Genomic DNA, 288,358 nt, shown 5'->3' with positions numbered 1-288,358 from the left:
CTGCAGACTGAACAACCCCAGCTCCCTCAGCCGCTCCTCATCAGACTGTGCTCCAGACCCCTCACCAGCTCCGTCGCCCCTCTCTGGACATGCTCCAGCACCTCAATGTCCTTCTTGGAGTGAGGGGCCCAAAACTGAACACAGCATTCGAGGTGCGGCCTCACCAGAGCCGAGTACAGAGGCATGATCACCTCCCTGCTCCTGCTGGCCACACTATTTCTGATACAAGCCAGGATGCCGTTGGCCTTCTTGGCCACCTGGGCACACTGCTGGCTCATATTCAGCCGCTGGCAACCGACACCCCAGGTCGTTTTCCACTGGGCAGCTTTCCAGCCACTCGTCCCCCAGCCTGTAGCACTGCATGGGGTTGTTGTGACCCAAGTGCAGGACCCGGCACTTGGCCTTGTTGAACCTCATACCATTGGCCTGGGCCCATCGATCCAGCCTGTCCAGATCCCTCTGCAGAGCCTTCCTACCCTCCAGCAGATCAACACTCCTACCCAAGTCCTTCCCCACTCACCTTCATGCCAAAGCTTTTCTTTTTATATGTTACAGCTTGCGGGCATCAACCACTGAGAAGTCTTGCAAGAAGAGCTGGCTGTCTCCAACCCTGGTTCCCCGAAAAAGTAAACGTGAGGCACCTTCTCTGCAGCCTGGCTTCAGGGTGGCTTCAGGTGGCTGGATGGCCAAACTTGCTGCAGACAGAGACATCCTTTTTCTCCCTCTTGTCATCCAGTGTGAAGAAAAAACCCTCCGCTCGTGCTTCTGCTACCTCTGAAAAGCAGACCTTTGAACTTATCCTTGGCATAAGCAATGCCCCGATCACTATTCACGGGAATCTATTTCAATAAAACCATAGCCCCAATTCTACAGAGATCCTGCAAAATTCTAGGAGAAAATTGATGGTTGTTGTTACAACTTGAAGCATTTCTTTATGTCATGTGCTGTCAACACCAGATGCACACTCAGCTCTGATAGACATTGGAGGCTGCAAACATCAACCACTACTTATAGCAAAGTGCCAGTAGCTTTTATTGAAATGAATCCTTTGATCAGATTAAAACTTTTCTCCCCATGTGGACCATATTTTAATTACATTTAAAATAAGGTAATTGCCCACTTCAGTTGTTAAGATTCTCTGGGGGACACTTACTTACAATGATAACTGTGATTATCTAACATGGGGATTGCCATATGCAGCGTTTCAGCTTGATCCACAATGGGGCACATTAAAAATCAAAATCCACAGAGAGATTACCACTCCTTTGCAAATTTAACATCTTAAAATGACTATTTAGAAACTTTTAAAGGTGTAATGAGACGTGTGTTATGGCTGGTAAAATAAAAGCCAATGCAAATTGTTAGATGGGAGGACAAGAAAGTAGTCTGGCAGAAGCACATGGACCACAATCCCAGGCAATAGGTAGACCAGGTACAAGATCACCAGCTTCTTGATCTCACCTTCCACCGAAACCTTTCTACCAGATATCAGCAGCTGTTACCGTTTGGAGGCCGCTTTGATACGAGTACTGCAATGACAGGCAGAGGAGCTAGAGCCAACTGTGGTTGCAGTGACTGTAAAACCGGGCTGCTGCAAGCTCAGAGGATCTGGCAATACACAGGGCTTTCGCAAGGAAATAAAGCCTAACATCCAAACTCCGTTTTTTCAGGGTGTTACACAAGAGAATGAACTAGAGCCCTTCATAATTTTGCAAGATAAGAGCCCAGGATCGACCAGCTCTGCCTCCTGTCCCTCTGCTCCAGGTTGCTCTCTAGAAGGTATACCCCATAAGCGGCTCAATTATTTATTTCCTTGATATGTGCAATCAGTCTGTAGCACCATCATTGATAAAGAATATCCAAAAAAGTAGAATTAAGAGTACCAAAACTGAGAGTGACTACTTAAAAATCAACAGTATATACAGCCTCTTATGTCTTTCGTGCATATCCTTCTTTCTTATTAATATTACCATGACACTACCAGAGAAATAATGGGGTTAAATAGTCCTATCACTGGATACAGGACTTTTGGTAGCAAGGAACACAAATATGATTTTTTTGCTCTATTTCTGAACACATAACATTTATGTTTATTATGTTAACATTACATTTCGTCAGAACAACATGAAATACACAGGCTGACTTCACGTCACCACGTACAATGCCTGTTCTCCACTGGTATCACCCCACTGAAGCTGAGAGCGAATAACTGAGTGATCTTCGTAGGGATTACAGTGGAATAATGCATACATTCAGTATATCGCATTCTGTTTGGTATTCATGGGAACCTTCTCCAACATTAATCTGTTTTATTTTGAAGGGCTTCCCATGAGATTGCTGAGGCACAGTCATACTCATAGATGGTCCAACATCTATATGCACGTGCTCACTTTTCCTTGGTCTCTACATCTGAAAAATCAGCACTCACACAGAGAAGACTATCTGAAAAACAAGTGCCAGGTTCCTAAATGGGAGAGGTCATTTGGGTCCCTGATACCTTCTCTGCTCCTCTTGTTAAACCAAAGAGGTTTCCATCTCTAATAGAGAGGTCTATGCAGATAGCATCAAGCTGTAAGTAAAGAACCTCTAAGATATTTAGGGAAGCAATTCTTCCTGCTCCTAATCCTGCCAACACCAATTTCAGATAAAAACCATAAAACCCAGCAGTTTCTATTGGAATGGATTTAGTTATTATGCTAGCATGTAGGGGGAAAAAAAAGAAAACCCAGAGCACTATGCTAGCAGGGGGATGCATGCTTTGATTGTGACTCATGGGGTTTTCAGAGAAATAAAGGAAATTATCCCCTCCAAATTTCTTCAGTTGTGCTTTATGTTACAGCACCAGGCTATTAACTGTGTACAGAGCAGAATAGAAACGAGCTGTGCCTATTCCAGGGAACAATTAAAGAGGGGAGTCGTCACCCTGATTTAGAGCAATGCAGCTAATAAAACTCAGAATGGCACCTTGTCTGAATTTCTGTTCACAAAAAAAAGGATGGGAAGTAGAAGAAGGGTATTCCTCAAATCTCTAAAGTCCTGGAGACCAGCAGAGAATGTAATGGTATGATACCTAAACTTGCTGGTAGATTAGAATAAAGAAGCACAAGAAGCAGTATATAGTTCAAGGCATTAGAAAGCAGCAGAAATAAAGGAATTTTACAAGTACTTAACCTGCTGTGTTGGTTTTGTGTCAAAAGAAATTTAACTTTTTTGTTGCTTTTTTAAGTTTTCAGGTTTTTCAAGTTCTCCTTTTATATTGCCTCTGCTTGAAACATAATTCAAATGCAGTACTGTCTAGCACTTACTTGAAAAGATGCAGAGACCATAATCAGGAACTATAACCTTGCTCCACAATGCTTTCCCTCCTCTCCAGTAAAACTGCAAAGCTGCTATATAATCCTTGGCCAATAATTTCTGTGGGTTGATCTAAAAAGCACAGGAAGAGGAATCAATCTCAAAGTCTGTTGGCAATTTCCAAATGCCAGCTGGTTTCATCCCAATCAATCCCTCACCAAGGCTTGGAACAACTTGGTGTCCTCCACGCTATTTATCTTGCGAAGGAGAGCACCTCTGCCACCTATCTATGGGGTCTGCTTCAGCGAATACATGAATGCCATCATCTACAGAGCAGGGCAGAAACACACGGCACAGACAGCGAGAACAGCTTCTCTTGCTAAACCTGTAGTGGAGAGAATTGCTTAATAAAGAGGTCTTTCCTTCTACAAACATGCATGTGTTTAACTATAGTCCCGCTGAAATCAATGGCACTTCTTGTGGATATAAAATTAAATGTTTGTGTTTGTGCCTGTGGAGCCCAAACACACAAACATTTTATGCCATCTGAAAGTTGTATTAATATGGAGATCATTGTGGAAAGCACTAGGGGATATTATGCTTTTATTATATCTAACATATGGAAACATTTTATTATATGAGACACAACATAATCATTATAATTGAATACTACCAAATGAAAAATCCCATATGCGTTTGAAAACTGTGCACCACTGTAATTACAAATGGAAACTAAGAACATTAAGAATAAGAGGCTGGCAAAAATTATTGTTTTGCTCCATTTTGTTAGCTTTGCAATCCAGGCAACGTTTCCTCAGCAAGATAAGTTCTTGCTGAAAAAGCAGTTAAGTACACCAGCAAGGGAGCAGAAAATGTTTTATATAAGGAGGAATTTTATTTTTTAAACTCCAGATATGCAAGACAACAAGTGGCCCATCAAACCGTTGCTCTTGAAATGAAAATTTACTCTGGCAGAGGCCTCGATTATTTTGTAATGAACTCACGGTCTCTTCTGCCTTTGCTCTGTTCGTTCAGTCAAGCGATACAAAAAAATAAACTGAGACAGGTTTGGAACAAAGGCCTCTTCTAACATTAATTTTGTAGAACATGTATTTTGTACGTTTTCAGCCAAACGGAGTCTCGTACCCACACAGCATAGTGGCAACGTGCCCCAGGGTGCTGCAGCCATAGAGCACTCCAGTAAAAGAGCTGGGGGTGGGAAGCACAGCTGGTACCCAGTCCCCGTCCCTACTCTACACTCACCGAAACCACACCGGCAGAGCTTTCTTCCCTTCCCGTGCACGCCGGGGTACAGCTGTTAAGGCAGTGAACAAAAGCAGGACAACTGAAATGATGGGAACTGCAGCTATCGGAGGGCTCGGTGATGGAGCCGGCAGCCTGGCTCAAACACTGAGCACAAAGGCAAGTGACACTAAAGCAGGTAGTATGTATTCATCATTGCATCCTGTATGAAGACAGGGAACGACAAAGTCCCCACAGAAAAGAAATGTGCTGTCTAGGAGAACGGAGGCAGCTACCAAGACCATGAAGCAGGAGTTTGGAGCTGGCAGTTTGCTTCGTCCTAGACAACCTGGCATGCACATTTAAGCAGGATACAAGGTTTGCAAAAGCAGAGTGATTCAGTGCACTGGGTCTGTGCCAGTTTCTGGGGTTTCTGTTTCCTCATTGCCGGAGCAGCTTCCCTTTCTCCTCTCAGCATGGTGAGCCTCATATGTGGGATTCATTCTTAAAGACACAATGGGGGGAAGAGACCCAAAGGAGGGCCCAGAGGCAGCGCCATCCCACACCCCGCTCAGCCCAGCTGCACAAGCTAAGGTTACCCCCAGCCAGCCCACCCTCCCCACACCCCCCGGCTCCTCCTGCCAGAGGTTACTGCCCCACCAAGACGTCTTTGCTGACCCCGTTCACACTGACTGCATGACCAGCAGAGACCACGGCTGTGAGAAGAGGACACGGCGGCAAGGCTGGAGTGGCAACCCTCCAGCCAGCACAGCCACCAGCATGGATGTACAGAAGACCAAGACAGCACTAAGTGGCATCAGCCCATTCCTCACAAGGGCCAGATACTAGACCTCAGCCTCACTAGGTAAACCACTGCCGTTTGCCAATTGGCTTGGAAAGAACTCCTGGGGTCCTGCACAAGGAAGCGGTTCTTTCCCAGAGATCATGTCGCTCTGATGGAGGACACAAACCGGGCAGTGAGAGTCCTGAGAAACTGGGTCCATCTACAGTGAAGTTACCGGAGAGTATTCCCCACACCGGTATTTGGCCAAGCGCTATTAGGAAGCTTGGTCCCAGGCAGCTAACAGGTAGGACGACAGCGGGATGATCCAAGGAGAAGCTGAAGACGTTCCATTTGGAAATCATTATGCAATCCCGGCCCCCCTGAAGATGCTTCTGCAGCGTCTGTACGGAGGTCACCCTGGCTCCAGGGTGAATACACTCCCTCAGCTGCTGGGTGAGTTCCTCTCACCTAATTTTGCTGTTCGGGCTTCCAGAATCGCCAATGGCAAGAAACTGGCAGGTCCCGTGCAGGCTGGTCCCACCTGGCTTCTCTCTGCGCTGGCAGGAGAGGAAGCGATGGAGCTCACGCTCCCAGCGAGGCGGCTCCCTGGCTCCTCCCCTGCTTAGACGGGGTGCTTAACGCGCAGGGAGGTGCAGCCCGGGGTTAGCACAATCTCTGCACTCATGAGCAGGTTTCTTTTTCAAAAATCAATGGAGATATAAATTTCATTTCAGTTCTGATACTCTTGATTGCTGCTTGCAGAAAAACATAAATTATTAATTGCATTAGAGAACTGTCACTCAACCCCAATTTTGCTTCACCTGAAGTAAAAAATGACCACTTTAAAGACAAAAAATTGGCAGGCACTTAATCTTTATTCTGCGCTGCTGTCTTTTCCTCTGTTTTAAAAGAACCCCGCTCCTCCATGTAACCAAGTAATTATGTTTGAAGAGCATTAGCCGTCGTAATGCATGGTGATTTATCAATGGTGATAGGATGTTATCCCAGTTTAACCCTATACGAGGAGGAGGATGCCACTGAGTCTCTTATGAAATTAATAGCAACAATGTCAGATCCTAGACGGCCTGCAGAACTTTGCCAAGACTGACCCATTTCCAGAACAACTTCAAGACCATTTTTAAAGGACACATAAAAGCTTTTTTTTTATATCTTACAGCTAAAGCACCAAGACCTCAAGTGGACATGGGAGGTTTGCTTAAGTAAAGTAAGATCTCATCCCCACCTCCAATGTCTCTTTAGGAAAATGCATAAAACAGCATTGATGGGATCAAGCAAAGCTTCTTCCAACCCTTCTCAGCAATAAAGGTCAGTTCATTAACTGATCAGCAAAGAAGAAAACTCTCCTGCAGCCTGTGAGTGTGCATATCCACATTCACTTCTGGTATGTGCAACAGCACGCTAACATTAACAAAGTTAGACCAGAGAACCTCGTTGGGATGACACTGCTCATTATTGCTTGTGGGCTCTGACATAGCAGCAATAAATCCACCTTCAGACTTCTAAAAATCATGAAGTACAGCATTTTCTATGAATGCTGGTGGAAAATGAAAGGAATCATAGTGGACTGATATCGCTAGATTCTGCGTTCTTCTGCTGAGCACGTCATTCCCTGAAGAAGCAGCTGTGGAATGGTATAAGAAGAAAAGTTTCCAGGACTTGAGAGTTAATTTGCAACTTCATATTTGCCGTATCTTCCTTGAGGCCAGAGATATGAATAGCCACACTTCACTTTGTTGTGTCTCCCTTGTGGAGGAACACACCGATGTGGTTTCCCACCCAAGCCAAAATAACAGAAAATTGAGCTTTACACACAGAATTTGTAGATTCAAATCTCAAAGAAGACCATAGCTAAAATTAAAAGCTGGAGACTCATGTGTTGATTTCAGCTCTTGTGACTCTGATGCTCAAATAGCCACTGGTCTTGTTGGAGCAGGTACTGTAAGCCGTTTCGCAAAGGGAAGAGCTTAGGCAGTGGACTGACTGTTAGTCCAGCTCCTCTTTCCCTACAACCGAGGCTTCTGAACAAGACGGATTCCATGGTGGACATAAGGGCAATTCAAGTCTGTGGGAAGGTGAAGCTTTGCTCGAGTATGCTTGGTTTCATCCTTTGTAGGTCTGTAACACCTAGGTGCTCCATTTAACATCAGAGCTCCGCAGGCACCCAGGGCAGACTTGTTGCTCAGAGCAGAGAAAGGCCACAGAGCTGGTCGTTCTGCCTGCACTGGACAAACGAGGACCCTGAAAGTGTGCTTTGAAGGCCAGACACAAGCAAGCCTTCCTCCCATCTCAGCTGGGACAGGTCATCACCAAGTGAGCAGTAGGTCTCAACACTCCAAAGCGAGTGGCCAAATAAAAATAAAGCTACTGTTGCATTTTATTTTTGGGGTGGCAAACTTAAAAGGAAAGAGAATGATTTTGAATAACAATGCCATGGCAAGAGACACCAGAAGTACTAATGATTTGCCACCAACTATAAACATAGGATGGCTTGAGCAACAGCCTCGGAGTTCGTTTATTCCCATCACCTCTCCATATATGTCCCGGGGGGGAATTATTATTGAACAATAAGAATGAAAACAAGTATTAGACTGCAGAAAAAGGTTTATTACCCTCACAGTTGGAAAACCAATACACTTCAGAAAGGCACTTTTAGCTTTATAGACAGTTTCGAATTAGAATCTTTATTCATCTATCCATTGTGCAAAGTAACTTCACTCCATGGAAAAAACACTCGATTTCAAATGCTTTAGGACAACATGAAGAACAAGCCAGTTAGCTCTGCTACCCTCTTGCTGCATGCAGCAGTGTTAGAAAGCCTGGCTGAGAGCACCCCATGGTCTCCTCCCCTACCTGCAGTCAGCAAATAAATTGATCGACATGGAAATTAATCTCCATTTTACGAAGTGAAGCTGTTTTGAGGATAACATCTATAGATACTGGTTCCTGAAGGATACTGTGTTCATTCAGACATGAATTTGAGATTACAAGTTAAAGGATAATTAATATATTGTCTGGAAGAAAGTGGAATGGTACCTCTCTCAAGAAAACAAACCACATGCCTTAAAACAGCGTCATCTTAGGATGATGCACCAAAGATATTTAATTCAGTATGGCATCACATTTCCTGTCTGACCTGATAAATGGGTCTCCTTCTACTTCTAATCTGCACAGGAATTAAAGTCTTCAGACTATCTGTACTACCACAAATAAATTACATGTTTGTTTTAATGACTTTGAAATTTCCCTCTGACAAATTCTAAAGGTATAAATAATCTCAGAAGTCTCGCAGGAAGATAAACAGTCATGTTTTAATAATCATAACTCACAAAGCAAACAACGCTTGGGTTTAAATTGAAACACAGCATTATTCTGCCAAAAGAGGGAAAGATAGAGTACGAGAAGCATTGTATTGATCATCTCCTAAGCAAGTCAGGTTCAGATGGGTGCCAGGGTATGCAGCATGTACCCTGAGATGTCTGGATACAATTTACAAGTCCCAGAGTAAGACTTCTAGGCAGCTCCCCCTCATGCTAAAGACTTTGCATTTCAGCTTAAGGGGCAGAGCACCACGGGATGGATTGCACAACCTTATATCAGAGCCAACTTGCCAAAAACTAACATCTCACCAACATGATGTGAAGGACTGACTCATAAGCTATCTCTCTTGGGAAATACACAACCCCTCAGAAGTGACCACTCTTGTCTTAATCTCATTGATAGTGCCACAGCCTCTACTATGAGACAGAAACAAAAAAACAGAGACAGCAACTCCCTTCTTGGCCTCCAGCCCTCCCTTGTGTGTGGAAAGGGAGCTAAGGACAAGTTGCTCAAAAGTATTATTATTTCCTTGCATAAGAAGATGCAAAGTAGTGCACCTACTGGAATAATCCTGTGTTTTCCCCCTATGCTGGCTGAATCAGGAACAAGGGACCCAAAACAAGGCCATCCTGATGAGCAAGAGACAGAGTCCCTGAAAATACAAAAACCAATCCTGCATTAACGATGGCTCTCCTAGGTGACTGAGTACCATCTGTTAGCTGAAGAGGGGAGTGTGCTGGCAGGTAATCGACATACAAAGTTCTTCCTTCCTTCCCCAGCTCCCTCACAATACCTCTTTCCTAGTTTTACACTTGAACGTGAGATCAAAATAGACCTGATCATTGCAAATACATGTAATTCATCTTTCAAAGGCACTAAGGCCAAGGTGTGGGCAGAAGCACAAGGCTTTCAAGAGGTACTGCTGTTCAGCACAGAGATCAGGGCTGCAGGATGCTCCTCCTTTCCTTGCACCTACAGCCTCCGCTCCCATGGAGCGCAGGGCCTTGCTGCATACCACAAAGGGTTTGTATGGTGGAGAAGGGCATCGTCCTGCTCCCCGTTTGTGGGGTGATCACCCAGCTGCAGTAGTGCTCTTCAGGCAGGGTGAGCTGTCCTTGAGCTGCAAACTACAGAGTCGTCCAAAATAACTTTCCGAAGTATGTCCCACTGCTGTTTTGCGAAGGAGGAGCAGGTCTTTGCAAGTGTGCTGCCAAGTAAACTTGGGATCTCCAGAGCTGTAAGACATGAGCTACTGCCCGTTGCTGTATGGAATCATTGCTTCCTAAATAAGGCCAGTAACTGTAGAACCGAAGACACTCAGTAACGTGCAACAGACAGTCAGGCTTATAAGGGCTGGGGGGCGGGTCTAACAATTGTTTCTGGCAGAAACCAGCAGTTTTCATCATCAGTTTTCCCTGTCCTTGGTCTCACACCAGTGCCTTCTCTCTCTTCCATCTCTGAAAACCTTCTGAAGAGCTAAAATCAACCTTTGGGTTCAGGAATCACACAGGAATCACACAGAATCACAGAATCATTAATGTTGGAAAAGACCTCTAAGATCATCAACCCAACACCACCATGCCCAAAGTCCACAGTGTGCTAAAAACACAAGATTCACCTTCGAGAGCAAATAAAAGCATCCATCTTTCACCAGCAATGAAGTCAATTTACCTGAAGGACTGATTTTTACCAAGTTATTAAATCTGACACTGATGGTGTTAGATAACTCAGTTGCCTTTTATTTCTGGTTTTGAACTATCAAGTGGCAGAAGGGGAAATGAAAACGGCAGAAAAGAAAAACTCTTCCAAGGACATAATGGTCCATTAAGCAAAATTTTAAACCAACTTGTCTTTGGCTCTCCGTTGTTCAAATGCAATTCTGTTCCTTCCCTTCAGGCTGTTATTAACACTTTTATAATGAGTAACTAAAATAAAACTCAAGTGAATAAATACGCTCAAGGCATTTTGTTATTTCTGCAATTAGAGACAAACTGCCACAGTAAAGTTAAAAGCATTTGGGAAATTATATTCAAGGAAACACTTACCATAACTACAGTAATCCTTGGGCTGCTCTTAGCAATTGCAGTGAATGCTGTGAAGAAGCTGGGTCTCTGTCATTAGCCACTGATAAAGGACAATTTGTCATCTGCTGTGGCACTCTGCGGCATGGCAAAATTAAATAGTGATGAGGATCGAAGTTCTGCTATATCTTGTATTGGTAGCAATATTCACAAATCGCCATAAAGTTTAAAACAAAACAAAACAAACAAAACCCATAACTATTTATTCCTCAGAAGACAAGCATTTGCTCAGGTGGAAAGTGGTCTTGAAAGGGGAGAACCCTGTAATTAGGCCACCTGCGCTGCCCAGGTGAAATCCCCATCATATAAAATACATACCCTGAATAAATCCTGATCTGGCCGGTGTCGGTTCAAGTTCTGGCTTGTTTTATTGTATACGTCTTTGTTATTATTGTAGACACCTTTGATAACAAGCAGGCAGGAAGAAGACAGCCTACAGGCTTTCTTGACATGATATTGGTCATGAAGAAGAGACTTTGCATGCGGAGCGCCCTGACCTCTGGGCTGCGGGAGCTCTGGGGGGGTCCCCTCCGGGACACAGCACAGAAGCATGGCGTGAGGCTCCCACTTCTCACCAGTTTACACGTGGCCTGTCCTCGTCACTCCTCGGTGACAAGGTTTTATATCGGATATCAGAACTCACTCTTGTGAGTTTAGCACTACATGCCCACAGGGCACCACGCCCAGCATTGCAGGTAACTATTACATTAACTTAGTAATTATTTGTTCCAGCAAAACTCAAAGGGAATTGACTCTTGGAAGAAAGGATGGCAGAAAAAAGGAAAGTAACAGGCAGCCAGGTTTTACAAAAAATTAATTTTCTTCTGTGACTGGCTAACAGGCTTTTGGAAAACAGATGACAGTAAATGTCATTTATTTTTACTTTAATAATGCTTCTGGGGCTCTTTTGTGTGACATTTCCGAGCAAGCTAGGGAAACATGGTCTGGATGAGGCAAAGAAGAGGTAGGAAGCCAGGACATCATACTGAGAGAGCAGTTATCCAAGACCCAGGGGGGCATGCTGAGTGTGCTTCTACATCTCTCTGGGTCAGATATTATTTGACTTTTCCCTTAACAGCCTGGATGAGGGAAGACAGCACATGTATGACAGGCACAGCTGAGACCCATCTGGGGCAGTCTGTAGGTAGTTTGGTCAACCAGACTGAGAATTCAAAAGAATCACAACAACTGGAAAACAGAGTTGAAAAAAAGTATTTAAATTGAAGAATGAGAAGTGCCCAGTACTACCCGAAGCAGAACAAGCTGCAGAAGTGCAGGCTGGGGAGAAAACAGCCTAGCCAGAAGCTCCTCAGAAAGGGGCTGGGTTTACAGGGGGTTGCAAGTGAATTGCAGTATTAGTTAGCAATTCCCAGTCATTAGGGAAAAAGGCAAATGTCAATCTGCGATGCGGGAACAGCAGTGTGCTCGGTGAGGGCTGCGGAGCAGTGCTGTTCTCTTCAGCATCAAACATTGGAATAAGCTGCCCAGGGAAGTGGTGGAGTCACCCTCACTGGAGGTGTTCAAGGAACGTGTGGACGTGGCACTGCGGGACATGGTTTAATGGGCATGGTGGTGTTAGTTGATGGTTGGACTTGATGATCTTACAGGTCTTTTCCAACCTTAGTGATTCTGTGATTCCCTCCCTGCGCGGTACGGCCCCGCAGAGGACCTGCTTCCACAGCCAGCCACAGTCCTGCCCAAGCCCCACAGAGGTTGACAGAGCCACTGGGAAACAGTTTTGGAGCATGATGTGTCTGGGCTAACCGGGCACACAGGGCTCGGACAGGTTTAGCCTAATGCCACTCCAGCTGCTTTGCAGTGCCGGCGCAGGCAGACCTCTGCTTGTAGCAGCACAGACATAAGGGCGTCTGCAGTGATTGCCTCAGGGACCAGACTGCTACCCCCAACGAAGATCCCAAAGATATTATTCCCTCTACACAATAGCCCCTGCCTTCAGTCACCTAATCCTCTCCTTGCTTGGTAGAATAACAGTGGGGTAAATGTCCTTGCTTTGGCACCGCCTTGCAAGCTGTGCCTGCAAACACCTGATTTTCCACCAGAAAGTTTGATTATCTTGTCCGAAAAGCTTCCATCCAATAGCCGTGATCCAGTTATCATAACTGCTGCATGCAGGTGACTCCTGTCCTTGTTTCTGTTTTCAGGAAGACAAGACACTCAGGAGCACAGCACGGTTGAGTCTCTACATTTCTAACATATGTCGATGATGGCCTCTGATTGCCGCTGTAGTAATTCGGGTTGTTCTTGCATTTTATGGGCTTTGCATAAATATCCTTACAGCAAAATGCTGTCTGGGAAATTAAAGGGCTGCTCCTTTTCTCTTTCAGATTCAGATCTTGAGTTCTTAGGCTTTGTTGTCTTCTCCCTTTGCCCTTAGCAAATCAAGCGCATTTTCAATTTTGACAGTAATTTCTCTTCAAAGGAGAAAATAATTGATCCGGAAGCCATTTGCAAATGTGTCTCAAAGAGAGCGTAATCTGAATGGGAACATCTAACTGCATGGAAGTAGAATAGCAAAAGTTTCTGATAATAATTTCTGTTTCCCCAGGGTTGACGAGGATGAGGTTTCTGTGTGAGCCAGTCCCCACACTGGGTGCCCCCGCGGGCAGCAACCAGACATCTCACGGCCGATGCCCATCTAGAAGGGACTCAACCATCATTCCACAAGAGCTGGGAAATAAAACTGGTATCCTTAAGCCACTTGCCAATTCCTTAGCAACCTCCCTCTCACAGTGAATGCAGTTTATGGTAGGATCCACACAAGACACATTTTGCTTTTGCATGATGAAATGCCACTGCAGTGGAAGGGGTACGGCGAGAGGCGTACTCCAGCGTATCCTGAAGGCATCGCAGCACAGCCACAGCTCAACCCACTGGATGCCAACCTGAGCACAAGTAGTGGCTTCTCGCTCCGACAGTGAAAACAGGAGCAGAAAGAGGAACCGAGCGGAATGCAGGTGACATGGCCACGGTCAGGAATGAAAGTTTCAGAAGCTGCAAAAAGCCAGTTAGATAAATCCACAGAAGAAAAACCCATGAAGAATTGCTAAGCACAAAGACACCACAGCTGATTCAGAAGGTCCCTAAGCCATAACCTGATGAAGGCTAAAGGAATACGCTGCAAAATTGTCATTATAGACCCCCGCCTGTTATTACACTCTTCCCCAAGCAGCCCCTACTATTATCCAGTGCCAGAGGTGGGACGCTGGGCTGCACAGACCTTCAGCCTGGCACGGTGCAGCTGCTCCCGAGCTCTTTGGAGGTAAAAGCAAGCACAGCGCTGCTTGGGCTGCGACAGCAGCACTGACATGCTGCTGGTACGGATCCGGGGAATGGAAATGTCACGCTGTCTCTCCTGCACGTCTGCTAGCCAGGCTACAAAGGTAAAGCAGTAATTGGTGTACATTGCTGGAAGATTAATAACCGCTTGGAACATCTCATGACATTGCATTTCATGCTATGGTCTGATGGACATAATCTGCCCATGATCCACACAAAAGCTGTTTTATAAATCAGTTAACAGTCATCAAAAGCAGCATTGATAATAAATGCATTATTTTTTAATATTAATGTATTACAGCACTTTAATCCAAAAGAATTTTGCTTTTGTCACTTACAAATGAAATCCTTATCTCTCCTTGCAGTGGTAAAATATCATTTCAGTATGATAGATGTGAAATGCACTCTGTATTTTTCTACTTACAGTGGTTTTGTTGCCGGAGAGGTTACTTACAACATGGTTGCTTCAGATATTACTGAAAATTATGCAGAAAATATCTGGATTCATATTCAATCACTCAAAACATTCATCCCATATAAAAGGCTAGTTTCACTTTAGGCTTTAAACCTACATATATATTATCAGAACATTTCCACGAACCGTGACTTGATCAGGCTGTGGATAATATGCACAGAGACCACGTTTGCTGAATGCCAATGGCTAATATAAATTTCTTGAACACTGAACTTTTCTTCTTTTCCAGCCACAGCTCTGGGAATGATGCCACTGCCTGTCACCTCTGGGTTTGAACTTGCAATAGACTGAGGCAAAACGTGATGCAAATAGGTCTAAAAGCATCCCACGAGACCATGAAGAAAAGACACAGGAAGAAGAACTGAGTCTCATCTTCCTATTCAACACCATGCAATGACCGCCGTAAGCAACCAGAGCGATTCACCCGCACCTGGCAGCACAAGGGCCAGGTTAAAGCAGGCGTCACTGGATTTAATGATTCCTCTGGAACATGAGGAGAGTGTAACTTGTCCCTGTCCTTCGCTGCAACTAAGTTTGGTTTGTTGCCTGTTTCAGACTGTCTCCCCTGAACAGTGATGCATGAGGCACGAAAAAGCACTCTCGCTCGGCAATTGAAAGTGCTGCTCCGTTGACTGTAAGGTGTTGGAGGGTAAAGGAGCGGTGGAGGCATCTGCTTCTGTTGTGGCAGGACGTTGCACACAAGAGTCCAAAGGGACAGCTCGGTATAACAGGCAAGATCTGCATTTCCAGGCATAGAATGAGCTGTGTCGGGCTACGTTTGCAGGGGACTCCAGGCATTGCCTTACAGCTGCAAGTTTGCAGGGGAGTCAGTAAAAGGTGTCCCTGGCTGCACCAGAGACACGCTATTATGGTCTTATCTGATGTGACATATTAGCTGACACATTTTATTTGGTATGTCATACCCTTACTTGCGGAGGCTAACAAATGAAATCACAGCTGTCAACCATCCAAATTAAAAATAAATCACTCCACTGACCCTTGAACCCAAGCTGACAAGTCATTCCCCCACCCAACGGCATCGCATTCGCTCTCAGTTTCCAATCCTCTGCTATCATCCGTGCCTTAATTTATTTTTCAGTTCTGGCCTGGCAAAGCCAGCTCTACCCACCTTTAGCCGCCTGGGTGGGTGACCTGTAGCCACGCCGGTGGGCTCAGGGGAGATGGGATGGATGGGATGTGCCGGGACCAGGCTGGGGGAGCCTTGCCCATAGCGGCTGGGTCTGGGCACGGCTCCTGCTCGCTGCAGATGTGCTGTTCAGGCGGCAGTTTGGGGAGGATGAACAAGGGGGCTCGTCGGAGCCAGCTGAGCCCCAGCCTGGCACCCGTGTACCCAGTGGATCAAGCTCTGCCTGGGTGCTTTCTTCAGACAGCTGGAGAACACTCCACAGACAGACCCTGGTACTCATGGGTGACTTTAAACACCTCAGTATCTGCCAGATGGACTATGGCTGGGTGCAAGAAATCCGGGTGATTTCTAGGGTATATTAAAGATAATTTCTTGATGCAAGTGACTGATGAAATGACCAGGGTAGATGTTCTGTTGGGCCTGCTGCTCAAACAAGGAAGAGAACTGTTGGATGATGCAGCCTGGGATACAGTGACCATGAGAAAATGTGGAGTTCAAGATCCTGAGAGGAATGAGCAAGATAAACAGTGGAAATACAACTGTGGGCTTCAGAAGAAAATCATTTTAGCCTCTTCATGGACCTACTTGGCAGGATCTGGTGCGAATATGCCCCTGGGAGGGCAAAGGGGTCCAGGAGAGCTGGCTAATGGTCAAGGACAGCCTCCTCAAAGCACGAGAACAGTTCGTTCCACCACACGAAAAGTCAAGGAAGCGTGGCAAAAGGCCAGCATGGATAAATGTGAAGCTCCTGACTGAGTTCAGACACAACAAAGAAATATACTGAAGGTGGAAGCAGGGACAAGGTGCTTGGAAAGAAAACCAAAGACGGTGTCTGTAGGTACCCATCCCATTAGCAAAGGGAAGGCAAAGGAGAACGTGGGCCCACTGCTCAGTGGGGCAGGGGAGCTAGTGACAAGTGATAGGAAAAGGCTGAGGACTCAATGTCTTCTGTGCCTCAGTCTTCACAGGTAAGGCTTGTCCTCAGGCCTCCCAGGGCCCTGAGCCCATATGAGAGTAGTCTGTGGGAGAGAAGCAGTAGCCAACCCAGAGGAAGAAAGAGTCACTGATCCGATCACGTAGCCCACTTGGATACACACAAGTCCCTGGGACTCTCTTGGGCTGTAGCAGTAAGAGGGTAGCCAGCAGGTCCAGAGAAGTGATCTTCTTCAGCACCTGGAGCACCACAACTGGAGTGCCGTGTCCAGTTTTGGGTTCCCTTGTACACAGAGGATGCGGACATCCCTGCTGCCCGGCAACATGTTCACCAAGTTTATTTTTAGTTATCTCACTTTTCTGTTTGCCTTTCTGTCCTGTAGGCTGACACTCTGAACCAATCATCAGATCCCTCCATAAATGAAAGCAACTGAGAAGAACCGATGTTCTTAATAAAACTGTTTCAGACTGTATCCACAAATGATATCATGGTTACAGATGAAAACCCTGAACTGTGTTTTCCATTTCAGACACATGTTCTGAGTAAGAAAAGAAACTCCTGTATATTTTAATAGTGAAACTCATCAAGAACTCATGTTTCCAAGTAAACTGCTGCTAGGATGTTTAGCAGCATCAAAAAGACCTTCAAATAGACTACTTAGCAAATAGCCTTGCCTATGCGAGCTGAAAGATTTGGCAACGTTGAGTAATTTATGTCCTGCTCTTTTTAGGGGTAGGTAATAAATCAAAGAAGGTATTTTACCTGAAGATACGGAGAGAGAAGGTGCTCTCTGCTCTGCACCTCCATTATTTGTCTTCAGCTTCAAAGCATACAGCTGGTTGAAAGCTCCAAAAGGGACATATAATGATGCCCCATAATCAGTAGAGTAATCATGAGATGGCTGTGTTACATTACTCTCTCCAGAATATTAATGGAGTGAGGACATTGCAGACTGATGTGCAACAAGGGTTTAAAATCCTTCCAAATGGTTTCTTAGTCCATTATTTCTGATGCTGTGCCACTCTGTTACCAAGGTTGAGAACAGTAGGAAGAAGGTAGCTGCATAATATTCGCAGACAGTTGAGAAGCAGCACAGTCTGTATCTCCTCTCTGCTGCATCTCCCTCCTCAAAGAGCCACACATACAGAATTAAAATATTGTGTGCACATAGGGACATCCCTTCCAGAAACCTGCGGTGCCTTGGACTGTGTTTGGCAGGATTCATGCCCGGAGGTAAGCAGTATGGATGATGAACAGGCCTGGATTTGCAGATGGGCTCAGACCACACTTACGGGGCTGAGGGTTGTGGGGTACTGTCAGGAAATTAGGGCTCTACAGGATGCACTAACAATAAGGAGGGTGATTCTGTGGACAAATTTCAGGTCACCACGTTCTGTTAGGAAGCACAAGTGGTCTCCCAGAAGACATCAGGCATTTGATGCATTGAGCAGAAGAGGAGGCTGAGGGGAGACCTTACCGCTCTCTACAACTGCCTGAAAGGGGGTTGTGGTGAGGTGGGTGTTGGTCTCTTCTCCCAAGTGACAAGTGATGGACAAGAGGAAGTGGCCTCAAGTTGCGCCAGGGGAGGTTCAGGCTGGATATTAGGAAAAATGCCTTTACTGAGAGGGTGGTAAAGAACTGGAACACGCTGCCCAGGGAGGTGGTGGAGTCACCATCCTCGGAGGTGTTCAAGGAATGCGTAGACATGGCATTGTGGGACATGGTTTAGTGGGCATGGTGGTGTTGGGTTGATGGTTGGACTTGATGATCTTACAGGTCTTTTCCAACCTTAATGATTCTGTGATTCTGTGAAACTTCTGCTGGGAGCAGGGGAACCATTCCCAGAGCTGGGCTGGACTGGTCAGGGACACAGGAAGGTGACATGAGACCTGGGAAAGTACAAGCACTTCTTGGCAAAGTGTTATCACAGGCCCAGATCCAAACCATGGCCCGTTTGGTATTGTTCAGTTGTGCAGTTGGAAATGCAAAGGAAAAAATACTTACTTTGCTTCTGTACCTGGGTCAGGAGGAAAAGGACTTCTTAATGCTAAGAGCATCAGCTGGGTTATCTGTATTGAAAACTTAACTTTCATGAAAGAAAATACTAATTTCAAATAACTTTACAGGAGATAACAGCTCTCGTTCAACAACAGCACACAGAAATCCACGCTAGTTAATGCTGAGTGGCAGCTGCAGCGCAGAGCAGCACAGGAAGAGCCGGAGACGCGTCCGCAATTCAGCTGGCTCTGCCCAGGGCTGCTGCTGCCTCGCTGCGTGCAGGTGCCAGTGGGCTGTCAACGAGGACAGGCTCCGTGACGTGAGCAGGGGAATCAAGATAAACTCAGATCTCTGTCCTGACTGCTTTTTTTTCAATGAAAGACTATTTTCAAAAACAGTATTCAGAAAAATGATTGTTTTTATGTGGAAAGTGCTTATTCAAAAGCCACAGCACTCCAGCTGAGCATGTCAAACAAAATACTTTCCATCACAAACGTTGCTCTCATATCTTGGCACAGCCATCCAAATACGTGCTAATGCCACTCCATCTATACACCAGTCCCCAATACCATATACTACAATGCCTCACATAGGAAGGGATGCCATAAAATCCTAATGAGAGGGATGCACAAAGCCTCACAGGAGATTAATCCAACCCAAACCCTGCTCTTAAGAGTCAGCACAACACAAAGCCCCAGCACCGTTTCTAGCCTCAGCTAAATGTTTCCATTTTTCAGGTTTTGCCAGGAAGTCGAGGTCACCCCTGGACATATCTCACTACAAGAAGGACACTGAGGTGCTGGAGCGTGTCCAGAGAAGGGCGACGGAGCTGGTGAGGGGTCTGGAGCACAAGTCTGATGAGGAGCGGCTGAGGGAGCTGGGGTTGTTCAGTCTGGAGAAGAGGAGGCTGAGGGGAGACCTTATTGCTCTCTACAACTGCCTGAAAGGGGGTTGTGGTGAGGTGGGTGTTGGTCTCTTCTCCCAAGTGACAAGTGATAGGACAAGAGGGAATGGCCGCAAGTTGCACCAGGGGAGGTTCAGGCTGGATATTAGGAAAAATTTCTTTGCTGAGAGAGTGGTGGGACACTGGAACAGGCTGCCCAGGGAGGTGGTGGAGTCCCCATCCCTGGAGGTATTTAAAAGACGTGTGGATGAGGCGCTTAGGGACATGGTTTAGTGGTGGACTGGGCAGTGTTAGCTTAATGGTTGGACTTGATGATCTAAGAGGTCTTTTCCAACCTAAATGATTCTATGATTCTATGAAATGTTTTTGATTTCCCCTTCTGAAATAATCACAGAAAAATTAATTTTTCAAAAGTTCTTTCTCTAATTTAATTCAAGTTAATTGTCAGGGAAGAGAGGTTTGTTGCCTCACTGTGTTCTGGTTATTTTATTCAGCGCCATTCTCTAGTTAAGCTGTACTAATAATTCTAACTCTTACCAACTTATTTCTTTCCATAAGTCAAAACAGGGCTGGTGAGCAGGGTAACACAGACTTGAAGGGATACTGTCTGACCTCTTCATCTTCACTCTAGCAATATCTCTGACCTGATCTAATTTATTCTCCACAGAGCAATAAAAAAATATGAAAAAGAGGAAGTCAAATTGCTGGAGAGGTTTCATGTAGCTGAAAACCGCTTCACACGCTCCCATTAATGGTATTTTTCTGTCCTAGTCTCTTTGCATGCAATTTTGACCCCCTGACAGGAAGGCATTTGCAGAGGTAAGACAGCACAAAAGACTGAGGTCAATGTTGCAGATATTCTTCTGGGCAGCCCTGAAAGTTTTCTAAAATGCGTGTGTGTGTGTGTGTCTCCATGCCACAGGCGTGGGTAGTGCTGAGGTTAGGTGCTGTGCTGAGGCCCTGTAGCCCCCTGCGCCCACCGAATCCCAGACTCCCTGAACGGTGGAGGTGGGAAGGCACCTCTGGAGGTCACCTGCTCCAACCCCCTGCTCCAGCACCGCCTGCCCTTGATGCAGAGGTGGGAGCAGCTGAAGCCAAAATAGATTTCACCAGCTGAGAGCTCACCTCCCCAGGAGTCCTCCAAGTACTGCCAGGCAATTTCAAACCCTGCCATAGACTTTAAGTGCACGAGGTGAAACAAGTGGAGCCGAGAATCCATCACAACCTACCACACTGCACTTAGGACACTGCCGCTTAGGAGAACACTTACTGCATGTGTTGATTTTAAAGCCTGGTCCTTTGCAGGATGAACACTCTGATGGTTCTTCCCCAGCTGGAAAAGGCTGGGAGGTCCAGTCTAGGGGATAACTCCATGGCATACCCTGTCCAGGAAAAGTGTTCGCATCAGGATCCACACGATGAGCTGACAAATCTCGTCCCACCCGCCTTGTGATGCTTATGCAAGTGGAATAAACAACTATTTTCTGTCCTCTGTAAGGCTGCCTTATTGCTGTTACCGGCATTATTCCTGCCAGCTGGTGCTTGGCATGGAGCAGGACATGAAATAAAGACTGTTCTCGCCACCTGGTGCTACTGATGGTAATTACAGGAGAGCAGCCATGGGGTGCCCTGGTCTTCTGCTTCATCTGCTTTCTCAGGGAAGTTATACATGGGACTGGACTATTGTAACTGCCATCAGTAGAACTAGATGGAGAAAACGGTCTTGGAGCCCTGTTCAGTGCCGCGTAGGAACAATGCCGATAACAACACTGTGATAGTGCAGTCTTTCAAGAGGACAGAAAACAGTTGCTGTTTCTTCCATTTGCATCAGCATTACAAAGCAAATGGGATGGGATGTGTGGTTCAGTGCAGATGCATTCCCCAGGCTATCTGATTTGTTTTCCTAGGAAAATCTGCTCATGTGATGGGAGCTTTGCACCTGCAGGAATGGACCATCTTCTAGATTCTGATATGCTAAACACCTTCCTGCTGCTGCAGAGTGCTTTTCTGGCACTTTGTGACTGTCTGTGTGCCCACCATGCGCTACTTCATCCAGCTTCTAAAGAAGAAATAACTTCAAAACCCCTTGAAGCTAGCAGAAAACCTCCCACTAATATGAATTGGCTCTGCATCAAGGCCCCAGTACCTTGATTCTGAATCCCTCTGGGATCACAGGCTAACCCACATCCAAAACTCCTGTGTCCCTGTGCCACACAAAAACAACATTCCAGTGTTCCAGCATGACACAGGCTCAGTGCAGGAGTTAGTTATGTAGCACTATTGCTAATTCCGGGACTGTTTCTCAGTTTACCACTGAAGCGGGAGAAACTCCAGCATACAGAGACGGGATTATTTGCATGTAAGTAGCCACTCTCCTCCTGCCTGGGTACAGGATAAAGGAGTGAAGCGCTGCTGCCTCACGGCAAAGAACCACGCTGTTCTCGAACTCTGCAGCCAAAGCATTCAGCAGCAGGCAGGCCGGTCAAAAATCAGTGCAGGGAGCAGACCGGAGAGTAGACTTTGGCCCCCTGCTATTAACACTACTGGATTTGATGGGAAAGAAAGCAGCAGACAACCAAGAGGGCAGAATCAGCATCTGGAGCAATTCAATTTGAAATTAATTACATAAATTATGTAATGAGAAAAGATTAGCTAAATTAGTGTTTCTGCATGAACCCAGAATGCAGATAGCACGACCACAGCCTATGCCTTGAGCGCACTCCTGCTCTGCATTAACACTCTCCATTACTGCGCACAGTATCTCATTTGGTGTATTTGGCAACTGAAATATTTCAAGTTTCAGACAAAGATAAATTGACGTCTGCAGCATTTGCTCTTTCCCCCTAGTTAAGCTCCTGCCGGAGTACCCGACAGCACCTCTGTGACACCAAGACCATCAGTGCCAGTCACAGAAGATCTCTAAGCTTAACGTGAGTGAAGCGTCATCTCGAGCTGACACGGTCGCATAATGGCTGACCTTGGGCTGCTTCTGAAGAAAACGAATTAGCTTACAGAGGTAGTCAACTGGAAAGCTGAAACTATCATTTTCCAAAGATATTCAAGGTAAAAAGCCTCAGGGACAATCTTTTGTCACTTTCTGAGACTTGATTAACTGCCTTAATTCCACATGATTAATGGCTTTCAAATCTCAGGAGACCCAAGTCTCTGTACACATCGTGTGACTGGAGTGTCTTCAAAAAAGCCTTTCTCCAAAGACCCTTATGAGCTGCTAGAGAGCCACAGGCACCGGTGCCCCCAACAGACCATACAGTCCTGTGCCTTCCTCATGCAGCATCTTCCTCCTCCTGTCCCACCCACTTCACACACAGAGGGGATGCAGAGAGAGATCACACTTCACATCAACCGGGACAAGCTGTTTGGCTACAACAGGTGGACAGCGGCTGTTTCACCCACCGAAATCCCAGAGGGAAATATGTCTGCTGGAGAAATGACTAGTGACAACCCCCTCAATGGGTCCCAGCTTTGAGATACCCAACACGTTCCTCTGAGAGCATTTACGAGCTAGCTCGCTGATCTACACATCATGTCAGAGTGGTACGAGCACAGCAGGACCACGGCAAGGACTAGGAAAGGCAGGTGGAGTTACCCAGAGATATCCCCTCAAACAAACTGATGGGACTCTCACGAGAGGGGCCAGGGTTGGTGTTGACACCCAAGACCTGGAAGGGGTAGGAGCTGACCAGTGAAGCTCCTGGTCTGCAGATGAACAGAGAGAGAGATGGGCCAGATTAGAGAACCTGCTGGAAAGATTGCTCCCATGCTCTTGGAAAGGACGTGCTATTGCCCCACGGCTGCTGAAAAGCAGCTTTGCATCACAAGCTGAAGGTTGCCACCACTTTGTTCTTTGCAGCACTAACCAGGAAAGGGACCCCTGTGTGTGTGGCACTTCATCTGAGCTGAGCAGAAGTGGCTATCCAGAGGGACGAAGCCAACAACTTGCCATTTTCATCCTGAAGGACCAGATGTTTGCAGCCACACAGAGAAAAGGACAGACTCAAAAATCGAACTGGCCTTATGTGGGTAGCTGTTTAGAGCTGTGGTAAGACTGTGTTAAATACCTCTTTGGTGGGCCCCTCCTTGCTTGGGTTCTGCAGAGAGAAAGAGATGTGGGTTTAGGAACACAGGGTCACTATTGTAGAACAAAACAGTCACACAAGGGGTGGCTGGAAGAGACCTCTGGAGGTCCTAGCCCTCACTTGGCGTGAGACCATCATCAACACCAGACCCAGTCAGCTATGCCTTTGTCCACTGAGTCTCGAGGGGAGGGGAAGAATGGGGAGAGGAGGAAGGCACAGCAGGGTGAGCTGAGATGAGGAGTAGCTTTTTTCCCAAGGCTCAGTTTTGCTAAGACCTGCAGAGCCACGCTGCACAGCAAATGCTATCACACCACAAACAGGCTCTGGGCAGGGAGTTCAGCCACTGCCAGCGATCAAAGAGTCAGCTCTTGTCTGCCCCCATTTTGCTGATTTCTCAATTCCCAGTGCTTACATGCTGGGTTTGGAATGGGGAGAGCTGGCTTCTCTGCACCTCGCTTCAAGCTCTTCACTGAAGAGTTGCAATGAGGGAGATGCAGGCACCTCGTAAAGAAGTCTGCTGCACCCAAGGTGGTGGGAAGGGTAGAGGAGCAGTGTTCATACCATCTGGCTTGGCGCTTAACCAAGCAGACCAGCTTCTGTCAGTGAAAGAAGGCTTCTAACGCCACTTCACCATCCATTGAAGCCTAGTCCCTATGGTGGGCACCCCCCAAACATGGACAACAGGAACACTTCCTTTTGCCAGGATCAAGTCAGCCAGTAGAAATGCCTACGTCAGCATCTGGAGGGTGTTCTCCTCTCTCACCAAGAGGATAACAAGCCACAGCATCCCCCTGTATCTCAGGGACCAGGTCTCTAATATTCTAGGGTTGTCATCTTCTCTTCTGCTCTCCAACGGAAATGACTCTAGAGTGTGAGAAAGGTGTCCAGAGTATGTCTGTATTTCCATGCCCCTCTGAGAATCCCCAGGTCCTTCAGCGGCCCTGGCAGGGGGACTGCTGTGCTGGCACTCTAAGCCTGCTGACGTTGCTCTTTAGAAGCACAAATGATGCCTTGGGTGTCACCCGTGACCTGTGCCACGTTTGTGGGACATGGTGTAGTGGGCATGGTGGTGTTGGTTGATGGTTGGACTTGATGATCTTACAGGTCTTTTCCAACCGTAGTGATTCTGTGATTCTGTGACCTATACAAGACATCTGTGACACAGAGCAGAACAAATGTTGGAAAGAAACCTTAAGAAAAGTATCAAAACTCTACTGAAAAGTTAGCAAAACCCTGCTGGTTACGGCTGCTGTCCATGTGTGCAATAATAGTCAAAACCAATTTCATTCTCTTCAGTGATCACTAGCGGATGCTCCCAGGGGGTCAGCAGTGAGGGGAAGCCCAGGCAGTATGTTTCAGTCTTGCAACCTAAAGCGGTGGCTGAAATGCAAATGGAAGGAGAAGAATATGAAAAGAAAGAAGGAAGCATTGGCCTCGTCACCTCATATTACTTGCCACATCAGCATGTGTTCTCCAGATGAATAATGCTTGTTTCACAGTTCATGGTAAATATGGTGATGTTGAACATTTGGACTTACAATAAACAAAATCAAATTAATGTACTGAATGAGTATGAAGTGGTTAAGTACACATATACCACAAGGCCTTATACAAGACACCAGTAAAACGCTGGTAGCTGAATCATTAATCACTTGTCAAAGGTTAAAACAGTAGAGCCTCCAGTAAAAATGCACAGTATTTTATGCAGCACAAGGTCCATAATGGATAAAAAATTCATCCCATTTCTGCCCTCGTTAATAGAATGCGAGAACTGTGCATCTACAGGATCTATAAATAAACTACCAAGGCTGACTTGCTTCTACTGTACTTAATGGTAGGAAATTGCATAAAAGAGTTGCTCAGGCAGCCAGTGACCTTGAGAAGTTGATGTGAAGAGAATACATACGGGTTGATTGTGCTCTCCTGAGGTGGGCTTCTGAGCGAGGTTATCGCAGCAAATATACAGCAGAGCTGCAATTTTCTGATTTGTATTATGGAAAGTCAGAATGTAGTTCACATGAACTGAACTGAATTACGCATGGATTGGATTATTATTTTTATTTATTTATATTTATACAGAAAATGAAAGTGCATGGATCAATAGAGTCTGTATTCTCAGAGCAAAACACAAAACCTGGCTCTGTGGAAACAACTATTGAACTCCATTGGGCACCCACTCTCACACTTATTTATTTGTACCATTTTCCATTAAATGCCTCAGAGCTTTTGCTATTAAATGAATCCCTGCTGACTAAGGCAAGGGCAGATAGTTTCTGTTAACATACAGGCAACAGCTTATCTCTGCAGTGCTTCACTCTTTTGGACACTCGCTAAACTGTCCCCCTCTGCCCATACACACAGGGGCAAGCAGAAGTCCTCACACACTTGGGAGAAGAGTTTGAAGTTGAATCTGTGACCCCTGCCTGGCTGCTCCCTGCCACAGCCCCACAGTGCCCATGCCAGACCCTGCTCCCTGGCAGGGAAAATATTTGATAAAAGGAGGATACCATTACATCTAAGGTAATTACTTGCTGTTTCCCATTGTAGTGCCTCGTTTTCATTGCTTATACCTTGGGCAAGCTTTTGGCATCTCAGTTTATATTTTCTGTGCTAGGTCAGACCCAAGCTGATCTTTCTGGAACATTCTTTCTTTCTGGAACACTCACAAGTCTATGGGGCCTGATGGCATCCACCCAAGGGTGCTGAGGGAGCTGGCGGAGGAGATTGCCAAGCCACTCACCATCATTTATCAACAGTCCTGGTTAACAGGAGAGGTCCCAGACGACTGGAGGCTTGCCAACGTGATGCCCATCTACAAGAAGGGCCGGAAGGAGGATCCAGGGAACTACAGACCTGTCAGCCTGACCTCGGTGCCGGGGAAGATTATGGAGAGGTTCATCCTGAGGGTGCTCACAGAGCACATGCAGGATAACCAAGGGATCAGGCCCAGCCAGCACGGGTTCATGAAAGGCAGGTCCTGCTTGACCAACCTGATGTCCTTCTATGACCAGGTGACCCACCAAGTGGATGAGGGAAAGGCTGAGGATGTTGTCTACCCGGACTTCAGTAAAGCCTTCGATACTGTCTCCCACAGTATTCTCCTGGAGAAACTGGTGAATCGTGGCTTAGACAGGTGCACTCTTTGCTGGGTAAAAAACTGGCTGGACAGCCGAGCCCAGAGAGTTTTGGTGAATGGAGTCAAATCCAGTTGGCGGCCGGTCACAAGTGGTGTTCCCCAGGGCTCAGTTTTGGGACTGGTCTTGTTTAATATATTTATCGATGATCTGGATGAGGGGATTGAGTGCTCTCTCAGGAAGTTTGCAGATGACACCAAGTTGGGTGGGTGTGTTGACCTCCTGGAGGGTAGGAATGTTCTGCAGAGGGATCTGGACAGGCTGGATCGATGGGCCCAGGCCAATTGGATGAGGTTCAACAAGGCCAAGTGCCGGGTCCTCCACTTGGGTCACAACAACCCCATGCAGCGCTACAGGCTTGGGGACGAGTAGCTGGAAAGCTGCCCGGCAGAAAAGGACCTGGGGGTGTTGGTTGACAGCCGGCTGAATATGAGCCAGCAGTGTGCCCAGGTGGCCAAGAAGGCCAACGGCATCCTGGCCTGTATCAGAAATGGTGTGGGCAGCAGGAGCGGGGAGGTGATCGTGCCCCTGTACTCGGCGCTGGTGAGGCCGCACCTCGAATGCTGTGTTCAGTTTTGGGCCCCTCACTCCAAGAAGGACATTGAGGTGCTGGAGCGCGTCCAGAGAAGGGCGACGGAGCTGGTGAGGGGTCTGGAGCACAAGTCTGATGAGGAGCGGCTGAGGGAGCTGGGGTTGTTCAGTCTGGAGAAGAGGAGGCTGAGGGGAGACCTTATTGCTCTCTGCAACTACCTGAAAGGGGGTTGTGGTGAGGTGGGTGTTGGTCTCTTCTCCCAAGTGACAAGTGACAGGACAAGAGGGAATGGCCGCAAGTTGCACCAGGGGAGGTTCAGGCTGGATATTAGGAAAAATTTCTTTGCTGAGAGAGTGGTGGGACACTGGAAGAGGCTGCCCAGGGAGGTGGTGGAGTCACCATCACTGGAGGTGTTCAAGGAATGTGTGGACGTGGCACTGCAGGACATGGTTTAGTGGGCATGGTGGTGTTGGGTTGATGGTTGGACTTGATGATCTTAAAGGTCTTTACCAACCTTAATGATTCTGTGATTTCCACTGCAACAAGTAAGCTCTTTCTAAGAATGATAGCAGATGTAAACATGAGGGAGGGTGAAGGCCCAAGGTCTGGCTGAGGATCTGGGAGGATGAGGATGAGAACTGGAAGAGAAAGGAGGGAACAAGGTTGAGAAACCTGGATGGACCAGAGAAGTGCAGGGACTGGAATGATGAGGAAGGATGAAGACAAGCAAAGAGAAGTCAAAAGCTCATGACCTTAGGGGAAAAGGGCAGTGCTTACTGGACCACAGCCTCCAGCCTGGAACAAAACCCAAGATCCCTCTGCCTCACCATTTGCTGGCATCCCACAGTACCATGCCTGTCCTGCTCCCCTCAAGTGCTGGTGTGCAAATCAACCTCCTGCTCCCTTAGCTCTGCTACCAACAGAGATCTGTACATGGATCTAAATGTCTCAGATGTGTCGCATGATTTAAATAAAGACTGTATCACAATGCGTATCTCACCCCTGGTTTGTTCAGAGGGAAGCCTTCCAGTGACTGTGTTACGCACAGACAAGCAGATCTAATTAAAGCTGTTTGAAGGAGTGGCAGAGATCTGTGCAGAGGCTGAAAAGGTCACAAGGCTGTGAGTGTCAATGTCACTTTTTCCACAAACCCAACAACTAATAAAGAAACTTCAGTAAGGTCATAAATCAAGTGTTAAAATTTGAGGATACATACTGGTCTTGTATAACTTACCTAGACCCCTGTTGCATATGTAATACATTGACTGATGGATTAGTACAATAGGATCATACAATAACTCAGGTTGGAAGGTCTTTAGTCCAACCTCCTGCTGAAAGCAGGGCCAGCAGTGCAGTCAGACCAGGCTGCTCAGAGCTTTGTTGAGTCAGGTGTTAAAATCTTCAAGGATGGAGACTGTACAATGTCTCTGGGCAACCTGTTCCTCTTCTAGACTGTCCCCGTGGGAGTACAGCCTATTAACCACCACCACCCTCTGAGTGCAAGCATCCAACCAGGCTTTTACTCAGCTGTTTGTCCACCCACTCAGACTGGAATGTCCAAACTTGGAAACATGAATATCGTAGGACAGAACATTGTGTCAAAAATACTGCTAAAGCAAGGTAACTGCCACCCGCTGCACTTCTTTTGTCTGCACATCCAGTCATTTTGTCATAGGAGATAATCAGGTTTGTCAGGCGTAACGTCACATTCTTCTCCTTCATGTGCCCAGATGTGTGGTCTAAGATAACTCTCTCCGTAATTTTCCCATGGATAGTTCCCTGGATTGTTCTTTTGTCCTTTTCTGAAGATGGCTACATCTATCTTTCCCCTGTTGCAAAGGAACTCCCCTGATCACCACAACTTTTCAAAGATGATAGAAAGCAGCCTTGCAAGGACATCACCCACTTCTCTCAGCACTTTTGGATGCGTCCCATCTGGTCCCATGGACTTGTATGGATCAAGTTTTCACAAGCGATCCCCGAGTAGATAGTGGCTAACACTGCTGGTAGTTTTTCTCCTCCTTGAACCCCTTCACTATGCACAGAGGCCCAGGACACCTTGCTGGTAAAAACAGAAGCAAAGAAGGTATGGAGTGCCTCAGCCTCACCTGCATCTGCCATCACTAAATCACCCACCCCATCCAGCAACTGGCTCACATGTTCCTTATTCAGCTTATTATCACTAATCTAGTGGCAGAAGCTCTTCTTGTGGCCCTCGGCACTCCTTGCAAGTCTCAACTTCAGGGGGTGTTTGGCTTTCCTCAGACCGTCCCTACATGCCCAGGCAGTATTTCTAAATTCCTCCTCTGTAGCCTGTCCCTGCTTCCACCCCCTGTGTGCTGCCTTTCTGCACAGGACCCCCATCCTGACTTCCCTGCTTAACCAAGCTGGTCTTGTTTCCCGATGCATCTCCTTCTCTTCCTGACTATGGGGGTGGACAGTTCTCATGCTTGAAGGGTGCTCTCCTTACAGACCTGCCACCTTCCTTGAACGCCTTTGTCCTTCAGAGCTGCTTCCCATGAGATCTCACCTTCTAGTTTCCTAAATAAACCAAAATCTGCTGTTCTGAAGTCTAGGCTCTGTATTCTGATGCTCTTTCATCACTTCTTTCATGAGCTTGAGTATTTCCTGGTCGGTTCGGACAAGGCTGCCATTGATTACCACATCCCCATTAGCAGTAACTGAGCTCTGTAAGACCCTATTCATATCCTGCAAGGCTGAGCAAACTGGGACTGCATTCATCAGTGGCTTTAATGTTCATAAAGAAATAGTGTTTAATGACATTATCTCTTCTCTTTTTTTGCACAGGGTTGAGACTCTGTAGTGGTAAAACATCTGGGAATGAATACTGTTATGTTGTGCCCATCTCAAGATCTAGGGATTCAGTTTTCCTAAAACACAAACTGGAAAATCGTAGGAACACAGACCAGAGTTGAAAGAGTGTGGACTCTGTAAAATGCCACTGCCTCAGCGGATCCAGAGAGAAAGTTAAAAAGTGCACTTCCTCCCTGTTGGCTCTCCAAACTTCGCCTGGGGTTTGCAAGTCAGGTTCAGCTCTTGCTGACTCATGTATCTACAGGGAACCGCGACTGCAAGTCAAATTCTGCTCTGTTTCACAAGCAGATCCTCAGCGGCCTTTGGAGACACCAGAGGAAGCTGACACAACACCTATTCCCCGTTGTTTGCTCCAGAAACATTATTCCCACCTGCCTTCTGCCCAGCCGTGCCTTAGAAAACAGTAACCATGAACTGTTTCCGCTGTTTCTGCAACGGGAACGTTACACATCGGCAGGGAAATGGCACTCCGCGGACATCCGGAAGGATAAAGCTGCTTTCCCCCTGAAGCCTGCTGCTGACTGCAGCACTGCCCGCAGGCTCTCTGGATTAGTCACAGCAACAACTCCGGCTCCTGCAAGGAGGCCGGGTAATCTCCTGCTCTCTCAGGGCACTCAGGAATTTTGGAATGTCAGCTCCAATCCAACAACTGTCTCTCAAAACCAGCAAGACAAAAGTTAAGCCTTGGTTAACAAAAGTCCACCCTTTGCAAGACAAATGTTAACCCTTTGCCAAGTCTTACCCCTTAAATTTGGAGTGAAACTGGAATGCTCAAAATACTTCACAATGGCCAGGAAAAGAAGCATTTTAATGCTTTTGGATATAAACTTAATGTTTCCCAAACATGTGGAAAACAAAGGCATCCTCAAATACCGAATGCTAACATGAAGATGGTCAGTGGTGGGACAGGCAGTAACACGTGCTGCCACATCGATGACTTTGGGATGGTGACTCTTGTACCCCTAGCTAGGCTCCTCTTCTAAAAGATACTGAAAAAAAGGATTAGTGACACTGGACTCACTTGTAGCGTGCTGTGTGAATTGCAGATGGCAAGTGCTGTCCAGATTCAGGTTCCTGTATTACAGGGCTCTCCCAACAATAAACTGGTCATTACATTGTGCCGTTGCCAAAATTGTTCTTCTTTTCCCAGGCAACATGGATCACACTGAGACAGAAATGACTGTCCATTCACAGTTCAGAGTTATCACACGCTTTTTATGATCATTGTGCTTCATTCTGATCCTTGCACTATTATCAGTTTTAGTGCCAGTCCAAATTAAATTCATTTTACAATAGGTATTTATTTTCCTGCTTCTTAATAGAACAATTTGAAAACCTACCGGACACTTCGAACAACAATACTATTTTTTCTTTATGGCAACGAAATGGGTTCTTTGCCATTCTTTTCTCAGGGAGAATAGTCAGCAAGGGCAGCACCCAGCTTGCACAAGAACATATTTTTTTACCTACTGATTGCACACAAAACTAGTCAGCAGTTCAGCATTTCTGAGCTGTCATTTTGTCACACTGCCATCTGTTATTTACATCTATAATATCTTATACGTAGGGGTATGCATGTGTGGGGGGGTTGAAATTGAATATCAAGTTACATTTACTTGGTCTCCCATGTAGTGAGCAAATAAAACTTTGCTTATCTAATTGTAATTTCATGACCCACAGCATGAGCTGGTGAAAAAATCCTCAGTAATGTTACTTTTCACTAACATGGAGTGCTGGATTCTTCCTTTAATCTTTGTTCTGACCAAGGCTGTAGAAAGGCTCCAGAATGCATGGTCGGGAACAGAGAGTCAGGGGAGGTTCAGGCTGGATATTAGGAAAAATGTCTTTACTGAATTGGAACAGGCTGCCCAGGGAGGTGGTGGAGTCACCATCACTGGAGGTGTTCAAGGAACGTGTAGATGAGGCACTGTGGGACATGGTTTAGTGGGCATGGTGGGGTTGGGTTGATGGTTGGACTTGATGATCTTACAGCTCTTTTCCAACCGTAGTGATTCTGTGATTCTGTGATTTGTGCTTGGGCGAGCACCAATGTTGCTTCCAGACAGAACAGTTTCTGTATTGCTCTCCCTTTGCTCTTCTCCCTCCACACCTTAAGTACACATATGATTCTTCTTTCTTCTTTCACTAGTTATTACTAGTGACTGTTTTTGCAGCTGTTTCCCACTCTTAAGCGATAAACAGACTTCTGATACTCTGAGGATTTCCTACAGGTATGCCAAATGATTTGGGGAGAATACACAGAGATGAGGAGAATGTAGGGAGGAAACTGTCTCCTTATCATGCCCGATGCCACTATGAATAAAGACTTTGGAAGAAAAAGTGTCATAAATGCAGCTTAGGTGATGTTGGTTTTGCAGGTGTGCCAGCATCAGGGGAATACACTACAACAAAGGCTGGTTTTCTCTGCTGAGGAAAGAATAGGAAGAGTAGACAAGAGAGCGTGTGGAAATTCAAATCAGTCCCTTCCCAGTTTGTTTAAAAATGGCTCCGTGTCCCAAGGAGTGGTGCTCAGCCTGGTATGGTTCAAACACACAGTTCAAATGAGGTATAACTCCGGCAGCCTAGGTGGATACACAAAAAGGAAGGAACTTGTCCCGTCATCATTATTTCACTCCAAAGCATGCTTACTGTCACCACAGTGATGATTCAGCTCCGAGTTCTGCGGCACTGAAGGCTGTAAACACACAAACAAACACAGTCTCAATGAACAAGAGTGAAGAAAGTGATTCTTGCATTCATTTTACAGAGAGGACTAATGCAGAAAGCAAGGAATCACCCAAAAGACACTTGCTTTTATGCGTTAGGTTGCTGCCTCTGCCTGGCGGGATTGCTGACAGGCACAGAGCATGTACCAAAGTGTCTGCCCACCCTCACATAAAGCCCTGCCAGTGCAGGGAACTGCGTCCAGGATTCAGACGTCCCACAGCTGCACTGACTACTGTCCCATCCTCCCCCTGCTCCCAAGCTCCGCTCCTGAGGACGCAGAGCCACTCCTAAAAAAATGCAAAGGGGCCGTTTTGAATTTCCTATCTAATCTCTTGCCAAAAAAAAAAAAAAAAAGTCAGAAAACATTCCCAATAGGCCCAGAAATTCTGGTGGGGCAGAGAAATGTCCCTCAAAACGCCGGTCGGTCCTTGCATGGTGACAGCCGGGACAGAAGAGCTGCTGCAGCGGATGAACTGGGATCTGCCCTGGGAGCGCTGGGGCGGCCGGGCAGCCACGGTTTCCCTCGCCATGTTCCCCCTGCGGCACTCTCGGGCGGACGTTATTCCCCAGGTGTGACGGAGAGAAAGACTTAACAATTAACAATTTATTTGAACTTCGCTCACAGATCCAGCGCGCCACTATTGCAGGTTTTTATGGATACAGTGGAGGAATGCACTACTGCAATTAAATACACAATTCACAAGCGCGCTAGATATTAATACCTTAAAAAAAAAGAGTGCACTAATCACGATCTTAAAGCATGCCAAATACCATACGTATGTTTCTTAATCCCTTACCCTCTCTCTCAGGTAAGGCCTCTTAATCCCTGGGAAGTTACCTTGTACAGCGTCCTGGACAAGGGGGAAAGAATCTCCCACAGGCCAGCTGTATCCTTGGAAAAAAAAAAAGACTCTCCCCATTTTTCCACCCAAACCTTCTGGTTTTTATTCCCTGATTTGATGGGTGGGGGCAGGATAATGCACCAATGTTTCTCTCTGGTGCCTCGATGGCTCCTTAGTCTGTATGGCTAATTCAGTGATGTCCCGCACACACGGTTACTGAGCAGTGGTGGAATGGTGCTCAGGGCATTTGGTTTGTTAAGGGGTCATTCACGGCTCCATTCAGGTTTCAGTTGTTCAGGCAACCCCGGGCTGAGCCCTTTCCCCAGCTCCCCCCAAGTCATCTCCGCATAGATAAGGATCCGTCAAGGTGAGACAAAGCTGAGTGGAATCACAACTCCCTGCATCCCGCCTTTGTGCTCCAAAACCTGTTTAGCCGGGTGATCCCATACACCAGGACAGTGAGGACACCGGTCCCAAGCAGTCGCCGACCACTGGTACAAACCAGGGATTGTCACCTCACCTTCCAGCCAGCAGATCTCACGGGTATGCTGCTGTCAGGGACCGGCCCCCGGCAGCTCCCTTTCTGCGACGGGTGTAAAATAGCAATGTCATTTAGCAAAGCAGACTTTAGCCATCAGCATAAGTAACGTGAGGCGGCCACGAAGACAGCCTTAGGAGGATCAGCAACATTCACCACAGCGTTAAATCCTGCTGTCAGCGCGCTGTGAAATAAGATAAAAATAGACCGAGTCTGGTGGCAGCCAGCACCGCCTGTGTGAAGCAATCCTGCCTGCATCCTACATTTTGGGGCTGGTAAGAGAACACGATGGCTTCTTTCTGCTTCCTCAGCTCTGTTTCTACAGCTCTTCGTGTTTCAAAGGAATACTGTGAGTGAAAGCTGAGGTGAAATTGATATTTCAAGGGTTTACAAAGCAGTGATCTTGGAGAAAAGCGTGTACCATGAAGTTGCAATGTTCTGAAATCCTTCACAGCTGTGAAGGAAGGTGGCTGTTTGCCCAATTTAACTCATAAACCCCGAGGAAAGAGATCTTACAAGGCATGCTCTCCTCTCAGTAGGAAAACATAGATTTGATCTGTCGGCATCTGTATCAATCAAATGATAGTTCACGCCTTAATTTCGCCAGAAGGGATCACTGAGTAACTGAAAGGGCACCACCAGGCACGTTTTAAGCATTTGTGAAAATGAAGGCCTTCTCCTTATTGCAAAAGACACCTCTAAAGAGCAAAACTACTTCCAAAAAAGGATCATTCATCACTTCCTAAAATAGAAGCCTTCAGTTCTGCAGCATCTAAATGAGTAACATTTCAGAATCTCTTTTTATACCTTTTGCTAATTCTTTAAAAAGAAGGCAGAGAATAATTCAATAACTTTCTATAATTAGTCTAACATTCAAATTCTGCTCCTTTCCTTTTTTTTATTATCTACTCACAGGCAGAGCTGATTTTGCCTAGTAAGATGGCGAGAATCAGGAATACTCAAAAAAAACCCAAACCAACCCCACCGTGGATAAGTTCATGAGATGGAAGGGTCTGGAACACCATTCCAGGCAAGACCCAAAGCGTATCCTTTGCGCACTCATCCTTACCCGCATTTCAGAAGAGCACTGTGCCACGGCCACTCACCTTATATATCACACTTTGCCTGCTTCAGAGGGCACAACCTCAGCCTAATGTGTAGTTCAGATAATTGCTGCTTTATTCCATCTATCTCACAGGATAACCCCCAAATTAAACTAATAACAATTACTATGTTGTTCTGTTGTTCTGAAAAGTACAAGAAAGCCCAAAGATCCGTAATGTCCCTGGCTCTAGCAAGGTTTTCATAATTAAACAGTTCTTCAGAATGTATCTTTTCTGCATTTACACAGAAAGACCCAAATGTCACAAAAACCTAATTTCTGCACAGTAGCTCCACAGTATACAATGCAACAACAAAAATCTTATCTGGTATTAATCCCATTCATTATAGAATTAAAAACACTACACGAACAAAGGTTTTCTTGTCCCAACGGTCTTTCAGCTGTGCCCATTCTGCAAACATCTTGGGCTTCAATTCAGTAAACAATAAAACAAGACTAAAGCACCACCAAGTCATCATTTCTGTCATTATTAAGGTAGAAAGTTGACACCCTCAGCTAACTTGGAGCACCAAACTCAATGACCAGTAAACTGTGTGTGCCATGAATAATTCCCGAGTCCTTTCCAGGGTTTTTTGCCAGTTGTCTTGAAACCAACCAAAATAATGCAGGATGATGACAAAGATGCATCATCCCTGTTGTTAAGCTGTCAGCCTTATCTGCCCAGCCAGCTCATCCATCTGAAAGCAACCATTGTCTCATGGATGGTCCCTATTCCTGGTGTCTGCTCCAGCAGCACTGTGTTATTCAGATGCACACGCTGTTTGAAGTTTGAAGAAAATTAGCTACCACTGAGCTTCACAGGTACACGGTGCCCAAGCAAGCTGAGGCAGAACAGGCAGTCCTGTTTAGTCGTCTTCTAACCGGGTACTTCAGGAGCACAAATAGATGAAAACATCATCAAAACCAGAGAAGACTTTGCAACAAGTGAGACAAGAAACAGAACACAAGAGACCAAGAACAGGAGAGAAGATTGCTGTAGACTGCCAGCCAGGTGGCATCAACAGGGGGGTTGTTATTGCACTAGCCAGAGTGACCACAGCTAGACTACTTACCGATCAGTGGCCCCAGAACCAGGCTTAAAGCCTTGGGGCCCCAGAATCAGGCTTAAAACCTTACCCTGCCCTATGGCTGTCCTAGAGCACCTCCAGCGCAGAGCTGAGTGCCCATGTGCTCAGCAGTGCCCCACCTCAAGGAGCCTTTTTTGCACAAAATTGAGACCCTCGAGGAATTAGTTTCTGCATGACCTCTCTGTCCCAAGATGTCTTCACAAGGACTGAAAGGAGAGATGCAGCAGACCTTACGCACCGTCCTTTTTACACGGCTCAGTGTTGCACAAGGGCCTCTTCCTCCCAGTGACATGGAAAGGGACACAATGCCTTTAAACACAATTAATATTTGTATTGTAATAAACTGTTATGCAGTAGCTCACTGTACAATCCAGCCCTAAACAGGAAATACAACGTTCGTGGTATGGTACCATCCCAAAAACCAACGTAAGGTGGGCTCTGTGAGTAGAGGTCTATGTTAAGGACATATCCTGGGCAGTGTGCATTTTCTGTCTGACCATTCCAGTTTTAATACAGCACTGTATTGCCATCTGGGGGACGTGGGACTTGTCGAGAGGGTGGAAAAATACTACTAAGGTATTTAGAAAAACCCAGACTAGTTCTGGACAAACTTCTTGGCAGAGCAAATTAGCCCCAAAAGGCCTGAGGACTAACACAGGTTTCTTGTAACGGCACCCGAGTTCTCTCATGCACAGCAAGCATCAGCCTGACACTGAACTACACCAACGCCTCCTCCTTCCGACCTGCTCTGAAAATGTATTTTATCTGAGCTCCTCCTGGCTGGGAGTAAGAACAAAGAGGAAGGATATTTTTGTGGTGCTACTGCTTCTTTTGGAAGTTTAATAACAATTTTAGAAAAATATTAAAGAGTGTTTTAGCCAACTCCAAACAGAAAACAGATGTTGGCTTTAATAAAAATGAGTTACGAAAGAGAAGGGAATAACAAGGATTAATTAGAGGATGCTGAGCAAAGAAAGAAAGTGCAGAAATCTGACATTTCCTCACAATGAGTTCATAGATTAGCATCCCCTCAGGACAGGTGGATACTCTTTCTTTACTTGTTTTTAATAAAGACAGTATCACACTGGTATTACCACTACTGAAAGCACAGATCATTAGCTCTGTATTCCAGTAGTGTAAACAGAGCCCACAAAGTCATCACTCCAGCTCCCAGAAGCATCTCTTCTTAAAGCCACGCAGGGCGCCGGCAGTGTGCACACCTTCCGAACGCCTGTGCGGCGTTCGCAGTGCCTGGGTGCAAACTTCACCGCAGCGACAGTAAAGGAAGAACAAGTTGCTCACGCCGGGCTAGGAGGTGAAAGAGAACAGTGGTTCTGGTACCTTGGGGAGCAAGGTGATGGGTAATCAGCAGAGAAAAGAAATATTGCCAAATGAATGATGGAACGTGGACCGATTGTCTTTGTTTCCTGAGCAACAGCAATAGACCCTATCCCAGGTCTCTGAATGACCTCCTCTAAGTAGAGCGACTCCCCAGCCCGAACAGTGAAGAAGGATCAGTAACAGGCATCACTACAAGAAGGACATTGAGGTGCTGAAGCGCGTCCAGAGAAGGGCGACGAAGCTGCTGAGGGGTCTGGAGCACAAGTCTGATGAGGAGCGGCTGAGGGAGCTGGGGTTGTTCAGTCTGGAGAAGAGGAGGCTGAGGGGAGACCTCATCGCTCTCTACAACTCCCTGAAAGGGGGTTGTGGTGAGGTGGGTGTTGGTCTCTTCTCCCAAGTGACAAGTGACAGGACAAGAGGGAATGGCTGCAAGTTGCGCCTCAGGAGGTTCAGGCTGGATATTAGGAAAAATGTCTTTACTGAGAGAGTGGTGAAGCACTGGAAGAGGCTGCCCAGGGAGGTGGTGGAGTCACCATCCCTGGAGGTGTTCAAGGAACGTGTGAATGAGGCATTGTGGGACATGGTTTAATGGGCATGGTGGTGTTTGTTGGTTGATGGTTGGACTTGATGATCTTACAGGTCTTTTCCAGTCTTAGTGATTCTGTGATTCTGTGATTCTGTGAAACTACAGACTATGCACAAGTCATTTGCTGCATAAACTGTAGTAGCTGCAGTAATGCAGAGCTCCCTCCTCCAGCACGGGGAAGCAATCCATCACAAAATACTCGAATGGGAAAATGTTCATCACAGAAGTAAAATAATATCCAGAGGCATCAGATATAAAACCAGTACAGAAAGCTAAACTTGCCCCTCGCTCATCTAAGACACGTGGACTTGGAACAGAAGACAGAATGACTGTAAAATACTATATGTAAAATCATGGAAGGGAGGTGCTAAGAAGTAATTCACAAGTATTTGACCTCCCAAATGACAGGTGGCTTTTCCCACAGTCAGGCAGGACAGTGTGGGATGCCAAAGCTTGCTTCGAAGAACCATTTTGCCTTGTTAAGCCCATTACTTAAGCAGAGTGACCTGGCACGGCGGCTAACAGTACCCATGAATAACAGGCTGACGGTACACAGGGACTCACCCAGGACTCCGAAGGCATAACCTAAGGAAATCTCTCGCTAGTGGGCACCCATGTCCTTTTGTGTCCCACTCCAACAAAGATATCCTAGCTGAGCCATTCCTTGAAAATCCAGGCTCTGAGGCTGCATGGCTTTATGTGGCTGGTGACACCAATGTCACTGGAGTAGTCGGAGCTAAGAGCCTGCTGAAGTGCTTTGCTGAATGAAGGCTATGAACTGAGTTGGGGGAGGTAGGGGAAAGCGTAGGTTTATGTAGAGCTGCAGGAATGAGGATAAGGCCTCACACAGGAGAAATCTCACCTGAGGGAGTCCCAGTTTGGGCATAAGCATGGCACTCACTCTCTCTGCACAGTGTTCGCCTCTAACCGAACAGAGATGCTTTCCATCAGCAGCAGCAAACTCCACCAGCTGGCTACAACAGCAGTCATTGACAATCACGGTTAAAGGGAACTTAGTTCCATGAAAGATGAGAGTTATAGAGACCTGACCAGTTTCACCCCTCCTGCTCTAAGGGACTATGTCACTGATCAGCAGCAGCCCTGACTTAGAAATCCTCCACGCACCCTGCGGAGCCTCGCTGCCCGCCGGTGAGCTGCTCTCTTCACCTCCACGAGAAAACATCACCTGCAATCCAGTGCATCGCCCTTGTGGATAACGCCACCGGCTCCAGCTGTCCTGCCACGATCCTTGCAGCCTACTACGGGTGTTACCGGGGGCACCAAGCTGTACCTGGAACCGGCCGTCTCACGGTCACAACGCTGCCACCACCGACCACAGCTCTGAAGCAATACAACCCAGCACTGGAATGAAGACATCCAAAGGGACACCGGAGCACAGACGTACTGAGCAGCCATAGCAAGTCACGGTGGCTATCTATTTTCCTTCTTACGGTATTGGTGCTTTTCTCTTATGCTACTGATTTTCTACCATACGGTACAAATCGTAGGCCCAACAGATCTCCAGCCAGCTGAGATGGTAACGTTCTGTGGCCCAAACAGATTAATTTAGGGCAAAATTAGGACAAGAGAAAAACCATACAACTGACACTAAATGGACTAAATGGACCGATGAACCTCACCTTCACAAAAGAGGCAGGTCACTCCTGTCAGAACTGGCTGTCTCCTGCAGAATCTTAACGACTTATATATTTATCTACTATTCTTGTTTGTATGTAAGGAAGAGGGGACAGAGTGAAGAAAAGCAAGAAATTTATTTGAAATTTATACTAATGCGTAGTCCCTGTCATGCTGCATTCAAGTTCTGCTGGGCAAGCACTAAACTGGGGTGTCCTACAAGAATTAACTAAATGCAAGGAAGCCAATGTGCCATTTTTTTATGCTTGCACCTAAGGAGCAGGAACGCTTACCCCAGCAAACAGTCTGCTGTCAGCACATGCATTTAACACCAGCAGTGCACTGGTACATGCACATCAGTCCATGTCTGATACTGCAGTAGCGATAGCTAGTGTCCCTGAACCCCTCACTGCAGAGGAACTTACTTCGTGTTATTGTCATAAACATGAAAGTAACCCAGCTTTTTCTAGACAACAAATTTTAACTAGAAAGGAAACCTTCCTGCTTCAGAGTAGACTTGGGCTACTTAGGTTTTGGCAATGAAATTATCATCTCTCTACTACAGGAAGGAAAATTTCACTGGAAGAACAACAGTGCCTGTTAGTGAACAGGACATGCAAGCGTGACGATCCCGTGAAACCTGCGAGAACACGTCTGAATCAAACATCACCACATGAGGCCATGGCTGGTGCACGTCAGAGAGACAAAGCGTTCCAAGACCTTTGTCTAGCAAAACCGCAAAGCAAGATATATGAGGAGAAGACCATTTTATCACACACTGCCTAGAACGGCACTGGGTAACATTTTCTAGAGGAGGAAATTAGCTAACACCATCTCCTGAAAGGGGTCGTGAATTAGGTACAGAAGCTTGGAACTACCTTCTAAGTCTTTATAACTTTAGGGGAGTAGAAGCCTGAAACTTCCTTAAATTGTAACATGGGGGCACATGAGGGAAAAGGTTAATATCTACCACTACAGAATCACAACGTTGATGTCACTGAAAGGATGCATGACTGCTATCATCTACAGAATTTCAATTCCCTCAGACACTTTATTACTGATAGTTTTTCTGTGCAGTACCAATGGCAAGCCATCTATATGACTCTGGGATCCCCAAAAAACCAAAATGCAAACATACTTACATTTCCTCCACATAGCTGCTTCATGCAAAGTAAATTGCCAAAGACCATATTAATGCATTCAATTTAAAAAGGCTTGTTTGCACTGTTTCCTTGAAGGAATTTGAAAATGTTCTTTCTCCCTTCCCTTTAAATGGCACTTTGGAATTAGTATGCCATTGTGCGGATCAAGGCCATTTTGCAGGAATATAAAATATTCAATTAATAAGACTCCAGAATATTTAATCATGACATTGAAATGCTAAGGACTGCATTAACATTTATTATTCTCTATAAAGGAAGGATCTCCAGCACTCTGCCTGCAACTGTTCTATAATAGCTCTTTGGAGCTCGATGTGGGTTTTTGGTCTCTTGCCTAAACGAATGCTAAAAGGCAGTATTAATGCAGATTAAGCTAAATTTCATAACCACTAGAGTAACACTCCAAGAGAGAGTGAAATTACTAGGTCTTGATTTAAAAAACTGGGAGAAACATTTTTTTTTCCATTTCCAATTAGCAGAGCTTACATGGCAGAGAATTATGCAGCCGAGCCTTTCCATTACTGCTTAGGCCACGATGAAGAGCTATGAGATGCCAAGTACTGCACATCTCAGAGCAGGAATGTACCAGAGAGACCAGTAAGTCCAGAGGGAGATGGCCATTTGGATACCGCTAAATGAGTCCTTCTTCAGAGTTTCAGATATTTACATCACATTCAGCCACTTGGCATATCAGTTTGGTGCATTTCATCAGGTTCTTCGGGTGAAGAACAAAAGTAGTGACATATACAGATCCTTCATAGACACACAATTGCTTAATCATCTCACGTACCTGTTCCAAGTAGTCAAATACTTCGATGATATCTATTAGGACAGATACTGCACAAAGACGAATCTGCCCCACCTTCACGGTTTAAGTCACCACAGAAGACATCAACACAGCAAATATTTTCATTTGTATAGCACAGAGAGTTGTCTGCCAAAAAACAAGTGATGCAGCCCTACCCAGTGCAGGTAACTCCCCAGCATGGACAATACGAAGGGAGGTTTATCCACCTCCTCCCCCAACCCTGACCCACTCTCCCATGGCATGATCCTATTCCCACAAAAGCTCCTGCTTCCACCTTGGAGGCTACCTGGGTGACGCGAGGACACGGGCTAGCCAAGGACTTACCTTCAAAGAACAGAATCATCAAAGGGATTTGTGTTACCCACGATATGGGTTAGGTGTGGAAATCTAACACTATCCCTGAACCCATCCAAAGTTTTATTTTGTTGGTTCTGGAGAGTCCCAACTTCTGCTGGAGCCATGTAAGGTTCTTGTAAGGATGCTCACTGCCTCAGAGGAAGGTCTCACCACTTCCTAGGAGTGGGCCCAAGCATTGTAGCAAAGTCCATGGTCAAGGCACCTTGCCTACACTCTGCGTTGACACCATGTTGGACACACTCATGAAAACGGACAAGAACAAAACCCACAAGTGAGAAAATTACAGAGGTCACTCTGACTGAAAGCAGCTTCAGAGCCCAACTCCCTTCCTTCATTTGGGAAACAAAGATTCTCCTAGATAACAGGCCTGGAACCAGGTCTCCCTCTTTACAGGCAAATATTAAATGTCTTTTCCAAAGAACTTCAACTCTGGGCAGTGCCTATACTAGGCGTACTTGTGAACAGAAGGTTGGAAGACCAAAGGAGCAAAATAAAACACACATACACACATCATGCCTGTGGTACTTTATTTAAATAAAGCTACGCTGAACCCCTGACAGCAGTTACCCAAGAAGGTAACTTGATTCCTTCATCTCACTTTATTAAGCCATCTGTACAGTATTTAGGAGTTCTCTTTTTGACTGATGGCAAAACTGACTCTAGACCCACACAACCGGACTGTGCAACGCACAGTTCACCTATGTTGCAAGGCAGTGAAATTCAATTGGAAGTGAAAGATATTACAGATGACATTAAATTACCTTTTTTAGAACAAAAACCAGATTTTGCTAGTAGGGCCCAGATAGCACACTCAATATGTACCCTCACCAAAGAGTCACTGAAATAAAAATTGGCAGGAATATTTCAACCTTGGTCTTGATGAAAATAAAAGCACATCAAAGAAAGGCTTGAGACAGGTGAAGAATCACGGGCTTCGCTCTAATGAAAAGGTCTGGAAATACGGCTCTTGATTTCACAAGTTTCTTATTAAAGGAGCAAACTTAAGAAACCTGGACTGAGTATTTTGTACCCATCAGTGAGAGGAAAGTCTGAAGATGCTGGAACTCCTAATCCAGCAAGCTGAAAAACAAGTAGTACCATTTATATGAACCAGCCTCTTCCAAAAGGGTGTTGGGAATTCAGCATCTACAATTGCTGCGTTGAAGATTGGTAGAAAATATATGGACCACCTGACATCTCAGAGGGCAGATAGGGAAATATACGGGAAGGTCAGAACTGTCAAAAACCAAGTGGGTTTAGACCTTGCAAATGGCAGAAAGACAACAGCAAGCACATCAGATGAAACACGGGACTGGCCTGAGATGGGGAAATTCTCACGGCCAGCCCTGGCCATACTAACATACTGATGCCGGGCTCGATCTTTTAAACCAACCGCTTCAGCAGGATTCATCAGCTTTGGGAGCAGTGCCACTCTGCATCTGTCACCAGGCCAGCAAGGACCATGCTGGATGAGATTTCTGCACCACACTCACAGCATGACCCAAGCAGACCCTCAAAGAGCTTGGCTTATTTCAGTCAGGAAAAAAAAAACAAAAAAAGGCTGTAAGATGGCATTTTTCCTCTATATATTCAGGGACACAAACATCAGGGAGGAAGAAGAGTTGTTAAAACTAAAAGGCAAAAATGCTTGCACAATAGGAAATGGTATAAAATAGCCATAAATCCAGGCTGGAAAGCTGAAGATTTATAATCCTGATGGCAGTGGAATTCTGAGACAGCCTCTCAGCAGTAGTGGTAGAGGCAAAAACCACTCTGCCTTGCTTTAAAGATGCAGTTTGCTCAGCTTGTGTATTGGGTCTGCGTGGCAAGGTTTTGGTAGTGGGGGGGTTACCGGGGTGGCTTCTGTAAGAAGCTGCTAGAAGCTTCTCCCATGTCCGACAGAGCCAATGCCAGCCGGCTCCAAGACGGACCTGCCGCTGGCAAAGGCTGAGCCCATCAGCGATGGTGGTAGCGCCTCTGGGATAACATAGTTAAGAAGGGGAAAAACAACTGGGCAAAGGCAGCCGGAGAAGAGAGGAGTGAGAACATGTGAGAGGAACAGCCCTGCAGACACCAAGGTCAGTGCAGAAGGAGGGGAGGAGGTGCTCCTGGTGCCGGAGCAGAGATTCCCCGGCAGCCCCTGATGAAGACCATGGTGAGGCAGGCTGTGCCCTGCACCATGGAGGTCCACAGTGGAGCAGACACCCACCTGCAGCCCATGGAGGACCCCATGCAGGAGCAGGTGAATGCCCGAAGGAGGCTGTGACCCTGAGAGAGGAGCCCACGCTGGAGCAGGTTTGCTGGCAGGACTTGTGACCCCGCGGGAGACCCACGCTGGAGCAGTCTGTTCCTGAAGGACTGCACCCCGTGGGAACGACCGCACCTCGTGGGAAGGACCCATGCTGGAGCAGTTAGTGAAGAACTGCACCCTGTGAGAAGAACCCACGTTGGAGAAGCTCGTGGAGAACTGTCTCCCGTGGGAGGGACCCCACGCTGGAGCAGGGGAAGAGTGCGAGGAGGAAGGAGCGGCAGAGACAACCTGTGATGAACTGACCGCAACCCCCATTCCCCGTCCCCCTGCGCCACTCAGGGGAAGGAGGTAGAGAAAATCGGGAGTGAAATTGAGCCCGGGAAGAAGGGAGGGGTGGGGGAAAGGTGTCTTTTAAAGATTTGGTTTTATTTCTCATTACCCTACTCTGACTTCGATTGGTAATAAATTAAACTAATTCCCCCAAGTCGAGTCTGTTTGGCCCGTGACAGTAATGGTGAGTGATTGTGCTGGTTTTGGCTGGGATGGGGTTAACTTTCTTCATAGCAGCTAGTATGGGGCTGTGTTTTGGATTGTATGGGGCTGTGTTTTGGATTTGTGCTGGAAACAACGTTGATAAAGCAGGAATGTTTTAGTTACTGCTGAGCAGGGCTCACACAGCACCAAGGCCTTTTCTGCTCCTCACCCCACCCCACCAGCGAGTGGGCTGGGGGTGCACGGGAAGTTGGGAGGGGACACAGCCGGGACAGCTGACCCCAACTGACCAAAGGGATATTCCATACCATATGACATCATGCTCAGTATATAAAGCCGGGGGAGGAAGAAGAAAGGTGGGGACATTCGGAGTAATGGCGTTTGTCTTCCCGAGCAACCGCTACGCGTGATAGAGCCCTGCTTCCCTGCAGATAGCTGAACACCTGCCTGCCGACGGGAAGTGGTGAATGAATTCCTTCTTTCGCTTTGCTTCTCCGCGCCGTGTTCTTTTGCTCTACCTATTAAACTGTTTTTATCTCAGCCCACGAGTTTTCTCACTTTTACTCTTCTGGTTCTCTCCCCCACCCCACCTGGGGGGAGTGAGTGAGCGGCTGTGTGGTGCTTAGTTGCCAGCTGGGGTTAAACCACGACAGTCCTTTTTGGCGCCCAACGTGGGGCAACACAGCGGAGGAAGTGTTTGAGAAGGGGAGAAGAATAATCCAGATTCTCCTGAAAGCTGGTTTTGCTATAAAACAAAGTAAGGTCAAAGGGCCTGCACAGGAAATTCAGTTTTTAGGAATAAAATGGCAGGATGGGCGTCGTCATATCCCAATGGATGTGATCAATAAAATAACAGCCATGTCTCCACCAACTAACAAAAAGGAAACACAAGCTTTCTTAGGTGTTGTGGGTTTCTGGAGAATGCATATTCCAAGTTATAGTCTGATCGTAAGCCCTCTCTATCGAGTGACCCGGAAGAAGAACGACTTTGAATGGGGCCCTGAACAGCAGCAAGCCTTTGAACAAATTAAACAGGAGATAGTTCGTGCAGTAGCGCTTGGGCCAGTCCGGACAGGACAAGATGTGAAAAATGTACTTTACACCTCAGCCGGGGATAACGGCCCCACCTGGAGCCTCTGGCAGAAAGCACCTGGGGAGACTCGAGGTCGACCTCTAGGGTTTTGGAGCCGGGGATATAGGGGATCTGAAGCCCGTTACACTCCAACTGAAAAAGAAATATTAGCAGCATATGAAGGAATTCGAGCTGCTTCGGAAGTCGTTGGTACTGAAGCACAGCTCCTTTTGGCCCCTCGATTGCCTGTGCTGGGCTGGATGTTCAAAGGGAAGATCCCCTCTACGCATCACGCAACTGATGCTACATGGAGTAAGTGGGTTGCACTGATAACGCAACGAGCTCGGATGGGAAACCCCGACCGCCCGGGAATCCTGGAAGTGATCATGGACTGGCCAGAGGGCCGAAACTTCGGACTGTCACCAGAGGAGGTGACTCGTGCTGAAGAGGCCCCTCTGTATAATGAATTATCAGAGACTGAGAAGCAATATGCCCTGTTTACAGATGGATCCTGTCGTATTGTGGGAAAACATCGAAGGTGGAAAGCTGCTGTGTGGAGTCCTATGCGACAAGTTGCAGAAACTGCTGAAGGACAAGGTGAATCAAGTCAGTTTGCAGAGGTGAAAGCCATTCAGCTGGCTTTAGATATTGCTGAACGAGGGAAATGGCCAGTACTTTATCTCTATACGGACTCATGGATGGTGGCAAATGCCCTATGGGGGTGGCTACAGCAATGGAAGCAGAGCAACTGGCAGCGCAGAGGTAAGCCCATCTGGGCTGCTGAATTATGGCAAGATATTGCTGCTCGGGTAGAGAACCTGGTTGTAAAAGTACGTCATGTAGATGCTCACATACCCAAGAGTCGTGCCACTGAAGAACATCGAAACAATGAGCGGGTGGACCAAGCTGCTAGAATTGAAGTGGCTCAGGTGGATCTGGATTGGGAACATAAGGGTGAGCTATTTATAGCTCGATGGGCCCATGACACATCAGGACATTTAGGAAGGGATGCAACATACAAATGGGCTCGTGATCGAGGGGTGGACTTGACTATTGATGCCATTGCACAGGTTATCCATGAATGTGAAACATGTGCCATAATCAAACAAGCTAAGCGGCTGAAGCCTTTTTGGTATAGAGGACGATGGCTGAAATATCAATACGGGGAAGCCTGGCAGGTTGATTATATCACACTACCACGAACCCGCCACGGGAAGCAGCATGTGCTTACAATGGTGGAAGCAACTACCGGATGGATGGAAACATACCCCGTGACCCATGCCACTGCCCGGAACACTATCTTGGGCCTTGAAAAGCAAATTTTATGGCGACACGGCACCCCTGAAAGAATTGAATCAGACAACGGGACTCATTTCCGAAACAACCTCATTAACACCTGGGCCAAGGAGCATGGCATTGACTGGGTGTATCACATCCCCTACCATGCACCAGCCTCCGGGAAAATTGAACGATACAACGCAATATTAAAAACTACACTGAAAGCAATGGGTGCTGGGACATTTAAGCATTGGGATACACATTTAGCAGAAGCCACTTGGCTAGTTAACACTAGAGGCTCTGCCAGTCGACCTGGCCCTGCCCAATCAAAACCCCTGCACACTGTGGAAGGAGATAAGATTCCCGTAGTACATATAAGGAACTTGCTGGGAAAAACAGTCTGGGTTATTCCTTCCTCAGGAAAAGGTAAACCTATTCGCGGGGTTGTTTTTGCTCAAGGACCTGGGTGCACTTGGTGGGTAATGCAGAAGAATGGGGAAGTCCAGTGTGTACCTCAAGGTAATTTAATTCTGGGTGAAACTAATCCATGATTTGAGTTATATGTTACAGGAACTACTATAGCAGGAACCACCTGAACCAATTGAGGACAAGCCTTACAAGAAGCAGTGCAAGTGCAGCAGTGACCCGACCTGAGCTAGCTGTGGTGCCCAATAACTCCATGCAATACAACACCTCTTCTCTCCTGAGTGACCACCATAACAGATGGAGCCCAAAGTTATGGACTACATGAACTCAATGGACATTTATGGACATTTTACAAATATTTCACCGGGGTGGTCCATAGACTAAGGGAAGGATATCTGTGTACTATATCAAAGGATGGGAAGGGCGATGATAGGGAATGAGAACGTTTTGGATGGTGTGAGACCTGAGCATGATGTAAATGGTATGGAATAAGGGGTGGAGAATGTGCTGGTTTTGGCTGGGATGGGGTTAACTTTCTTCATAGCAGCTAGTATGGGGCTGTGTTTTGGATTGTATGGGGCTGTGTTTTGGATTTGGGCTGGAAACAATGTTGATAAAGCAGGAATGTTTTAGTTACTGCTGAGCAGGGCTCACACAGCACCAAGGCCTTTTCTGCTCCTCACCCCACCCCACCAGCGAGTGGGCTGGGGGTGCACGGGAAGTTGGGAGGGAACACAGCCGGGACAGCTGACCCCAACTGACCAAAGGGATATTCCATACCATATGACATCATGCTCAGTATATAAAGCCGGGGGAGGAAGAAGAAAGGTGGGGACATTCGGAGTAATGGCGTTTGTCTTCCCGAGCAACCGCTACGCGTGATAGAGCCCTGCTTCCCTGCAGATAGCTGAACACCTGCCTGCCGACGGGAAGTGGTGAATTAATTCCTTCTTTCGCTTTGCTTCTCCGCGCAGTGTTCTTTTGCTCTACCTATTAAACTGTTTTTATCTCAGCCCACGAGTTTTCTCACTTTTACTCTTCTGGTTCTCTCCCCCACCCCACCTGGGGGGAGTGAGTGAGCGGCTGTGTGGTGCTTAGTTGCCAGCTGGGCTTAAACCACGACAGTGATCTCCCTGTCCTTACCTTGATCCATGAGCCTTTTGTTAGATTTTCTCTCCCCTGTCCAGCTGAGGAAGGGGAGTGATAGAGAGGCTTTGGTAGGCACCTGGTGTCCAGCCAGAGTCAACCCACCACAGCTTGTTAAAAACGTTGGCCAGGACGTGCAAACAAGAGCGATCTTACATCAGTGCCAGTATCAGAGAGGTCCCCTTCTGGATGTCAGTTCAATATGTGGTTACCTGTGTGTTTACAGGCAGTCCCACTGTAGCAAAATTGCTCATACAGTTGAAGTCAAGCACCCGCTGAAGCCAGATTTATGCCGCCATGCATAACTCAACTGGTAATTCAACCTTACTGTCAGGAGTTTGAGGCCAGCAGGTTGGCTGTTTTTTGGATCAACAAACAGCTCTCTGAACTTCTACTTCAGTTTTATGGTCTGAATCGAGTTATTAATTGGAAAGGTTTCTCCACTGCCTCCCACTTTCACGCCAAGCAACCCCAAACATTTATCAGCAATTTGGTTCTGGAAAAGGCATGAAAGAACTAAAATTCAGTAGAAAAGCAGTTACATGGGGAAAAGGGAGTCAGGAGAGACACCTTGTAATCCTGGCCCTGCTGTTAGCCTGCCAGCTGACTGGGGGCATGTGCTTCTGCTGCTCCTCCACGCCTGCTCTGCCTGCGCTCCTCGGGGATGGGACCGTACCCCGGGGGTTCAACAAAGGGAAAAGCAAAGTCCTGCGACTGGGGAGGAATAACCTGATTCACCAATATATGCAGGGGCTAGCGGGCTGGAAAGCACTTGGCAGAGAAGGAGCTGGGGGTTCTTGGGTACAGCAACTTGAACACGACACAGCAGTGCGGTAAACACAGCCACAAGCCTCCTGGGCTGCATCAGGCAGAGGTTGCCAGCAGGTCGAGGGAGGGGGCTTGCATGGAGAGTCCAGCGAAGGCTTACAAAGGTGATGAAGGGACTGGAGCACCTCTCATATGTGGAGAGGCTGAGAGAGCTGGGACTGCTCAGTCTGGAGAAGAGGAGACTCAGGGGGCTCTCACCAATGTATAAGAATACCTGGAGGGAAGCTGTGAAGGAGACAGAGCCAGGCTTTTCTCAGTGGCACCCAGGAAAAGGACAAGAGATAATGGGCACAAATTGAAATACACGAAATGGCAGCTAAACATCAGAAAAAACGTTTTTAGTGCAAGGGTGATTGAACACTGGAATAGGTTGCCCAGGCAGGTTTTGGAACATCCACCCTCAGAAACAGTCAAAACCCGCCTGGACACAATGCAGAGCAACCTGCCCCAACGGACCCTGCTTTGAGCAGGGAGCGTCTGCAGACATCCTCCAACCTCAGCCCCTCGGTGATTTATCCAGGGCACAGCTCCAGTGTGCGCTAGAAACTGCACCAGGCTGCACTGCCCGAGCGAGGCATCCCAGAAACACACTAGAGTTGCTCGGAAAAGTTCATCTTCCTGCATGGAGATGCTGCACAGCTTTGTGCAGGAAACTGAAAAAACGGGAAATCTGGAAACCTGGCGTGTGATTTGGACCTAAACTGCATTGTATGAGCTCTCAGACCTGAAAGACGTTCTCTAGCAGGCAGGTGCCTGAGCAAGGCAATGCATTTGGCAAATGTCCAAGGGACTTGTAAAATGATGTACTAAAAAGACGGCAACACTGATTTTAAATTGTTTTAAGTGCTCACCAATGAATAATCTGCAGGTAGACAACATCTACTTTGCTAATGGCTTTATAATTTGTGTTGTGCTAAGAACAAGCATTAGCGTGGCTAAAGATTCCTGCATTCTGCTAGATCAAAATGTCTCCTAAGGGACAAAAATAGAAAGCAGCACTGAAAAACTTATCCCTCAGACAGAAAGGACATCGCTTTCTCTTTTCTAATACACAGTGCATACGTATGTTAACATTTACAGTTAACATCCGTAAATATCAACGCTATTGCAATTTGATACTATTTAAAAGCAGCTGTATGTACTTTACAGGCACTAGACTGGCCAAGCACTTTGCCTTTATTTTTAAATTGTTTTAAATTGTTCAGTATTTTAGGGGTCACTGATGACAAGCTGTTACTGCTGCTCCGCTAAGAGGGATTTGGTTGCTGTTTATAGGGGAAGGGGACAGTGCAGGAGTCACGGAGGTTTGTTCTGCCTCTTCTTTCCATGCCAATGTAAAGAAGCTTTTTCTGTGCCCAGAGCTTCCACTCCACAGCCCGTGCCCACTAACCGGCTCAGCACCCCACCAGCAGCAACGCCAAGCCTGTTTACTCCAGCCATCAGCATTAAACGCCACAGGCTGTTAATTCCCTGGACCTCACTAGTTTACCCGCAATCACACAAACATGCTTTTTGATTTCTCTTTATTCAAAGTGCCTGCCAGGGCCTCTGGCTGGGGTGCTCCACACCTCCCAAACCAGGACACCTCCTCTGCTCGCACCTTGGTCTCACGGCTCTCCGCTGTGTTCACTCGCAGCCCTTTTCCTAACCCTCGCTGCCTCCCCTGGACAATGCACTGCCCCCAGAGAGATGCAGGTACAGAGCGATGAGGTGCCTGATGCGGCTCTGAGGCAGCAGCAGATGCAATGCCAAGTCCCGGGGGCTTTCGCAGTTGTAGGAAAACGCTGATCAATCAGAGAGGGTTCATCAGAGAGCCAGGAGAACCATTAAAGAATTCGGAAGTTTGCCTTAGAGAAAGAGGCTTTAGGAGTTGCTCTATTTAGCTTATAAAAGAAGATTAAGGAAAGACCTGGTCACAGTCTATACAAATCAGCACGTGAACAAAACCAGCAGAGCAAACTCTCCCACATAACAGGGTAGGGAAGGGCCATCACCTGCGCTGGATGGACAACCAGATCGCCTGACAGGAACTGCCCCTTCTTGCCCTCGCAAACCATGTAAAAATGAAGCCCATTTTTTTATGCTCCTTAAAATTCAAAGCCCAAAGGCTGAAATTAGACAACTTCAGGACATAAGTAACAGGAAAATTTTACTGGGGCGGGCTAAGTAGTTGCTGGAGCCGCAGAACCATGGATGTGATGGAGTCAAGAACAGGAGCAGGGTCCTGCAGGCTGGACCTTGGGCACCCTTGTCCCTGAGCTCTGCTCTGACAGCAGCAAGCGAGACGCTCTCTGCGGGGGCAGCGAACGGGGCCACTCTCTGTTGTCCATCCTCCCGCACCCCCCAGCACCCACCAGCACTGTACCGGGGATGGCAGCAGGTTGGCCCTGATGGCTCCTCTTTGGACTGCTCTCCATCAGGGGTGATTTTAAGTCGATCGGATGCATTTCTAAGTAGATAAAGTGGAACAGGGGAATGGACTTCATTACACAAGGGACCAGACCGTGTGATCACAGTCACCCCTCTCTGCCCCCACCAGCAGTGAGAAATACAGCTTTGCGGTCAGCGTTCCTCCGTGACACTGCAAAGCAATGCCACACAGCTCCCGGACAGAAGCAAAGTGAGCACGGCAATGTTGTTACACAGCTCACATGCAAGATCTTTCTCTGAAAGCACCTCACGCCTAAAACCTCTTCTGGGTAGGTATTTCTCAAGTGAAAAGAACAGATTTAAAAACACATAAAACCATGCCGTGGTCACAATTTGCTCTCTGAGATATCTGTAGTCTAACTAATGCCCCGGCCTACGCCACTAACAAAAACAGAAACGCACTTCAGGAGCAGTTTGGGGCAGGCAAATGGGTTTGTGCCCCAAGAGCGTACCAAGGAAGCATCGCTGCATGCTCCCCTTGGTGCGTATTCTTTACCTGAGCATCCACTAACGGCGAAAGTAACAGCAAGGGCACTGCCCTGCACGGACCTCCGCACTGACCTGCAGTCAGGCCACCATGTCCCTCTTAAAATACTGGCCAGAGACCCCCAGCTCTGTCACAGTCTCAGAGCAGTCACTCAAACTGACCCGTAAGCTGGGGTCAGTATATTTCTTCTCTTCTTTCATTATCAAGGCTGGAAACCCTTTGAAGCAGGAATTCACTTCCCGATCTTTGTTGAGCATTTAGGACAAATCACCTTTACTACAAAAGAATACAAGAATCAAAGGTTCGTGTAGCTCAGCACCCTGGCTCTGATGCTGACCTAAGCAGAGATCTTGCAAAAAAGACAAAACCAGGAAAAACAGAGAGGACTCTGCCCAAAACACTGTCCTAGTTTGTACCCTTTCAGGTCAGGGACTTCTTCAGACGTGTAAGTTTTGATATATTTGTTTCTTCTGAGGTGAATTCTCTTCCATGAATGGAAATACTGCAATATAAATAACACTGCTAGGAAATCACCATCACAGCAAAATTCAGTTTCTGTAAGACAGCCCCAGCTGTGAGCCACGAGAATTTTTAAACAACTCCTGTGTTACTTTTGCATAACTTCTTGCAAAATCTTGGGACAGGTTATGACACTGTGAAGCCATCTCACCTCTCAGGGAAAGATTGTCAAACTCTATAATCACAATGTGCTGTTCCTAATAACAGGCATCATAAATCGGTCTCTCCTAAATAAACATCAGACATGTTTCCTTGCAAACAATAGAGATTACTCGAAGTGATCACTTAAGAAATACACATGAAAGATAATGGAATTTACAGACACAAGTAGAATAAATTCTTACCAATAAGGTAAAGGACAACAAGGATGTTTTAAAAGAACAACAACAGGGGAAATTATTGTAATAGCTTACATCCATTATTGGGAATGCATATAGTAACTATTAGTGTTAGAGAAAGTGTTCAACAAATATTTATCTTTTGTGCTTGTAAAGATACTGAGTGGGGTATTCACTTTTTACAGTAATAACAAAAATATCTTCTGTTGAACGACGACTGTTTAACTAAGCAGATTATTAACCAGCCACAGCCAAAGACAATCACAGACAATGTTTAAGAAACTTTAAAGGCTTTTTTGTGAGCAGTTTTTCAAAGCAGTTCCTTGGTGAATTACACAAACGTTTACCAAAACCTTGGCACCTTCAGGAAAGGGTGGAGTGGAGGCCTGGAGACGCGGAGGGCTGTAATCATGGGACTGAAAGGGGCAAGTTTGATGCCCCTGAAAGCTCCAGGATGGTTAACGTGGCAGACCAGGCAGGCAAAACAAGGCAGGCTGATAGTGATGGAGTTCGGACAGTAGCATCCATTACCAGGATGTTGCGAAATTGATTGGATTTTATAAAAACTAGACCTGACTAAGCCAAACGCCTTATAGAAACATCTTATGCCAGAATTGCAAGTATTAACTAAACTGGAAATTCTCATATCAAGCATCTGAGGACATGCAGAGAAGGATGCTCCCAGTAAGGACATGAAATTCCTACTGCTCCTGTACAAGGTAAGTGCTGATCTCACCAGAAAAGAACTGAGCAGAAGCTCTGATCATCTGCTTCAAAAACACAAACTCAGAGACAAACCAGTCTGGAAGCAGCAGCAAAGAGACATAGCTTAGTGCTTCCATCTGAGACAAAGGCTGGGACAAACGGTGACTGCTCTCTAGAGAGACACTAGGGAGAAAATAACAGTGAAAGGAGAGAATTCAGCAAGCTAAAGGGCAGGGCCAGCACAAGAACCCAGAGTTATGAATTAGCTACGAATACATTTACACTGGAAACAATGAGGCAGCATCTAATCACCAGAGAAGAAACATTGAGGAATACACTCCAGTAGCAACAGGAAAAACGAGCAACTAGTTAAAATATGAGCTCAGCTTATGACAATAGCAGGGTAGGGCTGAAAGCAACAATTCAGGAGTCCTTTATGGTACACATTCCTAAGGAAAGGTTATGGCTGATCCCAAGGGAAGATGCTGAAGGACTAGCGCAAGTGTCTCAGAGGTGAACCTCGGATGCACAGGCAGGAGAACCGAGGCTAGGGGGAGGGACTGGCACTGCCACTGTATATGCCACTGGAGAGCACCTTTATGAAGGGGCTGGACACCCAGGATCCGATCTCCAAGTGACTTCTGTAAAAGCAGCAGGGAGATCCGAGATCTGGAAAACCTGCCTTGCATGGAGAGATGAGAGAAGCTTTTCATATTTCATTTAACAGAGTGAAAGGACGTGAGCTTTTCACCACCTGCATGGGCTGAACGTCTCTGCCATTAGGCTGCTCTTCATTCCAGCTGAGAAAGGAAGCGCCTGGAAACTAAAGCGAAACAATTTCAGCTAGGAGGTAAAGTACCCAGTTTTAACACTGAAGTGACAGTCATCGGAACAACTTAGTAAGGGCTGTGGTTGGTTTCTTCATCAGGTCAGAAAGCATTCCACAGAAAGTGCTGAGCTCTCCTACAAGGCAACGGGTCCAACTGAAACTAACTGGGACAGTAATGTCTATGGCCTGCATGACAGCAAAATTCAGAATGCACAGCCAAAGCACTTCTCTCTTGATCTGTGAGATCTGTGAGAGCGGGTATAACCAGCAGCAGAGCAGAGCATGGCAAGGAAGCACAGCTTTCAAAATTCAAGAGATGCTTAGCTTAGCTGTGCACCGCTCAACACGTTTCCCTGAACCCTCCCTGGTGCCTGCATTTCTCAGGATCACAGACGGGGGGCACATTTAAATGCTAAACATTGTAAGCCTTATGAATAACTATGTTTTTACCAGAAGTATGTTTCAGGCGGAGCTGTGTGCAGGCCAGAGACCCCTGCTCAGAGCCAGGTGAAGCACAGAAGGCAGCTCCTGCCATCTCGTGGACACGGGCCCTCCGCCGCGCTGCTCCCGCATCCAAACCAGCTCCGACAAAATGCGGTGCTTGTCCTTCTTCAGTGCCTCCTCTCTGGAAACGTTTGTCAGTCAAGCATTCCCACCTGGAAGGAGAAGAAAATACTCTCTGACATGAGGACTCCCACACCAGTGCACGTACCACGTACAGCATCAGGGAGAAATGCACGATCTGATTACGGATTTTGGGAGACTTTGCACAGCCCAGTGAGGGAAAGGAAATACTTGGCACTTAGTGGCTGATCTCTAGAGCCTATTTTGGCCTCTGCACCTAAGATAGCGCGACCATTTATGACAAAATCCAATTTTGAAAGTTTTTATGAAGTATTACTTTACTAAAAGTATTTATTTTTTACTAAAAATACTTTACTAAGTATTACTGTACTAAAGGTTTTATGAAGTAGATCATCTCTAAGCCATAAAATATTTTAAAGACTCTTCTTATGCCTTTCTTATGCAAAATGTTACAAAGGTCAAAGAAACTGTCATTTCTTATACATCACTCATGTATCTTTGTAAAACAAATTATGAAGTAGCTCCTTTTAGAGTTCAAAACAAGTATATTGATAACGTTTAAATAACAGCACTAATTTGGTTTTAAACTTTTTTAAAATATGCTTTGCCAAATTAGCAAGTTAGCAGCTTAATACTGTAGTTGAAGACATTTAGATCATTAATAGGATCTCAACACACCAAACACAACTGGATCAGAGTCCATACTGGATTCTTTTCTATCATGTAAATGAACAGGCCTTGGAAATTTTAATTAGCATACTTAACAAAAGCGATTTTGGGCTTTAAGTGTTGTTGCTTCTTCTGTAAGAAGTTACAAATTGCCACACTACCAAGTATCCCCCTCCTGAATCTGATCCTAAGCCACTAAACTGAGAGCTCTCGGAGTTTAGCACGTGTTGAATCATGGCACGTACATCCTCACAGGAAAGTAAACATTCCCTTGTTCCTATTTTCTTCTCCTTTCTGTCTTCCCTGTCTGGTTCTCAACGTCACCTGAGGTAAAACCCACTCGTCCTCCAGGACCTCCCTGCTGTCTGCAGCACTCACTTGTTGGCACCCCACCGGTTCTGCCCTTGGTCCTCATTTACCTCTGCGCAACACTGGTCTCATTCAGAAACCCAAATTCAGCTACCATTTCTGTGCTGGTGGCTTGCAGATCAGAGAGTTGATGGGCAACTACCTAATACTAGGACAAATGGATCAGAGGTGGGCCTTTTCCCCCTATCTGGTCACTATTCTTTTTCCTCCAAACTTGAGTTTGCTATTCTCCATCAGCTGTGACTGATACGAGCCGATGAAACCAAAAGTCTCAGGCCAGGAGTATGGGGTGAGTGAGGGAAAGAACAGCAACACGGCTGTAGAGACACAACACACCAGCACATCTTGTTTCTTTATGAAACTGGCCAAAAACCTTTATACCTAGACCATGGGGAAGCTGAAAGCGCTGCTCACTGCCCTGACCAATGCTGCCTCATTGCTTTCTTCAGTTCCATCCCAACCACCCAGTGTTTCTGTCATACACATGCCTTACGTGCCTCTAGCATGCTTCCGTACAGTGCCTGGCATAAGCAGTCCTAACGTATGACTGTATGTTATAGAATCATAGAATCATTTAGCTTGGAAAAGACCTTTAAGATCATCAAGTCCAACCATCAACCTAACCCTGCTAAGTCCACCACTAAACCACGTCCCTAAGCGCCTCATCCACACATCTTTTAAATACCTCCAGGGATGGGGACTCCACCACCTCCCTGGGCAGCCTCTTCCAGTGTCTGACAACCCTTTCAGTGAAGGTGGTTTTCCTAATATCCAATCTAAACCTCCGCGGGTGCAACTTGTGGCCATTTCCTCTTGTCCTGTCACTTGTTACTTGGGAGAAGAGACGAGCACCCACCTTTCTACAAACTCCTTGCAGGTAGTTCTAGAGAGCAATAAGGTCTCCCGAGTCTCCTCTTCTCCAGACTAAACAACCCCAGCTGCCTCAGCTGCTCCTCATAAGGCTTGTGCTCCAGGCCCTTCACCAGCTTCGTTATAGCTGATGTCTAAAGAGAATTATAAAAATAAGACAAGTATGCTCTAGCATTTCTGAGGAGGCATTGTCTCCTAACCCTGGTTTGCTGAGCGGATGTCCTGAAACAAGAGTATTTACCGTTTTTATAGCTCTTTAGCTTATCTGTCATGTAATCACAGCTACCCTGAGCACTCCCCTAGAGATCACGTTTGTTCCTCTATCAGTAGTGCTCTGATGATTCACCAGAGAAAACTAGTGAAGTGATACATGCCCCACAAGTAATACCAAGAAGTACAACAGCCTGCTAAAAGCAATTTCAAGGCTAATGCAGAAACATGTTTCTTATCTCAGTGTGCCCCTGCCATCAAACCAGTCTGTGCTATTGCTTGGCTCTGAGATTCACGAAATGGTATTCCTGTTGGAGCAAGCCAAGACCAGTAATGCGGCTTTAAGTGCTCCAGCCAAGGCAGGCACCCCGTTGGGCACACGTAGGGAGGAACCGACTTCGTCTAACTTCAGCCATCCGCAGCACAGACTTTTGCACCTGCGTTGATCATCTCTCCATACCCAGTGGAAAGAACCAGGCATTCAGACGTCTACTTTCACATGGCTTCACGTGCCACTTTGACTGCCCCTCCTTCGATTGGAGAGGAAACCTAGGGAAAAAGGCTCAGTGGGTGTTTCACTGACAACTTCTACCTGCAGGGAGAGCCACAGCCTTAGAAAACTCATGCCCTTAGGAGACAAAAAATAGGGGTCAACAAAAAAGGGGAAAGGGAAAAGGGAGGAATCCCCTTTAATGCGAGCTGTGCAGTCTTGCACTTGCAGTGGGAAAGGGAACAAAGGTTTGTAAAAGGAAATGTTGATGGGAAAGGTGTGAAAGGGTGAAACATTGAAGCAATCCAAACAGAAATTATCGTACCAATCCACAAAGGAACATGCTATGGCCATCGTACCAAACACAGAAATATAATTCTGATACCACAGTGAAATCTGCTGTGTTAGAAGTTAGACCCCACTGGTGGGCAAACCAGGGAAGTATAGGCCATTCCATGCACCACGAGTTCCCTCTGACCTCTAAAAAATAAAAGCAGGAATTAGGAAGGGAAAAGGGTAGAGAACGTAGCTGAAAGGTACTGAGAAGAGGGGCATGGATTGTATCATTAGGGAACAGATAGATACAGTTCTCTGACCTTTGCTGTGCACCACAGAGGGACTGCCCAGGCCCCGGGAACTCCTATTCCATCTTCCCTTCTGCATGCCCCACTCCCACACACCCCAACACCTTCCCCCTGCTCTTTCAGCTTTTCTCTTTATCCTGAGACCAGCTGCACTATGCAGCACTAACAGAACATGGCAAGAGAGCACAATCAGCTCTGGTCAGCTGGGAATTTCTTGTCCTAAAGAAGCTAACCACAGGAGCTAGGCATGTCCCAAATCAGGGAAATGAGACAGTCTCAAGCACCGGCTGTCATGGCTGATCTGCAGGCCCAGAGCATTCAGCTCTGTTGCCCTGCTTCCTGACAGTATCATCAGAAAGCTGTAGCTCTTTTTATCTTCTCTTTTTATTCTTTCATAAGAGCTTGTTTCATCACAGCCCTGAAGAGTAATTATCACTGGCAACTTAGAATTAAACAGAACCAACCCCATCTTCCCTTTTAAGAGTTAGCTTGATAGATGAAATGGCTTCTACAAATACCCTCGCTCAGAGGAATGCGGAGTAATTTGGTATACCTGAAGGCTGACTGCATTTCTGTTCCAATCTGTTTGCAAGGTACTCTATCTGGTCCAGTCCTTCCTTTCTCTTTTCCGGACCTCGGTCGTATCCCAGCTCTTTTCCACTTTTTCAGGTCTTCACTCTAGTGACAAAGAAGGACAAGATCTCAAAACCCTGAGCCTGTGAGTCTGGTGCATAACCTGCAGACGCATGAGACAAAGTGCTCAGTGTGCCACTTGGACAATTCTCAGTGCCTGTGCTTTGCCTCCTTCCCTTCTGGTCAGCATTGTGGTTTTTGTTCCTGGTCAGCTCGCTGACCTCATGCCAGTCCTTCTGGCTCCTTGTCTTGGCACTTACCTTAAATTAGAGGTTCTTCAGTCTGTTGGCATTCAACCCAGGGCCCTGATCATGCTTCTGCCTTTGATTCAACCTGCCTTTGGCTCCTCCGGCTTCTTCTTGCTCAGACCTCAGGTCCTAATTTTGCCCTTGGCTATCTTTGGCCTCTGGCTTCAAACCGCTTTGAACCCAACTGCCCACAGCTCGACTGGGATTCCCTATCAGACCTCGCGCTTCCTCCCCAGGGATGCAGGGCATCTCACTGGCTTTATGGAACCAGTAAGCCAACCCCAGACTGTCCTCCATGTTGTCTTCCACGAAAGCATGGCTCTGTTCTGTTTCTAGTTTTCTTGTGAGCTTCCTGAAAAGTATAACAAATACATTGCCAAATAACAGGGAAACAGTAGAGGAACTTAAAAAAAAAAAATAAACAGGGGCTATTAAGAGACTCTCATTAAAGAGCAGATTGCTCAGTGAAATAACAAAGAAAAGGATGTGAATGGTTACTAAGGGAGATGGACCTGGCACTGCAATAGGTGATATTGATATGCCAAGCAGAAGAATAAACAGGAACAAAAATAAAAGCCCTAGAGAAAAGCACAAGGCACATGGCTCTGAGCACCATTGCTAAATCAGCAGGAGAAGAGTTCACAGAAATCCAATTAGCAAGGCCAGAAGCAGGAAGAGCAGGCCAGAATGTCAATCAGCACATGAAACAGCCAGCGTGAAGATGGAATGTAGTAAATAAGTCCAACCGCAATGTGAAATGCAGGCAAGCAAAAGGAAAGCATGCATGGTAAGGACAGAAATGGTTGGCTGCTCCTAAAGAGGAAAAAATGCTCCGAAATGCTTAAAACAAGGAATCCAGCAACAGCAGCAGGGGCACAGGAGTAAGTGAGCTGTACAAGGCATGTATCACGCCAACCCATAGTCTAACCCATTACAATTGCACAGTCTTAAACAAAGGTCTTGGGATAACGTCAGCAGCAAACTAATTCTTGTGCAGTCCAAGAGTGTTCCTCAAAGCTCCTGACAATTTCCCCTTGGCTGAAGGAGCTTGACCTGTTCCAAATCCTTCATCAATCCTGGCCTCTCTTCAAGCTCCCCCTGGTAGATAATCCTATGCCATCCTCACTCTCCTACAGGCTTCTCTCACGTGCTCCAGAAGACCTAGATTTATTTCATGTATTACTTAGCTAACCGACTGTGTTGCTTCCACACATCTTTCCTCCAGAAACCAATTCTAGTAGCCAAAGACAGGGATGCAAAATGACACCCATACCTCCCAGGCCAGATCCTCTCTTACAAGAGTGGTGCCAATGTCAGAACAGCAGATCTCTTCACAAGACTGAGTAATAGACCTTTCCTAACAGCACAGTGAGACAGATTCCCAACAGGCACTAATTAATATCACCTTCTCAGCTCATGTGGACATTCTTTCCAGCAGCTCCAGAAGTGGACCAGTAACTTTAAAGCTGATTGTTGATTTTGAAAAAAGAGCAAAGCACCACTTCAATCAGCTGGTTCAACAGCTCCACCCATCTTTCCTGAAGGGTTTAAAACAGAAGCACATTTCTGAAAGTCTTTTTTTTTTTTTTTTTTTGAAATGTAAATCCAAATGGTCTGACGGTATGGTGAAAAGTTCACAAACATTGCCAGCATCCCATATAGAAAGTCTTCTGTGAAGGCAATATAAATTCAGAGCCACTTCTTTCTTCTTTTTCATTTCATCATGTGCACTTACTGCAGAATATTCTAAAGAACAACATGTTAGCACACTGGTTAACGCAGTCCATGTCATTCAAGCTTTCAGTCCATTATTTGCCTGAATATCTCTTCAGTCATGAATAAAGCTTGAATAAAGGGCAAATCTTTCACAGCAAAACAAATTAGTTTCACTAACACATTTGCATTCCAAACAAAATTACTAAATAAGCATGAACAAGATGAATGCAAATGAATTCACTGTTAATAAAATGAGAGCAAAATTCAGGCACCAAATAATAAATTCCATACGCCCACTGCTGAATAGCACTGCCTGCAAAGTCCTCTTACGGTGCCTGCCTAGTGATTTACAGCTGTCAAATCTCACATCAAGTTTCACTTATCGTAAGGCGACACACTGCTCTTAAATGACTGCAACTGCTCTATTAAGATGGTGTTCATACAGTCGCCTCGCTTGCTGCTTTATATGAAACAGAAGAAAGGCGAAAATAGACATATGGTGACATGCTGCAGCAAGATGACAGACCGGTAACAAGCAGAAAAAGGTTGGCTTCCAGTGTGGTCTCTACTTGTCAAAAGGTTTTGTTTGATAAAAAGCCTGACAGGGATTCCAACTGCGGAGGGGAGGCGTGAAGGACCACCGTGAAAAGCACTGGCAGAGTGTGTTCAGAGTCTGATGGGGACCTTAACGCTGTCAAACCTTCACGGTGTTACTGATTCTCACGCAAAGCTCTTACCTTTTATGGCACCTGTCTATCCCAGATCTGACTTTAGAGAACAATGTTCAAGTCTTATTTCAAAGCACACCTGTCAATTAGGATTACATTTTCCAAAGAAATATACGGGCCAAAGAAAGTTCTTCCAAAAGATTCGTTTCCCATCGGTTCCTCTTCTCACTGTTTTAACTTTAGAGTTAGGTAAAATTCGACACGGCCATACACACCACGTTTAACTGAAACCATGAATAATTGCATTTAGGAGGAACACTGTCATACAGCCTTGGCTTAGTATACCTTATGGAGGCTGTGACATTATCAATGTGAGATCACAGTTCTAGATCCCTTCGCTCAGAAGCTGCTTTCAGGAGTCAGCATAGCATGGAGCGGAACCGCTATACATGTAAATCTCATTTACTATCCATAAAGTCCATTAGAAGAATGAACCATTGTGAAAGTGTAACAATGAGAAAGAAACAGTAAGAACTAAGGAGATGCTGGAAACCCTGAATTTTAATGATAAAGTATTTTTTAAGAGTGAGAAAAGAACTAGAAAACCAGTAGAGAGCTGAAGACCAGGACCGCAAAGGAAGATACATCCAGTTTTGTTTAGGACAAAACCACAGGGAGGACTTAGAGCCAATATTAAGGCATGGTATAGCTGAATTTTGATGCTGGGAAGGGGACAGAGAGGAATTGGAAAACTTCCAAAAGATAAAAGGTCCCTGCACAGAACATGAAGCTTAAGCCAATAACTTTCCTGCATGCACAGCTTTACAGAGGCTTACTACTCTGAGTACACAGGTGCATGCACAAGTTACTCCAGGGTAAGCACACCTGAATTTACAGACATTAGCTGCTCCACAGAGCTGCCTCTGCGTATCCTGACCCCGCTGCCTCAACACAAAAGGAACTGTAATTTTTCCACTGGATATGAACATGGTTTTGGGAAGCAAATTGTTCACCGTAACATGATGTGCCAGTTTTTAAAAAATTGTTAGCACCTGCTCATAAATCCAGTGCTTTTCCAAACAAATAATATCCAGCTCTCTCAAACATAACAAGTAGTGTACTCCTGGCTAAGGAAAATCTCAAAGGTATGTTGGAAATCACAGATCAGCAAACCTCATTTATGCATAAACTATTTCTGATTTGTGAAAATCACCCAGCTTATTTTGATAAGAAATATCCATTATGACCTCTGCAAACAAAACCATCCCTCAGTCACATATCAGAATGAGTAAGAGACCAGAAACAAACCTGATTCAAAAGTTTTGTTCTGAATCCCTAGAAGCTTCTGAAAAACTCTTTACAAAAAGTGATTCAGGAACCACAGTTATCAAAGGCAGTAATCAGTCTTGTATTAAAAGGTAGGTCCAGATTCAAAACTCATTAGTCAGTTTTCATGATGTCAGATGCTTAAAGAGTAACACTTCATGTCATTTATTCATTAATTTCATTTAATTCTTTTTCTGATATGCCTAAACCACAGCCTCCTTTTCCACTCCCTCTTCCCTCCTCCTGAGCTGCTGGCTGAGAACATAAGTAACATTACACCATTCAGAAGAGGCAAAAGAATAAAATATAAAATAAAATATAAAATAAAATCTGATGCCAGCAACCCATTGTCACCTAAAGAAGAGTGTGGTGGTGTTTTGTCAGTGACAAGTAGTGCTTTCACTCAGAAGTGTTTGTATAGAAAATCAGTATTTGTTTACTGCTCAAGCTGGCAGACATACAGACTCACAAAAGACTTTTCAGCTTTTTTTGTTTATAAACCACCTGCTGCTGTGAACAGCTATTCTGTTATCATTTGTTTCTACACAACCTTCATCCTGATGGAATATCAGCAGAACTTTTCATATATATGTATTGATTTTTCTGCAAACTGGGTAATTCCAAACTGTGCTAGATTGAACTTAAAAAAAATTTAAAAATAAACTTATTAGACATTTTGCAAGCAGTTGCACTTAGAGGACAAATCAGATTGTTCTGATATCAAAATCTGGAATGGCTTCTTAAACCTGGTTCATGTTTCCAGTAATGGCAAGCAAGCCCTTGCAGAAGCCCCATTTTAGCCAAGCTGAACATGACCCTGTCACAGGAATGCCACGGGAAACCACAGCATTACGAGCCGTACGAAGCAGTAGCATGCTAGTGGAAGCCGTTGTTCTTCTTTCTTATTTTCCTTTAAGGGAACAGTATTGTTACGCATATCCATACAAATAAATTCACTGTGTTGGAGAGCATTTAAGAGATCACAACCTTGTATGGCAGAGTCCCCTCAATAGCACAGTGCCTACTCACACGTAAGATGTAATTCGGTTTTGGAAGGTTCTTCAGAATTTGTCCAAAGACATCCTCCGACTCTGACAGGAACTCTGTCAGGTAGACAGCAATGACATGCTGATGAAGAAATGGTAGAGGAAATGCTCTGTCAGACAGCTACAACCTCACTACTTCGAGACTAGTAGACGAAGTACAAGCGCTAGGACAGCGCTTGCACTGAAGGATGAGGAGAGAAAAAACAGAAGAAGAAAACAAGGTATTTACCAAAAGGCCCCTCATGTCCAACAGCACAAGTTCCACCAGAGTTCTTGGGGTGGTCAGGTTTACAGCAGTGTATTACATTTAGAGCAAGGGCAAGTAAAGAAGCCCATAGCGAGTGCACTTCAATTAATCAACGTCATTTAAGTGAAACTTCAAATCTGATCTAATTTAGTCAATTTATAGCAAAGCCTTTATCTAGGAAGTCTGACCAATATTCAAACTAACTGACCATTAGCACATGACAGAGGGAGGACACAGATATAGCTAGGGGTTCAGGAACCAGGAATGTTCTTAGAATTATTTGTTAAATGAGATATTTAAATCTGAAACAAAACATAAATGCTAAAAGAATTTTAGAGAGCTCTCTCCAGTTGCAGGCTTTGGACTAGATCCAACTTGAGAGACTTTATCAGTCTCCCACTCTCAACAGGAGAGGCTCACATCTCTGAAAACTAAAACCGGTAATGGTTCTCACATCCAAGGACAGGAACAACTAAAAATCATCTGATGCTTTCGCAAGTCTTGGACAACAGTTACTCTGGTTGTCTAAAACATGTTCTGCAGCAGAGCTTCACGCAGCTCCATTTTGATGCCAGTGAAGCTTGGCTGAGCAAGGCCTCAGCCTGTGAGTCACAGTCAACGTGCAAAAAGTTGCATAAATGTTGTGTTTAGAGTACTTCACAGATTTCCACCCTTCCTTCTAATGTTGGTTAAACTTACACTTATCTATCCTGACTAGTCCCATTAATGTATTAATTCTGGCTGGTGTTAAGAAGAGCAGCTGGTAAATGAGTCTTGTGGAAAGTCAGCTCAGAACACAAAGCTCCTTTTACCTGGGAGAGAAGGAAGAGAAAGTTCCCTACCTTTGGAAAATGGAATACAAAGTACCGCAGACATTTCTCCCAGCAGAGAGCACACACAGATGTGAGCAAGTCTGATTGGTCCAAAGGCATTCAAGAACCACAACAGCAAGTGGGAGGAAATGCAGAACTCCCTCCGCTATGCTTCCTTCAGACAGAATATGCATGTTTTCAAGTGTTGCTCCTGGAGGTCTTTGAGCATTTGAAATGCTTCAGGCAAACCATCAGGCAGGAGGGAACCCTCAGTCACAGGTAGCAGGCTGGGAAAAAATGTCACCATCTGACTCCACTGATTCGGACAGACTCTGGCACATACAGAAGTGATGTTCTTCCCGAGCTTGGCACCGGCAGTGCTTAGCCACTGTGGGACTCAGTGCTCTTTTGCCACAAAAGCAGCAGGTCAGCCATGTATTTTCCAAGACAGCAGGTGGCAAGGCACAAGCTTTTTCTGTAGGAGGATGGAATCCAGTGATCACCATCAAAATTTCTGGTAACTGCAGCAAGTGATTGGCATAGGCTATTGCTTCTCTAACGTAATTAAAAACATACATATCTCAAAAATTTCTTTTAAGGTCATCAAAAAGCCATAAGAAAGCTCCCCATCCCCGCTTTGCAGGGAGAAGACCAAACTGCTGTGGCCAAGACCAGCGTGGTGCAGGAGCTGAGGCAGGATGAGCAGCCAGCCTGAATGGAGACTTCACCACATTCCCCAGACCCCGCTGTCCCTGCAGCTCAGCCATCCCTATTGACTCCAGCAGGTCTCACAAGAATTTGGGACTTTTAATAATCAGTCTCTCAGAAAACTGAATATTCCCTGTAAGAGTCTGCCCATGAAAATGTTGCTTTAGGACATTTGCTGAGCCCTGTCAGAAGCAGATGGGAGACAGCACAAAGTTCTCCCAGGGAATACTTGCCTGCCTAACCGCAAGATCATTTTTTTTCTTCAGGACTCTGTTAATTCACTGAATACCTTCCAACTCTCTGGAAACTGAAGCAAGCTTAGGTAAAGGTTTCACAGCTAATAGCTTTACTGAAATTGATTCATTCAACTGTCCCAAGATCATCCTACAAAGGAAACATGAAAGTAAAACATAGGCTAGAGATCTGAGATGCAATAAAGTCCATCGGTATTTTGCAGCAGGAAAAGGTTTAGTTAGGTTTAATGAAGATTATTCTGTATTTCTGGATTTTAAAGCCAGTAATAAACCATCCTGTGTATACCTATGTGTATATGTATATGAAACGTATGAGTATTTGCTTCTGCCTCCCGCCCACAAACAAAGGAAGCAGTAGCGGTTTTTTTTCAGCCATACAATTAATTGATTTAAGATCTCAAAAATGTGAACGAAGGATAAACTGAATGATAAAAAAGTACAGAAAAAATCAAGAAAACAATTAATTTTCTCCCAGAACTGGGAGTATGCCTTTCATTAAAAAAATGGGTAAAGCACAGTAAGGGCATTGCCAGGAAGTTATACAACAGTTCACTAGGCAGATGTGTAGATATGACCAACGTAATTACTAATTTACCAGAAAAATAGCTCCAGAAAGAAAAGGAGCAATAAAAGACTAAGCTTCTCCACAGAGCTTCACAATAACCACAGGAATACAGAATGGCAACCCTGAGGGCAAGAAGACATTTCTTTAATTATCAACGGTAATCTATCTTGGCTAAATAGGACACAGTAGCAGATATTTAATTTTAAACAAGCTCCCTCCCTTTGCTCTGTTTCTCCCGTTGGAACCTTGTTTTGGGAACACAGAACATTTCGCATTCTCTCAGGGGTGCTGCAGGTGACAAAGGACTAACAGAATCTGATTGTCCCCTTGGTCTTTCATTCGTGAGGCAACTCTCCAGGACAAAAACATTACACGTAAGAGCAATTGCCAAACTGCAATAATGTAAAACCACTCAGAGGACTCCAGAAATCTATTCTTCCGCCTCTATACTTATTATACATATATATAATTTGCAGGATTGCTTCATTGACAGTACCTGTTAAAAGGACCCCCCCAAAAAAAGAGAAAACCTTAAGTATTTCCATGAAAAAAAACCCTGAAAAAGCATGCACCCCTCAGCCAAACAGCATGCAAGTTGGTTTTTTTTTCAGTTTAACCACACACTGCAGATCTGGCTCTGAGCTAACTGGACTTTACATGCAATCTACAACACAGAATTTTTTGTTGTATTTTTGCAGCTGCTGCCAAAATAGCTTATACGAGACCAGTCAGGAGAATGGCATTTTAGATTTGCATGTGTGGCATTTCTTTCCATACAAGTATCTGTGATTGTGGCGGTTGGTGAATCAACTCCAGGGGGTCCGCAGCAAGCAGGTAGCAGAAGCAGATCTGTTGGTTGCATACTCTACCTAAGTTTATGTGGCTCTAAGCAGTGCCTTAAGCTCGGCACCATGGATTGCATCTCCACTGGAAACTAAACAGAGGCAGAAAGTCTGAAAAAAATACCTTGGAAATCCCTTTATAACGCAATCATGATCTGTCCTGTGATTAATCATTTTTTCCAGGGAGACTTTTGTTCGCGTCAGCAGCCTGCCCGAAGAGAACTAACTGTCCAGTCAGGATGCCAACTTTCTGGTTCTTTCTTGTAGTTGCTGAAATTGAAACAGACGCATTCTAATTAGTAAAATTGATATGTCTCCTTTTAAGCCCCCAGCGCACAGACCTGATAAAGCTATCAAGTAGCTGTCCCTTGGAGGTGTGGCCTTGAGCTAAAGAACTTGCACTTTTTGCCTCCAGATGTATCTGCTCACCCGGAGAATAAGCTCTCCCATGTACACAGCTGCTGTTCCTGCTACATGCAGTACCAGAACTCACACTACCCAACGAAAAATCAAACTATTCCACTCATTCTTTTTACCTTAACAGCTTTCTGTACTTAGTCTGGATTATTCTTTCTTCTCTATACAATCAACCTGTTCTCTCCATTATGGAACAAAGAATCAGCAAACAAGCTTAAAAAACATTCAAGAAATGCTATTTAGGAAGCCCCACTGGCGTCTGGTAGTATGTACAAAAGGGGACTTGCTTTGCCCTGTTAACAAAGTTTATAGTAAGTATGGGCATCTACAGCTAGCTAAACTACAGCCCCAAATCTCACAAACCTATCTTGTACTAGAAAGAAGGAACTACCACTCACTCAACTTTCTGTGGATACTACTTTTTTTTCCCCCCCGAAAGGAAGAAAAAGCATGATGGCTTCTGCAAGTAACTGCAACAAAACAAATTTTCTTTGCTTTTGATTACTTAGGCAAAAGCTGAACTGATAAGTATTTTAAGAAACCACAGTAGCACTAAGATATCATTAGAAATAAGGAATAAATTGTGGGTTGAACTCTTTTTTTTGCTTTTTAAGAGAAGCTGAACCATTACAGTGCAAGACACTCTGTTAGAAACCAATAACATTACAGTGCATTAAGCAGATTGCTCTCCTACTTTGAGCTTACCAGTGCTCTGCTAGCCAGGCTGAGACCGTGCCAGCTGTGTGGACAGTCTATTATATACAAACCACAATCAGACATTTAACAACTAATGTAAAATGTAAATGTAGCCTTTTCTTGCCATTCCTGTTTTGACTTTTTTGTGCTCTTCTTTCATTTTCCCCATTGTCTTCTCCAATTGCCCTTCCCCACCAGCCCCATTACTTCCCTCAGAGACCCCAGCTCCACAAACCGCTGCAGAAGGAACAGCACCGGGGGCCGAGGCCAGTGGCAGGCACCAGCAGAACTAGCACAGCTTGCAGAGATCCCTTCTGTGATTGAACACCTTTCCGAAACGCTTGCTCTTGGCCTCTGAGTGTCCGTGCACCACTGTGTAATGGGCAGTACTTGCCTGGCTTATTCACTCACAGATTTTAATCTCTGTAGCAGATGCTCTTTCTCTTCTTTAACTGGGGGAGCAGCTCAGAAGCATATGAAACCCTCACCAAGAGGCTCCAAGACCATGTAACCTATGCTCGCAAAACATGCTTCTCACTGAACTATTTTCTTTACAGCTCATGGCCCCACTCCCCAGAGACACACCTACCTTTGATTCTTAATGCTGACAACTCTGTACCTGGATTTTTATCCTCTGCATACGAATTCTTAGACATTTTGGGTAGCAGCAAGCACAGGACCATTGTCTGCTATATAACCTAGGCCATTAGTTAGCACATGTATTTCCTGTAAGAAGCCCAAATACTTTAATTACCAAAAAAAGAATTAAGTTGCAAAATACCAAACAGAACCCCAAAATACCCAGCGTAACTACTTTTTTTTGTAATGTAGCTATTCTTTATTATAGGCATTTGGTCAATTACAGCAAACCTGAGGTCACTTCTTACCCAAAACTGAATTTCAAGCCTACCTACCTGGACTAATCTAAACGCCAGGCACACCTGATTCCACTAGCGATTCACTGCGCCTCCTCATTAGCCGGGAGAGCCAGGCTGCTGCGGGAAGCTGCCGATTGCTGTTCTATGCGCTTTGCAAGTAACTTCCCTCCTTTCCCCCTCGAAATACGAACCTCTACCACTTGGTCTTCCGGCCAGGACAGAGGTTACAGCTTGCCTATGTTTTCGGAGCTCTAATTGCACTCCCTATTGAAGCTAAGGGTTACAGACTGGATTTGTTGTCTTTTAAAAAACCTACGCGTAGGTACAGCTCGGGGTCACTCTGCAGGCCGGGTCCTAGAGGTGAGCCTGACTGACGGTGCCGCGCTCCTTTAAGGCGCGCAGGCCGCGGGCTGACTGGACGCCGGCTGGCGGGTTTAGGGCCGAGGCGAGAGGCGCTCAGCCCGCCCTCCTCTCGCCGGCGGCTCAACGCGGCTGCCGCCTCCTCAGCGCAGGGAAACCGCCTCCGACCGCCCCTCGGGAGCGCCGGAGGCACCAGCGCTGCCGCAGCCGCTCCCCCCTCCCGGCCAGCGCCTCAGCAGGCCACGCCCACGGGGCGGAGCGGACTGAACTACCCCTCCGGGGGGCCGCGGGGGAAGGTCACACTGCCACATCTCCCTAAATGCCGTTCCGCAACTTCCGGTCGGCAGCATTTCCCCCCCGCCCCGATTCTTGCCGCTCAGGCGGGCAGTGACGTAACGGGCTCTCGCCACCAATCCGGGCGCGGCGGCTGCGCTCAAATCCTCCAACAGCTATGGCGGGCTGTGCCCCAGCGCGCGCGGGGCTTGGCGCCGCCGGCGTCTGAGGGGGCGGCGGGGAGCGGGGCCGGCTGAGGGGAGAGCCCGCCGGGGAGGGCCGCGGCCGGGCTCCGCGGCGAGATGATCGTGACGCCCACCCGAAGCCCCGCCGGCGGCCCCGCCCGCCGCCGGGGAGAGCTGCCGTTCCGGTCGGTGTCCCTCAACAGCATCCCCGCGGGCACGCTGACCCCCCTGAAGGAGCTGCTGAGGTGTCGGGGCACCCTCAAGGTCGCCGCGGAGCCGGCGGGCTGTGGGGAGAGCCGCGCCAGAGGGCCGGCGGCCGGCGGCGTCCTCCAGTCCACGCTGCTGGCGGGCAGCGGGGGCGGCGAGGAGCTGCTGGATGTCAGCGAGATCCGGCCCGGCCCCGGCCCCGGCCCCGAGCGGCGGCTGAAGCGGCGGGCGTGCGAGCCTCCCGCCCACGAGTCCCCGGCCAAAATCTTCCAGCGGATGAAGGCCAAGGCCTTGCGGCAGAAGCAGGACCCCGGCCCGCCCGCGGGAAAGGCGGCGCAGAGGAGCTGCGGCAGCGACCTGATCCTGACTCCCACCCTAAACCCCGTGGAGCAGGGGCGCCGGCCTAAGAAACCTGTCGCAGCAGAAGGTCGGCAGAGACCCGCCGAGGGGCCGGGTGGGTGCACCCAGCCAGAAAAAGGTTTGTTGGGTTGCTTCTCTGGGAAAGCTGTCTCATACTGAACGCTCAGCTCGGTATAACTTACTCGGTGTTTCGCTTATGGCTCTTCCAGGGTCTGGAAAAAGCAGCCAGTGTGTGTTCATAGACGTAAAAACATTGGCCCCAGGACTGGTTTTGCCCCCAGATGTTTGGGATGTTTTTTTTAAAAAAAGTTTGGATGGAGGGGTTTTTTTAATACTAAAATGCGTCTGTCCCATAGTTGATTTCTCTTACCCTTTCTTTACCTTGGAGTAATCCCTCCCATGGTATTTTCTCCCATCCTTGCTCAGTCTGGCTTTAACTACTCCCTCCGTTCTGTTTGTGAATGGGATTGACCCATTGCAATATCTTGCAAAACAAAGAATTGCATTTTATAAGTTAAAAAAATCAAAACAATCACTTTAACCACTCCCTACAGTCAATACAGAAAGGAGAAAGGTTGGTGGAAGAATTGTTTGGGTTTTGAAATCCTGGGGGATTTCTCTGGGCAGCCTGGTCTGTGGCTTTTCTACCCTATCTTCTGTTTCTGACTTCTTGGTGTAATGTGAACTGGCAAGCACTGTGCTCCCTCCTGTAAAGGTACTGTAGTCACTATAGGCGAGGAGGAACGGCCTTCCTTCTGGTTCATGTGTATCTGTAAAGGTAACAGATATTTTAAAGAGGAAGGTGTCCTGCGGTGGTGCCCTGTTATTCTCATGCTGTGACTACTCAGAGTGGGAGATCCACTGAAATATTTGGCTGGTTTATCGGAAGGGTTGTGCTTCATTGCTACACGTATTCCTGTCTGAAGTACAGTACTTACAAATCTCCTGTACTAAGCTTTTATCCAGTTTTGGGTGGGGGTTAAGACCTACCTGGTTCGTCTGTGTTCATTTGAAGACATAATCGCAGAAAACTAGGCTCAGTGCTCAGCCTGTCTTATCTGGCCAGTAATGTGGGCAGCTGCATGCTCTTTTTCCTGAGGGGTTATCGAGTTGTTCTTAAAAGAATTTGCAGTTACAGAGGTGCCAGTGCCCTCATTTTATGGTTAGATATGAAAAACTCTTGCTAAGTCTCCTTGCTGCAATATAAAACCACTTGTTACTCTTAGTATTTTTGTTGGATACAGTAAAAATGAGATTAAACCATTATTATGGTGACTGGAAAAAGGGCAGCACCCATTTTGCACCCATTGCACCCATTTTTAAAAAGGGTAGAAAGGAGGACCCTGGGAAGTAGCAACCTGTCAGCTTCACCTCTGGGCCTGGGAAGGTCATGGAACCGATCCTCCTAGAAGCTATGCCAAGGCACATGGAGGACAGGGAGATGATTTGAGACAGCCAGCATGACTTCACTAAGGGCAAGTCTTGCCTGACCAACTTAGTGGCCTTCTGTGATGGAGCAACTACATCAGTGGACAGGCAGGAGCTACGGATGTCATCTCTCTGGACTTCTGTAAGGCCTTTGACACGGTCCCCCACAACATTCTTCTCTCTAAATTGGAGAGATAGGGATTTGATGGATGGCCCGTTCAGTGGGTAAGGAACTGGGGGGATGGTTGTATCCAGGGAGTAGTGGTCAACAGCTTAATGTCCGGATGGAGATTGGTGACGAGTGGTATCCCTCAGGGGTCTGTGCTGGGACCAGTACTGTTCAATATCTTCATCAATGACGTAGACAGTGGGATCGAGTGCACCCTCAGCAAGTTTGGAGGTGAAACCAAGCTGAGTGGTGCGGTTGACATGCCTGAAGGACGGGATGCCATCCAGAGGGACCTGAGCAAGCTTGAGAAGTGGGCCCATGTGAACCTCATGATGTTCCCCAAGGCCAAGTGCAAGGTCCTGCACCTGGGTCGGGGCAACCCCTGGTATCAATACAGGCTGGGGGATGAAGGGATTGAGAGCAGCGCTGCAGAGAAGGACTTGGGGGTACTGGTGGATGAAAAGCTGGATGTGAGCTGGCAGTGTGTGCTCGCAGCCCAGAAAGCCAACTGTATCCTGGACTGCATCAAAAGCAGCGTGGCCAGCAGGTCGAGGGAGGGGATTCTGCCCCTCTACTCTGCTCTGGTGAGATCCCACCTGCACTACTGCGTCCAGCTCTGGGGTCCTCAGCACAGGAAAGAGATGGACCTGTTGGAGCAGGTCCAGAGGAGGCCACAAAAATGATCGGAGGGATGGAACACCTCTGCTGTGAGCACAGGCTGGGAGAGTTGGGGTTGTTCAGCCTGGAGAAGAGAAGGCTCCAGGGAGACCTCATTGTGGCCTCTCAATACTTAAATGGGGCTTATAAGAAAGATGGGGACAGACTTTTTATGTAGGGCCTGTAGCGATAGGACAAGGGGTGATGGTTTTAAACTACAAGAGGGCAGATTCAGACTAGATATAAGGAAGACATTTTTTACGCTGATGGTGGTGAAACCCTGGCCCAGGTTGCCCAGGGAGGTGGGAGATGCCCCATTCCTGGAACCATTCCAGGTCAGGTTGGACGGAGCTCTGAGCAACCTGGTCTGGTTGAAGATGTCCCTGCTCATGGCAGGGGGGTTGGACTAGATGGCCTTTAAAGGTCCCTTCCAATCCAAACCATTCCATGATTCTAAGATTTTTATTAAAAGTGAAAGCTCCTGAAATTTTATTTCCTTTTTAACAACAGATTTCCAAAAGGTGTATTTTTGCCCTTGCATCATCACATCACAAATCGATAATGACTTTTGATCGAATATCAAAAGGGGTTAGTATTGGTGCTACTTGTTAGACTTCAATACAGTGAAACACACCCCATTTGTAGGCACCTCCAAACCCCTCTTGATTCCTGTGGGTTGGGTTACATCCAGACATGCATACACACACCTGAGGGTGTTCCTCACCTGCAGCTGAGGCAACATAGCAGCTAACCCCCTGATGAAAAGGCAAAGGTCTTATTGCCATCCATCTTGGGAGAGAAAAGAAAGCATATTGTTGTGTAGTGGAGTTTAGTATCTTACGAAGTATGTACCTTGCTTCCCCTGCCTTCCACGTTAAAATGTTTTTCTTGCCCAAGTTAAAAGAATTTTTTTTTGTATTATTATTTTCCAGAATTACTTTGCACTCGGATTCCTGAGAACCAAACCACGAAAGCGCTAGCCGTAGACCCTTTTGTATTGGAATCCCCTCAGAAGTTCTTCTTGCGTGTAAAGCAGAAATTGCAGCAGCAGCAAAAAGGTACTTGGTATTGCTCCTAAAGACACTTCAAAAACTTCCTAGACTTCAGGGTTTCTGTTCTGGTTTACAATCTTTCTCATGCTTTGGCAGAGTATCATTCTTCTTCCTTTGTAGTCTGCGTGCAGTGGAAAATGCAGGAAGAAACCTGCAAATCTGCCTTTTCAAACCTGGAGATGGCATTAGACTTGGTTTAACTATGGTTCAGGGCTGTGGGCTTCTGACCTTGAAGCTTGACATCATTCGTCCATTTGAGTGCACTATCTCTGACAAAGCCATCCACCTTCAGGCTCCTGGTGTGGTTAAGAGTTCTTTAGAGACTAAGTGTAACACTTTGTCATTTGAATGGGAAACTTGGTGGAAAAATCCTAAATCTCTTACTTGCTGGCTCTTTTTTTTTTTCCTTCTCTCCTAGCTTTTAATACGTAAAGAGAAAAGGTTTGGTTGCGTAGGAAATTCTCTTGTATTTGTTTTTTTCCACGTTGTTACTTGATAGCAACCCTGCATGTGCTTCTGTCCTGTAATTCGGTTTTGAAAATGCAGATGAAGAAAATGATGCGTGCTAAAGCCTTAGTAGTATTGAACTTGAAAACTGAACTTAATTTATCTGAAAACTCAAAACCCAATGCTTGTAGCTCCCAGCGTGGCTAGAAGTCCAGGTCTTGAAGTCTGGAAAGATAGAAATATTTGAGATTTTGGTTTTTATGAAAACAGATATTTTTTTTTTTTCTCTGCAAGGAGGATTCATTAAAGAAAAGATAGGAAGAATGGTAAAGATATACTATTACTGGATACGGTGTGTATTAGCTTGGTTTTGGGGGAAAGTGGGATATCTAGAAGTCTTTAACAGCAGTGGTATTGATCTGGTGGTGAGGAAAAGCTAGTTCGAACAAATTCAAAGAATGGCTTGCTGTTAGCCTTAACAATTGATATAGGCAGTGCTTTCACAATTGTAATGCTAATCAATACAACCTCCTCTTACTAAAAACAGAGCTAACTTTATGAGTGTATTATTATTAGTTCTCAAATATCACTAATTTCTTTGTTGTTCCTTTTTTTAATGGGCAGATCCAACACCTTCAAACCCAATCAAGCAGAACATTCCTCCTCCCACAACTACAGAAAAGCCGTTAGTCAAATCTGCTTTTGCTGAGCAGCTCAGGAATGATCCTGCAGAGTATGTGGCCACTGATAAGGATGATCAGGATAATTTCCTTATGGAATCAATGGATGCTGATGATGAAATGTCTCAAAATACATTGACTAGTTCTGTGGATTTTAACTCTGCCCCTTTTAAAAATGGGGATCAGTTAGAAGAAAGGTGGGGAAATGGAGAAGCAAAACGTGCTGAACTTCATCAAGAGAGAAGAGAGTTACAGCCAAATAATAAGCAAGCTGCTCATGGAGTAGAAAAGATACTGGAGACTAATTCTCAAAAGCCCTCACAGTGCTTATGTAGCATTATGCTCTCTTCTCCCAAAGTCCACATTCCAAGGAAGCAAAAGCCGAAAGAAGGCTGGAAGGTCCCTTTGGATAAACCTCATACAGATCAAGTTGCTGGCAAAGCAGACAAAGAGGTAGGAGAACTGAATACTTCAGGGCAACTAATATATTCCTGTGGGCTGCCTGTAGCTCATAGTTGCGATTTATTTATTTTTTTTCTTGTAAAAAGTAATGAGCACTTGGAAGAGAATGAACTATTATTTTATTAGATTGTACTGGTAAACACTTTCCCATCAAAAGGATTTCTTTTTTCCCTGTACTCTAAGATGGCAATGTTCAGTGGGTTTTTTGGTGTAGTTTTTTTTGTATAAAAGAAGGCCATTTGGTTTAGTATTCACAAGCCACGGTATGGGCTGAAAGAGTTCTCTACCTGAAGGAGCCTCCTACGTCATGTCTTTAATATGTTAATGGCCATGTCTTCATATGATGGACATGAAACAAATCACTGGCCAATCCAGCTCTTGGCTGTCTGTGCAAAGCCAAGGAGAAGAGATCTTTCCTAGCTGGGGGCTAGGAATGGTTCTGAAGTTAACTGAATCTGTACAGCTGATAGTGAGGGAAAAGTCTTGGCTTTCCTACAGAATATCCAAACTTCTGTTGAATTAAGTGGGACAAGAACTTTTTCCTAGGAGACTAGTTTGCAGATCTTATTTTCAATTCAATACATGCTTGGCAGTATTTAAAACTTTTGAATCAATTTTGAGGAAAGTGGTGTATTTTGAAGTGTGCTGTATTCCTCAGGGATTAGCCTAGGAAACTGGTGGAAGCTTACCTTCCCAAGGGTGGAGTTTCCTTTGTTCCCTGGAGAGATCTGTGGGATTGCAGTCCTCTTCAAGTTAAGCAAGTTAATTGTTTCGTTCTCCTTCACTATTGTCAAGCATGTTTGATATGTTTTCCTGTATTTAAAAAAAAAGTTACCTTTATGATGAGCTTTGTAGATAAGGAACAGTTATCTGTTAATATTAAAGATTTGTAGCTGAGTAGAAGATGCTGAATAGAGACATTGTTATTAGACACTACAGATTTGAGCACCGAGGAGGTGCTGGCTGTTTGTGTCAGGTATTTTTCCTCAGTCAGGGTTAAATCGTTGGTAAGATCTTCAGTGAGGTCAAGGCTGATGGTCAAAAGGCAAACATCATTAAAGAAAAGATCTGGAGTTTATTAACTGAAGTTGTGAGAAGAAATAGTGATAGTTTCAGATGTTAAAAAATCGTTTTCCAAGAAGCTGTTTTTTAAAACAAAAGTCGTATGTTTCACACACAGTTTTCCAAACTGCAACTCAAGTGCAGCCGGCTTGCTGCCTGTTTAATGCAAATTGAAGGTACTGCAGCTGTATGTGTGTCAGTCATTTCCAATATCAGATATAGCCATTTTAATACTGTCTAAATTTCAGCAATAACGTAGCTAATAAATGCAACTTTATTTTTTTCATGGGTAACTTTTTTCTGAACGGTAATGAAAGGTAGATGAGAAAGTGTAAGAGGTATGGCATAGTGTTGGTATTTTTTGTGAGGAGCTTTTTGGATTTGCTAGAGGACTTGGCCAATGACTTTGCCTTCTGAAAGTCAGCATTAAATTACTCAAAAGTTTCTGTAATTTAAATTCCTGTCTTCACTTGTGCATTAGACTCCAGCTTGCTTATGCTCTAACATTTATGTGTATAATGGTTGTTTTTAATTTTTCTGGTCTGGAGGATGGTGCCTAAATATCTTCTCAAGTTATACAGCAGTTAATGTCCACTTTGCTAATGCCTTGGTGATGTTGCATAGCTTAGTCTAATTTAAAAATGATGTGGGTTTTTGTTGGGTTTTTTTTGTAACAGAAGAATGTCTGCCTAACCAGCTGGAGAATTAAAGTGATGGATGGAAACACTGCAATATGTGTTGAAGGAAAACGGAAGTAAGAAAAAGTTTTCTGATTTAAATGCAATGTAAAACATGTTGGTGGGCTTTCAGCATCTGAGCTAGAAAGGCTATGCCATCATTGCCTGTCTGAATAGCTGTAGCTTTGAGACTTGTATTCTTGGAGTACCTTGGTACCTGTTGGAAGCAGTTCAACTTGGTGCAGACTGCCATCATCCGTATGTTCCTGCCATATCATTTGTGATGGCACTATTACTCCTACAGCTATATGGCGAGCTATGGCAGTAGCTGATTCACCTGAAAACTGACTCTGTGGTGGGTTTTTTGTTATGTTTTTGGTCAGATTGTATTCAAATAGCTGTAAGATCAGGAAAACGAATGTCAGAACAACGGAGAGATTTAGCTTGCAATAAAGTTGTTTGAAGACATTGTGAAAATAGACCCTTGGAGAAGAGTATTCTACTCTATCTGTAGTTAGCAACTACCCAACACAGTTACTTATCTACTGCAAACTCAGAACCTCTCTCAACAGCAGCAGCGCTGTGAAAGGAAGTAATTCAGTATGCTTACTGAGAGATGTCAGGAGGCTTCATGTTCTGTGGTGGGATTTTTAGTAGGAATTGATCTTTGTTTCATGGCTGTATGAAAACAACTGGTCCCTCTCGCTTTGCACCCTTCACTACTAGCAGCATATTCTCTTTGCAGTTGTGTTGGTGTGTATCTGATACACGTTGCTTACACATGGTATATTTGATTTGCTTTCTAGACCCTCTGAATTGACCTCTGTTAATATTTTGTGACGACTTATACAGTTGAATGTTTTCACTGTCATCTTGGGTTTCAGTCCTCAATATTGTTCTGTAGTTTGATCTGTTGGTTACTGTTGTAAAAGTATATTTAAAAAAACCCAAAAAAGCAAAACCAGAAAACTCCCCAACATTCTGTAGATTTTCTACTTTAATGCTTGGGTCTGTTTTCTATTTCTTGTGGAGAAGTCCCTTAATTTCTTAAAAACTCTAATTTTTGCACATATTAGGGCTCCTTCTTCCGTTGTTCCTGTCTTTAAACGGGAAGGTCAGAAATAAATATAATAATCCTGGGGAAAACATACATTTGACCTGTATAATGGTACTTTTCTAACGTGCATAATGGTATCGCTGCAATAATGAGCTGGATGGAGTCCTGTAGTCCATTTTGTTTCTGCAGCCTAATGTCAAGCTAATGTTCTGTGACTAACGTTTGCAGTAGCTGACATGTTCACTTTGTCTCCTGTCCAAGTATTAGACAAGGCCAGAACTGTTATTTCCAAGCTAAGAAAAGAAAACCTAGCACATCCTGCCAGTGTCTATATTGATCATAAAATATGTAACAATGCCAGTCTCATATGGAATATCAATATTGTAGTTTTAAATTCCTCCTTCTGTGAAAATGATGTTTTGTTTCTGTTCTTCACGTTATCTGTCTTTTCTTAGAGATATGAAAGATCTGTCTTGGCATAGTAATGCAATTATGGAACGCGTAGCACACAACAAAGTTAAAACATCGTCTGGCAGTATCTACTTGCTACAAGGAAATATAGATTCGGCTTCAATGAGAAAAGAAGGTAAGAAGATGATTCTTAATGTAACATTACAAACTGAGAAGGGCTTTAGATTTATGATTGAACATACTGCTGAAGTGAATGTTTTGTCTTCTCCTGCTAATTGGGCTCGGTAGGTACTCAGCACATACTGGGAAGTGCCTCCCGCATCAGATTTCTAAGTACTATCTAATGTTAATTGTAGCTGGCATTTTTAGGGTGCTGCACTTACAGAGAGGGCTTTCAGATCATGAAGCTGGCCAATGGGTATGTTATTTAAAGAACCTGGGTTTTGCTAAAATTGCTTTTACGTAATTTTGGTCAATGTTTTGGCATTTAAGCAGTGCTAAGACATTCAAATGGGGATTGTTTTTACACTACTGAAATTACTCTGGTGTTCGCATTCTATTTGTGACTTAATATTCAGTGATTAACCACTAGCTCTGCAACACTACGTGGCATTTCTGGAGACAGACTAGTTATGGTGCCAGTGCTTTGTAATTTAGTGAAGTGGTCGAAGTGGTATGTTATATCAAATCCAGCAAAAGTTCCTGCTTCAGATTGTTTTGAAGCATGTGGAATTTTAAAGGAGATTTAATTTACCCACAAAGTTAAAGTTAGGCTAGGCTTTATTCTACTTTTCTTGCTTCACGTGCATCCTCTGTTGTGTTCACTAGTACATGAACTGCCATGTTAGTGCTTACAGGCAGCTCTAGGAACGTAAAGATCATCTGTGGCATAGACGGAATAAATGCTTCCTTTAATACAGACGTGCCTTGTGTGCATGATCACACTCTTTTGAAAGGAGCATATATGCACTCTTTGCTCTCTCAGGCCCAGCACGAGGCATCCAAAGATATGTCTGTGGCTTTAATGTTTTCTTCTCATTTACAGTACTGAGATGCAATCTGATAAATACCTGACTCGGCTGCTCTCTGACTTAATAAATTTTTTTTTTATTAGTTCCTCTGCTAAATACTTGTATTTGTTTTTATTTTAATACTCTGAGAAAGAAAAGTGACAGTAAGAGACTTCTGAGCAGAGTGGCTCAAGTACTATAGAGCTTTCCTAAGCCTAAGAGTTAATGGACTGTGCTGGGTCAATTCCTCTGATCTTCGGACTCAGCACTTACGGCAAAACGACCTTCCTTCTCAGCTTCCCCCTCGCCTCCCAACATCCCCAAACACCCAAAAGCTATCATAGAGTTGGTGTGGAAAATACCCAGGAAATACCCTGAACAGATTCAATATTGATACATGAATCAAAAGAGAAGTTAAGGACAAGGTAATGTAGGTAGAGAGGAGAAGAAATGCCTAACCTGAGGATTTCCCTAAACCCGTGGTACTGGCAGCCAGGAATGGCTGGGACTGTCAGCAGTGGCACCACCAGTTTGTGAACAACGCTGCACCGGCACAGAACTGCTTGCCTGTGGGAAATATTTGATTGATGTGTACCGATACTCCAAGTGGAAATAACTAGCATGTGACATCTCGCAAAAAAACTGCTTTGATACCTACGGGCCTGAAAGGTGGCTGATGCAAAGCTTTTTAAGAAAGTTGTTTCTCAAGTCCTTGAAATTAATGAAAGTGGAGTTTGTCATTCATATAAGGTAAACCAATAGACACTGTAATACTGAGTGGGATCGGTGGATGTACAGATAGTGAGGTATGGGGGAAGGTATCTACAGTGCTATTATATACGAAGTAATGCCTCACAGTGGTGTAAGACTTCTTTGGTGGGGCCCCTAGACTTTGGGCTTCTAGAAAGGCTCTTGGGAAGATTTTTAAGGACACAAAGTAGTTATGTGGTAAGGAGGAGGAGCTTCTCTGGGTTTAAGTATCAGTAGAAAATAAGAGGAATAAAAAGAATCCCATAATGGCATGGGCTGTTAAGCAGATTCCTAAACTTTGTGGAAAAGAACATGAGTTGGGGAGCAGCAGCTGTAGTCTGATGTTGCTAAGTTGCTCTGGATGGTAAGGGTGAATGCTGGCCACAAAGCATGTCAAAAGAGCTTCAGAATGGGCATTGAAATAATGACATTCAGTCTTCGTAAATGTACAATGATGCATGTGGCGGTAAGGGAAAGCATATTGTTACATATATCACAGGATGGCTTCATAGTTTGGTTTGGGAGAGACCTTTAAAGATCAGCTAGTCCAACCCCCATATGATAGCATATGATGATGTATGACTGTAAGACTCTCCGTTCACTGTAAAAACTGAGGAGCAAGGTTTGGGTTTTTGGATGGGTGGTTCCATTAAGAGGCCAGCTTAATGCTCACTAGCAGTTAAACAATCTGAATGTTGAAAATGAACGGAAGAAAAAAAAGACTGCTGTCGGCTGTAAAACCTGTATGATACATGAACATCTTGAAGACTGAGTACAACTCCTCATCTTTCCTTCCCCCTCCCTGCAGAAACCCCAACAACCTGCTCTCAAAAAGAATGCAGAAGAAGTAGGAAATATGTGGAGAAGAATGACGTGTTTAAAGTTACGAAAAGGCTTTCATAGGGCAAAGGACAAACTAAGCTAAGACTTTTTGGCCTGCAAAACAGGAAACTGGGGAGGAGGTGTGGGAGAGGTTAATGAAATAGCAAAGGGGATAGAGATGGTAAATAAAGATCAGCTGTGTGCAGTCTCTTGCAATAACAGAATAAAGGAAATAAAAAAACCCAAACCAACTAGTAGAGGGGAAATAAAAATTTTTTCATGCTACGTGCATCTCATTTATGGAAATCCTTGCACAGGATCTTGTAGATGCTGAAGTCTTACATGAGTTCAACTGGAGACTGAGCAATTTCCTGGAAGACAGATTCCTTCAGGGTTTTTAAACACATAGAAATCAGTGTTGATTCCTCAGTTGGAGGTCGGGAGATTGCTTGGAGGGAGTATTCCTGTATTACTTGCCTTGCTTCTATACTCTTCTTTAGCCTCTGCTGTAGTAGCCTTTCCCTGGTTGGGGCTAGATGGACCTTTGGTTGTACACTAAAACTAATGAAAGAGTCCCCTTCTCATTTCCCATTCTCCTGGAGGAGCTCAGTTACTGGAACAGTTGCTGTTGGTGCAGGCTGACATTAACGGCCTTTCAGCTCTCAGGATTAACAGTTTGTGGGTGTGACTTTTTTTTTTTGATTTGTGTGCCTGTTGAATGCTTTCCAGTAAAGAGACACTGCTTCCCAGAATTTCAGATAAATAAGCTGCTACTTAAGCTTGTTTTCTAATCACATGTTGCAGACCCTTCTTGTAGTAGTCCATGACTCCAGTGGTCTCAGTGTCAGAGGCGGGACGCTGCTGGGTTTTTAGACCTCATGAGCAGGCAAGCGGTGGCTCAGTGTTGTGCGCCGGCCCTTGCACAGGTTATATCCTGTCAATGAGAAGGGTACACGATAGTACCCACGGGAGTGTTATGTGTCCCGCATTTTGCTCAGAAAGGCTGGAGCTCAAGCGATGCTTTTTCCCTTCTCTGTTGCAACAAAGGATTACATTATACCTTTGCACCAATGCTTGGTTTTAGGTTTTTTTTCCGATTTCAGAAACAAAACTAGAGTCATTCTGTTGTAGCTGTACTAGCTGAAGAACAGGTTTTTAATATTGTTGCTAGATACTTTGACTGCACCTGATCCTGATGCAGTTGTTCTTCGTCTGAGCCTCGTGAACTGTCTGTGTGCTCTCGATTGAACAGCTTCTGTATCAAAGCAAAATAAGGTTTTCTTCCAAGTGGAGTTTCCTTGATATGGTAAGTCCCAAACAGCTTAGACCTAACTGGAGCCCGAAAACTCGGGCTCTCCGAGGGACTTCCGGCACTGCAGAGAAGCCGCGTGCCAGTCCAGCCAGATGGATGGGGAAAGCTTATGCTCCTGGCTCCCAGGAAAGGAGAATGCTGTCTCCAGATACTGATGTCTGTAATTAACGACCCCTTGGTTGACTTTTCTGTGAAGTATGTATGCCCTTCTCTTACACTGGGGAAACCCGTCTCTCTCTAGTGTTTAAAGATGTAGTGAGCTTCTGAGGTACTTGCAAAACCATGATTATACCAGATATTATTTCTCCCCTTTCTGATTAAAAGTATTGCTCAGTTCTTGATTTGTTTCAAACAGGATTTCCCTACCGTTTCATCAAAAGATTTACATATGGGTTTTCCAAAAAGTGGAAGGAATATGTTGAGGAGTTTCTTGAGGAAAGAAGAAGGTAATTTCTTTAGAGATTCTGTGTTGTTGCAATGTTCTTTTAAGTATTTACTGAGATTTTTCTTTCTAAGAATACTATACTAGAGGAGTATAAAAGATTGTCGATGTGTGCAAGAAGACCATGTTGCAGGCCAATACTGGCCACCGCTTTGGAAGGATACCCTTTTACCTCTCATCATTATACTGCTTTGGCATTGTTCCACTTGTTTACATAGCCTTAGAGTAAAGAGAAGCAAAGGGCTTTGCCGATTTAGTGGCTCACACGGTGTCTGTATGAGTCCAGCTGCACTATGCTGTTAGGCTTTTGCTGAGGTGAGGAGAAGACTTCGAGTTTACATAAGTTAATGTGTTGTTAAAGGACAACTACTTCAGATGTTTATTGTTTCTTTTCTTAAACTCCAAATCATTAGGAAAGAACGAAAACAAAATACTGGTGAAGATGAAAATGAAGAAAGTGACTCAGTGGTGACTACGGATGTGTTGAAAAATGCAGGAGACTCAGCAAGAGATGTAAAGAAACCTGAAACCAGAAACACCACCTATGAAGTATTACCGAAGAATGATGAAAACACTTGTGGGTATTTAATAAACCTTTTCTCCAGAAAACAGTTGGGTTTTTTTGAGAGCTGTTTTCCCCAGCAATATCTCTCTTTTGTATCTTGTTAATTAGGCTGTATGGAAGAGGGAGCAAACGAGTTGGGTGAAGTTTTTTGTCTGTGTTCACTTAGATTGCAATGATCAACAGCGTTGACTTGTTTCTTAATTTCTGGTTTGCTGATGTACCACAGCTACAAGAAGTGTTCAGGGGCTGTCCCGAGGGTTAACCCTGGGAACGAAGCAGGAGTCTGGTTTGGCCTGAAGTAGCGGAAAGCGATGACTCCAGAGCTGTTTATTCTGACAGCAAACTTGACTTATTTTTTTTCCAGTTGCTATTTTGTGTAACGTACTCTCTTCTTGGTCCTTCTGGGACGCCTGTGGGATTGAACACCTCTATCAAGGCTCTGTCCTCGTGATTCCTCCCTGCAGTGCCCTCCCCCTTTTTTAGCTGGGTTACTTTTAAGTCATGTCAAGTCCTTGAGCAAGTTTATTTTATGGCATCTTAATGTTTTTGCCACAGTTGAGGCATAGAGAGTGATAACAAGTTGGGATGGGTGGAATGAATTGCGGAAAAATTCATTACATTGGCTACGTTTCCAAAGGAAATGGTTGTAAAGCCGTACCCTATTGATCCACCTGCTTTTCCTTTGTCTTGTAATGCAATCCTAGCTTCGGTATGGACACTAATAGCTTTTGGTTTTAACTTTGACTTCTTTTTAATACCTTGTCATGGGTTCCAACAGGGCTTCGGGCAAACCTCATTGTACTATTTGTTAATACTGTAATCAGATTTTCTTGCAAACACTATAAAACCTGTTTTTTTTTTTCCTCTCTTGTTACAGTTAGGATTTGTTTAGTGTGACAACTTTTCTTTATCATTCTTCTTCCCTGTATGACTTTTACAGTATTTATCACCTTCTAAACAAAGTAAAAAAAAAAGTTCACGACAGTAGATTTTATAATTTGTGAAGATTATTATTTCTAACCTGAACGCTTTTAAAAGAGCAACATAATATGGTGATAAGTTTTCTATTTTCCATGTAGTCAGTGCAAATGAGCTGGTTTAAACACAGTATTGCTCCAATGCTCGTGAAGTCTGCAAAGGTGAATTTTCAATACAATATTTGGGACAAAACTGTATGTCTTGTTTTTTCTCGTAGATACAACACCAAAGCAGAATTCCACATTGAATGCCTCAAACAAAGTTTACACTCGTAGTGGCCGTCTTGTTAAACCACCGTTAAGTTTCTGGTGTGGGCAACGTGAGTTTGTTGATCAGGAACTAAATGTTACTGTAGAAGATGGTGGAATAGATTATCTGAGCATGGTAAGATTCTTTTGCATATTGTTACTTAAATGGATCTTAGATATCACAAATAAATTTGGCTAGGCATCTAACAGAAAGGGTCCAGCTCTTCTAAGTACCTGCAGAGGCAGGAAATCTTGAAAACATTATAAAAACTTTTTAAAACGAACAAAAAAAATAGTCTTTATCTCTGTATTATCAGATAATTGTTGTGGTCTGTAAAGTGGGGATAATGGGGAATGAATTCTGGAAAAATAAGGGTAGTTTTGAAAGCTAAAGATATCAAACAGGCCGTTGCAGACAGGTACTGGTTTGGGTCGCAGGGCTTCCCAAGTAAAACACTTTCTGTGATACTGGAACACTGCGTCCCTGCCACAGTGCTTCATCACAGGAGGGATGCCAGTGCTGCAGCGAGCTTCTGTGGTGTTCTGCTCTGTCCTCAGTCCTCGCTGTCTGCGTAGGCTTTCACGTGCATTAAGACCAGGTATTTCCTTGTGCCTTGTATCCTGATCCGTCTCAGTCACCCCAGTTTTGATGGAGGTCTGCTGTTCTTATTGATTATGACACTTGAAGCAACTCTGATAATATTCTGATAAGGAGTGAAGGGAAACAGCTTTCTCTGTGGTAGTTGTGAGCTTTTTTTCCTAGGTCTTAAGATTTTTAACTTGCGTTTTAGAGTATTTAAATTTAAAGGGAGCCTGGCTAAGTTGCTTTGGTTGCGTGCATTTGTATAAACACCTGTGTTCATCAAATAGTATTTAGCAGATAGTGGGCAATGCAGGTGACTTTTAAATCTACCCATCCTGTAAACATTTGGCTTTTTCAGAGCTGGCGTTTGTAGGCTTGATATGTAATCTCTTGCAGAAGTTTAGATTAAATTGTTTTATTTTGAAGATGTTTAGTAGTGAAAAATCCCAAAGAAAGACCAGTTCCGTCTCTAAGAAGCATAAAAGCAAGGAAGTAATGAAGACAACAGAAGAAACACCGAAAAGTCAAAGTAAAGGTAAAAAAAAAAGTATTTATTTTTTTAAAGTTTTTAACTAGAATCAATGGCATTATGAGTTGGGTGCCGGAGCAGTATGGTGATGTGCTGTTAAGGCAAAGAAATTATATAAATCTTTTCATGGTCGATTTGCTTCTTCTATGCAGAATTATCAGAGTAGCATTTATGCCTAGTTTCCTATTATTTTACAGCTCCAAATCCAAACTATGTTTGTAAATCACTTCTTTATTTACATAATGGGAACATGCAGATTTCTTTCCGGGAATTGAAATGAAAGGATTATGATTTTTTTGAGGTTTCTGCTCCTGTGCTTTGGATCTCAACACAGCTATTCCATGTGACTTGAGAGAGCCTGAAGAGAAGCGGGGTTCACCAGTATGGTGAATTGTTGGTCTGGCTTTACTTTTTAAGCTGGATGGATTAAAATAAATGAAATGCCTATGTAGGCAAAAAAGTATATTAACAGAGTTTTAAAACCTTAATTTTTAATAAAATCTGGAAATAATAGAACCCTGAAAACAATGTAAATATAAAGCAGAAGTTTCTCTTTTAAAGCAACTGTAATGTTTCCTGCAGAAGAGCTATTTGTAGCACTGTTGTGGTTTAACCCCAGCTGGCAACTAAGCACCACACAGCCACTCGCTCACTCCCCCCAGGTGGGATGGGGGAGAGAATCAGAAGAGTAAAAGTGAGAAAACTTGTGGGTTGAGATAAAGACAGTTTAATAGGTAAAGCAAAAGTCACGCAGGCAAGCAAAGCAAAGCAAGGAATTCATTCACCACTTCCCATCGGCAGACAGGTGTTCAACCATCTCCAGGAAAGCAGGGCTCCATCACATGTAACGGTTACGTGGGAAGACAAACGCCATTACTCCGAATGTCCCCCGCTTCCTTCTTCTTCCCCCAGCTTTATATGCTGAACATGACATCATATGGTCTGGAATATCCCTTTGGTCAGCTGGGGTCAGCTGTCCCGGCTGTGTCCCCTCCCAACTCCTTGTGCACCCCCAGCCTACTTGCTGGTGGGGTGGTGTGAGGAGCAGAAAAACCCTTGACTCTGTGTAAGCCCTGCTCAGCAGTAACTAAAACATCCCTGCTTTATCAACGCTGTTCCCAGCACAATCCAAAACTCAGCCCCATACTAGCTACTATGAAGAAAATTAACTCTACCCCAGCCAAAACCAGCACAAGCACAGGTAGAGCTTTTGGGATGTTAGTGTTTGCTAACATGCTATGAGTGAGGTTGAGCAACATTTTCTGTTTACTTTCATGTTCCCTTTTGTAGCTTTGATAATCCTAATTTATAAAGGGAGTTGGACTCGACGATCCTTATGGATCGCTTCCAACTTGAGTTATTCTATGGTTCTATGATAATTCTCTCCACTGCTGGCTGTGCTCCCTCTGTGCAGAGGGATGCTTGCTCAGACTGAGTTTAGTCCTTACAGCTGGTTTCGTGCTATGTCGTCTTTGTAAGAGCCGTGTGTAAATGGATTTTCTCTGCTTCTTGCCTGCCGTGCAGAGGAATGGCGTGGTAGCCTCTTGTTCCTGAAGAATTTAATCCTGAATACAGAGAAGTGTATGTGTGTGCTGGTTTTGGCTGGGATAGAGTTAATTTTCTTCCTAGTAGCTAGTATGGGGCTGTGTTTTGGATTTGTACTAAAAACAGTATTGATAAGGCAGGGATGTTTTAGTTACTGCTGAGCAGGGCTTACACAGAGCCAAGGCCTTTTCTGCTCCTCACACCACCCCGCCAGCGAGCAGGCTGGGGGTGCACAAGGAGTTGGGAGGGGACACAGCCGGGACAGCTGACCCCAACTGACCAAAGGGATATTCCAGACCATATAATGTCATGCTCAGTATATAAACTAGGGGGAAAGCTGGCTGGGGGACCGCTGCCTGGGGACAGGCTGGGTGTCAGTCAGAAGGTGGTGAGCATTGTTTTCATTTGCATCACTTGTCTGCTTTTTTTTTTTGTTATTTTCCTTTTCATTACAATTTTTATTATAATCATCATTATTATTGTTATTATTTTATTTAATTTCATTTATTTTATTTAATTTCATTTATTAAACTGTTCCTATCTCAACCCACGAGCTTTCTCACTTTTACTTTTCTGATTCTCTCCCCCATCCCGCTGGGGCAGGCGGGGAGTGAGTGAGTGGCTGTGTGGTGCTTAGTTGCCACCTGGGGTTAAACCACAACAGTGTGTGAGGGCGGAAGGCCTTTACTTAATCCTTCCGAGATAGACAAGATACACGTATGGGATGGGAAGGGAGGTGTAGCGATCTTGGGAAGCGTCACTAGGTGCTGTTTTTACTCAGTTATGTTTGGTGGAGTTATGGACATCCCTTAACAGCAGAAATGTTTATAGTTATCTGTCAGGTAAGCCTTTGGAAATGGGTTGCAGCTTACCCGTGCTACATGTCCCATAAATGGGGAAGGGGCGGGCAGTACAGAGCATGATGAAATGTTTGCTAGCATCGCAACTTCTCTCTTCAGTGACGTTTTGCTGTGTTTCCGAGGGAAGCAGTGTTTAATTTATTTTTGTATCCCAGCATGACCATTCAATAGAATATCTCTTTGTCCTGAAGAACTCTAGTGTTCTGTTAATGTGGGGAGAGGCTTTTGCAGAACATGGGGAGCTGCACACTGGAGGTGTGCTGTGTGTCTCTTCCTACAGACTACAGCCTCTATAACAGAAAGGAGTTCACAGATCTTAACAAGCGTGGGATGTGTTGCATCCTGCAGCAGGCTAGTCTTTGCTTGTCTGAGAACACATTTACATCACAATGTGCGATGTTATACTGATGTCCTCTCTTTCAGGGAAAAACAATGAAAAAGGAGTAAGTTCCAAACGAGAAACCAAGTCCGCTGGAAGCAAGGAGGCCAGGCGCTTCATTTCAGAAGATGATGAAAGTGATCATGCAACCAATAGTACAAAAATTAAAACACAGCTTTCTGTTAGGCTGACTCCCTTAAATACTGGAGCACTAAACAAACATAATAGCAGAATCCCAGGAATGGCAAAGGACAAGAGAGGAACAGAATCTGGAGAGCTGCCTATGTATCAGCAGGCTTACAAGTACTCTTTAAGGTCAGCCAAACAACTTCAAGACAAGCGTTTAACAAAAGAATCATCAAGCAAAGATGAGGAAGAGGAATCCAGTGAAGATATCCCACTGTCTATCAAAAGGAAAAATAAGCCTTTATTTAAAAGAGAGACTCAAAACGCTAAATCTAGCTGTAAAAGTTCACAGGATGATGCAAACAAGGTGTCATGTGAACAAAGGACAGTACAACACTCCACTTCCTCCCATAATGTGCCCTTGAGGCAAAGTGTGCCTGGATCCACTGATGGATCTGATTTACTTGCAGGAAAAACACCTTCTAGTGAGAGTAGTGCTTCCCATCTGCCTGATACGGCAACAAGGACAAAAAGCAGAATCAACCCTCCAAGGTATTTGCTCAAATCTGACACTGAGCCTGAAACCAGTGAAGACAAATTTCAAGTAAAAGAAAAAAATTCAAAAGTATCTGATAAAAAACCAAACGTTAAAGTTTCTAATACTGCCAAGTCTTCAGCAGCAAAAGCAAGAGAACCTGAGAGGGAAAAGGTGCAGAAATCTCTGGAACTTTTTCCAAGGGCACCTGATGATTGGTCTGAAAAGGAATTACAGAAGCTCTACAGGCAAGTGGTTGCCCTGTCTTCACAGGGCAAAGATTCCCTCGGACAGCAGGAAGCATGATGTCCTGAAGGGCTTGGGTGGTCTGGGTTTGGATTTTTCAGATTCAGTCTCTTTCAAGTTATTTTAAAGGTTTCCTTTATGTTTTAATTCCCTCTTGCAAAACAAATTAAAAAGTAGTGAAATAAAGGAGACAACCGAGTATTTTCTAAAATAACTGTAGATGCATGAGCCTACAGCAGCCCCTACCACTGTCATCAGTGTAAAGTGGGAGGAACACAGATTTTGGGCAAAATTTTGTGAATTTGTTCCTCTACCTGTTTTTCAAAAACACATACTTAATCTTGTTAAAAGTGATAAACATTCCTATGAGTAAAATTGAAAAACACGAGTAGGTAAATAGTATGGTAAAAGTATTCATATTTGTGATTTAGACAGTAAATCAGAGGTGGCATATTCTCTCCCCTAATGTTAATCAAATGTCCTTATGTATTTAAGCCTTGTAAAGGGGAGAGTAACTGCAAGAATGGTTAATTAGTGCATTGTCCAATTGCTTAAGCAAGCTACTGGGCAGTATTTAATATATACATTAAGTAATAAAATGACCACGTTTGGTTTTCTTTTAGATCAGAAACCTGAAAAGGCACAAGCTCATGTCTTAGGGGGTGGAGGGGGGGACCTGCTGTAAGTAAGGAAGAAATCTATCTTGTAACAGAGCTGTTAGCTTAAATTGTTCAAATAAATTTTTGCATGTTTTAAGGCGTCTGGACAAGACACCAGAGACAAGATTCTCTACATCCAACGTACAGTGCCCTTTCTAGGAAGGGCGGATGGTCTCTGGGTATTTTCCTTGGCAGCGCTGCGCAGATTCTTAGGCGTGACGAAGGTTGTGGCTGTGTTCTCTTGGCAGGGCCGTTGCTTCGTTTCCAAAGCACAGGAATGGCTTCTGGCTGGAGGTAGCCATGGCGGTGGGGTCTCGCTCTGCTGAGGAATGCCATCAGAAGTATGTCGAAGAACAACAGACAAAAGGTTCCAAAAAGCATGCCAAGACAACCACCACTTCAGGAAAAACAGAAAAGAAAGGTACTGACTGACGTCTTCGTTCTGGGTATTTTGTTGTCTTTAAATAATTTTAAATTCAGTATTTATTATGTAATGAGAGATACAGACATAAACGCACATCAGGGTCTGACAGTGAAAAAGGTTACCTTCTATAGTATAAAGGTTTGTTGTAGAGCTTGGAGGATGTCATAAATGACTGAAGTAATGAGAAGAGAAAGGATATTTTTAGAGTTTTCTTGGTTTTGGCATGATGGGAAGACTTAAACTGGCCTTGCCACCTAAGGGAAAATAGCTATTTATATCTTAAGAGGCTCTTGGAGGCCTAGTAGATAACGAGCTATCTAACCAAAAAGGATATGGGGTACCGGGATGCACGAAGGGCAATGTGGAGTCAGAACGTGCCGGGTGCTGTTTTCTGTCCAGTTCTGAAGTCAGTAATTCATGTTTACGGAGAGCACGTACTCCCTGAAGCAAAGGGCACAAAGTGCTTGATCCAGTTATTTACCACAGAGAAGGTTACACTGACTTAGTAAGTGCTTAGGTAAGGAAAGCCAGCTGAATTCTTCTAGCTGACAGAGATGCCATAGCTCAGCCGTTGGAAGCTGAAGCTTTAAGTGTTGCACAACTGTGGGCAAAGATGACTGTGGTGGTGTTTCTCAGCGGTTGAAGCTGTACATCAGTCTCCATTTACTTGAAAGCATTAAAACATTTTTTTCTGTCCGAATGAGGTGACCCATGTTGCTCGTGGTTACTGGACTTCACGCAGGAATGCTTGGCTCCAGCATAGCCTCTGTAACGTAGAGCAGACCAGATGATCTCTGTAGGTTTCCCTGCCTTGAAGTCAGTGAACTGTGATTTTGTGCAGACTTGGAAAAGCAGCAGGGTGAGGCTTCAAGCGCAGGACAACGTGCTTTATTTTTACTTGAGTGTTTCTTTGAAACGTTTGTTGCAGTTACAGAATTTGTGTGAGAATCTGCTGGGCATCAGTTTTGTAATGAATTTCATAGTGGTGGTATTGTTCTTGAGCACTTTGGATCATAGGTGGAAACCATCTTATTTTGACTCTTACCATAGTATCAAAATTCCCTGCGCTTCTGTGATTATGAAAGCTTTTTCTAATATTCTTTTTAATTTCTCCACTGCCGTTATTGTACAGAGAATTTTTTCCTGTTTCACCCTGGTATTTGACATTATCTGACTTCAGGCTGCAGCTTGATAGAAGATACAGTTGTTTTGGCTAGTGAGCGTTCATGAAGGGTCTGTCTGCCACAAGTGGTTTTAAGGCTTCTTGCTGTGAGAAAAGCAATGTTTGGGACCTCTCAGACTCAGGCAGGCCTTTGAATGCTAAGATGCTCTAAAATGACTGTAGCAGAGCAAAGGACTAAATTCAGTCCGCGTGATGCTGAGCAAGGATCTTTCTGGGCAGTTAGGAGCTGTTCGTTGGCTTTCTCTCGGAAGACGAGTGCGTCCTGTTAACGATGAATCTTAGCATAGATACAAAAATGCTTTGTTCTTCTGAAAATCTGTGAACTGTGGATTAATTTTCTTCTTTACTGGACTGTCTGTGTAAGCAGCTATTTTAGTTTTCGTCTGAAGATGAGGATACTGGGAAGACATTCTCCTAAATTTGCCCCGAAAGTCACTTGTAACAGAAGGCAGAGGGTAGGAATACATACACCAGTGGAAGTGACAAAGTCCTGTCTTTCCTTCAAGTATGTTTAATGGCTCATCGCTGAGGTGTGATAATGGGATTAAGGTTTGCTAAAGTCTCCGATGAGCACTCCATGAACCTCATGTCGAGGATGCTAAATTGGTCTCTCTGCAGCAGAGCCTTTGTTTGAGCACTTTATGCCTCTGGACATGGGCGATACGTCATAGTGTCTTTTGTCTCTGAAATGCAGATGCGTGGATAATTCTGTTAAAATAGCAATAAAATAGCTGATGTATGTATGACGCTTGCAATGGCTACATAAGGCTCTAGAGTAAGCTTCTGATCGGGATGTAGTAGAGAAATTCTTTTTGAAAGCATAAATTGTGGATCACAAAGAAGCTATAAGACATTTCCACAAAGGAGAGACTGAACTGTATTACTAGCATTGATGTAGTTAAGGAATTTTAAAACCATGCTACATAATCTAATGTCTTGGAACAATTAATATTTTGATTCATGTAGATAAGAAGGAGCCAGTTACGATAACTGCCAAAGTGGGAACCTTCAAACGAAAGCAGCAGATGAGAGATTTCCTGGACCATTTGCCAAAGGACAACCACGACGATATTTTCACTGCGACGCCCCTTCAAAACAGAAGAGTAAAGGTAAATCTGGGAAAACTCTGTATATATGCATCTGCTCTTCTGGTTTGTATTTCAAGGGTGTGTTACAAGTCTGCTGGTTCACTTCCATCAATAAAATCTTGTGGATATGGGGGAAGAGGCTTATTTCCTGGATTTGTTATTGCAATATGTGGATTGCTGGCACTGAGAATGTGGGATGTGACTTCTGCAGAGCAGGATTCCCATTGAATGGACGTGTAACACCAGTCTGTGGTGGGGGTGTCCTTTCTGCCTCTGTGTGGGAGGAACATCTGGCGCTGTGAAGCACTGGTTGTGCAGTGCCATCGCTGTCCTGGGCTGACCAGGGGACCCTTGTGCTGTGGAACTGGGTACTTTCTAAAGTCACACGGATACTTAACAGGATTTTTTTTCTTTCTCTCCTCTCAGCGCATCTCGCATTTAAAACCACTGACCTCTCAATGCTGTTTGTGGGTGGGTTTCTCTTTGGGAGTTCTGTTACCCTCTCGCCCTGGCGCTTGCCTGTCATTTACTTGCTCTCTCCTATCTGGTGCTGCAGAGCTGCCCTGTTTCCCTGGTTAGGCTCGTTTTCGGCAACCGAAGCAGGAGGGGGGCCGGCCCTCCTGCCCCATGTGCAGCCCCCAAACACAGCCGGCAAATGCAGCGCCAGAGCTGGAGAGTGTTACCCTATCTCAGTGATAAGCCTCCACTTGGCTGTGGTGAAGCACAATTCTGCGCTCTAGATGTTAGTTAAGACTCTGTTTTCATTTTTAAAGAGAAAGCCACTCATTTATCAAGAGAATAATTTTTTTTTTCCCCTGTAGAGAATTTTTGAAGCTTATTTCATGGTGCCTCCTCCTTTTTGCCATTATCTGACCAAACTAGCTCCGCCTATTAAAACCAGCGCCTCAGTTCCAGCGGGGACTCCACACTCGGCACCTGTATGTCTCTTGATATGTTTGTTCTTCTGGGGGTTTTCTCTGTAGCAGCAGCGTGTTTCCTATTCTGGCACATCTCCAGAAGTAGAGTAATGCCACGGCTCATTGAAAAGTCAAAACTTAAGCAGTGGTAACTTCATTGCTTTCTATAAACTGCAGTGTGCTATGGAGAAATCCCCAGGACTAGTATGAGCAGATGGGCTGTGAAAGAATCAATGCATCCATGTCCAAGACACCCTGTTTTTGTAGAGGGGTTATCTGGCAGACTCCTCTGTGGGTAGAATACAGTTTCAGCCAGTGATTCAAAAGGGTTCTCCTTTTCTTTTTTTTTTTCCTTTTTTTTTTCCCCAATTAATTTTGCCTAGCTTGAGCTGCACAAAAGAAGCTAGCCTCCTTCTGTCATGTGTGGTGAGAGGTATACCTCCGAGGAGAAATTCTGTATATTTAGGATTCGTTCATGGAAGGGGAATCCGCTCGGGAGTCCAGCCCCTCCTTGAACCCATGCAGACTCTTCACAGCTGCCATTGCTTGTGCTCAGTTCCAGAGTGGAATTATTTGCTGTATGAAGAAGAATAATCTTTTATTTGTTCTGAACTTGTACCCGCTGACTTTGTCCTCCTCTTCTCATGAGGAAGAGACAGTGAACAACTGTCCTGGTCCCCGTTCACCCTGATGCCAGTTATAGCTCTCCCCCCACCCAGGACCTGCTGTGCTTTTGATCATCTGTGTTGCTCCTCTCTGAACCTTTCCAGTTCTCCTCTCTCTTCAAAATGGAAGGATCACAAGTTCGCCAAGTAATCCTGAAATCCTTCTCCTGAATAGTAATGGTCAGCTTTGAGCTTATAATTTTAATCAGAGATTATTTTTTGAATGTGTAGTAGCAGACAAAAAAGGCCAGCAAAATGTTGGGCATCAACGGGAGGAGTATTAAGAGCAAGATTGAGGCATCATTCGGCTGCTCGGTCGAGTGCTTGCATGCCTGCATTCTGTGTCCTGTGCACACGGCTGGCTTCTGCATCTCAGGAGGGACGTAGTGGAGTCAAAAATGCAGCTGAAGTGAGCAAGGGAATGGAGCGACTGCCTGTTGAGGAGAGAATAGAGAGTCTGGGACTCCTCCACTTGGGGAAGAGGGACGCAACCAAGGTTCACAGTCATGAAGAGGCTGTGTCCTGTCGCCACTCTGAGACACCCGTGAGATGCCTTTTCAGCAGACTTTTGTTAAAAAGGGCAGGTCACTGATTGCTCTGATGTGGCTTTGTAGTTGCCAATGTTCTGGGGAAGCCGCGACGATGAGGATGACGATGACGACTTTGCACTTACGGACAACCCCATCACACCTTCCTCAGCTGTCTTCCCGATGGTGAAAACCCCTCAGTGTGAGCATATCAGTCCTGGCATGCTGGTGCCCATCAACAGGTAGGAACTCGTACCACTGTCTCTCTGCTAACCTTTTCCTTTCTCATTTTCCCCAAGATTGTTTTTTGTCTTCTGAGAAAGGTCACTCTTGGAACTGGGACACCAGTTCACTTCCAGACTTCAGAGCATGCGTAGTGAATTCTGCAGTCCTTGAGGGATTTGTTTAGAGAAGCTCTTTCCTTTGTCAGTGTGTGCTGTTCAAGCTACTCAACTAAGTGTGGGCAACGAAAACAGTGCTGATCGCATGTCCTTTTGCTCTCGGAGAAGGTAGTGATTGGGGCTTCAGCCTCTGCAGGTTTCTCTGCTCATTTTGAGTCTTAACCTGTTAACTCGGCTTTACTGAAACTGGTGTCATCTTGAAACTTGTCTTTTATCTAACGGACAAGAAATGAACTTCATCTGGGAACTTGATGAAGCTTTGCCTGATACTTGCATTAGGAGTTCTAGCACATGATCTGATTAAAGACTTCTGTGTTGTTATAGTCCCGGAGCTGCTGTTATATTTAATTGACCAACAACTGTTTTTAATGGCTATGCTGATTTTCTTTCTGCATTAGAGCTGTATGTATAATGCCTTTAACTGTATCCAGCGGATTCCGTAGGCAGCACACCGGTGATGCTAACGTGCTCGATTACATCTGCAGGAACGATTACGACAGGCATGTGTTCAGAATGCAGAAGAACACGCAGGGCAGCAGAGGCACCTGGGACAACATCAAGAAGAAGTCGGTAATGCTGGTTTCTTTGACCGTTGCCTAGTTCCACCTTAACGATGCAAAGCTTTGCTAAGCAGCAGGCAAGAGAATCCTGGGATCACAGACAAGCCGTGTATATTCAAGATGGAAAACAGGAACCCTCCCCTCTTCCTCCCAAACTTCTGGGTTTTGCATCTGCTTCTCTTGGAGAAAAGTTCTGTTTGTTAGAAAAGAGCTATTTATTGTCAGGATTAAATACATTGCTTTTTTTCAGGATTTGTAACTGCTTTTGAATTCTGTGATCTTTAGGTACGTTAAGTTCCTGTTACATTCTTCTGTACCGTGGGAAAGGAAACAATAATTCTCACCTTGCATAAGATAGTCCCTGAATTTATGTATTTATTCCTTCTGTATCCTGGGTTTTGTAATTCTTCTGGCTTTTCCATGAAGAGCTGAGATCCCGGAAGCAGAAAAATGGCTTGTGCCTCTAGTTTGGTGAAAGCATTTGTGGTAGTTGAACAGTTTACATTTTCAGTGACAACGTGGCATAGCAATAGGGCAACTCAATTCCAGTGCAATACCGAGTCTGTGCTAGTTCCCCCCGCGGTTCTGACGGTCCTGTGCTGGTGCCGCAGCAGCAGTTTGAGCGGAGCCTTTTTGTGCTTTCTCTCAGGCTGGAGGGGTGCTGGGGACGCCAGCGTCACGCAGAACCAAGTTCAGTTTTGATAAAGGTAAGTACGCTTTGCTGCTTCTTCACTTCGGGCTCCTCCACTTACTTTCACACCACCACTGGTTCGCTGGGTGTCCCCAATCTTTGTGTTTAATAATTTCTCCGCAGACTGTTTCTCATAAGTGTCTTTGCTTTTTGGACCTTCTGTGAGTGCTTTTCAAGCTGGGGCACACACGCTAATAATCCCCTCTTTTTCATATTGCAGAAGTGAAACAGGCATCTGTTGTAGGGAAGCTCTTTGTGGCTGAGGCAGTAGACTCATCGGATGAAGAAGAGGATGATTCCTATTTTTCTGTTTAATGAACTTTGTGGATTTCATTAGTTCAACACTTACGCGCCTCTCGTATGGAGCAAAGGGGTTTGGCTGCCCCTCTGAGATGGTGTTCCTGTGCTGTTGAGAGTTCAGTTTGGAAACCTTGACCTGCAGTGGTTTTATGTGTTTTAACACCATTCCCATCTTGCTGCCTGTCCAGCAACGTTCGTCATTTTCCATGTGTATAAAGGGGCACTTTCTTGCCCAGGCTCTTCCTTTCCATTGCCCTGTTTTTCCTGGGGGAGGGAGAAATGTACTCTGATACCAATTACTGGCAAGTTCTCATTCATTTTAAGATAAAATATCTTTCTGAAATATGGCTGTACAATAAATTTATAATGGTACCATCTGTAACTAATTGTTTTTTAATTTCCTCTACTGAGAGTTTGAATTTTTACACCTCTTTAATGTAATAAAAAAGGACAAGCTTATTTTACTCACGTATGAATCAGACTTTTTGCAGGGGAAGAAGCAGGATTCGCAACCTACCTCTCAGTCTTGTTTCAGCTATCTGGGCCTGCATGTTTTCATCTTCTGTTTTGTTTTTAAATAGGCACGCAGGGCTGACATCCAGCCTGTGGCTGGTCTACAGTAGACCCCCACCCCTTTATCTGGGTTCATTTCCCTCACTGCTGTGCTGGCCGGTTCATCAACACACTCCAGAAAAGGAGAGGAAGGACTAAACCGCCACAGTGTGGCAGCAGCAAGCTGTGGCCGGGCCCTGTGCTGCAGGAGGGCTTCAGCGGGGGAGTCACCTCCAGCTGCAGGCAGAGCAGGAGGGAGCGGTGGAGCAGTGGTCGTGGGGTGGGGCCGAGAGCAGAGAGGAGGAGAAGGCAGCTGTGAGGCTGCCCGAGAACAAGGGAAGGTATGTACTTACACTGTCTCCCACAGCATTCTCCTGGAGAAGCTGGTGACTCGTGGCTCAGACAGGTGCACTCTTCGCTGGGTAAAAAACTGGCTGGATGGCCGAGCCCAGAGCTGTGAATGGAGCGAAATCCAGTTGGTGGCCGGTCACAAGCGGAGTCCCCCAGGGGACTTGTTTAATATCTTTATTGATGATCTGGATGAGGGGATCGAGTGATCCCTCAGTAAGTTTGCAGATGACACCAAGTTGGGCGGGAGTGTTGATCTGCTGGAGGGCAGGAAGGCTCTGCAGAGGGATCTGGACAGGCTGGATCGATGGGCCCAGGCCAATGGTATGAGGTTCAACAAGGCCAAGTGCCGGGTCCTACACTTGGGTCACAACAACCCCATGCAATGCTACAGGCTTGGGGACAAGTGGCTGGAAAGCTCCCCCGCAGAAAAGGACCTGGGGGTGTTGGTCGACAGCCGGCTGAAGATGAGCCAGCAGTGTGCCCAGGTGGCCAAGAAGGCCAACGGCATCCTGGCTTGTATCAGAAATGGTGTGGGCAGCAGGAGCAGGGAGGGGATCGTGCCCCTGTACTCGGCGCTGGTGAGGCCGCACCTCGAATGCTGTGTTCAGTTTTGGGCCCCTCACTCCAAGAAGGACATTGAGGTGCTGGAGCGTGTCCAGAGAAGGGCGATGGAGCTGGTGAGGGGTCTGGAGCACAAGTCTGATGAGGAGCGGCTGAGGGAACTGGGGTTGTTTAGCCTGGAGAAGAGGAGGCTGAGGGGAGACCTCATCGCTCTCTACAACTGCCTGAAAGGGGGTTGTGGTGAGGTGGGTGTTGGACTCTTCTCCCAAGTGACTAGTGATAGGACAAGAGGAAATGGCCTCAAGTTGCGCCAGGGGAGGTTCAGGCTGGATATTAGGAAAAATTTCTTTGCTGAGAGAGTGGTGGGACACTGGAAGAGGCTGCCCAGGGAGGTGGTGGAGTCACCATCACTGGAGGTGTTCAAGGAATGTCTGGATGAGGCACTGCGGGACATGGTTTAGTGGGCACGGTAGAGTTGGTTGGTGGTTGGACTTGATGTTACAGGTCTTTTCCAACCTTAGTGATTCTGTGATTCCATCTCTACTTCAAACCTACTAAAACCTTCAGTGTTCTGGGCAAGAAGAATAAGGAACATTTGGCAGTTCACTGTTCTAGCAAACCTGGGTACTAGTCTTGCAGTAAATGGAAGTAACTGTGGGTAGGCTCCTTCCCCTCTGTCACCACCTTTCAGCCTAAGTCAGGAAGCTTTACTTTGCTGAAACACTTCAGCCCTTATTCTCATTTTTAAAGGTGTTTTGGACTGATGATGCTCAGCAAACACAAACCCCAGAGCCAGGTGCCTTACTCCCGGCATTCACCCCTACCCACAGCCAGGAAGCGTGCCCGGCAGACAGCGCCTGGTGCTAGGTGACAAACAGAAGTAGACATAGCCTGCCAAGAGCCCCTGATGTTTCTGTAAGGATTTATTTACATATTTTACAGTGGATCAAAACTCAATAAAGTGCAGTTAAAAGAAAACAGCATGGGGGGTCCAGAAACCAAGTTTCCCTCCCCTCAGCTCTTGGCAGCTGCATTGTTTCTCCCCTTGGTGTAGAGGTTCTCAGGCAGCATCTGCACGTCAAAACCGTAGTGGAGGTAGCGGTAGATCTCCTCTGCCTTCTGCTGGCTGACCTGGGCACCGGTGGCGATGTCCAACGGGGAGCTGTAAGAGATGAAGGAGAGAGTGCCAGCAGGGAAGAAGTGTCCAGTGTGAAGAGAGCAAAGGAACACCACGAGCCACTGGCGGTCACCTCGCTCCAGGTTTCTGAGGGCTGTGAGCACACCAGACTACATAAGCCCAGAGAGCTGCAGAGAAAACAGAGCGCCATGAAAGGGGAAAGGAAAAGGCAAGGCAGTAGGAGGGATGGTGGAAGCAGAGCCTGTGTCATCACCCTGGTCTGCTCAGCTTGAAGAGACTGAGAAATGTGTAAAGAGCAGGACTGGTGGAGAGATGGGAAAGCTCCTGGGGAGCTCTGGCAGTAACAGAAGGGCACAAAGGATCTCCCTGACCGACTACCCCCCAGGAGGTCCCAGATGAGACAGAGGAGTGAAAGGAAAGCAGGCCTCAAAGCACGTGCATATGTCTATCTATCATCTTCGTTGTTACCTGTTGGCCATCTTCTTCACGGAGTCAAAGTAATGGCACATATTGAGAGCAGCCAGGTAGCTGAGATTAGGAATACTCAAGTAGAAGTTGAGCATGTCCCGTTTGTGACCCTCCACCTCCGTGGGCACGCGAATGGCGGCATTTTTTCTTTGCTCCACCAAAACCAGGTCTTTCAGCAAACCGGCAGTTTCCTCTTGGCAAGAGCTAAAAAGAATTCGGACCCCAGCCTGGACCAAGGCTGAGAGCACACTGTCGTAGTACTGCGTCCTCTGGAAAAATCGTGACGTTTCTCCTGCAGAGTGAAAAATACAGAAAACTCAGTGAGATTTAAGTGCTAAATTTCTGTGAAAAATCTAATGTGACTCGCTCCCAAAGCAAAACAGCTCAAAGATCCTGTGCTTTGAGAACTCACAACTGAAAACAAGCTGAGGGAGATCATCTCAAGGAAAGGAGGCAGGAGGGGTCATAGGAGCAGGATTTAGTCGGTTATTTGAGAGGTAGAGTTTAGGAATTAAACACTGAAATTGCAAATTAAATGTCATTAGGAGAGAGGACTGAAAGGAACACGTGATAAGTAAGTGATGAAATCAGAAGAGGTTTGGTAAAGCTATAAAAGTAAGAATGCACTTGAACACTGTCAAACCAGAAACCAGCAGCACAGTGGAAACAGCGTCATGAGAAAAACTGGACAAAACCGATGAAAATGACTGACACCGTCAGCAGTGGGGTAAAAAGGCAGCTCAAACGCAATCCACTTATCTACAGCTCCCACAGAGAAGCTACGTCTTCAGTGAGCAATTCTACCATTGTTTCCATAGCTGAACCATCAATAAATTAGATTTATCTATCTCACAAAAACAAAGCTGCATCCCCAATGATTTGATTTCAATAGTGGAGTTTTATATCCCAGAACATCTGTAATTTAATTGGAGGTGTGAGCTCTAGTTCCATCTTCTGTGAAGCAGGTGCAAGCAAGACCTCTCAATTGTTTTCTAAATGGCACTGAGAATAGACAGCTTTAGTAAAATCGTTTGACTGCATAATTTGGATCTTAGGATTAAAACAAATGGCTTGTCCAAACTATATAAATTAAAGAAATAGTCTTGAATTTTCCACAAATATTTAATGAAGTCAGGAGGCGTCTTTGAGACTCCGCTACTCTGTGCTTTGTGACACAAGGCAATAGCTTAAACACAGCCTTCCCAAAGCAACTCTTTGTAGGAGAGCTCTTTTTGTCTTTTTCTAAAAACTGAGTGCATTCAGCTGACTATCTTCTGCTTGCTCAGGCAGCAGCCACTGCATGGTTTGGTGTCTACGATTTGGAGGTAGACTTAATACGTGGGATGGTGTGCTCAAGCAGGCAACTGTTCTCGCTGGTTCTAAACCCTGAGGATTTTCCTATACAGTTTGACAGACACCACTTGTTAGGTTACTGCTAGAAAAAACATTTTTCTTTAGTCGACTATTATTTTAGTGTCAAGCATAGATAAGATTGTGCTTGTTCCTTTATTCTGCTGTTCTCACCTTTGTTGAAATCTGTCTCAAAGTTGGGTTTTCCTGCACATACATATTAATACGGTCAGTTAATAACATTTGTGTTAACTTGCTTTTCCCTGCCTCAGTAATTAGTAAGCAATGTATCCCTCTGGATCCAGCTGTTTATCTCTGCCTATATTAAATGGCCCTCAAAAGCAAAACAAGTTTTAATGTTTGGCTGGTGACCTTATTAATGTAACACTCCTACAGAGACTAAAATACAGGTTTTCAGTCTACTTTCTGTCCTATATTACACACAAAGCCAGTGTGGCCAGTGCAAGCCTTGAGCAGACCAATGCGTCCCCACGCTGCCCCCACCTGCAAACACCTACCTGTTTTAATCCTGTCCTTTTCCACAATCACACATACTCTCTCAAACACGCTCTGCAGGCGCTGGATCCGCTGGGTGACTTTAGTCCTGTTCACAGAGTTCAGTAGTTCCGACAGGAATTTCCTTTCCACTGCCATGCGGTTGCTCACGATGTAATCGCCGCTGCTCAGCGAGCAAACCTGCACCTTCACTCCGTGAACTGCCTTCAAGCAAGAAATAACCTCTGCTCCAGAGGAGATCTCACGACTGTCTACCAGAACACAGAGTGAAGGGTTTTTCTCCAGAGGGTCACGGGAAAACAGAGCTGTAGCTGAGGAGGGGTTTGTGGAAGCAGAACAAGTTGGAATTGAAGTGCTCCTACAGGTGTTCTTCAAAGAACTTTCCACCTGTAAACGTTGAAAATCACACAGTATTTCTAAGAGAGCACAGAATCATAAGGCCAAAGAACAACAGGCCAATAAAAAATGTTTTTCAAATACTGATGCTTAACAGATACACTTTATTCCACTTTTTTTTTTTTCAAAAATCCAATTAATAAAATCTTTTAAAAAAAGCATATTTTTTGACATTGCAAAGCATAAACACTTCCAGATTAAGAAGTTAATCCCCTATAAACAACCTCCCAGATTAGTTGATCTAATTATTTAGCAGCTTGAATGACAAAAGCAAGCAGCCTTCGCTAATGAGTTCAACAAAAACTGAATACTGTAAATGACGGAAGTCAGGCAGAAGAGTGAGAGAGATCGGGAATCCAACCTCCGACTATGAAGGGTCTTAATTTAGGACAGTGAACAAGTATTTTACAACTACAAAAAACAAAGAATTAGCGGACACACTCTGCTATTTGAAATAGATCCATACTCCTCCATGACTGTCAGACTCAAGACAGTATCTAATCCCCAATTTTTATTTATTGACTGCTAAGATACTCTCCAAGTTACCCTGTGAGTACAAAAGCTTCCTATACCAAAGAAAAGGGAGACGATGTAAAGCAGTACATGCAGAATGGACCAGCTCCTTTATCACCAGAAGCACACTCACTCTTGCTGCTCTATTGCTGACAGCCCTCAAAAGAAGGCACCAGGAGAGGTTCCCACCGCGTGGGATTCTTTAGCAAAACGTGAGGTGAGAGGAATTGACACTGACCTCAGTGGGAGCCTGGAGATCCTCTTTCCCCAAATCAGAACCAGTGACAGCTGGTGGAAAGCGTGTGCTCTTGACTTGATGCTCTGGGTGAAAATCCAGCATTTCAGATACTGAAGCTTTCAAGCCGAGAAGCATCTCGCTCTTACTCCCTGCAGACTGATGAACACTGGTTTCCCCAGCAATTTTTTTGTGCTGCGCAGAAGAGACTGAAGGCAATGACTTGGGTAACTTAGTATTTTCCTTTTCTGCCGAGAAGCAGTCTGTTTTCATAGGCTTCTCGTTGCTGACACTTGTTTCCTCCCCGCTGGAATCACTGAGAACAATGATTCGGGATGGTTTCTTCTTTTGCGTTGGGACAGAGTAGTTCTCTTCCATCCCAGCCCGGTTTAATTTTTTTCTGCGGCGAGTGAGGTATTGTTTTCTTCCGCTAGTAAAACTCTCATTATTTAAGAGGTCAAAATTAACGCACACTTCTTCCTCACTAGATTCACTTTTTTGGCAAGTTTCCTCTTCCTCCTCTCCAACACAGAAACTGTCTTCTACGTAAGTCTGGTCTTGCTCTGGAATCTGTGGGGGGGAAAACCAAACCCAGTAAGCTTTGAAACACTGTAATGATTTTGCTCCTCTCCATAAATGCACTTTGCGCATTCCATCGATCCTACGCACAAGTACTGCGGGGCCGTGGGGCTTCTCACACCTCTCAGACCCTCCCCTGCTGAACACACTCTGCAGTTCCTGAGCTACTTCCCTGGAGGGCCCGACGCTGGGGCCCTGCGTGTTCGTAGCTGTGTCTGGAACAAGTGTACACTCAGATCTCGGTCAGACCCATGATTCGACACCAAAAAGTTTTGAATGGGAATATTAATTGTAGTAGCACAATAGAAGCAAGACTCGCTCGCTAATACTACTATCAAACTGGTTGGAATTACAGACAGGAGTATCTCCTTTGCGTGTCTCTGCACAGGGGGAAGGACTCTGAACCACCACACTTGCACACTTGGGGCAAGTTGCGGTTTTGCATGAAGAAAGGCAGATTCCACACCCTGTGACACACGCAGTCTCAGCTGAGCACTGTGCAGCGTTCATGTGGAGGGGGAACGCAGCAGGTGTGACAGAACCGAACCAAGCCGGGAGCAGCCAGGATAAGAAGTCTACAATTAGAAAGAAGCTCCGTTATGATAATCCAGCAATGTTTCACTGGCATTTTTAGGAGCAGACAGAATTAGTGCATAACGATACTGTATGTAATAGGCCAAGCACTTGGCTAAGGATCTGCTTTGGAGAGTCATTTGCTCAGCAGCTACCCCACGCAGCAGGGGCACAACAGCATCTGGGGACCACGTAAAGGGTCAGTCTCCAGCAACACTGAGGGCACGGGACAGCAAGAGGCACCCTGCCAGAGAGGAGCAGCAAGCACTGTTAAATATGCTACTTTATTTTCTCATTAGTGTTTCGAAACTTACATTTTAGGAGCTAACCTTCTAATTGCTAGAGAAATTTTAATCTCTTGGCACTGCTGCTTGTCTGGCAACAAGAGTGCAGGGCAATCTGACATACAACTGGGTAACAGGCATACACCCAGACTGTTACACCTCCGTTTGGGGGTTGCATGTTTACCACCAAATTGGGAAGTCAGTTAAAAGACTGGAAATGTCACATACTGGGTGAGAGGACTCTTCCTCAGAAGCTGTCAGTCAGTATCCTCTGTGACAGTGGAAGACAGCGCAGAGGGGGAGATAAGGTCCCGACCCTGGAAGTACCATGCCATCCTACATTGATCAACAATCACCACACCACCTCCACTCTTCCATGGAAAGACAACTAGGGGTTGGGATGCTTTTGCTTCAGACTGCTTGACAGCCTCTCACCAGCTGAAGAACGGAGCATGTATGCTTCTATCAAAGCATAAGTGTCTGCACATTTTAGCTTAAAAACCAAAATGAAGTTCAAAGTCTTTTGTTAGAACTTGTTATTTATCAACAATAGGCTACAAACTACACTTCAAAGTAGGATTAGAACCTCAATACAGTCACATGCAATCGGAATTTCACAAGGACAGCAGTCATTTCATTTCATACCTGTGAAAAAATCTCCATGTTGTTGAATTCACGATGAACCATTTTGTATCTATTGCCAAGAGCTGGACTACGCATAGATTTCAGGTAAACTCCTTTCATCTCACAGTCTGAATTAAAACAAAAAAGTAAAAGAGAATACATTATTATTAAAGATATAATTTTTAATTCATTGTTGTTACATCATATTTTCCATATTAAGCAATTCCTTTATAGTCTCCCAAAACCCTGTATTTCACAAAACAAAAATTTGCAATTCTCCAGACAACTCTGAAAATCCCAAAGCCAAGGACTAGGTCTACCCAGCCTGCTGTCATGAAAGCTGCCATGTAGGTCTTCTCAGCAGGCAGAGCTCTGGATGCCCATAGTGGGGAGAAGGGCAATGTTAACCACAGCAAACACAAATCACTCAGTTTTCCATGTTGCAAGTCTCTACCAAAACAGACACAACTGATTTCAGAGACTGTAAGAGAAAGGGATGGATTTACTGAAGCCCACACAGGATCTTACAGGGAACAACTCCCAATTTCAGTGGAGGAGAAAAATCCTCAGCAGCATCTGGGAATCTTAAATGGTAATAAGGATTCTATCATGCAAATACCCCAGGGATAGCCAAGGTTCATAAGCACAGGCATAAGTAAACCATCTCTGCCAAAAAAAAGCATTACCTTCTCAGCTCTGTCAGTGTCAACACTGTAATTTTATCTTTAACACTCAAATAATTATTTCACAGAATCACTACGGTTGGAAAAGACCTGTAAGGTCATCAAATCCAACCATCAACCCAACCCCACCATGCCCACTAAACCATGTCCCACAATGCCTCGTCCACACGTTCCTTGAACCCCTCCAGGGATGGTGACTCCACCACCTCCCTGGGCAGCCTCTTCCAGTGCTTCACCACTCTCTCAGTAAAGAAATTTTTCCTAATATCCAGCCAGAACCTCCCCCGGTGCAACTTGAGGCCATTTCCTCTAGTCCTGTCACTAGTCACATGGGAGAAGAGACCAACACCCGCCTCTCTGCAACCCCCTTTCGGGTAATTGTAGAGCGCGATGAGGTCTCCCCTCAGCCTCCTCTTCTGCAGACTAGATTTTAGGTCTCGTACAATATTTTAGGTCTCTCTGTAACAGAAGACCTGAAAGATTCAGAAATTTCTAAGGGAAATGGAAAATTGTGTTTCTGTCCAGTCATAATGGTGTAAGAGGGGGTGGTTGACTCTTAGTGAGAGACAATCTCCTGCCCCCGCAATCCTCAAAGAGCTGACCCCAGCCTGCCCAAAGCTAGTGCATGGTAGAGACTCCAGTGAGGAACCTACTACATAAGAAACCCATGTGAATACAAACAGGAAAGGTACAAACAGATAATGGAAAGCACCTGATTTACCACAGCTGAGGAGGTTATTGCTTATTAGCTGACACATGCTGACATATTAGCTGACTGAATGGCCATGCCTATCATACACCATTTGCTAAGCAACACTCCTTATTCACCATTTAACACTTGTGTGACCTCTACATCATCATTCAGGAATTGAGCAAGTGAAGAGCTCAGCTCGTTCTCTGCATCATCACTCTCATCAGATGAAACACCATCTGCATCTTGCTGGGACAGCTCAGCTTCTTCATCTAAGAACTGTCTTGCTGCAGTCTAAAAAAGAACAAAATCCAAACAAAATTTTAGTTAGAAGCTGGCTCCCAATTAACTAATGTTACATATGAGACCTCTGATTAAATCACTTCATGACTTCGGAACATCAGCTGCTTGGATGATCACAGATGTTAGACTTCTGGCTTTGAAAAGAGAATCCATCACAGGGAAAGGCGATGTAAAGAACACAAAGCTCAGTGCAATACCTGACACAAACGTCTATCCCACCAGCACAGAAGGGTGAAGCTGGAGTCCGTTTCAAAGCACTGGCCAAAGGTAACCACAGCGTGTAGCACTGTTGCACCTAGACTAGTTAATAGTACAGGCAGAGTTTACTAATACATTGTAGCTAAGCTACCCAAAAATATTCAGTTATTTTGTAACTTATAAATCTAGTTTTACTCATTTTATTTGCTTTCAAAAATCTGGTTTGATTTTGAAGTGCTGGATTACTCTGAACCCAAGTCCACTAGAAACTTCAGATACAGACTTCACGCTGGTTTGCCCTTTCCTGTTTAGGACTTAGGATTAATTGTTTCATGAATTTATCACACAATGCAACTCATTATTGAGAAAATGCTCATCTTTCGGGGAAGATGAAGCACTTTACATGTGAACTGCAGTCCAGGAGACATGATACACACCTTGGTACTAAGTTCCATCAAAAACAGACAACAAAATGTTCACAAGAATGTACAAGGGAACAAACCAAATGAATTCAGAAAGATATTTTGTCAGAGATACTTTATATTAAGCTAACTTTTTCTCTTATAACTTCAGCTATAAAATACTAAAGTAAAATGTGAAAAAAACCTCAAAAAAACCATTATGTATCCCAATTACTCCAAAAGAATGATTTGTTTGCCTTCAAATACTTTGAATAAAAAGCACAAAGCTGTAAATTTTAGTTTAGTACCTGGAAGACTAAGGCATCTTGTGCTACAATACGTGACATCTCTGATTTTCAAATTTTCCTAAGTCTTTTAATTATTTGCTTACACCAATTAGTAAGCCTGAATGACAGGCATTATTAATAGTTCCTTTTCTAGAACAGTTTTGATTATTCTGAAACACACTGGAGGTCACCTGTTTACAGGAAAGAACTCTCAATGCTATTGCCAATTAGTCTTAATCCTTCTTACTTGTGAAGGACTACAGAGAGGACAAACCCTGCAGCGTGAAAAGCACTGCGACACCAGAAACTAGCAGTCAAGAGTCTGGTCACGCTCAGGAAACAGTAAGTTACCAGGTTCTTAAATTATTTATTGAATCTTTGAATCCAGTGCTGGTGGCTATTTTGGTCGCCTTGGACTTCTCACAATCTCCATTAACCTAAAAGCAGATCCCTGCTGCACTGACAACTCCATTAGCTGTACTTCTGACAGAACACCGTAACTGGTGGTGGACTGATCAGAATGATTTTGATGTCTTGGATCTTCTGTGGATCTGGAATTCTGACATGTTCATTGCTATGAGTGTTTAGGTAAGATGATATGTGAAGGCAGAGTAGAATTTCATAATTATACAGGTAACACACTCTCTTTCCATTAACCTTTTGGTCTCACAGAAAAAAAAAAATGTTTAAATAAAATTGAAAAATGGATTTTATATCTACCTAATTCTTTGTATTCCAAAACATAAAATACTGATACTATAGGAAAGTCTCCATAATGAAAATTACCTTAAAAATATTAAAAATTATCTTAAATATTAAAAATATTCAACATAATGTGCCCAGGAACCCTGATTACAGTAATTTCTGCCTATCAGAACCACATCCATGCATATTTAAGAGCTTTTCAACTTACTATGAATATGTGATTCTGGCCCTGCATCCTCTCCTGCATCCACCCCTGACGCAGTGACAGATTAAAGTGTAAAATACTAAACTAAGCGTTGATAAGATCCCCCCTCAGTCTTCTGTTCTCCAGACTAAAAAGACCCAAGTCCCTCAGCCTTTCCCCATAAGAAAGATGTCCCACTCCCCTAATCATCTCCGTAGCCCTTTGCTGTCCCCTCTCCAGCAGCTCCCCGTCCTTCTTGAACCGGGGAGCCCAGAACTGGACACAGCACTCCAGACGCGGCCTCACCAGGGCAGAGTAGAGGGGGAGGACAACCTCCCTCGCCCTGCTAGCCGCACTCTTCTTGATGCACCCCAGGACGCCGTTGGCCTTCTGGGCCCCAAGGGCACGTTGCTGGCTCATGGTCACCCTGTTGTCCCCCAGGACTCCCAGGTCCCTTTCCACAGAGCTGCTCTCCAGCAGGTCAGCCCCTCACCTGTGCTGATGCAGGGGGTTATTCCTCCCCAGGTGCAGTGCCCTGCACTTGCCTTGGTTGAATTTCAGAAGGTTCCTCTCTGCCTGTCCAGGTCCCGCTGAATGGCAGCGCAGCCTTCGCTGTGTCCGCCACTCCTCCCAGTTTTGTGCCATCAGCAAACTTGCTGCAGGCACACTCTATCCCTTCATCCAGGTCATTGATGAATATATCGAACAGGACAGGACCCAGTCCTGAACCCTGGGGAACACCACTTGTTACGGACCTCCAACTAGACTCTGTGCCACTAATCACAACCCTCTGAGCTCCATCTATAAGCCAGTTTTCAATCCACCCCACTGTCCATTCATCTAACCTACACTCCCTAAGCTTGCCTCTGAGGATGATGTGGGAGATGGTGTCGAAAGCCTTGCTGAAGTCAAGGTAGAGAACATCCACTGCCCTCCCCTCATCTATCCATCCAGTCATGCCATCTTAGAAGGCTATCAGATTGGTCAGACAGGACTTCCCCTTGGTGAATCCATGTTGACTACTTCTGATAACCTTCTTTTCCTCCAGATGCTTTGAGATGATGCCCAGAACCAGCTGTTCCATCATCATTCCAGGGATGGAGGTGAGGCTGACTGGCCTGTAGTCTTGAAGTTGAAACCATTAGAGTAGGTGGTAAATTCATATAATCAAATATCCTTATAGTGCAAGTTCTGGACACGTTCCTGAGCTTCCTGAGTCTGACTAATCTTTGAGTATCTTCTACTTGTAATGTAAGTTGTTATTTTGCTTCAGAACATTATTACAGAAGGCCCTGCAGATTCCTCTGATAGTCAGGCAATGGTTGTGAGGGTTAAGATCATTATCCAGTGTTTCAAGATTTCATCTCAGAAGTTTGCAACAAACTTGTGTGAAATAGCTATGAGCCTCAACCCTCCTAAACAATGTCTTAAAAACAAACAACTGCCCAACTCCATGCCTAGTATGATACAGTTTACCATGAGATCCTACGAAGGCCATAAAATAGACAGAAGCTCCATTTTTTAAGCCATAAAATACACACAGGCTCCAGAATGAGTGACTCAATGACACAGTAAATTTGCATTTTAAGTATGTGAAACCAGTGCTCAACATTTCTGGCATGTTCATGTTTTCTTTAAATTTAAATATAGACAAATTAGAAAATATTTTCAGTTCCTTCTTGCAGTTTGAACAGAAAGTAGAATCTTACTAAGTCTCTTTCCGTCTCTTATTTTGGTTTGGTTTGGTAACACGTGCTGCGCATGTTCAAAGATGCATTCTTCAAAACTAGGTTTTGCCATGTGATCCACATTGCAACTTCAATGCAACCTGTTCCAAATACGACCTTGAACACATTAAGAGAGTCATGTAACATCACATACCTTGTATGTAAAATTGCTCTTGACCTTTTGCCGTTTCGTATTTTTCAGCTGTTTTTTGTTATAGGCTGCTGAGCTGCTATTTGTTGTCCTGCTTGAGTTCTTGTGAAAATCCATGCTGTCATCACTGGACACGTCTGACTAGAGGAACATTTCACAACCACTTCAATAAATAAGACTAAAGCAAGCAACACTTTAATTACACAGTCATCCTTCAACAGCTGTTTTTTTTTTAAGCAACACCTGATTTTTTGTGATTGATTTGCCATGGCAAAATAATGCAATAATGCTAATCATCTTATTAAATACAAAAGGAACAGAAAAACATGTTATTTGGAAGAAAAAACAGGTCAAATGTGACATGAACATTTTAATTTTTTTTGATTCAAAGCTTTGTTGAAGAAAGGTTATTTTGCTGCCTTTCACAAAAGGGAGAGGCTCAGCTCTCCTGCCTATAACAATAACTCACTGCCAAACAACAACTACAAAGTCATCTTTGGAGACCTCTGGAAAGAATTGAAGGAAGGAAAGCAATTACATTCTATAATATGCCTTAGATCAGATGGCATAAAATATTTTTAATAAGAACACTTGCCTACTGACTAGAGAAAGCGTAAATGTTTAAATATATATACTCCATAAATGAGTTTGCATTATTTTGCTCCTGTCTCACCAAAGCACATACTAACCACGTTAAGTGGGTGTCGACGTTTTCTGATGGCACGAATCGGCGATTCAAAATCACTATCATTCATAACCTATGTAAACAGAAATAAAGTATAATTGCAAAGAGGATTTTTGTTTTGGTGTTTGACTTCCTTGTCATTTTGCTTCTCTTGTCTTTTTTTTCTTCTTTTTCTAAGACTCACATCAGGAGACTTCAAAACATTCTTTTTTTTCCAATTTTTTCTCTGGAAAACGATCTCTTCTTCACTCTCACTGCTGGTTCCTACAGAAAGAATCATAAACAACATTCACAAGAAAATGCATTGTTCACAACACAGTATTGCTATAACTGAGCAATCAAAACTTGTCTCTCTTATAAAAGCACCTACAAAGGAGATTACTTATTGATCTATGTGGCAAATATTGTTCTCTTTAGCCTTGTTAATCAAAATAAATAATCTCCAGCTGAGATGTACAATAAATCCTACTTCCTTGGAGAGTCTCTGCGTGGAAGTGATTACCCCAGGCAGTACAGATACAGAAAAAGGGAGGTGAAAAATGAAACCAAGAGAAGCAGCCCTTAAAAGTTGAGTAAGAGTCACACTTCTGGAAGCATTTTGTAATACATATCCCTTTGGGTGCACTGAAACAAAACCAGAACTCACTAAAATCTCCTCTTTCCAATTCCTTTTCAAACAACTGCAGCCTTTTTTGTTTTTACAAAGGACTGCCTTTATGAAATGCAAGATATTCCTTCACATTCTGCATGACAAAGCTCCAATTCTGACAGAGACACCCTGGACACAGTGCAATAGGTATGCTGCCTACTGCAACATCCTTCCTACCCCAAAGCAGGCTCAAGATTAACTGCAGCTACAGAATTCTAGCTTATTTTTTCCCTCTGTTTCTTTGGGAGTATGGCAGGATAGGGTGGGACAGAGAATTGGTTCTGACTAAATCACTCAAAGGTTTGAATTTCTTTAAGGAAAAGCACAAAATTCCCAAACATTTCACTTCTAAAATAACATATTTAAATATCAATAACTGTCATTTCAACAACACACATTGTCTGGGGAGGTTTTCAAGACCTGACCAGACAAAGCCCTTAACAATCTGATCCAGGTCCAGTATTAACCCTGTAATTCTAAAACACCAATTTGTTTCCTTTTGTGGTTTTGTTTTTGGGGTGGGCTTGTTTTCTTTTTTTTTTTTTTTTAATTAAATAGATTACAGTTTTTGAATTCAGCAAACTAACATATCAGTTTGAAGGTGTGATGATTCAGGAAGAAAGATGGCAATCAACAATCAGTCACTTTCAGAAAAATATGACGACTATCAGACAAATTCAAAGAGAAGGGAAAAAAGATGCTTTAACCACCAAAGGGACTGTTTATGCTTTGTTTCAATGTTTAAGGACAGTAACAAAACCATTCAGAAAAACTCAGTGTACCCTATGAATCACACTGAATGCTATTAAGCCCGAATTATTTTGAAAGTAATTCAAGGTTATTCAGAGATAAACATGACAAAGGGGGTGAATATGACCTGTAAGTAGCCTATGAGTGAAGAATGATGGTCATTTATATATTGGCAATATCTAAATACGAAATATTTTTTTATGGTATATTGGTCCTAAACCAGAAAAAGACAGAAGGGGAGAGAGAAGGGAGGAAATAAAAATAGAATAGAGCCTACGAACAGTCATTATTTTTAAGACAATCCAGGTTTGTGCTGAAGTTATAACTAGAAAATTTTAAATGTACGTCAGCTGTCATGCAACTAAACTGAAATAAATCCATCAGTAGGGTTTCTATTCCTCAGGAACAATGATAGGAAGATGCGAAGGCATGGATTCAGGGACTGAAGTGCAACAGATCCAGATGATTACAAATCAGATACTGAGAAGAATAAGAAAGGGCTTTAAAGGCAACTCCAGCTCACACAATTATGTCTCATAAGGTTGCACTGTTAGCATTTGTGAAGAGGTATGAGCGATTTAATCCCAAGTACTTCCTCCAATATGTATGTGTGCATTTCAGCCTCCAATGGCAGGGTGTACTAAGATTCTGGAAAGTCTCCTCATTGAGCCAGCTTCTAGTATTACAACTGTTATTCCCTTTTCCTTTCACCCTTCCCACCTAAGTCATAAAAACAAATTGAGGATGCAAAAGATACTGGATTCTACATTATTTATTTAAACATGATGGTATTAACTAACTATACCCCTGAAATCCCTACCTTCAGCAGGGGACACACATGAACGATGAAGGTTGGTGTCTTCCAGGTTTTCAGTTCTTCCTAAAGGAGAATCAAGTGCATTCACAGCTGAACTCCCAAAGTCCTGCCTACATGGGCTTGTATTTACTTTATCTGTAAGAGGCACCTCTGGAATTTCCTCCCTGGCACTAGAGAGGACATTCATAGGAATTCTTCTGATAGTTTCAGTACTTATAACCTTTCTACTTGTTGGGGTAGAAAGTGCAGAAGCCAAAGCTTCAGGTGTTCCACTTCCCGTTCTTCTGTCTCCTGACTTCAAGAAAGGCACTGCAGTGATAGCATCCTCAGTCCATTCTCGATCATTCATGCTCCTACTCTGGAATGGCAATGGTGTGGAAATGTCTCTTCTCTCAAAGCTTTTACAGTCCCGTTTTGGCGATGTTTCACGTCTGGAGCTATCATTCAGTATTTTTTTTCTATCCTCAATGGATTTAACATCTGCATGACTCCCTAAGGCACTGTTTAATTTTCTAGTATTATTAATATTTTTATCTTCTTCAAAGATTTCATTCTCACACTCTTCCATGGAAAATCCCAGATCAAAGTTAACAGAAAACAGTTCTTGAGAACAGTCATAAAGATCATCATTATCCAGAAACTGCTCAGTCACGCTAATATCAGCTGACATTTCCATGGGGGTTGTTTTACTGCTTATTGGCTGCTCCTTGAAGGTTTTGTCAGCATTCACGCAGCACACCTCTGAAGGAGGCCACTCGGAGCCTCGCTCTGCAACTGGCCTAACAACACTCTCACCTGAATCTGACTTGACTAAATGCTTGTTGTTCATAGAAAAACTTCCACTATTTGTGTCACAAACCTGGTCATCTTCAAATAAATGTATATTCTTCTCTTCATCAGTAATCACATTTTTCTTGTTCATTTCAAGATTTTCTTTATCTTCTTCAACAAAACACTTATTTGAAGGGTTATTTGTCAGAGTGTGATTTATTGTTGGAGTGTTCTTTTGAATTTCAGTGAATTCTTCATTGTCGAACAGACCATCAAAGCTGTCATTCCAGTGAAGTTCCTCTTTGGCTTTAACAACAGCAGTCTCTGAATATGACACCGTTTTTGAAAAACAGGTACTCACAGAAGCATGCCATTCACTGGTGACTTTTGGTTCAGGATTTTCAAAGAGCAGCAGTGAACGATCAGTTTCTGAGGATGCAGGAATGACTTTGTTCTGCAGTCTCTCTGAATAACTATCAGAACTAACTTTTTGAAAAGGACATATTGTTTCTTCATTTGTCATCATGTTTTCAAAATCATGAAGTTTATTCAAAGAGGGAGGAGATTGTGATAAAAACCTTTTCACACAGGAAAATATTCCTCTTAACCAGGAAGGCTCCTCAGATGATCTCACAAGCGCAAATGAATCCACGTATGATTCAGGAAGATAAAATAAGTCAGAGGATGCAGGTGATTTCTCACTTGTGAAGCTACTATAACCCGAATCTGTGTGGTTTGTCCCCAGTGACCTACAAGCTTTATCTGCACCTTTGTCTTCCTTTATTGCTGCACTTTCATGAATTACAGTACTTTCACTGTTGTCACATAGGTCGATAAATTCATTTAAGTCAAATGTCACCTCTAGTTCCTCATCCTTTTGACTGCCCTGGTCAGTATTTTCAACCAGAGCAAGCCTTCTTGCTGAGTATGAAGCTGAAGTATTAATATCTGTAGGCAACACAGGCACTTCCAAATTCAGACCGGAAGTTCTTTTGGGAGTCTTTGTTTTTGTTATTTTAAATGTGGAAAGTAATTCACTCCCATTATCATTTGTATTAGGTAACAATGGGTTTCCTTTTGATCTGTGTGCCATGTCTTTTCTAGATGAGCGTGCTTTCTGATCAGATGTGGAGTTGGTCATGGAAAGATGGCTTTTATTCCTTTGAACATTAATGTCTTCAATATGTAAGTGAGGCTGAATCTCCAGTTCATAGCTGCAATCTCCCTGGTGACAAACACAGTGTAATATTTACTATAAATACATACAGGCTTACAAGGACCTGTCATAAGGATATTTAAAACAAGTGACAAAGGTTTTCATACTCCTAAAGGTGATTTGAAAGGGGAAAAAAAACCCAAAAGGAAAGTGCTTTGCATTTAAGGTCACAACTTTCAAACAAAAAGTTTGCTGGCAGCTTAACTGCAAATCCATGCTTGGGTAGTCAAACCTGAGTGTTTTAGAAAGACCAAGAGACACCATGCATAAACAAAGATGGCATTTAACAGAGCACCAATGCACACTATTCTGCACTGAGCATCTGTGTCGTGCAGTTAAGATGCAGTTCTCGGAACATTAACAGCAAGCAACTTCACTTTGCTAATAAAATGTGCAAGGTATTATGTCGTCATAGACAGGCTAATGCTTACAGGCTGTAGTTCTGGGAGGACTAGCAAACTGGGAAAGGTGCTGTGAGCAGAAGAAACCCATGTTCAAGTACACATGAGCCCAGAGTACTCTGTTCTCTTTGTACTACCATTTGTAATTTGGCTATTGCCATTGGTGGCACATTGATAACTTCTCACTTACATACTCAACTTTATTTTTTCAAGGATGCTTATTAATCTTCTGCTCAAAAAGGCACTGACCTAGGCAACCAACTCTTTTAAAAATACACTTGAAAAAAAGCACAATAGACTTTGACATCCCTCCCAGTTAGGTATCCATATGAGGACTGCCTGGATTGAAAAGCTATTTATTTATTGCCCTTCTCACTCTCTCTTTTAAATTAAGATTTCAAAATTAAGACATGCAATCTCCAAAAGGAACAGTAAGGGTCAAATACGGCTCTGAAAACAATGCTTTGAAACACTCCTTTGAAGTTCAAACCTGTTTCACTAATAAAAAATAAAAATGAGGATGTAAGATCTAAACAGAAGGTACAATTACTTTTTGGCAGTTTAGTCAGATGAAACCCTAGACTTATCAATCCCTGAAATTAAACAAGGTACCTTTGTAGAATAGTGGGTGATAAAACTGACTTTTACAATAAGAGGGTACCTGCTTCCTATACAAGTAACATTCTCCAAAAGTCTTACCAGATACAAATAGGAAAAAAATAAGATCCTCATAATCATAACCTCCTGAACCCTCCTCACTGTCCCACAAGAGTATTATTAGAGCAGTTCTACTTCAGCTTGTGCTAGCCATGCTGATATTCACTATTCAAACTCCAACAACATCCGTATCTTCCAGTAGCATATAGTAACCTCCCATCCTCCTCTAACTCTTCACAAGCTAGGCCCTTCACTCCTGATCATATATACCCAAGCAACGTACAGAATCTCCTCCTATGGGCATAACCCCTGAACTTCCTTCACAGAGAACATGACTTCTCATTTCTTCAACACCTGGTCTCCGTGTAATTGATTTGCTAAGAAAGTTTCCAGAGCTGTTCTAACCAATGGCACTGTGACACCAACATCTTCATAAAACTGGGACCACTGGGGCGTCTCTTCCAAAAGAGATTGTGAAGAAATTAAACAGTCGGAGTTTCCACAGATGGTACACCTGGAGCTGCTGTTAAACAACCTTTTACTGCTAGGCTCCTTACGGGAACCAGAGGAGTCAATCATGGAAAACAAGGTTTGAAAAATACTCTGGAAAGTCATTCTACCCCATTACACACGGCAGAAATAACCATATCTAAAACTATGACTGCCTGGCTTGTCTAAATGTATTCCTGAAAATGGGATTCGAAGCCATCTTCCACGCATTTGAAGACTGATCACATCCTAACACAGTTTTCGATCCTCTCTGGCTGCAGTAGATAAAGCACACTCTCCAGTATTAACAGTATTTTTTCACTCTCAGTAATAATAATAAAATCAGTATTTAGATTTTTCACTAACTTCATACACATGCCACAAAAAGGATCATATGCAGAATAAATAAGGAAGAATCTGTGTACAAGCTGTTTTGGGGTCAGGAGCACAGCTGGTTACAAATCCTGTTTACAGCAATGACACCTGTGTCTCAGTGACACATATGCAATTTCTATATGGTCAGCACAGTAGAGTGCTAGGGCAGGGGGAGGCAGTTCAGTTGCTGGAGATTCATCTCTAAAGGGCTGTGAAACACCTACTCCATTTGTCACTACAGAAGATGTTACTCAGCTGCTACACACTTACTGCCTAGGCTTAGACTACCCATTTATAAACATATCCAAAGAAACTAAAAGTTAGGATTTTTTTAAAAGATATCCCCAGACTATACAGGCTGACTTGTAAGAAGTCTTAATACCAAAATAGTGGAGAAAACAATTACTATGAAAGGGTTAAAGGATGATTTTGATATGTGTAGGTTCTAAGTAATTAGTTTCCCCTCAAGCTCAGTCAAAACACAGAATCAAGATATGAAAGTCTGTATGAAATCAAAGAGGAGTAACAAACAACAACCAACACGACCTGGTCCAATTAACTTCACAAATGTCATCTGAAGAGATTACATGTTTGGTTGACAAGGTAACAGTGTCGATAATGATATGTTTAGATTTATGTAAGTAACAACTGAATGTTGCATAATATTTCAGTTAAAGTATCCAAGCGTGATAAGAACATAATGTATATTAAAGGGGTTAAAGATTGATTAGCTGCCAAACCACTAAACCTTATTGAAATAGAAGTAGGTGATGATCTTGCCCACCCAATACACTTCAAAGAGGTGCAGTGCAGATCATTCTTGGCCCTATATTGTTCTGCATTTTTATATAACCCAAAATAAAGCAACCCAAAACTAATCAAACCTTCAGGAAAAGATGCGGGTTTTGAGTAGGGTAAGTCAAATCATAGCTGAACAATAGGTAGAGCAGATAAAAGCAAATCATTTATGTTTTCATGTCATCCAAAGGACCTAAAGAAACTCAAGAATGAAGTTCCTGAATTGGTAATGGTGGTATGTAATTGCTTGCTTCCATACCTCAGGAACGAGGAGGTGGCAAATGTGATGCCATTTTTTAATGGTCAGGGAGGAAGCTAAGAGGCTACTAACCTTATCCCCATACTAAATAAATTAGTAGAAGCTATAACAGATAATATAATTACTGGATGAGTCTTCTTCAGAAGCGTCAATATTGCTTTTGAAAACAAAACAAAAAAATATCAGACCTTACAAACCCATTAGATTTCTTTGAAGAGACCAACAAGCAAAAACATTGAGATGCTCTCATGCATACCATCTTCCCAGCTTTCTGAAAGGCTTTCAAGAAGTCCCTGCCAAACTCTTTAAAAAACTTAAAACAGAGAGAGCAAAACAGGGAAATTTCTTGCATGGATAAGTAATTGAGTACAAGAAAGAAAACAGGAGGAGTGAGGAGTTGTTACACTGAAAAACTTCATTAGGCCACTGTATATACCCAGGATTATGTTCTAACTTGAAAGAAAAAAAAAAAGGGGGACAAGAAAAAAAGTCTAGCAGAACTGCTGTGTGTCAGGACAACAGTCCAGAAGACAAATTTAGCATCTAGGACAAACTTTAGTAACCTAATTTCTAATTTCAGGCTTACATGGAGTTGTGTAACTGTCCTAGTTCAACTTGGTCATTCAAAATACTTTCTCTCAGTGAGTTTAGTTAATATCGATGGAGTGAAAGGACAGAATTATAATTATCACTTTTTAGCCCGAACGTGTACAACTTGTAGAATCTTAAATTACCTGATCAGGTCTTCTATAATCTAGTAAACTCCAGTGTGTACCAGCTACTCAGTAAATAGGTCATGCAGGAGTAGAAAAACAGGCATCTCTCTTATATTATTGTACTAAATCAATGACCTTGCTTAGAATTACTGATTCAGTTTAAAAAGCAATATTTTTTAATATAGAAAATAAAAAGGAAAAGTAAACTTAAGATATTAAAATTTTTATTTCTAATATATAAATATATGTATATATACAGACACACACACACACTCTGTTTTCTAGCATTTAAATTTAAGGCATCTACTATGAAAATTAAAATTAACCTCTCTCTCCTCATAGAATCACAGAATCACTAAGGTTGGAAAAGACCTGTAATATCATCAAGTCCAACCATTGCAAAAAAACCCAAACCAAACCAAACAAACAAAAAAAACAAAAAAAAAAAAAAACCCACAAAAACCAACCAACCACAAAACACACCACAACCCACACCAAAACAACCCACCCACACCACACACCACCATGCCCATCAAGCCACATCCCACAATGCCACATCCACACGCTCCTTGAATACCTCCAGGGATGGTGACTCCACCACCTCCCTGGGCAGCCTGTTCCAGTGTTTCACCACTCTCTCAGTAAAGACATTTTTCCTAATATCCAGTCTGAATCTCCCCTGGCGCAACTTGCGGCCATTCCCTCTTGTCCATCACTTGTCACTTGGGAGAAGAGACCAACACCCACCTCACCACAACCCTCTTTCAGGCAGTTGTAGAGAGCGATGAGGTCTCCCCTCAGCCTCCTCTTCTCCAGACTGAACAACCCCAGCTCCCTCAGCCGCTCCTCATCAGACTTGTGCTCCAGACCCCTCACCAGCTCCGTCGCCCTTCTCTGGACACGCTCCAGCACCTCAATGTCCTTCTTGGAGTGAGGGGCCCAAAACTGAACACAGCATTCGAGGTGCGGCCTCACCAGCGCCGAGTACAGGGGCACGATCCCCTCCCTACTGCTGCTGGCCACACTGTTTCTGATACAGGCCAGGATGCCGTTGGCCTTCTTGGCCACCTGGGCACACTGCTGGCTCATCTTCAGCCGGCTGTCAATCCACACCCCCAGCTCCTTTTCTGCGGGGCAGCTTTCCAGCCACTCGTCCCCAAGCCTGTAGCATTGCCTGGGGTTACTGTGGCCAAAGTGTAGAACCCGGCACTTGGCCTTATTGAACTTGGCCTCATAAGCTCTTTGGATGTACATTTTCTAGTGAGATTCAGGTGTCTGCCAAAACCCTGGTGATTTTGCTACTTAAAAGTGAAAAGATAAGTCTGTAAACAGATACAACCTAGATTTTAACAATTACAACTTCTTTAATCGAAAGCTTGATTGAAACGGAGGTAAAAGCAGCATGAACAACTGACATTTAAGCCTCTTCTGACACAAACCAGAAACTATTTTTAGAGCTGTTTTTTGGTTAGATCCAGGGAATAAGAGTGTTAAAGCCCGTGGAGTCAACACTGCCAATACAGTTAGTCATGTGGGTATATTATGTGGTTAACTTATGTTTTAGCATGAATATTAACAAAAATTACTACAGTAAGGTTGGTGGTTTTCACACAGTATTTTGCATGAGTAGGTAGAGCAGATGTCAAAGCAGCATATTCCGATCTATTAGAATGACAAGTAGTTACAATTTTTCCTTGTAGGTGATCAGTTGATCCCTTAATACTCCAGGAAAAACCCTTGTGTTTGCCCTCACACACAATCCTCAACACACAGAAGACGCCCTTTCGTGTATTCTGGACAACAAAACTCTGTGCCTCAAATGCTCAGTGCCATGACCATTCTCCCCCACTCCCCACAAACACTTTTCTAAGGTTTACAAATATTTCCTAGGCTATAATTACTGCTTTTAATATATCGGGTATGTTAACACACAGTCACTGAGGAAGCTAAACTGTACTTCAAACACATATATTCAGTTGCAATGGAAGACTTCTGGAGGATAAAGAAATCAAAGTGTGCAGTCCTCCTCCAGCTCCTCTCATTCCCACAAAGAGAGCTTCTGCCTTTCAGGAATCCTGCTCACCTGCTTGACAAACTGGGCTGTAGGCAGTAATCTGAAATGGTTTAACATAAAAGTATGTGCTATACAGCATTTATCAGTACCCAGTAATGAGGCTGAAGCACAAGAATGCAAGAGGACAAATACCCACAGCTGTCAGACAAAGGCTGCTTTAGCCCAGCGCGTTGTATCTGAAAGTGTAGAAATAAAAAAAGTTATAGTATAGAATAAACGAGACTATTTCAGTTGCGAGGGATGTACAACTCCTTCCCCAAAACATGTCCATCTGCCTGCCTAGGCTACTTAATGTGAGCTTACACTGGCTAAAAATTACGTCTGCACCAATGACCTTAACAGCAGTGGATGAACTTTCACTGTATACAAGGTATGGGCATATGACATATTTTTACCATGACATAATTTTTTCTGCTTTATTTTATATTGCTTTTCCTGCTGATTTCTGAAATTCCAATCCCTTTTTTGAGTAACAGTAATCATTAAACCAATGTTTACACAGAAGTATCCAAACCAACTCTTTCCTGGCTAAGGCAGCTTTCTCCTTCATTCAGCTTTGAACTTACTGGTATGGAATTTAATTCACCAACTTTTTAGATCTGGCTCACAGGCTAATTCTTTAGGAAATTTTGTAATTCTTTATGACCATCTTTCACTTTTATCACCAAAAATAATTTTTTATTGCTGTAAAAATTATCGCTTTTCCAAACCATTTACAAATGGGTTAAACAATTTTGATGCTTATGTGATTTCAGTGCTAACCTCCCTGCCATCTGACTACAGGCCACTATTTGTACCTTTCAGGAACTGGTTAATGCACAGAATAATCAATCCCTCCTTTTCCATGATTGCTTAGTTTCCAGAAGAGACTCTAGGGGAAGGAAAACCATAAAAAAATTTTTGGAAGTTCAAGTATATGGTATCAGATGACCTTTAAAAATATATTTAGTTAATTCATGTAAGAAGCCTAAGGGACATAGAAGGAAATGGTGGTTTCTACAAAAGCTGTGATACTTCTCTTCCTAACAATATCACATTACTGATGTATCTACTATCTATAGCAATTCTATTGCTGTTTTGCTTTCAGGCAGCTTGCCTGGAATGAATCACAAACTCTCTCTCATGTGGCCACCCGACACCCTTCTTCAAAACCCAAGTCAGTGTCTGATACCTCCTACTCCCGTGACACCCAGGCTGATCTAAGCGGCTGGGAATTCTTGAAGAACTACAATCTGCTCCTGCTTAGTAGCAATTGCCTACTATTTATTTATCTGCTTGTACTTATTTTGCTGATACTCTGAGAGAGTATCGGGCTATACAGCAAACACAGCTACACACATAAAAGCACTCAAAAGATCCCTAGAAGGGAAGATTTATTAGCAAAATATGGGGTATGTATCCTAGCAATTATGGGAACAGGTATCATTAAAGAGGCTACAGAGGCAAGAGCGAATGTTTACGAACATCTGAAGTATCAGAAAATAAATTAATCTGTGGTTTAGTAACTGCTTATTTTATAAAACTTTCTGGACAGAAGTGATAGCTAGTTAGTATTAGAGGTGCCTGACCTGGTAACTACAGATTGTTCTCTTATCTGACATCATAGACAGGTTAAAGCTGACGTTTACTATTTGAATTCCTTAGCCTGGGATGCCCCTGTGTTAAGTATTGTAGAAATACACAGGGGGAGGGGATATACCACACTACAGGGATATACAGCAATGTCCGGGATACCGATACATAATTTCCATGAAAATATGGAGAGCAAAATATTCCTGAATCACAGTGGCCATAATAATTTCCTAAGCTTACTGTATTTGCATGCCAATATTAAAAATACAAGCAGCAACAGGTATAGCCAAACAGATAGTGGAACTGTTGCATCCAAAAGCAGTTTTTCAACTACAGTAGCAGTTCAGTGTTCTCAATAAATGTGATTATATTGCGCTAAACTTTGTCATCAGTGCATTATTATAATATTAAAAGCAATGTTAAAATATTATCCCCCTCTCAAAACATCTCAAAGCATCTTCAAAGACATTTGGTGTATAGTAGCTCCTGCAAGAGTTCCAAGACTACAAGAATGGATTGCCAGTTTACACTTGGCACACTTACTGTAAAAGTTTTGCCAAATCAGTCTTCTGAAAGAGCTTAAGGAACAACCAACCAATTATTGACGTACATAAATATTTTGTCAGTTTATGAAATACAGCATACAACTATTTTAAATCCAGAAACCTAAATGCATAATTGCTGTACACACACACCCCCCCTAATCAAATAAAACAACAATGGGACAAACACAACAAAAGTCACCAGTAGGCAGAACAGGTACGTGCTCTGCTACTCTACTGACAGCAGGGAGGGAGATCAGGAGAGCTTACATTAGTAATAAAAACCCACAATAGGCAGGCAACTGTATACGATGGTGATTATATAATACCATACCAGAGAACACACATGAAGTTTCTCTTGTCTGTAGATTTAAGCTGGCAACCCCATATCACATACTTGCTATTTTATTTGGTTTCCATAAGATGTAATATTATGGCACTTTTTCCAGAAAACTGAGATCGTTTAACTTTGGTGGAAAGAATATTTTTGGCTGGTACACCTGGTCCTGAGGCAGAAGGGCTGCGGGAGGCTTTGATGCAGTGCTGTACAGGAACACTGAGTCACCCCTAAACACACTAGACACGCCATCTCAAATTAGCACAGCTAAGCCCTTCCAGGTGCCACACATTTTGCTCAATCCCTTGTCCCTTTCACATGGCTGACAGCCCAAAATCCTTTGCCTAATCACTCTTACTTCTCCATTCTCACGGTGAGCACAAAACCCCGCAGGATCATTAAAAACAGAAAGCACCTGCAATTAAAAGTCTGAACAATCTAAACCAGGTCTCAACTAGCGTTCAGACTCATCATTTGGCAATGAGATCAGAAGAATCAATATGGCACAAAGAAACTATTTTAATTGCAGAGCTGAGAGTTTTGGTCTTGCAGGTTCTCCCTGGCTGCCTTACTGCCCAAGACCAAAACAAACACCCTCACACCTTCACGCTAGGAAGCGTGCTCCTGTTGGGTTTTTCTGGAATAAAGAACAAGCAGGGCCACCTCTGCATAGCTTTCTTTTGAGAATCCCAAGACGGAGTATTTGCTTTGATGATCTGTTCTGTGCTGTTTAAGCCAGATTCAGTGCCCAGACAATAAATAGTGTCCCACAGTTCAAGCTAGCAGTTCTGCAGATGCATTAGTCCACCTGTCATAAACACTGGAACTAAACGCCATTTGCTGTCTTACATTATCTGTTGCTGGTTGGGGAAGAAGTCTTGCCACATCTCAGATAAGGATTTTAACCAGAGACATACTATTGGCAATGAGGGTCTAAAAAAAAATTTTTTTTTTTTTTGTTGTCTTTATTTGAACCATTTTTAACTTTGCATTCAGTGTCTCCTGGCAAAAACATCATAGCTGGCTGGAAACACTGTGCTGTCCCCCCAAAACATGTCTGATTTAAAACTTCAAAATCATGGAAAGCCTTTTCAGGTTCTTTGGAATTTTAGGGTATCCTGGGAAGATTTTCCCTGCTGTCAGGCATTTCATCCCATGAATCCTTCAAGGCAACCTAAGACAGATGATAAATGACAGACGATTTTACTGGCAGTTGTTCCGGGTTCATCTTCTAAACCCTGTCTCCCAAGGTGTTTGGTATCAGAGATTGCTTGAGTGAAAGAGAGAGACAATCCTTCTCACGGGAGTTTTTGGGTTTTCTTTTGTCTTTCTAGGGAGAACAATTAACCTGACTGTAACTTCACATTACGAACTCTCAAGTGGGAAATGAACACCCATAGTCATTCTCCCACATTTGACAACTTTTAAAAAGTCATTAAGAATCGCCTACCTCCCAGAAAAAAAATAATGCACTTCAGTATTTCCTGTTACTTATCCTCAAAAACTTGGACAAATACCATTTCAATAAAAATGATTGCTTTACCATGACCTTGTTTCCAAACAGTACAGTTTAATTTTAAAAAACGCTTAAAAGCTATTGAATTATTTTGCCTAAGGACAACTTGATTTGTTACCATGTTACACAAAAAATCCCTGCTCGTAGCTAGTAGAAAATCCAATCCCATCTGCCCAGTTCTTGTTGCTGTAGTAATAAAGCCCCACAGGCATTAAAGGCTTTTCTGCAGTGGATGTGCCTGTCACAGGGTTCACATTTGGGATTTCTTTTACTTTTTCATTTTCTTTTGATTGTGCCAACTTCTTCTCTAAATTTTTAAGAGCATATAAATACAATATAAACATTTTTTCCCAAACATTTTCACTTAATCTATTTAAAAATATCTAAGCTTTTTAATTGACTTTTTAAAATCTATTATGCGAAACACAACTGCATAGGAGGTTTCTTGGAATCACTGAATGAGTACAAGGAAAGGAAAGCTACGTGCCAGTGAATTCCTGAGCTTTCTTCTGTAAGAGAAAATAAAACACCCATAAAGAACACACAAATATCTCCAAATACTAATCTCTGAATGAGACTCTTCCCAAGAAATAATTAGTTCCACCGGAAACTTCTAGATCATTTGGTTATTCATAGTAACATAATGATTTGCCTGTTTTTATATTTTATCCCTCAGTAAGAGAACAATCAATAGAACTGTGGTTTGAAGTTCAATTTCATAGTTATTTAAGGAAATAGCTTTGACTCGTATTTGTCTTAAATCCCTCTGCTATTAAGAACTGTAAATTAATGTCAGACAGATTAGCAGTGGTATATTTGGCTATAGAATATTTATAGTAGCAACTCGGATGCGCAGTACATACATGCAAAACCTTTGAATCACTGCTAAAACAATTATTGTTTCCATCCGCTCATTTTCATATAAGACTAACATTTTAGGTAGACTTTTACAGGCTTAATTTCTGCTAAAGGTGAATTTCCCAGAGACTGGAGTAATATCCCTTTATCCTATCTTACTGTTTAATAATAGCGCTTCCTACAATGTCAAACAACCTCTAAACAGTAAGGTAAAGCAAAACTTCTGAAACTTTAAACTTCCTATAGACACAATCTTCACCAAGAATGCCCAGGTCAAAGCAGTCTGTAGAACACCAAGCTTGAACTGAGACTACCCCAATCTGCGTACTGTGTATTGAGAACACGCAACACGCTTGGGGATACATTAATCCAGCTGCAGCACAAGCACACTAAGCTAATGCAGGAGGCAGCAGCAGTCTTGTCCCTGAACTGCCTGTGCCTTGAGCAAGCACAATGCATCTGTGGGGTCTCACTGCAAAACGGAGCAGGATACTACACAGGGTTAAATTCAAATTTGGCAGAAAAGCATGATTTTAAACCTCATGTGCTGAACTGAGCTGCTCATGAAAATACAGTGGCAGAAAAACACACGGGGCCAGTGTTGTACAGCCCTGCACTTGCAAATACAGGCAGCTCTTTCAGTTGGTGGAATTTTGCCCACAGAGCTACTCAAACCTACACAGCATCAGAATCAGGAATACAGCCAAGACATACCCACCTACAGAAACATGCCTTAGTAGGTGTGCAGAAATTCAAAACATTGCCTACAAATCTCTAAGTTTCTTTAACTTTGCTCTACTTTTGCATTTTTTTAATTAATATTTTCCTTTAAGAACAAGCACTCTACAATACGAAAAAAAATCAGTGTCGTAGTTACTGTCAAAGGAAACCATCCATGCCTCCCCATCGGTCTGGCTATGGGCAACATGGCATCATCAGTTTTTGGCAAAGCTTGCCTAATTTTTGAAAGATCCTGATGTGAACAATTTTATATGCAATACTGATGGGAATATGATATCATAAGGAAAATCTAAATGTGTGAAATTAGAATACCGTATGAATGTTGTATTTATTCCAATTTTAAGTTTAAAGTACAAACTTCAAATCAAACTAGTAAAAAAACATTCAAGCTTTCAAGAGAATATCCCAAGAAGCATACAGAATGCATAGGGATGAAGAACTCAAGACTGCCTTTTATGAAGATGTAACTAGCTTTGTGGGCAAGAGAAGTGCAGTGGATGTTGTTTACCTTGACTTTAGCGAGATTTCTGACACAATCTCATAGCTAAAGTCACGATATATGGTTTGAATAAGTGGACAGTAAGGGTGGGTAGAAAACTGGCTGGACCACTATGATTAAAGCGTTTTGAGGACTGGTATGAAGTCCTGTCAGTGGCTAGCTGCTAGGAGTGTTTCTCACAGGTTTTTAGTGTTTGACATTTTTATTACTGACCTTGACTACAATACAGAGTGCTCCTTCAGTAAGTTTGCAGATGATAGGAGGTGAGGGGAAGCAGGTGACATGCTTGAGGGCAGGGCTGCTGTCCAGAGGGTCCTCAACAGGATGACACAAACCTCAGGACAGAAAAATGAGACAGCAGTGTGCCCTTGTGGCAACAAAGGCGATCGCACCCAGGCTCCATTAGCAAGACAGTAGCCAGGAGGGCAAGGGAATCGATTAATTCTCCTCTGTTCCTTATCTGTGAGACCACATCCAGAGTGCTTAGTCCAGTTTCGGGCCCCCAGTACACAAACTACCTCGGACTAGATCAAGTCCAGCAGAGGTGGCCAAAACTGCCACAGGGCTGGAGCACAAGGATGGTACAAGGGAAGACAAGGAAACTCTGTTCCGTCTTAAGAAGGGGATCTTATTACCATCTTTATCCAATGTAAGAGCAGACGGAAGACAGAGCCAGGCTTCCTGGGGGTAGGCTGAGGCCAGAATTAATGGGCACAACATGTAACAAGGGAAATTTCAATCGGATATTAGGAGAAATTTTTTCACCATGAGGGTGATCAAATGCTGAACTGGGGGCCCAGAGAAGCTGTGGGATTCCATCCCTGGAGATCCCAAAGGCTTGACTTGTTGAGGGCCCGAGCCACCTGATCTACATGGGCCCCGAATTGGACCAGCGAGCTCCACAGGTCCAACTGAACTGCTCTATGGTAATAGTGGTGGCCCTCAAAGCAGCATTCACTAACAGAAATGGTTTAGAACAGCGATATTTGTAAAAAAAATATTTTAATACTGAAAGGTTCTTTGGTCTGGTTTACTGTATAATTATACCCATTTTTCTCTGTATGCGTCTTCTGATTCACCAGAACTGAAGATGTAGGAAGACTGAATTAGGACAAGATTGGTAGTAACAGGAAAACAAGACCACCTCCCCCACACTCACACATGCTCTTGTGTTGGCAATACGGAAGACTGATCTCTTCTGAACTGCAGGGCAACAAGTTTTTGCTGGTGTGATCTACCTGATGAGTAAGGACTGCCACAGCACAGTGACTGCTCTGATTCCACTGTACAGATAATATATAACATTCACTTCCCTTCCCTTCGGTGAATGTCAGTGGGAACATATCTTGTCTTGGGAAGACTATCAGTGCCTTTCAGAGAAGTCAAGGACTTCAGAAAATATTAATAAAACTCACATACAAGAACACTGTCAGTGCTTACAAAATAGATTAATACACATTGCATCTTTGCTTTTTGTGAAACAATTATGGTGAAGCTTTGATGTCCTTGAACCTTGGCAATTTGGTTTAGATATAAGAAAGAGGCCAGCTGTTACTGAAGTTTAAAAACTGGGCGTCAGTGCCGATTACAGCTTCTGCCCTGCCAACTTTGTCAGACATGGTCAGAGATACTGCTAGTGCTTTGTTTTTCCCTAGAAGAATTCAACAGAGTAGAGTGATGTGTTGTGTTGTAACCTCTCATATTCAGTGGAGTCAATAGAAGGTGTCTGCAGCCTGCCAGTGACATCCAATTATTTCTCCTCTAACTGATAAGAAAGTTCAGTGTCTCCGCCTATGACTAGTTAAGACAGGTCAGAGAAAGCTGGCTGGAAATCAATCCAGATAATGCCTGAAACTTTGAGCCAGGAGGCAGCTGAATGAGGTAACAGGCAGTCCCAGTCTTTTGAGTGCGAGCGCATTACCTACAATGTATCACGATGAGGCTAACATTTAACTGTTAGATTAGAAATAGCGAAAGCCAACTGTTTATTGCTTGTTACCAATTAATAGCTGTATCCTGGCCTTTCCAATGCAGATCTTCCAGCATTTTCCAAAACTCTGTTTGCAGACTGTCGAAAGCACATTTAGTACTGCATGCAGGACTGCTCTGAAGTACTTGGGGAGAGAGCTTGTGTGCTACAATGGCACACAGCAGCACGATTTCTGAGCAGAGCACTACACAGAGAATGCAGCACCACACACCCTGCCTATGCTGGACGGCCATCATCAGAGCTAAGCAAAATGTAAAGTGATGACCGTGATGTAGAAAGCCATAGTTTTGGGTCCTGCATGTTGATGGGACATCCTCTCTGTTCACACACAGTAGAGAGCAGAGGTAGGTGAGCTGGGCTGTCTCATTCCCATGAAGGCCAGTAGGCAGACCTATCTCTGTAAAAGTTCTGTAAAAGCTTGCTTGTGAGAGCAAGCATTTGATACTCCGCTTTGCTTATAATTTTTGGCACTTACTTTGGCAGAGTTTGGGGGAGAAGACTGAAGACTCGTCTGGTGACTAACGAATCTGCTATATAAATTATTTTAAGGGTGCCACACATTGGTTTAGCATCTATATCTTTGAAGGTGCTTGGGAACCTGAACAGACTTCTGGTATCAATACACTTTCACAAAAGGAACTTAAGTCACAAATACTTCAAGTGCCTGATTCGGTGGTGGGGAGGGAAGTCCTCAATTAGAAGAGCAATTCTAAATGTTTTAACCATTTCTTTGCCTCTTGACTTCCTTCAGCTCTTTATAACTGAACTCTCCCCAAAGCCCTCTCTCTCCAGCAGTATGTTCTTGACCTTAGCTTGGGAACACAGACTCTCAAAGAAGTCAAGAATGCCATTGTTCTGTGATGAAGTGGAGAAGCTTATCTTAGCTCTGAAAGTCTATTTACAACTTTCCATTGGAAAGCAACGAGTACAACTACAATGTCTCTATTCTCTTCCTTGATTAGTCTAGTTATTTAGGAAACTCCGGCAGCTTAGCAACAGATTCTGATGACCTAAAAAACTTCAACACACTAAAAAGCAATATGTGTGGAACAAAGAAGAGCTAAACTGGAGGAAAAATAGTGTGGTGAACAACTGAAGTCTTCAGGTACTGTCAACAGATCCACCTCTACACACATATTCTTGTATGTGCCTTTCATTATAAAGGCATATTGGCTATCTGTAACTGTTAGCAAACAAAATCCTCGTCTCCCAAATGGTTTTCATCCATGTTTATTTGACTGCCCTCCTCTTCTCCCTTAATTTTTAGGAGCAAATAGGTTTTTAATGAAAGCTTTCACAGAAAAGAAACCAAAAATCCTCAACGCCTTAAAACATGCAATACATTCCTGCATCATTTTTATGGGATGCATTTAATGTACATACACAATACAAAATTATTTCCAATTCCTATTACACTCTGGAATAGTTCTAATATCGCTCTTGGTTCCTTTGCTCCTTGACATATACAGTTCTTGTATTTAATGTCTTTTTGTATAAAATTGATATTTGGATCCATTAAAAAAACCCCAATGATTTATGTGTGGGGTTTTTTTTCTGTTTAGGGAAACGCTAACTGTTTTTAAACAACTTCTGTGGAAAAGATTAAGAATTACGGAATACCAGTGTGAGACATTTTGAAACAAAATCAAATACACGTTATCCATTTCACAATGCCTAACTTAGCCCCATGCAAACACTTCCCCACTTTTTGTTTCAGCTGACCAGACAGAACTAGAGCACTTACTATTTTTTAAATAGTCTAACTATGCATTAAATACTTACGCGTGTTTACAGCAGCCAAACGTAAACACCTTACCTGTTCATGCCTCATCAGTTCTATCATTTCCATAACGCTGATAAAATGGTAGCAACGATCTGAATGATCAACCACAGATGTAGGAAAAGGACGATTCTGCCAAATTCTCCATTCAGACAAGGAAAGTTCATGAGTTGCCTTCTCTTCATGCTTCTGTAGCATGAAATTAAGATTGGCAAGGAGATTTTTATTCAAGAAATTGTTTATCAAAACGAACATTTAATTTTCTGTTAGGAACAATAAATACTCTGAACATAGAAAAGTAGGTAAACATTATCACAAAGGTTTAAGTCTGGTCTAAAATAAAAATAAAAATAATTCCGTGCTTTGTGTTGTCACGACTTTTCATGGAAGACGGGTTGTTTTAAGTGGTGAAATGACACAAAAGCTCCTAATTTTTTCTCCGAATCAAAAAAGAGCTTGTAAAGCTTGAGGTTTTGTTTCAGTAACACTTTTACAGTTATATAAACAAGGGAATGAAAAAGTGTGGATACAATACCTACATGAATACAGCATCCTGCATGGAATTCTTAGAAACAGAACTCATTGAATACTGGAAGACTTTTAAATGTATTTTTAATTTACAGACCTAACCTCAAATACCCATTTCAAGCATCTAATTCCTGAATTCTTAACCTCAAAAGCCTACATATAATTCTCAAAATTGCATTTTTAATATAGATCTCCTTCAAATTCATAGTTAACTTTGTTACCTAGGGTATCCTTTAGGCCTCATGTCAAATGAAACATTACATTTAGGTTAAACTCACTGATACTTCTTCCAGGTTTTCTAAGGTTTCAAAATGAATTTGAGGCAATATTGGTTCCTTTACTCCATCACTTTCCTTAATCCTGTAAAGTCTGTCCCATATTTCAAATTCCTCAGGCAACAGAGACCAATTCTCATGACAGTGTGTTTGCTTTTGGCCTATGGGGGGAAAAACAATAACAGCAAAATATTATCTACTTTAAGAAAAAGGATGCACAAAATAAAAAGAACTTTGTATGATACCAGTCGAAAGAAAAAATACCTTCTCTGTGCCCCAAGCAAAACCAGGATATAGAGAATCTGATGTCAGAAACAAGTATCAAAACAGTGTTATATGTACTATAATTATGGATAAATCTACCTATTAAACAATTGTTTTGGGGGAAGGCATCATATAAACAAAGATATAGATAGACAGACAGATATAAATAGAGGTATAAACGTATATCAAACACCTACAGGCCCTGAAGACAGCATAGCAAACAGGGAAAGCATAAGGCTTGAATTTCTAAACGTGTCTCAGAGACCATGGGGAACAAACTGCAAATAAGTAAAAGCTTCCCCCCCCTCGCCTTTTTTTTTTTTTTTTAAGTTACTCTTTCAATACTGGAAAGCAACACTAATTTGTTATGACAAAAATATCTGTTAGTCATTTTTTGAATCGATCTGCTCTATTAAGGACATGCAGATGAATAAAAGGACAGAAACAAAAGTACTATGAAAATTCCCCAAGAGCAGGGAAAGAAAAAAGTGGCTCATAAGTTTTATTTAGACTCATAACTGCAAGTGGAAAGTATAGGGCACCTGTGAGCACCACTGCTAGATAAAAACAAAATAAGTGCTCATATGGCAGCTTACTGAAGACAAGGCCCTGGTGCTGCTTGGCTCTGAGCGAGTATGCTCCAGTGAAACGGAGTCATTTTTGGCAGACCGACAGCAAGCCTCGATACTACTGCCATCCAAAAAAATGCCAAATCCCTAGAAACAGCCATCAGTGCTAATAGCAAAGGAACATCCAAAGAGTCTGTGGTAAGAGCATGTTAAGAATGTGACTACTTTCAGCCCAGATGTATGAAGCTTGCAGAAAAATAATTAAGTTAATTTGACAATCACTCTGCAGACAGGATTTGGGATGAATCTGCACCCAACACTCTCTTCTGAATTAATGCCATGTAAGAGGAATCGGCCTGTATCTCTCAATCCTCTCAAATTACAATTGCCAGAGACTGTGTCTCCACAGGATGGTGTGACAATGTTTATTAGAGACTCAAAAATAGATCCCTGAGAGTCAGAGTGCTAGGTTCAAGTCCTGTTCAGAAAAAGTCTCACAGCTGGAAAAAAACCTAAACAACACTGAAGTTTTTCAAGGCCATCGATAAAAAAAACCCAGAAGACCAATATTTCTACTAAAATATTTTTGACACAAGTCTACGAGATGCTACAGTCCTTTATAGCTAACACACACTTCAAGGACCCAGTAAAGGAAGAAAAAAGAGAGACCCGAAGAAAAAGAAAATTGAGAACACTTATCAGAAAAGCATATCTCACAGCCTTTCCTGTTGTTTACAAGAACAGTTAAGTACTAGGTCTGCTGTAGCAGCTAATAACCAGCACCCACACACCAAATCTTGGATTGGCATGGAGTTCTGGACCGTGTTGCCTGGACAAGGCAGAAAGGAAAGGCCAGAAAGAGTCCTCAGTTGTAACCAAAACCTAATGCCCTTGGTCAGTCCAAAGTGACTTCTACTGCCTCACTGAAGGCTTACCTTCATAACCAAGAAGCAAAAAGATGGCCTACCAAGGAACCAAGAATGCATTTTCAAACAGCAAGTTGTTAGATAGGAAAAAGTGGGCACCAGCAAAAAACTTCATAGACAAACAGATCTAGTTTAGGTACCCTCTTGCTCTTGAGGATGACTGTCCAGACAGTGTGCCAGAACTTTCCCTAACAGCTCAGATGATGAACCGTTGACGTCCAGACACAGCCAGGGAAACAGCAAGAACAACAGATGACTTCAGTTCTCTGTGTTACAGCTCCAGAGGACAACTCCTTTTGACAAAAGACAAGAGGATCCTGCAATACCATCTGCCCAAGAAATACGTGGTGCAACACTATACAGGCATGAAGGCCTCCAGCATCTGGCAAAATTCGGTAGCAGATACTTCCTGAAGCTCTGGGCTCGATAACAGAGGCATTACGTTTCTGTTTCTCAGCAGAACAAACATTTTTGGCTGTCAAGAAAGTGGTCTCTGTACATGAGAAAGCACAACAGATCTCCCTGAGAGAGAATGGAAGGAAATCCCCTTGGCTGGTAAAGCAGATGAGCAATATGGTCCAGCAGGCTAATGCCTAAATTACAGGTCACACCTAAATTGCTCAGCTGCTCCCTTCCCCAAAACCAGTAATTTCTTACAATGCAGGGAAAAGTCTGACCATCTGACCCAAATACATGGGTATCTCTGGCTAAAGGAGGAAAGCAGGAGCTGAAGTCTGCATTCAAACCCTTTCAGCCATACAACCTAGTTGCTGTTACACAGGGAGGGAAACAGAAGCCCCTCTCACACTAAAGGAAAATTACCTTGATGCAACCTATTCTGCAAGTTCTCACTTCTACTTTTTAACATTTCTTAACCCTCTCCATTGTTGTTCTACTCATCTTAGATGAGGAAACATGCCATAAGCTCTGACAGAACTGATGTTTCACATCAAGTGAAGCCTAACTAAAATGGAGAGAAACAGGGACCCAGACAAATATGACTGCTGCCAGCATATAAGTAAAATACACTTTCAGACATAAGGGCTAGCAAAAACAAAACAAAAAAAAAATCACCCACCTTATATTTTCAATGTTCAGAAACTACCAATTCAAGGCTCCATTCTTAACAGAAAGAAAAAGCTGTCACGGAGAGTTCTGCAGAGCACTCTTAAATAATAGTTTGCTAAAATACAGGCAAGCTGCTCAGGGAAATAGGCATGTATTTGTACTAATCAGGAATTATTACAGCTGACTAGGATACTATCAATTCTGCAGATTATGAAATACTTCATTTTTACACAAAGCCACAATTCAGAGGTTACTAAAACTCACTGTGTGGGTGAAGAAGAGTTCTCAAAACTAAAAGCAAACTTAAGAAAAATATCCAAAGACATTTCAAAAACACATTGACTAGATTAACAGAAATATATAATGAATCATAACATATACACTAGCATAGTTCAATTTATAGCTTAGACCACTGTATTAGAGCAAAGGTAGGAAGTTTACTTTCTGGTGGACAGACCCACTTAGGGAATGTAAAATATCACCAGACACACACATCTCATTAATATCCTACAGATAAGCTCTAGCTTTTTATGGTATTTTGTAGAAAGCTAAGCTGTATACTATTGAGTAACTACAAAGTACCAGGAGCTCTTCTTTAGCTTTAACAGAAGAAAATTCCCACCCTAACTGAGAATAATTAGGCTGTTTGGATACATAGTTGAGAATTTAGTAGGGCTTGTAGCGATAGGACAAGGGGTCCTTGTCTAAAAGAGGGCAGATTCAGACTAGATATAAGGAAGACATTTTTTACTGTGAGGGTGGTGAAACCCTGGCCCAGGTTGCCCAGAAAGGTGGGAGATGCCCCATCCCTGGAAACATTCCAGGTCGGGTTGGACGGGGCTCTGAGCAACCTGGTGTGGTTGGAGATGTCCCTGCTCATGCCAGGGGTGTTGGATTAGATGGCCTTTAAAGGTCCCTTCCAACCCAAACCATTCCATGATTCTATGATTACCATGTCCTGTTGAATCTAGTCATTGGCAACAGTGTCTCCCCTTCCTGTGAAGTAGCACATGCTCATTTTAAGGGTAATTATCTTTAAGAACATTTTATGAGTAACAAATGCAACATACTACCAAAGACAGATATATCACTGAAATCATTAATGTTATTTTCCATGTTTTTCTCCAGAACCAAAATATTTTTCAATCCCTTGAACTGGGAAGAGAGCAAGAAATCACCTGGAGAGGGAGAAGGCATCGGATTTAATCTGTAGCTAGCAGGGAATTTGTCAGTTCTCAGAGGAATAACCTCTGTTTAAGGGCAAGAAAGAAGGAACTGGAAGCACCATATTGACCAGGACAGCATAGCCAGCCGTGATACCTCAAATCCATTGTCATAAACTCGCCTCCTCTCGCTATGAAGAAAGCTGCTGGTGCAAAATAAACTTTCAACTGTCCAAAGGTGCTGCTGGTTTACGTAAGAAGTTATGCACTATTGATGCAGAATAATGCTTCCTTTTCTAGAAGTGTGTGAATGTGGGAGAGGGAAGTGGGCAGGGAAGAACAACAGGTAAAGCAATGAGCAAAATACTGCTGCTGAGGTCACTTTTAGTCATATTAAAATTGATATTCATGCTCCCATACACAGCAGAAGCAGCTTGTTTGGGGCAGGCATGACTCCAGAAGAAGATGCAATCGGTATTTTGGAGAAGCCATGTCACTGACTGAAAGAAATAATTCAAAATAGGTATAGCTGAAATAAGTTTAAAAAAACCCACCAGCTTGTTAAGAAAGTTTTGTGTAGCTATCATCCTGAAAACAATGAAAGGTGTAACCCAAGAAAGGCAAAAGGTAAAACATGCTTTAAAAAATAAAATAAGATACATATGTACACAAGGAAGCAGGTAGGCAACTGAATTTTCAGAAGCAAAAGGCAAGATGTTATCTGAAACAGGCGAAGCTAGTTCTCTACTGAGAAAAGCAGGACAAGACAAAGCTGATACAAGGCACATGTAAAACACTGTATTCTTAGCGCAGCATACAAAGCAGTGTGCATTCCTACCACATGGGTATTGTCAGGACAAGAAATCTGAATCTAAGGAACTGAAGTACATGTCCATAAATGCATCCTTGTTTAGCTGTTTTTTTTTCCAAAGAAAATAAACATCGAAACCAGCAATGTTTTCTTCCGCAGTATCTCCATAGTTTTCTGACAACCACTTGAGAAGGCAATGTGCATTATTATGCATGTTTAACTCAAACAAGAGATTAACTCAGAAAATTTATCAGCCATCCAAGGGCCTTGCCACAACTATATTAAAAGGCATGGGCAACTGGAAAGGCATCAAAAAACCACAAAGATCTAAAGACTAAAGAAGGCATTGGTATATTTTACAAAAAGACAGTAAAAGAAGATTGCCTCATTAAGATAAAACCAGCAGTTAAAGAAATAATGTGAAATTGTAAAAATCAAACAAAAAACACAGCTACAGACAACTCAAAATTGATACAATCTGAAAAGGGGGGAGTAGAACAATTGTGAAGAACCAGGAGAAGAAGAATTCACAAAATGAGATTTCATCTAGACAAATGCAATGCAAACAGAAAACCAAAAGAAATTATTGATAACTTAAAACAGCATTCAGCTACCAGGAACAATAGGGTATGGGAAGAGCACATTTTAACGCACATTAGCTATTTTTTGCCATGCCTATTGTAGTTTCATACTTCTCTCAGATCAGGGAGATTGGCAGAGAACTTGGAAAGACAGTGACATTAGAGATGATTATCCAGATCTTTTGGTACTTTCACCTTTTCAATTATCTTGTGGGATAGTTATTCTCATCTTATAAAGTAAAAAAATGTGAGCATAAAAAACATGAGTTGTCTCCAAAGATATCTGTTCAGAGATTTTTCCTCCAGTGAGTCCAAGCCATTTTAAGTGCAAAACTATTCTTTCTTAAATGCTTTTTGATTTTACTGCACTTATCAATATGCTACTCTGTTTTAGCTACCTCTTTAAAAAAACAAACAAAAAACCCCCAAAACCGAGAGAGAGAAAAGAATCTCAGAAGAAACAATGTAAGAGGACTACTGACTAATGAGATTTTTGCTCTTGTTGCTGTACTTCTTGAAAAAAAGCTCATACAACTGAAGCACACATTTGGTTAGTGATGGGGCAAGACAAGAGTAATGTGTCCTTCTGGTACTGACAAGCAGATAAAAATCAATGAGGTTTCGAAGTGTAAGAATGGTATGAAATTACTAGAAATTGAATAAGAACAGGAAATATTTAATTGTGACTAGAAAAGGAGAATGCTTGAAACTACTATGACACTTCAATTTCTGTGCACCTGTATTCTTCCATGGACAAACCTGAAGATCACCGGAACCACAAGAATAAATGAAAAGTAAGAGAACATAAATAAGAACATATACAGCTTATTCATTACTGCTAGCTTTTTCAATTTTCTAATGTGGAAGGGGGCACTGAAATAAGAAGAGGAGAAAAAGTAAAAAGCAAAGACCTTCCTTTCAAGATTTATCTTGAATATCATTAGAAGCAGAAACAGCCACTTGCTTCATACAGTAATGAAGAGGACTTCAACACATAAAGCTGGTGCTCAATAATTTGCACTCACGTAACACTTGTTTGCAAGATGGGCAGTCAATCACGTTTGTCTTTGGAAACTGATAGATCTCCACGCACACTACGTACTTCAATTGTGGCAGCTGCTAACCTATTTCACACAAAAGGAACCTGGTAATTACAGCCTTTGAAGTGCTATTCCCTCAGCAGGAAATATGTTCAACATATTATCTTCTTTATGCACTTACTGCCTCTCATTTCTATTTCCTAGGACAGACTTCCAAACATTCAAAAATGATTATTTTAATTCCATCTTTTGCTCTTCTTATTGTCTTGCAAGTTGTGTCTGTTTATTCCATCCTTGGTTTTCCTCACTGGCCACCATCTGGGTTGTACACAAAACCCAGATAAGCATGCCTTGCAGAAGGCTCCAGAGTCATAACAGAAAACATCATGATCGGGAGCATCAACACAACTGTGCCACAGCTGTGTCTGCAGCCCATGCACACTTACAAAGAGTTTGGGCTGAGGATGGCAGGTACTGATTGAGTTATTGGTACTAATTCTTCTCCATTACATTTCTACCCTGAAAATGGGAGACATCATGAACTGTTTTGGAGGCCAAAGGGGAAGCTGATTTTTTTCTGCTTGATTTTGTAGCTGGCTTCCTCTTTCTATGTTCAGCCTTTTGTTTGCCCTGGATGGTGTTTGGAAAGAGATCAGATGTAGATCTTGATAATAAGAACATGTGTGATCAGAAGCATTTGAAACCCACTAAGTCTAAAGTCTTAACTACTCAGATACTGAAATACAAAGCTTCCCAGGACTTTCAGGAGTTTCTTCTTTCAAGAAGTTGCTATCAGTCTTTACAGAAAGCACTTAACCAAAGAGATCGATGACCATTTCCAAGTATTTACAAAACTTAGCTCTTCCTTCCTATCCTGTAACTTCATCAGTTTACTGAGCATTTCAGTGCCACGAAACTGCAACAGCTAGAGCCATTTCTCTTTTTAGATTCATTTTCCTCCAAGGGTGTGTGCAATTCATAAATATCCTACCCTTGATTTCTCCTTTTCCTTCCCTCAAAATCCTTTAGTTTTCAAGCATTTCTGTTTTATTGTCATTTACAAAGGTATAAGACATACTTTTCTTGTATTAATAAAAACATTAAGCCTAACTGTTAAAGCTCAAAACCAGATTTGGTATAGAATTATCACTAAACATTTAAGTGACAATTATGCCACCTGACATAGGTATATCAGAAGGCTTCAGAAAACATCACTAACATTTGCCTCTTCTGTTTGTAGCTGGAGTTTCTGACCTTCAGTCATTGACTCCATGAGAAGCTCTATAGAGAAAGATGAAACAAATGTCTGATTTGAAGTACGGATATTTAAAGACAGAACTGTGATTTGAGGACGTTAAAGGAAAAGGATGAGGAATCAAAGCAGCAGTCAGCACAGGATCACAGTTGAAAGGCCACAGCTGGCGGAAATTACACTTTTGCTAGACCCAAAACTCATGTGAGCACACAGTTTTGATATGCTGTAATATAACAACATGAGATAGCAGCTTACGCAGTGCTTAGAAAAACACCATAATCCTCTTACCGGTGACACAGGGAAAGAAAGCAGATTTATGTTGCAGGGAACTAGATCTTCTCTCTTTGGAAAGCATTCTTGAATTGCTTGGTTCATATTTTTCAGCAGCAATAAACATTTTATGCAACTTTGGATTTATGCCTTCTGGAATCATACGTGGGCTATGCTGGTAAAAATGAAGCATTTTGTTTCCTGAAATAGCTTTGTGGATGCTCCTTTTGTTAGACTGGCTCTGATTGTAAGTCTGTAAAAGAGAAGATAAATCATATGTTGTTGGATTGTATTTTCACATGACTTGATCAAAACTAAAAGAACACCTGAGTGTCTTTGGGGTTTCTCATTATTTTATGTTCTGTCATCAAGACGTTTTTTGGGTTTTTTCTTTTCTTCCCCAAACACAACTAAAACAAAATATGATGCAAGGCCCTGAGAGCCAACCATATACCCTCTTCTGTGAATAGCAGTTAGGTCAACATAACTGCTTGTTCAAGGTCAAGACTTTCAGTATCCCTCCACATTATGGTAACCAAAGCAGAGAGGGGAAAGGAACAGAAGGACGTAGATCAAAACAACAAAGCAATAAGGTTGTACTGAAAATCTGATAATGAATACATTAAAGCATAGCTACTAAGTTCTTTTTTCTTTTTTAAAGAGCTATCATACTAAGACATCCAAGTCAAATTAAATTTGAATTATCATCATTTTGCGCTTAGGTAAAATGTTCAAAGCAAATATATCAAAAAGCAAGGAAGTATCAAAGAACAGTGATTGTTCTTTAAGTTGCAAACAATACAAAATATAAAAGAACATACAGCTTTTTACACTCTGTAAATAGATCAGAAGTAGGCACAGCACTTGAGAGAAAAAAAACCACAGAGCTTGCCTGGGGGAATTTACAATCTGCAATAGATACAGGGATGATGTAAATTAGATTACATCAGAAACAAAGAAAGGAGGTCAAGCAAAAAAAAAGGCATAAGATTATTTGTTAATGTCATACACGCTCCAAGTCCTTTTAATTACACTCCGTTTTTATTGTGCAACAGAGAAACCAAGACAAAGATGGAGAAACTGAGGAAAGAAACCGGTCCCCCCTCTGAACATTTCTTGTCCTAATACTACTCTCTGAGTCTCTGTGACAGCTCACCGGTGGAGACAGCGTGCCCAGCCAGGCAGACTAAGTGTTCTGCGTATGACAGTATGGCAGCTATGTTCTTTTGAGAGAGATCATCTTTGGAAGCCAGGATTAGAGGAGACAAACACAAAAAGATGCTCTCTGAATAAAACTGGAAGAGGTTAACAGCTAGCTCTATTATACTATCCCTCAGGCATTCCAATAAATATCTTTTAAGCCTAGAACAGGCAAAAAAGTCTTTTTATGGGGGGGAAAAAAAAAGTATTACCAAATTCATTGCTTTAACAGAATTGTTATTTTACTGTTACTGAGACAGAATGTTTCCTTTTCCTTTGTTTCACAGAGAGTGTCAGCTTGGCCTGACAGAGGCCTGAGAGGCTGTGAGCTCTCCTCTGCCCTTCTCTTTGGATCGGTTTAAATCTGCAGCTAACAGCCCCTTTCCAGGCTGAGGCACATGCAGCTGAGCTGTCACAAGATGTTAAAAAACCCAACTCAAAACACAGCACATCTTGGAATATGGCCGAACTAGAAAGGTGGAAGATTCATAAGTGGAATGCTCAGGGAGCCCAGGGCATTAGTGGGCTGCAACCGCGTGATGTGCGCTGCACCGCTGAGACACAGTGTGCTTCCACGTGGGACAGCTGAACCGGCAGGGAGACATGTGGGGAGGTGACGACCAGGACAGAGTAAGAAACACCTCTGTAACAGAAACTCCTGTCAAAAGTTCAAAACTTCCAGACCTGCATTTTCCAATTTTTCCCAATAAAAGTTCTTCAAAAGCTTTATAATTGACTTGAAGTTTTTTGATTTAAAAAAAAAAAAAAACAAACAAATTCCCACGAATTAATATGAGACCGTTAATTACTCAGCTGCAAGTTATGTGATGGGGAAGAATATCCACATTAACAGATCTGGAAGGAGACTCAATCGAAAAAAAACCAAACCACCAAACCCCCAAAAAACTAAAACAAGCAACACAACACTCCCCCGCACCCAATCCCCCCCAAAAAAACCCCAACCAAACAAAGCCAATATTGTTCAGCCATTAAATTTATTTCATGATCTCAAACCAAAAAAAAATTATGAAAAAATACTATCCTACCTGGCAGAAGGTTCTGCTTCAAAGATTTCTGAGAAAATCTGAAGAACCCAGAAATCCAGCTGCTTAAGTGAAATGCCAAGGAATTTAAGGGAGCATTTTAATATCCCCTTACAGAGCAGAGCTTTCAGTATTAATCAGTCTTCATAAGCAGCATGAGAAAAATATCTATTTACAAATACCATTCACTTTCATAATTTTTAACTCTCATCCTTCAAAGAAGCTTTTTTCCTCAGGCAGGATTCTTTGGACCCTCATTTAGAATTAAATCCCTGCTATCTACAAATTTAAACCAGAAGAGCAACATTGACTGGAATAAATGAAATAATAGCAAGACTCTGAAATTTTGGGTTTACAACTAGCTTACACAGATCTCGGACTCCTCTGTCATGAAACCTGACCCAGCTCAGAACCAACCTCGGAAGTAAACAAAACCAGCAAAGAACAAAATCAATTTTCAGCCAGAACAGTGAGGTGCACCCTAAAACTGCCTTGCATTCCAACAGGGGTTGCACGATGAAACTGTAAAGATGCAGGTTCATATTACTCTGCAACCAATCTCACCAACGAGTGATGACAACAGGGACTGCCTTGCCTCCTCCTACCTAAACCCTGCCCCGCCAGCTTCCTTGAATCAGAACTAGAATCATGCAGCTGCGGGATGAAGCTGGGCAGTGTGCTGGTACAGCTGAAGATGGGTTCCCCTGGCTCACAACTCACGGCTTTGACTTCCACTAGTATATTAGTTTCCCAAGGGGCAGGCTGCACTCAGAGACGATTAATTATACTCTGAGTTGAGTGCTGAGGTTCAGGAATTTAGCAAAAGTAGATTTCCACTTAAGCTGATCTCTTCAGACCTCACACGCAAGTCTGCTACCACTAAGTACTTGTCTGAAAGTGCAGTGTCGTCAGCAGTTCAGAGCAAGACACTTCCAGTCCTCCCACTCTCAGAGCTCCATCCCTACCTCTTCCACATGTTGTTCTGTACCCTGGGCAAAACCCCTGTATTTTCTGAGTTCCAGTTTATCATTTAAAAAATAAGTGTTATTAAGAACAAAGGCTTGAAGCCCTTCACATTGAGAAAGAGCACATATTTTTAGACTATGTGGGCTATTATACTTTCCTGTAGGGACAGTTAAAATGTTGCTAGGAGTGCTCGGTACTGCTGAGATTTTTAATTCCTGGAACAGACTAAACAAGTCACTTTGTCTTCCCAGCAAGAAGCAAGCTACACACTCACCCGTTCCTCCCTCCCTTGGGCAAGGATGACAACAATCCTGCCTTGCCGCCTGCGCCCCGTTCGGCCCATCCTCTGCACAAGGCGAATTGGACTTTTCTGAGCGTCAAAGCAGATGATGAGATCAACTTCTCCAATGTCTAAGCCTTCTTCCCCAACACAGGTAGAGACCAGAGTGTTATAGCCACCTTCACGAAAGCGTTTTACCACCTGAATAAACGATTAAAATGAGATTTAACAGGTTAGCCAGAAAGCCCCTTATACACACTTTGCAGTTTTTCTAGGTTCAGACAGAAGTTGAAAAAATGAATTTATATTTTAAAATGACAAAACTTAGTCTTTCTGAATCTGTCAACTAGTACCTCGTGATCAAATACCACACACTAATTTTTACAACATATCAACTCTTCAATTCTAAAATAAAGGGAAAAAAGCACACCTTATTCTGACTCCAACCATGGCATTCTTCTAAAATTGATCTTCCCAACTTTGCAATTAAGTTTTTTTTTTTAACTTTGCTAGATCAAAATTTAAGAATATATCTTATTTTTCCTACCTACAAGAAAAAAAAAAATCCCCAAAGCAAGTATTTGAGTATATCCCCAGATTTTCAAATACATAAAAGTTAGCAGTTGTTAATATAATTTAAATATTTAAAATATTTCTACTTATACATTCTGTTCAGTGAGTATAATTTTGGATACACTGAAAGCAATTGAACTACATAGGAATTTACTAATGACACCTTAAACTTCAGTCCCTGCCGTACAATCGATATCGACACTCATGTAGTTAATTACACCATTAATACTCTTTACTTCCTAATACAAGTCTCATCTTTTCTTACCTCAAGTTGTTCCTTTTGCGTGAAGCCTTTTGTGCTCTTTCCTGTGGAGTGGCCAACAAACGTCATTACTCTAACAACCGGACTGAGCCGGGAAAGCATTTCTGCAATTTCTTGCACGCTATCTCGAAATGATGAGAAGATCATCACTCTGGTATCCGCAGCGTCCACAGATGTGCCTTCAGTCATGACTTGATCTGCTTAGTTTTAGAAAGCCAGAAAAGCATTTTTATGCATGATTTAAAAATAATTACCAATAAAAAAAGTAAGGATAGGTCATCCCACAAGCTATACATTCACTGCTCTCATCTCACCTAATGGGAAGATTTTGTCCAAGTACACTGCATTTTGACTTTAAAAAAAAAAAAAAATTCTTTAAAAGACACTTAAATAAATTAAAAAAAACAGTAGAGAAAACTGACAATTAGGAGCCTCGGTTTATTTAGACCAACCTCCCAGAAAATGCTCTGAGATATACCTACTCGAATAATTCCTCTTTGGAATCAAAGCAGTGTTTTAATTTTGGAGAATTTACACCAAATTTGGTGAGAATGTCTTATACCTGAGGTACCATTACTAACGTTACTTTGAAAAGCTCAGATTTGATGGCAAGTGTCTTGAAATAAACTTTAAGGTGCCTTCTTCCAAAGAGCCTACAATGTGACTTTTACATCTGCTACTTAAATGCCCAGAGTTAGATGAGGTTAGCAACATACAGCAATAAAAAACACTGTTACCATTACTCTAGGATACAACATAGTGGAGTAGAAAAAGAAATGGATATCAGCTTTCTATCATTTACTACAGCAAGATATCTCTAGTTCTGCAGCTTAGGATTCTCATGACAGCAGAAATGTGCAGTAACTTACTTTAATACCATAATCTGTTGCTTCCAAATGATCTGTCATCACAACTGGTTATATCTCTCATTTCAATAGCAAAGATAACTTTTCCCTTTTCAAAGAACTGGGAAAAATTATTGCATTGATACATGCTTTCTTAGCAAGGTGCCTTTGACTAAAACCATGTTTCTTCTGTTACAGCATCACGGATTTTGCCTTCTGGGTACTCAATTTTTTTTTTTTTTTTTCCTTCTCCTTTTTTTTAAACATATAAGGGTATCTGCCTTCACGAGCACAAGCAAAAGCTACCTAAGCAACACGCAAGTCTTGAACAGTCAGCTTTTGTTTATCCTATCCAAATACTAAAACAACATGCCCATTAGTACATGCTACAAAGTAAAAACTTAGTATGTTAAAAATGAGAATCTCTAAAAGGATATAATGAATAACTGAAATTGGCACAGCTTGCATGCATTACCTAGAAACAGCCCTCAGATGAAATCAAATAGTTTTCCAGGGCTAAAGATCTCCTCTTTTACACAATTCTCTGCAAAACACCTTTATCTCATTAAAAGAAAGGTTAGACAAGGAATTAAAATTCTCAAGACTGAATGTGCGAAAAGATGTTTCCCTGAACATACAAAGAACAGTCACTTGGTGCTTGACAACAGTTTCACACTACGCATGTAGTTCCAGTACCAAGCTCTTTCTTGAAGTTAAAGCATTAAGTGTAACAGATAAGTACATATATCTTTCTGACCAACTATCAGAAATTCCGGTCTAGTTTTCAGGTGTACATATCTACATGCAGAAATGCTTTCAGCAGCTTAAGTCAAAAAGGAGAAGCTGAAGCTAACTATTTTTCCCATTTCTTTTTAAGATGAGCCCTGAATTCACAGGTAGATTAAGAAGATGGCTGCCTCTGATCAAAACAAATGTCACTCTTGAGGCCGACAGCCAAGGAGGTTAGACAAGAGTATCTCCAGAGGTCCCTTCCAACTAGTCTAAATTATTCTATGATATTCTACTGCACTGTTTCAGTAAATTGCAGGTGATAGGGGAGGTCATCTGTCAAGTACAGAAACCAGTCCCCAATGAGGACCTAGTAAAGAAGTAGTGAATATGATTCAGTATTTTTAGCTAGAAACCAGACAACTGCAACACTGATATAATGTGTTCTGCATAATCTGCCATCCTGAGCAGACTCACAATCTATATATTCCAGAATAAGTGCAGGTTGGATATATCTTACTTACCTGAGTTCATATTACTCTCCTCTACTAACTTTATTGTTAACAACATTATTGTATATCTACTTTTAGCATATTCTCATGACTTGAATAGCAATAATGCTCAGTAGCATCTGTCCCTGTACCGTAAAAAATGTTATATTGCTGCCACTACCTCCTTGACCTTATCCAAAACCAGACTTAGAAAATTCAAGACATTAGCAGCCCATAATCAATTTGACAAGTAATCCAGGTATGGAAGATTAGCTGGGAGAAGCTCATTATGCTGAGCCAACATTTCTAAAGGGCTGGCCAGAATGTTATCTTGCACTTACCTGAATTGCTGGTAAGTGCATCTTACAAAGCAGGGGCAATAGCTACGTGGTCAGGAAGCTCAGACTTAACCTGGCTGATCACTAGTTAGAAATGGTTCAGAGTTTGCACAGGCAACTTGGCACTACTCCCACAAGTTCTCATACGAGAGGCTTCATTTCAAATGGAGGAAAAGGAGCTAGTGTTGCTCCTGATAAGGCTAATAACTTAGGTTATCAATACTCTCCTTTTCTGTCTCAAATGTACGGCTTTTCAAGGACAATGCTTTGCAGAAGTAGTTACTCATTTTAAAAATTACACAGGCATGAACACATTAAATTACAATTCAGAGTAGTTCAGTAATGCATAATTGGAACAAAGCAGAGTTAACTTCAGGGGTTTTGTTTGCTTCTGTTTTCTTTCCCTAGAGATACTACATACTTCCATGGGTTTCTGAAACAAATGCTGAACGTATTTTCCACTGCTCACAAAATGATTTAGGCTTTTATTTCAGAGCCTTCTGATGGAGCAAAGATACATGTGATTATGTTCGGAATCTTAATAAGTACTCAATTTTTTATTGACAGACTCATGACAAATTCTTGTCCAGAGGAGGGAGAAATCAGGACACAGGTGGCTACTCTATTCAGTCAGAGTCTAAAACCAGAATTTAGGGTGTAGCTACTTGTGTACGTGTGAATTTAGAGTTTACTTATACAAGAAACAGGGAGTAATGGTAGAAATATAGGTTTTGGGTTATTGCTCAAAAGGTATCATCAGAGACACTATGACACAGTGAATAACAAGGCAAATAAATAAATTCACAGTGTCTCACTATTTATGTCAACTGTCCAGCGCATTTGGGTTGGAGATGAAGCTTAGGAGACACAAGCTGGAGCTTACTACATTCCCTAAGTTACTAGAATGCCTCCAACTTTGTGATCATACTGTGAATTGTAAAGTGCTTTCTGGCCTTGCTTTATGTATAAAGATTTCAGGACTGGTTGGTTGTACTTGCTTTAAATTTAACTACATGAATCTAGAGAACTGTGTTTAGAACACTGCTTTATATTCCCCATGGCCTTGCCTTGCATGTTAGTTATGAGGATAAAGGAGGTTACACGGATGAGGAGCAAGGAAGGACAGCAAGAAAACCTAACATACCTAGCTCAGGATATGACCAGATATGCTACCATACCTTGCCAATTATGCTATAAAAGATGATGTATTTCTTCCTGCACAGTTACTGTAATTTTGTATTTATAACAGTAAAGACTTACAGTTCACGCCTACTCACTTCTGAGATTCATGTACACAGACACAAAAAATAAAACTAAAACATTTGTATGTTAATTACCTGTTAGCAATATTAAGAGACATGTCTGACCAACATTGCAAGGAAAAACATATCTGACGGGATTCACATGACAGTAAAATCCATGCTATCAAAAGAAGACAGAAGAGTATTAGATACGAAACTTAGTTAAGTAACTCCAGTACAGAATGCAGAATTTGTAAACAAAAGGCAATAGCATAGGAAGATGTTGTTATGGGAAACAAGGCAGAGGCAGGGAAGGAGGCAAGGAGGACAGAAGTATGGATGGAAAGGGGAAAAAGAAGAACGTAATTTTATAGTATGTCCAAATGCATTTAATCAACTAACAAAAACAGAAATGAGGAAACTTAAAAGTTGCCTACTAGAAAGTAGCAGTCATTTCAAGTGTATTCTGACAGTCAAGCCTCTAAAAAAACAGAAACAAAACCAAAAAAGCCACACCATGGAAGGGCAGGTCAGGAATTATCAGAACTTCACAGAGCACAAAGATCCAAACAGACAAGGAAAAAAAAAGGAAGAATTTGCAAAAAAAATTATTGTTACTGATGTCATCATTCCAAAAGCAACAACTGGGTCAAGAAGCTGAAACTCGCTAAAACCAGAGACATCTGAATGACTCAGAATATTTTGCTTCATAATCTCATGCTAGTCTATGACATATTTTTGTTCTCCCTTTCGGTCAAGATGAAAAAGAACGAGAGAAAGATGAATGTAACTGTAGGTTTTAAACTTCAAATCGATGCCTCAGAGTTTGTCATTCTTAGCAACAGGCTGGATATCAGAACTTTTATCCTTAAGCTCCATAACTACGTTGCATCTAACTTTGTAGGAGGTAATGGCAGCACTGCACTGCAAGATGGTTTACAGAGCAAATTCTGTGACTATGAAAATCATGAGACGTGGTAGCACTAGGAATGAGTTTACCATTGCTGTTTTACTAAGCCGGTAGAACAGTTTCTATCAAGTTAATAATGATAGCTTATAGAATGTTTTTTCTTAAAGAAACGTTATGGTATAGTTCTTCTAAAGAGGACTTTTCCACACAGAAGATACACAGACTTACAATACAATAAAGAAGCACTTGAACAAATTAGGAAATAGATCAGTAGGATATTACTTGTTTTCGTCCACAGGTTTGACCATTCAGATACTTTTTCTTTGAGTTGTTGGTACTTACCAGGACATCCCTTTTTCCAGGATTTGAAGTGTTCTATTACAATTTCCTCCAATTTCCTTAATTTTGGATGACTGTAGATAAATTCCTTTTTATTTTCAAACACTGAAAAGGACATAAAGTGATTAAAGCTATAAGTAAACCTGCAACAAGTATGAAGGTTTAGTGTACTTCATTTCCTCCCATTATAATCCTGAGTCAGACATACAAATTCCAGACATTAATTTTAATTGCATTCACCTAAACAAACAAATTAGTAAACTACTTACAGAAGCACATTTGTTAAACCCAGTTTTTCAGAAAGTGCTGTTACTTTTGTTACAGTCAAACTGGAAAAGATATATAGTCAAACAGTAATTTTTTTAACCTTTCATTTTAAATCAAATTACAAACTTCAAATGTGTTTTAAGGTAGCTAAAACCACCAAGAGGGGAGAGAGATAGAGAGAGAGAGAGAGAGAGAGAGACAATGAGCGTGAGCAAGAGAGAGCGAGCACGAGAGATCAGATAGAGAAGAGTCTGGGGAAAACAATCTGGAATAAAGAATACTAGCCAAGTGTATCACCACAAATAGCTTCCTGCATCTACAAACTATGTAGAAGTATCTACTGATTCATTTAAACAGAAAGTAAATATTCTGTCCCTAAAAAGGGAAATACTGACCTGTTTTACTCTTGTAAACATTTCCATTTGCTGAAGCCAGACATGTGTCTGAAAACATGTCTCTAAGCTGCTGATATAGCTTCATGAAGTCCTCATTACGACCAAGTTCATTCTTCGTACGGGTTAACCCTTTGTAAAAAGTTGAAATACCTTAGTATTTAATCTCTGGAGTGAATATTATTTTAGCTTGTCTTTTGGATAGCATTCTCAGAAGTAGCAAGCTCCTTTCAAGAGCTAAAAGATACACATTAGCTTTAATGTAATGTAATAAACATTGTTTGGCATCGGTATTTTTTCAGGGAAGATGCCATTATAGAATTTAAACATGAAAACATGAATTTAAACATGAAAAACATGTATAAACAGAAGCTGGGTCCTGCGAGTAACCTGTAAAGTTTTACATCGACCATTTAGCACTAGAAAAGCCATCCAATCCAGAAATGATGAGGGTGGTGAGACACTGGAACAGGTTGCCCAGAGAAGTTGCGGACACCCCATCAGTGGAAGTGTTCAAGGTCAGGTTGGACGGGGCTTTGAGCAACCTGATCTAGTGGAAGATGTCCCTGCTTATGGCAGGGGGGTTAGACTAGGCGATTTTGAAAGACCATCTTCCAACCCAAACCATTCTGTGATTCTACGATTCTATGAAATGCTGCAAGGTACTCAAAGAGAAGGCAACCTATACTAAAAGCTAAAATCAAAAAGTTTCTTGAATGATTTTATATCAATGTTGAAAAGAATTTTGTTGTACTCAAACCAGAAACCAAACTTACCAGAACACCAGTAGAGAAGACCTATTTATTAGAACTATTTTCCATCAGTCATCTTTCAATAGCAGACAGGGATTTAAGGAATCTTAGAAACTAGGGATTACATGAAATGCTCTCCAGTGCCTAGGTCTAACAGCAGCACTATATCATCAGAAATGTAAAAAACTGCATGTGCGAAAGTCATAAATTGTAAAAGTGTCCAAACCATAAAATTAATGAGAAATTATTAGCACATGCATACTATAAGTATATATTCTATAGATATTCTATAATATGAAGCAAGCACTGTATGCCTTTGGTTCAGATGTAGGACAAAGCAGTGTCATTTTAATTAAGCAGTGCTGTAGGCGAAGTAGCTTTTGTAAGTTACCACACAATTACACAGCTAAGTGTAAACCAAAATTAAGCAAGAAACCCAAGAGCCACACCACGGGGTAATCTGAACAGCTGGAACCTTCCCCTCCCACAACCAGCGTTTAGAAGAAACTTGCAGTTGGACTGACATCGCCATCTTGAAATTTGTCCCCTCAAAAAAGATGTCAGTACCAAACCAGGTCTTCCAAACAGCAACAACAACCCAACAGGTCTAAAAACGACTGTGGAGAGTTGCAAAAGAGTCACAATACTCAGCGACGGAATTAGGAAAATAAACTGAGGAGAGAACAGAAAATATTATTGCATCACTGGATGAATTTGTGCTGTATCCACATCTGGAATAGTGCGCACAGTTCTTATCTCATTTGAGAAAATAAGAGGCACAGAGAAAGACAATAACAACTTTGTATTTTGCTTAGTGAGCACGGAAGATGTTGCACAGCTGGGATAGAAATTCTAATGTGATGTGTCTAAATCTGTAATCTTCTGGGAAAGACGCTTAAAATGCATGCATACATGAGTTTTGCTATAGGGAGAGGAATTGCTTTACAACGCCAAACAACTTCTCAGTTTAAATTGTTTAATGGTTATTATCTGTCTCTACAAAGGTACCACTGCCACTTACTCTGAATTCTGTTTGTGCCTTCTTTTTTTCAGAACTGCTGCCATATAAACACATTTGCTTTCCCAAATATATTCTAACATTGTGCTAACATATTTCCAATAGGGATGAAGGGAAACAAAATACCAATTACATCCCATCCAAAATACCAACCCATCCATGATATAAGCTGTTTTGTGCAAAACTAGCCATACAGATGAAGTAAATGAAACAAGAAGGAGCTGAGACAAAAGGAAGGATGTTTCTGAAGACATTTCACCTTTTGATCCATCCATAATTCCACAAAGGTAGATAAATAATGATCGTAATCCCATTTGCAACAGAAGCTCATAACCATGATATAAACTGATACAAAGTGCAAAATCTCCTTCAATTATGCCCTGATGTATGCCCTGTGGAAACAAAACAGACACATCATTAAATCAGGAAGTTGATAAGCAGGAGGAATCATTTTTGTCATAAGAACTGCAGTATAAGATTGGCATCTGAGAAATGCGAGCCAAAGCACAAAACTAATGCACAGCGAGTAGGCTGTCTATCAAAACCTTCAGGAAACAGGTCACACAATTCTTAATGATCAGTGAAGGCAATCTTTTTCCACCTTCAAAATGATCTCCAAAATACCTGTATTATCTTCCAAGATGAGCTCATTACTTTCCGATGCAGCAACACTCAAAATCTGACAGCTGAACCATCCATCAGTATTTGGCAGTATTTCCAGCATGTCTACCCAGGCTAGAAAATTTAAGTCAGGAAAGTTGTCTTGCCTACTGTGAAGTGTCTTTCTCAATGTTCTTTAAGGAACACAGTATTATTTTTTTTTTAAGGTAATATTCTTCAGGTTTGCAAAATTTGAACACTCCATGACAATTTGCAGAAAAATAGGGGCAGTAATGTATTTTTGAGGGGAAAGTGTAAATTTAGCAGTCAGTAATTACAATCTAAGTTCTCAAAACAATTTCAGATTGGAAATGGAGTTCTTCATCTTTTCCTTAACTTTCCTATATCAGCATTAAGAAATGCTGAGCAAGTAGGCATATTTTATTCCAGGGCTACAAATAGAATGTTACAAAAGAAACTGCACTTAAAATGTATCAGGAAACTTTGTACACTGTGGAATATTACTATTTATTCACTACTTTAATAATGTGAAATAAATAAAGATATTTACCACATTTTGTGAAGACGGATTTTTTCTATATTGATCTCTTGCTAGAATTATCTGATACTTTGTAAGGCCGGGAATATCTCGCTTTGCTAAAACTCCTATTTTAATCAGGCGTCCAGCAAATGTTTCTAGCACCTGCAAACAAAACACAGAAACATACAAGAGCTGGGAAGGTATGTATATTTAGCCCTTTAAAGTAGTTTTATTTTTACAGATCTGACACAACAGAATACAAGCAGCTCATTTATTTTATTGGAAACATAGAATTTTTCAAAACAAACTGTATTAATTTCCAAATAATTTGTTCCTGTATGAGATGACAACCTGGTGCTCCGCCTCACCGCAAGGTTCTCTGTTATAAGGATGTTTCTAGGCTAATTTATAAAATTTTTTCTAAGATCAGCAGAACTATTACAACTTGGTTCCCTAAGGATTTGTGCCCTCCATCCCACAGACAAACACCCTCCTGCCCCCAAGACAACCCCATATCCATCAAATAACTGAGAAGTGGCAATACGCAGTGTGTTTTTGTAATCACACAAGTACTGACCGAGCAGAGAGGAAACGAAACAGGATGGGTAGCCAGCTACCGAACTCATGCTGCAGCTCCCTCTCTTACTGGTAACCCTAACTTCAGTGGCGTTTCAGTCTCAAGAAAACTTGTAGGCAAGTACTCATTTTTGAAAAGTCTAAATTACCGCAGGTGAAGGACTAGCCAACACATTAGAAAGTTGTGTGTGGAAGGGATGGGAGTCAGGAGACGTGAGCAGAGAGGAATGAGCACCTGGCAGATGGGCCTAGCACAGCAGCATGCCCCATTTTCATCAAAAGCCATGCCAAAAGACACTTTGTTTTTATACATCACATGTACCTGCTTTCCACAACGGTGAAACAAGGGAATTGACCTGCACTAATTCATTTTAATCCTGTTTTTCCTCTTTGTTTCTCAGCCTTAGGTGGTCAGGCTTTTTTTCATAGACTTAGTTTTGCATGAGTGCTAACTCTGTAATAATTGGAGTAATCAGATTTGTTCTACAAAAATTACTTACAATCTGTTGGCCCACTTGGCTAGTAGCACCAAAACCATCTTAGTGCACAATAACAAGCTTCTCCAAAGGCAGTCTTGACTTAGTTTGACAGCATGTAGTTCCCGATAGCTGCTTACATGCATACAGCAATTCCCAAGTTTTCTGGGCATTGTAACACCAGTTCAGCTGAACTGCACTAAGAAGGCTATAGCATAGCAAATGTCTAATCCCTTTATTGCTGTTCTTTCAGCCCACTGAAAATCAAGTCCAACTGAACCGATAAAAACAGGTCTAACTTTCAGGCCTCAAACAATACTGATCTAAGTATGTCTTCAGCTTGCAAAGACAAAATGCCCTAACAGGAAAAGAAAGTCAACTGTAAAAGTGCAATGCATGTTTACACGCTAAGTAAAAACACTCCATTTCTCTTCTTCGCACGTTTAGCGTATGCTGGGTTTTTAGAGCCTGTTAGGGTGCACAAATATTATTAAGAATCACGCTCTAATTACACCCTGTCAATGCAGTGGCAGCTTAGTTTAACTTCTGCTCTCTGCTTGCTTTGATTATTTTTATAGTTTGGTACTCCTTTAGCTTCTTACTCTGTGCACAGTGCCTATGAGGCATTAAGTGGCAAATCCTGAGAAAAGGGGTGGGAATAATTGCCATCGTCAATTACAGCAGCATTAATCCCCCAAAGAATCAAAAATGCAAAGAGAACTTTGGAAGGGTGAAGGAGAACTTGTGAAAGCACCAGCCAAACTGGGGAAACAATGTGCTGGGGAATTTCCACATTGCCCACTCCATGCCTGCAGGTCTTTCAAAAACAGCTAGCTGGAGTCCGGAGGCTAAGCAGATTACAACAGATAAAGGCTGCTGAGGAATAATAGAAACAAAGCCTAAATTCTGAATGCTCTGGTGCATCTTAGGTTGCTCCTCTTCCCTACTCTGGGCCTTCAGACTGGGATACCACATCTCAGGCAGCTTGTCACTTTTGCTCAGAGGAGCGTGTGGACGTGGCATTGTGGGATGTGGCTTGATAGGCATGATGCTGTGCGGTGTGAGTGTTTTTTGTGTGTGGGTGGTGTGTTTTTTGGTTTTTTGTGGTTTTTTTTTTTTTTTTGTAATGGTTGGACTTGATGATCTTACAGGTCTTTTCCAACCTTAGTGATTCTGTGAACCCAGCTCAGCTCATCTGCTCCCAGCTAGAGGGGAAACAGGCGATGCCCACAGAGCAGCTGGGAGGCCTCTGGGAGCAGCTCCAAAGGCCCGACAGTGCCGGACGGTGCTGAGGAGCACTGCCCACTCCGTGTCTCTTGGGGGAGTTGATGTCAGACCAGCCCTGCTGACTGAACGCCCACCTGCACCGAAGAGCCCCCAGGCACCTCTGAAGAGACCCCAAGCACCTCTGAGCCCCGTCTTCAGGTTTACTTTCACCTACAGGGAGCCTGGGTCATGGCCTCACACGGCTCCCCAGGCAAAGCAAAGCACAGTCAAGAGACTCGTCCCGAAGCATTCCTGCTAATTAAGACTAATGGCTTAATTAGACCAAATAAACCACTAACAACATGCAAACACTAACTGGAAACTACAATATTGCTAGGAATTTCCGGAGGAAAGGAAAAGAGAAAGAGGAAAAAAAAAGAAAATCAAATGATCTTTTCTTAAAATACAGTCAAAAACATTCACTAAGCCACTTGGAAGTCTAAATGCACAAGAAATTAATTTTTCATATTTGGTGTAGTTTTAAGAGTTTAAGATTCAAAACTTTGTTTTTTACCAAACAGTTTGTTATTGTCATGTTGTTTTTAAATCTGGCCTGTATCTGACAAGTCACTTTAAAAGGACAGAGACAGAAATGTCTGTGCCAGCATAAAAAAAAAAGAGGTATTAAAAGAAAAGAAAAATGTTGATCATGCAAGGGATAACTCAGTGCTTTTTATTTTAATGGGATACAACTGAAATAGTACTTTATCCTCGCATCAAACCCTAAACATGAGGACACTTGAAATGCTGAAGATCAAGCTTAAACTATGTCTCAAGTAGTGGAAATGGAGCCAGTCTCTGAACACAAATATGTTTTCTCTAGAAAAGAAATTAATGTTTTCATTAAAAAGTAATGCTGACGTAAGTATAATATTTCAGCACTGGTTTATTATTTCCTATACTTGTTGCATAGTTTTTTTTTAAAAGAAATTTCCATTACATGTACTTTTATGTTTTATCCCTTGACCTAGTTTATAACATATAAGAAAGTTATATTGTCACTGTTTGCTCAACGTACACCCCTGTCTGATTTAATCATCTTCTGCAAAACAAACCAAGGAAGACTATTATGAAAGACAGCAGGATCCAGTCACCTGGAGCTTCAAAACTAATAAGGAACAGTAAACATAACCTACTTAGAAAAGATACAGAAACAAGCCCTACTCGGAGTGATTACATTTATCTTGCCTCTGTACCTTTATTTTTAATTAAAAAGATAATACTTCTGGAAAGCGTCCTCAAACTTTCCAAAACATTTAAGTGTTACGTTACCCATTTAAAAACAGAACCGTAGAATTAATTTCAATTAATTGCTTACTAGGACTCATGGCTTTTTCTAGCTCATTAAAGTGAGTTCAAAAAGCTGACAGATTTACTAACGAGATATATATAAGACAACTGGTAAAGTTATCCCATACTGCACTGAACTTTACAAGAACATACAGGTTTTCACTGAACAAAATATCTTCCCCAGCAAGTCACGCTGATTTTTTGAAGCTTGTACCCAAGATTAGCTTAGGACCTGCTGTTTGGAGCTGCGACATTACAAGCGGAACTGGCAAGGCAAAGAACTGTTACTGTTTCAGCTATACCTCGCTAAAAACTTCCATTAATCTGTTTTCTCTTGGCACAATAAAAAACAAAGGCTCTAAACAAATGACCTGGCCTAATTATTTGGCAAAGCATGCTTGCAAATCTGTAATAAAAGAAAAACAAGGAATCTCCCATGCATAAATAACTGTTTGCATTGCATTTCTTTCAGAGTAGAGAAGGAGGGGTTTGAGAGAAACCAGCCACTAAGTAGACTGTATCTTCACAAAACAAAGACTGAGGAGGTCCACTTCTATCCACTGGAAAGGCGAAGTGCCAGGAAGCTCTCCACAGTGCTCCCAGCCCCAACTGACAGACCTGACCAGGTTTATACAGTCACACTGCGCTTAAACAGAGCTGCCATTTCCCCTTCACCTCCTTCCCCTGCTCTCCCAACTCAGCTGGCTCCAGCATTTCCAATGCACAGTATGTCACTGTGCTGGTTTTGGCTGGGATGGGGTTAACTTTCTTCATAGCAGCTAGTATGGGGCTGTGTTTTGGATTGTATGGGGCTGTGTTTTGGATTTGGGCTGGAAACAATGTTGATAAAGCAGGAATGTTTTAGTTACTGCTGAGCAGGGCTCACACAGCACCAAGGCCTTTTCTGCTCCTCACCCCACCCCACCAGCGAGTGGGCTGGGGGTGCACGGGAAGTTGGGAGGGAACACAGCCGGGACAGCTGACCCCAACTGACCAAAGGGATATTCCATACCATATGACATCATGCTCAGTATATAAAGCCGGGGGAGGAAGAAGGAAGGTGGGGACATTCGGAGTAATGGCGTTTGTCTTCCCGAGCAACCGCTACGCGTGATAGAGCCCTGCTTCCCTGCAGATAGCTGAACACCTGCCTGCCGACGGGAAGTGGTGAATGAATTCCTTCTTTCGCTTTGCTTCTCCGCGCCGTGTTCTTTGCTCTACCTATTAAACTGTTTTTATCTCAGCCCACGAGTTTTCTCACTTTTACTCTTCTGGTTCTCTCCCCCACCCTACCTGGGGGGAGTGAGTGAGCGGCTGTGTGGTGCTTAGTTGCCAGCTGGGGTTAAACCACGACAGTCACAGACCCCTTCCAAACGTGCTGGGGCAGGCGCAGAATTGGTGTGCAAAAAAATGAGACTACGTTGTGTGTCGGTGAGGTAACATCACACGTACAGCTGTGCGGGAACCTTAACATGCCCCACTGACACACTGGTCTGCCTTAACCAGGGACCACTAAAACCGGGAGTATGGAAATAACACAAACAGCTCCAGAAGACAAATCCAGGTTTTTGTTGTGGTCGTGCACCACATGGACATCACGCTGCTCCTGCTCTCTGCTCCAGATTTTCAAATTTTCAACAAAGGGAGTGAAAGAAGACAAGAAAAGGAAAGAGGGGACTTCTTCAGGCTCTGGCCCCACCACCCATAGCTGGAAAGCCAGCTCAGAAAGTGTATTTATCACAAGTCTTCACAACAGAGTTGTGATCATACTGTCCTGGGGGAGAGCAAACCAGTTGTTCAGGAAGGCATGAAAGCAACCAGGGTCTTCTACAGCTCCAGGGAAAAGCAGCCTCAGTGAAGGTTAGATGAAGATCTAGAGCATTCATTGTTTTGTTGTAGGACTGAAACGAGAAAGGTTTAGGTTTCACACAGTGTGCTACCTTGAGAAGTGTCAGTGTGATAAATTAATATTCCTAAAAGTAACTTCCAGGAGGAAGTCCCAGGAACAAACCATGTTTAGTCCCTGCCAACTGTAACTCCAGGTTGAGTGAAAGAGTCCTGAGACTCCATCAAAAAAGAAAGTACCCAGGGTGACGAAGCCCAGCGGCAATCAGAGGACCAGCCAGCCCCATGGCTGTAGGAGCGTGTCTCACAGATGAGCTAGGGCAGCTTACAGATATCCTTTACCCGACTGCAAAGAAACTTCTCAGGCACACAGAGTACATAAAGTTTATGTACAGACTAAGACCAGTTTATTGTAAGATTTGATGAAGCCTCTCAAATCACAGTATAGTACACCAAAGAAGGGAAGGATGACAATTACTAGAAAAAGATGTGGATTTATGACAGAGAAGGAAACTGAGAAAGGTATATGGAGCTACAACTAGTGGTCAGTTTTAGCTATTCTCCCTGTAAAATTTCGGAGGCATGACAAAGACAAACAAACTCTAAACACGAAGGAGAAAAGTGCTATTTTGTGGAAGCTTTCTACTGATGTTTTCTTACCTTCCCAATAATGAAAACAAAGCAACAGGGACACAGCAGGGTACAGTGTTTTTAAGCTGACCTTATAATTCTCCAAAACCAATACTGATCAACCTAGTAATGATCTTGGCACCTCTGAAAGTTTTGTTTTCAAGTTTATATTAACTCATACAGACAGTGCACAGTCTTCCCAGTCTCCAGTGATCTGTTACACATTGAACATATACTGTTCTTCCCAGAAAGCTGGTATTCACCAAAAAGATACAATAGTTTGTCCTCTTTTAAGATCTTGGGTTTTCTCCTATTACAGCGTTTTTCACTTCTTGAAAGTTGCAAAAAAAGACGACCTACAGTTTTTACTTTTCAATTAATTTCACCGAGACCATTTTTACTCTTTTACTTGAGGAGTTATAAGAAAGAAGTGGCTTTTCTATATCAATCTGCCGTTCAGTAAGAGTAAATGTCATCACGTTGCCACAGGACAGAAAGAAGCATCCTACTGAGGATGTTTCATATCCTCAATTTGCAAGGCTGAATATTTGTTTTTCTTTTATATTCAGAGATATATAACCTGCCAGAAAAGCACCAAGAATACAGCACTACCAAAACTATATTCTCTCAAGAGTGACTGTTTATTAGCCAGCAGTCACACACAAAATTAACAAGTTGGGGGGGAAAAAAACAAATACAACAAAAATCAGCCTTGTTCAACTCTAGTAAAAATCAGATACTCCAGCAGTCTGAGCTGACAGCAGCATCTAGACACAGACCACGATACATCTTCAGTACTCTATCAAACATAGCCCTTTGTACATAATTACTAAGCACATCACAAACCAAAACCAAACCAAATACACACAAACAGGATCTTAAACTCCTACCAGCCCCTTTCTCACAGGTAGCCAGCGAATACTCAGTGGCATTTCTCACAAATACAGAAATTTGGCTCTGGTTTTAGACAATTTTTCTGGTTGTTGTTTTTTTGGGGTTTTCTTTTTCCATCTCCAGCAACAATGTTTAGCAATCCTCTAAACAGAAATAATTTCATTTAGGCAACTATTTATTCTCACAATTAATGCTTGAACAAAAGACTTGGGACTGTTTTCTGTGAGAAAATGACACAAAACTGGGAGAAGTGGTGGACACAGCGAAGGCTGCGCTGCCATTCAGCGGGACCTGGACAGGCTGGAGAGTTGGGCAGAGAGGAACCTTCTGAAATTCAACCAAGGCAAGTGCAGGACACTGCACATGGGGAGGAATAACCCCCTGCATCAGCACAGGTGAGGGGCTGACCTGCTGGAGAGCAGCTCTGTGGAAAGGGACCTGGGAGTCCTGGGGGACAACAGGGTGACCATGAGCCAGCAACGTGCCCTTGGGGCCCAGAAGGCCAACGGCATCCTGGGGTGCATCAAGAAGAGTGCGGCTAGCAGGGCGAGGGAGGTTGTCCTCCCCCTCTACTCTGCCCTGGTGAGGCCGCGTCTGGAGTACTGGGTCCAGTTCTGGGCTCCCCAGTTCAAGAAGGACGGGGAGCTGCTGGAGAGGGGACAGCAAAGGGCTACGGAGATGATTAGGGGAGTGGGACATCTTTCTTATGGGGAAAGGCTGAGGGACTTGGGTCTTTTTAGTCTGGAGAAGAGAAGACTGAGGGGGGATCTTATCAGTGCTTATAAATACTTAGGGGTGGGTGCCAGGAGGATGGGGCCAGTCTTTTTTCAGTGGTGCCCAGTGACAGGATGAGAGGTAACGGGCACAAACTTGGTCATAGGAAGTTCCATCTAAACGTGAGGAGGAACTTCTTTCCTTTGAGGGTGGCAGAGCACGGGAACAAGCTGCCCAGAGAGGTGGTGGAGTCTCCTTCTCTGGAGATATTCAAAACTCGTCTGGACACATTCCTGTGCAACCTGCTCTCGGTGACCCTGCTCTGGTGGGGGGTTTGGACTAGATGATCTCCAGAGGTCCCTTCCAACGCCCATCATTCTGTGATTCTGTAATTATTTATGCAGGATAGGCAGAAAAAGAGCCTCTACACATCGCCTCAGAAAGTCAGCTCTTCTCAAGAATAATGGTTTCCTGGAAGAAATCTTCAAGAGCCAGGATGCCCTCACTTGGCAGTAATAATCCAACTTCCAGAATTACGTGGAAAATTCCTTACTCAAAAAACTGAAGTCAGTGTTTGCACTGTACTAAAGCGTAATTTAAGACACTAACTATGACATGGATCGATTCATGTTGTGCCTTACTTCAAGGTACCTAGCCACAGAAATGTAGCTGCCCCATGAAGAAAGTTCAACAGCATCTTTGTGAGGGAAGTCTACTAATTGTCAGAAAATAGAGACCACTTCAGCATGTTTTCAATGAATCTTGTGATTCTGTACACTAGGTAGTTGACCATGAAATCAAATCACCAGACAACCAAACCCTGAAGCAAGTATCATCTCCAACATTTGTCAAGGATTTGCCTGCTCAGTGAATTTCAGGTCAGAGAAGAGTCCGTGATGCTGACACATTGCCCACAACTAAGAGGCCAAACATCCTCACAGTGGAACTAGCTGCCTCACTTACTGCAACCAGTGCATTCCACTTTTCTGCAAAAGGACCCCTCATGCTAAATTCTCTAGGAAAGAACTGTTCTCTGAGGACATTCCCACTGGCAGTTGTTCCTCCATTTGAAAATTCTCCAAGAAACGACAGTCCTTGTCTGGTCAGCTTTGGCTGACAGATGGAACACTTTATAGGAACAGCAGGATTTCAGTCTGTGGTGTCAGAAGTACAGGGTCAGGACTTGCACGTTCCTAGCTTCTAAGGCAATTAATACTTCACTGCCACATCAAGATCAGCCTCTGGGGTTAGGTAACCAAAGCCTGGGAGAAAGATACTGATCAAAAAAAAAAAAAAAAAGGGGGGGGGAGGGAAGATTAAGCACCACATCAGAGTCAACAGTTACATCCCTAACCTTTGGTCTCCTCCTGGAAGCATCTCAACAGTGTACAGGAGAGGGCTATTTTCTAATTATTCTAAAAGCCCACAGGTTCCCCTTTCTTGCCTGCACAAAAAAGGACCACAACACTTATTTCACATTAAAGTTGGAATGAAAGAGAACTATAAATAGAACCCTGTGCTCCACACAGACCCCCAATTCAAATTCAGATCCTGCTTTAATTGTCATAGCCAACCCCATAACAGGTCTGCTCATCTAGCTCTTTCTCGTACAGGCTTGCCTCAGCAATGGCAAAATTATACAGCTGTCAACTTCCAAAGCTCGACTTTCAATAACAAAATGACCCATGGATTTTGCACTCCTAACTGGAACCAGTTTGGAATGACCTCACAGACACTCCCGATAAAATGAAAGACCTGTCTTTCAAGCACGGTTTGAAAATACTAAAAGAAAGTCACAATAAACAAGGACTAACAGGACATGAAGAGCAGTGGGGAAAAAAGATGATGAACAGCTAGGAAAGAGAGCATGAGTTAATAGTGAAAAAAACATACGGAACACAAACTTCTTCAAGATCTATACTGCTTGGATCCTACAGCACCGGGTGAAGCTACAGCGCATCAGGACTGCTAGCAAAGCAGCGCTGGCCGTGTGCAGGCACCCCCACGCCGGAGCTCTGCTCCGCCAGCCCTACGCCGGACGGCGCACGGGAGCGCAGTGCGGGATGGGGGGGGCGCCGCACCTCCCTCCCTCCCTCCCGGCACTGCCCCGGCGGCGGGCGGGCAGAAGCGGGGGCCGCCCCTGCCCGTGCCGGCGCTCGCCCCCCCGCCCTCAAATCCCCGGGCAGGGCGAGCCCTTCATAAAGCGGCGCGGCGGCGGCAGCGCGCCCAGCCCGCTCCCCGGCCCGGCGCGATGGAGACGGGCGGCTGCCGCATGGGCGGCGCGGAGCCGGGCGCCCCGGCGATGATCACGCTGGAGGACCTGGACGGGATGGCGGAGGAGAGCCCCGACTCGGCGTACCACAGCAACGGCAGCAGCCTGGAGGAGGAGGCCGAGCGCATGGAGGACGAGGAGCAGGAGCGGCTGCTGAGCTACTGGCAGAGCGTGGGCAGGGGGCACCAGGTGGACGTGCCCCGGGGTAAGAGCCGGCCGGGGCGGGCCGCGAGCGGGCAGCGCTCGGGCCGGGCTAAGCCGCTTACGCCCGCAGCAGCCCGCTGGGCTTGAGGGGGATTAGGGAGGCGGTATTTGCGAGCTTACCGGCCGGTGCCGTAACCTTCCCAGTTATTTCTGACCTTCAGTTGCAGGGTGTCCCTCTCGGCAGCTCCGTGGGCTTCACCGATGCTGGTGACGGGCTCCCCAGCGGCAGCTCCCGCACGCGTTTCAGGCGGGGACCGGGGCGGTGCTGGCCGGGCCCTGCGGTGCCACGGCAAGGCGCCGACACCTGCAAACCTCCCCCTTCCCCTGAGGGAGCCTGCCCTCGGGGCTGGCAGCCGGCTGCGCCCCTAGAGAGGGTGCGGGGCAGGGCCGGGAGGATCACGGGCCCCCGCGGCCCTCCTTCACCTCCCCGGCCGCCCCTCGGCCACGCCAGCAGCGAGGCTGCCCCTGGAGAAGGGGTTAGGGCTGCGTCCCGCTGTCCGGCGGAGACGTGCGGCGATACAGCACCGGGTATCGCAATAAACGCCCGTCGTCGTTCTGTACGCTTCTGATACACAGAAACCTGAGCTAAAGCTTTTCACAGGGTGACTCAAAAGATTCTTCTAACTTAGAGAAGCAGCTGTAGTAGTAGGGGATTGACCTATTTCTACTAAAAAGGACTGACGTGAGTTTTCAGTCTTAATTAAATATTGAATTGACTACCTGCAAAAGCATTCTTCTTAAGAATATCTCCTGTAGCTATCCAAAAGGTTAGTTCTTTAAAAGACGGTTGAATTGAAAGATGGCATAGAGTAAACAAGTAAATGGATCGACTTTGCTTTTTGACAGTAAGCCTCCCAGGCTTATCTTATTAAAAAAATGTTTCTTTTCAATTTTAAGAAAGACTGAAGTATCTGAAAGACTGTAACAAGTCAGGTAGCTCATAACAAGCAGCAGAGACTAACTGCAAACTTAGCTCATTCAGAAACTGCAACTCATCTGCACTCTTCTGCCTAGAGGAGTACAGAGAGATCTTTAGCATCACTACTGTTCAGATAAATCACCTTCTAAGAGGACAGGAAGCAACAAAACCTTGAACAACAGACTGCACTAGACACCACCAAAATGAAATGACTTATTTAAAAACTTTTTCTATATTCCAACACAGCAAAGAGGGTACAACCTCCTTTCAAGTCATGCCTAGAAGTCTCATCTCATCTTTCCAATGTTTTAACAATGAAAATTAAGACCCCATCAGGTACTGAAAGAAGGGCGAGGTCAGTCTTAACAGAGTTCTCAGGCTTGCCTCGCTCTCGCTGTCCCCTTAGGAAAGGTCTTTGTGGGCCCTGCGCCAGCAGTGTCACCCCGTAGTTTCAATACGCACTCCAGCAGCCATGGGTTTGTGTCTGTGATCTGTGCACCAAATCTGACAGCTTCGGGTTCTACGGGGGCACAGAGGGAGGGGGAGAGGAGAGGGGCTCCCTATTTAAGACATGCACAAGTAAGGCATGAACAGGTGGATGCTGAGTTACTCCTGAAGATTAGCTTTGTGTAGCAGAAACCAAGATTCCTTCCCACAAAATTATCTCATATTCTGATACATAGTGAAACAAGGCATTGGAATTCTTAAGATTTCTTAGGCTGGATACGAAGTCTAGGAAATAGGTCAAAAGTACTAATTTAGCACATTTTAGTTATTGTTTATAAAAGGTTTATTCTGTAACTCCGAGCAAGTGTTACAAAAAATCTAAATAGAAGGTGTTTTCTTCAGATATTGTCCAGGGCTATATGTCAAGAGTAGACCACATCCCAACTAGAACAGCCTAAGAGAGTTTGCCAGATTAGTTTACGTGGTCCATCCAAAGATCAAGCTAACTGTTAATATCCATGTTTAGTATCCAGCCAGCTAAAGTGTACCTGAGCCTCAGGGAAGACAGGAAACACAGGATGACTTTCTGGGAGAAATCCTGCTTGTCAGTAGGGAGCAGACCGCCTCTCTTGACTAGTGTGCCCCATCCAAGCAGCTGCTGTCACTGAAGCCATGATGTGAGAATATACAAGAACTTTACTCGGCTGACTATTGACTGCCAGCCTGGTACATGTGCAGACAGAGCATTCAAGACCTTAACAACAGAAAGTATATTTCCTATAGTCTAGTGGTAAAGTCTGCAAAATAAGAACGTTACCACCCCTCTCATCAATAGTTCTGGACTGCCACAAGCTCTGACACCTGTTTTGTTCTATGGTGGCAATATACCTTTCAAAAAGATTACTTGCTTTGTAGCTTTTGTTAGCACCTTTTAAGTGTAACAGGAACACTGCAAGCATTCTAAAAATACCTAAGATTTTGTGAGATCTGAACAACAGACATTTATATGGCTGCCATTTCAATTTATCTCTGTTAACAAGATCTTAATCTATAGACTGACTGGCCTATGCCAAACCTTGCAACAAAAAGGTAAAAGAAAATTAAAGGTCCAGGAAGCTATAATCTAACTTTCTTGGCTTGAAAACTCCATTTTGTCTACTCCCAGTAGAAGAAGAAAACATGCTACAGCAGTTAATTTTAAATTTCTCAATTCTAATTTCAATATAAGAACATTCATTAACAAGCAAGCTCAGGAAAGTTGCTACCCATCAAAACCATCTACTTGCTAAAGCATAAAGTCGTCTTAAGATACTTAGTGTACAAAGCAGCACGCTCTGACGTCAGGTACCCAGGCTCCAGATCAAACTTTCGATCTGGAATGGCAGGTTGTTTTCCATCAATTCCAGCGTGCCCTCCCTGCTGAGGTTACTTCACGTAAGTGTCAGCAAGGCTCTGCTGGTAGAGAGGCTGCTGGACAGCAGTAGCATCTGTTGGTTGAAAGAGGCGTGAGGGGAAGGACTGCAGCGTCTCCATCGCTGGGTAATCCCAGTGATGCAGCCTCACGCTGAAGCCCGCCCCAGCCCAGCACTGAGCCTGCTTCCACGACAGCACTCGCCAACACCTCCCAGAGCTGTCTCCCGATTACTCTCTCCGAGGTGTGTGTCTAGTGGTTCTTTTCAGCATGAAGGTTTTGGTTCCCAGCATTATAAAGGCCGTCTCCTCTACTCTAGAATGACAAAGTTATGTGTGCGTGCACATTATTTAAGGGCACAGCTGACAAGTACATTCCACTTCAGTGACACTCCCAGCAGGTCCGATCAGACACAAATTAAGACATGCCACAATTTAAATACTGTTCAATCTAGTTGCTATGCACAAGTCTTGTCAGATGTGCCTTATCTATATAAATCCCTTTGTAAAGATTCGCCTCTTTCACAATACCTACCTAGAGTAGCAACTGTAATCACAATTTTGAAATTTAATTTAAATAAGCCTTTACCTAGCTACACTGCTACAGCTCATCTTGCCTTGTTTTGTCACACCAGTATTCAAGTTTGCAAGCTTGGACCGACAGACATGTCAAGCAACTCACTTGCTTTTGGGCAGTATAATATAAGTGTTGTCCAGGTTAAGGTATTTATAAACCAAATGTTAATACTTTCATGCCTGACAGCATGGATTCACAAACTGAAGAATAAAACTCCTGAAAGGACTTTAATTAGTTGTAATCCCTGCCCTATGCATTAATAAGGAAGAAAATAAACCCACACAGTTACCAATAAAGGAACTGAAAAATAGTGTTAACATTTCTAGAGTCCTAAAGTGTTTTCTAATTCTTGAGTACCCTGGAAAATTCAGTGCTGAAGTCTAATCTACTTTTATTTTTCTCTCAGCCTCCAAAGATATCAATTTTACATGTCAGTTATTACTTACATTTGTAAATGTTTCCCAATGACTTTTTTTAAAAAAAGTTTAACTAAAGTGTAGCTTTCTCCCCTTTATTAAAAGGTTCTTTAGTATTCCAAATAGTTTTAAAGCTAAAACCCCTGCACTGGATGCCAGGAGATGTAGGTTTGATTCCCAGCTCAGCTACGGATTTACTGAGTGACCTAGGCCAAGTTAATTCTCCTGCATCTTAATTCTCCTCTTCTCTGAAACATGGATAATACTCTCTTCCCCCCTCATCCTGCCTTTTCCCCTTCAGATACTGAAGCACTTAAAACGCCCAAGAGAAGGCCTCTTATTTCAGTTGAAACTTCCGTCCTTTTCATGCATGTCTGATATATACCATGAGGTAGTATGGCAGAAATTCACATCCAGACTTTCAAACACTGTACATAAAAATTAAGCTTCTAATCCTCTATCGAAGTGCACAAATGCCTACATTACTTCAACTTTGAAAGGCAAGGGACTAACTCTTTTGGAAGAGAGGCTTTCCATTCCTAAGACTAACCTTATATCCAGAGTTTCCAAGCTTGTCTGCTAGGGATCAATTTCTAAGCAGAATTTATTTATGAACTGCAGGCAGAATGGATATCAAGGCAACTGCAGTTGCAAATACACCTAATCCAACCATATTTAAATGATGAAACTGTAGAATAACAGAAGTACTAGAATATGCTAGTATTATATATGCAAGTATAATATATTTGTTCTTTCTATCCATTTGAGCTTGGCTGGAAATTGTCACGGTTAATACAGACTGAATGATTGCTAGTATCACTACATCTAGAAACAGGATAGGTTTGCTATTTAGTTTCTTACAAAACCTGAGAATCATTTAAAAAGTCACAGCTCATTTCAGTTCCATCTCAGCATTGGTAAGTAAGCATGCAGGTGCTTAGAGTTCTTCAACAATAGTCAAGCATTAACACTCTCCTTCACATAAAGGTCCGCCACCAAAATGTGCGAGCTCAGACCAGAAGTGATGACACATGTTAGACTGTACTCCAAGCCCCTCTTGTTCCAAAGGGCAAGACAACAGACAACAGCCAACATAAGCAGCATGCAAAACACACGGTGTCCCTATTAGTCAAATAAAGTTGGTATGTTCCATTTAATCTTTACTAGTGCTTTATGGTAACTATGACTATTTGAGAACATGGAACCACTGTATTTCTTTCTGTCAGGTGTAATGGAACCTGACAAACAGAACACAAATTATGAAGCGTGCTTTGCTCTACTCCCACCTTTATATAAGTTATGTTTCAATTTTGCTGGAATGTTAGTATTCACTCTAAGTCAACAGTCTTCTGCCCCTTCCAAACTGAAATAAAACCTTTCATCTAATGTACTTGGTATCTAATCAGACAGAACATACCTATAAAAGTACTACACAACAAAAAGCAATTGTGTTAACACAAATCTATGTTCTAGTTTCTTTGTTAAACAATCACATCTTAAGATACAGTTCTTCAGTGAAGTATACATTGAGGAATTCTAAGTTTCCTCATCTTATGTTTCTTTAACGTAACAGACACTTTTCTCCTCCCTCGTCTATAGTTTCTGCACTTCGATCCCCTGCCACACCCCACCTTCACTTTCTCCCCTCCAGCCTAAGTACATCGGGTTCTCCCAGCCCCTTCTGCACTTTGTCCTGCCCTAACCAGCTGGGTGGCCTCCACCAAAGTATCTCGAGTTCATCAGGGCCATTGCTGTACCATGAAGTCCCAAACCAGGCATGTGAAAAGCAGCTTCATGAGCACCAAACAGAACAGTCGCCTGCCCTGACCGGCTGGCTGCAGTCTTGCTGATACAGCCCAGTGTGTGTCCTGTTCTGTGAAGCCTCCTTCTGAAGCTGCAAAGTTCATGTTCTCTTCTATTTCTTAATGAAGACATTTGTTCACCTTTTATTTTGAAATCCTCCCCTCCTGTGAGGTCTTACTAGAAGGGCTTGCATTAAAAAAAAATAAGTATTATGCAATTCACTTAAGACCCAGAATTCCACTTTGCATACACAGAAGCTGGATGACCGCAGCATCACAGCTGGAACGCACTCTCCATCAGTTTCAGCTAGAACACTCCCAGAGATTGCAAGCAGCCGTGAATCGCAGAGAGAAGCGGTGTGGTAGCTGGGCAGCAGTAACCGCAGAGCTACCCAGGACACCGGGCTAACATCCCAGCCTGTCGCACCGCGCCAGTGCCTCAGGCACCATGGCTTCTGAGTGACAACACCAGCCTCACACCCCGACGTATATCTTTACTAACGAGTAGCACTGAAATGTGCATAGTATCAAATGCTAAAGTAGAATATTAGACGTAACACATCTTTTGGAAATTACAAAGTTTCCACAGTAGTAGTTCCTTGAACCTGTGAATAAAAGCTGCCAACTCAATTTACTTCTGCGTGTGGATACACATTAATCTAACACTGAAAGAGCTGCTAGAACTGGCAACATCTGCACAGAGCCAGAAAACTGGGCACCGCCAGAAGTTTTCTATAGATGCTTGTGTAATTGCAATACAGGAGGAGCGGGAGGGTGAAATCTGTCCCTAACAGTACAGGCACAGAAGGCAGTTAACCTTTCCTGTAAATATTGAAGAGCAAACTAAACATCATAAACACAAAGTCGCCAGAAGTTTAACTAAGAGAAAGTAAACGAAACACATTCATTCTTATTTCTACAGCTTCATGTCTAAAATTGGAATTGTGTTATTTTATTGCAGACATGGCAGAGCCAATTCAGCAGCTGACTAGAAATAACAATCCCCAGGAGAGACAGACCATCCCGTTTACTCTGATCCAGCGCAAAGAAAAGGTACCATTTGCCTCCCAGTCAAGGTTTTAACAGTGCTTTCAGTATTCGTACCTAGCTTCCAAAAATATGTTTCTTTATAAAATTATTTTAACCATTTAGGATTTTTAACATTATAAGGGCAAAGCATTATAACTGGATAACTACATTTTATTTTTAACATCTCACCATTTTTACATGTGTGAATTTTTCTTTTTTGTAAGGTAGAAACTAGAAGGAATGGCAGATGTCCAGGAATTACAGTCTTTGTGAGATTTTATAATTAATTTAACAAAACCCCCTCATATTCTGACATTTGAAATAAAATGCCTATTTTCTTCATTTAAATCAATGCATTATTCTTCTTTACACAATCATGTTAATAAAACCTTAGCAAAGAATACCTAAAAGAGATTAATATCTGAATTTAAAACTAACCATGTACTTTTGTATCATGGGTCATTATCAAACAAAGCAGCAATTTGCAAATCCATCTTACCAAAACCATCTTATCCTCTAATGAAAAGTTGAAATTGATGTCCCAAAATTGTTTACAGCTCAGGAAATGTGCAACCAAGTGTCTAACCTTAAATACATGAAAAAACAAGAAAGTCTTTACTAACCATATATGAAGAATTCTTGTCACATTTCTTTCAAATAGATCTATATAATTCAAATTTATAAATATCACAATTTGATTGAGTGTATTTCATGTAAACAGTTTGGGACTCCTGGCTATTTATGTTGTAATTAAATCCTTGAAAGCAATTTGTCAGTACTACTGTAATAACTGCAGATAAAAAATTAAGGTTATTCAGTGTTAATTGCAACTGAACATTTTATACTGCAAGTCCAAAAGATGACAGTTCCTTATTTTAAAGGAGAACTACCTAGAAGTCTGCTGAAATAAATTTTGGTCTAAGATCAGCAGCATATCCCTTCTTGATTTATATGAGGAAGGACTGAAATTCACGTTTCTTTCAAGATCATTTCACTGACAGCTGAGAAAAGATGCAATTATTCTTGTACTCAGGTAAGATGCATACACTGCATTGGTTTTGGATATCTACTTACTATATGCCAGCTTGGACCCTGAAATGAAGCGCACGTGAACTAAGTATTACACAGAATGTGCTTAAGGTACAACTGACACTGAGACTTAAAAATCATACCTCGTGCTTGCCATTCTCCTGGTCATGCACCTAGAGAAGCTGATTTCTTTATGCTATAAGTAAAGCACTGAAATATTGTTTGACTTTTATTTGTTTGCTTGGGTTTTTTAGGTGATTAACATAAAATACACAATTATTATCTTACTGTGTTTGCAGCTTGGAGATCTGCTTTATGAAAAACGTCAGTATGGAAAGGCCAAGTGGGCTTGTATAAAAATGAAAGAAAAACAGTACGAACAGAGCATATGCCTCGGATTCATGAAGCTTATGAGGTACATTTGTGAGCAGAATTCCTCAGGTAATTGGTACAATTCTACGTTAAAGTTAAAACATTGTATTTATGCACTAGCTCCTCCTAATTGGGAAGATACTGTTATGAGCTTTTTCCAAATACTCCACCCTGTCTATATGGACATTTTCCTGTAATATAGCCTTTCCAGCAGAGTCTAAACCAAAGTGCTGCTCCCTCTGCATACATGCTAGGAGAGAACATCTGCAGGAAGTGATCACTGCTTCTAAGGGCATTGTGACCACTACAACTGCCTGGGAATGGACACTGGGAATGGCTATTTTTGTAGGCTGCCAGCGATAAATTACGCTTTCGCTACAGAATTTTAGTGGTTTAGTTTTCACAGCAGTACTGATATCACCTATTCTAAGAACCTATTCAGAATGTAATGCCAAAAGAGACCATGTTTTGCCTCCTTCATTTTAGTTTATGATACTTAACTTGTATGTGTCTGAACGCACACCAAAAATTTGTGTGGCTGAAGCATATCTTCCAGAAAGATAATCCAGTTTTAACTCAAGTACTTTAAAATAATGGCAAGTCCACCATGTCCTTGATAGCTTGTGCCTGCATGAAAAATGTGCACCTAGTTTCCAATCCAATTCAATCTAGTTTCAACTTCCAGCCATCAATTCTCATTTTTTTCATTCTCCAGTTGATTAAAAAGTATTGCAATGCCCAGCGTTTTGTTCTGTAGTAGTACATGTGTTGTAATCAAGTCAACCCTTAATTTTCTTTCCAAGAAACAAAAAACATTGATCACAAAAGCTTTTCCTTAATCAGGTATTTTCACTGCTCTCCCCATTCTTCTAACACTTCTAACATGGTTTAAAAGTAATTTTGGCTCCAGAACAGTGCAGTTTTGTTTTCAAACTGTGTACAGAAGCAAAGTTCCCACTCCTAGTCATCACTGATACCTGCACAGTCAAAATCACAACCTTTTCCTATAGCACTGCAAAAATATAGCAACACGTCTGATAACAGCAAATCCTAAATGAATTCACAATGCAGCCCTCTTGTCTTGCCGACGTTCTTTGTTCCAAATATTTAAAACATGACACAAGGTCAGTTTACAAGATAAATACAACCGTCTTAAGAAGTCAAACTCCTTGCCCTACATGAAGATAGGAGAGCTCACCAAATACTACATTTTAGACACACATGCACACATATTTGCACGTGTGGGTTTTAGCTATCTATGTACACACACACAAACTACAAAGCATAATAAAATGCTCCTTCCAACCTGGAATACACACCCCCATTGTCCAAAACATCCTACTGAATTCCTTTTAGCAATGAAACTCTGCTCTGTGGTACTCCCTTTATGTTATTCAGTACAAGTTCAGAAGTCAAGCACAGTATGTAGACCTTCTTTTGTCTTTTCTAAAAAGTCATGTATGTCTCCTCAGGACTGTACTTGGGGATAACAATACCCATTGTGACCATAGTCCATACAAATGAATCTCAATCGGAGATGACACAGTCCGTGACAGTAGCGTACTACCTGCCTGAAATGCTGCAGGATGAGCCACCTCATCCTTTTGACTCTGACATAACCATTGAAGAATGGCCTTCTACTATTGTTTATAGCAGGTAAGAAACATTTTAATTTTGTTCTAGTAAAAACTGTAAAAAGATGCAGTTTTCATTTGGGCATCTTGCATCTTTTAAATCAAGTTCTAAAAGATAACAAACAGTAAAACTTGATTTTTAGTAATCGTTAAAAGCTGCCTGCTTTATGACACTGGGATATTCACGAAATAATGGTTACCAACTTACTTGGGAAAATGATGCTTCTGTAAACGTGAGATACAATAGCATCTCAAAACACAGACTATTCTGTGTAGCTGGGAACAAAGTGTCTCACATATCACTGAAAATGTTAAGAAAAAACTGTTATCTGTTTGAGATCAGTCAAAGCCAGGTAGTATCATTTGTGAAACATGACTAAGTAATTTAGAAGGAGGCATTTCTAGGCTCTGGAAAAACTGTGGATTTTATGAAGAACTTGATATGAAATTGGTTGTTACAGGAGCTTCAGAGGAATCACCAATGAAGATTCTATAATGAGAGAAATAAACCTGTTGGCGGAAATTCTGGAGAGTCCCGAGTTATATTTGCAGGATACATTCATCATCGCAGGATATACAAATCCAGCTGCTGCCAATCGACACAACGAGATATGGTTCCTTCAAAGACCATAGCCTCCCATTTCTCATGTTTGTCCGTCACAAGAATCAGTTCTGATTTACTGGCAGAATCTTACAGGTGAATCACGTGAGACTAGATATCAAACCCTCAAAGATTTTAGAAATGTGGCTTTTGGCCAGTTTAGCAAGGCAACCGCTCCAACTTAATAGTCAAACAGAAATAACACCTGAAACACACAGAGTTTCCTACATCAACTTTTACAGTTTTTACACAATTTTTACGGAGATTTTTAGCACTTTGAAAGTTATTTCACCTTGTCCTTTTTTTTTTTTTTTTTTTTTTTTTTTTTAACCAGATAAGGGAGACAGAGACCTCTCTCCTCATCCACTTATTAGCATCTCTAGACTGCTTGTGGCTTGGGATGGTCCTAGGGGAGACCCTGGAGCCCCTGTCCTGGGCACCTAGTGCTGCACCAGCTACACAAAGACCCTGTTGGGGCTTTCAGTGGGACACACATTAAGACCACCTCACACACGCAGGCTATGCTTCAGAAAAATAGCGTTCAGGTCTTAACTTCTGAAGAGAACGACCAGATTTAGACCACTGGGATTAAACCAAGGAGTAAAAGTAGGCCAACGCTGACTGCTTTAAATGTCATCATCTGTGGAGCAGAGATTCTTAATGCTTACCTCAAAAAGCATTCAACCAAAGTATTTCTAACCTTGAGAAGAGACCAAGAAGGCCGAACAGTCCTAATGCTCATTCAAGTTTTGTTAGCAAAAGTTACAGGTTACCTTAATCACACACTCATAGTAATCCCATCACTATATTTGGCATTCCTAAATAGAAAGCAGTTATTCTTAACTCTTCAGTTTCCACAACACTTTCATCTTACAACTTTGCTGAATGTTAAAACGCTGAAGTAATTTGTTCAGTACTTTTTGCACTCTTCTGGCAGCACCACACCATTAATGTTATAAACAATACAAATATCTCACAGAATCCCAAAAAAAAATTAAGCTAGAAGCGACCTCCGGCAGTCACCTGGTCCAGCCCTCTGCTATGCTGCTGGCAGAGCCAGCTGCTCAGGGCCTCACACAGCTGGATTTTGAGCATCTCCAGGGATGAGGAGCCCATAACCCCTCTGGGCCCTGTTCCACTATTTGGAACCTTCACTGTGAGAAGTGAAGGTTGACCACCCTCACTGTGAGAATTTTTCTTCCTAATATCTAGTTTTTCCTGTTGCAGCTTGTTTCGTTTACCCTTCATCCATATGATAATTCTTCAAGTAGACAATTGCTAGTCTAGCATGCTGTGAGTGAAAGACAAGCTCACATAGTTGTACACACATCAGAAAGTCCAAAAGCAGCACTCATGCTTTGCTACGTCCTACAGTTAAAGAGCACCTCCTGCACTTTAGAATCGGGGTAGCAGTTTTGCTCTCAGAAATCCCTTCTTAATGTCTCCCCTTACAGATATGATGGTAGAGTTTAATCTTAGTAGAAGTAAATGTCTTTTTATACAAAATTTCATGAAGTATATCACCAGCGTTATTTATTGATTATAGGATCTATGCTTTAAATAGATCTTTTTTGTTCTTCAGTTACAACATACAAAACAGCAACCAGAGCCAGGGTCTGCTAGCTTACAGTAGTATTAAGTGGCAAACAAAAATGGAACTATGTAGTACTGCTGACTGAATAAACGTATAGGTCTCAAGAACTTTAGGCCTCCTGGTTCTGCAAGGCTCTCTGCTGCACAAAACTGACTTAACTCTTAACCTAAAACCTCTTGCTGAGCAGCAGGATCAGAGAGTGCCAGCTGGCCCTGCAGACCCTGCTTAAGCATGACCAAGGTGCTCTCTGGTGGTTGCTGCCCACAGAGATTACAGAGGGAGACAGCAAGGAAAAGAGGGGGAAAAAATAAATTAAAAAAAAAATAGAGAGAGAAAAACCTTAGTTTCAACACAAACAAACTGATAGTCTTTGCGGAGAGAAAAAAAAACTACAACAAAAGAAAAAACAATCCTCTCTTCTTCTGAATGGCCGCTATCCCTAGCTGTTCAGAGATCCTGCACTAGTCCAGCACAGACATTTGTATTGCCACCAATTAACTGGATGTTAAACTGATGGGGGGAATCTCAAAACAGACTGTGAGTTTGGGGTCGTTCTTATTCCAACCAGAAAGCTATCAAATCTGGTTTGCCAGGTGACAGTGCAAATTGCGCCAGTTGTGGCCACAACTAGGAATCACTTTGACTGATGTGCCAATTTAAATGCACATTGAAGTATTTCTTAACAGAACAAGATGATGAAGGTACCTGACATGTCTTATTTCTCTCAATTTGTTCAAGATACAGAATCATAGTCAGGGAAAAAAATTCAGACTTCCTTTTCAAGATGTTGAATTGTTTTCTGCTTGATTTTTATTTATTTTGCTTTTTATTTATTTTTAACATTTCTTCAGATTGTTGGAAATGCCAGCCAGTATTAAAGTAAAAGCTAACAAATTAATGGAAAACAATAGAAAGTTTTCAAAAACTGAGTTGAGTAGAGGGCCCAGGGAGGCATTAAATAACAGGTTTTTTGCCCTCACCCTCCCCCCAAGATTTTTATAAGAGCAAATAAAAACGATTTTCACCTTTGACATGATTTTATGGCAAATTAAAGAAGTTTCTGCAATTTGATTGCTTTTGCCAGTTATAGAAATTATTTTAATGCTTTGGCACAACAAATGGCAAATAGCTATTGGAAGTAGTTAAATCCTCTCACCATGTACTAGTTTGTACATACTTTACATTTTAAACATCTACTGCAAAAAGCATTTGCTATATCTTATGTCTCTTTCCATAGGCAACATTCACCTAAATACTTCTGTGACTCAGCTGCTTGTGGGTATGTTATAGAAACATTCTTGTTACCAAAATATAAAAATAAGGTATTTATCTGAATGTGCTGATATCCTAACTGCAGCAAAGTGTTCAGTGTTGTTTTATGTAAAACTGTGAATTCCAAAATAGTATTTATTTTGACTTATGTTAGATGGCTTCTGCTGCTGAGAAAGAATCAATTAATCTCAAGTTTGAAGATACACTTTATGGCTATGGAACATTGTACCAGCTTCTGTAAACGGCCTTCACAAGCATGGGCACAAAGAATTGTTTTTTTTCACTGACACACAATAAAGCTTACTTCATAGTTACACCAGGGAATGCCAAGGAAACATTACTATTACTCAAATATATCATTTTTGAAACTCTGAAGACATCATGTCAAGCATAATTACCTAACTCCTGTTATCGGAATAGGTATTTTATTATCCATCTGTGGCTCTACTTTGTAAGCCATTAATTAATGGATTTTCATATTTAATTTGAAGTTATTAGGTTTCCACTATTCAAAGGAGATAATATAACAGAATTCACCCATATTTTTAGAAGATTAAATGATGTAGCCTTAACAGATAAATGTTGTCCTGCATACTGTGTATTTTCAGAACAAGCATTAGTGCCTAAAAAGTTTATTCCAGCTATTGTGATACTCAGGGCCTTGCTTATTGTATGTATACAAGTATAAACATAATTTTTCCGGCATTGTTGCATTGTGCTGTTTTACACTGTTCTTTGTTTTCACTGAAATGTTGTCTTGTTTACTGTCACTGTTTGTCAAAATTAAAGGTAATGATTTTATTGTGCAGATTACACCTGGCTTTCATTTTTGTAACAGACATACAAGTCCTTTTGCTATCTTTCCTTTGAATGGGAACAGCAGAAGTCACAAGTTGCTATTCTGATTTTACAAAAGCCATTTAAGCCCCAAATTTGAAATGTTCACTCTAAGATGCAAAAAAAACTTAAATAACTTTCAAAACCCATATATTCCTTGAAATAAACATGTACATTTGGAGCTATGGGTCTCCATGCTGCAGCGAGCAGGTCTGCTAGCAAACTCACTCCTCCTCACAGCAGAAGCCATCCGCAAGCCCATTTTTGTCAAGCATCCAGCACAGTCTCCCACAATTCTTACTGCAGCACAGACTGGTTTCAGAATCAAACTGTAGAGAAACAATACTTAACAAAGAGCAAGGTATATACTTGAGTTTTCTCCTAAATCCTGATGCCATTCAGAACATACTTCACAACTGGCAGGGGACAAGGATAACGCAACATGTACTTGTTGCTTCTGTGGCTGCACTCACATTATCTATCCTGATCTCAAACCGCTCAGAAGCCAAAACACAGGAGCACAGTAAACGGTGTAATTTAACTTCAGGGCATGGCCGAGGTCCATCGCTGTGCTGCAGAAAACTGCACAGCTACAGAAACACCTCTGCAGAAACTGGGGTACAGGAGCCGCTTTTGAAAGTGCCGAGGTCTCCAAGACTAAGGCTTGGCTTGCCCGCTAACACTTGGGCACCATCCCTTCACATCCTCTGTCCTCTGTGTTGTTACAAGTCGTATTTTCTAAGTAAAGCAGTAGCAATACAAATGCAAATACCAGATCAAAGAAAGGAAATAGAAACCACTGAAGCCACAGTGACAGTTTAGTCAAGGTTTGTCTATACTCCTCAATTACACCAGATAAGCCAAACCTACGTGCTTATTTCAGCTTAAATCTCGAGTGAAACACCTCAAATTAATTCCCTGCACTCAATACGAGCATTCAGAGGCACCTGTAGTGATGCAAAACTATCTTTAAAGCTCTTGCTAGCTTATCAGTGGAATTCTTTCACTTAAATACACTCTCAGCTTACTGGTTTGAAAACAGCTGATCTAATTCAATCTAGAAAATGAATAAACAATTTTGCCTTCCAATGGTCTTCACATAAACTACACCAAAATCATTAAACTTCAACCAAAAACATACTCTAAGGCCAACAGTCTGACCCTAACTTAATCCTGATTTTTATGCCTCTTACCAAAAAAAAACCCCATACATTTTGAATTTTTCGAAGTGGTATCTTATGTAATACCATTTGTCTACTAGCACCTTACTGAGAAGACATAGACCATTAAGTCATCACTGACTGGTTAACAGCTCTGGCCCCTGCTAATCTGTCCTATATTTGGACATTACCTACTGGAAAAAAGAAAAGAAAAAAGCTCTCAAGAGAAAAATAAAATAAAACACAAAACCACCCAAACAAATTAAAAAAATCAAGGAGAACTAAGTACATTTACAGATGACTTAGAGCTCTAAAGAATGTTCTTAACCAGAGAAGATGTTTCAGTCAATGTACAGTTTTCATAAGGCTGGCAATAACCTGGACAACACAAGCATGGCCATTCTCAACATCTTAATACTATGAAATCCAGCCAAATTAAGAAGCCCTCAGTTTAGGTCTCATGTCAATTTTACAAGGACTCCTGAAAGAGGATGAGAAAACTAATTCAATTGTAAGTTTTCCACCAGAGCTTTTTAAGTTATTGCAAGATAACAGGTATCATCAGTGAGAAGTGAAACAGCAGCTGCTGTAGCTGAAACCATGTTCTTTCCTTTGCCTTACACTCAAAGGCGAAGTTAATTGCATAGGCATGTGTTACCTTTATAAGTTATTGTTAGTCTAGATAGACATGTTAAAATAGGAAGGGAGATTACATATTTAGTGACACTGTCCATTGAACAATAAAGAAATGCAACAACTCACCCGGATGTAAGCATTCTGAATTTCTACCAATTCTTCACCAAGCGGAACAACAATTTTTTCCACTTGTCGCTCATGAGAATAAGGCTGAATTTCCGGAGAATCTTCAGCACATAGCTCTATCTGAGCGATGAGTAAGTTGGAAATAACTTGCTGCACAGCCTGTTTGAGAAGCCACAAAAAAGACCACATTTGCTTGTTAACACTCCAACAATGCAAGTCAGTATCACCTGAAAGTAACTGCTTCCATATTTTAACAGGCCTTGAATGTAATTGTAAGGGAAAGGTACCTACTACCTATGGATGAAAAACGAAAGACTGTCCACTTAAAGATCTCAAGTAGTATACAAAGAGCCGATATAGTAAGTTCACGAATGCGAAAAGCATGCTATTGCCTGCGGGCTGGAGTGACAGAACTCTCCCTTTGGCTTTAGGTGCACCATGAAATACCTGATGAGACTTAACCTGGAGCTGGGAGCTTAAACTGAATTTGGATGTCCATCTGCCTTAGACTGAAAACCTAAGCCTTACTTACATTTACCCAGTATACCACCCTGAACAGAATATGAAAGCCATTTTGCATTGAGAGTATATTTTTGGTTCAGGTAGGTTTGTATTCTCAAAAACCAAAAGGTATTATTTCCTTTCAGAAAGGTCAGGAAATAAATAATATAGAGTCTATAGCATGAAAAAGACAAACCCTTAGACAAACAACTAATGGATTGTGAAAAGATTCAGTATTTATGTGGAATTCTAATAGACTTCAGTACCCTGCACAGTGTTCAAACCGGTATTAAACATAGCTTCTACTGAAACTTCATTATTTCAACCATGCAAGTAGATTTGACTCACCTTTGTATCACTGCCTGGTGTGGCACTTAGGGCCAAGATTCGAAATTGACTTGTGTATTTGCTCAGTTCCCTCACAACCTAAGAACAAGAAAGTTTCCCTTAATATCCTTAAAGGAGATTATTCGCTTATACAAACTATATCAATGAAAATACCCACTATATAGAAAAAGCTTTACAAAATATTCCAAAAAGAGTATATCTAAATTCAGATGGGAACAAGGAAGTGTTCAGTTTATAACCATTTTATCCAAGAACGCTTAATCTTGATTAACTATATTACCCCAGTCCCATTCAGCAGAACAACCTTGGTAAATTATGAAATTATTTTTCATTTGATTTAACAAAAAGATTAACAGCACGTTAACTCAAATGAGCTGCCAAAAAGTAAGTTTGAAGAACCACTCTAAAAAAAGTAAACCATGGATGATTACTCCCATGAAATCTGAATAGTGATTAGATGACAACCACCATTCAGTTGAGTCTCACTTGGAAATGTTGCATTAGCAATTGGGAAAATGGCTGAATATTCCTTAGACTTCCCATGTTCTCATTCTACAACCCTCCCTAAGACCAAAACTGGGACAAGTACAATAGTTGCTGAACATTCAAGCAACAACCAAATTGCCTCCCTACTTCTTTTTCCCACAGAGCCGAACTCTGCCAGTGCTATAAGTGAACACCATGCCCTCTGACCAACCACCTTGTCCTGCACAGGGAGGGGAAAAAACAAAAAAAGATTACAAATAATATGACATAACATAAAAGCTACAGAGAATAAGTGAACGGAGACTAGAAAGGAATTCAATTTGTGCTGATAGTTCTACTGAAGATCATGCAAAGGTACAGCTAAAACAGAGAACAAAGCCTGCCAATTTCACAGCCACAGGCACTGACAGGGCTGATTGAAGAGATTTTTCTCAGCTGTAGCTAAGACAACTCAAAACCCAATGAACACAAGTCTTGGCTCTGTGTTACAGAGTAATTCATGTAACAGTAAAATATCTTAAGAAAAGATTTTTATATAATATTTTGAAATAAAATAGCCTATAAGCTTAAATTCTTTGAAAGTGAAGTTGCTATAGTTCTGAAAAATGACAGAAGAAAACTGGCAAACCAACATGTACTGTTCTAACTTGGCAAGCTACCATCTCTTTTCCAGCATGCCAAGTTAGACGAGCACTAAAAAACACCTACTTTCCTCTAAAGAGGCCTAGTAAGCAACTACACACAACTCCATATACATTCAGTCAATGTATATAAAATTATAACTTTCTTTTAGGTCACACATTGCTATGAGGAGATTAAGCCACGATAACACAGTCTTTGCTAATCAAGACAAAACCCAATTTTAAAACGAAATCTTGAACTAATTTTACTAAGATAAAGAACTTTACAAAAAAAGTCTGCACTTTTTTCTGAAAAAAATACCTCCCCCCATTTAAGAGGTATTTCAACATAGCACAAACACACCAGAGTACACCTGCAAATACAAACACATCTGAAAGAAACAGCATACTGACTTTTTTTTTAAATTGCCCCAGTCAAAAAAAAATATTTTGAAGCAACAATTACAATTTTATTCAGACATTAAAAAAATCCCCACCTCACCTTACCAAGTTTTAATACAGGTTTTACTTAAAAACAAGGCACTGACAATGTAGAGGACTGTTTGATCTCTTTCAAACAAAGCTAAGGACCTAAAGGACAATCTTCCTACAGTAATGATGACAGTGACACTTTAAGGAGATCCTGTAAGAGATTTTGGGGGATGTTTTTTGTAATCGTGAGACAGGAGTGGGGTGACTCCAGCATTACCTGACAGTAGGCGTGATTTCCAAGGGCTTTGTGGGCTTCGTCAATAACCAAACACTTAATCTCTACAGCAGGACATGTCCCACGCGAAAGATCATTCACCATTATTTGAGGCGTAAGGAAAAAGACTCTCTTGGTAGTCCACAATTCCCTCCGACTGAGGGCTTGGGTTCCCCCTGAAATTAAAGAAATAATATTAGCAAACTGTTCTGCTGAGAACACACCAGGAGCCACGACCTGAGAGCAACAGCAGAAGGCGGATGGGGCTGGCAGACACATCTCGGCTTTGGGAAATGAGTGCCTTTTAAAATAGCACGCATCTTGATGCTAGCCCCATTTTCAGGGAGAAAAGGTGAATACAACGACTAGGAATATTGTTTGCATTAACACACTAAATCCAGAACTGCGGAAAACAAGGACAGAAAGCTCAAGATGCCTCCTAGCCACCCGCAGCCCTATACCTAACCTACACCACCTCTGACAAAGGTTTGCGCTTAAGAACAGGTTATGGATTCAGTTGTTAAGGCTGTTAGCTCAGTGAGCAATAAATTGCAGTTCATGGGGTTAAGAAAAAAAAATTATCCTTTGGCTTAAGTTTCATACAGAGCATATTTACTGTGCAGACATTCACACATCTGTGCGGAAACCCTAAGGCTCTACGAACCACTGGGCTGCACCCCAGAGCTCCAGAAAACATCTTCGAGGGCTTCCTCACCCTTACGTTGGTGACCTGGGGTTGTAACTATTGCAAAACCCCACAAAAGGTTCTCGCCCTAAAAAAAACCCCTCTTTTTTTTCCCTCTCCACTGCGGCTTTTCACGTTGCCCGCCCTTGCCTTTAAGCTAAGCAGCCTGGATGTCTGCGGCTCCTCCGAGGCGACCCCCGAGCACGATGCGCCCCGGAGCAGACCCGGCCCCGGCCCCGCCGCCGCCCTACCTGTCATCTCGGCCATGTGCCGGGCCGGGATCCCCATAACGCGGGCGCAGGCCTCCATCTGCTGAGCCACCAAGGGCTTGGTGGGGGCGAGGAAGAGCACCTTGCCGGAGGGGAACCAGCGGTAGAAGTTGTACATGACGACGGCGGCCACGAAGGTCTTACCCAGCCCGGTGGGCAGGCAGACCAGCGTGTTGCCCAGCAAGGCGGCGCGGGCCATGCGCAGCTGGTAGCCGCGCTCCGGGTAGTTGGTGGGGTAGATCCAAATGGACCCCGCCGCCGCGCAGAAACCGGCCACCGGGCTCGGGTCCGCCGCTGCCGGGCTCGGGTCCGCTGCCGCCGCGGCCGCCGCCAACAACAGGTCATCGTCTGCCGCCTCCGGCGCCTTCCCGCCCGCCGCGCGCCAGGCCTGAGGTAACGTGCGCTGCCGCCCGCCGCTCATCCTCCCTCAGGGCGCCGCCACGCCGCGCGGCTCCCGTCCGCTCTGAGGTAACGCGCGCCAACGCGCACCGCCCTCCATTTTCTCTCAGCGCCGCCGCTCGAAAACCCCGCGGGAGCCGCCGCAGGGACGAGGGGGTGGGACGGAGGGCGGCTCCGCCGCCCTCCGTCCCACCCCCTCGTCCCTGCGGCGGCTCCCGCGGGGCCGCCGGGAAGGCTGGGCGGTGCGTGAGGAGGAGGCGGTGGCGGTGGCGGTGGCGGGCGGGAAAATGGCGGCGACGGCGGGTCCGGCGCAGCCCTGGAGCGCTGAGGAGCTGCGGAGCGAGGCGCTGCCCAAGAAGGATATCATCAAGTTCCTTCAGGAGCACGCAGCCCAGGCGGTAAGGGCGGGAAGGGGTGGGCGGTGTGTGTGTGTGTGGGGGGGCTCCTCCGCTGCTCACCGGCGTGTCTTGCAGTTCCTGGCCGAGCACAAGCTGCTGGGGCAGGTGAAGAACGTGGCCAAGACGGCGAATAAGGAGCAGCTGATCGCGGCCTACACGCAGCTCTTCCACACGCAGGTGCGGGGCCGGGGCGGCGGGGCCGGGGGCCGGGGGTCGGGCGGCGGCTGACGGCTGCCGCCCCTCTTCCTCCCCTCAGCGGTTCAAGGGCACGGACGGCGCGGAGAAGGCGGCCGAGAAGGCGAAGCCCGCTAAGGCGGAGGAGGCCAAGGGGAAAGCGGCGAAGCCCGAGGAGGCCGCGGAGGAGGTCGGTGCGGCACCCCCGCCTCGCGGTGTTTGGGCGATCGCGTGGGGCAGGCAAATTCACCAGGTCTTCAGAAATGTGGTTACAGCAAGAAGTCTGGTGTTTGTACCGTGTCTTAACCGTACGCAGCTTCTGTAACTTGAATTAGTGATGGGCCCTGCGCATCTCTTCCAAAGCTTGTCTTTGCTGAAAACTGCGCCAACGCTGCTACATTTTCCCCAAATATTACAGCACTGCAGTAGCGCGTGAAGACTTTAAAACGTGTCGTTCGCTAACGCTGCATGTGTTCATTTGGTGCCTGGAACTAAGTGGTTGCTGGGTCTTGAGTGTAGTGGGTCTGAGACTGGTTAATGCAGCAGTCATAACTCTGTTTTTATAAACTTAGGGGCCACCAAAGTACACAAAATCAATTTTAAAGAAGGGTGATAAAACCAACTTTCCGAAGAAAGGAGACACTGTTCATTGTTGGTATACAGGAAAACTACAGGATGGAACAGTCTTCGATACCAATATTCAGACAAGTAAGGTCATATATACACTGTTTGGCTTTTGTTGCAAATGCACATAGAGGAAATTAGCTGGAATCGTTAAGCAGCCTTGGGCAAGCGTTCGCTTCTGGAAGGTGCGCATGGGGGGAGTCCTGACAAACTGCTTTTGCCATCGTGTTGTTGAGCTGACTGGGGCTGTCCCTGCAGTCTGCTCCTGGGGCCTGTTTTTCCATGAGGGAATGCAGGGCAGTATTTTAGGACTGGCCGGTGTCAAGTGACACTGCTGCATCTTGCCAGATGGCACATTCAGCATTCTCAAGGCTGTAGATAATGTGAAATGCAGGGATTTAGTCGGTACTGAAACTGCTTCAGAGGAAAGACAGTTCCTGCTCGGGGAGCTTCCCTTATCTATGGAACTCAAGCACTAACAGTGGAATTAGTGTCTCTAAATAGATGCATCTTGGTGTGCTTCTGTGATACACCCTTAAAAGTGGAGGCACTGGAGTGAGAGTGATTTCAAGCAGTCTGGTGTACCATACCCACTGCAGAGAAGTATGCTGGTATTTTTGTGACAGTTTCTCGATCAGAGGATTTAGGTATATGAAATTCTGCAATACTAGAAACGCTTTTCCAGCAGTGATGCCCAACACTGAGAGGAACAGCAGGGCTGTTGCTGGAATACTGTCTGTGATCCATTGTACTTGTTGTATGATGATGTACGTTCCCTATTGACTTTGTTTCACTGAAGTGTTTATGACTTGTACCATCGACTTCAGTAATTCAGAAATGAGTCTTCTAGGTTCACTGGATCGGTATCTGAAAGATGCTCATCAACTTTAGCTCTTGGTGCAACTTGAATGTTTAATAATGTTTTTAGTGCACAGCACTGAATTTTCCCCTAAAAATCTGACAGTGGGCTAAAAATAATGTTACAGGAACAGATATTTATATAAAGCATGATCGTAGTAGTAATTTTAGATAGAAGTATGGTATGTGCTGGTGTGATGTTAAAGCAAATGAACATAAAACTGTCTTTCAGGTTCAAAGAAGAAAAAAGCAGCCAAACCTTTAAGTTTCAAAGTTGGCATAGGAAAAGTAATCAGAGGTGTAAGTAAACCATTAACGACTCCCTCAGAATCCAAAAAAGTTTTCATTCTGTAGGATTTATGACCGGGCTGCAAATTTTTGAGTTGCTGTTGTTGTTTCTTGTGGATGTAAAAAGGCAAGTTGAAAGCGTTTACATCCGCAGGATGTATTATTGATTCTTTACAGATGCATTAATCCATCTGCAATGTCACTCCTCTCGTTAAGTAGCATGTGGAACACAGGGTGACAGCTATGTGTTCCTCAGGACAAGCACAGCCTTCTGCGTGCTTCTGTCTAGTGCTTTGCACGATAGACAGGGTGATCAGGTTCCCGGGGCTCCATCGATCGCTGTATGTGTTTGGTGTGCTTTAGTCTGTCAGAAGATAGTTTTCTCTCAGCATCGTTTTAGTATTTGCCTCAGTGCCGCTTCGCACGTGGTTCAGTTCATCTGTTAACTCTGAACTGGATGCCGAAACTCCAAATTCTAGTTGCTGTCGTGCACTGAAATGAGTTGCAGTTTTGATGCTGTAACTCCTCTGCTCTGTTCAGCACAGAGTCCTACAGTAGTGCAGGTGGAAGCTGTGTGAGGGGAGTATCTAGGTAGACTAAAAGCACTCAGTAGAAGAATCGAGTGTTCTGCACGCCTATCTGCTTGCTTACATCTTGAAGTCCCAGGGGGTGAACTTGGTGTGTCTAGGAGATACCAGCGTATGTGCAAATGAGGCGCTTAACTCTTGCCTTGCTGCTGCTGAGCCAGTGGTGGAATTGGTGGCTGGCTGCACAAGCTAAGAATGCAAGAAGGAGCTTATGCTTACCTGATTTAAAAACCAAAACAAACCCAACCCAAGCCAGCATAATCTTCCATGCAGCTGCGATGCAGGAAAAAGGCCTTTATGGATGATGGGACTGCTGCTGGGAAGGGGAAAATGTCACTGGGCTTGTGGCCAGTACTGCAGAAGCAGCAGTTGCCTGGATTTTTCTTTAGCCTCTCGGCGTAGCGCTCCTATGTCCGTGTGGGTGCCAGATCTCTTCCTTATGCAGTTACAAGGCGTGGGCAGCAGCTGTTCATTGTGAAATGCTGATACGGTGCTAAACTGGATGCCGGCTTTGGGCAGCATTGACATAAAATTAGCCTTGAAGCATCGGCCTTAAACAAACGCTCATCCATTGATGCTGCGGAGTGGCAGGGAAACACGAGGCAGAGAGAGACAAACCCTTTGGTACCCTGAGTGCGGTGGTCTGCTGTGAAATGCTTTCTGGAAGCGCGAATGCTTATGTTGAAACAAGCATGTTACTTCATTGATTCGCTAATGTCTTCACAACGTAAAAGCACGAATCTGAACTACGAAGTAGAGCACAGGCTAGTGTGGAAGCAGGGGACGCCAGCCAAGGGGGAGTGTTTCCACACATAAAAAGAACGTGGCAGTACCGTGCAGCGCACACGCTGGGGTGGGTGAGCATGCTGGGGAGAACGACGTGGTACTGCGCAGGTATTCATAGGAGCAAATCACTAAAGCATATGAAATGCACTTTTTCTTAAGCTCTGTGAGACTGCTGTGTTCTTTTGTTGTTTGAGTTTGTTTTGTTGTGTGTGTTTGTTTGGTTTTTTTTAGTGGGATGAAGCTCTCTTAACAATGAGTAAAGGAGAGAAGGCTCAACTGGAAATTGAACCTGAGTGGGCCTATGGCAAGAAAGGGCAGCCTGATGCTAAGTATCCTTCCACAATCAGTTACTCATTAAGTAACTTGGAAATGCTTGCCGGAATAAAGTGCTTTATGGACAGGAATACGACGGTGAGAGCATTCACTTGTTACTCATAGCTGGCTTTAGAATATTAACAATACAAAAAAATATAGTGACCTTAATGGATGGATGCAATTGCCCATTTGTTTTGAAGAAAAACTCCTGTCGGGAGTACTGCAGAGGAAAACTTGCTATTGTTTTCTGCCTGCTTTTTTACTCCAGCTGCTTCCCAATGCTTATTCCCGCAGCACCGATGGGGATGCTATATGAGGGAGGTGGGAGGAAAGTCACCTGCTGCAACTGTAGAGACAGCAGTTACATCTGTCTTGGCTAGGACAACCGGTTCTGGGGTACAGCTGATGTAGGGGATTGAGTGAGCGAGCGTGCAGAATGTCTTACGCAGTCGTGTTTCTCTTCTACCAGCGCTTCTGGAGGAAAGGAAGCAATTGTTCTCTCTTGTGCAAATCCTGTGTCATGATAATTTAAGGGACTGTTGTCTAGAAGTTCTTCTTCCCTCTGTAGTATATTTAAACAGTCTAACCTCCTCCCAGAGGAAGACCAGTGACTGTCCCAGAAATGGAGACAACACTTAGGCAGCTCAGGTAAGGCTGAGCTGCTCCTCCTCAGAGGAACGGGAATAATGAGAAGCATGTCTTAATAAAGGTGTATCATCTGCAGAGCTGGTACTGAACGTCTCATGACAACTCATGTTGGACGGCAGCTGTGGTTCCATACTAAACCCAAGATGTTAACACGGGTCAGTGAAATGCAAAACTGACAGATGAGGAACCAGAGAACAGGTGGTAAATCACTTAACAGGGATCGATATGTCACTAACTGTGTGGTGGGTGAGTTCTTAAGCTTCCTTAACGTGTGCAAACAGGATTCCACCAAATGCAAAACTTTTCTTTGAAGTGGAATTGGTGGATATCGAATGAAATGAAGAGTTTCCTTCGCTGCTGGGAATCCATTTATGATCAAGAAAGCTTCTGACAACTGCAGTTTTGCTCTTGTAACTTCAGGATATAGTTACAACTGTGGCCTTGTACTGAAATCAAGTTTGTTTTCCCTGCCCCCAACTGCTGTACAGTAACATACCACTAAAGAAAACATAGTTTGTACATGCAAGTGACTTCACTTCTTTTGTATATGATTACCTCAAAATTTCTTTCTCTTACTATGGGGGGAAATCGTGTAGATCTCCAGCGAAGTGTTGAACTAGGCCCCTGTGGAACTGCCATGACTGTTTTTATTATCCCTTGCCATACTAAAAAGCGTTTACTTTGATACCTAGCTCAAGTGTTCAGCAATGCACTTCTCTCTCAGCTTTATCTTCTGTGTAGCTGCTGAGTTTTACTACAATGGTAGTTGGCCTAAAATACTAGGAAGAAGGGAAGAGAAAAAACTGTATATTCTGGGCACTAAATTTTTCCTTTAAAGGTGTTTTATAGAAGTGTCAGGCATGATGCCCCCCCCCCCACCTTCTAGATGAGAACCGTACACGCCATGAGCGTTCCTGAGGTGTTTCCATGCTGTAGCCACAGAGGTTGGTTTGTTTAAACAAAACCGCTGTTGAACCGAGACTCTGGCGTTCTTACTCCTGGCTTAAATGAGGCAATCCAAGAAGGCTCAGAGGACTACTGAATTCCTTGCTTTTATTACAAAAATGAGAATGATCACTTTGATCAAAATGAAAAAAGTCTGCTCACACTGTGTACATGAAAAACTCCAAATACAAAAATCATCCCAAACACAGTTTGTGCTTTTTAAAAAAGAATGCAACATCATTTTGCACTGCATTTTAATTTTTGACCCCCACATGAAATAGAAAATACATATCGCAGCTTGCAAAGGCTGCCATCGACATCTGAAGAGTTTCAATCATAACAAAAACAAAGCAGTCTGGGGTTCGCTTGCTGGGACATGGAAAAGATCTCGTGGCAGAGGAGGTCATGCCGTTTTGGTTGGAGAGCAGCGCAGGAGAGGACAGCCTCGCTCCTCGCCTGGCAGCTTGTTTCCTGCAGCAGCCGTGGTGGCCATCGCTGGGCGGCAGAACGGCTTTGGGGAAAAAAAAAAAAATAGAACCCCCCAAAAACTACAGCTTTACTGATTAAGTCTATGGAATCATTATGAGACTGAAAAAAAGTCTTCAGATATCTTCATAAATTAGTGCAGGGAATTAAAAAAAAAAAATGCATTTATGATAAACTGGAATTGTACAGAGATACCATTTATCAGTTACCAGCACACAAATCTTGCTTCACACATACCCTGTGAACATCGGCTCACTTCACATGCAAAGACCAAAAAGCAGGTATTACAACAGTTCTTTCACATCCCTAATTTAGAAAAATATATTTTTTTTATTCCATCTTTGTTGAAACTGCAGCACAGTGAACTTCACGCACTCTTCGGATCAAGTTGGATGATAATACTGCCCATAATTCCATGCGTTCTGGTAATTGTACTAGAAAAAAAAACAGAACAACGTGACAAGGTAAGTCAGGCTGCCCATGCTCCACGAAGGATACCCGATAATAGGCCAGCAATCAGAAAGACACAGGTAAGTTTCCCCTGCTGTAATTCTAACGGGTCTGCAGAGCGGCCAGCGCGGCCGTGCCAGTGTCGGCGTGCTCGTGTCGCACCCCGAACGCTCGGGCCTCAGTCCCTCCTTGGCGAGGCTTTGCGCAAGCCTGTACCTCTGTCTGGCACAAAGGGTGGCACAAGGGAGGGCGTTCCGCTGCAGGGCAGAACCGCCTTAAAGATCCACTGGAAGTCAGCTTTGTTGGGATGTAAAACTGAAGGGTCCGGTTTGTACCCAGGGTCAGCGCAGAGGCTGGTGCTGTTGCCTGTAATGTTTCTAGTCATGTGTGGTAAGTCTTCCAGTACAGGACAGGTCAGAGGTTCACTCTTGGTTCTCTGATCCCCTCTTTCGTACCTGCTCTGCGGCTCCTGTCCCCTCCCTTTCAACGGCATCTCATGGGAGGGAGCAGAAGGTAACGGAACTGTGTGTCCTAGCTCCATGTCCCCTGTTACAGCATGCCCCACAAGATGGGAGAGGCCAGGGCAGGCAGCTCACGTGCCCTAACCCTGCTCCCTTTGAAGCCATCAGTTTGCAGCCAGCAGAGGCCATCACTGAGACAGTCCCCATGGTCTTACTGCAACCAGCTGTACCCCAACCACCCCAGCCGAGCTGAGGCAGGGATTCAGCAGCGTAACGTTCTTGGGGTAGACAGAACAAATGTTTCCGCTCCCTCAGAAAGTGTTTGTGCCTGCTAGTCCCAAGCAGATTGTGAAATCCACAGAAGGCAGACAGTGATGGGGTCACCATGTCAGCCACAGGACTGAGATCTTCAACACTCTTTAAGTCTCCTACTCCCACAGTTCCGTGCTGGAAAACTTGGGGCATTTTTCCTGGCCTGTGGTGCTGAGCGGAGCTTCCCCGTGCTGGGCGAGACACCTTTCACCACCTGACTTCAGAAAGAACACTTGACCTTGCTGCGGGCAATTCTAAACCACAGTTACACAGTGGACGGTTTGTCCCTCGTCTGCAAATACTGTTCTCACTGGCTGGGAAGGCTAATTGCAGTCTAAACATCAGTCTTCATTAAACTGCTTCAGCAAAAGTTTCAGTTGGACCCTCTACGACTCACAACTCTGAAGAATAAGCACGCCAAGCCTGCAGCACGCAACTCTCATCCCAGCTGAGGGGCCACCAGCAGTACCCACCTTTACCAGTAGGAATCTCATAGGGAAAGGCAGGTTTTGCAGCTCTGACTTTACAGCCTGCCCCTTGGACAAGTCAGAATACAAAAACGGACTCTCAGTCTAGAGGTGAGCAGAGCATGCGCTGGAGGTTGCTGCTGCCACAAGCAAGAAGAGGAAACCAAGGTAGGATATTACTGATTCACTCTTTAAGCCCCTATAGGGGACAAAATGAAATGCCACGCCCCAAACAGACTAGAATAGCCCCAGAAGATGAACCATTCAACAGACTGATTTTGCATGCACTGTGTACCAGCACAGCAGAACCCATACCAAGACATTACAGAAACTACTAGTTGGAGAAAGCAACTATCAAAACGCACAGTAAATTGGCATCCCGAGGCAGCTCTCCTGGGCAAAACACTTCAGCACAGAACAGCTCTATTGCCCTTAGCCAGCGATGTCCTCAACCGCTGCCACGCTTCCCTTCACGTGACGAGCTAGCCACCCAACTGCTCATCTTGTTCCACGCTAGAGAGAAGTATTTTACACTTCCATAATAGCCCAAGGAGGAATCAACAGAAACAGGAGCTAAACTTTTACTCCCAAGCTTTCCTTGCCAACTGACACTGGGCCACAGAGAAACGTCCCTGGTAAAACCACAACGTGCACACATTCCGCACACACACGTTAAATGTGTGGTTAAAAGGAACCACAGCATGCACCTACCTGGTACCAGGCGTTGTAGTTATATGCTGCCTGATTGACTTGCATGTCTCCATCCATCATCTGTGCTGACACCAAACTTGGGTCATCTGTGAGCATCTTCTTTTCGTCTGGCTCCTCTGACCTGTGAAGTTAATATTTGCTGGTAAATGGTATCTTAGATCAAATTCTGAGCATGAGTTCATGTGAGAAATGTTGTAACAGGTAAGGGTAAGTAACATTGTCAAACTTGGTGCCCTGTCCTAGCAGGGTAAGAGAATGTGATTTAGAGAAAGACAGTAGTGTATTATGCTTCAGAACAACAGTCTGGTTTTAAAATTGTTCTCGTGCTCAAACTGAGACAGCAAAAGCATGGGTCTGCTTAGAGACTGAGTTATTTTACCAGTACTGTTTAATTTTTTTGTGCTACACAATAATTCAAAAAGTTATTTTCCAATAAATTTGTTTCCAAATATTTTAGCAAACAGTATAGCCCTATTTAGTATATACTTTAAGTGATTAAAAAAAGTTATTTTGTTCTTGCAAGCAGTAGGTTTAAAGCTGAAAAACATAGGTGTATATATTCATAGATTAAAGAAAAAAAAAAGTAAGTCTCTGTGACTGTTCTCTGAACTGCTTTTAAAGCATTTCCAAAGTGCTTTGCATCAGCTATAGTTCAGTGTAGCCCGTGTTCCAGCTACCCCACAGCGCATCATCTGTCAAGTCAGTTTATACTCCCAGGTGAACAGACTTCCTACCCATTCTCTGCTCTCCTTTTTAAAGAATCCTGCTCCTTTAGAAGTGCTTGATGTTCATCATAGGCATCCAAAAGCCTGAAGGAGACAAAAAGACATCAAGCTTTGCTCACCATTTTCACATAAACATGTTAAATACATGAGCAACCATTTAAAAATGTCTACTTCAAACTGTAAAAATACAGAAACATTCTAAAACAAACTCAATGACAATCAAATTTTAATCAGTGGTCCACCATGAAGATGGGAAAGCAAAAAAACCTGAATTTGAAGGGGTATTCCATGATGCACAGTGAAAAAATTTCTGTGAGCTCAGAAATTCCCAACTTGCTCAACTTTTATCACACTTCATGTGGTTCTTCTATACAGTTTTTTTACAAAGAAGTCTTCTAAAATTTATTTGTGATACAGCTGCTCCTCCCAGTGACTGCACTCCCTCAGCTGCGTCTTGATGCTATCCATAGCAGCATTGATATTTAGGAATCAGCATTTCTTTAAATACTGGCAATGAGTATTATACAAAATTATAACAATTCCAAAGTAGCACCCTACAGCCTCTTCGCAAACAACGTGGGCAGAATCAGTATATTTAACGGAGCACAAAAGAGTCCTAGCTAAAACTCCCACGAATTTCATTTCCTCTGTTGCACACCACAGTTTACAAGGGATCACCTGGAAACTGCTTCTTCTGTCAATATTGCTCATTGTGAAAACCGTATCTTGTACTTATGCTGTGCTCTAGTGTTATTTAGGAACTGAAAACTTGGTATTGTTTCGTCTGTCTAGGATCCCCACCTTGCAACGCTTGGCTGCCACACAAGTTAGAATGGTCAGAGTCAGCAGAAATTAGGGACAGCTATTGTTAAAAAACATACAAAGCAGAAAAACTAACTCATGGTTAGTCCTTCCAAGTTATTTAGCTGCAAAATGTCAATAAAAACAAGAGGTTTTTTTACAATAGAGAATTAAGAGGAAAAAAGTGTATCTAGTATTTAATGAAACAGTTGCGCTTCTAGTATCTGATCCTCCCGCATATGTGTGCAGCATTGTTAATACTTCCGAACATAGAAAAATCAAATCAATGCCATTTTGGAAGTCTCAAGCAGCAGCTCACAGGGTATGGAGTATCAAATTATACCTGGGTCACAAAACACTTCATGTTCTCTTTGAGGAACATCCTCCTCTGTAAGATTTAGCATGAGAAAACTACAGTAAGAAGTTACAGGCAGCAGAATTTTGCTCTATGAGGAGTTAGGTATTTCATAAAAAAGGGATAATTTTCTGAAAAGATATTCCTGTTTAAAAATAGGAATTTGGTTTAGAAAAGCAGCTATCCCTCAGAAAGAACTGATGGCACAAAAGTAGTAGGGAAGGGGTAGGGTTAGCGGCATCCATTAAATTGTTTCTTTTACAAGCACTCGTTTGGTGACCGTAATTTGGCCGTGGCACAGACTGCATCTTACTTGTTTACATCAGAACCAAAATCTTCAAGAAATTCCACTTTTCGCTGAGAAAACGTAATCCTCATTTTTATAGACAATGCGCCATTGACAGCTTTATCAAAACAGCTCAAGATGTTTTCTTCATTTTGCTTGAGATCGCCACTGTACTCCATTTCAAGTAAGTTGAGATACAGTTTCGTGTTTTCCTGTTCAAAAGATGTATTAGAAGTTGTACACCTTAGGTCATGTTAGGTTTTTAACGTTGAATATATATCTACCGGACGCATACCAGAACATTCACTTCGTAAATACACACAAGAATAGTCCATAAAAAGATTTTCTTTTTACATTGGTCACCTTTGACCTGGTTTGTTTCACAAATAGGTTAGAAGTGATCTAATGCTACAAAAACAAACGTCACACTTTGCTAATGGTATTTGGAGTGCCAAATATTTCTGCGGTTAAACAAAACGATCTACGAGTACCTACACGATCAATTTTGTTCACCTTGGGATGTGAACACGCCTATAATATTTAAGATTCTAAAAAGAAAAAATGAAGGCATGAAGCACATTGTGCTTCTGATGAAAAAAAATTGCAAAATTCCAGATTTGCAAGCTGCAAATAGGGCAACATCAGTTTAGAGGGACTGCTGTCTCCATGTCGTAATGAAACATTACATACAGTTACAATTCCTGTCATCATTGTTGCCATAATTTAAAAAAAAAAAGGTTCAGAAAGAGAGAAAAATACCAGGATCTTTTTTTTTTTAACACAGCAAAGAGGGAACACATACTTTGTCAATTTCTATGGCTTCTGACAGCACTTTTCTTGCCTTTGGAAGATTTTTCTGTACTTTGAAGAGGTGTCGAGCTAATTTGATGGCGTAAAATGACGATTCGCTAATTGATTTGGCATTCCTAACAGCATCTTCAAGCAGGTGTTCGGCTTCTTCCATGTTTCCGTGTCTGCGTTCTAAGCTTACTCTTCGCAAGCGAATCATTGCTAGCCCTAGAATACACTCTTCAAATGTTTTCAAGATTCTTCTCGCTTCATCGATGTTGCCTAAAACACCGGTGAAGATGCTTTAAGATATGAGACATCCAACAGCCTCTTAAAAACAGAATCCCTCCCAGCAAAAACTAACGTTGCTCTTACCCTGCTGCTCCTCAAAGGCAGCCCACAGCATGTGAACCATTGGTTTCTTAGGGAGATGTATTGTGCAAGCCCTGCTGTAGACATGCCTCACTCCTTCAATACTATGGTTCTCCATGTATTTGGCATACTATAGTTGAAAACAGAGCAGAGATGGAAAAGTTTAAAGCTTGTATTTGTCTTTAAAAACATGACAGAACGATAAAATTCTTTTGTTTAAACCCATTCAGCACCTTTATTGAACCACTAGACTAGTTTCTGTAAGGAAGGACGTAGAGAGGCAACGAAGTTGGCATATGCAGCAGTCAAATCTGGTTGCAAGCAGACCATCTCCTAATGCAACAGATATAGTTATATATGAACAACATTCCACAAGAGTACAAAAGGTTAGTCACTAGATCAACGTATGCAATCAGCAGGAGATAGGTGGTAAACCACTTCCCTTACCTTAATCCAGAAGTCCTCATAGAGGGCACATGAAATAACACATCTTTCAAAGAGGACCACAACTCGTTCATGAGTGCCATTTTCTATCTCAAATTCTAAGTACTCTTTCCAGTTTTTCAGCTGAATTTTCTCCAGAGGTTTTACATGAAAGTAAGGCCTCTTTATCTGCAAGAGTCACAGTATGGCAATTTAGGCCTAATAAGCACACCACAAGTTGCTTAAAAAAAATAAACAGCCACGCACCATTCAAGTAATGTCATTTAAATGAGCAGGACTTCAGAATGATACGTCATTATCTATTCAAGTAAGTCTGCTGGGGATACCCAAGTACTGATCAAGAGATGTTGCTGACAATTACGTTCTAGGCTAGTAACCTGTTTTTCTAGAAAGCTTTTTGAGTGCAAGTGATTACAGAAGCAGAGAAAGAACTCAATGCAGTTACTCCCTTGCAAACCTGCGGTCACAACGTAACGACATTATAAACAACAATGACTATTGTCCACATACATACAGCCAACTAAGTACTTACTGTTGTACTAGCACACAGCCTACAAATGAAATTCAAAATTTGGTTGAGAATCATGCCAAGGAAAGACAGAGCATTGAATTGAATTTCATATTATGTATTTACACTAAGCTGATTATTCCAAGAGCTAACAAGATTGCATTTTTACTGATGACTACAAGAGGACAGCGTGGGACAGAGTTCAACAGAGAAAATTCAAACATTGCTTTGTACTGAACATAGCAAAACATCCTTCCAAAGATCTTTTACTTCTTCTTTCTTCATCTTTAATTTTACCTGATTATTCCTCTCCTGTACTGCAATTCTGTCTCAGATACAAATACATGCAAATGGATAAAGAACTTACAATAGTTAAGAAGTAACATTCAATAGTTGGACTTGATGATCTTAAAGGTCTTTTCCAAATCTAAATGATTCTATGATTCTATGAATTCTTCAAGGCCACCTGAAATTTAAAGCCGATCACCCCCTTTATGCTCCTCACTGAACTCTATTATGGAACCCAATACTCTTTTTCCATTTTGACAAATTCACAGGTACAGTGTTCCTACTAAAATGAAGTAAAACAGGTCTAAGTGGTCTCCATCACTTATGTGACATCTGTCGCCTATCTACCTCATTTCTGTCCAACATAAAGACATGTTTAACTTTGTATTTCAAACACCTCATAGACCCAGCATGTTGGTATCTACAGAGCAGATATACTCTCTTGGTAGAAAAAGTATTGATTCTGGCCAGGAGCAAGAGAGGACACCCTGTTTCTTACACATTTTCTGCAGCATGTCCACAGTTTTAGCATTCTCCCAAGTTTCAATAATTTGTAGCTCAAGGTTTCCTGACCCAAGAATACCTATACTCACATAACCACTTTCCACAATATCCATCAGCCTCACCTACTCTAGGGACACGCTTTGTATGCTCTCCTTCCTTCCACGGCAGGTCAACTGGTACAAAAGTGGCCCTGCAACACGTCGGGCTGGTACCAGCCCTTCAGGCTGCTGTGTAACAGAGAGGGTAACCCCCCTGAGTTAGACGATGTTCTAGTCTTAAGACTGGTGATGTACTAAGTTTTCGAATTCCTCTGGCTTACAAGGTATCTGGCCTAGTCTAACGAAGTGCAGTAAGCAACATAACAGTTCTGACATCACGTAACACATTAAGGAGTCTCTGCATTAAAAAGCTGGGACAGATTTTCAATGTACTTTTTAAAAAGAAAGTAAATGTAAAACAAGAACCATGTTACGCAATATGGTATTTGCCAGGAAGAAAAAAAGAGAAAAGAAGACAGAGAATTGAAATATCAGGTTGTTTTTTTCAAAAGTAACCAAACTTAATTCCACATAGAAAAAGTTCTGTATTTGCAATAATCAAACAATTAGTTTGATTAATTACTTTTAATACATTATACATAGGAGCCGCATGTTATGATAGCTACATTTGGAAAAGTTAACTGATTTCAGGTTTAAGAGAGTAATGTTAAAAAACAAAACCATACAAATTTCATTCTCCTTTTAGGACAGGCTTACCTTTTCAATTAGAATTACCTTCACCCCCTTATTATTTTGCAACGCCCCAGGTGCATAAGGCAGCACTAACTTCCATAGCATTTCATGCATGCTTAGTACACAATACACCATCTTGCCTTTTTCCAAATACTGATTAAAGATTTTTAAGTCATCAGATGACAGAGTTGACCTCACAAGCTGCCTTTTCACAAGAAAAATGGCAGAGAAGTGAAACCCGATCTTTGCTCAAAGCCCCACAACAGTTTAAATTATAAGGCCTAACTGTTACTCAAAATTCCTAGCTCCCAGTCTTACGTTCAAAACTCTTGCACATGCTGCCTTATGTAGAAAAAACAAACTTACCGCTTCTTCAAACGTCCACCTCTTACTGACTTCATGTTCATTGTGGTTAAACATTTCTTGATGAATCTCAATGATTCTGTGCCTCATGTTTTCTATCTCAGTGATCAGCTAAAACATAATTTTTAAAAATGTAACACAGGTAGACATCGTATCACCTTTGTAAATACATTTTATGACAATAGTAATACGCGTAAGTCAGAAGTATCACAGATGCATTCAATGTTACCCTGAACAGCCAGGGGAAGGGACGGGATGCTGCCCTGATGGTGCCTGGGCCTTTAGCGCAACACAGCTGAATTACTTTTCTCTCTGAAGTTTTGCTCTTATGTTAAAGATGATCAAGATTAAAGATTAATTTGGATCCAAGTTAAACTTGGTTTCAGAATGTGTTCATTTTCACAGTTAGCAATTCCTTTGCTAAGGAGTGGTGGCCAAGAAGGCCAATGGCATCCTGGCCTGTATCAGAAATGGTGTGCCCAGCAGGAGCAGGGAGGTGATCGTGCCCCTGTACTCGGCGCTGGTGAGGCCGCACCTCGAATGCTGTGTTCAGTTTTGGGCCCCTCACTCCAAGAAGGACATTGAGGTGCTGGAGCACGTCCAGAGAAGGGCGACGGAGCTGGTGAGGGGTCTGGAGCACAAGTCTGATGAGGAGCGGCTGAGGGAGCTGGGGGTGTTCAGTCTGGAGAGGAGGAGGCTGAGGGGAGACCTCATCGCTCTCTACAACTGCCTGAAAGGGGGTTGTGGTGAGGTGGGTGTTGGTCTCTTCTCCCCAGTGACAAGTGATAGGACAAGAGGGAATGGCCTCAAGTTGCGCCAGGGGAGGTTTAGGCTGGACATTAGGAAAAATGTCTTTACTGAGAGAGTGGTGAAGCACTGGAAGAGGCTGCCCAGGGAGGTGGTGGAGTCACCATCCCTGGAGGTGTTCAAGGAATGTGTAGACGTGGCACTGCAGGACATGGTTTAGTGGGCATGGTGGGGTTGGTTGATGATCTTACAGGTCTTTTCCAACCTTAATGATTCTGATTCTGTGAACCTGCACACACCATTGCTGATGAAGAGCTTTCTTAGACCACAGTTCCTAATCTGTTAGCTGGAATAATTAATATACATTCCTAAAGTTTTGTACATCACTTCTTTCATTTTTTAACTCCATTTCTTTAATACTTATGGAAACCCTGGAAAGGTATGTCCTGTAGACAAAAGCAGTTATCATATGAGCCAAAGAACAACGATATGCAGAACTATGGGAACACCTCAGCTACAGATATACTAAATTGCCTGCAAATAAACTCGTCTCTCAGCCACAGAGTAAGGCAAGAAATGCCAAGGCACGTCCTCTGCATATGTACCTTGGCAGGGTCAGTTATATCTTCAGTACCAGAGGGCAGGTCGTCTCCAGGTTGCGCATCCTCCCCGCTATGGCCGTTCACAGATGCTAGCTCTCTGCGCAGTTGAACAAACTGCTCAGTAGTCAGGAGGTCTCGAGGCAAGTTGTTCTGTATGTGTTCTTTAAACCTAAGCATCGTTAGAAACAAGTCAATGCAAATTTGATGTTTTATGTTGCAATACTCTGCATAACCAGAGCACAATAATAAATCCTAGCAGGGCTCCGCATTACTTCATCAATCTAGAGCAACACTGAGAATGCAACTTCTGACAACATACAGACAAAATTCAACTTCTATCTATCAGACTTCAAAAGCTTCGCATTTCAAAGAGAAATGAAAGGATGATGAGCTTCAGTGGTGAAGACGGACCACTTGCCGTGTAAAACCGATGGCAAAGGACAAGATCAGTTTTAAAGGAAGAACCTTTATTTCCAAAACTAAAAGGTCTGTAGAAATTACGGGCAAGCCTGGTGCATCATTTAACTAAGGTTTCTGGTTCCCTCTTAACCTCTCCGTATTAACGCAGAATTCCGCTATCTAAAACTTAGTCAAGTATTTCTCTTCAGGCAATTAAATTAGTGTTTCACCACACATAAGCATTGCATGAGGAATTAAAGTTCAAAACTGCTAATTTTGATTTTTCAAAGACATCCTCTCTTCTTCCTCACGATTCCAAGGCCTTCCTTTACTCCACAGCAGAACTTGTGAATTTATCTAAAACCAGGTTCCTAAAATGTGTATCGGTACTTTAAAACAATCAGTCAAACTGCAGGAGAACATAAATAAGTATATGAAACTCAGTAACTATTTCAAGCTCTTGTTCTGAGCAAATATTTTCACAGTTACAGAAGTAGGTTTGTGTGTGCTTAAGAAACTCATAGCATTAACTAAATCTTTGGTTTCTCTTTACCTCTGGAAATGATGACTGTAGAGTTGTGTTGGAATTCCAAGGATGCGGTCATATATGGACGTAACTTCCCTTAGGTTTCCCTGTTCGTTTTCCCAGTTTATATACATTTCCCATAGTCTGTCGGAACGGAAATCTGTCCCAGCAGCTAAGACTGCATGTTCGTAGGCTCTGAAAAATGAAATATTTTTTCAGTTGTTTCTGGATGTAGTGACAGAACAAGGAAGAAAAGTTCTGGCTCTTACTTATTTAAAGATTACGAGTGTCCTCATTTACTCACAGCCACACTTATATTCATTATTTAAATTCTTCAAAGTATTTTCTAGATATCTGGAGCAAGACCTCTAGAATTTCAGAACGTTCACACTCACTTTTTTTCCTCCAGCACTACCACAACAGAACAAATAAAGGCAACAGAAAAAGCTACTGCAGGAACACGAGGTATTGGGAAAATACACAATCTTTGCCACTTATATCTTACTTTAGCAGTGTAACACACAAAAGCTATACATCAATCATGCAGCTAGAAGCTGTTTCAGCTGAAGTTCAATTAAGGTTTTGGGTCAAACTTTAGACCAACCTCTTACTCTAACCAGGACCACTGCCAGCAACAGATGAGGTCAGACATGTCCTAGCCATACCCTGAAAACCTCCAAGGAATTAAGTTCCAAAAATTCTACGGCGAACCTTTCCAGTGCTGCACTAAGTATTTCCTAATGCCCGGTCTGAAGCTCTCAAGTCACAACTCTTGCCCCTTGTTCCACATCGTGTTGTCTACCCCTTTGTATGGAATTTGGCTCCATGATCTCTTAGAAGTCCCTAAAGTAAGTGCAGGCTGTTATTAGCTTGCCCCTTAGCTTAAACATATTAACCTGATCACACTGCTATCTAACTGTATGTACAGGCTTCTCGTATCTCTTACTCTGCTTTCAACTTACCCTCGAATAGTACTGTTAGTTTCCGGATCAGTAGGGTCCAAGGTCTCCTTTAAGAAGTTTATATAATGTATCCAAAGATCAACACTAAGAGGAATTGCCTGAAGCCCTCTGCGATAAACCTATGAAGAGAAGATGAACTGTACTTCAAATACTTAATGGCGTCCTAATAGAGAGGCAACACTGTGTTATCCGGTGAACCTTAGAAATACTAATTACTGGAATTTTGTTTAAATAATCTACCATTACCATTTGGGTGGAGGTTGGATAGAACATGGCAATGTTCTGATCTCCACGTGCAGAGTCTTGATCTTCAAAGCGCAGCGGTCCCTGCATTCTGACCAGGTTGTGTGGGCAGGCTTTGGGGTACAGACCATAGGGCACAGACCCATTAGAGCATCATTGACAGCGTCTGACCAAAAATGCAATAAGATGTAGCAATTGTGACCAGCAAACCAACTATATTGTTTTGAAAATGAGTAATAAACGTAAGTGACAGAAAAGCCCTGCCCTACTTGTTAAGCTGCAGTGTAATACAGAGGCTTGCACTGCAAAGCTTGACAAACTGTAGAGGTTTAACGCACCTGCCAACAAAGAGAAAAAACATTAGCTACAAATGCCACAGATGTGACAAGTGCAAACAAAATCCCTACAAACCTGACCATACATGGCAGGTACTGGCAGCCAAATGACTTGCAGTAGGTTAGTCATTATTTGGCTAACAGGACCAACGGCAAGAGCTGCACCCAGCTACCTACATACCTCATCAGACTGTTTAACGTTGTCGTGTCGCTTTTCAAGGTCTGCATACTTTTTCCAATACCCATAGCAATATGGATAATGTGTGAAAAACCTGTCAAATGCTTTCCTGGCAGCTGGTAAGTGGTTCTGCAAGAAACACACAATAAAAGCAATGAATCCTTTCCTTAAAAAAACCTTCACATTATTTTAAAAACAACTGTTGTTTCAACATTGTCTTAAAAATCACTGTTTTTATTTTGTAGTCTCTGCTGACAACACTGGCAAGGGCAACTGTCTTAAAAGAGTCTGTATGAAAGCCTGATGTACAGTTCTAGATTTGCCACTGGAGTATCCATGACTTGTTTTGGTTTTCTTTATTTCTGGAAGGCTAAGGAAAAAGGGGGCATGTACTAACCTCCTGCTCTACATACTGTAGTAGATATACCCATCCTGTGAAATCCTGGGGATTGTCATCTACTACTTTCCAGAACTTGTCAAAATCTGGAGGGAAGCAAGCCTCAATATCTGTTGTCTGTAAACTTTCAATATTTGGAATTTCACTCTCCTGTGTGTTCTCTTCATTCAAGTCAGGGGAACTATCAGGTGATTGTTCCATCTCAGTTACGCTCATAATTTCTGTACTGAAGTCCATTTGCTGTTCTTCTGTTGCTGTTTCAGCGCCATTGTCTGTGCTGTCATTGCTCACAGTTGGCTTCTCCTCCTCTGTATTATCTGCGTTCTCCATAGCTGAGGTTACTGCTCTTTTGTACTACTAGATCCTGTGGAAATAAAAGGATTCAGTATTCAAGCAATGAAGATTCAAGTGGAACTTGAGTGTGAATCATCAGCCAAGAGTCTCCCAAGTGCTTCAAGTGTCCATGTATTTCACCACAGATCTTCATCAATTAGATCTGATTCACTCTTGAGCCTCATTCACAATTAAAAAAAATTTAACAGCAGTCATATGTTTTAACATCTGCATGTACAAATCATTGTGGTTCTTCTAAAAAACTATCACAAGTAGCTATCAAGGTATAAAAGTGAACCAACACAGTTTTTTCCTGTGTGAGTCTGGTGGAATTTTATTCCAAATAAAGAATTATGTTCAAATTTATTCAGTTCTCCCACTTAGCACAAATCAGTAACTTCTTTGCAAAATAAATGTATGTTAAAGTGTACCCTGAACACCTAGCTGAACTCGCTTAAGTGATAACTTTGCAAAGAGGAGAATTACTAGCAGCACTAGACTCTGTCCATAATTAATGTCTATGTAAACTAAACAGCATCAGGAGCCACAAAAGATGTTCAGGCTAGCCCCTGACATGCAGTCACTCCCACAGACAACTCGCATGTCAGGGGTTCCTCCTGCCCCTCAGGACAGACTCCATCTTCCTCCCACTCTTCATCTTGATCCTCCTGCCAAATGCCACTGCCCAGCCCCACCCTCCTCTGCAAACGCCAGTCCAGCCTAACTTCTAGATCCTACAGACTAACGGATTCCAGGTAATACAATACCCTTGTAGAATACAACAGCTCTTAGCTGTGAATCTATTTTGGATGAAGAACAGTGTGAGACCATCATCCTCACATGCACTGTAGCAACTGCCACTCCTATTTCCCTTCGGTTCTCCTCAGAGCAGTCGACAGCAAACAAGCTTTGCATTTAAAAAAAAAAAAAAAAAAGTCCCCACCCCGCTCTATCTTCAGAATTTTTTCCCACTGAAAGCTTGAAAAGAGAACAAACAGACCGCTTGCTTTCACTTCAACAAATACAACGATAAGCCATCATTAATATGGGGGGGGGGGAACTGAGAAAGGAAAAATTCATATACCCTATCTTCAGCAGCTTCAACGCGTGAGATAACAGTTCATGTTTTCCTAGGATCTCACCAAGCCAAGTAACTTGGGCATAGTGTTAAAAGGTCCATGTGGTCTCCTCTGCAAGTTTTCTAATAAATGTTTTTTAAAAGTAATTATTTCTATTCTCCATTGTATACATCATCCGGCAATAACTTAAATACAATTTCCTTCCTTTAAGGTAAACAGTTTGTAATTTTGCAACTTTATATGGTAACTGTTCATAAAGATGAACAGTTCATGCCATTTAAAAGTCACACGAACACGATGTGACTACACAGAGCACTATACTGCCTTTGTTCTACAGGAAAAGAGGACGCTTGTGTAAGACGAGCAGTTTATTTCGTTAATGAGCAGTTCTTCCCCACTCTAGAAAGCCTGCACCAAAAGCCGGCTTCTTTAGTGAGTGTTGGAGATGCATCTTCAATATTGATTTTGAGAATAAACTTGATTTATAAGTTAAGAAATTAAATACCAAAGCAGTATCACTGTGCCTTTACCAGTGCAACATACAGAAGAGATCTGCATTATTAAAAGCAGCTGCTACCATTCAGAGCTTACCTCTGTAAAGATTATAAAATCAAGGCATAAGAGGAGTGCGTTATGCAAACAGCCGCCCCAAGACTTGAAAAGAAATAGTTTAAAGAATGTTTACAGCTCTAAAATTTGATAAAGCTAATACAATTGTTTTTAAAATGCATTAATTTATGACCTAAACTTACTCTGATACTTGAAAGATGTTTTCCCTGTCTAACTGATTCAGAAGATGTATTCCAGCTTAAAAAACAACTCCCCCAAATGTAGCTGTCTTCAGATTACGGGGAGGGAAAAAAAGGAAGAGGGAGAAGTGGTGCTGGATCGCCTCTGCACACAAGGTTTCAAACAGAATCTGAAAGTCTGTTTGACAGTTCGCTTCCAACTGAAGGCGTTCCAGAACACCCCCAGGGAACCAAGGCGTATCCCAAACTCTTACAGTAACTGAAGGTGACAGCCGAAGTTTAAAACAGCCGCTGTGATCGACCCTGCCTGGTAACAAGCAAATGCCCCTCAACCCACGGAGCTGCGGATGTGGCAGACACGAAGCTAATGCACATCCAGCGCAGGCAACCACGTAATGGAGCAAGTTAATTCCAAGAATTTTTGCGTCACTCAGGCTAAATAACTAAATAAGTCTAACAGATAACTGCGTGCACTGGTTTTAAACAATTTATGTCAACGTGTATTAGTTAGCCTCTTTCAATTAAACGTTTATTGCATACAATACTGGCGTTTATAAATAGGAATGAACTAATGGAAAACATCTAAAAAAGTACAAACGGGCAGCACCAAGGAATTTCAAGCCTCAGCTCACAACCTTCCCCGCTCTACGAACAACACTTCACAACACTGATAAGCAGCTGCTTGAAACTTCCTGGCGCAGGGCTGCACGGGCATTACTGGCCTGGCCCCTGGGCGGCTTCTGCCCAAAGACTAACGTTTTGGTGGGCAAAATACAGTCGTAATGTAATATAACGGCAAGTGCTCAAAGACTTTGACTTGGCCTAATATTTTTTCAGAGATTTAGCGGCTATTACAGTGTATAAAATCAAGCTAAAACTTATCCCTGTGGTTTCTCCAGGTGCCCGGTAGCTGCCGGCCAGGGGCAGGGCTGCAGCAGGCAGCACGGTGACTGTCACGGCAAGCGGAGGGCCCCACGCGCGGCGCGTCCTGCCCCCAGGCACAACCCCTCCCGCTCCGCCCGCGTGGCCGCCCGCCCGCCCGCTGCCGCGGCTCCCCGGCCCGACCCCCGCGCCTTCCCAGCCCCGCCGGTGGCTGCGGGCAGCGCAGCCAGCCCCGGCCGAGTCCCCAGCCCGCCTCAGCCTCCCGCCGGGCCGGATCGGTGAGGGCCAGGCCAAGCCAAGCCAAGCCAGGCCAGGCCGGACCGGGCTGGGCCGGGCGCGGCCCTTCCCCGGGCGAGGCGCGCACCCCCCGGGGCCGAGCGCGGGGCCCCAGCCGCCCCCCCCCGCCCCCGCGGAAGGCCCGCGCTCCCGGCCGCGGCTCTGGTACCTGCCGCGGGGCCGGTGACCGCCAGCGCGCCGCGCGCCTGCCGCCGCCGGGCCTCAGGAAGGGCGGACTGCGCCTGCGCCCAGGGCGCCGCGCATGCGCCCCGCGCCCGCCGCGCATGCGCCTGAGCCATCCACCACCAGCACCCCTCCCCCCCCACCCCTCCGCCGCCAAATGGCGACGCTCTCTCCCTCCTTCCCCCCGCCCTCAGCAAGGAGGCGGCGGCCGCAGCGTTACAGAAATAAATCCCTTTATTCGCGTCAGGTTCCCGTGTAAAACGCGTACAGTACCGGCAGCGGGAGGGACGGGGCGGGGAGCCGCCGCTTTACCGGCGCTGCCAGGGGAAGGGCTCGGGCTCGTTTCCCTCGGAGGGGTTCGCCGTGAGGGGAAGGGCTCGTTTCCCTCGGAGCGGTTCGCCGTGAGGGGAAGGGCTCGTTTCCCTCGGAGCGGGTCGCCGTGAGGGGAAGGGCTCGTTTCCCTCGGAGCGGGTCGCCGTGAGGGGAAGGGCTCGTTTCCCTCGGAGCGGGTCGCTGAGCTGCCGGAGGTGTACGTTCCCGTGCAGATGAGCATGCCCAGCCACCAAGCAAACGTCACAGTACCGTAACAGCAGCCACAGCAAGCTAATACTGCACAACTGTGTAAGTAGATTAAAAAAATATATATTTTTCACAAATAGCACACAAAACCCTGTTGTACTGTATAATCATCTCCAGGATTTTCTTCCACTTAGCCATGTAAAAGCTTAGCGCTAGAAGTGTATTTGTTCATCACCAATCTGACATCCACTACTACAAACAGGGTGCTGTGCTGCATTTTCTACAGAAAAGCGTGGCCGAGCAGGAGCAACATCTCCTCCTCATCGCTGGGCTCTCGCCTGTGGCCGTGCCCGCAGCGAGGGCAGCCAGCCCCAGCCCAGCCCAGCGCTCTGCCAGCTCTCCCGACGGACGGCAGCCCTTCGGCACGGGAAACGCCGGCACTGCGAACCGGCGACACGGGGATGGTCCCACGTGTCTCTGTGTAAACTGCTGTCCGTCTGTCCCAGTCAGTCGGCTGATTGAGTTTCACGCATGCACAGTGACTTATTTTAGGTCGCTATCTCCAGAAATTCTTCTAAACTTTTCTTGATGTGCGGTGGCTGAGATGCAGCGTGAGTTAGCAGACTTTGACCCATCTGTGCAAAAAGTGCTTTTGATAATTTCGCTGTGGCTGTCCGGATATTTCCTCCGGCTCCAGGCAAAGAGCCGCTGTTCGTCATATTTCCCAGGAGGTGCCAAAGGACAGCTAGAACTTTTTGCTCCACCGCGTAAGGCTTCCGTGGGTATAACTCCATAACAAGATCTGCAAGAAAGACAACAGGTCATCAAGCAGCGTTCAAAGACTATTTTTAAAATACAATTCAGAAGTGATCCCCTGCTTTGAGAGGTGTTTAAAAGCACGTAATGTCAAATCAGCTTCTCAAAGCAACTAAGGAAGGAATGTTTGCTATGCACAAGAGCTTGTCTGTTGTTGCAAAAGCATCAGCGCTCCAATAAAAAATACCAGCTTTCCATACAAACACCCCTTCTAACCTCTCTCACTTTACACAGCAGCACTGGTACTGCTGATAATTACAATTTTCCATTAAATTAAAACAAGTAAAATAAAGATTTTCGAGGGTTTTTAGTTAGGACTATCAGAAGGACCTTTATTTCTCAGAGTGCTCTGTGTAACGTTTAATATTTTATGATTTCCTCTATCTCAGAAATACGCAGTAGGTATTTGAGTTAAAGGAACAAAGTAGCCTTGTACTAGAAATATATATAAGATGAAGCATTTTCCCTATTTAGACAATTACATCATGAATTAAGTATTTCATCTGCAAATGTTTGCCTTTTTGCTAGAATGGACTCTTCTGATGTATAATACAAACTACTCCAGAATATCCCAGCAAGAGATGAACTGTTTAAAGGTTGGTGACTAACACATTCAGAAAGCATAAATTTAGGAGTATTTCAAGAACAGACTGTCCATTATGTTTAGTTCAGTTTCATAGCTACTTCACACAGAACTACTCTGAAAGTAAGCCAAATAACGTCTGTTTGGTTCAAACACATTTCCCATACAGACATCCCTTGTTCACTTAAAACTTCAAAGGAAAATTCAGCACTTCTGCTAGTGATAACCCTCAAAATATGTCTGTACATTCTAAATAAAATTTGTCTTCAATTTTTAACCAAATTTGTCTTTAAACTTCTGACACCAGTTTAGGAAGAAGACCATTATGAAGTCTGCCGTCTTTGTGGTGACTGCAGCTCGGCTTACCAGCTTGTCTCCCTTACGACTGAACGCCAGCATGTATTAGCAAGAGCCTTAAAATGAGAACAAGACCAACGGCGAAAAGCAAAAAAGTACAGAAGTAAAATTCAGGAGTTAGGAGCCAGCCTTAGAGAACAGTGTATTTTCTGTGCTGGGAAACCTCAGAAAAAGCAGTCACTCATTCCTTTTGTTTCTTCCTGGCAAGAATATGAGGGAGTGAGTACTGTGAGAGGGAATATGACTTGAAGCAACTGAGGCGGGCAAGCCTCTGCTCCTCAGTCAGCCCCACGCCCCTGGCCCTACACAGGAACAGACGCTTGCCGACCAGGTAGAGGTGGGCATGTGGGGACCCAAGTCTCAATACAGTACAACCCACTCAGTTACGGATAGAATGAAACTCATTCCGAAACAAAACTCATTCTCTCTGATTCCGTATTAAATTATTATAAGCCTTAGGTATTTATAATAATTTTTTGTTTTGTCAGCAATAGCTTCCATCTGCATTAGAAGGGGGTGAAATTTGACAACTGCTGCATCGTTAATGCCCACAATCTACGTTAATGCCCACAATCTACTGTGACAGAAGAAAAGATAGACAGCCACCGCCATCCTACGATGAATTTGCCTAATTAGGATGGTACACAGACAAACATGTAAAGTAAAACACTGCTTTACCAGCAAGCTTTTCTGTCATATCTTGTTTTGCTTTTCCATTCAGAAACTGGGCTTTTGTGCAGAATGGCTGGAGGAGCAAATAGTTGTCTAAATACAAAGAACAAACCACGTTAAAATTCTTAAACAGAAAATTAAACAGTCTGGAAATAAACACAATATGGAAAAATGTAAATAACAACCTTACAAACACAGTGATGTATTTAAGGGCATAAAAACATAAGAAGATATTCTTAGCAAGCCCTAACTCCTAGAATCTGGTAGAACATAGCATCTTCATTTACTGAAAGTACCAAGATTCTGCTCCAAAGCTGAAATAGTTGAGGAAGGACAATAGTTGTGGCGTACACAAATCAGCAAGAATCTAGTTCTTTGGCCTGTTCAGGAGCTGCAGCAGTCTGACAAGCTTCTGGATAATGAAACAGAGTCACACAGAATGGTTGAGGTGGGAAGGGGCCTCTGGAGATCATCTGGTCCAACCCCCCTGCTCAAGCAGGGCCACTGCAGCCGGTTGCCCAGGACCATGTCCAGATGGCTTTTGAGTATCTCCAAGGATGGAGACCCCACAGCCGCCGTGGGCAACCTGTGCCAGCACTCAGTCACCCTCACAGCAAAAAATACCTGCTACGGAAAAATAGCAAAACCACCTACGCACTTATGACAAGTCCAGCTAGCTGTATTTCTTTATTGGACTGGCAAAATACTAAGATGACTTGTATGGTTTTAAAAGTGTGAGAATAAACCCAATGATGCATTACGCAAGGTAATGATCGCATGGAAACTACTGGAAAGAGTAACTCTTTAAATTTGGAGTTTAATTAATACAATTAAAACTCTTTAAAATTAAGAGAGAGTAAATTACTTACCTACGTGTTGACATAGAGCCTGAATAACGTTTGTGGCAGCTGCATAAATCCCTGGATTTTTGGAGTTCAGGTTGTTGTCTACCATGGCAGGAATTAGCATGTTGATCACAGGTGATAAATTGTCTTTCAGCAATGGAATCATCTTGTGCATTGTCTCCAAAGCAACCTGATTTACTTTACTGTTTGAGTCATGTAAGCGAGACTTGAAAGCATCGAAGATCTGAAAAAGTATCCAAACAGCATTTATCGGAATTAACAATTAATGTTTGAGGCAGATACTACATTTCCTGCTTTATTGTTACACTTCAATTGTCCATCTTAGCAAAAGACGGCTCTGATATGCAAATACACAAGATATATTTTTTTTTAGCAAGTAAAGCAACATGTGGTATTTTTATACCGTGTATTATTCAACTGCATCTCACCTCATCTGAATTTGAATCATTCTTATACAATGTCATGGAGGTAAACTAGCCATCTGTACGTAACTTTCAGTATGACTAACATTTTCTGCAAACAAGTATTTTTAGCAAGACACAGCTCTATTTAGCAAAAAGAATGTTTTAAAGATTTCAAAAACATTCACAGTTAAGATACTGCAAAGTTCCACAGAAGTGTTTCATAGTTCCACAGCAAAGACACTGCACTGTTAGAAGACAATCTTGGTTTTCCTTTCATTATATTTATCTTTAGTTTACAACTCTTGGACCTCATCATAGGATTCTTCTCCTAAAGAATCTTCTTTCCTATTAGAAAGGATACTTACCTTAAGCTTTATCATAATAAAGACATTTCCTCACCTTCTCCTAGACAAACAAAGCAGGCAGAACTTGCAGCTGTGTTTCAGAGACAGTTTTTCAGAGCTTGATTAATCCTTGCTGCTTTTTTTGTAACCTGTTCCAATATTTTCATATTTACTCAGCAGTGGCATGAAAAAATGCACACAGTATTCCAGAAATAGTTGAGAGTTCTATCTCTAAGTGAAAAGTTTCAGCTTCTTCCTCCTATTTACTTCCTTTACTACCTTTGTAGCTTACCCTTGAGCATACCTCACTTATTCCTCAGTGTTTTCCTGTTAATTGGACATTCTTATTGGAAGAGGGAGCCAAGATTTTTATCAGAAAACTTTGTGACACAACTTTAAACATAATATAATAATAAAATAAAATGTTTCATACACTTACCTTCACAATGTTTGCAACAACAAAGCCTTGATTGTTCTCTGTATCTAACAACAGCTGCTTAATGCCATTTATTCGATCACGGAAGTCTTTTGCATTCAATAAACCTATAATGTCTTTAACGTATTCTTCATTTTCTAATGAATTACGAGGAGCTGTTTTTCTTGTGATTTCGCGGGCTTCTGTAGTCTCTCTTTTGGAAAGGAAAAAGTTATTCAGTAAACACAAGCAGGCTGAAACATGAGTCTCTAATCTCAGACATTCTCTTTCCATGGTAGTGCAAATACCCGAACGAAACAGAAAATCTTCTAATGAAGGACTTTCACTTTAAACATGGTGATTTCCAAAAAATCATATAATAGTAATTGTTGTTCCTAAAGTCTCAATATACATTCCACTCTAAATGCATAGACACTCTAAACACAAGAGAGAAGCCTCAGCTAGGCAGGAGCCCTGTGCTGTTTCAAGTTTCTGTTCGAGAGCAGCTGGGTTTGTGCCCAGTAACAGTTGTGAACTCCCCTCACATCAACGGGTCACAAAAAAACCCCAACCAAAACAAAAAACCAAAAAAGGTTACTGTAGTTAAATTCTTTATTCTCGAAGTACTTTAAACACTGATCCCAGTCTAGGTGGCACCTAAGCAACATGCCATGCTGAGGTGGAAATTCAACAACTCTTCATAGAATATTTTGAAACAAATCTTCTGTAGCATCTAATCTTACTAGGCAGTCATGGAAAGAATTATAAAATCTGTGGAATCACTTCTCTGTCCGCGTAAGTATCCTGCATTTACAGACCAGTTCAGATAGAGTCACTAGCTCATTCCTAATTCATGAACAGAAGCCTTTGATGGAGAATGGAATAAGCATCTTTCTCACATTTTCAAATTCAAACCTATCAGCGCTGTGAGAACAAAAGGCGGCATCAAAATCTCCTGTCCTGCCAGTGTATCACAGGCCACTAAAAGTACCTGAATCAAAGATAAGAGATGCTCTGGCATAATGCAGTAAATAGCACCTCTTCTAAGGAAGCGGGCATGTAGTTTTACATGCCAAAGCAAAATTTACCATCAAATGTGGAATTAGTTATTATTTGGAATAGTAGAGTGTGTTAAAGAAATCTGTTCCTGAATAGACACACTTTCTTCAACCTGGAGGCAGTCACAGCCCCTATGAACCCTACATTCTTGGACGCAGTTTTCTGGCTTGGTTTAAATTTTGGGGGATTTATTTTTCAGTTCAATAGAAGACTTATTAGAAAACAAAACAAAAAACTAACAATGGACAGAGTATCATCTAACACCTTCAGCATCCCCAGTTAGGATCTAACTAAATACTCTGTGTCCAGGTAAGTGCAGAAATAAGTAATTTCTACTGCGACTACCACTAGGCACGTTTTTTTCTACAGAGTCTGAACGGTGACATCTTGAACTGATGGTCACATAGATCTACAGTGAATTCCAAATGTTTTGTGTACTGTGTGTATTTTCATCACCAATAAACAAATGAACTTCAAAGTGCACAAAGCCATTTTAATATTACCAATTACCCTATTTAAAGAGTTTATCTGGGACATGCCAAGTTTAATCTTCACGACCCTGTTGTGAATGTTTTTATACACTCTTCTTGTGGTGAGGCTATTATCCTAGAGGTCAAGTTACTAACAGGGTAAAACACTGAAGATCATTACCTGTCAGTGATATTGAGAGCATCTCTGGAAGTAGATGATGACCTCGAATGTCCAACGCTACTAGTATGGGAACGTCTTCCTTTTGCTGACGGTGTATCTAACGGCATCTCCCCCAAACCCTGCACAAAGGTGCAACTGTTAATTAACATGCCTGGTACACTTCTGCACTGCTGGAGACCCTATAAAAGCAAATCTGACAGCCATGCAAAGTATGTTAGCAACGTACATTTGATCCAGTGTATTTGCAAGGAGTAAAGGCATGCACAGGGCAGCTAACAAGCAGTACCTTGCCATGCCGTAGTCCCCTGATTACTTGTCTTCCTCTGAATGCACTCCTCCCGTTCCCTGTAGGTTCACTGTCTACACCTAACGGCCACTAGTAGAGTTTACATTTGTCAGCTGTTGAACAAGAGCTTTTCCACGTACCTTTTCACGTAGATTGCTAACAGATTCCTTAATGTAAGGCAAATCCTTGGTCGGCACATACTTTTCAAGTGTTTTATCAAAATCAGGATGAGTCATCATACTGAAGAGCATCTTTCGACCGTAATACCTGCAGGACAACAGACCATGACATATACATCTGTAAACATGGATTTGCTTTGTAACTGTTAATAATTACAGGTGTGTAATTCCAAAATGTGGAAGTGCAGGAAGACTGCTATCTATATGTGTAACCAGATACCCTTTTCATCCTCCCCCACAGAAACTATGCTCAAAAATCACTATTTAATCAACATCTGAGCAAAGTAATGAGAACAGTCTTCCATTTCAGCCATCTTTAAACAGGATGGTCCAAGCCTTGTCAGTCAGGCAGCGTGGATCCCAGTGCCAGCATCCCCTCCGTGGCCTGTATCACGTCTGTGCCCAGCAGAGTATGACCTTTGAGGCCCGCTTTTCTGGCAGCCAGGGTGGGCACAGCTGCAGGAGGCATTCAGGTAATTCCTGTCACATATGCTATCTTAACAGTCTCGGCAGCGTTAGGTTAACGGTTGGACTCGATGATCCTAAGGGTCTTTTCCAACCTAAATGATTCCATGATTCTATCCTCTGTCACTGCAGAGAAACACACACTGAGCTATGCAGAGGTTTCAGCCACCTGGAACGTGCTTATCTTAACTATTAACCTTACTAACCTTGTTTGTTGTGAACTATCCTGTGCAAACCTGGCTATTGCAGGGAAAATCCGATCAGCGACAACTTTGGTTCCAGACAGAATCCGCTCCGGTCCCATACGTTCTACAATGTCTGACAGGTGCTGGGCTGTGCATCTTCTCACTGCTGAATGCAGGTGGCTAGAAAAAACACAGCTGCTTAGTAAAAACTCATCGCAGGAGTGAACAGCACTATTTATGTGCTCTACCAAATATGGTATACAAGTTTTCTTTTTTCATCTTTAGCATAATCTACAACTAGTATACTGCTGATATGCAGATACTTATTCTGGCTGTATAGAAAAGATATTGTGGAGCAAAGACAAATAACTTAATTTAAAAGGATAATCCATTGGATTAAATTTCATTTCATTCACTTAAAATCCCAAACTACAAGAACAGAAATGAAAAAAGAAAAATTATTTTTTTTTTGTGTAAAGTCAGTTTCAACCTCTAACTGCACCTTTTGGATTAATAAAACTAGTAATTTTCTTCCTTTTAGAATTTAATCTCTAGTTTTCCTTAAAATAATAGTGAAATATTTTAGAAAGCACACTACTACGTGTTCTTTCCATCAACTTGATGAAAAACTAGTCCCCGTGCTCAGAAACACATCTTGTGCATTTTATATCAATTTAAAATTAAATAAAGCAGTATTCTATTGACTTCTAAAAATCCTGCGGAAGTCTATTTTCTACAAAACAGGGGCCACTAAACACCTGTGCTGATGATAATGGGAGAAAAGCTGGAACCAATTTTCAAACTTGCGCAGCTAACTAACATTTTATATAAACTCTACTGTACCTGCTGATCCCACATGTTTTCAGACTTCACAATTCTGCAAATTCAAACTTTTCCAATTTTATTTTTATCTTTAGATTAAAAGTCCTGTTTTGAGGACAGTTTCACTGCACAGTAAATGAGACATTTGCATGGCTTATTGTTCGTAGGGAAATACAGGTTTAAAGGAGAGAGCTAAGGAAAAGAATTGACTTGGTAAAGCACACCAGTGGCTCCCCAGCTTTGCAGTTTGACATGAACATCCAGTGTTCTTCGCAAATGGCTACGTTCCCATCTCACCAAGATTTTCATTTTCTCTGGTTCCATAGATTACCATGGCCTCACTGGAAGTAAAGCTACCACTAGACTACAGCTCTCACGACCACAACTAGCCGGGTCTGTTCAAACTGCAACATGCGGCAGCTCAGAATACAGTCCAGGCTGCAAAATCTATCTGGCAGCGTGGCAGCTCCCACGCTGAACTCCCTGCTAATGTAGCCGTCCTCTCTGCTGCTTCTGAGCTGCCTAGGTTAAACTAGCTTTAGCTTGTGCTCAGTACCTGCCGTTATGGCTCTACAGCAGCCACACATCTTGGGAGCTTGCGAGAAGGCAAACAGTAACAGACTAACTCCTGCTGCACGTTCCGATGGGAAAACAAGAACTGTGAGGCTTAAAGACCTCACTGCATGGAAGCAAATATTCCCCACAAATGCCTGCTGCTCATGCAAAATAGTTGGAAATTTTTTTGTATGCACGTAAGACCTTAGAATTAAACACAATTCATACAGATAAGAAACATGATTTTAAAATTTCAGAAATGCAATCACTTTCAGATCTAGTCCTGGAATCATGCTCTTGGATCAAGCATCTATTCATAGAGGTGAGTTTGCAGCAATAGTCCAATATCTTTAGAGCAGCATCTCACAAAGGCAAACAAAAATGTTTTTAATTATTCTTGTTGGTAAAGTCAAAAACAACTTTGTAGCTGATGGAGAATCAGTATGTTTATCTACTCAGGGTTGCAAGCGTTAATACTTGTGATCACAGTAGGCTTGACATATGTTGCGCGGAAAATAGGTAGATTTTAAAAGGTCTTATGAATTGTAGGAAAAATGCTAACTGTTAACTTGAATACGTAAGTTGTGGTGAATATAAGCAACTCAATGTATAAGCCAAATTTAGAAAAGATATCCTTTGTGTAGTTACACAGTTGTGTCAAACAGAACCTTTCCGCTTTGTACTGCAGGCACATGTCATTTTTCTCCCAAATTTCCACTTTGAAAGATAATTCTTGTATTCATTGTTACAGCCTCTAGAAAGGATAGCTCCAGACGTGCCTATGGGCTTTGTTGCTAATATGGCCAGAGTTTCCTGAAGCCAATACTAGAAAAGCTGTAACTCACAGTGCTATTTAGGCCATCCGCTGATGGGTCATGCATTAAAACATACTGTACTCCATGATTTAAACACCTGCTTCAAATGCTGTATTCAGTCTCACAGCTCAGATGATTTTGATATCTGAAAACGTATCTGAGTTCACAAACTGGAGGGGTCAATCTTTACAGGTCTAGAAAACTCACAAGAGTAGGTCAGTGTGTTTCAATCTGCCACTGAAAAGGGGGAGATCAGATGTAGCCAGCTATGATCATGAGCATTGCTTGGCCAGGGATTTCTGAAGAAAAGATGGGACTACATAAGCAGACCCCTTTACAGGGCTTCTGAATTAAAGCAATGTGCAGTTACTGTCTGCTGGTCTAAAATTCACAAACACAACTATGTGCAGGCACGATTCATAAATAATTTAAATCCCAAGACTGATATTTGCCTTTCAGTTTAAAGTTCAGGAAATTGCAGTACGGTTCTCATTGGCTTTCAGGAGACAGAATCAATATATTCCACAACAGCCAGCTTCCCAGGAAACAAAACATTTTGAATCAAGACTAACTCTTACAATTTGTAGCTGTGCAGAAAGTCTAAGATTGATTTATAAAGTAGCATCTGAAATATTTAATGGAAGGGACAGGCTACGAGAAATGTAGCCTATTACATGTCATCTAAGTGATGACAGATAGATAAGAGATAAAGTAGAAGTAGGTATATATCTAAGATACTGGAATGTCTAATGGCTTGATTAAGTATTGCTGTTACAGTGAATGAGGACATAAAAGAAAAAGAACGGCATACTTAACAGGGAAACTGAGGGAAAGGAATGTAACCTCTACTACAGACTGAGGTGACCTAGATGTCAGAATCAAACCATGCAATCAGAAACGGAGGCTTGTTTGAGGTACTCAAGAAAATAATGGCCACCACCACCGTAAGGGAAATTAAAACGCAGACAAAAAAGACTATTAACCAGCGAAGTCTAGGGAAGAACAGGAAATCAGCCAAGATAGTTGCAGCTAGAGAATTGTAAGTTATAAATCATCTTTCTAAATAAAAAGTAGTGCTGAAAGCTGAAAAAGACAGGCATTTGATGGCAGAGCAAGCAAAAAATGAGAATGCTATGTGAGCTTTACTAGGCAAAGCAAAATAGCAGTTTCCTAAGAATACTATACTAACAGTGAATAAAATTACTGAAGTCTTGCAGAATGACCAGAAAATACACCACACTCCAAAATCAACAGCAACTTTTTCCATAACGTACAGAAAGAAACAGGGGGGCGACAGTTTACTTTCATGCCAACAAACGTTGCCCTTGGTAGATGTTTTGCAGAGCTGACTTACTATATTTTCAAATTTCTGCCTACTATATTTTGATTTATTTTTTTAAAAGACTATATTTGATAAATTTATTCGATTCACAAGTTATATTTCTTTATAAAGTCTTTATAAGAATTACCTTTGCCCTCCATTTATAAGAGAACAAAGTGCACGTGCTGGAGTCACATTATTAACCATAGCCTTCAGTGCTTTGTCTACCTCTTCCCTTATAAATGTGTTGGATTCACCAGCTTTGTGCAAAAGGACTTTTACTGTATTATCTAGTTCTTGATCCATGCTCTTTTTCAGGTAGGTGAACAAATCCCCTAAACAGACCACAGCAGCTCGAGAAACACCTGAGCGTAAATTCTTGACCTGCACACAGGAAAAACCCAAACAAACAATGAATAATGTTTATAAAATATACTTTAAAATAAGTAAAGCTTAATGTTTCCCTTTGTAATTTTTAAGTAACATTAAAAGCAACTGAGAAATACATTTCTAACTTGATTCACAATGTGTGAGAATTAAAATACATACACATGAAAAATGTTATAAAGTTACAATCTGAATTTTTTCAGTCTCTTAGCAAATCAAATCAGATCAGCTGTTGGTATCTGAAGTATAAGCTGCTTTGCCAAACAACAAACTCATCCTTGTGAGACTGTCCAACAGAGAAAAACTAACCACAGATGAACATACCATTTCATTTCAGTGTATCTGAGAGCTATAAAATACATATACACACATATAGTCAGTGAAATATTCTGATAGTAAAATTTAACCTCTTGAGCCACAGCCAAACTTGTTTCGTGTAGCTTTGCAGTCAGAATAGTCGCATGGTAGGCAGACAAACATCTAACAAAGTTCAGACCTTCAATTTTCTTCTCCCTATGTAAAAAACAAATTAAATTCAAAACATTTGCAGATTTTCATAAAAATATTAAACCACAGAATTCTAAGACACCAAATAGCAAACGAATTAGATTGTAAAATGAAGCAGTAACGTGTAACGTAGGAAATTCTTTTGAAGTGAGTCTTTCTTTTAATGTGGTTGTAGGACTACTTTAGCATACCAGTCTCCCAATTCTTTCCCACAGTTCTGTCCACAGCTTGCACCAGTGGCCATTAAAGGATTCCTGTGCTTCCGCAAGTTGAAAAGGCAGCAGCATTGTAACCCCATTTCACCAGTCAGAGCACAGTGAAGCCTTGTATTCCACAGAAAATAGCAAGAAGGTGTTGGCAGGGGCCCTCTCCAGAACAGTGCTTAAGCTTAGACATCTCTCTACAAGTCTCTGAAAGCTTAGCTATTAAGCCTCAATTTACAACAGTTACCGTTTAATCTAGGTTTGGACTGAAAAAAAATGTTTTTTCTCATATATCACTTGCAATCCTTCTCGCTATTTTTGATGTCATGTCCATTTTGCTGTTTTTTTTTAAAGTAAGTCATCAAAATAAACGCCTTCTACATTACATTCCGGTTGTAGATAGATGTTTACACCTACCAGTCATCATCAGCTAAAAAGGTCAAGGCTTCTGTCAGTGCCGTTTCTGGTTTTGAAAAGGGCTGCAGTTCTGATGGGTCCATTACTTCTGGGCTGTGAGTGACCGATGGGGTCCTGTCTTTATAGCGTCCTCGTGCCCCAAAAGAAACTTCATCTGCAAAGTCGTGAAGCATAAGAAATAATTAGCATAATCTGAAGAAACTAATTCATTCAAAGGAAGGAAATATAAAAAGTTGGAGATATAGACTGCTGCTACTCAGGGACCAGGCTTTCAAAAAGACAGCTTTCCCAGTTATATCCTCGATCATTCAGCGTTTCACTCACGGGAATGAATCTTTTGGCAAACAACCACCACTTTAAAAAGTTGCAAACACAAATGTAGTCAGTCGTTTGATGTAAAAACAGATGCACAATGTGCTAAAACACGGTGTGCTAAGACACGATATAGTAAAACTTCAAGAGCCACCTGAGAAATTCTGAAGACCTTTGACCATCATCAGATGAGCTGCTATTCTGAAAAGATTTCTACTGCATGTTTTAAAGGCATCTCAGTGACAAAATGTACCCAGGAATGTTTTTCTTGGAGAGAGAAGGGAGTCAATTTGCCATTAACACAATACATCATTTAAGCTGCTGAGCAAATAAAAAACCCTCTCATGTTTCAAACATCTTCCTAACAAATTATAGATGAAAAATGTTTCAAGGGAGCAATGATGAATTCAAATCCCCTTCACCACTCCCCCCAAAGTACTAATCTTCCAGAGCGCCTCAGGACTATCCATTGCACAAATAAATCATATTAAACCTGATTTTATTTTGGAACTGTCCCACTCCACATACCGAAATATTCTGGCAGTCTTTAGTTTACTGTAACAGCTTACCAGTATCTAGCAAGGGTGAACATTTTGTCTTCTTCAAACTGGATGTTCTTTTTAATGAAGGATTCAAGGCCATGTTTTCTAATGACAAAGATACATTTCCTGACGATGTTAATATATCCCCACAGAGATTTAACTCTAGAAAATAGAAAGAAATGTCCAAACGACAACAACAACAACAAATCAGAAGAAAGGAAAAAACTAGCATTTTCAGTCCTAATTTGTCTTTTGAAATTTTGCTTAACTACAGTCTTTCAGGTATTTCCCACAAGCACTTTACTCTCCACCATTTGCATTGTAAGACTGACAACAAATGACTAAAGAGTAAACTGCAGTGTAAAATTAATTCTAGTAATACCTCATGTCAGACTAAACAGTCATGATTTTGGTAATTATCACAGAATTTTAATTTCCATTTCAGCAACATTTAATAGTATATTATTCATTTAAGACAAACACTAATCCTCACTTTCTGTTGTCATTTTCTCTGGTTCATTCAGTTTAAGTCTTTCCCAAGGGTTTTCTTCCTTTTCTTCAAGGTCTTTGACTTCCTGATGTTCTTTATGATTGTGTTCTTTTTCTTCTCTTTTCTTCCGCCTCACCTTGTCCTGGGCAGATTTTGACATGGCAACTTTTATCTGCAGAAAATTAATGCAGCCATTATGATATGCGATGCACAAGTTACCCAATAACTTATTACCCAGTTCTTGATATTGTCTAAGGTAAGCATGGGAAATTACTATTTTCACCATTATTCTACAGAGCATAAGGAAATTACTCATATAAATATTAAATCCAATCCTGAAAAGAGCTGAATGTCTGCTTTCTGCATGACAGGTAGTCCTACTGGCAAAGAGAAGCAACACTCCAGGTTTAAACATTTAAGGGAAATAATAATTTACTCTAAAATACCTGAATAGTTAGAGAATTAAGATCTAAAAGAAAAGGTCTTCTATTTCTCTGGCAGTGTTGTGTAGTTTCCTAAAATTTTAAGTAACAAATATACAATCTACATGAACTCACTCCCGTTTAAGCCACACAGGGGATTTTTAAACAGTGGTCTTTAACAGTGTGATCTGACCCTTTTCTCTTGCATGTTTAAGACAATTACGATTCTTCATGAGAGCTTAGTAACATTTAATAGGTTCTTCCATTTTCTCCTTTTAATCTGATCCCTCCAAGTACTCCTATCTTCAGTGGGAGAGGACATTTTCCAGCTCGACTCCCTCCTGCCGCCCTTCTCCCAGAGACTTCACATTAGGTGGGGAGCTTCTGACACAGCAGTTTGTTATTATAAAAAATCCAGGTGGAACGAAAAGCAAAAGCAGGGAGAAGCACCTGGCTGGCTGCGGGCTGCTTTGGTACGCGAGGTCCAGATTGAACCCCTGGCACAGTCTGATCCACAGCAGGAAGCTGCATTGCACTCTCCTGCCAGGTTCATGCCCCAATTATGAAGATTTTGGGAGATCGGTCTTTCTCAGCTGTTCCTGCTGAAGCTGTTCTTCCTTGTATAGAGTTACACACTCATGCGAGCAGGAGCCTGAGCCTCAGTGCCTAACACTGTACACTAAAATAGATTTAGTTCGGACCATTAACCTACAGCGTTAGGCAGGAAATTACTTTTTTGCGTTTGTTGCACTCCCAGTAAATACACAGTTGCTTACACGAAGAAGAAAAGCTTCCATAACAGAGACAAAAAAGAGATTTTCAGGTCTAATTGTTAATCATTCATCCAGGACAGCAAAAATATCGTTCGGTTCCCTTCTCTGATTCCAGCATTGCCTTGAAAATGGGTCTTAGGATCAACTACCGAACTACTAGCAAATATTGGTGGATCTGTACGGTGTTTAAAGAGATCCTCATACCATTTTTTTTTTTTTAATCTAAAATTCACAGGACCAAAAAACACTTTGTGCAGTCCACTTAATTTGGTATCAACAGTATTGGTAATTGGTGCCATTTGTAATTGCCCACTTGAGATGTGAAGACAAGTTTCCCATGGACCATGCCAAGAAGATCAAGTTTATTTCCTGTGTTGTCACCAATGAACAAATGACACCACAGCCTTATTTAAACTGCATGAACAATCTGCAGTAAGTCACCTTACTGAGAAAATGTAACCCATTTTTTATTTAACAATTGTTAGAAAAGTAACGCTGAATTACAAGAAACTTCTGGTTTAGGCTTAATATAACATTCTGCAAATATTAGCAGACAGCAACTGTGTTCTCATTACTGTTTGCAAGACGGTTCAATAAGCACTCAGAGCAAAAACCTGCATGCAGTCAACCAGATGTTGACAAATGAGTTCTCACTGTTAATCCAGCTTTAGTCTTCACCTTGTAACGGAACTCAACAAACCAAACAGAATCGCAGCATCATTAAGGTTGGAAAAGACCTAACATAAATAAAAGGTCTTGTATACCGCTGCAAGTCACCTGAGCTATGAATTCATGTATTTTAATCAAATTCTTGTTTACCATAACATAGAGACTGCAGAACTGTATCCAACTGTATTCATACATATAAAAAAAGGAAGCAAGACAATAAAATGGTTCTGGAAGTCTTACCTCTTTTTCATTTTCAACACGGAGATGAGAAGCACTGTTCTGCTGGATGCTTCTCCCACAGATCCCTGATGATGGCTCAGTCTCCTCTTTGACAGCTTCGTCGTCTCCATTCGCTGCAGACGTTAGGGACTGGCTGTATGTTCGTGCAGAAGGAGGACTTCCAAAAACACCTGAAAGGCATTATCATGTTGTGCCCTCACCAAAATAATCATTTTATTCATCAGAATTTAGTAAAAACTAAAGAAAACCAAAAGTAATTCAAGAAGATAAAACATCGCTATTATACTATCAGTGCCAATTTCCACCCAAAAGTATTCTTACCTTATTCTACCGAGTAGGCTGGATGCACGTACATGTGAGCACACTGGGCTAGAACCAAGACCTAACCTTCACAATTTGCTGCCATTCTATGTTGTTGGAATGGAACAGCATATCCAGTAACTGCAAAACTTCCAAGCATAATTCTTTTTATTCCCATTTGAAAAGGAGATTGTTCACAATCTAAAATGTTTTAAGGAATCTACTTCTCCTTTTCCCGTTCTATGAAAGTACGTTTTCCCTCATTGTAAAAACATGATGAGATACAGGAGATAATTTTGGTTTTGTAATACCTTTACCAACAATTACAACTGCATCTTCAGACAGGACACTTGGTGAAGTGAAATCTAGGTTGTTCATCTCTGGAAAACTAGACGTTGACTCCGCAAGACCTTAAAAAAAATTAAAATCACACAATGTAAATCATGTACTTTAGCCTTTGGTACATGTTTTATTCTTCTAAAATGTCAATATACACTGACATCTCAATTTATCACGTTTAGGAATCAGTATATTTTCAAGCTACTGATGTTAACGGGGTTTACTATATATTGATATCCTCAAATCATGGGAAGCATATAGCAAATAAAATTTCTGCCAAAAGGTCATAAAGAAAACCAGTGGTTGTAAGAGGATTTTAAAATCAACTGATTCCACTGAAAAAACCAGAAGTTTCTAACTCGCTCAGTGGAAGTATAGCACTGTTTCTTACATAATTCAGCACAACTGAATCAAAACAGAATTTGCTAAAATATTTTTTTCCCCAAGCAGCACTTAATGCTGTTTCCCATATAAATGAGTAGTCCCCCAAATTCTTTACCAAAGTGGATGACATATATTATGTACTTCTATACTGGTTACACTAGTTGCAAATAAAAATCATAGTCTGTGACCAAGGAAGAGCACCATTTGCTTTTGCTATTTAACCTAAATAATCTGAAATTTCTGAACAGAGAAGATGGTTTAGGAAAGCCCAATTACCTACTCGAAAGCGCATAAATGAAGGCAGTGGACTACCGAATAATCTCAGCTGAGAAACACTCTGGTAAACTGACAGCCCTATGGCTGCTGCAACATCTCTAACGTTCGTGAGAAGGACCAGGGACCCAGAACCTGCAGTAGCCCTCCACCGGGCCAGCTGCGGCATCGCAGCAATTTGGGACTCTTGACAGCTCTGTTACGCTTTCTGCCCTCACCTCAATCTTTAGTTTGCCAAAAATAATCCCAGGTAAGAGTATGACAGATGCCTCTTTACAAATTACTTGATAGTTTTAATTTTGGAGCTCTCCTTTTTATTCTTTATGAGAAGAAAGATCAAGTGAAAAGGTTTCTCTTGAAAGTGTTAATTTCAGAAGTCATTGGCTTCTGAATGTTCCAAGTTTTAACATTCGAGAACTGTCAAAATTGGTCTTTTGGGGTTTTCTTGAATATAATCTTCAGGCTCCATGAGCAATTCTCTCTTAGACTGTAACTGAATGGGCATCAAATACTGGATCCTCTTTGGAACCCACCCCAGATCAGGACCTTCTGTCCTAACCTCAGCTCCTAGCCCAAAAATTTACCAACCTTGATTTCACAGGCATCACAAGATAAGCAGGTGTCAACAAAAAAAAAAGGATTTACAAATCTGATTATAAACTTTACTTCCACTGCTCAGCTTTAAATGTTGCACGTAAAATAGCACTCCACCATTTCTATAAAACCTTGAGAATAGACAAAACTGTCCATGTTTCATCTTTAAACAAGAGATGGAGAAAATCTTATTGGGACAAAGAGCTCCATTATTCAATGTCTATTTAATTTTCTGTTTGTCACTAAAACATGATTACTTGACATCTATTCTAGCCACTCTGAGGGAGATCTGAACAAGAGACAGCGAAACCGTATGTTCCTTAAACTGACTTCCACAGTTCACTTCTGATGTTCAAGAAAACCCCCGAAAGTTGCTGCTCTATTCTAACAAGCTTAGAGTTGGAAAATACATCTACATCATACACACAACAATTCTGATGTAGGGAACAGCAACTCCTAGGATGCATTAAAATTACACAGTTAAAACTGAAATGTCAAGTATAATGTTTTAAGTTCCTTAATTTTACCAATGAACAACAGAGTAATTTAAAACCAAACTTTTAAAGCTGTTCATTTATTCAGACTGAGATATATAACAATTTGGTCCTTTTTTCATGGCATGCACTATTGCTCAACTTTTAATTTCAATTCAATTGGCACTCTAATTTTGGTTAATGTCAGAAAAAAACCCAACTTGTTAGAAAGACTAGAAAAGAGGAACCCACGCTAAACACCTTGAAATGTATTTTCTGTAAAACCTGTTTTACGAAAGGCTATACACAGCCTCAGTTTTCGCCATAAATGAGAGCTCAGATGAACAGCAATGTAGCAAACTCACAAACCTTTTGAATGCTTAGAATTTCTTTGGTGTTCCATATTTTGACTTTTAAAAATAGTACGTGACACTTCTTGCTTCTTGTCCTCATAATCGCCACATCCATCGCCACAGTTCAAACGCTGGCCAACTATGCTAACGTTGGGAGTCCCCTTATCATCAAATGCTAGCCATGTGAAAGGAAAAAAATAAATTATTTTAAAAAAAAAAGAAATTGCTTTTCCTGTGTACTACAGGATTCTCAAAAAGTTGCATTTTCAGAGACTCTCAGGCTGGTTTTATGCCTACTGTATGGAGCATTTTTGCCTACAGAAATCTGAGCATTTCAACAAAGATGCTCAGGCTCTATTCATTTGTCACATGCAAAGACTTTCATCTACAGATAAACAGGTTGAAAATCTAACTCAAAGCTTGAAAAATTATTTTTTATCTTAAAGCCTTTCAAATATGAATACTAAGTAATTCATCACTAAAAGCCAATTTAAGTCATAAGCCAACTAAGTGAAAATAATAAAATACTACTTAAAACACAAGGAATCTTTTTGTATACATACTCTAGAAGTCATAAAACACATTTTTATGTTACAACTACTGACAACAGAAACTGAGCATTTTTTTATGCCTGCAAAACATTCTCAATACATTTTAGTTCTGGTTAAAAAAAAAAAAAAAGGGTTGATAGGCATGACCAAGGTGATGGACTGACTGATGTCACTCTGGTCTTCCTCAGTGGGCCATAAGGGGCAGCCAGACAGCAGTTCTGCTTTCCGCTGCCAGATTCACTGCCGCAGACTTCACGAAGGCACTGATGCAATTCCTACCACCCACCTATCCCCAGGTGGGTGGAGGAAAAAAAAAAAAGCTTCTCACTCTCAGTCTTGAAGTTCTGCACTGGTGGCGGCGTCCACCTGGCCACGTCCGTGTGAGATCAAGAGCCATACTGAAATCCTTACAAAGGTTTCTCGTGTTCTCTTCTTCAGCTGAGAACTCAGATCAGAGTAGGCTTTTTGTTCTGCCAGGGGACGGAAACCAAGGGAATGTTTTGCTGGGGGATTCTTGGGATGGTGAGGCTCTTCCAGCAAGGAACACTCTGGACGGTGCCCTGATCTGGGCTGGTGTGAGCTGCTCTGGAAAACTACTATATGGCCAGATCCCCTGAAGGTCCAAGAATTCCTCAACCACGAATTTCTGCACTGTCCCAATGAAGTCTAGTTGTTATAGTGTTTCATGTATCAACATTAAGACCTCGCACGTCAGGACTGATGCATTAATTGCTGTATTTGGTACAACAGAACCCTCTGGCCTCTGAAGCTGTCAGGACCCCGGGGAATGATGAGCGACAGGCCTGACAGCAGGTAGACAGGTCTTCAGGGTGTCAGCTATTAAAAACTGCACAAACTTACATGTTACAGAAAGAATTTGGGAAGTAAGAAATGTCTGAGAGCTGCCATTCTTTCTGTTACAACAAAGCTAAGAGAAGCTGATAAAATTCATCTTAGAGAAACAGCTGAAGCAATCTGAGCCCAATTAGCAAGTTAATGACAGGTAAGGGACAAATAAATTTCCAGAACAGAAAAGAGCAAAAGTGTTAAATTCTTTAAAAAAAAAGCAAAAAGCTGAAGGAGGAGCCAGAAAACAACTGACCCAGATGCTGGGCAATTCAGTTCCCAGGACTGTAGCAGGGCCAGTAACATATTTGGAAGCACCCACCAGAAAACAGTATGATCAGAAAAATCTGGTCTCCTTTTCACAGAATCACAGAATCACTGAGGTTGGAAAAGACCTGTAAGATCATCAAGTCCAACCACCAACCCAACCCCACCATGCCCACTAAACCATGTCCCACAGTGCCACGTCCACACATTCTTTGAACACCTCCAGGGATGGTGACTCCACCACCTCCCTGGGCAGCCTCTTCCAGTGCTTCACCACTCCCTCAGTAAAGATATTTTTCCTAATCCCGTCTAAACCTCCCCTGGCACAACTTGAGGCCATTTCCTCTTGTCCTGTCACTAGTCACTTGGGAGAAGAGACCAACACCCACCTCACCACAACCCCCTTTCAGGCAGTTGTAGAGAGCGATGAGGTCTCCCCTCAGCCTCCTCTTCTCCAGACTGAACAACCCCAGCTCCCTCAGCCGCTCCTCATCAGACTTGTGCTCCAGACCCCTCACCAGCTCCATCGCCCTTCTCTGGACACGCTCCAGCACCTCAATGTCCTTCTTGGAGTGAGGGGCCCAAAACTGAACACAGCATTCGAGGTGCGGCCTCACCAGCGCCGAGTACAGGGGCACGATCACCTCCCTACTCCCGCTGGCCACACCATTTCTGATACAAGCCAGGATGCCATTGGCCTTCTTGGCCACCTGGGCACACTGCTGGCTCATCTTCAGCCGGCTGTCGACTGACACCCCCAGCTCCTTTTCCGCCGGGCAGCTTTCCAGCCACTCGTCCCCAAGCCTGTAGCGTTGCGTGGGGTTGTTGTGACCCAAGTGCAGGACCCGGCACTTGGCCTTGTTGAACCTCACACAATTGGCCTCAGCCCATCGATCCAGCCTGTCCAGATCCTCTGCAGAGCCTTCCGGCCCTCCAGCAGATCAACACTCCCACCCAACTTGGTGTCGTCTGCAAACTTGCTGAGGGAGCACTCGATCTCCTCATCCAGATCATCGATAAAGATATTAAACAAGACCGGCCCCAGTACCAAGCCCTGGGGAACACCACTTGTGACCGGCTGCCAACTGGATTTAACTCCATTCACCACTTTTACGACATAGCAACAGACCTTGTGGGCAGGAAAGAAGTGAGAGATGCCATATATCGTCCCAGGCATACGTAGTTACCAAAAGCTTCATTCTCCAAATGCAGGATGTATCTAGCAGGGTTCTGCTACAGTCTGTTCAGGACCCAGTACTATCCAGTATTTTGCCCAAACAGCTGGATCATGGGGCAGCATGCTGAATTCAAATACAGGACAGCAAACGAGAAGCGTACACGCATGCTTGAGGACAGGACCTGAATTCAAGGAGCTCATGATAACATAGAAGAATGACCCAAGAAGAATAAGACTCATGTAGGACAGGACTGATTTTGCATGTTTTACAACAATGCAACCATAACCATCCTTTCAGCTCTAAGTGCACAAGGGGCATTGTACTGCATTTCAAGAAAGACGTAGATCTGTTGAAAACAGCCTAGATGATGGCAGTTAAAAATTCCATAAAGTTTGACCTATGAAGGAAAGCTAGAAAAAACAGGAATTAGTCTAAAGGACAGAAAACGAAAGAGGAAAAGAAAAATACAAAAAAAGGTAGCTGCTTGGAAGAAGAAAATATTCCATCCTTTGAAATAAAATAAAAATGTAATGAGATAAGTTATAGCAAGGGGGATTTATGTTCAGTGTTAGAAAAAAAACTTTCATCTGATGAGACCAGTTGAATACCAAACTGGTTTTTACAAGTTCTCCAAGTTCCAGTGTAAAAATTCAGAGCGCTTTGAGATTTGACTTGAGTGATGGGCCAAGCCCAGTCAGCAGTAGGAGCAAAGGACTTTTCTTTACCAGTTAGCTGCACATGTATTACATCGACCTTATCGGTAGCAGGCTGTCAGCTCTTCACAGGAGGCCCGGTGCTGTGCATTCTGGTTGATTAACTGGCTCAATAAGCAAAATAAATGTGCTGCTCATTATTTTACACTGAAGGTCAACTTCTCACAGAAGGTCTTTTTGTATCACGAACGCAAAAATCATTAACCACAACATGTATTACTATGTACATGCAGTATTTGCTTTCTGATTTAACCTGTTACTTGACAAACTTATTTGCTAATTTATCCTGAGAAAAGTGGCCTTAGACAAAATGAGGAGCAATAGCTCCAATTTCTGAAAAAAAGATCGTGAGTCTCAGTACCAATTACTGGTTTTTGAATGTGATGGCTTTGCAAATTCAGGCCTGTGAGATGCCCTCCAATCTTAACTGAACTGAGTTTTGCAAACTTTTTGGAAAAATACATAGCTGCTGAGGCTGCAAAAGGATGCAACACAGCAGTCTTTGGGAAAAGAGGTCAGAAAAGACTTTTGTGGACACGGCTCCCTCAGTTCCTTTCCTCTAAGGAAACATCTCCATCCAGTTGAATCAAAATTGATTAAACATAAATAATCATAATCAATTTCTGCCCATTACAGACATTTGCAGTTACCTGTACTTCACTGTAAGCATAAAATAGAACAGCATCACTTAAATTCAATTTCCTACCAGGAAATTAACCGCTTGCAACATTTTGACCCTTCCTACTCTTAGCCAGCTGGTGTCCAATGAATTGTCACACAATACTGCATCGGATTTTGAAGTGCACATACTCACAGGTGGCATTTGCATTAACACATTTTAACCTGACACAGAAAGGAAGAAACCCTTGAGTTCCTTCTCAGCTGCAGTACCACGGTGTATCTCAATTTGATCAAATAACATCTAGCAATTACCTTTTTTTAAGTGCTGAAGGCACACGAGCTCACTGAACAAGTAAGAACAGACACATCAAGTGACCGTTCTGTCACATCAGTGAAGCAAGGTATAGATACTGAAAAGCGCAGTGAAATACCTGTGCTGAAGTTCTGTTCTGCCACATTTGGGTCTGTTTTTCTTGCTGAAGATATTCCTGCAGGCTGTGATTTACTGACAAGTAGTGGAAAGGTGTCTGACCTGTAAAATATAAAACAAATTTTTAGAGAGTTCTACATGCTAGTCGGGGCCCAGCTAAATAACACTTTGCAGCAAAGACATCACTAGATTTCAGTTTCTCCTCCCCGGTGTACTTGGTGGACAAATATTTCCAGTACACTTCCACACTGAGTAGAAAAAGAAAATTAATTCAACAGAAATTATTTGATGAGCAGACCCATTATGAAGAACACCATAAAGACAACGCTTAAGAGTAAATGTTACACGAGGACTAAATTTACATTCAAAAAAAGCTAAGGAATCGTTTGGCCTAGGGAACTGACACTGCTGGTTCCAATCTGGCAAAGAATGGCAAATGAGAGTGGCCAAATCCACTACCCTTTAATCTCCAGAAATGAGCAGTTTTCAGCTCAGTGTCTAGCACAGACATTCTGCTAGCATTATCTATTAGACAATCTTGATACATCTTTTTTAAAATGATGCATTCGAATATTAAAGACGGTTGAACCCAGAGCCCTGTGCTGTCAAATACTGTGCACACCTACGTAATAGTCACGGGGAAAGAGCAGCCGTTCCACTTTCTGCTAGGACGGAAATACACACAACTAGAGACTTGCTTTTAAGATCCTGAGGAAAGCCCATGCTTCAGAAACTTCACTAATACCAGTATCAAGCTCCCGTTGCTCACGGTAGTTTATCAGTGGATAAACTGATCCTTCTAAAAGTCAATACACAGGAGCAGCCTACAGTTCTGTTGCCCAACTACACAGATGTTGTGAACAGACAGTGCCCATTTCCAGTGCTCGCAAACCAGCATCTGAACTAAACTCTCTGGAGTTTTTATGAACATTCCAAGGCTTTTAAGGTCTTCTGGGATGTATTTTGTCACTGCCACAAATTCAGTCTTCCTGCCAGATGTCCCCTCTCTTTCTTGCTAGTTCAGAATTCCTGTATCTTTGAATTCTGTAAAACATGAAGCTTGTGTGTCACTGAATAACGGAAATGGCATGTTGTATAGAACGTGTCCTAGTCAAAACCTTGCCTGGAAGAACATCATACACAGAATTTTATAGTCTTGACTTTTTAGGTATTCTAGCATTTTTCATTTTAAAGATTATTTTTAAAATTGTGATTCAGCAGTAACACATATAGGGAAGACACATACATATAAATTAGTTCTGAGACTTCAAGGCTGTGAAAATGCTCTGTTTCTGATTCATTCCAGAAACCTTTCTGTTATATATTCCCTCTCTTCCTTCCTATTCTGTTAATACAGGTGTATGCCAGTTACATGTAGTACACACAAAAACAAAAGATATCTTTGGATCAGAGCTACAAACAGCTTTATCATGGGCTCCGAGAGCAGAAAAGGAGATTCTGTACTGCAAAATTTGCAAAATCCCTCAAAACCTTTTTTATTTCATTAAAATAGTTTGTACTGCTAATCACCAACTGGGTCATTGCTCTTTACAATCAGAGTAGCGTATGTCATCACACAATTTGTTTTCAGAAGAGCTCTGTGAAGGCATTTTAAATTAACAATAGTCTGTCAGTAATAAAATGGAAACAGTTCATGATTCACAATAATAAGAAACATCTACATTGTCTTTGTCTTATTGCAAAAAACCAACCCATTCCTTCTTCAATTTCCAGGCTATAATAAGCAAACCTTATCCTTCCTTTTAAGTCATTCTCCTTCTTACTCATTTGTTTAGGCTATGGTTCACATACCTTCTATGGCAGGCTAAAGGCTTAGTAAAATATTTACTACCACTGGCAGTACTTTACCAAGTGCACTGCGTTACTATGGCTGCACCAGGGAACTCTTACAAATTAAAAGCCAGCACAAACTAGAATAATGTAATTAAGCAGATATTGTTTAGAGCAATGTATTTTTAGATAGGAAAATAATTCACATATAAAAATCAAGCTATTAAGCAAAGCAATCTTGTAACAAAAAATATATTACAGATTTCACTCCCTTTAAGATTTAACTAACAGCAGCAGAGACTGTGTGTAAGAATGTCAAAGCAGAGTTAATACACGAGTTCCACTCACGTTATTCTCTTTCTCTGGGGGACTGTGGACACAGGTGAAGTCAGAGACTCCTGGCTGTAAACTCCACTTTCACTGTAGGAACCCACGCTCGGCGAGGAAGCGTGGGAGGGGGAGTCCGCAGAGAGATCAAGTTTAAGAGCAGAATCAGGACTTTCCAGATCTGAAATGTTGCCGCTTAGCTTTGCCCTCTTCTTAGCTGCACTGTTTCGTAGAGATCTAAGTGAATTCTGCATCTAAACAGGATTGAAAACAAAATGACGGGTTTTATTCACTGCATAGGAAAAAAGTTTTTTAAGCAAAAGAAAGTATGTTTCTGAGTGTTCTGTTCAATTCAGAGGAGTTCAGTGCACATGCCTCTATTGGGCAATGTGACTGACCATTTATGTCGGTTATGCAGTATTTTAACGATCCCATTCATTGTTTTACTTCACAAGAATAATTACCATGCAGGTAAATGCAAATTCACAGCGACACTGTATCCTAGCTTCATTTTGCAAAGCACAAGAACAGATTCCCGCAAAAATACATCAGCTGCTCTTATCTTCTTTAGTAGACTAACGGCAGCATCTGATGGCTGCTACTACACACGGCTGGGAGCTCAGGCTTTTCGCAACAGAACCGCACAAAGCTGCAAAATATGCAGAAGCAAATCCTGAAAACTGCCTAGCAAGCAGAGCTCCTACTCAAATAAGCAGGAAAATCTACAATGACTAGAGCTTCATGCTACTGCATATTCTCTCCTCTTTTTGCTGAATATATCTGATGTAAAAAAAATACTACTTCTACCTGCTTATCACCTCAAGTTACTTTCAGTAGTGACTAGAGGATGGAAGAGAAAGACAGTAAGGCAAAGCCATTAAGTCCAACTGCAGCTGCTCTCAGATCCACAGGGACTAAACACAGGATTTGAGATTCAAACAATCTCTATGAACTGACAGAAATAAGGATGCGTTGCATGGGATCATGCGGGGAAGATCATACAAAATCCAATCACAGGCAATACCTACACTTCTCACATAATCAATACTGCAATGGTTTTGATTTGTACTGATGAGGATGGTGTGGATCCAGTTCCACCTTCCCACCACCCCCTGAAATAATCCGGCATTCCTCTGCAGTATTTTCCTATGCCCTAGGCTGGTGCAGCTAGTTGATATTTCTCAAATATCAGAGACACTTGAGCAACCGAGTGAGTGACAGGATCCTTCGGCATGTACCAGGCACAGTGGCAGGGGCTGGCATACACACAGGCTCCATACTCCGGGGGATCTCACTGGACAACCCATGCGACTGATAAACAGCCATGTGGGATCTACGGCTACGCTGGTTGCAAAGTATTTCATGGACCAGTAAAGGGAAATGTTAGGGTAAGTCTGTGTGAAGAGTCTCATGGGTCACAGAAGGGATAGATTTTTAAAGGTAGAAAATATTTGAAATACTTAATAAGTCACCGGCTGAGTGGCACACTCAAAACACTGGCCACTAAATACACATAATGGGCACAAATTATTACTAGTGGATTTCCACGTACAAGAGGGACGCTGACCTGCCAAGCCTAATGTCAAATGTGTCTGTGTCATATCAAACAGCTGCAGGTGACACCATACTCATCCAGCTTCACATCAGTTCTTCTCAATTTACTCCATGAAAAAATGACTGCATTCCGAGAGAGCTGGGACATGCTGCATGGGTATCGGGGACAGCCCGCTTCAGCAAACCCGGGAGGCTGAGGAAACCCCCGGGCTGAGTCAAATGCACCTTCATCAAGGAAGTTATTCGTTATTTCGGGCACTTTGCTATGACTAAAGAGAGGATTATTACTTAAATCTGGCATGAAATTTAAAATGAAGTCAAGATAATGAGAACAGAAGCTGTATAAAGGCCCACAGAGTTCTGCCTTGGTACTACGATAACTGAAAACATTGCAGCTTTGGCTCTGAGAAAAACAAGGGAAATCAAGATGTCTGGAACAACCACGAGAAGTGTGCTTCAACACTGGTGTTTATTGCTTTACTTGGCTTCTATCAGACACCCAATGGTATCTCACTGAAAACCTGCTGCACTGATGAGAGTGTCCCAAAATTTAAGTCAAAAACATTTATTATTTTCTGGCTCTTGTTTAAAAAAAAAAAGCTTATAATATATCAACTATTAAAAGTGCGTTATGTCACATTTCAACCAACCTCTTCTTGGTCCACTTCCTCGCCATCAACATTCAGCTCTGAAAGATCAGCTGCAAGCTTCCCATCCACTTCATTCAGCCACATCTCCTCACACTCTTCGTTTCTCTCAATTCTCGTTGAATTGACGTTCAATTCAATCTTATCGGGCAGCGGGCTAGCGAGGCGGGGTATGGGGGGGACGGGTCTGGTCCCATTCAGGCCCCTGCGGGAGGCTGGGCGTCTCACCAGGGTGGGTTTCAGCTGCAGAGGAGAATGTTTCTCCTGCAAATTCTCCCCTGAAGAAGACACAAGCAGATGTCAGTGGCAGGAACACAGCACTCACCAGAATAAACTTCATGCCTCATTTCTGTGTCACACCGGCAAACCCCTTGTGAGTGTTAAAAAACAGACTTACGTGCACAATTTTTTTATTACTATAAATACATTTCAAGGACATTTTGTTTGGCTGAGTATGAGCAAATTTGAATAAAATCAGTAAGAATATAAAACCAGACGTACTGAGTCAGACAAAAGGCCTGTCCCCTAACAAGGTAAGAAACGGACACTTAAGGTTATTCGGACAGTATTTAGGAAGTTCCTTGGTCACAGGTTTGACACGAGCTGACCCACCGTCCTGGTACATATATCCACTTCCTTCATCCACAAATTCTTGCTTTTGGCGTCTTCAGCAGCCTGCAGTAGTTGGCTCCACAATGAGCATTAAAAAAGTACCTCCTTTTATTTAAAACCTGATGTCACCAAACCCCTTCCTTAGCTCCTTCATGTATGCATGTATACATGTATTCACGTGTATAAACTTATACACACATAGACACACACACACAGAGATGAAAATAAGTTTCTCGCATGAACAAGAGTAGATACTGATTCCCTATCCAACTTTATTTTTATACCACCCATAATTTGACAAACTTTCAACATTCCTCCTCCAATGTCCGTTTTCCAAATGCGCCAAACCCCCGTTCCTGAATACTTACTTACACACATTTTTCAATATTTAATTTTACAAAATCATTAGGATGTTACCAGACTTGCCTCCTTGCATGGTATTTTCTAATACCTCCTGACTCTACCTTTTCCATCTCCCTGCATTTCAAGCTCAATTACTCATCTCTCCTGTTTTTAGTGTCTCTTCCTTTTAAACAACGTAAATTATTGTTTCATGCTCGTGCATTCCACCATATAGTTAGTACCTTTAAAAAGTACTTAACTTTCTTACTTAAATAAAAAAGAAGGCTGGTGCCCTACAAACTGTCCTGTAAGCTGCTATAACAACAATAAAATTATTCTAAAGAAACAGAGATAAACTGAAATGCATATGGATACAATAAAGAAAACCAGCAAGTGATGAACACACATCTGCAAGATAAAATGACATGCATTCCAGGGACAGGTGATTTCCAAAGAATTAATTCAGAAATTTGCTACATATGTGCAAAAATATGTGTCTCAATGAAGATTAAATTTAAAACAGATTTCTTTAAATCAGTGGAAAATTGTATGTGGAAACTGTTAGTTTGCTTACAGAAGGTATGCCACATGAGTGATTAAGAATCAGTTTAAGATAAACAGATTCTAAAGCTAGTTTTAACCTGAAGTAAGACCGCCTTTAGTAAGTATTTGAAAAAAATCAGCTAAATTGTCCAAGCAAATGTAATCAAATAAACTTAAAACTATTTCAGGTTAACCAATGTGTGCCTGAGGTCCTCAAAGACGGAGGAAATCAGACCATAAACTGCAGTCTCTGTCATTAGCTGTCAGTGTAAATTGGGATGAAATCAGCACCAATTCCACTCATTAGAGATGTAGCTGTTTGTAACCAGGTTGTAAAGCGCTATTCTGAGTGTGGGAAATTTGATGCGTAAGTTTCCAAAAGCAAATAAAGAGGCAAGAAGTCGAAATGCAATAAGTAGTATCTTCTTGCACATGTACTAATTAGAGTATTAAAAGTAACAGTTATTTCTGCATTGGCTTTCTTTAGGAGTGCTAGATTTTGGCATTTGTTTTTATTTTAGTTTGAAGGTAAACTTTTCACTGATAAGTTACTGATAAGAAAAGCAGAGCTGGTGTATATTATGCTTTAACCCACATATTGAAAAGACAGAAGGAATGAAACACGCCAGTATTTAAAACTACCAAAATACAAAGACTTCACTTTTAAAAAGAAGCCTCCAGTGATGTGACTAGACTAGTGCAGCTACAAAACCCCCACGTCTCTAATCACAATGGGGACGTTGCATAATTCCCCATCTACCTGCCACCATGGGTTTTCTGACCACTGCTTGAAGCCACTCAAAATGCAAACCTGAAATCTGTTTTCATTGTATTGACACCGTTCCTACCTGTATTGTCTCCTGACTTTTGACTGAGAAGCTGCTTCTGTGAGCTAGGCTTAGGCAGTCCTTCAAAGCTTTTAAGAGGCCAGGAGTTTGAGAAGCTCACGGTATTATCTTGTGACTTCTTTGAAGAGTCAGCTGGAGAGGAGACGTGCTTTGGGCTGTTCCTGGGTGATGACAGAGGGTAAGACGGCAGAATGAAGGTGCCCTGGCTTGCGTTAGGACCTTGGAAGAACACTGTATGCTCTGCTTGATTGCAAAAACTTCTCTGGGTCTTGCTGGAAAAATTTAGGCTGGCACAAACTAAGCAAAGAAAAAGAGAACAGTATTTGTGGTAATTAGCCTCTTTGACAGCTCTTATAATAATTTACAATGAAATAATATACCATCTAGACAGTCAAAAACTGAAGGTCATCATTTTACCCAAGCAAACACACAAATCTCAGCTCATTTCATTTCGCAAACTGCATTGTCCCTCAAAATATCAATTTCCTTTTTCTTCATTTGATCAAATGAGATTGAGCCTAAGCTATTTTGCAGTCATGTTTTGAAGAACTATATTTAAAAAAACAAATGATGCAAGTAGGTTGAACATGGTTCTGTTGCTTGCTGCTCCGTATTCCAAGTCTGCATAGCATAAAATTTGCAAACACCACTCTCAAAACTCAGTGATACAAGAGTACAAATAAAGCACAGATGTTATAAATTCCACTTCCTTTAAAAAAAAAAAAAAACACCTAAGAATTATTTTTTCCAGAAACCAGTAGGTTAGAAATAGAAAGATAAGTGCAGATTTGGAACCATACTGTTTTAAATGTTTCCCCTGAAAAGCAGATGCACGTTCCCCGCGTGCACTCAAGCTTTTAACCATGCAAGTGAAAAAGAGGACAAGTTTTAATAAAGCTCCTGACAGCCTCTGGAAGGATCATTGTACGTTGGGCCACCTCAGCGATCTCATTGAGAGAACAGCCCCACAGCCAGTTCCACTGGCACAACTGGGAGAATGGGAACGCGGGAGGGAGAACAACTGAAAATGTGAGTCGTGTTTGGGGAACCTATTAATTGTCGCTGTCATTCCGAAGAAAACCACTCAATTATGCCTTTAATTATAGCATAAAAAAATCCCTTTACAAATCAGATCACTCCAAGGTCTCTGCCTTCTGCTCCTGCTGCTTTCCAAGGCTGCAGCATCCCAGCGCTCCCCAGGTATCCCGGGGCAGCAAAACTGAAACAACCAACTCAGGTGTGGGTCATACTGCTGGAGAAAGGCTCAAGTAACAATAATACCTGGCACAAAAACTGTTTGCAGAGAATAAATCAGCAAGTATGGGCAAAGTACCTGGCAGCCTTCTGAAGACTGAGGCTCAGAGAACATTTGACTTTGTAGGTACAGAGGTAAAAAACAAAGAGGAAATTTCTCCTTTCTTTCCATAGGCATGAGAAAACCACAGTATCTACAGCCCGTAAGTGACTAGAAGTAATCTGAGTAAATGAAGTTCCTACATATCTTCCAAGAAAGCTGTCAGCTCTATCCCTTGTCCAACACAGCTGGACCACTCAAAGCAGCTCTGTCCACAGATTCGGTATCACTACCATCTATTCCTTCAGACAGTGAGTTTACTCCTTCACTAAGCGTACATCTGGCATTTTTATTATTATTACTACTTATGAACAGACAAGTTTATACGTGTTACAGGTCCTCATTGATCACAGCCTCACCTCTAGGGTTAAGGTGCACTCAATTAAAACCCTTGCCTCACTTTTGAAACAAGCAGCAAACGCCGCCTGACACAGCAGCGCCCTGTCTCTGTCTAGTAAAAGCTGTACAGAGACCACCACAAATTAAAGCAATGGTATGAGAATTAAAAGCTTTAGGTGCACCAACATAGTGTCTGTGGTGGGGTTTTTTTTGGTTTTTTTTTTTGTTTTTTTGTTTTTTTTTTTTTACACAGCACACTGGTTCAGGCAGATACCAAAGGTGTGGGTTGCAAATTAATAACTACGAATGAAAAGCGCTACACAGGAGGGAGGCACAAATATGTCTGGATACAGACTAACAACGTTTTAATAATAGTTTTTATTTCTTAAGGCAGCATAGAAATAAAGAGACATTTCCAAAGTAACATGCACTGACTTACGACACAGTTAGAATCCATATACCTTTGTCGTGCTGACAGTTATTTAATCCTAAAAATTGTAAATCAGAGCCCACACTACCACTCTTCCCACGTGTCTGTGTGTATCCAAGTGTTCCACATTTCCCTGAAATTTGCGGCTGATGAGAGCCCATAGCACCTTTCAAAAGAAAACCACAAATAACTAGATGAATACTTAACATATGGTATTCAACAAAAAATATACAATAATATTTAACAGTGAATTAAGATTTTTGTCTAACTTTCAGTGTAAAATACAACTACTTTCTAAGTATTTAATGCAAGAGTTTCTAAGCAACCTCATCGTACTGTTCATAGGCACAAACTGGAAAAATTCCCGGCAGTTCTTCCAGGGCACTTTTCCAAGTGAGACATGCAGGGGGGTGTCAAAAGAAACACCCAGAACAATCCCCTCTTTGAATATATGACAATGAAGGGAAGACAACACCTTAAAACCCCAAAATGCAGTGAGTTTCTTTAGAGTGATGTCACTCATAGCATAACAGTGAGTAAACTTGCATGCCACACATGTCAGTGCTCCTCAGACAAAGCCGAGGATATAACCTACTGTCCAGTGAAGAGAACAAATCAGGCCTGGTCTTGCCCGGTCTTTTCACGTGCCTTTCAGCTATGAAAATACAAATCAACGAGTCTACATTGCTAGTGTAAATTAAGTGTAGCACTATACCTACAATCTTCTACAGTCCTGGTTTTCAAAAACATGACATTTTTCATACTTTAAAACAATCTTTAGAGCGGATTCTTCCAACAGCTTTCCACTCTAGCTGTTTATGCAAAGCAGAAAGAGAAAAAATGCATATCTACAATAGATACACACTGATCTGCTCTTCTGAACACCCTACCATACATAAATAAGACCTTTCCAACACGTGGCCCCGTTTATGGTTTGGTATTTCATACCCTGCGCCACTATCAGCTAACTCTTGACAACATACTTTTTACAATAATAACTGCTATTCTAGCCAACAACGTATTCCTGCTCAAAAGTCAGTAAAATTCTGTGTCTCCTTTTAATTTACTGCTTTATCTGCAATTCATATTCTATCTTACAGTGTGAAAGAACGTTGGCTGAATTACTGTTGCTGATCTACATGGTACTTCTTTTTCCTAATTCTGCAAAAGCAGCAGAAAGCTCTGTATTTCAGGGATACCCTGAGTCCTTTTGTTCAATACATCTGTTCATTTAACCACATAATTTCCTTTTGGTCTTGCTGTCTGCAAAAAAAGCTGATCTATAAACTCTAGTGGGTCTATCTAAACTAGTGAAAATTGGTGTGCGTACAGCAGGACTGGAAAACAGCAGTCTAAGTTTTGAGATAGCGTACACTCCTCCAGGAGCAGGAATGGGACTGCTGCCGCTTGCTTCAGCTGGAGGCATAGCCCTGCATGTAGTACTCAATTCTTCGTAGTAAATGAAAATAAATAACAAAACAAATAATCAACAAATGATAAACCATACTGATGAAGCTAGAAATTTAGGCTTAGGTTCTTCTAAATCTATTCTGTTAACAGCAGATCAAACACTTTTCTGTGTTAATACTTACCAGCACAAACAGAAGAATGCTCCGAGTTAAAATCTATACTATTCTGAAATAAACTCCTTGAAGGTCGTCTTCTACTAAAAAATAACTCATCACTGACTGGTACTCCTTGAGAGGGCCTTAACTTTGGAGAATGAAGAAAATCACTGGATGTAGAGAACTGCAGGAAAAAGGAAAATAAAGAAACATACATGAGTGTGAAATGAGTCCACAACCCTTTTCTGTACAAACAGCGGAATTACCAACGTAACTTTGTCATCTAAACCCCACCACAGCCCAGACCTGTCCTTCTTTACAATAAGGCTACACAAACCACTGTCAATATGGTTAAAGAAACAGGACTGATGGAAAATGAAGGCTTTTCTTCCCTATCCCTTAGAAAGTGAAAGGCAAGAGAGTGTGTACATGAGCCATACCTTTCAGGCACAGAAGCAAATAGAATTCATCACGCCGTATCCACAGATAAAGCTTTATGACCAAAGACAGCAAAAACCAGAAAAGGGTTCCACAAAAAAAAAAAAAGCAGACACCAAGGATGGCAGTTGATCTTTAAATGCAAAACATTTTGATGACACTTTTCCCAGCTATCCGATACTTTAAGTATTTTAAGCATTAGAAAGCGTTTTAGCTGGTTTCCAGTTCTCACTCTAATACAGGTCGAGACGATTCACGCTGAACGGAAAAAATGCAACAAAACAAACTGGTAGAGAGTTGCACCAGTCATCAATTTTAAAAATTAAACATGAACGTTTTGAATTACGTGCATTAAGTTATGTAAGTGTTTATGCAGATGGCAGCTACTGGAGGTGTGAAAAAAGCATCCTTTGGATTTAGCCTAAAAGCTGTATTTGGCAACATCAGCACCGTGCAATGAGAATCAGTTATAGTTAAAGGAAAAATCTGAATAATATAAATACTTAGCAAAGAAAAGATCATGCTTTAAATAAAAGTTTCTTGCTTTCTGATTTAATTAGTAAAATCAGTGATTTAAATTATTTGCAGGCTATATTAACTCTGTTCTCCCCTCTCAAAGACAAGGCTCCACACAGAGGTCAAAAAGAGAAGTCTGAACAGAAATGGAAATATTTCTGGAGTACGGGAAAGAACAGCATCATGTTGAGCCTAAAAACCTCCTTTACTCAATATACTGATTGTGTGAATGGAGAATTTGTAGTCTAACACACACTACATTCATTTATAAATATATGTATTTTTTAATTTCACTGAAGATCTCAGTTCACCATAAACACAGATCCTCAAACTGGGACCTTCACAAAAACTCTCGCCCTGGGAAACTGCAGTTCTTCACTACTCCGTAACTCAATTATCTCCTCAACTCACAGCCTGGGCCACACAATGCAAGTTGTGTTCGACAGGGAGAAACGGATCTACGGCAGACTCCGCACGTGCACGGTATGGCCGTGCTGCGCCTGGGCGACCGCAGACCCTGCAAAACACCCCGCTCTGAGGTCTGCGAAATGTTCCATGCACCGGGATAAATCTCGCGGTAATTTAACAGATTACGATGTCTTGAAAGTTAAATGACTGGGTCAAAAAAACAGCAGGTAAATGCTCTGATGTAGTATCTTGATGGAGTTTAATTCAGTATTTCATTTAATATCGTAATGGACTTTCACAAAAGCATCACAGAACAAAGCACAGCCAGAACCTGAAGCAGCACAGTCATGAGATGAGTAGCATGGCTATGAGCACACTCCAATTGTTTTTAAATGATTATAATATTTCCTTTGTCACATCATATCTTAAAAATAGAAATTTTTGTGGTTATGGAATATAGACCAAAAACTTTAAAAGTTTCAACAAAACCTTCAGGTCCCTTCCAGGTAAAGAGGATTCACAACACACGTTGGCAAGATACACACGCGCGCCAAGAGACATTAAATCTCCATACCCTACCAATGAGAATCCTCTGAAAAAATAAAGTTCACAATTCAAACTTTTAAATTAAGTATTTTTAATTCTGCTCCCTCTAAGACTGCCCCCCTTAACACTGAAAAAAGTAACTCACACATGGTACCTGTTGGCAGTATACAAACAAGCAAAGCGGCGATTTGCCCGTATTGCCATTTAATGCTTTAAAACAACAACCAGCTCCCAAAGGGATTGCTGTTCATCCCCGCACCGAGGCACACTGCCACGGGGACGCAGGCTCCTGAACGGAACAGCCTCACTGTTCCTGGGAGGGTTGTTGTGGTTAACAAAAGCAGCAAAAATTTTGCCTTTAATTAAAAAAAAAAAAAAATGCATATTCCAATTTACTGTTCTGCACTGCATTTCAAGAGCTCCAAGTTCATCATGTATGATTAAAGTCGTCATCATCAGGTATGATTAAAGTCATCTGCATAACAAGTCAAAGTTTCGAGTGTGCAGCATTTTAAGCAAATCCACTGAAATGCTCAAAAGCTTAAAACATTACATAAAATCTTTCTCCCTAAAAGCCAGTGCTAATGCAGGACCATACTTTTTAATTGGCCTTCAGGGATTAGACTCTCACTTAAAATATTTGCGGACAACTGCTCAAAGCATACGACAGCGAGGAAAAACTTAAGGAGCCTAAATACAAAATGGATCATCTGAATCCCGTTTTTAATGGAAGATGGCAGAAGGAATCCACCAGGTGAGAAATGATTTAGTAAGATCAGAGCAGGAACTATGAAGCTTTGGAAAGAATAAGAAACAAGTTCCGATTGCTGGATATACATCAGGAACAATGAATTAAATTCCAGCAGTAGCACTGATAACACTCAGTGCTATGCCGGCTTTTCATCACCCGGGCACCCTGAGGGACACTAATTTTACTTTACAAATGAGGAAAAGAACAGTGGCCAAATGGGTGAAGTGGTTTGTTCCAGGCTATTACAAGCTGTGATAAAGGAGGAGATGAGAACTCGGCATTCTTGCTTCTGCGATCCTCCTGATGAACACATCACTTTCAATCTACGTACCTCTCAGTCCATAAATAAATGCGTTACTTCTCCAAAGCAGTTACACCCTATTTTTCCATACAGACAGAACAATATATGCAGAAGGAGCAAATTACGCAACGCTGACATGATTGCACAACTTTGCTCAGTGGTTCCAATCCCAGCTACCGGAATAAAAACTGTCTGATTTCTTGTATACAAATTATAATTACAGTGATTATAGATTTGCTAAACATAGGCATGCATGGTGGTGGCAAACAAATGCCAACCTAAAGCTGGCAGATTTTTCACTGAAGTAGATGACAGATCCTGGTGAAGGCATTTCTCAAAAGGTTTCAGCTTCATTTAAATTCTACTAGTACCACCAATGTCAGAAACTATTTGGATCCATCCACCAAAAGAAATATTAACTGGGTTACCAAAGCACAGCCCTTGTGAGTGACCCATCGCTGACAAACGCTCCGGTCCTCCATTCCCTTCCCAGCTGAGCAGCCGCGCTGGGCAAGGTGAAAGGTCCTCCTATTCAAATACCCTGCAGCCATCAACAGCGTGCTCCCAGGGAAGAGATCAAGGACAGCAGAAATATATAATGCTATCTCTCCAAAATACTCTCCCAGCCTCCAGAAAAACCACGGCTCACGTGCCAGAGACTGACACCTCAACTCACAACGAAAGGACAGCTTTTATCACACAGACAGGTCAGCCTCCGCGTCCCTTTAATCCTCGTTATCGCTGTGGAAAACAGAGAGTCATTGTTTCATAAAACTAATTTCACAGATCATTTGAACACTCACTAAGGTCTTCATAAAGTCCAGCTATTAAGTTCTCTGGTTATCAGATCAGCACGTAAGTGGAGAATTCCACAGGTATTGCAAACAGTGAAGTGATGTGAAACTGCATGTGGTTCATGTGTACTTTATAACATGGCTTAAAATCACAGAATCGTTTAGGTTGGAAAAGACCTTTAAGATCATCAAGTCCAACCATAAGAAAAAAACTTCAGTAAAACGTTCAAATGCTCTTGCTTCCCCCCAAAGGGCACTGCAGGTACAGGGACCCACAATGTATACGCATCACCGGGGAAAAACCAGAGGTAACTCTTGTCCTGCAATAATTACTAGGCGTGTTACGTTTTACATACAGCACACTAAATTTTCAAGGTAAACATAGGAAGTCTTAGCTACCAAAAGATCAGCGAGGAACGCCCAGCACACTGTCAGCTGGTTTTGTGGCACCCAGTTTGTTTCTTCATGCTTTCAGCAGAGCACTGGAGCTAGTAAGGTCTACCGAAGAAGTAGCATTTAGCTTTTTTGAAAGTGCTTTTGTACCCCTAACTGCAGATAGTGGGTTTGTTCTGCTAGTTTGCTTAAACAGGCATTATAGAAGATGAGAGTTAAAAAGGGAACAGGGACTTGCTAGTACACACTCATTTGTGTGACCTCTCACGAGTGGCACAATCTGGGAAACCACCGGAGAATGCAAGGTCACAGCAGGCTAATTTCAATTACTTAATGTCAGGACCCAAAAGACCAGCAGATCATGTCAAGTCCTAAAGAAAACAACATAAACGTTTATTTCAGAATAGGATCTGGTCTGGTTCAATTGGAATTGTTTACACTTTCCGAGGCTAAGCCCAAGGAATGGGAGCAGACACAGTACATCAGTGTCTCCAGAAAGAGAACACTCACTTCAGCGACTTCAGACAACTTTATCCATTGGATTTACAGGTAACGAATTGAACATCACAAGCCTGGTGCTGCCAGCTTGGGATTCCAAATGAACAGGACCTTACTGAAGTACAAAGGAAAATATTCACGGGGTTCTATGCTTTATCACCACCCTGCGTTGCCCCGTGTAAGGAGGAGGAGGTCAGGCTACTCAAATTTGGCTTTAGAAGACGGTAGAGTCAAAGGCAGAGTCTGTCCTGTAGGTTTTACAGATGTGTGCAGGTGCCAAGAACAAGAAGCGTAGAAGCACAGATAATTATGCTTTATTTGATAAACTCAGGTTTGGCTTTCAGAAAGCAAGAAAAATGGAAGGCGGAGGTGCTATGGACAGCTATTAAACCGTAAGCCTTCAATTTCAGTATATAAAGCACTGAAGCGTGAAATCCTGCACTTTAACCAAAGGACACCCGTTGTCAGAAATAAGACCCATAGATTAAATGAAGACTGGTATAAAAAGGTCGTTAAATAAAACATTTAAGGAGTGTGTGCTGTATAGCCCAGGAGTGCCATATTTTGTAAGCGCACCTCAAGGTGGAACACTCCTGAGCTGTGTCACCCATGCTGGCTCCCTTTCCAGCGAAATTCCGTGCCTGCGTGACTTTCTCCAAGTCAGCCACAGCATCGGGGCAAGGTGGCTCCTCGGGTGACCAAACAGCCCTGCCACACTCACCGCTTCTCTCTGGATCTTTGGTGGCACACTCTGGCTCTGAAAGAGACAGCTGGAGGCACCGGTTTCCTGAGAAAAGCCCTGCAGCGGTTACCTATCGGTCACATTTTCTTCTGCCGTTACGACTGGGGAGAAGACTCTTTTCCAAGCACAGAGCAAGGGCATCCCCTGGAAGTCGAGGTGGTGGCAGTTCAAGCATCTCTGACTCTAGAGCTTCTCACCAAGGGGTTTGTAAGGTTGAACATAACTACGGTCTCATGCAAACCTAACAAATAAAGAGAAACCCTGTGCTTGCATCTCTGGTGTCAAGCTAACCATCGGTAGCTGGCGATAGCCCCGCTGCTCGAGATGGCAGCCACACGTGTTACCGCAGTCACCCCCGGACTTTGCGCCATACAGAAACACACTGCGCAGGATGGACACGCTTCGTTATGTTGTCACTGTAGTCAGACCCGCGGCATAGTTGGCAACTGTAAGTTTACAGATGGGTATGAAACAAAATCAGCTTCAAAGGACTTCAGGGATTACAGAGAAGCGTTTCATCAATAACCCAATTTAACATCGCTGACAGAAGCTGCGTTTAGACAAACCCTTGAAGGCAATGTGCTTTACCTATATTATATTTTTAGTACACATTAACTTACACATGTTTTACTTCATATCTTATCTGATCAGGAAAGTCTAGACATGGCCTTGGACAATCACTGTGTAACATGACCCTAAAAATACTAGCAGAAAAACAACTTTAAACATTAAGCTAATTTCAGGCATCCTTCAGTCACAGAAGGACTCCAAAAGTTAATTTTTAAGCAAATTCATTCCAAAGGAATGTCTGAATTAATAATTAATTTTTTACATTAACAAGTTGACTACCCAAATTTTACGCATGACACACCTTACCGAAAATAGTTAAGACGAGATACAGGGCTAACTTTCTTTCTCGCCCCTCCCTTCAATTGCTAAATGCCCCAAGGAAAAGAGCTTTATTTATACAGCTTATGGCAATCTCTTTCAGTTAAGGAACATCTTCAAGTACAGGAAACACTGTCCATGTTGACTCTTCCCAGTGTGCCTTAAGTGAAAACACAGTTCACCTACTCGCATCGCAGATACATACACACCACGGGATAAAAGCAGTTTCCTGGTACGGATGTAACAGAACAAGCACCACCAAGAAGCCAGCAAATACTGTACCAAAAAAATCACAAAGCCAGATAAAAAGATGTCCCCTGCCCTGGAAAGCTTTACAATCTATTCAGACAGATGTAACAGTAAGATATGACAAGTGATCAGGATGCAAAGACAGGGTAACAAACCTGTCAACCTACAGCAATCAGATAAATATTTCAATACTTAAACCACTGTGCTGTTTAAATTTCCATTACAGTAAATGTGGGCCTAGCCAACAGGACTCAAAGTCTCGAAAACATTTAATCTCACGCTAAATTAGGTCCGTGGTCACGAAGACAGCTCTCTAGACTCTACTGACTGCACAGACCAGCTCTCCATTGACGATGGGGCTGCTTAAGCCATCACCGTGTAGGTAATAAAATGAATCCCTACTCTTTTTCTCCCTTATACATGATGACGAGTAGCATTTGCCTTACCTTCTAACAAAAAGCCTCCCTGATGTCCTTCTTTTTTAAACAAGGCTGTTCCTTTCCCTCACAGAGGGCAAAGGTGCGGTAGTTACATTAAATCATTTTTTTTGTCTTTCACAGGAGCACTGTTACAGCCAGACCTTATCTTTACAGACATCGAAGTAAAAAGGAATTGTTGGAATTTGAAAAACCGAGTGCCACCACTACTTCTGAGTGACAAACAAGTGCCACCAGCACCAGTTAAGCAACTGCTGTTGGAGAGAGAGATGAACGATGGTTACAACAGTGTAAGCGGACTAAATTGGTACAAGACTGTACAGAGACACAAAGGTACTCCTTGAGCCGAGTTCAACTTACGTTCGACTTAGTATGTCTTGAAAGAGCTTGGCAGGTGGGCAGCTGTTAATCCACAGCAATTTTTAAAACCACAGCGCCCAAAAGCCAGTTGAAGAGTAATTGTAAAACCTCATGTCTGCCAGTACCACACTCTTCTTAACTGCCCACTGGCAAAGAAACAGCTTGCATTTTCACGTGGGCTGAACCAAATTTTTCAAACCTGCTGAATGCAAAATATTAGCTGCTGATTTGTATCAGACTTCAGCTGTCTCTTTGTAACAATGGGAACAATGCTTTTGACATCGTTCACATCAGGTGAAACAACACCACTAAAGCAAGCTGGTAACACAGGCGTAATTTCGGTACCATGTTCACCTACGCCCAAGTCAAAATTGGCAACTTTCAAATTCTATCAAACATGACAACAAATGTTATTCTTGTCAGTACTTACCTGCATGTAAGCAAAAAGCTATATGGAGAGGAATTAAACTTCAGCGTAAAATGAATTCTGGTTCACTGGAGGTTTCTGGTTATTCAAACGTCTTTCAAGTAAGAGTGCAAAAGGAGCATTAACATGTTTCGTTTTGGAGAGTGCAACTGATGAAGTCTTCAAATTCTGACACCTCAGAGTTAACAATCTGCTTTCTACCAACTTAAATATGCAAGAAAACAACATAAAATGGAAGTAAGAGGCAAAGAGAACAAGTCAAAAAGCAGATGGAAGAGACAGGAACAAACAGAATCTCTAGGAGGCACAGGATGTCTTAGAAAAACAGTCACTAGATGCAAAAAAAATAGTTCTTATTACGAAGGAATAAATACAGTACACGAGAAACAGGATTTTCTCCCTGTAGAAGTATTTACATTGTCATCTACTGTATATACTACGTGGCAGCAGTGAAAGCAAAGCAAGACCGGTTAACTTCACAGCTTGAGTCCCCACATAGCAGCGAAGGAAAAGAGTTTCAAGAAAGTAACCTGCACTGATAGTCACAAATAGTTCCTGTTCAGAACAACACATTTACTGAATAAAGGCTGAAACTGATTCTGTGCTAATTCTGCAAAAATAGATGGCACAAACATAAGTTCTACATCTGTTCCTAAGCAGGAACAAAGTGGAATATTTGGCATAATACACAAGGATGTAAGAATAAATATGATCACAAAAGGAAAATGTTCATTTAAACTTGCAGTATTTGCATGATGTTATACAATTGGAAAAGTATTCCAAGGAGAAAAGAAGAAAACCTGCCATCCCACAACGATTCAGTCACACAGACGAATGTCGGGACGATGACGAGATGAGCCAAGGGGTTGTCAGACGTAGGAAGTTGAGCTGAAGATCTTTCTATTTTTCCCTGTTAGGCTTTACATACGGGAGGTAACTAGCTCTCTTACAGACAGCTTCCCGCTTATGATCTGCCCACCTTTGAGAGTAATACTTTAAACAAAACCAAAAACCCCACACATGCACACTTAGCACTCCAGATCCCCGGCAGTTAGGTTGGTTTTCATCCCGATACTATGAGATGGGATTTACACCCATGAAGTTCATACTACACATATAAAAATACACAGTCTAGAAAACTTTTATCATACTAATATCAAGGCTGTTCCCTAGTAAACAGAGTACCTCATTATCGCTGACTTGAAACCATGAGTATGTAGCTATTTCCATAGGTCAAATTTAACTTCAAGTTCACACCATTTCTAAATGCACTTTACATATGCTACAAAACAGAAACCATAAATTAATTGCTTTCTCTCCCGGGTTGAAAACTTTGGGCACTCCTCCCAATTTACAGGGATAAATAAAACCACATGTACAAAAAGGTTAAAAAAAAAAAAAAAAACATTTCCACAGCAGCTAACTGTGACCCAGAGAGAGGCCTGTCTCAGGCAGAGGACCTTCCAGCATTCCAAGCAACAGCCAGCTTTTGGTGCGTGTATTGGCGTGCTTTTTGTTCACAGTCTACAGAAAAACACAAACCCAGCCAGCAGCAAACAAGAGCAGTACAGAACTCAGCCCAATTTGCCTAGAGAATGCTGGCAATTAACTATTATTTCTACAAGTTGTATTAGTTAATACTGAAAAGCTGTTTGGAAAAGAAAAACCTTCCTGCTCTAGATGTGTTTCCTACATAACTTGTTGTCCAGACCCTATTTGCTTTGTAGATAACCCAAGGGAACTTAGTTGCCTGATTCATCAACTCAAAAAGATATTCAGACTCCTAAAGAGAGCTATAAAGGCAATACATACACCAATGAAGGACATGAGCATGTCTGCGTACAAGTATATTATGTGAACGTCAAATTTTTTACACTACAATATTGTCAACTCACGTTTCTTTTTATTAGGAGACTTTATTAAAAGTTAGCCTTCACAAAGCAGCACTGTTCATGACCTCGTCCAATACAGGAACAAGTTACTAAGGAACTAAGAATTAAATTCTGAATAGGGAAATGTGGTAGTGAGGAGTCTATTCTACACTGCTTTCAATTTTCTAAAAAGATCTACTTGCTTAAACTCACTCACTGGAGATCAAGTTATGATAAATTAAACTTGTCCAGTATAAAAAAACCCAACAAAAAACACACAACAGAAAACTCACCACACACAGACACACCCCCCAGGTGTTAAACACATGGATGGTATCCGAAACAGATGTCACAGAACAGAACCACTGCCAAAGTAAAAGGGACCTGAACAATTTTTCACAGGTCCTTTTGCAGCTGCCGACATGGTCAGTAAGTGATAAAATCAAAACTCAGGTCAATCAGAATTGCTACTTCACCAGGACCTACATTTTTCCGAGTTGAACCAGACTGAGGAACAAGGGCCACACAGACATTTGGCAACCCCCAGGTTTTATTAAAGGTTTTATTTATTCATTGCCAAAAAGCACTGGCTCAGCCACACTCCAGAGCTCTGCCTTCAAAGCCCGAGTTGACGCAATTTGTCAGTTTTCCTCCAAACAGCTTCTGTATTTAGGAAACTCTGCAGTCAGTTCTGAAACAGTTTCCTCACTCTTGCACTCATTCCCTGGGTTTTAGCTAGCCATTGTCAGAGAAAGGTCACTAGGGTTAGACGTAAGAAGTGCCTCATGGAGTCCAGCTAACTTAAAAGATGGGGTTTTTTGTAAGTGATACATTGTCTGGTTCCTACTAGTGTTACATCTGACATAAGGAGTTCTCAAATTTGCCTTCCCAGATCAGTGTACTTATAGAGATCCTTGCACATAAAATATTAGCAGTATTAGCCATACCTCGCAAATACCTGTCCTTTAGTAAGCCTTTGACAACTTTTAAATCTCCCTTTGGGACATGCCTTAGAACAAACGAGCCCAGTGAGCTACGAGTACATACCTGCTCCGCACTCTTTGTGAAAGGCATCTTGACTCCTGAACCACCTTCCCTGTCTCCGGCATGCTCATTTTCCCAAGGCAGTTTGTTTTTTCCTTTACCCGCACTCAAGACTCGTCTTGGACTTACTCCTTGATCGGCATATGCACCGGGTGAGGTGGAGTTTTGCAGAGCATCATCCCTTGCGTGATACCCACAGTAACTGTGTGCGCTCTGAGTTCTGTTGCCCATCAGCAACCAGTCTGTATCTGCTCCAGGGGGTAAACAGGATCCCCTGTTATGACCAGATGACGGCAAGGGCACAGCGTACTCTACAAACCCTTGGTCTACGAGCTTCGGCAAGGTCTTCCTGGCCAGCCTGGCCTGCACTGCATGCATCACCCCGTCCCCGTTGTCCTCAAGTTCCACGGCATCCACCGCCTTGAAGAGAAGGGTGGTTTTGCCTGGGCCCATGGAAGATGCCAACACAGCAAACGCCTCCATGGCAGCATGCCGGACCCTGCGCTTGCTGTCCACCAGTGCTGGAGCCAGCCCAAACGCCAGCTTAGCCAGGTCCAGCCCCTCGCTAGGGTAAGTGAGGAGGGCCACGATGCAGATGTTGACCACCTCCTCACGGACTTTGGAGTTCTTGTGCTGCAGGTGCTCCTGCTGCAGCAGCAGGTCCAGCACCTGCTGAGGACCCGCTGCCTTCATCAGCCGCAGGAACAGGCGGTTGTACTCCTGCCGGATGGCCAGCTTGTTGTCCCCCAGGACTTTAGCAGCAGCTGAGACCAGAGGCGCCAGGAAGGCCTGGACCTGGTCGCCCAGGCGCAGGGCCAGCAGATGTATCACCTCCAATGTTCCGAGCACCACCTTGAAGTTGGAGTCATCGAGGAGGGTGTAGAGGAAGCTGATGAGCCCCAGGAGGCTGGGGGCAGGTGTGGAGGCCACCGCAACCTGGCTGGCACCTCCAACCACCCTCTTCAGCTCCTCCACGGCTTGTGTGCGGTTCTTGTAGTCCTCCTGGTCCAGCAGGCGAGCGTGCAGCTCCGGCGGCAACAGCCCGAACTTCAGGCCGGTGCTGCCGGGCTGGGCGGGGGGCGACGGTGCCGTGCCCTCGCCGACCAGCCGGCCCTCCAGCAGGCACTGCCGGCCGGCGGGCGGGAAGGGCTCGGTGCCGGGCTCCTCCTCCCGTTGCCCGGCTGGCCCGGGGCCGCCCAGCTGCCAGGCCAGGCTGCGGGAGAGCTCACCTAGGCCACGGCGAGCGGCGGGCGGCGGCGTGAGGGCGCGCAGAGAGGCGGCGGCGGCGGGCGGGCGGGGAGGGCGGCCGGGCCCACGGCGCCGCCCGCGCAGAGCCTCTCCGCGCAGCGCCGGCCGCGGCCCCCACGGCAGCACCGCAGCGGCGGCGTCACCCTCACCCACCGCCCGCCCGCCGCGCTCAGGGCTGAGGCACGGCGGGAGCCGGCCCCCCGCGCCGCCGCCGCCCCGCGCCCCGCGCTCGGGGCCCGCCGGCTCCTCCATAGCGCGGGCGGGCGGCGGCAGCGCAAGGGCCGCGGCCATGGGCGGTGCGGGACGGAGCCGCCCCCGCCCCGGCAACGCCGCGCGGCACAACACCGCCGTCGCCAGGGGCCGGCCAGGACTGCGCCTGCGCGGCGCCTCCCACGGCGCGGCGGGCGGGGGGGGAGGCCGGAACGCGCCTCGCCGCCCCCCCCTCCCCACGCCGCCGCCGGTGCTGCGGAGCGTGGGTGCGCCGCTGCAGACGCCGAGAGCCGCGGGGCGGGAGCGGCGGTGCCGGGGCTGTGCCGCCGGGCGCCGGTGAAGCGGACCCGCCGCCCCACCCCTACGGCGTGGAGAGTGGCACCGCCCGGGCCCGGGGGGTTGTGGGTGCGCGGCACTTCCCCGCCGCTGATTGGGAGAGGGCGCGGGGCGGTGGTGGCCGGAAGTGACGCGTGCTGCTGCCGGGCGCTGCCGTACCAGTGGAGGCGAGCGAGGTGGCGGCTACCGCGGGCCGGGCCTCGCCGCGGCCTGCGCCATCCCCGCCCTCAGGTGAGCCCGGCCCCGCCCCACCGGAGCGGGGCCCCGCGGCCGAGCGGCTGTGTCCGGTCCGGCCGCGGCCGCCTCGGTGTCGGTAGCGTTGCCGCGCCCGTTTGCAGCGCGGCGGGGACTGCTGTTCCCCGGCTCGGTCTGTGGAGTGCGGGCGGGATGGAGCGGCGCCGTGCCGTGGGGTGGGAGCGGCCTCAAATGCTCGGGCGGGGGCTGCCGCCCTTCCTGGAAAGATATTGGTAAAAACGGAGCGGCGGCGGAAGGGTGTCAGCTCCGTCCCGGAGCTGTCGGCGGGGTGGCCGGTGCAGAGGCGCTGAGGATCCCCGTCCCACGGACTTCCCAGAGAGCGGCTGCGGAGGAAGTGGCAGGGAGGGAAAGGCGCTGCGGTTTTTTTAAGCCCTGCGCTCGGGTGCAGGGTGCTTCGCCTCTGCCCTGCGCCCCTCTGCCCCGGGAAACAGGCTGGGACTGGAGCTGAAACACAAGGGTTGAGCGCAACGGCGTGGAGGGCATAAAATTTCATATGCAAGGCAGTTTACGCTTGCAAATTATTTCTTGCACTTTTTTTGGCATGCAGAAGGTGTGTTTTGTGATGTGTCGGGTGGTTAGAAGCAAAGCTAGCTCGGCACTTAGGGCGAGCACTTTTGAGGTTTTATGCTCTCTAGTGAGTACCAAAACTAGACAAGTCGCTTACCGGCTCCAGCCATTTTGTGGTCTAAATAAGGAACTGGCGAGCGCTTAAATACTACCTTGAAAGAGAAAAGTGCCTGGAGCTCTTCCTGCTCTTTTCACATACAGAAAACGCTCTGTTCTGCATCGCTTACTGAGCATCGTCACATAGCACAGGTTTTAGAAGAGTAGTTCTTCAGTAAGCGAGCTTCGGTATTTATGTTTCTGGTTAACCTTTTTATTTCCGATAACTCTTTCCCTGCTATTCACGATAAGGTTCAGCTACAGACTGTGAAAAGGACCTGATAGTCCAGAGCCTAGGGGCAACCATTTGTGGGCATGGTGGTGTTGGGTTGATGGTTGGACTTGATGATCTTAAAGGTCTTTTCCAACTTTAGTGATTCTGTGAGCACAATTTGATGGACTAGCATACGTTCTTCAGGGCTGGTTAATGTTCCAGCTTCTGATTTCCTGCTCAACAATAAAATAAATACATGCAAATATGTGGTGTGGGCGAGCATTGCCATGCAGGAGGTATGTGAGATACAAGAGTAGGCATATCTACCAAGTTGGTACAGAAAGTTTTATTTCTGCGGAATAACATAAATGTGGTTTTTTATAACTGTTTTTACAGGTTTTGCGTCTGAACTGTAACCATTCCTTTTTCCTTCCGTGTGGTGTTACCCTGTGTCATGATTTCTGCATGTATGTACAATCAAGTTATGAACTGAGCGCAAACACAAAAGGAAAAGAAAGTGTTTTAAGCTGTTGAACAGCCCTTTTTTTTTTTTTTAACCCCCATATAATTTGTGCTGCAAAAATATTGTATGGAAAATGTTGTTGTATGGAATCTTGCCTTTTGCAAATATGCTTAAAATACTTTCTTTTAGATATGGTGGGGGTTTTTTTCCAGTATAGGGTTGTAATAGGAGAGGGATGAGCTTACTTATCTTTTAATGGGTAAGAGGTTTTCTATCCCTAGATGTAAGCCTTCGCTTCTTTTATCAGTGCTATTATGTTCTGTATTTAAATGGTGGCAACTAATTTTATTCTTTCAGATTAAGCACTTTATAAGTAGGCTCACTGCAAATTAGATGTCAGTTAAGGAGCTGTAAAAATGATGAACTTCTTAATAATAAGATAAAAGAAGTGGGATCTTGAATTTTGTGTAGTCATTTAGCAAATCAGAATTAAATGAGCTTTTCAGTTCAGAAATTGGATGGTTGCAGTGTTCTCTGTAGAACAATAGTTATGTTTCCTCCTGGTCCAGGATCCTGACGCATTCATACCCTCCACCCTCTCACCAGGATAATAATTCAGTCTGAATAAAGAACTGCAGAACTGCTTCTCCAACAGGTAGTGGTGGGCAGCACCATTTGAATTTTAATGGTACTGAAATTAGAGCAGGTATCACAGTGCCTTCAAGTGTCACGATGCAAACTAAAACTTTTTGGAAGTGTTTGGGGGTTTTGTGGAGCCGTAGGTAGAAAGGAGGATCCTTCTCTTTGCCCTTACTAGTGATGTTGGGAAGCATGGGGAGCTGCCGGTGCCATGAGGTGTGGAAATGGTGATGGACAGGATGCTCAGCCTGTCCACCTGGGACCCGCTCCCTTGCTCACCCTGGGAAGCACCTCACCAGCTCCTGCCCCTCGCCTCTTGGTGATGGAGGCAGGCTCAGCTCCCAGTCTTCCCCAGGTCTGGTCTCTCCAGAGGGCCAGGGCATGTCCGCTGGGTATTTTCTCTTACGGTGGAAGCCGCTCAGTGAGGTGAGGCAAGAATCTTCCCCTTCTGCTGTGCTCCTCTGCCTGTTCAGCGTACAGTAACCTTGGCTCCAGCACCCCTTTTCTTGCAACCCAGGGCCCCACTGGCTTGGTAGGTCTTTTTTGCCTCTTTGTGCAGAGGGAGGGGCTCTGCTGTTCTGGGCAAGGAAGGAGGAACAGGGAGCCCGTCCCTGCTGACTGGTGGGGCCCAGCCCGCAGCATTGGTCGGAGGGGAAGTGCGGCAGGGCTTGGCTGCCCACAGTAGCAGTGAGTAGGCTGCAAGGCGAATAGCAGAAAGTTGTTTAAGAACTTTGAAAACTTTGTCTCAAATAAGCCAGTTCTATTCTTTATTTATCGCTATTTATTTTTATTTCAGTCACTGTTCAGTTCTCTCAAATATCTGATGTAGGATCCTATCATGTATTCAATGCTTCAGATAATATGCATTTTACTCCAGAACAAAAAAAAAACAACAGGTGGTGGTTGGTTGGTTTTTTTTAAGTCAAAGATTAATATAGCATACACTATTAATAAACATCTGATTGTCCTGGATTTAACTTGCATGAAAAAGCATAGTACATAAGGATTGAAAAAGTAAATTGGAAAGTAATAAACCTAATTAAGATAAAAGCAAAAATGGAAAAATATTTTTTAAATGTTATGTATGGCATGTCTAAGTAACATGAGTAATGAAGCTGTTGAAACGAAGCCCTGAGTAATGTGTTAAAAATTCTGTTTGTCACAGATGGACCAGTCGTCTCCAACCTACATGCTTGCCAACTTAACCCACTTGCATTCTGAACAGCTTCTGCAAGGCTTGAACCTCCTTCGACAGCATCACGAGCTCTGTGACATTATCCTTAGAGTTGGAGATGTCAAGATCCATGCCCACAAAGTGGTGCTTGCCAGCATCAGTCCATACTTCAAAGCCATGTTCACTGGGAACCTTTCCGAGAAGGAGAACTCAGAGGTGGAGTTCCAGTGCATCGATGAGGCAGCCCTGCAGGCCATCGTGGAGTATGCCTACACAGGAACTGTGTTTATCTCGCAAGACACTGTAGAGTCGCTTCTTCCAGCTGCGAATCTTCTCCAGATCAAACTGGTAGTGAAGGAGTGTTGTGCATTTCTTGAAAGCCAGCTTGATCCTGGCAATTGCATCGGGATTTCTCGTTTTGCAGAGACCTATGGCTGCCATGACCTCTACCTGGCTGCTAACAAGTACATTTGTCAAAACTTTGAAGATGTTTGTCAGACGGAAGAATTTTTTGAGCTTACGCATTCTGAATTGGATGAAATTGTTTCCAATGACTGCTTGAATGTTGTGACAGAGGAAACTGTTTTTTATGCACTAGAGTCCTGGATCAAATATGATGTACAGGAGCGACAGAAGTACTTAGCGCAGCTGCTGCATTGCGTTCGGTTGCCACTGCTGAGCGTTAAGTTTCTTACGAGGTTATACGAAGCAAACCATCTCATTCGTGATGACCATACTTGTAAGCATCTGCTAAATGAGGCCCTAAAATACCACTTTATGCCTGAACACAGACTATCCCACCAGACCATGTTGATGACACGACCTCGCTGTGCTCCTAAAGTTCTTTGTGCCGTAGGAGGAAAAGCTGGACTGTTCGCCTGTTTGGAAAGGTAAGTAAGAGGAAAGTTGTTGCAGCACTTGAGTGGTGTGATGTTCATGCACGTTTGTTATCGCCCTGGGTCAGGATTAAGACAGTCATTGAAGAGCTGTGGTTTGCAGGACTGTAGTTACTGCTTTCCTTCATAAGAACCCTTAAGTAGATTTTTTTTTTTTGAGCAAGGACGAGCACTGAATTCAAAATGCTTTTTGATTTCATGAGCAATCTTCAGTGTTACGGGGTTTTGTTTGTGCCAACACAAATAGCTATAAAATCTTACCATTTTAATTCTGTTGATTGAGAATTTGGTTAATAAAAGTGGTTAATTAGAGTTTGTATGCTGCTACTTTATCCTTTCAGGTCTTTTCATCTTACGTAATGTTTCCCTGATCTATTATTATTCCAGACAATCAAATCATAAAATTTAACCTAATATATGAAAAATACGCTTCCTGATAATTCCAAGGACTTCTGAGTTAAAATAGACTTAATCAGGGAAGAGCGAAGAGGTAATTTTTAGCAATGTCACGTTCTTGATCATAATGTAATCGTGACTTTAGCCTCTGCTGCTGAGTAGGTATCCATATCCATGGTGGCAGAAACAGGTAAGGGCCCATCGTTCTTTAGCTGGTTTTCAAAGAGAACCTCCTCTTTAGTTACTAGAGTAGTTGGTTACATCCCTGAGGCTAATCATGTGAGCAAAAGGAACTTAATAGAGAGAAAAATAGCTTTCCTCCCCATACTGGTATGGTTGGGTTTACTTTTAACTTTGTATTAACATTTCCAGAAATGGTAGTTAAACTATGTGTGGGTCTGCATATATATGCATACGTACTCATACACATATAGAGCTTTGATGTTGAATGTACCCTTATTAATGCAGTAAATGTTTTGTGTTAAGGCAGACTGCCCGAACCAGTTCTACAGCTGAACTCTGGGATAACGTTTTACTCTGAGATAGTCTTTTCTGTGACAGTTCCATGCATATATATACATGCACTTAAAAACCTGGGAAGATCTGTATGATCTTTTTCCCTGTGTTTAGAGATGTTGTCAAAGTTATTTAAAGTTAACTTTCCCGATAATAAGTATCGATAGTAAACTAGATGTTGGGACTGGGAATTGTTGGGCTTATAGATTTAAAAAATAAAGGGGGGTTTGTGCTTAATAAAAGCTCTGTTTGTTTGAGAGAATGAAGTCATCCTCTGATATTCTTCAGCTCTGTTTCTTTCACACCTGCTTCAATGATTGTAACAATATTACATACCAATGTAGTTGGGGTTATTTTAATTTTTTTTAAACAAAAATGCTCTTTACTACTATTAACCATGTTTTAATGCATACAAAAATTTGCTCTTCCTTTAACTTATTATTCATATTAGTTTTTCCTAAACTGTTGTTTCAGTTAATACTGAAGTTTAAACAATTGCTCTTGACATACCAAAAAAAAAAGTCACAGATCGATTAAACAAATAATACCTAATACAATTAAAATTGTGAAGTAGGAAACCTTAATTCCACTATTCTCATTCTACTTGTCATTTCTACTTGCAGGAAGGCTGGTTTTTCACTTACAGTTAACCCCTGCTTCATCATAACAAAATTACTTAGAATATATTTAGTACTGCTCTTTTCTAACTGGGCTGCTGCTGTCAAGAGCCAGTCTGGTCTTTCAGCAATCCCTGCTTCTGGGTTCTTAGTGGCTATCAGCTCTCCAGTGCCTTCATTTTCCTGCATATTTTTTGAACAGATCTTATTTCCTGTGTACCAGATACTCTTTTAAATAATTTAAGTAATTTATTAACGAAACTATTCAGGTAGATTGACTAGTCTTTATACGTGACAGGCTAGAGACACCATATCTTAACACTGAGTATAATTGAAAGAAAATGCAAATAAACAGTATTTTGAAAACAGATTTATCATAGAGTCATAGAATAGTTTGGGTTGGAAGGGACCTTAAAGCTCATCTAGTTCCAGCCCCCCTGCCATGGGCAGGGACACCTTCCACGAAACCAGGTTGCTCAAATTAGTTTGTTCTACTTTGACATTTCGTTTAAATTATACAGTGCATGTAAAATATGTATTTACAAAACTACAAACTGTACTTTCTAAACGTACGTTTGTACGTGTATATATAGACATGTGCTTCCCCCTCTCTAATTCTCCCTTTCATTCTCCCTCCCATCTCTGTGGCTCTTCTGATGTATTTTTTTCAGTTTACCCTTCTTATCCCTTTGGTTTGTATTTTTAGCTGACCCCAGTCACAGCCTACCTCCAAAAGCTGCTGTAGCATCAGCACTGTATTGTCTTCCCTCGCGTTATCCACGATGCTGTCCTGCCTTCTCTGCGGTCTGCTTGGTTTGTACTTTCAAAATTCATCATTTCAGGTCTCAGACTTGGCGCTGTGGCTACTTGCTGTGTTGCTGCATCGCACTTTAGGCTGTGAGACCCTGGGTTTTTAACTCTTTAGAACAGTGAACAGCATTTGATTTTAGCTTACGTTTGGGCTATTGGAAGAAACAGCAAACATCGGATGGGATATATGAAATTCTCTTAAGACTGTGTTCCTTGATGCTCATTTGCACTTCACAGTTAGGTTTGCTCACATAATCTTTGTTTTTCTATTTCAGTGTTGAAATGTATTTTCCCCAGAATGACTCCTGGATAGGCCTGGCACCTCTTAGCATTCCCCGCTATGAATTTGGAATATGTGTCCTAGACCAGAAAATATATGTTGTAGGAGGGATTGCAACCCACGTGTGTCAAGGCATCAGTTACCGAAAGCATGAGAATTCAGTGGAGTGCTGGGACCCCGATACGAACACTTGGACATCTCTTGAAAGGATGTTTGAGAGCCGGAGTACTCTGGGAGTGGTAGTTCTGGCAGGAGAGCTCTACGCCTTAGGTGGCTATGATGGGCAGTCTTATTTACGAACTGTAGAGAAATACATTCCTAAAGTGAAGGAATGGCAGCTAGTGGCCCCAATGAACAAAACAAGAAGTTGTTTTGCTGCAGCTGTCTTGGACGGAATGATATATGCCATTGGTGGTTATGGTCCTGCCCATATGAACAGGTATGTGCTTTTGATGTGTGTAGCTCGATGTCATAAGCTGGAAATCGGCAAAACTCATTGTTAAGCTTGTGTTCGGCAGCCAATTAAAAATTATTCTGAGATAGATTGGTAATCCACAGTGGGCCTCATTAATCCTTGTTCTGCAGTATCAGTCTGATAATTCAGCTGGGAAATCTTTATTTTAACTTACCTTCACGTGTTGCAGCTCAGAGCTGGTTTGTTTGGGGTGGTTTTTTTTTTTTAGTCCTTAAGAAGGGGTAAAGACAAAGATGTATATACATATTACTAAGCAAGGTGGTGCAGACACCTGACCTTGTAGCCACCCAAACTGATTAACTCAGCAGATCAGTGTAGTGTGGGCTTATTTGCTCAGGCCCCAAGGTAGTGTGCTTGTATCTGCGTCCTGGTGCTGCACCTCAGTCACTGAGCTCTCCGGAGAGGCTTGCTCAGCACCGTGCCAGCGCTATGTGAATCCTTGTACCTCAAGCCTGCAAAATATTAGGATGCGTGGTTAGCTTTAACGTTTAAAACGCTGATCTGAAATGAATAGGATTTTTCACACGCTTAGTATATGCAAAATAAATATATACCTCAGGTGGAATCTTAAAGTAGACTTAATGATACTAGTAAAGTTCAGGATGGTGGTTACCGGTCTGGCTCCTGAGCAGAAGTGGGCTTGCTGCAGAGCTTACGTTCGCAAAGAGGTTTCCTGGTACCAGCATGCTCTTTAATTATTCTGTTCCATATTGCTCTCTATGGATGGACAGAGACATTTAGTTACGCAAAGAAATCGTTTGTATTCTCTTCTCTTCATTAAAATGGGAACAAATCAGCCGTATGTCCCTCCAGGAAGCAAATTAATAAACTACAAGTCTAAATAGCTGAATAAAGAATGCAAATTAAAATCTCGCTTACAGGAAGGGATAGAATAATTGTTTAACAGAGTAGTATAACAACATTGCACTAGTCATTAATTGTACTTACTTTTTATACTTATTACGTTTTTATATAAAACAGTTTGTGAAGCAAAGGATTGGTTTCCAAATAGAAAAGTATAGCTAAGTAGTTTTCACTTGGAAAATGAAAACAATTTCTTAAATTACTGAAATACAAAACAGCAATAAGTTAAACTGTTTGGTATGGTTGTGACAGGATTTTATGAAACTTAATGTGACATTATTTGAATTTCTTGTATTTTAAATTATGAACTGTAATAGCAATTGAAATACTTAATAGACGAGCAAGCCATCTCTATAAGTTTTCTGTTGACTCTAGGATTTCCTCACATGGGAATTTGACTTGGAATAATTAAGCTGCGCTATTGTCCTGTGTGGTCGCTCTTAGTTCCATACCATCTTTGTACCATACAGAACTATCAGCTTTAGTAGTAGATTGGGAGTACCAGGAGTTACTGCGGGACCTCTGGGTGCTCACTCCACTGCAGCCTTGTTGCACAGACCATAAAAAAAGGAAGATAATCAAGCCCTTGCTCTTGCCAGCAGTGGTTCCCTAAAGTTGAATGCTCAGTCTGCACACAGGCCTTTGAAACGTAAACTCGATAACCTCCTTTCAGGAAATGTAAGACTTATCACTGGAGCAATAGGAAATGTCTTTATCAAGCTGGTACCTTTAAAGGGAAGGCTCTTAACAACATTAAAATTCTGTAGTAGCCTCACTCCTTGTGCCACATCTCTCTTACTCAGTCAGAAAGGAATCTCTAGCAGCTCCTGTAGAGTTATAAGAATCTGGTATTTCATTATTTGCCTTTTTAAATTTAATTTACTTTTTACTGAATAATTTTGGGTTTATTGAATTATTTTTTTTAATTTTTTTTAAGAGTGTGAGTAATACGCCATGCCATACAGTCATTACACTCATACAAGCTCTAGAATTAAAAGAAAGCTGACTGCTCTGTAATTAAGCACCTTTTCTCCAACTCTGTAGTTCTTCTGATTTTTTTTCTTCCCCTCTTTTCTGCTCCCTCGTGCTACTGAAGCTACACTTTGGGCAGGGAATGGCTACGTGCCGTGAGTGTGTTAATGACTGACCATCTGTACAGCTCCAGTGATTAAAAAAAATAATAATGATGATGATAATTCATTTCCATTTTACCCTGAAGGCCTCTTCTTTCCTTAGTGTTTTGATCAGCCACCTCTTTGCTGCTTTTCCTGAAGGATATGCTCTCCATATTTTTTCCTCTCTGTCGTTTTCAGGCAAGCCTCCAGGAAGTTTTTGATTTGATGTGTTACCCAAATAGATACACTTCAGGTCTGCATTGTGTTCAGTTTTGCATGAGTTGCTTTTTTAATGAATAGCAGCAGTCATACTTGAAAGAGCTTTCGGTTCTGAGGCCAGCTTTGAAAAGCCTTGCTTTGTTTCAATATGTCACCTAAAGATCCAGGGTAGTGGCACGAGGACATCAGAAAAGTGCCTGAACTGCAGTCGCTGTGTCAGGATGAAATATGCTAAAACTGCTTTTTGGCAACCCTCTGTTGAGAACCTCCAGCTGCTTTGTGTTGTCGAAGGACCCTAGGATGGGATTGATGCTTCTGAGGTGATAACACTGGCTTTAGTTTCTTGAGTGCTACCATTGCATTGTGCAAAGCAACCACGCCGCAGAATTTTCCGTCAGCTCAAGCACTCTGTAGCGTTACTCCTGTGTGTAGTAGTATTGGTTGGCAGAACTAGATGTACCTCTGACAAATGCAGACTTCTTGTGGAGTGAAATTCAAATGTCACTAAAATCCAAGCCTCACAAGTTGTTTGTTTGTATTTGCAGCATGGAGCGTTACGATCCAAGTAAAAACTCGTGGGAGACAGTCGCTTCAATGGCTGATAAACGAATAAACTTTGGTGTCGGTGTCATGCTGGGCTTCATTTTTGTAGTAGGTGGACACAATGGTGTGTCTCACTTATCGAGCATTGAGAGATACGATCCTCATCAAAATCAGTGGACTGTGTGTCGACCTATGAAGGAACCCAGAACAGGTAGGGACATACAAAACTCTCAGCAGTTAATCGAATACCCTTTCAGAAATAAACTGCTGTTTGACCTGACAGCAGCTGCAATAAAGTTGCAGTGACTTGTCTACAGAGCGTTGCACTTCATCTATGAATGAAGATCACTTGATCAGCTCTGTGAAAGAATGAGTATTTATTTCTCTATTTTTAATTACAGTCCAGTTTATTTTTTTTACAGCTCAGTATTAATAATATGAAGTAATATTTCTACTCTACCTTCTATTTTTTCATTGATTTTCAGTGAGTTTCAGCAATTCTGTGGTTACTGTTCTATTGTATTTTATTTTACGTTGAGACTCAGTAATGCATCCTCTCTTCTGTCTCCCTGACAAGGAGTATTGGGATAGAAGAGCATAGCTTTGTCATAGGAGAGGGTGCAAGAAGAGTCAAAAAGGAGTGTAAGACGTGAACAGAGAATGACTCTTCATTTACACCCATCTTTACACTTGTCTGTTCAGCCTTCAGGTTCCGGGGGGGGGGGGTTCCAGTTAGGAACAAAAATGCTACTTATTTCCACACTTGGTGATCACGCAATCTTGGTTTTTTCTTTCCAATAGGAGTTGGTGCAGCTGTAATTGATAACTACCTTTACGTAGTTGGAGGTCATTCGGGGTCATCCTATCTGAACACTGTACAGAAATACGATCCCATCTCGGATACCTGGCTGGACTCTGCTGGCATGATGTACTGTCGATGCAATTTTGGTTTGACTGCGCTTTGATGAAAAGCAGGACTTTACGGACCTGATGCAAAGATGGAGCTTAATCTGCTTGAAAATAAACCCTGCTAGTGGAGACCATAAGCTGCATTTTCTGAAGCTGGAAAGTTGGAGGAATGTGGTGAAGTTGGGACTGAAATGAGGAAGGATTTGTTTTCTTCCGGTAATTGGCCTTTGTTAGTTTAGTGACAATGGGCAGAAGGAGTGGAAAGCTTGTTTACCAGCTGGGTTTAGATAGCGTCCTGTCAATGGCAGTGAATTTTGGGAGTACTGTACATGCCTGGGATATGGTTAGAAAACTTACTGTATATCTAACCCTTTCACTTTCTAGAGCTTTTCTCTCTTCCTCCTGCCTACTATGAAATATGAAGTTTACTGTGCTTGGGGTGAAAGGTGAGTGAATGTGGTGTATGACTGGACAGTTTGCTGATAGTTGTCTGGTTGCGTCTTCATATTAAGAAAATGCCAGTGCTTCATAATTTTTTTTATGAACAGTAACTAAAGGGCTGCCTTGTTCCTGTATCTCAAGGTTTGTAAATAACAAATGCCATAGTATGTTGCCTGTACACTCTCCTTTGTTACCTCCTTACTGGTAGGAGGGCTGGGATGATAATTAGTAACTACTAAAAGAAATTTACAAGGCAAATTTATTGCCTCTTAATGAAATTTTTGAATCTGCTGAAGAGAAATCACATTTCTAGCTTTCCCTTATATTTTCATTTTGTGGATGAGTGCTAGATTAAATGACTTAATCTTGCTAGTCTGCTGTGTGTTTTCAATTGTAATGCAAGGAAAAATTACAAGAGTAATGCATCAAAAGACGCCACAGCAGCATTCATAACACGATATGAAATAAATACTCAAAGATGAATCCATCCCATCCTTCTCCCAAGCGCACTTGTGTCCATATTCCATATAACTCCCTTTTTTGAAAGAATGTATGATTGCTTTCTCAGAGTGTTCGGATATAAAAATGGTGCTACATGTAGGACTTAACAGTAAGGCTGTTACTCATTTTAGTGCAGTATGCATAAAGCATGATTGTTTTGATTGTTCAAGTGTTTTTGTTTCTTACTTGCTTGATACATTCGTGCCTATGAAAACTGTCAAGAATAACACAATGTACTGAATGAGCTCTACATTTATTACTTTTTTTTTCCCCCAGAAGATCTACGTTTATTGTTCCTACCCTCACAAATACATAAATAGGGAGTGAATAGTGAGATCCCATCTCGGCTTCTTCAGACAGTCTTGCCTTTAACACAAATTGCAGTGAATGGAGAGCGCAGGGCATAGTTGCTCATCCCGTGTGTGTTCTGTGTAGCGGAGTACTGAAGGTCGGTTCCTGTGATTCTCAACAGATAAAACTTTGTGATAGCCCTAAACTTAGTGAAAATTTGGGCAGATAAATAGAAAGCGATGCTGTGGGTTATAACCATTATTTAAAATAGATGACTGAATAAATACGAATTTTAGCTAATTTAGAATGTTCTGGTTTGTCTTCTGATTTTAACTAGGAATCATGGTTATCCTGAATTTCTGTTTTGATGTCTGTATGTGTATTGCCAGGCCTGGTACTGAAGAATTTTTCTGCCTCCTGAGTTATTTTCCCCTTGTTTTAACATGTTAAATTAATGTTTGTTTTCTCTTGGTTTTCAAGCCCATATAGTATTATTATTGAAGGTGCAATAATATTTGAAATAGTTGCTTTAAAAGCCATTTCTTTAGAAGTATGCTAAGTGGAGGGTTTTGAGTGTACTTGATTTATTCTAAGTTCCTGCAAAGCTAATTGCAGCCAGGCAAACAGTGGTGTTCCTTGTTCTTCCATGCGCTAGCATTCAGATTTTAAACAGTCAAGGAGATGAGGGTGTTTTCACTGTAAAACATTATTCATAGGCGACAGGTCTTTGCACAGATTATAAAATCCTGCATGTATTCTTCCAATTTGGTAGAATTAAGCAGGACTTTAAAAGCAACCAAAATTAACAATTTCAGCGTTTTCAATGCAGTTTGTTTGACCCACTAATGATTCTAGTTATATAGCAATAATAGCGTAACTTAATTATTCCAGTGAATCTATTGATAGGACACAAGTAGCTACGTGGGTGTTATGTTGCATGTTTGTGTGTGGGGAGGAGAAGTAAGGGGAGCAGGTTTGGGGCTGGGGGTTAAGGGAGATGTTTCAGCCTGTTGTGTAGATTGCCTTCTCATTCTCTTCAGGTAAATGCACAAGCTGAACACTTACATGTTCTGTTTTACTTTTCGGTCTGTTTTACAGAGATGCCATTGATTATCGTATTTTCTGATATACACCGGAGATAAAGACACTTCACAAACTAATATCAAAATAAGAAAAATTCCTTACCTACAAGAGAAGTTTATGCCTTTTATTGATAGGAGGCTTTCCCCACAGTTTGGTATATGCCGTACCTTTTAGAGCTTAACTACAGTAGGATTCCGTGAATGAAGGCGCTCATACACATGTTCTGATTGGAAGTATTAGTAAACACTGTTTTCAGTTAGTAGAAAGTGGTGCAAGGTACAGAAATCGTTTTGACTTCATCAGAACAAACAATCCGTAGGTAACGATGGTGTTGGTGGTTATTCAATGTTTATATAAACATCTTTCATTTATGGAAGTCAAAGCGCTTAAAATCGCAAAATGTTTTATTCCCTTTAGCTAGGCAGGGGCAATGTTAAATTAGGTCATAGAGGTTGACCCTGTATTGTGTATGTGGTGTTGCAAAATCTAAGATAGCAGCGTAAAAAACTTCTTAGTATGCAGGCTTGGTATGAAGAATGGGAAAAATTCCTAAGGAAATATACTGCTCTTAGTAGGTGAACTGTTTAGCTAGAAATGGATCGAACAGTGTATCAACCTAGGGATCGTGTCACTTCAAATCATACCATCTTCATTTTCTGTTCCGGGTGCTGCTTGTCCTGTTCACTGAAGTGCTTGGTTATAGGAAGATCAGACACAACAATCAGTTTAAATCTGCATTTAAAAAACAATACTTTCATTGTAACATCTGTCTTGCAGTTTAAAAATTAAGGACCTTCAAATAAGATGTCATACAACTATAAATTATCATCCAGTTCTATTTCTTAATCACTCAAAATTATCTGTAAAGCACTTTAAAATGGGTATGAGTTGATACGTGTACATACAGTTCCTGAATTTCTGCCTTTTTTTTTTTTTAAGATATTAATCTGTAAGCTTCTTGACAGCGTCTCCTGCTAGGAATGCTTTTCTTTCAGAAAGTCTAGTTGGTATTTCTAGAGGGGCAAATGTGTCCAGTACGCATTACAAACAGTTAACATTTTCTGGGAGACAGTGTGTTACTTTTGTGAATTTGCCATCTGTAAGTCCCCATTCACCATATGAAACAATGCAAAATGTCCAAACTTGCCTTAAATTCTTGATATTTAACTGAAAAGCAAAGAACTGGATGATAATTCCTATTTTTTGGCCTTATGCGCTGTGCTGTATTTTAAACCGAAGGATAACTATAATTTTTAGCAGGATTTAATAATTGTACAGAGAATACCAAACTGTACTCGGACTTGACCAGTGTGCTTTGGTTGGGAGTATAAAACGATATATGTAGTTTTGTGTACGTAGAGTGTTTTTATGTGTACATCTTTTTTAGCAGCAATGTTCTGGTTTTGTTATTGTTTACAAAAGTGGCATTTGAGTTCGACAGGAAAATAACTGTAACCTGCATTCTCAGTCTTTACTAGTGTTCTCAATGTGTTTGCTCTTGTGATAACGCTCTGTAAGTATTGTTGTAACTATTTCATCGAATGTGAAACAATTTAGTAAATAAACCTGGGGAAAAACTTATTTTTACACTTCCGTTGGATGGTGGATATAAATACACTGTAGCTTTAGTCTTCTCATGCAGTAACAGCTTTGTGAGTTGTTCAAAAGCGGCGATACCTCAACCCTGCAACGTAACGGCTAGAATTAAGGGCCGGTGGAGCCGGAGGATGCTCACCCTTCTTGGGGAGGGTTGAGCTGGCTGGAAGACCCTCACCCCAATAAACACCTTACAGGCTCTTTACCCCGTTGGTATTAGAAACTCCTGTGGATGAGGGTTTTAGTGTGTGGCTTGCTATTTCCCAACTGTCCCTGTAGCCGTAACTGTCGTCTCCCTGGTGAATCAGTAACCGTCGAAGGAACACACTAACCCGCTTGTTCCCGCTTTCCTTGGCAGAAGAGCACGCTCAAGAAAGCTCACGTACAAACTGTTCTCTCCTGGTGAAGACCCAGCATCACTGAGTGGGTCTGTAGAAATGTGATCTGTTCAGGGCCGAAGGGGTTTGCAGCTAAGTAATTTTAGTTTATGGTTAGGCAACTCTTCACGGTTGTGTTTTAGGTGGTGGTTTCGCTTCAGGTGATGGTTTGCATGAAGTAACAACAGGCACCCCTCTCTCTCCATTAGTGAAATGGAAATTTAAGGTTTGGCAGTTGTGCGGTGAAATTATTTTTTTGCTGTCTTAATCTAAACACAGGCTGAAGTGGCTAATTTTTTTACATAGTTGAGAGCAGGGATTAGCATTCTCAACTCTCTTTCTTGCCCGAGGCCTGAATCAGCTTCTGGTCGCTGCTGTAGGAGACGTCATTTACCGCTGACGCTCACACGTACTCAACAATACTGTCCATAAACCATGTGTAATCATGTAATCTGTGAACTCCAGCTAGAAAACACTGCCTTTTATACTCTTAGTCATGTTGAAGCTGGCACACAAGGAAAATACTCAAGTGATTTTCTTGGGGGGAAGATTTCCTGCATTAGTAAAAGACTTTCAGGTGATACACATCAAGGACTTAGTTTTAGCTTTCCCTAAGTTCAAAGGTTGCTATTACACACAGATGTAGCAGGTACTTCAAAATGCATTTGACAGATGGACAAGGGCTGGTGAGGATTTTCTCCGGTTTATTTTAGCGTAAAGTTACCCATTTTTTTAAAAAATGAGATTGTGTCAGAAAAATACAAACACTTTGCATAGCGTTTGGCTTAAAACAGCACTAGGCAGTACAATACACAACTACTGTAGTCCTCCTCTTTCTTTGGGTCCCAAGTATACTTAAGACACAGACCTTAATTTCAGGGAGGGCCAGGAACATAAAGGTAGAAGGAACATAACTTAGGGGTGTTTAGCTGTCTAGTATTAACTAAAGATGGCAAAAAAATAGAAGAATCTGGTGCTTGTTTTTTTTAAAAAAACGACATTTGTAAGCCCACCATAGGTGCATCCAGTAAACATCGATCGGCGCAGCTGCAGTATAGTACTTTCCTTTATCGAAGAGCATGGCACCTTCCAACAAATGCCTGAAAATAAAAAGTCATATGGATAACACAAACATCCCATGCGGGTGTCTGCTGATGGAGAAAGTGTCTGGCAGGCAACTGCCCTCACACAGACGGGTCTTCCCTGAACCCAGCTCTCACAGAGACCTGACTTCTTCCCTGAGGTGACCCACTCGCAGAGCCCGCGCAAGGCGAGAAGGTCCTGTGCTGTCCGAAGGACGGCCCTTGGTGGGCAACAAGCTCTGTCAGGCTGCTGCCCGGGGATGGCAGCTCCCACCCGCCCAGAGCCTCAGATTTGGGCCCTTCTTGGCCCCAGCTTCTCGCCAGGTCTGTCCTCTCTGCCCCTCTGGGCAGCTCCGCAGGGACAGTGCCGGAGCAGGAACGGGACTAATGCAATGTATGGATTATGCCCAGACCGTTAACCATGTAGCGCAACTTCTGTTATTCTTCCTCCCAAAGAAAAACGCTTTTTCTTAGCTAGAGGAGTCACGTACATACCTGCTCTCGTGGCGGTGTCCTTGGGAAGGCTCATGACGGCCGAGCAGGAGCCCGGTGCGGTGCCCGCTCCCCCGCCCCTCTGCCCGGCAGGCTTGGGGCACCGCGTCCCTCGCACCGCCCGTCCTCCACCCGGGCTGCTCCAGCAGCGGTGGGCAAAGTACCCAGACTCCGTTTTTATTTGCATAGATTGTTCTGGTAAGGTGCTCTCACACCACAGTGTTCTTGGTATTTTCTTACTTTATTGTAAATTACCGTTTCAACTAACTCGCCGTGTTTCCCCTGTGATTCCCTAGCTCGTGCTGATGACCTGTACAAACACGGGTAGCCCGTCATAAGGCACGCTGTGCGAGCTGACGGGGAAACCCCGGCAATTTAGCTCCTTGGTCTGGTGGAGGTGACCCCGCCGGCTATCACGCCGGCTCTCTTGCTGCCTCCTCTCCGGAGCTGATATGCTCTGGGGTGAAGATGCGTTACAGCCAGTCACCGAAGGGACAGCAAGGGCTGGGGAAGGTGGAGGGGAAAAGGAAGGTGCTTCAGTTTCAAAACTTAGTTTTTCAGAGTAGGTAGAACAGTGTTTATCTAGAAGGGAAATAGCCTTTGCCCTTCGGTTCTCTAGAGGAGAGAAGACAGACCCCTTTCCGCCCTCTCGCAGAGGCATACAGCAGGTCGCCTTCTTAGGTGGTGCTATTAGAAATTCAAGTCCTGTGCATTCTGAAGTAGAAAAATGATATTGCTTTCGGTGCTGTTACTTGAGAGTTAGAGTGAAGTGCATGCTTGAGTGCTTTATTTAATTGGAGATGAAATTCAAATACCAATAGCTTTGAGCTGCAAATTTGGATACATATTTTAGTCCTTACACCTCCAGGCTCTGGAGCAGTGTTCAGCCCATTATAAATGTTAGGATGCAGCAGGTATTTCATTCTGATGTGGACCCGGCTTTGCCTTGCAGAATCCCTCCACGCTTGTTGAACAATGCAGAGCGAAGAGATCACATTCTGCATTATTAATAGGTGTATTTTGTGTATACAAAACTAGATGCAATAGTCTGTACCTATCAACTGCACTACTACTGCAGGCAGCAAGGGGACCATGAAGAAAGAATTGGAAGTCCTGTTAAGTCCCTCTCCCGTTCCCAAAGGGCCGCACCGCGCTCTCCTTGCCATCAGCAGAAGATTGCCAAGGAACGCGCCAGCGGTGGGAAAGAAGCTGCCCGTGAGCCGGTATCCCAGTGGGACTCCATGGATCGGGTTGATTCCCAGGGCTACTGAGGGCGTGAGCAGAGCAGGGCAGAGCAGAAACATCTCATTTAAGGTTGAGAGAGTTGGGGTTGTTCAGCCTGGAGAAGAGGAGGCTCCAGGGAGACCTTATGGTGGCCTTTCAATACTTACTTAAAGGGGGCTTATAGGAAAGACTTTTTAGTAGGGCCTGTAGCGATAGGACAAGGGGTGATGGTTTTAAACTGAAAGAGGGCAGATTCAGCCTAGATATAAGGAAAAAATTTTTTATGCTGAGGGTGGTGAAACCCTGGCCCAGGTTGCCCAGAGAGGTGGGAGATGCCCCATCCCTGGAACCATTCCAGGTCGGGTTGGACGGGGCTCTGAGCAACCTGGTCTGGTTGGAGATGTCCCTGCTCATGGCAGGGGGGTTGGACTAGATGGCCTTTAAAGGTCCCTTCCAACCCAAACCATTCCGTGATTCTATAATCCTACAACTGCTGCCAATGCACGAGCTGAGGGAAGAGACTCCCACCAGCTGGGGAGAAGAAAATGCAGCCTTACAGCCTGGAAACAGAGGGGCTGCTCTCTGCGGAAAAGCGTAACAGTCAAACGCAGAAGAAGAAAATCCCTGCTGAAGCCAAAACCAATTTACAGTTCAGGAAAAAGCCTGGGTACCAGCCTGATCCGCTCCTCTGCCCACGGCAGCAATTGCAGCTCTTTAGCGTGGGTGAGCAGAGCGTGCGGGGGGACACGAGTGTCCCTGAGCAGCTCCCTCCAGTAGGAAAAGGGAAAAAAGGAAAAAAAAAAGTGGAAAAGAAAATTCTCTGTCCAGGTCGCTGCTGTTGGACTGGATAAGCCCACTGGTGCCCAGAGCATCCCCAGGGAGGAGGGTAAGGGGTGCTGGGACCACTCCTGCCTGATCTGGGAGAGCACCAGCACTGCGGGGGGGGTTGGCCTCAAGCAAAACACAACTGGATGATTGAGTTTCCCGCAGATGGGAGACATGTGCTCGGCTGCCCTTCGAGAAAAGCTGCATAATGGTGACCTTTCCTGCGACAGCCCCGGTCCATCCCAGCTGCGGGTCACCGGAGCCAGGAGGGAGCGGGGAGCTGCAGGACGCTGCTGCCTGCTGCCGGCATCGCCAGCACCGCGGGACGGGCAGGACTGCGGAGAAGGGGAAAGGGGCACGGAGAGCTGCTTGGCTGCCCTCCCTCAGGCACTGCACAGCCCTGAACAGAAAGCCAGCCCAGCCTATTTCCTTGTACAACCATGGTAAACCACATTTTTTCAGCTTCCAATAAAAAATCTTTCAGTAACATGGAGCCCCATTTGGATTCACTGTTTTGGATATGCCTGTGGGGGTTTGTTGCGGAGAAAGGAAGGAGGAGGCACAGCACAGCCCCCCAAGCCCCCCCGTGCCCGGGCTGCACGGGGAAATGTGGTCTCTCGGCACGTGCTTCCAAGAGCAAAGACCTTGGCTGTACCTGCTCCCCTCGTGCTGGGTGCTGGGTGCTGGCACCCCAAATCGCAGTCAGCGCCATGGAAGGTGCTCAGGACCCCGAGGGTCCAGCCTTTGGGGGTGCTTGTGGACCCCATGGATCCATCCTGTCACCTCTGCTGGCACCAGCACCCCAAAGGCACGACGTGTTTTGTCCCCTTCAGGGAAAGTATTTGAGGATGCGAATAAAAGGGCTTGAAAACCTTTCTCCAAATGCCCCGGCCCCAAACGCACCAGTGAACAAACCTCTGCAGGGACTGCTTTTGTTTTACTAACGGGGTCAGGCACCGCGTGTGTCTGACCTCCTGCTCTAAGGGTCACCTCTTCGGCACAGAGGTTATAAAACACAAAAACTCCCCCAGAGCCTTAATCCGAACGGCATTTTAAAGCAGGGAAGCTGTACGCAGCACGATCTCCTTGCACACCCATGCAGGCAGCATCCTTTCAGATCACTTTGCGATGAAGCAGCTCTCCAAGCGATTTTTGAAACGAAGCTTGCCGCTGCCTCTTCTCCGTTGCAGACACCAGGCCTGAGCCAAAGCGGGGGAATCGCCCGGCTGGCGCACAAATCACGCCGGCAAATGCTGCTGGGAAGACAGCGCTGAAAGAAACAGCGTGGAAATAACGCAGCGCCAGGCACGAGCCCTCCTGCAAGCAGTGGATGCCGAGCAGAGGCGAACGCAGCCTCCTGAGCACAAGTGCGGATCTGCTGCCTTCTCCAGGCAGCCGCTGCCTGTTTTCCAGCCGCAGCAATGAGCCGGGGCCACCGGCGTGATTTGAAGGTACGAGCCAGGCTGCGGGCGGGAGCGAAGCCTCAGAGCAGTAGTAGTAGCAGTAGCAGTAGTAATACACCGATTGCCTGCAACCGTCCGTGCGCGGTTCTGCCTGCAAAGCAGATGCTGCATCTCCGGGGAAAGGTAATAAAAGGCTCCTCGCAGCAGCTGGTTCCAGCTGGGTCTTGGCTGCGAAGGACTTGGCTCCCCACCGCAGCCTGCCCTGCCCGGGGGGTAGCGCACGCACACACGTCCTGCCCTGGGGAACTGCGTGGAGACCTCTTAGTACGTTAAAAGACCAAAGCAAGATGTACCCCTTGCTGCTTCTGCTGGTAGGGAGCGTTACGTCTTGTAATGCCTGGGTTGGTGCCTACACCCATGTCCTCCCGGCTGTCGGGGTGCTCTGTCTCGCAGCAGGAGCCTGGGAGGAGAGAAATCCCTGCGGCTTTCCCCGCTGGAGCCGAGTGCCTCCCGCTCTGCTCAGGGACTGTGAAGCGAGAGAGGAGAGCCCTGGTCCGAGTGGGGGGACAGCTCGGTGCGGGGCTGCAGGGACCCCGCAGGCATCCCCAGAGGGACGGGGTGCGTGGCCGGGGCTGCAAACCCCCCCGCCGCCTCGCCGTGCCCCGCGTGCCACCCAGGGGCTGCGCGGAGGGGGCTTAAAGCATGGAAGCAGCTGAGCCACACCTTGGTTTTTTCCCCAGTTTGTCTTTAAAGGTTGAAGAAGGCTGCGCCTCCTCCGTCAGGTCGCTTTTTTGCCTTACCCACCAGTGCCGCGAAGGCAGCCCGGCTGGGTATCACCCAGCAAGGTACAGCTGGGAGCCCGGGTTTCTCCATCCTGCTTGTCCTCGCTCCCCAGCCTTGGTCTTCCTCGCCCGCCCTGCTGCTCTCAGCCTTTCCTCCGGCAGGCTTTTTCATATTGATGCTGCCTAAAAGTAGCAGGAGCAGTGGAAAATGAATTTGATGTTATGCGATTCATGTTTTACGCCTTGCAGAGCGTTATCATACGCTGAATTTTAAAATCAGGCTCCCCACAGTCGCTCTGTGCCCCCCTGCAGAAAGCCGCCGTATCGCCGATGAGATTATCCGCCCTGCTGCCGGGCTGCTCCGCTCCTGCCGGGACGGCACCCCGTCCTGCTCACGGTGCGATGCCCGGTGGCTTGTGCCGCTGCCGGGCTGCCAGGTCCTCCTCCCGCGTCCGACAGCGTTCGCACAGAGGGAGGTTTTCACGCGTCGAACAGCAAAGGTCGGGGTTGCCCAGAAGACAAGCTGGCATGTTTTTTAAAGCAGAGAAAGGGCAAAACGAGGAGGTAAACCAAACCAGAAATAAGGGCTGGTTGCAGACAGCTCTGCCTGCCCCTCTGCGTGGGGACGCGTGTGCTGCCCGTGCCGTGTGGGATTGCGGGTCCCCGGGAGGGATGCTGGTGGCAGAGGTTGCCCGGGCAGAGCCAGGCTTTTTGGGGAGACCCCGTTCGCCGGGGTTCAATTTCCCGGAGAGCTGCAAACCTGCTACCGCTTCATGGCACAACTACAGCAGCTACAGGGACTGCATTATTTTACAGTCACCCACAACAAACCTAAAAGGACAGTGACACTTGTTACGATTACAAATGAAACACAGAGACAGCCAGTAGTGAGTGCGGAATGCTGGCCTTCGGGCCAGTTTAAGTCTTTTCTATAAATCAAAATGCCTTTGCATGCCAGCCCAGGCGGGATGCACAGGGCCGGGTGGGAGCTGGGCTGGGCGTGCGTGCCCGCGTGCAAAGCAATGCCCAACGACGCCAGGGAGGAGCAGGGAGAGGAGCAGCAGAAATCTGTGCCAGTGGTTCCCCCGTCAGTGACTGCTGCTCGCTCACTGGTTACCGGCACTGGAAATACTCCTTCCTCACAAGCCACAGGGTTTTCTGACCGATTCTTGCTTTCTGGGACCCGGATGGCTGGATTTATTTTGAGACTAATTCCTTTCCAAATTTTGCATGGATTAAAATCAACGCCAAGCGCTGCTTTGTGAGGTTTGGCACGGCAGGGAGCCGGTGGCTGCTCCCAGGGTGCGCCGGCACCGGGTGCTCCCAGCACAGTGCAGCCCCGGGGGGGGGGCATTTATTTTGGAGCCCGCGGACACTCAGGCTGTGCTGAGCACGGTCAGGCTGGGTTAACCGGTGGGAGTCTGGGGGGTGCTGAGCCCAGTTGTATGGTTAAAAAAATGCACCTGAAGCTTCGGGCATCCCTCCCTGCCTGTCTCAGGGACGAACAGATGGATGTATTTCCCTCAATACCCTAAATAAAAAGTTAATGTCTTCAAATTACTAATATGTATATTGCCAGGAAAAAGATAATGAGATAGAGTGTTTGCTTTCCTGGGCTCCCAGCACGGAGAAATGTCTGAGTCACCAGGGGATGCTGAAAGCCGTGATCTGTCAGCTCCAAACTGCCCATCACGTGAAAGCGGGGACATGGGGGGGGTGCAAATACCCTGTGTTTCAGCCCAGGGAGGGTGGCTCTGGCACGCGGCGCTGCCTGCCCACAGCACGGTGAGAGGAGAGGTGGAGGGAGACTATTTTATACCCCTTTTTATACTTTTTACACTCTTATATTCTCAGACAGGCACCCAAACCACCTTCAAGCTCTGCTTGGCTGCACGAGGGATGCTGTGAAGGATGCCGCTTTGCTGCACGGAGGATGCTGCGAGGCTGCCAGGGCTGAGGCTGTGTTAGAGGGGCTGCAAAAGGCAGTGGCCCAAGTGTCGCCGGGTTCAGGGTGGCAGCCCAGCAGGCTCAGGGATGCGTTTTTGGGGCAAGGAGGGGAGTTCAACTCCTCCGTCCCCAGGAGAAGGAAGTTGGGCAGAGCCTAGTGCTGCCCCCCTGCCTCCACAGAATCACAGAATCACTAAGGTTGGAAAAGACCTGTAAGATCATCAAGTCCAACCATCAACCCAACCCCACCATGCCCACTAAACCATGTCCCGCAGTGCCATGTCTACACGTTCCAGGGATGGTGACTCCACCACTTCCCTGGGCAGCCTCTTCCAGTGTCTCACCAGTTCCACAACTGGCTTATGCTGCTCGAGGACCACCTCGGCTTCAGGGACCCGAGAGCTCCCTTGACCCTGCCCAGGGCTGGTACCTGAGCCCAGGAATGGGAGACTATATTGAGTGTGGGGGGGATTTATGTGGTGGCACAGCCACCTTGGTGCTGAGACAGGGTGTCAGAGGCTGCTCGGGCAGCGTCTGGGTGCAGCTCCCCCAGTGATGTGCGTCCCTTCCTCGTTGGCTTTAATTCATTGTGCTTAGGAAGACCGGAGAAAACGCGCGTGTTTCCCCGAGGAACAGCTTTCAAAGGCTCTTTTCAGGAAAATGAAAAGCCTCTTCTTTTTTTTTAATTGCGAGCTCTTTCTCTGAGTGGTGGCGGGGAACAGAAACCTGCACTGGAGCTGGGCGGTCACTGGATGTCAGTGTTGATTCACGCAGGGACAGGCACGAGTGGGGGGCTCGGCCCCCCCAGGCAGCCCTGGATCCCCCCTCCGCTGCACCAGCTGAGACCCCCCTGCCCAGGGTGGGCTGCCCGAGTGTTCAATAACACCGAGCAACGCCGCGCTCGCCACGCCGTTCTCTCTTGAGGCCATGGGCACAGAGGTCGGGGTGCATCACCTCTATCTCCGGCGCGATGCTGCCAGGGCTTGCCGGGGGCTTCCTCTGGGGTCCCGGGGTGGTCCCCGCATGCATTTTGTCCCCTAATAGCAGCCACCCCAGCTGCCACGCTGCGGGGCTCCCCCAGCCACCTCCACCTTTGGCCAGTGCCTCCCCCAGCAGCTCTGGCCTCATCGCGAGGACGCTGGTCACCCCGGGACCCCCAGCCAGGGCTGCTGGGCTCCTCTCCTTCCCTGCCACCGTCCCCAGGCGGGAGCGGCCGTCCCTGCTGCTGCAAGGCCACGCGTGCCCCGGGGAAGGTGGGCAAGCGGGTCCTCAGCAGCCGGTCCTCCGCGGCAGGACCACCGGCAGCGATTTGGGGAGTGGGCTGCGGGACATGGTCTGCGCCCCTTCCCCAGCAGCCCCAAACGGCGAGTGCTCCTGGGTCTCGGGGAGGGGATACGACCTGTGGAAATGTGCGTGCGGGAGCTGGGCGCTGCTGGGACCCCTCGCCCCGGGACGCCGCAGGGGCTGCCCCGCAAACCAAGCCCTGCACAGGGCAGCTCTGGGCTGGCAGCGAGTCTCTCTCTGCAGGTCTCAGCTGCTGAGGCTGCCCTGCGAGGCTGAAAAAGAGCCTGAAATAGCACAGCCAGGGCAGAGCAGGACTCCATCAGCGTGAGCCCCCAGCCCCAGAGCCCACCGTGGGGATGGAGATGTGGAAAGCGCCTGTTTTTGGCCCATGGTTGAGGAAGGAGGAGGAAGAATCGGGTCCCACCGTGAGAGCAGGGCTCTGGAGAGCTGCAGGGAGGGCCAGTGCCTCTGCTCTTCCCGACTGCAGGAGGTACCGACACCTCCGAGCATCCCGGTACCACTGCCAGGAGGAGTGCTAAGATCGGGGGTGCTCCTGCCCTGGGGGGGTTCACCCTGCCGCAGGCTGCCCTCCCTCCCCAGCGCCCACCCCTGGGCCGGGGACCCAGCGGGTGTAGAAATGCCCCGTACGGGCTTGTGTTGGATTGCTGTAACGGGAGATGCTATCTGCTGGCTGGGAAATGTCAAGCTTTGCAGCCGGGCTGTTGCAAAAAGGGGTTTTAGCTGGAATTAAAGATATTAATGCACCACCGATGTCTTGCTGCAAAGCCTTCCTCTGTGGCGGAGGGATTACAAGGAGGTTTTTCCCCCCCTTCTCTTAGTCACCCACAGAACATACTTTAATGAACTGGGCTTTTCCCAGCCGGAGTTGCTGCTCCCTCCACGGCGCTGGAGAGCTCCCGGGCCGCACCGGGGACTCCCTTCCGCAGACCCACGTTTTGATAACAGGCTCCATTGACTCTCACAGCAGTTGTCCGCCTTGCTCGCTCACGTCCTCCTCCTCCCCACCAGGTTATGCCTGTATGGGTGACAGAGGGAGCGTGTCGATGAAGGGGGTTCTGGTGTCTAAGAGACTCTTCCCTTGGGCAGGCAGAGGCTTTCCATGCCGCCGGGCACTGCTGGCACTGCCTTCCTCCGGGGTCTGCCCCTGACATCTCCGCAGGGAATGACAACTCCAAACTCCTACCTGGTTCTCACCTGCGGCTCTCCCTGCCGAACCGCTTTGGGGTCCCCTTTCCTCCGCTGGATCCGTCCAGCTTCGCACGCCCCAGCGAGCATCTCCGCCTCGGCAGAGCTCCCACCTCTTCCGCGCATTTGCTCTCCTCGCCCAAGATCCCACGGCAGGACCCCGCTCCTGCTGCGCAGCCCCCCCGGCCCCTCTCTAGACCTACCCACACATCCCACGGGAAAACATCCCCGTGTGCGAAGGTCGCAGACGCTGCCCGCCCGGCAAAAGCCTCTGTTTGACTCCAGCCATGCTCACACAGCCATCAGCGCGGCATCCAGCTTCCTTTCATCTCCCGCTGGGCCAAAAACCGAAGGCTATGAATAAGTTTCTCCTAAATACAGCATTCTAGCTTCTACTCAATGCCATGTGGTACTGGAAATCAAAGTTGATATTTGGAGGTATGCCGGCGCATACACAAAGTATGTGTTGAGTTTTCTCTGCCTTACTGTTTATTTTAAATCTGGAATTGTCCTAAATGAAAAAGTACTATACTTGTGCAGATTAATCTGGAGAGCTAGAGATAATAATATTTTATAGATTTAGCACGAATTTCCCAAAAGGTTTGTGGTTATGCAGATTAAACTAATTCAGTTCAGGCTGGTACCCAACTAGGAAACAAACACGGTCATTTTTTTTTTTAAATCCTCACCAAGCTCAGCGAGAAAGCTGTGGAAACAATAAATGAAATGAAGGGGTGGTGCAGTCCCAGGAGAGGGGAGGGTCTGCAGGAGGAATGTGCCCAGCCCCAGGGGACCGGGTTTGGGTCCTCCGCGTTGGCAGGGTGGGGTGGCAGGGGAGCAGGCTGGTCCCTGCGGTGGCTTGGTCCCTGTGGCGCCTCGTCTCCGCTGCTGGGCAGAGGGGAGAAGGTGTCCCCTTGCCCCAAAAACCTTCCCATGACCATCCCGGTGCCTGCGGCTGCCGCAAAGGGCAAACACTGCAGGGACAGGAGGGACTGAAGGCACCTCCGGAAAAGGGACGTTTGGAGGGACAGCTTCAGGGAGGGTGCGGGGACCCCCTTCCCCAGCCTGGCCAGCCTTGCTCTGGACCACGGCGCGGCTTGGCTGGGATGGGAAGGGCACGTCCATGGTACGGCCCTGCATGCCGGGGCTTTCCCTGCCACCAGCAAGCTGTGCGGGGAGCGGGGCAGCAGGCATGTGCCCCGCCAGCAGGTAGGCTGCAATGAAGAGATGATGAGATTTCTTCTTGAACGTGAGTGTGAAATGAAGATTTTAACACGTGGCTTTGTAGACTTCTTCCAGCTACTTGGATTTCAGACCTGTATTTGCAAGAAGTGGAGATGTATAAGATGCAGAATCATCCAGAAACTTGTTTTCCTTTATCTATGAGTAAAATGTAGTCTAACATGGAAAGGTCAAGAGCCCATACTTGCATGTGGATATAGGAAAGCTTTATGCAGAAGCTGAACTTACTTTTTGAAATGATTCTATAAAATAGAGCTTGCCCAAGTAAACTTGCCCTAAATTGGATGTTTGATCTGTTAAGCTTAAGCCTAGATGATGTCTTCTAGGAACGTGTGGACGAGGCACTGCGGGACATGGTTTAGTGGGCATGGTGGGGTTGGGTTGATGGTTGGACTTGATGATCTTACAGGTCTTTTCCAACCTTAGTGATTCTGTGATTCTGTGAAGGCACAGGTAGCCCATCAGTTTAAAGCAGCAGGACAAGGTGCCTGGCAGCGTGCCTTGGAGGGGGGGATCACCAAAGCCACGTTAGCAGCTCAGCGTTGGGGAGAGCTTTGGTTGGACCTGATTCTTGCAGCCGTCCTCTGTGTCTCAGCGGGCAGAGGCAGGAGGGCAGCGGTGACCGGCCGGGGGTCTCTGCAGCGACGCAGAGGGACGAGCCATCCTTCACCGTGTCCCTGCCACTGGTGATCTCCAGGCAGTGCTAGCTTGCGACAGTGAGGTGGTGCCAGCGTCACAGGGACGGGGTGCTGGGACGGTGCACCGACAGCCCCAGTGCAGTGCAGGCAAGGAGCAAATGCCAGCTCGGGGCAGAGAGCCCTGTCCCCAGTGTGGGGTCTGGGAGGGCACCAGTTTGGTTGTGCCAGTGTAGGGGTGACCCAACGTCCCTCCGTGTGCCAGGGAAGGAGTGCGAAGGCTCTGCAGGGTGCTCTGGCACGAGACCTTGGAGGCCTCCACTGCCCTCCTGCCATTAACCCCGCCGTCCTCCCCAGTGCCTCCCTGCAGCCCCCACTGCCCCCCGACACCGCCAGCCCCCGGGCACACTGCCAGCCGTGCCCAGCCCCCTGCCCGCCTCGGCTGTGCGGTTGAGCACGTGGCAGATGCGGAGATTCGGATTTTGCCCGATTTGTATTGAGGTCACATACGCATCGGAACAAACTTTGGCAGCTCCCCCTTCTCTCCAGACCCCCAGGTCCCCCAGGTCCCCCAGAAGGGACCCAACACGCGGTGCCCGGTGCCGCCTCACGCTGCGCCGGCGCAGGGGAGCAAGCTGTGCTTTTAGGGTGAGTGTCCTGCTCACAAAGTATTTTAAGGCACATCTGTGTGGGTGCCAGCTTGCTGGCGGTCCTGCTCCCATCATCTTAAACAACGAATGCTTTGTATTTCCACATCAGCGCGGGGAGGATGGAGAAAGAGAAGAGAATGAATATTTGCAAGAGTTTCTTTAATTACCATGAATCACTGCAGCATTAAAAATACTTGTCCTGCCTTTGATAGGATGAATAATATGCCGTGGTCAGGTATTAGCATTCGAGCTGGATAGCGGGGCGGAAGGGCTTCGGCAGTGGGAATAAAGCAGCAGACAGCACGTGCTGACAGCTGCGGGGAACGCAGCAAATATTAACCGTGGCAGTTGGAGAGGCCGGGAGAATGGCGATTCCCAGGTGTGCCCTCCCCAGCGCCATGTCCCCTCCTTTGCATTCGCTGCAAAGCTTCACCGCCTCCGTCTTTTCACAGGCACCAGAAACCAGCCGGGGCGGCAGTGGGGGAGTGGGGAGAGCCCCCCAGGAGGGCACCGGGGGCACTGGGGAGTCCCTCCTGCCCCAAAGCGTGGCCGGCCAGCCTGGGAAGCACCGCGGGATGGCACATGGCACCGTCATCCCGCAGATCCGCTGTAAGGCACCCCGGGGAGCGGCCGGCCGGGTCTGCAGCCATCGGCAAGACTGCGCGGCCACCACCCCTGGTTACAGCAGTGTCTGAAGTGGGGAGGACTGCGCCCCAGCAGGTTTCAGACACGTTTAGGTTGTTTGCTGTTGTTTTCAGCCCTGTCCCGCCTGGCTGTGTGTCGGCAATGGTGCTGCAGCCCACAGAGCCACAGCCGCTCCTGGGTCAGAGAGGCTGGAGTGCTGACAGAGGTGGTAAGTTTGGAGGCGGAGACTGGGATTAATGGGAGATAATTCCAGGGACAAGCTGAATCAGGCTGGTGACATTTCATCCCTTTGAGCCTCTTGCCTTCCTGGCAGCGCCTGCGGGAGATGACGTCTGCCTGCTGCGCTTTCCCTGCTGAAGCATCCTCAGCTCCGGTAATGTGATTTGCACAGCGGATAGATGAGGGATCTCGAACTCTGCCTTACGCCATCTCCAGTGCCTGTGGTTCCTGGGATAAATATGTTTGTCTTCACTGATGTTTGTCTTCACTGATGGCCTTGACTCATTACGGCTTTTCCCGAAGTTCCTTAAACCCCTCTTCAGTCGGGCGTAGCGCTGAAGGGGTAATGTCAGCGCAGCGTAGGTTTCGGTTTTTGCTCTGAATTGCTGCTACCGATTTCTTTTATGACTCAAAGCTGTGTTTTCCAAAACCATCCAAAATTTTTGGATGAGCCGCTAATTAGGTGAGTGGGAAAGGTTTAGATGCTCCGTTCCTATTAACGTGGTCATCTGCCTGTCCCAAGTCATTACGAAGGCTGGCAACGGCTCTCTAAAGAGCAAAACATGCTGGTGGTGATGGAGAAGCGTTTGTCGCCTGCTCTGGCTCTGGCAGGCGGGCTTCGGGCTGGCAGGACCTCTGCGCCCGCTGTCCCACAGCCCCCCCGGCCTCACCGCTGCTGCCGGCATCTCTTTTGCACAGGGACCCCCAAATACTGACCCCACGGAGGGCATGCTATAAGTATTTGAAGACAACAAATTCTGACTTGTCTTGTGTTACTGAAAGCTGTCGGGAGGCTATAGAGTCGAAGAGCCCACGGTTAATCCCGGGAGATAGCCGGGTATTTGGCTTTTGGTCCCTTTCTTCCTTCTGATGGCTTCCTTCTTCTCAGAGGTATCACATTTTATCTGCATTAAGATTATTGCAGGATAAAAACCAGTCTAGCTGGTTTAATTTAAAGTGACAGACCTTATCACACAGTGTCATCCTGTATTTCCAAGAGGAAAAAGAGAAATAGAGTAAGAAAATGGAAAAACCATCATTTTAATACTCCCTGGAGACGCTGTAAGATGAGCTGTGACACGGGGGTAATCTGGGGGACGTGGAGGCAGTGCCGGGCTCTGCTCGGTGTCAGCACACCTCTGAGCAGCCGGCTTCGGGGTGGGGTGGCAAAGCTTTGTAGGAATTTAAGCTTGGAAAGCCCAGGAGGGATCCAGTAGGACTGGGGTGGGGGGGGAGTGAGACCTCCTACGCTGTGCTGCTCCCAGGGCAGCACCGGGACCAGCGGCAGTGCCAGGAGTTATGGGGTGTGTGGGGTCACTGAGAAAAACCCGTGTTGGGAGCAGATGGGGGACGAGGCTGATGTCCCCTGCGCTTTGGGGACCGTGCTGCTGATCGGGGGGCGAGCAGCCAGGGGCTCTGCATGACACCGGAGCAGCTTTGGGAATGGGGTCACTGCCCCAGGGTGGGGCATGTTCTGGGATGCAAGGGAGTGTGTTTTGGGATTGCACGGGATTTATTCTGGGATGTTCGGGGAGGAGCCAAAGGTGGGGAAAGGGATGGATGCAGGTGATTCGGGGGGGGACACAAATGTGGGGAAATAGCGGGGTAAGGGGACAGAAAGGGCAGGTCCTGTGCAAATGGTGGCTGGTGGGGGCTCTTGTCTGGCCGTGCCTGTCCTGGCTGCTTATGGCATGGCCTGTCCCCTGGGTGAGGGGCTCCCGGTGCGGGTGGGCACACGGAGCAGCACCAGGGCCGTGGGGAGTGTGGGCACGGGTGCAAGATCCAGGCGGAGCAGCCAAAGAGGAGGTGCAGAGACCTGGGTGTGTGTCTGTCTGTCTGCCTCCGTGTCTGTCCGCATGTATTTTTCAAGTGCTTTTTTCAGAGGTAAGTGTATTCAATGACTTTTGCAAAGTCATCTCGGTGAGAGAGTTTGGGATTTGAGCGTCGCTCTGTGCTCAGAGGATGCACACAACGTGTTGCAGCGCCCTTCAGCAGCCCTGCCTGTTCCTGGGGTGGGTGCCGAGGGACAGCAACTGCAAAGAACCGAGGTGTCAGAAACAGGGTTACTGATAAGCCCCATTCTGGCATTGCGGTGGAGCGTTTCCTCCAGTGAATTGCACCTGTGCTTACCTTCGGTGTGGATCTGATGATAGCAAACTTATTATCTTCTGCAGAAGGAAAAGAAAAAAATACCCTTATTTGGGGAATATCCTTTTTTAATTACTAAAAAGAAAGCCTCACTCAGCAGAAAACTTGAGTAATGGTGAAAATTTTTGAGAGGGAAGAAGATTGTGCTTAGGAAACAGGAGATTTTTCCTCTTGCCACAAAAGCACCTCAGGAGTCCTTGCAGCCAGCGGCAGGGCAGGGGGGGGCCCTGGGGGTGCAGGGGGGGCAGCGGGATGGGGCCGGTGCGTGGTGTGGGGCTGTGATATTTGAGTCCGTGCAATGGAATTGCTGAAGGCCCCTCCTCACCTTCGGTGGGTGTTTGCTTTGCTTTGGTACCGACGTGTTTGATGGCAGCTTTGTGGAGGGTGTAGAAACGCTGAAAGCCCCTCTGCATGCTGCGGGGCTTCTGGTCAGCCGTGACCATGGCCCCCTTGGGACATGAGGTCTCCAGGACTGCGAAGTCACCGGGGCGTAACCGAAGGGTTCTGGTGCATCGACCCCCTACCAGTGGCAGCAAGGGAGGGGCTGGGGTGGGCAGGGAGGCTCCTTGGTGGGGTGAGCAAGGCCCTGTGGCAGGGTGCTGGGCACACCGTGGGGTGCAAACCCACATAGCGGGGTGCTGGGCACACCATGGGGTGCAAAAACCCATGGCAGGGTGCCAAGCATGCCATGGGGTGCAAACCCCTATGGCAGGATGCCAGGCACACTGTGGGGTGCAAATTCCCATAGCGGGGTGCTGGGCACACCACGGGGTGCAAATCCCTATGACATGGTGCTAAGCACACCGTGGGGTGCAAAACCCCATGGCAGGGTGCCGGGCACACCGTGGGTACCAGCCTGCTCAGGCAGCGCAGGGCTCACCCCCCTCTGCGGGCTGCTGCGTACCCCCAAAGCCAGCCGGGTCTGTCAGCCAGCAACGTGGCTAAGCTGAAACGTAAATGCTGGCGGGAGCGGAGGTGACCCGAGCTGAGCGAGGGGCAACAGCAGAGACCTGAAGGGATTTGGGGCGTTTTCTAACAACGCCCGGGAGAATACACAGCATTAAACTCAAAAACTGTCTTGTGCTGGAATCAAATGGGGATTTTCCTTACAGGTAAGTAGGACTTTGTACACAATGTTTTCATGTGAGAGAATGATAAAATAAATCCCTCGATATCTTCTGGCATTATTTTTCTGCTGTTTTTTAAACGATGCATCATGTTGAAGTGGAAGGGGTCGGTGATGGCACCGACTCGTCCCGCAGCAGTGTGCCGGAGCTGGGGTTGGGATGATGGGACGGAAGAGGGGGTGAGGGTGACAAACCTCCGGCCTCAGCCCGTGCGATGGCAGCAGCATTGCGGGGGGCTGTCCCCTTGCTCGGGGTGAGCCCAACAGCTCTTTGGCATCGGCCGTGCTGGGTGGACAGGGCAGAAGGTGGGTTTGGGCAGCACTGACCCAAGGCGGTGGTTTCTGTGGCGGGCTGGGCGCCAGGCAGGAGAGGTCCATGGAGAGCCCTCCCTGCCCCCCGGCCGGGCTGTTTGCTTACTGATGAGACTGTCACGGTTTTAAAGCAATTCGGACAAAAGGATTTTAAACTCTGAAGGGATCTTACATGTATCCCTGTGACATTTGACATGCTAATCTTATGGAAATAGATTAATTACAAATGCTATTTCTGTAGGCTTAACTTACTATCATAAGGTCATTGCTAAAGGATAAAAGCTGATGAGATTGTACTGAATAATAATGCAAGCCACAGGATTTCTCTGAAGGATCAAGCAGCGAATTACACGTTCACCGGAGGAGGACAGGGCAGGAATTAGCGGGGAGCTGCCGCTCTTCCAGCCACCGGTGCTTCAGACATTTTGGAGCAGCTCCGGGAAGCCGGTGTGCGGGGTCAGCTCCCCACCCGTGATGCTGCAATGCGTGGGGAGGATCAGGCTCCCGAGGAGCACCCGAACCCCGCCCCGGGAAGGGAGTGGGGAGGGTGGCTGGGTCGGGGTGCTCGCCCCAAGGAGCCCCATTCGCAGCACGTGGCGGGGATGTGGAGGGCAGGCTGAGCCCCACGGCGCGGGGACTGGGGTCCAGCTCTCGCCCAGCCTCGCTGGTCTCAGCAGTGACCGGGTGCGGGATGCCGGTGTGGGGACAGGAGGCGGGCAGGAGGGAGGAGTGATGGTCAGTGGAAGCCGAGGACAGTCATGTTCAGTAAGCGTAAGCTTGCTTTGTCGCTTTTTCTCTCCCTCTCTGTTTCTCTCTCGAATTCCAGGGGAATAACACAGGCAGATGGGCGCTAATATTGGCTCTGTCACCGGAGCAGACGACAGAATTTGCTTTTAGTCATTTTCATTTCAGTTTACCCGGTGTTTGCGCCTCGGCAGCGTGTTGCCATGGGAATCGCCATGTGCAGGCAGGAGGCAGGCAGCGAGCACGTGAGGGGCCACCGCTGTGCTGGGGACAGCGGGGACCCGGGGGCAGCCCGGGACCCTCCAGTGGGTGCTTGCCGGGACCCAGCGCCTTGTGGTGCTGTCCTCTGACTCTGCGCTGGGAAAACACCCTCTTGCAAGCCTTGTCCTGGGGTGTTTGCCATCCACCCTTGACATCACCCTGTACCCCAAATCCCCCAATTGATCTGGAGATGGATGGGTCTGCCAGCGTGGCACCACCCCGCTGCCCCGGTCCATCGCAGCGCTGGTGTGGGGTTGGGTGACTCCATGTACACAGGAGGATGAAGTCTGTCCTGTGCCATGGAGGACAGCAATGGGAAGCAGGGGATGAGCTTTTGGCAGGGAAGCTCCTCGTAAATGCTGCCCATGGCTCCCAGAAACCTTCCTACCAGGGGACGGCTGCTGCCGGCGGCTGTTCCTCTGCACTCGCTCTTGCTGGCTGTCAGTCGCTCGGAGATGTGGAGCAAAATGCACATGGCCAGGAGAGTCTGTCTCATAGAGGGGTGTCAGTGGAGCTGTGACAGTGACATCCTGGCTGAGAAATGCTGATGCTCTTGCAGGAAATCACATTATGCAGAAAGCACAGGCACCTACGTGGCACTGCGCGCTCAAGGAGCTGGAAAACAGGGCAGGGATGGGCGGGAACGCATTCCCACCTCGCTGTCAGAAACCTGCTTGCCATCAGATGGGTCTGGTCCCCACAGCAGTGGGAGCAAGGCGCTCTCTGCCAAGGAGAGACAGAGCCGGGGTGCACAGGGAGGAGTGCTGGGTGGGCTTACTGGGACCCCCAGCCTCACTCGAGCATCGTCTCCCCGGCTTCACGCCAGCCCTGCAGCCAGTGCCACCTTCCATCGCTCTCCGTCTTTTCTAAACAAAATATGGGAACACAGACATGACATCATTCATCTCCTGGGAGATGGTCCTTCACCCTGTGCCAGGGGCTGGGTGCCGGCACCGGGACCGCAGGGCGCAGCGGTCCTGGAGCTGGAGGGTCCTGGAGCTGGAGGGTGTCGCTTGCAAGGGCCAGAGCCGAAGTGCTTATTGCACGTTGTGTATTGGCATTGGCGTTTGCTTGGTGGGGCATCAATAAAACTGTTCCTTTGATCCCCGGCGCTCATGTCTTTCTAAAAACAGGTCAAAAGGGGTGCGGGAAGCTACCCGTGACGGTGCGTGTGACCCTCCGCTGGGACAGCCACGGGCGTGAGGCTGGGGTTTGCACTTGGGAAATGATCCAAGGGACGGGTAAAGCTTCCCTTCACCTGGCCTTAGCCTTCCAGGCCTTAAAGGTGCTGAGCAGACTGGAGGGTGCCCGGCAGATGGTAGCAAAGCTCTACTGCAGCCCATCGCTGCGCCGGCACCCGGGGCTGGGCAGGCAGCGCTCTGCGCCTTGAGTGAAACCGCTCCGAAACGCACTTCTTGCACGTCTTTCTGCAAAGGGAAAAGGTGCCTTTGCTCGGGCTCACCCAGAAGCGTCTTCCCCGTGTCGCTGCATGCCGGAGCGGGGCTAAGGAATGAGGCCCATGGCGTGGACCCCCGGTTGATGGCATCCACCGCTGATGGGCAGCCGGGATGTACCTGGAGGGGTCACTCGGGGGGTTTAAACGGCAACTCCTGATCTCCCTTAACACCAGACAAAGCAGATTGATAACTCAACAGCTTGCCAATGAGGCGTTGTGGGGCATGGTTTAATGGGCATGGTGGTGTTGGGTTGGTGGTTGGACTTGATGATCTTACAGGTCTTTTCCAACCCTAGTGATTCTGTGTGTGAAGTATTTTCCACAGCAAGCAGCACTGCAAGATGGAAAGGCATTTTCAGTAGCACGTGACTCTCCCTGTCTTTTTTAAATAGCGTTAGGTAAGAGGTTATTTGTGATTTGATATCATGGCGCTTGCAGGAAGGTACAAAGAACAGGGCTAACCGCAGCGGGGATTAGGATATGCAACAGTATGTACAGGCAAAAATCACTGGCGCTCAGCTAGTCATATTTTTATCAGTAACGCTCCCACATGGAGCATTGCTGCGGGGCCCAGGGTCACGCGACGTCCAAGCAGAAACCTGCTGCCCCAGGTGAAAATGAAGAGCCGAGCTGGGAGCTCGGGCATGTCCGTGAAGCCTCCGGCTGGGCTGGTGATGGGAGAGGGGGCAGCCCCTCAGTGCGGGCAGGGGGTCCCATCAGCTGTGTCCCTCCTTCGTCCTCGCTGGGGTACCCGCGGGAGCTGGGCTGGTCCAGAGCTGGGGGGGCTCAGTGCTGCCGGGGCGTGCCGGTGTGTCATGAATGAGGGTACCCATTTGGGTTTGAATTGCAAAGGTGTAATTTTTCCTTATAGCAAAAAAATTAAGGTAAAGGAAGAGGATCTCGTTTGGCAGGAAGGATGCTATTCGTTTCAAAGAAGGTTCTAACAAGAATAGGAAAAATAATCGCTTCCAGTGGTAATTTTTCTCCATTTGAACATTTTAATTACTTTTAAAGCAAAATCAGTTTTCTTTTTTCTTTCCAGAACATCTGAAACCTGAAAAGGTCTTTTTCCCCAGTCTT

The 288,358-nt window shown here is 43.8% G+C and overlaps 7 protein-coding genes and 1 non-coding gene across 11 annotated transcripts; 4 read left to right on the top strand and 4 right to left on the bottom strand.

The window, feature by feature from the left end:
• The first annotated feature begins 70,846 nt into the window (after window positions 1-70,846).
• On the top strand, window positions 70,847-98,024 carry MIS18BP1 (MIS18 binding protein 1). Its single transcript, XM_059819451.1, has 17 exons — window positions 70,847-71,414; window positions 74,483-74,608; window positions 75,674-76,182; window positions 77,931-78,007; window positions 79,443-79,573; window positions 83,648-83,738; window positions 84,148-84,311; window positions 85,495-85,661; window positions 86,535-86,643; window positions 89,466-90,038; window positions 90,141-90,330; window positions 91,236-91,408; window positions 93,561-93,703; window positions 95,879-96,033; window positions 96,678-96,762; window positions 97,402-97,459; window positions 97,664-98,024. The coding sequence occupies exons 1-17, from the start codon at window positions 70,847-70,849 to the stop codon at window positions 97,756-97,758; spliced, it is 3,414 nt and encodes a 1,137-aa protein (XP_059675434.1). The 3' UTR covers window positions 97,759-98,024.
• Window positions 98,025-100,211: 2,187 nt separating this feature from the next.
• Window positions 100,212-183,306, bottom strand: FANCM (FA complementation group M). The gene is made up of 23 exons (XM_059819733.1): window positions 182,868-183,306; window positions 181,935-182,107; window positions 180,120-180,197; window positions 179,271-179,429; window positions 153,273-153,404; window positions 152,361-152,493; window positions 150,335-150,463; window positions 149,676-149,777; window positions 144,783-144,976; window positions 143,939-144,145; window positions 140,474-140,708; window positions 132,512-132,669; window positions 131,742-131,894; window positions 114,118-116,110; window positions 112,083-112,162; window positions 111,903-111,971; window positions 111,217-111,354; window positions 107,395-107,551; window positions 105,905-106,011; window positions 103,823-104,393; window positions 102,682-103,095; window positions 100,814-101,105; window positions 100,212-100,369 (listed from the first exon to the last, which is right to left on the bottom strand). The coding sequence occupies exons 1-23, from the start codon at window positions 183,304-183,306 to the stop codon at window positions 100,222-100,224; spliced, it is 6,261 nt and encodes a 2,086-aa protein (XP_059675716.1). The 3' UTR covers window positions 100,212-100,221.
• LOC104250500 (heme-binding protein 2) lies at window positions 163,185-173,677 on the top strand. The gene is made up of 5 exons (XM_059819914.1): window positions 163,185-163,410; window positions 169,942-170,033; window positions 171,338-171,479; window positions 172,883-173,066; window positions 173,506-173,677. Exons 1-5 carry the CDS (start codon window positions 163,185-163,187, stop codon window positions 173,675-173,677), a joined length of 816 nt encoding a protein of 271 aa, XP_059675897.1.
• A 265-nt stretch (window positions 183,307-183,571) lies between the features above and the next one.
• Window positions 183,572-188,492, top strand: FKBP3 (FKBP prolyl isomerase 3). The gene is made up of 7 exons (XM_059819297.1): window positions 183,572-183,682; window positions 183,758-183,859; window positions 183,939-184,046; window positions 184,429-184,564; window positions 185,571-185,638; window positions 187,231-187,328; window positions 188,244-188,492. Exons 1-7 carry the CDS (start codon window positions 183,572-183,574, stop codon window positions 188,296-188,298), a joined length of 678 nt encoding a protein of 225 aa, XP_059675280.1. The 3' UTR covers window positions 188,299-188,492.
• A 497-nt stretch (window positions 188,493-188,989) lies between these two features.
• On the bottom strand, window positions 188,990-205,869 carry PRPF39 (pre-mRNA processing factor 39). Of its 4 annotated transcripts, XM_059819293.1 has the most exons (14): window positions 205,838-205,869; window positions 202,350-202,713; window positions 201,956-202,081; window positions 201,197-201,315; window positions 200,262-200,429; window positions 199,313-199,478; window positions 197,964-198,071; window positions 195,570-195,734; window positions 195,126-195,252; window positions 194,764-195,032; window positions 193,989-194,173; window positions 192,529-192,603; window positions 191,795-191,915; window positions 188,990-189,827 (listed from the first exon to the last, which is right to left on the bottom strand). In XM_059819293.1, the coding sequence occupies exons 2-14, from the start codon at window positions 202,677-202,679 to the stop codon at window positions 189,777-189,779; spliced, it is 2,010 nt and encodes a 669-aa protein (XP_059675276.1). In that variant the 5' UTR covers window positions 202,680-202,713; window positions 205,838-205,869; the 3' UTR covers window positions 188,990-189,776. The 4 variants fall into 4 exon arrangements, with proteins under 4 accessions (XP_059675276.1, XP_059675277.1, XP_059675279.1 ...); XM_059819294.1 differs by lacking the exon at window positions 192,529-192,603; XM_059819296.1 differs by lacking the exons at window positions 202,350-202,713; window positions 205,838-205,869 and adding an exon at window positions 201,443-201,605 and having other exon boundaries at window positions 201,709-201,993.
• Window positions 194,595-194,680, bottom strand: LOC132317371 (small nucleolar RNA SNORD127). The gene has a single exon (XR_009484069.1). It is a non-coding gene; the product is annotated as a small nucleolar RNA SNORD127 (small nucleolar RNA).
• A 980-nt stretch (window positions 205,870-206,849) lies between the features above and the next one.
• Window positions 206,850-252,003, bottom strand: TOGARAM1 (TOG array regulator of axonemal microtubules 1). Its single transcript, XM_059819449.1, has 21 exons — window positions 250,468-252,003; window positions 239,829-239,985; window positions 238,268-238,402; window positions 236,114-236,410; window positions 233,772-234,046; window positions 231,589-231,821; window positions 229,451-229,551; window positions 222,739-222,837; window positions 222,128-222,297; window positions 220,027-220,195; window positions 219,561-219,695; window positions 218,680-218,833; window positions 217,960-218,065; window positions 217,314-217,549; window positions 213,674-213,832; window positions 212,964-213,090; window positions 212,538-212,656; window positions 210,852-211,041; window positions 209,668-209,887; window positions 208,805-208,891; window positions 206,850-207,172 (listed from the first exon to the last, which is right to left on the bottom strand). The coding sequence occupies exons 1-21, from the start codon at window positions 252,001-252,003 to the stop codon at window positions 206,919-206,921; spliced, it is 4,959 nt and encodes a 1,652-aa protein (XP_059675432.1). The 3' UTR covers window positions 206,850-206,918.
• A 471-nt stretch (window positions 252,004-252,474) lies between these two features.
• KLHL28 (kelch like family member 28) lies at window positions 252,475-263,674 on the top strand. Its single transcript, XM_059819401.1, has 5 exons — window positions 252,475-252,489; window positions 255,658-256,556; window positions 259,177-259,620; window positions 262,400-262,608; window positions 263,199-263,674. Exons 2-5 carry the CDS (start codon window positions 255,658-255,660, stop codon window positions 263,360-263,362), a joined length of 1,716 nt encoding a protein of 571 aa, XP_059675384.1. The 5' UTR covers window positions 252,475-252,489; the 3' UTR covers window positions 263,363-263,674.
• The last annotated feature ends 24,684 nt before the right edge of the window (window positions 263,675-288,358 follow it).

Source organism: Gavia stellata, chromosome 7 (genome assembly GCF_030936135.1).
Source record: "Gavia stellata isolate bGavSte3 chromosome 7, bGavSte3.hap2, whole genome shotgun sequence".
Taxonomy (NCBI): Eukaryota; Metazoa; Chordata; class Aves; order Gaviiformes; family Gaviidae; genus Gavia; species Gavia stellata.
This window is presented reverse-complemented; position numbering and strand designations above follow the sequence as displayed.

Excerpts from the sequence above, each read along its gene's own strand:
- MIS18BP1 (XM_059819451.1), top strand. The coding sequence starts at position 70,847 with ATGATCGTGACGCCCACCCGAAGCCCCGCCGGCGGCCCCGCCCGCCGC. Across the intron at positions 74,609-75,673 it reads ATTGCAGCAGCAGCAAAAAG|ATCCAACACCTTCAAACCCA; the intron begins GTACTTGGTATT and ends TTTAATGGGCAG. Across the intron at positions 85,662-86,534 it reads GAATAGATTATCTGAGCATG|ATGTTTAGTAGTGAAAAATC; the intron begins GTAAGATTCTTT and ends TTTATTTTGAAG.
- LOC104250500 (XM_059819914.1), top strand. The coding sequence starts at position 163,185 with ATGGAGACGGGCGGCTGCCGCATGGGCGGCGCGGAGCCGGGCGCCCCG. Across the intron at positions 163,411-169,941 it reads CCAGGTGGACGTGCCCCGGG|ACATGGCAGAGCCAATTCAG; the intron begins GTAAGAGCCGGC and ends ATTTTATTGCAG. Across the intron at positions 170,034-171,337 it reads TGATCCAGCGCAAAGAAAAG|CTTGGAGATCTGCTTTATGA; the intron begins GTACCATTTGCC and ends CTGTGTTTGCAG.
- FANCM (XM_059819733.1), bottom strand. The coding sequence starts at position 183,306 with ATGAGCGGCGGGCGGCAGCGCACGTTACCTCAGGCCTGGCGCGCGGCG. Across the intron at positions 116,111-131,741 it reads AACTGATGAGGCATGAACAG|GGAGATTGCAGCTATGAACT; the intron begins GTAAGGTGTTTA and ends GTTTGTCACCAG. Across the intron at positions 111,355-111,902 it reads GTCGACACCCACTTAACGTG|TCAGACGTGTCCAGTGATGA; the intron begins GTTAGTATGTGC and ends ATGTTCCTCTAG.
- FKBP3 (XM_059819297.1), top strand. The coding sequence starts at position 183,572 with ATGGCGGCGACGGCGGGTCCGGCGCAGCCCTGGAGCGCTGAGGAGCTG. Across the intron at positions 183,683-183,757 it reads AGGAGCACGCAGCCCAGGCG|TTCCTGGCCGAGCACAAGCT; the intron begins GTAAGGGCGGGA and ends CGTGTCTTGCAG. Across the intron at positions 187,329-188,243 it reads AAAGGGCAGCCTGATGCTAA|GATTCCACCAAATGCAAAAC; the intron begins GTATCCTTCCAC and ends GTGTGCAAACAG.
- PRPF39 (XM_059819293.1), bottom strand. The coding sequence starts at position 202,679 with ATGGAGAACGCAGATAATACAGAGGAGGAGAAGCCAACTGTGAGCAAT. Across the intron at positions 199,479-200,261 it reads TACAGTCATCATTTCCAGAG|GTTTAAAGAACACATACAGA; the intron begins GTAAAGAGAAAC and ends AACGATGCTTAG. Across the intron at positions 194,174-194,763 it reads AAGCCATAGAAATTGACAAA|GAAAACACGAAACTGTATCT; the intron begins GTATGTGTTCCC and ends TCTTTTGAACAG.
- TOGARAM1 (XM_059819449.1), bottom strand. The coding sequence starts at position 252,003 with ATGGCCGCGGCCCTTGCGCTGCCGCCGCCCGCCCGCGCTATGGAGGAG. Across the intron at positions 219,696-220,026 it reads AGAGAAAATGACAACAGAAA|AGTTAAATCTCTGTGGGGAT; the intron begins GTGAGGATTAGT and ends TCTATTTTCTAG. Across the intron at positions 209,888-210,851 it reads TTGTTGCAAACATTGTGAAG|ATCTTCGATGCTTTCAAGTC; the intron begins GTAAGTGTATGA and ends ATACTTTTTCAG.
- KLHL28 (XM_059819401.1), top strand. The coding sequence starts at position 255,658 with ATGGACCAGTCGTCTCCAACCTACATGCTTGCCAACTTAACCCACTTG. Across the intron at positions 256,557-259,176 it reads CTGTTCGCCTGTTTGGAAAG|TGTTGAAATGTATTTTCCCC; the intron begins GTAAGTAAGAGG and ends TTTCTATTTCAG. Across the intron at positions 262,609-263,198 it reads TATGAAGGAACCCAGAACAG|GAGTTGGTGCAGCTGTAATT; the intron begins GTAGGGACATAC and ends TCTTTCCAATAG.